This window comes from Mercenaria mercenaria, chromosome 1 (genome assembly GCF_021730395.1).
Source record: "Mercenaria mercenaria strain notata chromosome 1, MADL_Memer_1, whole genome shotgun sequence".
Lineage (NCBI taxonomy): Eukaryota > Metazoa > Mollusca > Bivalvia > Venerida > Veneridae > Mercenaria > Mercenaria mercenaria.
The window spans coordinates 18,971,553-19,259,910 of NC_069361.1; the positions used below are offsets into that span (position 1 = coordinate 18,971,553).

The 288,358-nt window shown below is 34.6% G+C and overlaps 2 protein-coding genes, 1 long non-coding RNA gene and 1 other non-coding gene across 9 annotated transcripts; 2 read left to right on the forward strand and 2 right to left on the reverse strand.

Annotated features, from left to right (window-relative positions):
- Positions 1 to 40,325: 40,325 nt before the first annotated feature.
- Trnai-uau (transfer RNA isoleucine (anticodon UAU)) lies at positions 40,326 to 40,402 on the reverse strand. The gene has a single exon. It is a non-coding gene; the product is annotated as a tRNA-Ile (tRNA).
- Positions 40,403 to 64,304: 23,902 nt separating this feature from the next.
- On the reverse strand, positions 64,305 to 190,973 carry LOC123524188 (muscarinic acetylcholine receptor M1-like). Of its 6 annotated transcripts, XM_053541327.1 has the most exons (4): positions 190,713 to 190,973; positions 93,067 to 93,227; positions 68,582 to 70,615; positions 64,305 to 65,067 (listed from the first exon to the last, which is right to left on the reverse strand). In XM_053541327.1, the coding sequence occupies exons 3-4, from the start codon at positions 70,341 to 70,343 to the stop codon at positions 64,919 to 64,921; spliced, it is 1,911 nt and encodes a 636-aa protein (XP_053397302.1). In that variant the 5' UTR covers positions 70,344 to 70,615; positions 93,067 to 93,227; positions 190,713 to 190,973; the 3' UTR covers positions 64,305 to 64,918. The 6 variants fall into 6 exon arrangements, with proteins under 6 accessions (XP_053397302.1, XP_053397289.1, XP_053397309.1 ...); XM_053541314.1 differs by lacking the exon at positions 93,067 to 93,227; XM_053541334.1 differs by lacking the exons at positions 93,067 to 93,227; positions 190,713 to 190,973 and adding an exon at positions 147,138 to 147,360.
- A 36,970-nt stretch (positions 190,974 to 227,943) lies between these two features.
- On the forward strand, positions 227,944 to 237,914 carry LOC128555073 (uncharacterized). Its single transcript, XM_053536439.1, has 4 exons — positions 227,944 to 228,163; positions 233,580 to 233,731; positions 236,258 to 236,609; positions 237,599 to 237,914. Exons 1-4 carry the CDS (start codon positions 227,989 to 227,991, stop codon positions 237,820 to 237,822), a joined length of 903 nt encoding a protein of 300 aa, XP_053392414.1. The 5' UTR covers positions 227,944 to 227,988; the 3' UTR covers positions 237,823 to 237,914.
- A 21,087-nt stretch (positions 237,915 to 259,001) lies between these two features.
- Positions 259,002 to 264,854, forward strand: LOC123549736 (uncharacterized). Its single transcript, XR_008370616.1, has 3 exons — positions 259,002 to 260,272; positions 261,901 to 262,152; positions 263,346 to 264,854. It is a non-coding gene; the product is annotated as an uncharacterized LOC123549736 (long non-coding RNA).
- Positions 264,855 to 288,358: the final 23,504 nt, after the last annotated feature.

A 288,358-nucleotide genomic window follows, 5' to 3' on the forward strand; every position in this document is an offset into this window, starting at 1 on the left:
GTCGGATGTCAAGTAAATAACGTAAAAACACGTCACATCTATTTTCTGTAAGTTTTTTTTACAGAAATAGCTATACACTGTTTAGGCACTTATACAGGTATAATAGTCTGTCGGCAGGTGCTCTTAATAATATTATTCAATTATTACACAACCTTTATGAACAGAAATCTCCAGTGTTATACAATACATCACTCAGTAACATTTGCAAAAACATTTTATTGGTGAAGCAATAAATGAATTTAAATTACTTTAAACTTCATTTCCAGACATCATGATGTAATATAAACTTTATTAGTTTGTGCTTTTGTGCTGAATTCTAATAATCATACGATCTTCGACAATTTTAAATGAAATTGAAACACTGAAATTCTAGAATATTTATACTGTTATGAAGGAGTCTGAGAATTCTTCAATTCAGGAAATAACAATACATTCTATAGATTGTATTTGAAAATAGATAGTTTCGCTTTTTATATTGACCGGTGGGGTATTCTGTCTGGATACGAGTTATAAGACCCAGGTGTGTGCCTACGCCTTCAGGATCTTAAACAATGAAATGGGTCCAATCGCTAAGGTGATTATGTCTTAGACTAGCTGACAAACGGTGTAGAATGTCCTTTGTTAACACGTAAAGCTGGTGAGACCAAATATCTCATACATAAATATTTTCTCTGGCTACCTTGCCTAAATTATTCTTGTACCAGTGATTTGATTAGGAGCTAAATAATTTCAGGATCAGGCAAATCACTGAATGTTCAAAGCTAAACATCGTCAATTAATGATAATCCGCTCGAACTCCTATAGGCTGGAGATATCATGTTTGACTGGTCTTTTTGTTTATGTTCCTGTCAGAAAATGTCTTTGAATCAACAACATATGAGTCCTATCGAATAGATGCTCAGCCTCTGTCCTCTTAATTGAAGCTGCAACTCAATATATTTGCCCTGACTCTTGGAAGCTCAGTGCCTATACGCTATGACATATTTCATTCAATTAACATATAACTCTGATGTCTTGGCTGTACTTCGCCTATAGCGCTGAACCTCGTCTATAAGCTGGATTACCAAACACTCTCTTAGCCTCAGCTTTCCGATGCTCAGTCAATATTTGCTATTGTTTATAGCATTCAACTACCGTTAAGGTAAAACTCCTATGCGCTGGCCCTATAGTTCAAAACCTTGTTAAAATTCTGAAACTTTTCTTTAGTCTATAAACGTCAAACATCTTCTTTTTAATAATTAATCCGCCCTGACAGCGTAGCTGCAATAACTTTCTCATCGAGGTACTGGGATAAACTATTAGTTGAATCCTCTATGTGTCTATATCAGTCGTTGGATACCGAATGAAAGTATACCTGAGCAGAAGTTAGTTTTGATTGGTGCTATTGATAGAAATTGTTTCTGATTGTTCTTAATTAGTACATAGTATTTTACAACAGGTACTTGTTTTAACAAATAGCTGGTTCCCTTTAACTATTGTAAATAATATAGTGTTTGATGCTGGGATCCAGCTAACACTGTAATTAACCCATATCGTCCATAAATGACTCAAATCCTATTATTTACAGCAATTCAACTATAATTATAGCAATGATACAATGAAAAAGAGTCAAGCACTATGTCGCTTACTTATTACGTTAGCAATATATCAAACATACAAATTATTGTGACATATTCAGAAATATGATTACAACATGCACGAAACAACCTTACAGAAGGGAAGACAATTTCGTTGAATTTGTCAGTCTTGAAGGGACTGGCCTGCAGATCGTTCGACAACAAAAAAAATATTTATTTTTTTAGATATCTGGAAATAAATGCTATAAATATTGTAAGACATGGACATAGAAGAGGTTGCAGTTTTTAGAAAGGGTTAGACTATGTGTAGCTGCACAAAATTTAGGTTTGGAGAATTTAAGCAAACCTATGATTATATAACTGGTTTGGGTATGACCATCTTGTGTCCAGAAATATTACCATTTATAATACGCAAATTCTTAAAACGCACGAAACAATAAAAGGTCATACTCTGCAGTTGATAATATGCATTCGCAATCATGTTTACCTTTAGGCTCTACTACTAACATAGCTCACATATTGTCATTTTTCAGCTATGCAAATTTTCATATAAACAATCATGTTTCACGAAAGGGTACAGATATAGTTTATATACATGAACACAACAGAAATATTGTAGGGAGAACATATAATATAAAATCGTACTTTTATTCAAAGAACGTATTTTATGCAGAAAACCCGTGAATACCTTGATCAAATTGGATAACAGCAGCGTTAAAAGTTTGTTTGTTTTGGGTTTTACGCTGTTTTTCAGTCATGTAACGGCGGGCATTTAACCTGACCAGTGTTCCTGGATTCTGTACCAGTACAAACCTGTTCTTCGCAGGTAACTGCCAACTTCCCCACATGAATTATCAGAGGTGGAAGACGAATGATTTCAGACACAATGTTTTTTTATCAAATCGTCACGGAGAACATACGCCTCGCCCGGGGATCGAACTCGCGACCTCGCGATCCGTAGACCAACACTCTCCCTACTGAGCTAAGTAGGCGGGCTACGTTAAAACTTGACATATCCTATCGTACAGTATCGTCCAGTAATTTAGGATGTATTCTTGCTCATGTTTTTAAAAACGAACATTAATGAAGATGACAGGAATATGTGACTGTTATCAATATCAGTTAATTGAAAAGAGAGAAGTTACTTCCATGCATTTTCGGGCCATGATCTTATAACAGGTTATGCTTAGTTGTGTGGGTAAATTTTAAAACATGACTGAAGATTATTTGTCGTCCCAAGTACTACGAATATCCTTGTTATTTAGTTTTGCGAATGCTGCGTTTTGCTGAATAAAATTAGAAAACTAGAGCTTAATCTCAGTTCGCTATACAGTATTTGATAAATCTGAAAATACCACTGAACAGTTAGAAACAGTTCACATTTACATTAAGATGTTTATTTATATCATAGCAGAGCACAACAGAAAATTACTTTTGCTATAAGGCCTCCGGTCCATGCAATTTTTGAATGTTTCTCATTCGGTATATAGTCAAAGTTTTAGTTTTAGCTGACGTCTAAATAATTTTCTTTTTTGATATCCTAAATTTCGTGTTAATTACCAAGATTATGGCTTGATGCCAGAGCGGAAAGAAATGTAGATGAATATGTAACAAATAAACCATAAAAAGTGTGTGTGGTAACTGAAAATGGGAAACTGAAGCCAAGACAATATGCAGAACACATGTACAAATCGAAACAAGACTATGTTGCTGCTTTATATTTGTTGTTTGCAGATCATAGATATTCAAATAAATGGTGTCACATGGCGGATAAACGTGCATAAAAGAAAATTGTACAAAACTATTAAAATTATCAATATCTGCATTTTATTGCCCCTTCCAGTTTAATATACTGCTACTAATGACATGACCAGTTGTGAAGACAATACAATTGCTATCATAATATGTAATTATTTATTAGGCTAGGGAGAATCCGAGCACTGGGTTTTGCTACATATCTATTAGTGATGAGAATATCCTGTCAGACACAAACACATAAAAACAGATAACTTATTTGTTGCTCCGAGCAGAATATTGGTTACTGATCCTATGTTACAGAACTGTCTAGTATAATGTTAAAAGCGGCACGGTTGCAAATGACTAAACATGTTAATACCTAAATTATAACGATAGAAATAACACAACAGACGAGAGCGATAATACAACAGACGATGGCAACAATACAACAAATGATGGCAACAATTCAACAGATGATGGCAATAATACAAAAAATTATGGCGATAATACAACAGATGATTGCAGTAATACAGCAGATGATGGCGATGATACAACAGATAATTAGCAGATGATTGCAGTAATACAGCAGATGATGGCTATAATACAACAGATGATTGCAGTAATACAGCAGATGATGGCGATAATACAACAGATGATTGCAGTAATACAACAGATGATGGCGATAATACAACAGATGATTGCAGTAATACAGCAGATGATGGCGATAATACAACAGATGATTGCAGTAACACAACAGATGATGGCGATAATACAACAGATGATTGCAGTAATACAGCAGATATTGGCGATAATACAACAGATGACGGCGATATTTGCGATAGAGATACCAAACTAATACCAACCAATAATACTAAGCCCACATGCTAGAAAAAAGAAATGCATGTTGATTTAAACTTGAATTTGATATTTGAAAAACGTTTGCGTATTTGACATCTCAAACAATAATTAGCAGACAAGCATCACTGGAGCAATAAGTTTGGGAAAACATAAACAATATTGTAAATTACATCAATTTGATAAGAACCGAGACTAAAAGTAATAAAACAATTTTTGCATGTTGCTTTTAGTCGGACATATAAACGCGTATAACTTTACAAATACAATTTAAACGCAGAACAACAAATCATTGATTTGTCAACCTAAAATGGCTATGTTCAGTTCAATAAGTACTACATATACCAAAAGACTAGCACAAGCTATGCCCACAGATCAGTCGACTTACATTCTATATTCGAAGTAACAGCTAATTAGAGGATGTCTCCATCTAATGAGGTTAAGTTTTTTCTAATGAACTTCTTGGCAAAAAGAATTGCATTATTTGCTATACTGTCACTGCATAGGGTTCTCCAGATTGAGAAACTTACTCGGTCAAAGAGGATCTGCAATGAGGGTACAATATATAAAACGTAAATTTCATAAGATTTTAATATGTAAGATATTATTAATACATAAAATGTACGTCGTATCAAACTATGATGACAAAAAGTGTATATTTTTCAAGCACTTATTTATGTAGAAACACTAAAGACAATCTTGAAAAATCTGAACCAATAGATTTGCTTAAAGATTTGCCTTTAAGTACTTTTACGTGTAATATGTCCATAAAATCACATCATCCGATTATAGGTTACTTAATATTGCTAAAGTCTATAAATGATGTTATCACTTCGTACATAAACTCATGTTTTCCACATTTGAGTCCTCTAATGACTTATAAATAAATAAGTAAGTAAGGAAGGAAGGAAGGAAGGAAGTAGGTAATGACATTATCATAGGAGATACAGTGTCACATTGGCTTTCCTCCATCTATCATACGGGCCTCTCTGTGAACATTAGAGTTTGTATACTTAAGCTGTTTACATGTTGCCAAAATAGGAACATAAAATCGAATTGACTACATTAGATCATGAATTGCAAGCATTAAATCTCAGATAGCTTAGTTAATCTGTTAGATTGAGGAATGGAACTACCACCTTCAAAATCACGTGTTTGTGTCTGCTAAAAGGAAAACTGCATTAAGGTTTGTATTGTTTCCTATGGTAGACATATAAGTACTAATGAAACACCAAAACAGAGAACTTGGGAATGACTTTCACAATATCTATCCCAATATTTATTTATTCAATGCATATTAAGGAGACTAAAGGAAAATGGTTTTGTGTCGAAATGCCATAGTAATCTTGTCTCATTCTACGGCTGAATATAAAGTATTCTATAATTTAAGTATCAACACATATTAGCAGTGCAATTATAAGGTCTGAATTGTCCCCGAAAATAATAAACATCAAAGTGTGTGAAACATTTCCGTTGATTGTATTTTGTCAGGAGGCTCGTCGAGGTTGCCTTAGTTTACCCGGGGTTTTTCAATCATGGAATATGTCCTTTACATCATATAATCTACATACAAAATTTCGTATAACCAGCCAATACCTTAGCATTATTGTTGTCTTATATATCAAAATGTTACTGTAAACCTTCCTGATTATCATTGAAAGAAGATGCAGTGGTATCTCTACAGTGTAAAGATATATATTCAGTAGCAAAACCCAGCTAATTGCACGTTTTGATATATCTTTTTCGATTTATCTTTTGGAGAAACATAGATACTTGATAGTAAGAGCGCTGAAGAAGTATTGATATTAGTAATTTCGAATTGCTTGTTTGGTAATATAAGCGTCTTTTATCCGAACTATCAAAAATTAAACTTGCGTCCAGCATGCCGTTAGGAATAAATGATTTTGCGTATAAACAAGTAGGCAACATGGCTGTAGATAGTGATAGACTTTAGGTAAAGTAGAAACGTCTTTACAATCATAGTCGAACATCAGCCACTTAATAAGAAATCCAAAGTTGTCAGCTGAAACGCTCAACTTGAAAAGTATCCGAAAATGAATAAATTATATACCACTTTCTTCTGTTTTTCACTGTAACCCTTTTATAGTGAGGGGCCTCCGTTGCCGAGTGGTAAAGGTCGCTGACTTCAGATCACTTGCCCCTCATCAATGTGGGTTCGAGCCTCACTCGGGGCTTGAATTCTTCATATGAGGAAGCATCTAGCTGGCTTACGGAAGGTCTTTGGTTCTACCCAGGTTCTCGCTCGTGATAAAATACTGTACGGAGGGGCACCTGGGTGTCTTCCTCCAACATAAAAGCTTGAAAGTCGCCATATGACCTATAATTGTGCCGGTGCTACGTTAAACCCAACAAAATAAACAAATTTTATAGTGTGACATAAAAACGTAAAAAGAAGTTCATATGGTCATTAATTAAGTTGAAATCTTCGCCAGTGATAATAAGAGCCAACATAATCAATTCGACTCCTATCAATCTAACCAAGACATTCCGATTGTTCGGCATGGTAAAGCTGATTACAGAAATCTTAATTGGCACACATTTCCTCTATTGTAATTTAAATTATATTGGATTTCTAGCTCGTAATATATATGTTTCTCTGGCACTTGATCACTTGAAAGCGTACACCGTGATATGCCGAATTACTTTTCGACTTACATTTGACAATAATCATTGCGATGAACTCGGTACTACAAGTCTTTAATCATAAGCTATAATAAACACTCAAACATTTGTTCCATGAGATAAATTCTTCTGCCTTGACATATAACCTTTTTTTGTCAACGCCAACATCAGATTGTCTATTTTTGTCAGTCTGCCAATTTCGCTTCGAACCCAGATTTTACTAGGCATTCTAAAGAATATATTTATTCTATTTCATTTAGTTTTGCATTTGTCATGTGAAATAGCTTAACTAAGTCGGCATTACATACTATGCATGATTGCTCTGTCTAATCCTGATTATCATAAAGAATGGACCCACTGTCTACATTGGGGTTCTACCCTGACATAACCCTATAATACATGTACATTGCACTTCCTCCTAAAAGAGAATATGTAAACCTGACTCTGGAACACTAAAAGTCTCGGTCCAATGTTTGTCCTAATATGTTAAAAGGTGATTACAAATCTGCTGCTACTCTGGCCTTCGCTGCCATGGTATCAGAATGCCGCTTCTATGCTCTGCTTACTGACCTTCAGAGCCGCTAATAAATTTCTGCAAAGTTTTATACTGAACGTCTGTATTGTGATATACTGCGGAAATCATTTTTCTTCTCTAAATATCAAATACTAAGAATGCCAAAATTATACAAGTTCTATAATGTTTATTTTAAATTTATGATAAATCAGTTTATGTACATTTATAAATTCTTCAAGTAATATTGTTACTCAAAGTGCATGGTCGTTAAAAAGATGTATTACTGAATTTATTTCTCTTGAATAAACTCTCTATCGACTTCTGACTATAAGATACATTTAAAATACAAGTATCATATAATTTAAACATATCTATATCTATTTCGTTCTGCGGACAGACATAACCGACAGAATCATGCCTGAAACTACAAAAAAATAAAGGGATGTTCCTCGGTAAGTGCATTTTCAAAGCTTGTTTACAAAATCTTATTACACAAAAGTGATAAATAGAAAACATTTATTTTATGCTAACTGATGAAATACTGTGCTTTATCAGTGAGATATAATCCATATCACTCACTGCATATCACTCACTGTAAATGATATAGCTTTGCCGATCTACTTGTACATTGTGTATAAATTTTAAATTATTTACATAAAACAGGATGAAAATTGTAATCGCACATTGTTCTTTATAACTTAATAAGAATTTCATAACGATATGCAGCAAGAAATAAAATAGAACGGAACTATGTGTCGTGGGTGTCTTTCTAACGTTACATCACGTCTGACGTCATGTTCGTTTACGTGTGTCTGTTTCCCGCGCTGAGATTAAAACTTGTTGCAAAATGCATATCTCAACGTAATTAAGCATAAAATAAAAAGAAAATTTGTTTGTTTTCCGTTAATACAGAATATCTCACCTCAAAGTGAGAAAATGTTTATATTTTCACTCGCGCTGTGCGCACATGAAAATATTTAAATTTTCTCAATTCTCAGTGAGATTGTCGGGAATCGATAACATATTTATAGCACATTTATGTAACGTGACGTACCGCGCTTACGTTGACGTCACTTCCGACGTAACGTTGTTTTGTAGACACATAACACACATATAGTTTCTTCACTATACATCCCCACATTGTTGGTGCCGTGAGAAATTCTACAATCATTACGATGAATCTACAAAAGCTTATTTCTACTAGAGAGGGCCAGCGTCGTCTTATTTCTATACAACTGGAGAAATTCAACAACGAGTTGTCACAGTCGGAGAAGACAGCCCTGCTCGAAATCATGGAGGAGAAGGCAGAGATCATCAAGAATCTGAACGAGAAGATTGTAAATCATCCAGATGTTGACGATTTGGAAACAGAACTGGTAGATAGTGATGAATATTCCATCGACTTACGTTTGAAACTATTGAAACTGAAGGAGGACATCACGAAGTCTAGTGACACTAATAGGGGCAGTGTGATCCGTGATTCGCAGGATTTTAACGGTAGTGCTAGAACTGTATCAGGTGAGAACGTTTCTCATTCTAGTAGATCTATTCATAAGAGTACAGTCTGATAATTCGTCATTTCATATACTACCTAAACTGAGCTTACCGACGTTTGATCGAAATGTCGCACAATGGCAATCATTTTGAGAGTCGTATGAGGCTGCTGAACATTTGAACCAAACTCTGTCTGATGTCCAAAAGTTTAACCACTTACGTTCCTTACTGCTGGACACAGCATCTACCGCCATAGCAGGTTTTCCACTGACTAACGTAAATTATCAGAATGCTATAGATTTGTTACAAGAAAGATTCGGACAATCTCACAAGACAATAGATACTTACATGCAGTCGCTTCTAGATTTGCCGATTCCAGACAACAGCGTGGCGAGTCTTCGCAGATTTCATGACAAAATGGAGAATATCATCCGTGGATTAGAATCTTTAAGTGAAAGTCATAACTTTTACGGAGATTTACTTGTACCTATAATCATGAAAAAAACTTCCTGCCGAATTACGACGGAATTTAGCGCGAGAACACGGAAACCCACGATGGCAACTGCAAGATTTGAGAGCAGCTATAGCCAGAGAAATTAACATTTTAGAAGTGGGTCAGACCGACGGCAATAGAGAACCACACGTGCCAACGGCGTCCTTATTTACTGGACCCGGAAAGAAAAAACACATAAAGAATCATCCGCACACAACTAACAGTAATAACAATAAATCAAAGAAACTGTGTCTATTCTGTGGTGATTAACATACGTCCCTAAACTGTGAAAAAATGAAAACCCTTCAAGAAAGAATTACTACTGTAAAATCTAAACGCCTATGTTACAACTGTCTGGGAAAACACCAAGTTTCGGATTGCCGTTCCAAATTCCGGTGCAGGAACTGTCAGCGAAAACACCACTCCAGTATTTGTGACCAACCATCATCTGTGCCAGGTTTGAATCCAAGTGCATCGCCGTTCGTGAGTTCTACTTCCGGTCCAACGGGAACGTCGGGAACCGCTATTCAACTTTATTCAACTACACATCAATGGTCGAAAGTTCTGCTCAAGACTGCAGTCGCTCAAGTAAGTTCGCAAGATGATATTACAACTGCTACAAACATATTATTAGAGGAAGGCGCGCAGAGGTCTTTTATTACAGAAGAGCTTGCTGAGAAACTGATATTAAAACACACCGGTTCGGACACTATATCTTTAGCATCTTTTGGTGGTAAATCAGAACAGTGTCGTTATATACCCACGGGCAGAGTGTTTCTACACGTCGAACAGGGAGAGACCATACCGCTAGACGTACTTATTGTACCGGCCATTGCCGTGCCAGTACCAAACTTACAGCAAGAAGTGAAATGCATGAACTTTATTAGAGGTCTTAAACTTGCGCATCCTATTTCTGACGCTGACGACGATTTCGAGGTATCGCTTTTGATTGGAGCCGACTACTATTGGCAGATTGTCCAGAATGAGGACGTCAGGGGTAACGGACCGACGGCAGTGAAATCAAAGATCGGGTATCTACTGTCAGGTCCACTTCCGGTTGCTAATAAACAGTCGTCTGCTAGCTACTTGTTTAACGTCATTACAGCGCCACCTAATGTCACAGACCTTGAGAGATTTTGGAAGCTCGAATCAATGGGGATATCTAAAGATGAGGCTGAAACATCTACTTCCGGTATACTAAACACCTATAAAGAAAACTGTATCACGTACAAAGATGGGCGTAATGTGGCCAAGCTGCCTTGGAAAGAAGATCACCCGTGCTTCCTACCAACTACGAAGTTTGCAAGAGACGTACAGAGAACACAATTAGACGACTTTCAACAGAACCGGATTTACTGAAAAAAATATGAGTTTGAACGATTGCCTGTTGTCTACACCAACTGAATTGAATGATTTGACAGGAATTCTACTTCGTTTTCAAATGAATAGAAACGCCATAGCAACAGACATAGAGAAGGCTTTTATGTCACGCGATTTCTATGGCTCAAAGACCCTAGCAACCCAGACAGCGACTTGACAACATACAGATTCCGTCGGAGCTACGTCATCACCTTTCATTCTGAGCGCAACAATATTGAAGCACGTTGAACTCAACAGCAACGAGAAGGCGAGTGAGTACTTACGACAAGATCTATACGTTGACAACGTTATTTCAAACTTCCAACAGGAAGATGAGCTTCTACAGTTCTACAGCGAGTCACGTGAGCTAACGTCGTCCTCAGATTTCAATTTGAGGTCCTTGAGTTCTAACAGTAACAAGTTCCGTGAGCAAGCAATCAAAGATTTAGTCTTAGAATTAGATCGATGTCCTAAGGTACTCGGATTGAGATGGGACACAGAGAGTGACGTTTTACTGTATCCAGCGAAGAACATCCCAACTACCCAAATTGTTACCAAGAGAGAAATATTGCAGCATACGTCCCGACTCTACGACCCCTTAGGTCTACTTAGTCAAGTTACTATCAGAGCGAAGCTACTTCTCCAAGAATTATGGCAACAGATGTTTGAATGGGACATGCCCTTACAGCACGACATACAAGAAAGATGGCTAAGTTTAATTACAGACTTGAATTCAGTGACAACCACTACGTTTCCTAGATACTACTTTGAGAATACACCGCATACATTCAACTACACCTGTATTCACATATTCTACGACGCTAGTTTGTTATCTTATGGTGCTACGGCATACGTCTGCAGGGACAACCAGTCCACATTGATGATGGCTAAGACGCGTGTTGCTCCGTTGAAAAAGTTAACGTTACCGAGGTTAGAGCTGATGGCTGCAGTGATTGGTTCCAGACTCTGTAAGCACCTGAAGCAGAACACCAGCATACCACAGATACACCTTTGGTAAGACAGTCAGATTGTGTTGTACTGGCTCCAGACATCCAAGACACTCCAGCGATTCGTTAGGAACCGTGTGACTGAAATCCACGAGCTGACCGAAAACCAGAAATGGAGGTATTGCCCGACGAAGGACAATCCCACAGATTTACTCACCAGAGGAATTTCGACATCGCACTTCAAAATCAGTAATCTATGGTTCCACGGACTTAAATGGCTCACTACACCTGACAGTTGGCCAGTTTGGCAAGAAAGAGATACTTATGTTACTATGGCAACGATTACAGATCCAGTACCTACTAGCAAATCGAAAGATACAGCTTTACCAGTGAACAACAGCAGTTTTGTCGACATGTCAAGATTCAGCTCAATGGCAAAGTGACTCAGAGTTACAGCTTATGTACTGCGTTTCATAGATAACTGACGAGGCGGGAGGTCCACTGGAAGTCAAGAAACTTTAACTACAGAGGAACTTCACAGGGCAGAGAAGGTGTGCATACGAAGCTGCCAGATATACAGACCAAAAGATACAAACTCCTACTATCTAGACAACTTAAATTATTTCTCAACAATGGAATTTTGAAGTGCCGTGGACGTATCCACAATGCACCACTAGACGAAATGACCAAGTACCCGTACCTGTTACCAGCTAAACATCCATTCACCAACTTGGTTATCAAGGACGCACACTCAAGATTACTACATGCCAGCGTTAGTTCAACTATCACTTAAGACAGAAGTACTGGATTCCGTCTATCCGTCAAAATGTGAAGGTCATACTACGTAAATGTACCTGTTGTAAGAAGATTTTTGGTAAACCATATTCAGCACCTGATCCACTTCCACTTCCAAAGAGCAGAGTTTCTGACGTCAAGCCGTTTACCTACACAGGAGTAGATTTCACTGGGGCATTACTGGTTCGAGATAACAACAAGAAAAACAACGTTAAGGCATACTTATGCTTGTTAACATGCGCTACTACGAGAGCAGTTCATCTAGAACTAGTTCCAGATCTATCAGCAGAGTCATTCCTACAAGCATTCCGATGTTTTTGTAGCAGAAAATCTGTTCCTCACGTCATGATGTCAGACAACGCCAACACCTTCTTATCAGCATCCAGACAGGTACAGGATTTGGTCCAGTCTATCACAGTTACAGAAGAACTCAACGACAGAGGAATTGAGTGGAAGATGATACCAAAACGTGCACCTTGGTCCGGTGGAATGTGGGAACGTCTTATAGGTCTGACGAAAACAACCATAAAGAAAAGTGTTGGGACGGTCCTGTGTCACCTACCAAACGTTACAAACTGTTATTACGGAAGTTGAGGCGATGATTAACGATAGGCCGTTGACGTATGTCACTTCCAACGCATTAGATGAACCGGAAATACTAACACCGTCACACTTACTTTACGGCAGACGAATCACCAAACTACCGTACGAAGAAGATGTTCCTACAAACCCTGTACCGAGTGACCGCCCGTCAGTTATTAAACGGGCTACACTACAAAGGACGATGATCAACCACTTCCGGGATAGATGGCGTCACGAATACTTAACCGATATCTGTTGGAGACGTTGTGTTGGTCCACGACGATGTTCCCCGTTTGCTTTGGAAACTTGCTTTGGTTGAAGAACTAGTTCCAGGAAAAGATAAACTTATTCGAAGTGCTAAAATTCGGACTCAAAATGGACTTACAAATCGCGCAATTGTGAAATTGTATCTACTAGAAGTGTATTAACTTTTATGAAGTGACTGTGAAAATTCAAAGAAAATTGATAATTGAATCAGAGACTGTGTTCCATGTAAGATGTGATTTACGTAAGAATGTTTCTTAAGTAATATTGGTTTCTTTAAGGTAATTATGTTATTAAAATATTTTATTCTATTCTGATTACTTTTCGCGACCCCGAGTATGTCGAGAATCGATAACATATTTATAGCGCATTTATGTAACGTGACGTACCACGCTTACGTTGACGTCACTTCCGACGTAACGTTGTTTTGTAGACACATAACACATATAGTAAAGGTCGAATCTGGAATCCACAACGCAGTTTGTTTCTTCGCTATACATCCCCACAGAGATATATTCCATATTCACTCAAAACAAACAAATATCCTCTATGTGAGAGGTTGATGCAGTCCATAGAGAAATGCTATATGGCGAGGTGAATGAATTTATCGAATAAGCATCTGGCGAGGCGGAGAAATTACAATATCCAGGTGCTAATATCTGCCAGCATTACCACCACATACGAATAAATACAAGGCGAAAAAAAGTGATCCTCAAATTACCTAGACAACATTATTTCGTACAAAATTGTATCAAAGATCAACATTTAGCCGACGTGAGGTTTAAAGAACAGACATGTTGTGAGCAAACCATTTAAAACTAATAAATGAATGAATGAAAGAAAGAAAGTTAGAATGAATTGTTTTGCAAATCAACAAAAAAATGTCAATTAACGCCGGTTAAGAAAGACTAATGTTCTAGATCTGATTAAAATCTACTTATTTTATCTTTACTGTTTTATAATGAGATTTATATTTGTTTCATATTTTTGAGCTGGAAAATTCAATTAACGACATCTTCAATATTAAAATTTTCCTGCTACGATTCCCACTGAGCTGTATCATGTCTGTAACTTTTGTATAGCTCTTGAAAATAAAAGATGATCTTTTTAAATGTAAGTATCGTTGGGGGTGTCTTTCGTGAGTGAAATAATATTTTTTCAACAGTTCTGGTTTGACGTAAATTTACGCGATTTTCATGACCATTCATTTGTAACACTTAACACATTAATAGAATGTTGTTAGTTCGCAAATTATATGGTATAGCTTGTGAATATAGCGATAAATGCTCTGACAGTTCTCTCTTGGCGTCTTTTCTGAAGATTCCTACGTAAACGTTGATTTTCCATTTTGTTGGCAAATGTATATGTAAGCTATTTGGGTTTTTGTGGCATCTAAAGAACATATTCTTTACGGGTTCTGAACAGTTGCTGATAGTATGTGTTGATACCTGATGTTTAAATTTGATTTCGGTTCTTTTTTAATTTCACTATCATATGCTGTACTTATATTTAACAACGTTTAATAGTCTAAAGCTTTGACTTTTGCCCATTGTTTTCTCCTTTAGGGCAAACCCTTTTATTTTAACTGGGGACCATGCGCCGCTTTTCATGACATTACATGCAAGTGTATCATTACACCGCCGTATGAACACATCTGCGCATGTCTCTAACTTGTTTTTGCACTTGTAGCATGTGTAAATGTTGAGTTCTGCTCAACTTTGGGCTAGAGGGCGTGGACGGTATCATGCATTTCCATTATCGTCCATTAACAGGCTCAATCAAACCGAGCCTGCAACATTTTCGTTTTTGTCGTGTTGAGCGACCTATTGAGTTTCCACTTTTTTCAAATTTTAAAATACGAACTTTTCATTTTCCTCTAGTATTGTCAATTATACAATGTATCCAGACTGCAAAGAAATTTCGAAGGGATCTTCACCCATGATGGAACAGCAAAATTCAATCAGTGAATAAAAAAAATCTGTAAGAAGATCCTTTGGAAGCATAGAATGCAACTAAGCACAAGAAAAGCAGACTCGGTTTGATCGAGTCTGTTCATAAAAGGTGATGGAAAGTGCCACACCCCTCAGGCCCCTTAGAACCGGCTTAAGCTGAATTCTATTTCATAGATATTCAATGGACTCTATAATCCCAAATGAAAAGAAAAAGTAACAACACTGTTATGGCAAATAGAATATTTTCCGTTCTGAAGTCTTAAGGTTTAGACTCAAAATGGTGAATACCGGCACTGAGTATAAAAACTTTGTGTTTTAGACGTTCTTATTTGGAATTGTTACCAACATTCTCGGTAACGTATATGTTTTCAATTTTTGAATCATTGTCGTTGGACGCGACTTAGTTTGTATACTGTATACATCTTTACTGAGGGTTTAAATTTCAATTCATTTTCACTTATTTTCCATTTGTTAATGTCTATAAGAGTAGTGTACGTGTATTCGTCGTGAAGTAAAGGGTCTTGCAAACGAGATTCTGAGGCACTGTCAAGATCAATCTCTTCGTCATATTGTTATGATTAGTATCAAGAGAATGCAGCAAAAATGACAGAGGCACACTACAAGAATTACCATTACTTCTACCTTTGCCATTAAAATTGCACGTCGCTGTGACATAAAATTATGCAAGTTTGATGGCGATGAACTTGACGAAAGTTGGTACTCAGTCGTACTAGTTTCCTTGATTGTTCATAAGTCCTGTCAAACATTCTACAACAAAATCAGACAGTTATAATGAAAGATAAAGATGATATCATAAGATGTATACGAAAGAGGAAATTGACAATTACTTGTAATTTGAAATTTGCTTTCAATCACGAATGCCAATTTATGATTTATACTAATGCGACAACAGCTCATGTCGACTTACAACAGGTGTAGTTTTCTTATTAGGATTTTTATCTTTGATTTTCAAACTAAATTTATGGAACTGTGCAGTCGTTAAAAACGATAATATTTTACATAAATCAAACAAGATTTTACATTCACGTTTTTTTTCTGGATATTCTTGTGATACAGCATTACGATACATATATACGAGAACTCCGTGGAGGATTGGTTGAAGTCACTGACTCGGGATCAATCCTTCTCAGTTTGCTTTGGATGCCTCTATCACAATATGATCAATGACCATATAGTTTGCGAAATAACAAAATTCTGTTAACTCAGCAAAACATACCATTCATATATAGGGAAAACGAAACGTTTGGTTTTACGGAAGTAGTATGAGTCAGTCTCTTAAAATTAATGTATAACTTAATAAACATTTTTTTCTTTATCGTAGAGATAATAGACACAGTTACCACTCAAGCAATGGCAAATTTGTTACTGCAAAAAGTATATGATTATCAGTAATTCTGTACTGCTCCTTGCATGAGTCTGCGTGTTAACCTTAAGGGTCAGCTAATAAAGAATTGTTTATAATCTTAAGATATAAATCACAGACATCAATATAATCATATACAATATGTCCTTTGGGATCATGAGGTCCGCTCAATATCTATGTAACAAAGGATTTAGTATTATTTTGCGTTAACTTATCTTTAGATTTGATTGTTTTCTGTACATTATATGACCTGTTGGTATAAAAATTTTACTTTTATTCTAGAGCGTGTAATGAATTATATATCTAGGAAGAATCCTAACAGAGGATATTGCTACATATTTCCTAGGTATTCATTACAATGGATGAGAATGACTTGTCAACAGGTCTATGTAGATGCTTATAGAATGATTGTATAGTGCTGTAATTACAAACTATAATACCTATCTAGTTACAGAACTGTCAAATATACATGTATATTCTAGACAAGATGTATTGTGTATTTGAATGAAGACCATTCTTTAAAAGGAATAAAATCAATAAATGGGAGTAGATACATGCTAACGGAATTGGAACCTGTATGTTTGCTTTCATTACTAAACTTAAATGCGAATCATTGTACAAAACGGACTAATTAGTCAGCTTCTTCCTCTCTCAAGCGGATAAAACCTTTTCATTTCGCTGTCTATCATTCACTTAGGTCATACTATATTAATTACTCAATTATCATCTTCGTCCGTTCCATCCCCTAATTTTGCATTTTGTCCAGACGTTTTCTGATTTTTAATGTATTTTAAATGTTGTATAACATAAATAACCTGTGTTTGCTTTTGTTTATTTATTATCCATCCATATAGTTTACATAGATTTTTAAGACCAAAAATAAAAAGTAAACTTTTGAACCATCGGAAGAGAAAAAGAAACCACTGGTTAGTTTTCTCTTCCCCTTCACATCCCGACCCCAATTTTTATGTACAAAATTTTGGAGAAAAGCGACTGACACGTTTTTCATCCTAAGTGTACAAAAAACAAGGGTTTGTGGAACTAACTACGACAAACATCCTTTGGAAAGAATCATTTGTTTGCGTTTTTCCTGGTTGAAAAATGTAGCCGGTGCTAAACGCTTACTGGTGAAAAATAACTATTAAAACGGATCCGGCCGAGTCCATGAATAGCATTTTAAAACTTTGTCTTAACATGTACCCAAAGATCACGTTATTTCTCATCATGGTTAGCAATGACATTTATATCGAAAAACTGGCATACCTATTGTTTATTTAAGGGCAGACAGGGAAGAAAGGTAGCCATTTTAATGCACTGTACACAATAAACTGTCATACTCCGGCCCTTTGGTATTATAATATCAAAAAAGCTCTTTGTAAAATGGAACCGTTTTCACGTGCATATTTTACCAGACAAAGATGAAATTGCAAACTATAATACATATTACTTCAACATTAGTGCGATTTAAATTCAAGTACTTTAAAGCGTTTCTGGAAATTCTTTTCAGTTTACATCATTTATCTGATTTATAATTTTCAAAGAATTAAATTTCGTCGTTAAATATTATTTTGTCCTGCTGTCAATAATACATTTTAAAGTAGCAAACAGCGTCTTGTCTATATTAAATTCCGTCAACACAATAAATACATCCTGAAGGTCATTGTAGACCGAAACCGGTAGATCATGAATAAAATATTTGAAACACGTCCTAGTGTTCTGATGTGTATTTCTCCAATTATAAGGTATTTCATACATAAAATCGTTGAAACCTGTCCTTGTGTTTTGACGTGTAATTCTCCAATCATATGGTGTTTTAAGTAGTTCATAATAAATACATAGTTATTTTTATAGCAATTCAAAATATCATGTTGTTTTTCCGTTTAATGTCACCTCTTATTTGGACCCAGTATTATTGTATGATAGAGGGTTCAGAATAAGTTTATACAGTAGGATGTGAAGTGTTGACCTCACGGGGGTCACAACCATAATTTTTCATATGACACCAGTACTGGTTTTTCCAAGAAACGGACTACAGAGTGGTTACAATAAGCTTGAAGCTTTCATCACAATCGAACTAAAACAACTACCTCTAAAGATTAGAGAAAGTCAAACCAAGCGTTTATTTTGCTTTGTTCATTATATAATTTTCAAATATCTTCTCAAATGCTTGAATAACAAACTTACTTTTATGCATCTTTCACGTAATAAGAAATTTAATTATCCGTTGCTTCTATTATCTTGGTATTCGTCTGTCGCCTTTTTCATGGTGTTTTGCTCTTTATCTGCATTTTATTGGGACTTTTGAATCAGTGAAAACTAATACATACTTTACTGTGCAAAATGTATACTGAAATATACAAGCACTCGAATTAGACAGAACCAAAACTGTGTTCGTTTTGTTGCATGTTAACTCGCAACTTTATAATGAAGGTCTGGCATGAATATAACTGAACGTCAAGTGAAAATATCAAACTACATGTAGGGAAGATGTACGACTCAGTGTGGCTAGGGGTAAATTATTGTAGGAAAGTGGCCTAACCACCAAACAATAAATACCGAGAATCAAGAACGAGACTTAAGCGATTCTTATTGATGAAAAAAGAAAGGAAAAAGAACTGAAAGCAAAGTTTAGTAGAGACGCAATATGTACTGCTAGAACACATCATAATCATCATCATAATCATCATCGTTTACAAAAATTTCTTCCCTCTTGCAACAGTAACCTTGTAATATGTTTGTAAGAGTGATTTATCTTGAAAACAAGCAAATATATCAAATGTGAGTACAATTCCAATACCTGTATTTATACCTTTCTAAATCATTAGGTGTCAATATAAAATCAAAATAGTATCAATTTCATGTAAAAAAATTCTAACTGTTTAAAGTTCATTGCAATACATTCTGAATTAATGTATTTAGATGCACCAGTAAGAATTAACTTTGACAGCCTGACACGTAAACAGTAAACCTGCATGGAATTCATTTTCAAGTGCGTGCCACAAAAAATAGTATTTTTAGTTAATTGATTTCTCTGGTATATTTCCAGATCATGGCCTCAATGATGGACTTCCCTTTAGTGCAAAAAAAAAGTTTCTAATGCGTTAAAAGGCTACATTCACATTTCTGGTAAAGTTAACAGGGTGTTTTAAGGGTAACTTAAGAGATATAATTACATATTGAATAATCTTTCGCAATACCTGTCCTAAGCATGCGCGTGAGACATTAAAATACCCGTCCCGTGTATCAATGTTTTAAACTGGACACGTTGGAGACGATTAATTGCTGACTTAAAGACATCTTTTGCATGTAAATATATTGGAGCTATATATGCTGAAAGTTGGTGTAATCCAATTATTCACAAGACAATTAGTCAATGTAGAACAAATAGAATGAGTAATGGGAAAAGGTTTTTTGACGAACTTTATTAAAGCAATTGCAGAAGCAAATTCCTCTAATTGATTGCGGTCTAATTCGAGACAATATGCTATTGAGTAGGGCATAAGGAATGATAAAAGCCGAACACATATTTTTCAAAGTTAAGGACAACACACTCAGAACGTTGATTGAAAATGCTAGTCCACCGTATTTGAAACGATGAAGTCAATCTTCATTTGTTTGTCTAAGTAGATTTTGTCACATAAGGCTTCTAAACGAACAGACAAGAAAAGAACATTTGTGAAACATTTGTTAAAAAATGAAATGTACATTCAGTAAAATATAAAAAAGAAAGTGCTGAAAATTGACTCCTCATTAGCAAAAATAAGAAAAGAAACCCAAGCGCATACATTTAGACGGGGTGATCCCTGCGCGTGACACCTGACTATAGATCAATGCAAATGCGACTTTCGTTTTCAAGTTTTACCTGTTTATTTTCATTTTCTTTACTTCCGGAAAAAGCTGAAGGTCGTCTGATGTTATTTTCTGTGTTTTCAAAAACATACGTATGCTTGGCGGGATTGCATAAAAAATATGCCGGCAGTCCTAAGGATATAACTTGAGAAGTAATACCATAGCATGTTAAAAATATTAAAATGCATACCATCCGCATTAAATAGAACAGATAACAATACTGTTATAGTAGCGCATATTTTATTAACCAATTATGGGCCATCGCTGGCATATAAATCAAATGTACATGTAAATACACCATAATAAAACTTCAAAAGGTGACAAAGTCTTGATTCTATTGATACGAATAGACGTAAATTAGATACTGCATCTTTACTAAACATGTCTTTTGAAGAATTCAACATTTCTCGTTAATATTAACCTGCATAAAGCTGTTTACGACATTTCAAAAACCTAATGTAAAATGTCTACTGTGTTAACTGTCATGTCTTTTCAGTAAAAGATTGCAAGTTCGTATGTTTATAATATCAACGATTTAAATCAAGAAAAATATTCAGTATATCTTTGTACACAAATTGAGAAAGTAAGATATGTTCAAAGATTTACTACTGATGGAACATTTTAAGATCAGAGAAGAATTGATTGATACCGTTGCTTACATATATTAATCTCAGCTCCAATTGCTCTATGAATATTCTAGATGCTTTGTTCATATTTGTTCATATAATAAGGTTGAGACGGTACTCTGGACGAATGATTGCAAAAATGTATATCAATTGTTTACATATAGCAACAGGGTAAAATGTAAAGGATGATTAAAATTGTACAAAAGCCATTGTTAGTGTTAACAGTCTTCGTTTAAAGCATATAATATCATAACCAAACTGGGGGAGATAAAGATACCCATTGCCCACCTCTCACTAAAATATTACATATTTCGATTTACTTAAAATATAGAAACTCCTCTACAAATGCATTAACCTTTATTGAATACACAAATTAATGTAGAGCAATAGTCCTACACTTCATTTTTTTAATATGAAATTAGGTGTAGGTATACCTTTAAATGGTACATTTGAAAAAACAAATACAGTTTCTATTTTTACTTAGAGTACACGCCGTGTACTTGTTAGTCCTCAGAGTCAACATTTTAATATTTAAAAGCTAACGATTGTTTTCCTTTCTTAATTAAATATACTTACATATTATTCCAAGTTAGACCCTCATAAATTAGCAAATTGTGTTTGTGAAATACTTGTAATTAAGTTTTTTTTCCTTCCTCCGATATTTTCTCTACTACTAATCAGATTACCTTAATTGCGTGTAGAGTATTACATTCATTTGAAGCAAGTAGCATGCTAAATGTTGGAAGCAAAATTACTTGTCATTCACATACATCAATAATAGTGTATACTTGATTCAAAGTGTGAATGACCGACTACCTGCAAATGTTAGCGCCTCATAAGAGAGTCTTCGATTTGAATTTCAAGACAGACAAGATTTATTATGCAGAAAAAGTTCAGTGAGAAGGCATTATACGTAACAGCCATTCTTTTTCAAACAAAGGAATATAGAAAACAGCCGGGTCCGAGACTATAAAAGTGAGTTTGGACAGCCGACTAAACCATGGCAGTTTGTTTTCATTTGATTTTTTACTAACGTTTTACAAATCATGCCCGTGGTCTTGTATATAGGTGTAACCCTTTTCTATCTCCCATTCTCTATTTATTTCATTACAATAAACGTTTGTTGACGGCTATATAAAGCAGTATACTTGCGTCATTTTGTCAACTACGATAACAGTTTGTGTGGCATCTTTTGTGCAGTGTCGCGCTGCTTATTATGTAATGCGATTCTACAAATTCGTTCTTTATCTAATTTGTTCTCACTGAAATTTAGATTAAGTGTTTGTATAATTATGTAAAACAATGTAAAGAAAAGCAAGACATTTCGTTGAAAAATAAATAAAAGGTGAAAAGAAAGTGTTTTTATTAGAACAGTGAAGCGGTGTAGTATATTCAAAGTAAGACAAAGTCATGTATTTTTTTCAGTCAGTCATGTATATTGCTGATGTGTCAAGATATAGCTGATACAGAAATTTACCCAAGATTTTGTCCTTGCTGGAAATACAATTTATTCGTTTACAAGCAAAATTCAGCACGAGCCATTTTTTTTAAAAAAAAATATGCAAGTCTTAACTTTATTCATGAGTCAAAATATTATTTTTGTCCGTTCCTGGTGCGATAGAGTGAAAACAACATCGCATGAGAAAAAAGCGGCTTCCAATTTGCTTAAGCCTTTATTTCGCTTGCCTTTTTAAGCCTTTATTTCGCTTGCCTTTTGTAATTAAAAAAATACTACTCCAAATGCATGATAGCATACGCTCAATTCTTTCAGTTTATGATTTATATATTTTCTTTTAATAGGTAGGAATCGGTGTATATGGATCCACTATACTGCCGCAAACAAGTCATGGAGGTGGTCTACCAAACTATATAACAAAATGTTTGTTACATCCTATAGTTTTCAGAACTAGTTGATGCCAGACTGCAAGCGGTGGGCAAAAAGCTCAAATTCAAGATGAGCGCAATAATGGCTGCCGAAACTTCCAAATCACACCATACATACTGACAACACTGAAGTGTTCGATTTTATGGAAATGGCCAATTTTGTAGTAACAATTTCTGTTGTAAAATAGTATAAATTATTTCTTTAAAACAATTGTTTATTTCTTCGAAACATACAGCTTGTTCATTGCTAAGGATTCGGGATAAATTGGTTTTTATCGTTGAGTTAATGTAATTCTCGTTTTGACAATACTACTGTTGTGTATGTTTAGGGATCCAAGAACACAGCCAATTGTTCGAAGAACGTGGAGATTTCTAACTGTTCGTTCTTCTACACGTCGTTCAATAAAAATAAATTAACACTCCCAACACACCCCTATGGTTGTTATAATAGTAATTTATTTTGGTAAAAGACCTGAAACGTTTTGTGTATCTTGTTTGTTCCAGCAAACAGGGTAATTTTATATCAGATTTGCTGCTTTTGGTATTATACTTTCAGGGTACTTTTTATATGGCGTTTATTGAAGTTGTCAGTGAGCTGGTAGTGCTACACTACGAAGTCTCCGATATTCAATCACATACATATCCAAGGAAGTTACGAACGAACATTCCGTCACGGAAGACAAGTTGAAGGAACTTCCCGGTACTGAAAAATGTTATATGGTGACGCATGAAAAAAGATATACTTATACCTCTGGATAAATTCTGGAAATAGAACTTTTGGATCATTACCGGTGATATCCGTAAATGAACTTGAACAATTAATGGAATTCAGGTGGTTTATTCATAAATACCAGCGTTTACCAAGAGATGTCTATTTTTATCTGTGCGAGAATACCGGAATTGAAATGAATAATCTAGGACGTAACAGAGGGACAGAAATTACATGAACTTGTGCACTACATTAGCTCTATTATTTTCATTTATGTCTAAGCTCTATTGATTTATAACAGTGATAAGGCTCACTGAAATAGTTCTTTGTTATGTAACTTCTATGAATAAGTAGTTATACCTTACGTAATAGGACTGTCGCACGGATTATGTCAAATGGAGGGGATCAGGCAAGTCATCGAGTTAATGAGTGCACTTAATAATTCATTGTCCTATGGTAATTAATACAGTGGACGCCGTGCTAGAGATATATTTAGGCGTTTATCATGGGGCATTTCCTTCAGAACCGTTCGGTGTAATTGGCGTTGTCGTCTTTCAGTAATAGACACGGTCAGCTCAGTTGTGTATATGTATGTTTATGTATATGATGTATATATAGGGGCTTATCAGTGATATTTGAGCGCAAAGATATTGTTGTCTTTATCAGTACAGCTCGTTCATGACACCAGTTGCACTTTGCCATTTAAGGTTGGTTAACTGAAGTTGCTTTGGGTCACTAGGTGTCGCTCGTATAGTACTGGCGAGACCTAGATTGCGAAGTGAAGTATTTGTGGTGCATCACTAGTGTACTGGCAATGCCTATGTTGCTTTGCGTTTCGTGAAGTGCAGTGCCTATAGTGCATCACTATAGTAATTGCGTTGCTGTTTTACGAAGTGAAATGTCTGTAGTGCACCACCTAGTGGTTTGTGTGGTAGGCCCAACCAGTCTGTGTTTGCTAGCGGTAGCATTGAGCTGTGCCATGAATACTTAACTTGTACTGTTATAATATAATAATAATGTCGTCCTTGTTTTAACACAGGTTTATATAAGCATTCTTTCTAGCACCGAGTGGCCGGCTCGACATGTTTCCTATTGGCATCTTGTTCACTTATCGGTAGCCCTTTTTGCGGCGATCTTAAATTTGAGAACTTTCCTCACGGACTAGAAACTGGCATCATATGGTTCTGAAATGTACAAACTCTAACAAACAGTTTGATATACAATAGTCGCTGTGCACATCCATAGACCACCTACTACCCGTTTTAAGCTACTTAACTAGCCGTGTTTGCAGCATGACTAATGGGATATTTTACCCAGATACCTTCACCAATATTTTGTAGAAATCGAGACCAATTTGTAGAATGAAATTTTTTAAGGACTATATGCTTTTCATTAAGTCACCATCTTGACTAGTACAAATACGCTAACATTTCAGAAATAGTTCACGAATAAGTCCGAATAAGTCGTTTAACCCTGCAGATGGCACTGTTTTCATATACCCCAGTTGAACTTTTAATGTGGTAATTTTATTTTAGGGTTATCTAATATAATTTTCACAGCTAACAGAGTTAAAACGATATGTTCTATAGTAACTGTTATAATTGTTATTAAAATAAAATAATTGTCACTTGGAGACATATAACAACAACAAAAAAAAAGAAAAAGTGTGGAGTTTGTAAAAAACACACATTTAATAAATAATAATAAAATACATAATACAATACTTAACCTAAATGTTATCTACCCTTGCCTTTTAATTTTGTCTTTTGATAGTTTCTGTGATACGCAGGCACCTTAACATCGGATCCGCTATCTAAACTCTAGTTTGTTAAGTTTTGCGCGTTGTTTTGGCGGGCTTTAACGGTGACATGCTTATCCACCGTCCATCAACAGGCTAAATCAAACCGAGCATGCAGCATTTTCATATTTGTCATGTTTGGCGATCAATCAACGATATTACCAAGACAGTTTTTTAATCTACAACGCATTATACGTGATACAGTGGCACCATAAATCATAATGCCGTAAAAGGATTCACAAAATACATTACAGAACATCGACATCATATTACACCTCATACAGAGACATTCATGAGCATTTTGATAGTCTTTTGTTATCAGGTCTAACGTGAAAATTCGATATTTCATGGGGATAAAAACTGAATATAGCACTTGATGTGGATAACTCATTTCAAACGTAACTGCATAAGGGTTTCCATTTTTTTCAACACTCATTCAAGTTTTTACTCTTGTTTTGTAATCGTTTAGTAATTTGGGCCAATTACGAGGCTGTTTTAATATTAATGGTAGCCCGAAGTGAGTATGTTTAAGGTAAACTAACTAACGTATAAATAAATTGCAACATATTTTTGTTTTATACTCTGCAAGTAGCCTGTCTCTTTCAAAATCAATATGCCTCTGTATTTGTTGTAATCACAACAAAGCTGATTAATAAACAAGGGTTTAGTATTTATTCTTTGCATTCTAACTGAAACGAATATAATGGCAAGTCTACTATGCTGGAAATATAGGTATATAAATATATGAAAAGCGCATAATACCTATAAGAGACTTATAAACAATGTAAAGTTCAAACGCAAGTATACACAAATGGACAAATTAAAGCGTTCTTTAGTTCATAACTAGATTCTGATATTACAAAAGGCAAAACAAAGAAAGTGGTTGAACATCTTCTAACGAGACAATAAATAAGACTGTTTCTTTTTTTACCGTTTCCTTCAATTTGATTGGCTAACAGATTTTTTTTTACAAGTTTGTAAAACAAATGTATTCGGACAACTTCTGTGCTGTTCTCGATGTTAGACTACTTTTTTCACGTTTTATTTATACTGCCAGTACAGAGATTTGAAATAATTTGTAGATCTACATTTGTAAGAATAAAACAGATTTTTATACTAAAATTGTCTTGCTGATTTTTACTTTCCCGCTATATAAATTTTGTGACGGTCCCTCTACCTGTCGTCTAAAAATAAAATTAGATCAAGGTCATTATGCAAAACACAGCAACAACAACACAACTTCGTCAGCAGTCTATTGATTCAGTTCAGTTTTCACTTGTCAACTGTCACTTTTTACAGAAAATAAGCTAAAAATGAGTCAAAGCTCAATTTTGAGTGATATAACTATGCCAGCGTTCCAAGTCCTCTTGGACAACTTGAACGGGGACGGCTGGGCGGAGGATTTGCAGAATACTGTGCAGTTAACTCAAGAGGAAATCAACGATTTGGAGACAGAAATGGTAGAATAATTGTCACAAAAATACTCATATATATTGTAATTCATTCAAATCATGCCTTTCCTAGGTGTCAATTTTTAAGCGGGTCGATTCTTTAGCGACAAACGTAGAATTGTCTGACTAGTTTTTGAAGTTAAGCAACGCCCAGCTGGGTCTGTGCTTGGATGGATGTCCGCTGTCTGTGATAATAATTGATAGGATCTAGTCAAAATAATGTGACTCATAAGAATTATATTATATTCTACAAATATGTAGTCAAAATAATACCACTTCTGATGATTTTGTTATAAATGTTATTTGACCTGCACAAAATCTGAAGCCCTTAGCTCAGTAGGGAGAGCGTTGGTCCACGGATCGCGGGGTCGCGAGTTCGATCCTCGGGCGGGGCGTATGCTCTCCGTGACGATTTGATAAAGGTTATTGTGTTTGAAATCGTTCGTCCTCCACCTCTGATAATTCATGTGGGGAAGTTGGCAGTCACTTGCGGAGAACCGGTTTGTACTGGTACAGAATCCAGGAACACTGGTTAGGCTAACTGCCCGCCGTTACATAACTGAAATACTGTTGAAAAACGGCGTTAAACTCAAAACAAACAAACAAACAAAGCACAAAATCTATATTCATTAAATTTTATAACCAAATTCATTTTTATATTGTAAAATAGCAAGAATGTCAGAAGTAAGTCGGAACAGCTGTTTAACAGCTTGCATAAGATAAAGACTCACCTTAATTTTAACAATTTGTTCTATCACAGTTTCAGGAGGAAATTCTATCGCAGACGCCTAACGTTGAACCCAGCCAGACGCAGGTGCCTAACGTCGAACCAACCCCGACGCAGGCGCCTAACGTCCAACCCACCCAGACTCAGGCGCCCAATGTCCAACCCAGCCAGACGCAGGAACCTGACGCCCAACCCAGCTAGACGCAGGCGCCTAACACAGAACAACCCAAGTTGACAGGACCTTCTATTCCAAATAAAAGGTTCAAACGCCTTTCCGACGCAGAACTGGATGATACGGAAGATGCAGTTTACTCCGAATCGACGAAACGTAATACAAGGTGGGGCCTCAAAGTATTTAATGGTATGAATAAAATGGGCTTTTTTATTGTCTTCCTAAAAACTATAAATAAAAATGGTCTATTTAGGGTATCTTTTATAAACTGTTTAACACTCAAATATTTAATTTAACATTTATATGCAGCAAAAAAAAAAAAAAAAAAATAAATAGCCAACATGTCCCCATCTTCAAATTTTCTTTAAGTCTGCATCATTTTAAGATCATTTGAAAGTATGAAAATGATATAATAAAAATTGGGAAATAAAAAATTAGGTTTTTATACAGGATAAATACTTAGATGAAATACAAGCATTAATATAAAATTTTAATTTGTGTTTTAAAATATAATATTATATTTCTTAATTCATGAGTTTTCGGTTTTTGTAATGTTAATCTTTTATTTGTTAGCCAGTGACATTTATTGAAAAACATTCAACATGTTCAAATAGGGTTCACCCTAAAAATACCTTTCTGTTATTTTAATTAATAGCTTAAAATTCAATAAATCAATTAGAACTAAATTTTTGATAATATTTTTATGCTACTATATTCAAGATATTTTATACTTTCAGAATTGTCTATGGAAAACCTAGGGAGCTTAGTAGACCTCCACACCATTGACCCGGTGGAGTTGAATGAGCTGCTTAGGAGATTTTACGCAAAACAATCAACCATGGAACGCCGGGCTAAAAAGAGTTTCACCCCAGAGCAAGCTGCAGAATATCATAAGAAGTAATATTGCTTTTCATTTATTCACACTGTGTAAAGAAAAAATTGAAAATACTTACTTCTAATCGACAACAAACTCTGCAGAGTGTCGCGTTATCCGATCTGGTGTCATGTTATCTGGTGGTGTCGCGCTATCACGTTATAGGGTGTGATACATATGTTTGTATACATTATTTGTTTGCCTGAAGAAGTACTGTAATACGAAACACGTTGCAAACTTGAGTTGTCTTCTTTCTTTTACCATACTAAGCAATGACGCGCAGTCTCCTTCAGTGTATTTTAAACATTTTTTTATTAACTTTGTGGATGAAATACTCAACGATTCATTGTTTACATACCTAGAACACACCTGAAGACTTAATATACTTTCTAACATAACAGTGACAGATTTGTATAACAAATCAGTATCATGTAGCTTTACGTGTTTGGTGTCAATTATAGAAGGAGATATACTTTTCATGTTTAGACAGATGCTGCTGAGTCAATGACATAAATTGTCAGTTTTCAATTATGTCAGCTGTTGGACAAAATAAAATACATGTACAGGTCCGTCTCAGAATGTAACTACACAGAACTTTCGCATATCCCTATGTCGGCTAATTCCGAACCACGATAAAAAGCGTATATAGCTTCTTTTTTTTTTTTGCAAACCAACATGAATTTGTTTTAACGGTTGTGTTAGATGAGTTAGTATAAGTGGTACATCATATCAAAATGGCGAATATTTTACATAATTTATCAATCCTTAATACCTGTATCAGAAACATCAATAATTAAGTTACTGTAGCAGAAACATAAATATAACCTTTTTCACATGTAACTGATGTAGACCTAGTCCAAGCCTAGTACAACAATCTGAGAAATGTATCATATTAAACAGACAGAACATGCTTTATTGTCGATAAATATCCATTTAAGATTTAGTGTTACCTCAAAATATACATATTATAAAGTAAAACCGTACAGCGTCTCGAAAAGAAAAAAATCACACGAAATAAACGCTGAAGTATTTTAAATATAAAATTTGGCATACATACCATGTTAGATTTAAAAAAAGATACTAAATGCGGCAAAAAGTTTAAAGAATTTAAGTTCATCAAATACTAGTTTTCCGTTAAATGCGCAAATTCCTTTTTCGTATCAATATTTAAATGGGCCGTTCCATGAGAAAACGTTATTAGTGACATGACATAATTATTTCATAATAAATATTTCGAAATACTGGAAAATCATTGTTTTCCGTACGTTCATGTAGAAACTAGAAACTAGTAATTAATATTGTAATTCAGTTATCTAAAGCAAATCTTATTCAATAATATTTTACAAGTTAATATTATTTGTGTTGTCAAGGCAACCGAAAGTACAAGGCACCAATGCACCATGGGAGTATAGATTTGTTTGTTTGTTTGTTTTGGGTTTAACAGTATTTCAGTCATGTAACGAGGGGCAGTTAACCTAACCAGTGTTCCTGGATTCTGTACCAGTACAAACCTGTTCTCCGCAAGTAACTGCCAACTTCCCCACATGAATTATCAAAGGTGGAGGACGAATGATTTCAGACACAATGTATTTTATCAAATCGTCATGGGGAACATACGCCCCGCCCGGGGATCGAGCTTGCGACCCCGCGATCCGTAGACTAACGCTCTCCCTACTGAGCTAAGCGGGCGGGCTGAGTATATAGAAGTGTATAGATAAAAGGCCCATAATGAAACTAAAATATATGCTTAAGTTAGTTTTCAGTAAGATCATTTTAAACTGTAACAGTTTCTAATTGATGTTTATGTAGTCATTTTTATAGTACTTTTGTTTGACATAACATTATAATAAAGATTGCAATGATCGGCTGAGAAAAAAAACAACAACAACATCTGTATTGCATGATGTAACATAAACATGACCTTGCCTTTAAAACGTTTGTACAGACTGATAACTTTTTCGTGCATGCATAAACAACCAGTTCGTGTAAATATACAAGCTAGTAATTGTTACAGGAAACCGAGAAGAGACGGTAATTGTGTCATTTGCATCTAGATATTTTTCCTTTTTAGAAAAGGTAGAATTCCTAGTTAAAGACAAAATAACTTAAGGTACATAAAGGAAAAACTATAATATATTCATACAGTTGTTTGATCAATTAGGTCTGCTACCCAAACCTTAAATATCATGAAATGAGAAGAAATCGTTCGGCAATGTAAATTAAAAAAAAATGCTAAATGCGTTGTGAAAATAATATTAAATTATAAAAGATCGCAGAGTCGTGAGTTCGATCCCCGGGCGTGCGTATGTTTTGCGTGAGGATCTGATAAAAGACATTGTATCTGACGTCATTCTTACCTCTGATTAATGTGGGGAAGTTGGCAGTTACTTGCGGAGAACAGGTTTGTACTGGTACAGGATCCGTGAACACTGGTTAGGTTAACTGCCCGCCGGACTGTTGAAAAACGGCGTAAATCCAAAACGAACAAGTAAACAAATAGTAAATACAGTGAACGTATAAACCAAACTTTGTAAAACGGAGTGTAAAATTTACGAGATTGATAATAACAAGAGCTGTCCATAAGACAGCCAAGCTCGACTATTCGAAATATTGTCACAGAAGCTGGAAATTATTACCCAAAATGTTAAATATCAAAAGAGTTTTAAGTTCAAAAGGGGACATATCAGAGTTATGGGACTTGATGCTATCAACTAGTTTTATAACCCCGAAGAAACATGTTAAGTTTCAATTCAATATCTGCATTAGTTTTGGGGATAGTAACTTGCATGTAAAACTTTAACCAGAATTTTCTAAGTCCAAAAGGGGGCATAATTTGCTCAAAATACATGTTAAGAGTTATGGAACTTGACCCAGTGAGGTAGGTAATTGATCTAGAAAAAGAATAAATAAGTTCCAAATCTATATGCCTTTTAGTAATAGCTGTATGTACTTGCACGCAAAACTTTAACCAGAATTTTCTAAGTCCAAAAGGGGGCATAATTTGGCCAAAATACATGCCAGAGTTATGGGACTTGACCCAGTGAGGTAGATAATTGATCTAGAAAAAGAAAAAATAAGTTTCAAATCTATATGCCTTTTAGTAATAGCTGTATGTACTTGCACGCAAAACTTTAACCAGAATTTTCTAAGTCCAAAAGGGGGCATAATTTGGCCAAAATACATGCCAGAGTTATGGGACTTGACTCAGTGAGGTAGGTAATTGATCTAGAAAAAGAAAAAATAAGTTTCAAATCTATATGCCTTTTAGTAATAGCTGTATGTACTTGCACGCAAAACTTTAACCAGAATTTTCTAAGTCCAAAAGGGGGCATAATTTGGCCAAAATGAAGGTCAGAGTTATGGGACTTGGTGCTATCAACTAGTTTTATAACCCCGAAGACACATGTGAAGTTTCAATTCAATATCTGCATTAGTTTTGGAGATAGTAACTTGCATGTAAAACTTTAACCAGAATTTTCTAAGTCCAAAAGGGGGCATAATTTGCTCAAAATACATGTTAGAGTTATGGAACTTGACCCAGTGAGGTTGGTAATTGACCTAGAAAAAGAATAAATAAGTTTCAAAGCTATATGCCTTTAAATGATAGCTGTATGTACTTGCATGCAAAAACTTAACCAAGGTGTGACGCCGACGCCGACGCCGACGCCGACGCCGACGCCAGGGTGAGTAGAATAGCTAGACTATTCTTCGAATAGTCGAGCTAAAAATCCTCTGCTTTGTTAGAAATTAATTGATATAGTAAGTTTTTGTTTATGATATCCAAACTTAATCAATAGAAAACAACCAGAAATAACACAGAATCAGTCTTATATGTAGATAATAGAATGTATAACAAGATCCCCGAAACTTTGCAAAACATCAACAGACTCGGTCATGAAACACATAAGATGAAACAGATTAAACTAATACCAAACTCAATCGAGCCTATAGCAGAAAATCAGGGCCAATACGAAAACACATGGTCAATACGGGATTCATGCATTTTGAATGTTTCTAAGGAGAGGGCCAATAAAGAGACGTTACTTCCGTTTGATTATAAAAGCCTCCATTTTTGACATTAAAACTAAAGCAGTTGCAATTGTTTCAATGTCATCTTATAGATTTATGTAATAATCAAGTGCAACTCTGGGCGGATGTTCGACCTCGACGATAATTACGACACTTCCGACTTCTCTGAAAATACTTATGATTCAAAAAGTGTTTATGCTAAAATTACCAAACCTCAAATATTTGTAAATAAGCACACGACCCTTTGCTCATTTGGAGAATTCTCCCCCTTGACCTTGTTAAAACAGGTTTTTCCCATTGATTTGTTTGAAAAAAAAAAAATGAAAATGCTTATAATTCAAAAAGTATTTCAGGTAGAATAACCAAACCTCACATAATTATTAAATAGCACATGACCTTGCTCACACATAATATCAGCCGCCTTTACCAAGTAAAAGCAGATATTTTCCTCTTTGTGCGTTTGGATAAAACTGAAAATGCTTATTATTCAAAAAGTATTCCAACTAGAATCACCAAGCTTCACGTAATTATTAATAACTAGCATATGACCTTTGCTCACACGTAGTATTATACCTTTCTACCTAGTAAAAGCAGTTTTTGTCTCTTGATTTGGTAAAAAAATGAAAATGCTTATAATTCTATAACTGTTTTTGCTAGAATCACCGAACCTCATATAACAATTAACTAGCATATGATAATTATTCACATCTAGTGTTACTCCCCTTTACCCTGTAAAAGTACAGTATTTCCCCTTGACTTTGGAAAATAGTGAGTTTTGACGGAATCTAAGTAACCTATTGATGGATCTTCATGAAACTTTTCACCAATACAGATCATTGTAGGGCAGTGGTGCGCACGCAATTTTGTCAGGATCTCTTCATTTACCAGAGTTATTGCCCTTAAAGTATTTTAAATCTATAAATTTCAACATAACAAAGTAATTTATTGATTGATCTTCATGAAATTAACACAAGTATAGAGATCACTGTACAGCGGGTATACATGTGTATCTTTCATCAGAATAGAATATCTTCAGTAACTGCAGAGTTATTGTCCTTTAATTGTTTTAAAATTCATTAATTTCAATTAACAAAGTCATCCATTGATGGATCTTCATGAAACTTATAGATATCACTACAGAGAACAGATTTCCTTTGATTCTTAAGAAAAAAGTTTTGTGCATAACCTGTGTGTATCTGCAAATAAACTATCATTCAAAATACTCCCCCCTCCCCCACCCCACGCTCATTCACAAAACAACGTCTTTGGCGCGGACATAAATTCACTGAATTTTCTTGTTATGTCACCATTTTAAGCGGGATATAGATTTGCCTTTTTGTGTCCGTCCGTCTGTTTGCAAAGTTTTATACATATGATTAAATATTTGTGGTCTAACATCATTACACTGTATTAGAAATGTTCTTCAGCATTACAAGTCGTGCATCTGAGACAATGTAGTCAGGGTGTGCTAGTTTAATCGCCCAGTCGTCGTCCAGCGTAAACAGTTTCCACTTTGAACACTCCAGAGATAACAATTATGGTCCAATCGTTTGTGACTTGGTCAGAATCATTGTCTAAACAAAATGTCGGACAACATAGATTTCTATGATATATTAAATCCCAGAAAACACTATTTCTACACTTATAAAGAGAAATGTTCTGACTAATATTCATGTATAAAATATGACAACTGGAGTGTTAAGAATGTTTTTATCTATGATTCATTTACTGTCACATCTTTTAACGTTAGATGACCAAGTTTCAAATTGACCTAGAATTGATTGTAGCAAATATTATGACTATATTTCGTATAAATCAGGTCAACAGTTTAGTCTCTATGGTCTTTCCAAGACTGTTTCTGTTATTTGGCTTAAGGACCTAGATTTTAACGCCGTTTCAAAGTGAACCTATATTTAATTAAGCCATTATTATGACCCGGTTTCACAAGGTCCAGTGGAAATATCGCCTCTACAGTATAAACAATGTTTTATTTTCTATGCTACAGCCCCGTGACCCAGATCATCCAATTCCAAACTATATCTAGACATTATAATCTCAAATATTCTAACCAGGTTTTATAAAGATCGAAAATAAATCGTGACCTCTAGTGTGTTAACGATGTTTTCTATAAATAACCTTAAGACCAAGGTAATCTAGTTTAAGACTTGATGTAGATTTTATTTAGAAATTTTCTGACCAGGTCGTATATAGATCCAGTAGAAAATATGGAGTATAGAGTTTAAGCAAGGTTTTTCTATGATCTGACCTAGTCACATACCGACCTAGTGTCAAGTGTCGAGATTTTCTACACAACATTCTGACTAAGCTTCAATACCATTGGACTAGAATCGCAACCTCTAAAGTGTTAACAGTGAAATTGTGAACGGCGAGCGATGACGAACGAAGATGGACAACGAACACTGCGCTACAGCAATAGCTCACTTTGTGCTCACATGTGCTAAAATCATAGGTGAGCAACTCTTGATGTTGAATTATATCCCCACACAATTTCTTCACGGTCGTTCAAAACTTGTAGCGATATGTGTATTACAATTTTTCTGGCGGACAGACGGACGGAAGAACAGGCGAAGCCAAATATACATCCACACCGCGTAGTGGTTGCATAATAAGCCAGGCATATCACCGTTTACGCATTTTTCTACCAACCATAATATAATAAAGAAATGTTGAGACGGTCCACTTCGTCTTAATTCGCAAATGTCTATTATGGTCAAAACATGTGTAAAATTTTATGTCTCGTTACCAGCAGCCTGCAAACAATTCATATTTACAACAGCGTCTAACAAAGCTCAAAATCAAATGAACCGGCTCAATACTAGAGAAAGTAAATATGGTATGTTCCCCTTATTGCTTATTTTACTGAGACATCACAATATCTTTTACGATGAATTATAAGTACCTACACAAAAATCTATCTTTTTTTACTGTCTGAAACAATGATTCTTTCGAAAGCCAGGTCATTCAGGGTTAAATTGATAATACTAACTGAGTTGACGTGTGTAAAACTGTCATAATGTAACTCAATGAGTTATAATGGTGTTGTAGTCAGTATTCGAAATTGAAATAATCAAGAGATTTTATATTACCCCAGTTATTTGTCTTCGGGCAGTCGTGTTGGCCCTCGGCCTTCGGCTTTGGTCCAATACGACAAATAACAAGGCCAATATGAAATCACTTGATTAATAACATAGTATTTACAACCCATGTTTTCTTCGTAGGAGAACTCTCTCTAAAGTACTGCAGTATTTTATATTATTACACCGTTACGGTTTCGTTGCCAGAATGGATATTCAGAGCTAGAAAAATAACATTGTTTCATGAAAGTAGTATCAGTCAGTAGCACTGATCTTGATCCATTAACAAAACTAATATATAGCACAATAAACAAGCATTCCATTATCATAGAGACAACAGCAATTACCAATATTTATCACACTCTCTGATGGCAAGTTGTTCCTTCAAAATGTTTATGACTATCAGTAATTATTTTCCCTCCTTGCTAGATGGGTCTAGCTTGTCAGATCAGTCGGTATAAAGTCAGCTTTGACCATCAATGATTATGAAACTATTACCGAATCATAATCTCGTTTCAAGGAATGATGTAAACAATGAACATAACAATTTCATCAATAAAACAATAAAACAGAAATACAATCAATCATTACTTATATTAGTTATTTTAGCTCGATTATTAGGAAAGCTTCAACCTTATTCAAGCTCTCTGGAAACACCCAAACTGGTGTAATATAAGGTGTGATTGTGACTAAAGTGCGACTCGTACCCAGGACCCCCGGGTCGATAGGCTGACGTCTTAACCACTAGACATAAAGTAAAACGAATGCGAATGGAATTGTTAAAAATATATCTTTATTACTACACATGACAAACAATACAAACAAAAATAATAGAGTAACAAACAAAGTATAGTACCAATAAATTTAATTGTAAGAGACTGTAAACAAATTAAAAAACGAACATTTTAAGAATCTAAAATTCTATTAAAATTTAATACAAGACCTGTCCGTAAGGCAGCGCGCTCGACTTTTCTTAGTACTTGACTCTGAATTAAAGCTTTGCCAGTGAAAACTTTATAAACATTTAAAAATTCTAAGTTAAAAATTGGCATAACTCTGTCAAAGTTCAATCAGAGTTATGGGGAGTAGACCCTCATAGTAAACAACCATTTTAAGTTTCAAGTCAAAAGCTTTGATAGTTACAGATATTTGACTTAATCAAAAACTTTAACCAAAAACATTTCTAGTTAAAAAGGGGCATAACTCTGTCAAAATTTAAATAAGAGCTATGGGAATATATACCAGGAGAAATCCTGGTGTAGACTTTGACAGTATACAACTATTTTAAGTTTCAAGTCAATAGCTTTGATAGTAACACAGATATTTGATGTTATGAAAAAGTTTAACTAAAAAAAATTAAAAAAGCAGTAAAACGGGGCACAAAGGGCACAAATGAGAGTTATATGGATTCTTCTGGTGTAGATGCTGATAGTAAATAACTATTTTAAGTTTCAAGTGAATAGCTTTGATAGCAACAGAGATATTCGACTTTATCAAAAAACCCAACCAAACATTCCAAGCTATAAAGGGGCACAACCCCATCAAATTCAAATTAGAGTTATGGGGATTGTTTCTCCTGATGTAGATATTGACAGTAAATAACTATTTTAAGTTTCAAGTCTATAGCTTTGATAGCAACAGAGACATCAGGCTCTATGAAAAACTATAATCAACGGCGATACCGTCGCCGACGCTGGGGCGAGTGCAATAGCTCTACTCTTTCTTCGAAAAGTCAAGCTAACAGTAGCTTAATGACCCTACAATTTGATCACAAAATAAAAGTATCGGTATCGATTTTTGAAAATTTCAAAATGTTATCATACTATTCCGTGGACAAGAAACATGAAACATAGAGAACCCTTTTTTAAACTTCATTTATATAGAAATTCTTTGACCAAAGTCTATGAAAAACAAATACAATTGAAACAATTTAGTAAATTTTCCATCAATGTATTTCAACATTTTTCAAAGCAGTAGATCATAATATTTATGTTTACCGCATACTGGTATTTTTTGTTTTTGTTTAAGAAAATTAACATTATTATTATTAACAATAAAATTTAAAACAAATATAGTATTAGTGGTACTGGTACTGATGATAAACCCGAACAGAAAATGAGGTTTTTTACCTGTAACTTTTTTATTTCTACAAGTTGAAATCAATGGTCGGTATCAAAATAAAGCTTAACCTTTGCTGAAAACTTTACATAATTCAAATTTATATTTAGTAAGCAAACTCGCACGAAGTGAGGGCCTGAAAGGGGTAGGTAAAAAGGGGACTTTATGAACGTTGACTGACGATAAATTCGAACACTTTGTCATTTACAAAATTTTCTTGGTATTATTATATTGAAACTTTTCCCAAAAAGCTGCAACAGTCATTCCTGATCAAGTAATGAAAAGTTAACAAATGTCAGGCCTTCATGTTTCGACAGTGAGCATGCGCAAAAAAACACCCTCTTCCCCAGTAATTTTGGATAAATATTTTTTATACAAATTTATGTAAGTCATTTATTTATACAGAATATTTACCAATTTTGTTTTTGTTTACACCAGTTGATGTTGTAAGTGGAAACTATTAGATGGTGTGTTCAATTTTATAATTAACCGATTGCAATTGAATATTTCCAAGGTGTTCGACTTTATCATCTGTCCGGGTTTATCATCAGTACCAGTATATTTTTTTTTCTTTCTTAGTTTTAAAATTTCTGAACACGATTTGGCAAAATTTTCATTTGACAGAAGGAATCATATTTTTTCAGTATTAGAATACCTGTTAAAACTTGGACATATACTAGTAGCTTTGTCAAACGACGCCTGACGTACATCATTATACAAATAACAATGCAAGAGCTTCTACTTCTAGCTTACATATTGGGCAAATCCAATCACTGATATCAAGTCTCTCATATCTTCCGGTTTCAATGTGAATTGGTGCAATACCCATTCTAAATTTTGCTAAAGCTGCCCTTTGACATTACGGTAAAACCATGTTAACTTATCTTTAACTATCAAAATCGAATTTAAAATTTTGATATAAACGCAAATTGTTTTTACTTTTTCCATCTTTCCCTAAATACTGTGTACAAACATTACCCAGTCTTCTATGTAACAGTCCATGGCGGAAGTTGTAAGATTTTGAATTAAGTCTTTCTTTAATAACTGGAGAGCTAAAATCACAATAGTAAGCACTATTAAATTTTTGAAAAAAAAAACACTTTTAAATCTAAGATACCAGTTTCTACAATTTCCATTTGCTGTACTACAACAGACCTTTGCAATTTTAAAATTAAGCGTCGTCTGACTGATAATTGACAACTTTGTTCCTTGAGTGTAACGATTTATTGTATAGGAAGAATCTGATAATGGGATATTGCTATGTAACTTCTACGTCTTTATTATGATAAATGAAAATGACCTGCCAATTATAAATATTAAAAAAGTTTCTCCTAGGGTCAACGTAACCGACTGATTAAAGTTGCTGTCTTAAAATCACATGTATGGTCATCTACCATCATCAAAGGCTGGAAAAGTCGACATATGACCTATATCTTGTCGGTGCGGCACTTAAAACCTATGTTTGCCTTAACGGAATGTACATTTTCCTCAAGTACAAATGTAATAACAATTTAGTGCAGATCCTTGTAATATTATAATTTCAAAAGTGATACCGATGCAACTGACATAGCGTGAAATTGCCTACAGTACAATTGGTAATAGCGATATTTGCGATAAAGTACTAAAACAATATATTTGCAATCGTGCATGCTCTCAAAGTTGGACTGAGAATTGTAAACGTTTTAAGTTAATTACATATGAGCCGCGCCATGAGAAAACGAACATAGTGGCTGCGCATGCTGGTCTGGATCCATGCTGGTCGCAAAGCCACTATGTTGGTTTTCTCATGGCGCGTCTCAATTATTAATGAAAAGTTCTTCCTGTAGCAATCTATGTCTATTCTATTGTAATTAAACACAAACCTCATATACTATTTAAGCTTATATCATTGACATGATGAGCTAAACTTTACAAAATGAACTTCATGGCAGAAAGAAATAAAACATTTAAAATATAGGTTCTAGAAAGTAGACTATCGGTTATAAAAGCAATGCGATTTTGGTAACACAGTTACCTAAGTAATACTATTTATTTGAGTGAATAGCTCAACATATGCTAATAACTACGTGTCAAAACATTGATAGAATAGATGCATTGGCTTGATTGTGTTACGTTATTATGTCAATAAATCTCTGGCAATATAGATGAAATATGCACTTAAATGTTCATGAAGAGCTGCATTTTTGGTAAGTTCTATGTTACTAAAGTACTTGATTTTCTAAACGAAGATATGAGAATGCCCCATTCACATTCGTCTTCTGTATATTTTGGATTTCCGATATTGCTATTGTTGTTTTCGCAAATCTATTTTCATTTGAACCAGTCAGACGACTCGTTTCAACAAGCATTTGACTGAACCAACAAAATAGCGTAGAATGTCACAGGGCGAGGAAAACGTGCATACAGTCCGGGGCTCGAACCCAGGACCCCTCGCTTATAGGGCGAGTGCTCTACCGACTGAGCTAGCTGACTGCCTGACACATATTCTCCCCTTATGTGAACCAGTCCGTACCGTGACATATGATACCTCTCAAAACACGACCGCGTAGTCATGACGTGGCCGTCATAATAAACATGAAAAGGCCAGGCTAAATATTGATCTTTTAAACTTCTACTTTCACATACAAAATGTTGTAAGTAAAGCTCCGAGTGGCTAGCGGAAGGGTCGTCAGAACGAGGCTATCAATAGCACGTCTTCAGATCCAATGTGCGTAGCGTTAATTGGAGATGTACTTTAGTGAGATTGTTGCAAGTTTAGCTTACCCAACCGAGCCATATAGACAGTACAAAATTGCGAACATTTATAATGTTGTTGAAACCATCTGCTATTAAAGACACAAGCTCACACTTTGTATGCATACATCTGCCATAATAATCAGTGCGATAGTTTATTTCTGACTGTTTACTTTCCCAGCATCCACTCTAGGCCGATACTGCTGGTACCTGTACCAATGTAACTAAATCATCCATCACTGAACACTAGTCAGGATATCAACCGCGACCAATTAAACCCGGATCGATGGCGTTGTAGTCCAACATGCTAACCACAGAGCCGCTGACTCTCTTGCTTTTTATTTCTGTATTACAATGTATGCTATTATTGCAACTTATCATATAATTATATACAAAACAGTTTCATCTTTTACAAACATTTATTCCTTAACTTATCATATATACCACAAAGTTTCATTATTCTCAAACATTTATTCGACAATATAGAAAGTGTACGTGCTTGGCTGACCTACAAAACTGTTGTGTCGAGACAAGAAGCGGCGGCCGCCCGTTTAGCTCAATAGGGAGAGCGCAGACCTATGGATCGCGGGTCGTGTATACTCCGTGACGATTTGATAAAAGACATTGTGTCTGAAGTCATTCATCCTCCACCTCGGAGTCATGTGGGGAAGTTGGTAGTTACTTGCGGAGAACAGGTTTGTTCTAGTACAGAATCCAGCAACACTGTTTAGGTTATGTGCCCGTCGTAACATAACTGAAATAATGTTGAACGGCGTTAATAAAATCTGTAAAAAGATCCTTTGGAAGCAAAGAATGCAACCAAGAAGAATAATAGCAAGCTCGGTTTGACTGTTCATGAGAGGTAATGAAATGTGCAACACCTCTCACGCCCCCAAGCACCGGCTTAAGCGGAACTCTTTTAGATATATGTTGAATGGACTCCATGATCCCAAAGGACAAGAAAATATAACAACACTAAATCCAAGTACGAGTACGGGGAGAATTTCACAGCCGCCAGACGGCACTTAAATATTGCTGTTGTGATAGTTAATAAAATCTGTAAAAAGATCCTTTGGAAGCAAAGAATGCAACCAAGACTCGGTTTGATAGAGTCTGTTCATGAGAGCTAATGAAATGTGCAACACCTCTCAACCCATAACAAGCAGTGACATGCCACTGCGTGTGAAGATTTTTGCTGTATTATTTTGACTTACTAAGACGTGGCGATGTATGAAGTCGCCAAATGTCTCATTAATTTTCTAAAACATATGAATGTAGCCTGCCATCACATTTGAAATGACAGTTTTCTGAGCTGCAGGAAGGTATTCCGTTGAGGTCAAAGTCTTCAAATGTATCAGAGAAGTGAATTAATTGGAAATAAACTTTTTATAGCTCGCACTTGTAAATTATCGTATAGAAAATTTCATGCAATTTTAATGTTTACGTACCTCTCTAAGTAATTTAATTTTCTTGCAGGCGTATCTAGAGACGTTAATTCGGAATGCATTTATTTTAGTTCTTTAAGTAATTAGAATTTACACGAAATTGAAAACCTATCTTTATACTCACGCCTATGTTTTGGGAAACATAAAGTGACTGAAACATTTACAACGCACGCTAGCACAACTACAAATATCTCCAGTTTGAAGCTTAGAATTAAGTTTTATTTGAAAGCCTAGCATTATAAGTATCTCTTACTTGCATAAGTTTTCATAATGAGGAAAACCCTAATTGCGCGTAAGTATGTATTCGTCAGGAGATATCCAACTGAAAAATGACACAAATCAGCAAACGGCAATAGTTAACATAACTACAGTTAAAACACGGTTGTGATGTAATCCTTCGTTAATTTTGTCCATTATATAGGTTATTGTACCGATACCGCTCTATACACATGATTATTTTACTATACCTGTCCATTATTAACCTGTAACTGTCCATTCTTAAAAAAATGGATACTTTAAGAATGGACAGGTACAGGTTAATAATAGACAGGTATAGTAACAACCTTTTACGTTGAGAGGTGCGAGTACATCAACCTACGAAATTCGAACGTTTCGAAATATAAACTGCAACGTTTTTTTTTGTTTTTTTTGTTTTTTTTTCAAACTTTGCAGCTGCAACAAAAACCCCTGAAGGGGAACGTATGATTTTAACCCAAATCGCCACACAAATTATCAGTCAAATGAAAATCAAACATTGTGCCAAACGTAAATCTTCAACCGTTAGAAAGTAGTAAAGTCCTCTTTGTGTACTCTTGAATCGCAATAGAAAAGTATCGCAGATATACACTTGATATGGCACTTTTAGTCGAAAATAGATGATAATAAAACAAAGACCTGTCGGAGGACAGCAACGCTCGACTATTCAACAGTCTTGTCAATAGAATGAATATTAAAGTCGAAAAGGGGGCGTCTTTTTGTAAAATTGCAAAAAGGGGTATGGAACCTGTGCTATCAGCTCATGACAATGGACAATTGTGCAAGTTTCAATCCATTCTATTAAAAGGTACGGAGATACTAGCTAACATACAAAAAAATAACCAACAACTGCATAGTCGAAAAAAATAGCATAATTTTGTAAAAATGCAATATAGAGGTATGACATCTGAGCACTGCATATCAGATCATCACAGTGAACAAGCGTGTGACGTTTTAATCCATTTCTATTAGTAGGTATTGAAATACCAGGTTACATATAAAACCTTAATCAAAAATTTCTAAGTCGTAAAAGGGGCACAGTTTTATACAAAAGCAAAACAGAGTTATGGGACCTATGCAGCGTAAGCCAATTTCTCACTGTGAATAAGGTTCATGTAAAGTGTTTTGAAACTGTCCCTCAGGTGAATTTTTGGTTTATGTTTTTAGGCATCATAGATCTTTGTTTTTCATAAAATGTATACAAAACTGTTCATAATAAGTAGAAGTGTCTTTCAAGAGAATAGTTATATTTTGGAATAATAAATTTTCTCTTACTAGTATATCATATGTACTTTGCTCCTCCACATTCTGTTTTGTAGAAAATATCAAACTTTCTTTTCAAAACTATTTTGACATGTTTATATTTATTGTGTGCCTAACACATTTCTCCAGGTACTACCAGTGTTGTTGAAATTATAAAAACATGTACATTTCAAAACGTTGCAAAAATTGCAAAATGAAAGTGAAAGTAGAGCTGTCAAAATGACAAGATACTGCTATAAGTACCAGAATATAATTTAGAGACATCCGCAGATGTGTTCATACGGCGGTGCACATGGAACCTTCATTGATGCACTGAGTGCAATTCCATGAAAAGCCGATACAATAATGGTTGGGCCTTAAACGAGAAAACAATGGGCAGAAATAACAAACTGTAGAAAATATCAAACTTTCTTTTCAAAACTATTTTGACATTATGTCTATATTTATTGGGTGCCTAACATATTTCTCCAGGTACTACCAGTGTTGAAATTTTAAAAACATGTACATTTCAAAACGTTGCAAAAATTGCAAAATAAAAGTGTAAGTAGAGCTGTCAAATTGACAAGATACTGCTATAAGTACCAGAATATAATTTAGAGACATCCGCAGATGTGTTCATACGGCGGTGCACATGGAACCTTCATTGATGCACTGAGTGCAAATTCCGTGAAAAGCGGATATAACAATGGTTGAGCCCTAAACGAGAAAACAATGGGCAGAAATAACAAACTGGAGTCCAATAGCTCTACCTATTCTTTGAATAATCGAGTTAAAAACATAATTTTCCTTTCTTTTTCAAATTATGCAGACCTATCTTTCTCATGCAGCGTTCGTGCACAATTGGTTAAATTTTTGTCATACCAGACATTTGATGCAGTCCTACCCAGAAATGTGCAATTTCACCTTTCTCCTACAAAGACAAAAAAAAAAATTAACAAAAAAATGTAAAGTTCCCTTAAAAAGGCTAAAGTTTTACTGCATGTTTCGGTATTTAGGTATTACCGTAAAATTTGGCCATAATGATATTAATTTAACAATACATTTTCTTTTGCAATAACGATGTTATTTATTGTAATACCGAAATATTTCTCGTAAAACGCGATACGAGTCATAACTAGTAAATTCTCATGTTATACGTACAATTTTCTTCTAATAAAATCGATAGAATATCTCATGATTATGAGATAAGAACGATTGTTTTATAATAATGATATAAAATACATATATACATTTTAGAATGTCTTCACCTGGACCAGTGATTTATGTATAACTGCAAACTCAGCACGAACAAAGCATAGACAACTATTCTTACATACATCATACGGCCATTTTACTTTTTGTAAAGGTACTTCAAATCATTCATCAATATGACAAAAACTTCCTAAGAATAAGCACAGAATATTATTACAGTAGTGTTTAAAAAACTTTTAATTGCAAGAAATATTTATATGCAATCTAATTTAAACTCTACTGGACTAACACAGAGAAACAAATCAATGAATTGTCTTTGCCTCAAAGAGGACAATATTAGAGACCTTATATAATATCACGGCAATCTTGAATTTTTCGTGAGGACCGTGTTTTAAGTCAGAGAAAAGCCTCAAACTATCCATTATGTGAAAGAATGGACAATCTCGGCGCGATGCGCCTCGATTCGTCCATTCTTTCACATAATGGACAGTTTTCGGCTTTTCTCCTTTACGTATATTCTACCTATATTCGTGATATAAGATGTTTTCTAGATAGTCTTGAGAATGACGGATAATTACCGGAAATACCGAAAAGTCTGTTGTGTCGTTTTAAGAAATAAAAAGTTTCTTCCTAGACTTACCTGAACTTTGCTTTCCCGTTCTTTTGTTAATCTTACAATACTGACCATGCGGGAGAACAATCTATTTCCGACATCGCGCAAGTTAGAGTAAATGGAACAAAACATGTTTACTCTGACTGATATACTTAAAAGAACAACAACGATCTGAACAATTATTTTACAGTTTATTTTATCGACGTTTTGGAGCTACAAATGTATGCCTTTTTCAAGATCTAGATCAGTTCTTTTACATATTTCTGTATGCATTTCAAATAGTAAACCTGTTATCAAATCGTTTGTTACGGTAAATTAAAATTTTCGTTTCAATTCATTTGTTGCGCCTACTTTTAGCATTCTACATAATCAGCTAATATATTACTTGTCATTCAATACCCAAACAATAATATTTACTGCTAATTTGATATCATTATTGAAGGTACTGTAGCCAGGTTATAAATTCTGAACAAAAAAAGTCTTCCCTTTAAGACGGAATGGTTAAGATTTCTTCCAGTTCTCACGTTATTATATTCTTTTAAAATTTCAAAAAATGTGAAAGTCGAAAGAATGAATCTAGCGACTGATTATTTATATAAAATATTTTATTACGGATGCTCTCTGGTTATATCGAATCAAATGTGAAACATGGGAAGTTATAAGCATCGTTAAGTTTTCACAACATACTGTAGAGAAAAGTGAATATTGTTCCGATATTGCCCTTAATTCTTTGGTCCAAAAACAAATTGTCAACTTATAGCTTAAAAGTGGTAAAAGTATACGTACACGTAATGTTCAGTTTACATATTTGCTGTCTAACAATAACTGATTCTATTTCAATAGTAACTATTTAAAGAACCACAGCTTGATTTATAGCCTTAAGAATGAGAAGATAATCCATTATGTAAAATACTGGACTGTCCGAAGCCCGTATTTTACATATTGGTTCGTTTGAGGCTTATATCTAACTTAAAACATTGTTTTTATGACATAACCAATAAAGAAGTACGTATAAACGGTAAAATATTCATAAATTATTCCGGTTTTATTTACTTTACCACATTTAATAACAGTTGCTGTATGATAATGAAATACTCTTTAGACCACGATAATCCGTAAATAGCCAATCACAAAGCAGACTTGTACCCGTCTATATATATCGGGGGAAACTTGGGCAAAAAACGCGTGAATTTCGTGTCAGTTTAAGGCCCGGTCACACTGACCGAACTTTGTTGGAGCGTTCCTGGAGCGGTGAAAAATTTCATCACCGCTCGTTACGTTCACACCGTTTAAGAAGTTGGCCCCCGTTAAGGCTAACCGATATAACGTCGGACTCGTAGATGGTCCTCTACCGCTCGATATTTTGATGCACAAAATATTGCAGCGGTGAGTGGGCATTTTTCGCTTCCGGCAAATTCAACCGCTTAACAAGCCAGTCAAGTTTGACACCGCTAGACGCAAGTTCGTGGACGCTTGGTCCGCTATGCCAACTGTCAGAAACGAATTTGGCCACCATGCTTCGCCAGCTTTAGCACGTGCGGTGTTAAGTTGCACAACTTTGGTTGAGCAGTTGTAAGCATTTTACATGTGACACTGATTAAGGAACCGTTGATTTTCGGGCGTTGAAGCAGCAGATTCCATTGCGGTGAGAACTTGGTTGGGCGTTGGTATGGATGGTGTCTGGAGGCGACATAACGCTACCAGTGTACCGTTAAACCAACGTAAAGCAACGCGGTTCAGCGGTCAACTATAAGGCAAACCCCGTTTTTCGATTTTTTTTACCCATTTGTGCGCGTGGCGTAGAGTTGTCTATTCGCCCCTCCTACCGTTGAAGGAACGCTCCAACAAAGTTCGGGCGGTGTGACCGGGCCTTTACCACCTATCAATGCAGGCTAGCTAACGCCGAAGTTAAATGACCTTGCAATATTCTCACCAGTTATCATTGGGATAAAAAAAAGATTGGCTTGGAGGTAAATTCAGTTGACAACGTCTAAATATTAATATCGTAAAAATGACCCCATGTTATTGGATATCAATAAAAGGGTTCACATGACTGAAATACAAGACTGAATAACTATACATATAAAAATCAAATTGAATTAAAAGAAACTCCATATTTATAGTGTAGAACCAACTGGGTAATTACGTAATGTACACATTCACTGAAACGTTTCCAACAGTTGTATTTTTTATGTTCCCTTGTTATGAAATAGGCATGTCAGCACTATCCTTACATTTGCAAACAACTGGATCCAGTTGTTCGAAACTTTTAACAAGCGATTGAGCTAACGGTCGATTAACTTTATTAGTATATTTCGACAGTTTAGAAAACTTAGAAAAATAAATGTACTTGTTAAGGATTATAAACAATAAATCATCATTAAATAAGTAAAATTAAAACATTATATTGGTGTTTCCCACCCACCAAGACGAGTATCTTGAAAAGAATTTTAACAGGCGGTTAGTTTAACAGCTTAATGCAGGGGTCGTGGGTTCGAGCCCCATTGGGGTCACGACCATGACTTTTCACATGACCCTTGTACTGGTTTTCCCAGGAAGCGGACTCGGAAGTGGTTCCAATACGCTTGAAGCTTTCATCACAATCGAACTAAAACAAATTATTATAAACTAAACTAAGCTAAACTAACAGCCTGTTACAGTTTCGAACAACTGGGCCATGTTAGAAAGTGGAACTACATCATTCTTACAAGAAAGGCGCGATATAGTAAAACGTGTTCGTAGTCCTACGAGCTTCTACGCACTACTAATTAACACCGACACTGGTTCCTGTTTTTATAAGATGTATATTACCAGTAAGCACTAGTCCATACTTAAAATACCAGATTTCTTAAACAACAGTATTTTTTTTATCCAACATGTTTACCTCCGATTTGCTATTAGCCTTTTTTGTAGTTTCGGAACCTGGCTATCTTCTTGAATCAACGTATCTGTCATCGTCTTTCGCCAACATGCAAACTCCTCACAAAAACGAATTGTTCAGCAGTTCAATTTTGAGTATTTTTTAGAAATCCATATTTAACTGTTTTGCATTTGCGATTGCAAATGACTCAAAAGTATTAATGAACGTCAAATATTAATAAATCCGGTATTTGAGTAAAACTGAATTTATACAAAATAACCTGCATTCTTTCATATGCCCTACTGACAAATAAGCGCTAACGGTACAAAGATAATATCACTCATAAAAACACGTTAATCCTAATTTCTATAGAACGCGTGGGACAATTTTCAATAATTGCAGATTTTATGTCACGTGGTCTAAGTCGGATAGACAACTCGTGCCGTTGTCTACGGGATATATACAACTCGCTTTGCTCGTTGTATATATCCCGTAGACAACGGCACTCGTTGCCTATCCTATACGTATATTACGCACGTTTCACGATTGCGCTTTTCTCGTGTTTCTCACCCTTTCGTTAGCCCGGGATTCTCGTATTATGCTATTAGTCGTGTTACTCATGTACGGAATAAACATTTTTTTCATCGAGTGAGCTTCGAACGAGGTATTCTTACGAGTGGCGGAGCGAGGAAAGAATTTTTTTGACATTTCGGGAACAAATACTGGATTAAGTTTGGTTCATGGCAAGTGTAAAGTTCATTTATTCTTTTTATTAAAGCGTGTACAATGAAACGTTTTCTTGTTCCAATTAGCAACGGCAAAGCGGATGTGGATAATATTTCATTGAAAGCGTAGCTGGATTGACACGGGCACTGAATGAAACAATGGGTTATTTGTTTACTTGCCTGGCAATATACTGTTTCATATTACTAGTAGTTCAATGACAGTTTTTGCTAGGTTGTACATGAATATGCCCGAAAATCTTCCAATTTAGTGCAAGAAGTCTTAGAGAATAGACCCTTTCAGCATGTTATCGGATACAGCTACTGGTAAATCCAGTCCAAACCATACTAAATGATATTATTTATGTTTCTGTTAGCGAGGCGGAAGCGGAAAACTTACTTTAAGGAAAATTTGGTTTCAATATGACTGATTTCTACACCCTAAACTACTCTTATAGAAGTGGTTCATGTATGTGCATGTGTTTAAAACTGAGGCGCTTTATTTACAAATGTATTTTGTTTCCTTTTCAAATAAATGCTTCAGACACAAGAAATGAAGGCAGTCTGTTATATGTATGATGGTATATAAACTTTTATATTTTGAAAGGAACACGGAACTTCCCATTTTACGGAATGTCACGCGTTTCATAAACGCATACTTTAATAGGTTTCTGTTTCAGGCATTAAAATCTTAAAATACATGTATGTTTACTAGGGCATGCAGGCCCAATATTAATTTTAACGCGCTAACAAAAGAAAAGCGTGCTTTTTATAATATTGATTTCAACAAGGTTTTCGACGTGAAATTTAGGGTAATTCAACAACTTGTTCAACTTGTAGATAAAATGTGTTAGGAGGACCCAGAGTAGTCATTTGAATTATAAAACATTTATCGTCTTCGATGGTGTAGTTTGAAATTTGCCCGACATTCCATAGAAAAAGCACCTTTGTGTTTCATCTTTCCACAGTATTTTATTTGAAAGTACAATGAATGTTATATTCAAATAAACATGAAATCTGATCATAACGGTTAATAAATCTTATGGTTAATGTTAAAAATTCATCGCATTTCTCAAAACAAAAATTACAATTTGCAGGCGTTTACATGAACATTCAGAAACGTGTATGAATGTCATGAAAGCATTAGTTTAGTTTTTCTACCATATACGGTGGTCTGGACTGTACTGTAGTTAATCTTATACTTTCAAACTTAATAAAGGCAGTAGATAACCGCTTAGTTCAATATATTAGGGGACTTGGGACTGTATGACCAGTGGGCCCTCCCTCGTCGCGAAATCTAGGAATCTACTACGTAGAGCTTCTCAGAACTATCATCAACTGTTTTAAATGCAGAGAGGGATCAAATTGCTTTGCTATTATTTTTGGTTTTCAATTTCAGTACTGTGTTAAAATATTAGACTGCTTTCAGTAGGTTACAGTAATGTATTTGCATGAATCTAATTATTGCTAAATATATAGTAAACTGAATGTGTATATTACTCGTTCTCCTCGTGCAGTCCAGTATCAAATAAACTGTCCAATATTAAACAAATACTGGATTCCACTTGGAAAATACAGTACTAAGTCCCATTGAAAGCAGTCAAATATTAAAATTAAGTTACGAAAATGGATTACATCCGAACAATATTTACCTTCCACGTTATACCTTTTTAAATATCAATTTAACTGATATGTGTCCATGTCGACCCATATATTCGTGAAAGAAAACTATTTCTATACATTTGCTCCCGATTAACACTATCTACTTATGTTTCAGTGGTTTTGGAATTATTGACACAGATCCTCATATAATTTGTTAATAATTAAGAGTTGATAATAAAACTTAGTTTGTGATATTCCTATACATTAACACGATCCAAACATACAGTCAGCGAACTTAAGTCATTGTTATGTTTAAATTTGCTATGCATCGAACAAAATATAAAAGACAGCAGCTTCATTGTGCATTTTGTGAATATATTCTCCCCAAACCCCTGGAAATTTATTAAATGGTGGCCTCTGGTGCATTTACTGGTAGAGGTATTCCCCTAGTTTCAGGAGGGTCAGCGGGATCTCTCTCTGGAATTTGTGAAATACAGGCATGAAATGGTGGCCTCTGCTGCATTTACTGGTAGAAGTATTTCCCTCGTTTTAGGAGGGTCAACGGGATCTCTCTCTGGAATTTGTGAAATACAGGCATGAAATGGTGGCCTCTGGTGCATTTACTGGTAGAGGTATTCCCCTCGTTACAGGAGGGTCAACGGGATCACTCTCTGGAATTTGTGAAATACAGGCATGAAATGGTGGCCTCTGGTGCATTTACTGGTAGAGGTATTCCCCTCGTTTCAGGAGGGTCAACGGGATGGTGGCCTCTGGTGCATTTACTGGTAGAGGTATTCCCCTCGTTTTAGGAGGGTCAACGGGATCACTGTCTGGAATTTGTGAAATACAGGCATGAAATGGTGGCCTCTGCTGCATTTACTGGTAGAGGTATTCCCCTCGTTACTGGAGGGTCAACGGGATCACTCTCTGGAATTTGTGAAATACAGGCATGAAAGGTGGCCTCTGGTGCATATGTATCTGGAGAACGGATTCCCTCGTTTAGTGAGGTCACGGATGGTGGCCTCTGTGCATTTACTGGTAGAGGTATTCCCCTCGTTTTAGGAGGGTCAACGGGATCCTCTTGGAATTTGTGAAATACAGGCATGAAATGGTGGCCTCTTGTGCATTTACTGGTAGAGGTATTCCCCTCGTTTTAGGAGGGTCAACGGGATCACTCTCTGGAATTTGTGAAATACAGGCATGAAATGGTGGCCTCTGGTGCATTTACTGGTAGAGGTATTGCCCTCGTTTAAGGAGGGTCAACGGGATCACTCTCTGGAATTTGTGAAATACAGGCATGAAATGGTGGCCTCTGGTGCATTTACTGGTAGAGGTATTGCCCTCGTTTTAGGAGGGTCAACGGGATCACTCTCTGGAATTTGTGAAATACAGGCATGAAAGGGTGGCCTCTTGTGCATTTACTGGTAGAGGTATTCCCCTCGTTTTAGGAGGGTCAACGGGATCACTCTGTGGAATTTGTGAAATACAGGCATGAAATGGTGGCCTCTGGTGCATTTACTGGTAGAGGTATTCCCCTCGTTTTAGGAGGGTCAACGGATCTTGGAATTGTGAAACGGGCATGAATGTGCCTCTGGTGCATTTACTGGTAGAGGTATTCCCCTCGTTTTAGGAGGGTCAACGGGATCTCTCTCTGGAATTTGTGAAATACAGGCATGAAATGGTGGCCTCTGGTGCATTTACTGGTAGAGGTATTCCCCTCGTTTTAGGAGGGTCAACGGGATCTCTCTCTGGAATTTGTGAAATACAGGCATGAAATGGTGGCCTCTGGTGCATTTACTGGTAGAGGTATTCCCCTCGTTTTAGGAGGGTCAACGGGATCACTCTCTGGAATTTGTGAAATACAGGCATGAAATGGTGGCCTCTGGTGCATTTACCGGTAGAGGTATTCCCCTCGTTTTAGGAGTGTCAAAGGGATCGCTCTCTGGAATTTGTGAAATACAGGCATGAAATGGTGGCCTCTGGTGCATTTTAGGTCTAAATTTTGAGGAAATGGAGGGATTACTCCCTCTGATGTGGTTGGGGGGGGGGGTCAGGGGCTCCCCTGGAACTTTTGAAATACAGGATGAAATGGTGGCCTTGGTGCGTTTTTTGGGTCTAAATTTTGAGAAAATATTTTTCCTTTGCCAAAATAGCTGGTGGCAGAGTGGTTAAGGTCGTTGACTTCAAAATCGCTTGCCCCTCAACAATGTGCGTTCGAGCCTCAATCGGGGTGTAGAATTCTTCGTGTGAAGAAGCCATTCAGGTCAGTGGTTCAACGCAGGTGCCCGCCCGCGGTGAAATTATGCACGGAGGGGCACCTGAGATTTTCCTTCTCCAGGAAAAGCCATATGCCAAATAATTGTGTCAGTGTTAAGTTAAACAAAACAAACACAAAAATGGCAATGACATTAACTAGTTCAAAATTAACAAGTATTTTCGACCTGTGTATGACATATTACTTTCTTATCGTATTCAATTTGGGCTAATTACATTACCAGAGAAGCAAATAAGAACAAAGAAAATGAATAATGAGAATATACTGATGACAAACTGAATTAAACTAATGGCAGAAATAATTTGGTCTTAGTTTTGACGATCTAGTTAGAGAGAATATATTGTTATCAAAGTAGGACATAATGAATCAAGAATGCAAACCAAATTTCAATGTTTTGAACACTTTCCTTAGATTTTAAAAAAAGCTGATGTGCTTTATCAATCTGAATTTTACACTGCAAAGTGACCTGTACATACACTGACGAGATATGAAAAACGCAACAAACATATGCCTGAATATATTTTTACTACAAAAAGCATCACTTTGAACTCTATTCCCATTGTGTTAATTTTACGGTCTGCTGTGCTGATTAAAGAACACAATAGGTATAGAGAATCGAGATGTGTATGTGTTGAACATTTGAAGGTGATGTTTCTTGTATAAAAAATATATTTAGGCATATGTTTGTTGCATTTTTATATCTTGTCAGTATATACGTTAAGAATGATTAAATTTATTTTTCACATAAAGAGGTAGCAACAAAACGTGTTCACCTATTTGTTTGAAAGGAATTTATTTTTCAAGTTGTTTGACAATTGAAACGAAGCAACACTATTACTGTAAAGAAAATTTTAGAGTTAAACGAACAAACAGAGTATACTAAATTTTGGTAGAAAATTATAAAAACCCAACTTTTTAAAAATATTTCGTTCAGAAGGAATTATCATGATTATCTATTTATTTTACTGGGGGTACTGAATGATAGCCATGTTCTACATATCTTTTAATCTACATACACAATTTCAAATTACCAGGCAATACATCAGAAATAATGCGTGACTATCTATGATTATGTTATTATTTTTTTTCCAATTTCATTAAAACTAGATGCATGATCATCTCCCTAATGACAATATATATATTTCATAAGAAATTATAGCGAATCCAATTCCTTTAAAAAATCTTGCTCGGGTTATCTTTAGGAGAAAAAGGTAACTTGATAATACAGTTGCAATTAGGCTTGAAAATGTCGAAATTTAATTATTGAGATTTGATTTGCTATCAAGTTTGAAAAGGAAAAGAAAATGTTAAATATATTCATCGAAAACGTTGATATTGAAATAAAGCAAGTATGTCCTCGTAGCACAGAGGCAGAAATTTCAATACTAGTACTCCATGTTAGACTGTCAAACAAGTCGATGTTTTACTTTTTTGAATACGTTGAATTAACAAACATTCCTGTATCATGGTGTCAATCCGTAAAGGATACCTCGTAGCGCAATTTACCATACCCAGTGCCTGAAGAGAGGGAAGCGGAGCCTTGTAACTAAATATACGTGAGTTTTTCAAGAAACACAGACACAAAATATTTTTAACAGTTGTTGTTTCACAATAAATGATTGGGATTGTTGTTTAACAGAATTAAGTCTTGCTAGTTATATGTCTTGTGAATACATGTCAAAAACAAAACTTAACCAGTAAATTTTATTAATTTGTAAAAACAATTACAAGTGTAAGCTACCGTGGTCGTATGCACACATATTCATCTTCCTGGTTTATATACTTAACTCGAAAATTATATTAATGCAGACATGTGTTGTATTTGAACAGCTACAGCAAGGCGCTTGAATTCAAATGAAAGGCGCCGGAGTCCTTTAAAACAACTAATGCACCGGGTCCTGTAAGTGTATTCTTGGACCGACTCGTATTTTCGACTTTTCTTTTATTAGCTACTTGTTGTCAACTGTCTATTTTGTTTACGTTTCATTTGGTTTATGCACTGGCGCCAGATCAGAAAGAAAATGCCTCTGTACATGTTATACCCTTCCCCTAGGTATTCTATAAGAACCATGGTCGTGAACGGGAAAATATACTAACCCATTACAATCGCGTATTTCATATCTAAAACACGCAGTTCAGTTAATGTGTACTATTGATATTAAACAGGGGTAATGTATCTTCCGTTGTGTACCGGTCACATTTCTTCAATATTTCTTATCTTAGAAAAACAACGTGTAGTTTACAGTTTTTTCACAGGTACACAAAAACTTGCTTGAACTTCCCTGGTGAAGTTCCGGTCTAGATTACAGACACACTCTGATTGGCTAATGTGAAAATGTATGTCAGTCGTCATTTTACTACACGTGTACGCTAAAATGTTTATATGCAGAATAATTGTGCAAAATGAATTAAATAAACAGAATAGATGTATACCAATTTATGATTTCAAATTCAAAACCATATACAAGATGAATTTCATTCATCATTTCGAGTCTTATCGTAAAACTGTGAATATACTGAATTCTGTTTTTGTTTGTTTACATTTCGCTTAACATGTGCACACTGTCGTGACCTCTAGACCGGATGTTCATTAGGGAAGTTCACGCAAGTTTTTTTCTGTAACGTTGACTAAAGCATAAAATATATGGAGCATCTCTGCAATATGGAATATTGAGACAATGTGACTGGTGCACGATGGAAGATAAATTATCGCTTGTTTAATATCAGTAGTACACATTTACTGACCTGCGTGTTTAAGGTATGAAATACGCGATTAAAATGGGTAAGTATATTTTCCCGTTCATGACCATGGTTCTTATAGAATACCTAGGGGTAGGGTATAACATGTACAGAGACATTTTCTTTCTGATCTGGCGCCAGTGGGTTTATGCAACTATGGATTAAAACTGTTACTGAAGCAAAGATTTCGTGAGTCAGAAATTCACAAGAATTGCAAGACATATTTCTCTGTATATAGTATGTAATAGAATCTGTGAAAAGATCGCATTTAAAGTGTGTAAGTACTAGCTATTTCTATTTTAAAAAAATCAGTATTGTTCCAGGAACGCCCATGCAAGCCTTCATTCCATTGCAACATATCACATTTTAAGTCAATATGATAAACAAAATAGCGAAGTTTCATTGTCAGTGAAGTAGAAGAAATACAAAAGCTTTGGCCTTATGTTGTACATCGTGTGTCATAGACTTTCAACATCGTCTTATTTCAGACATTACACGGAAGTTTATTTATATACGTGTTTGATAGTTGTAAAGAGGCCTTTGTTATACAGCATAAATATGTGCGGTGCAAGATTGTTTGGACAATTTGCATTTGCCGAAAGGACTCCCGTGAAAATAAAAACATAGCTACCTTCTAAATACGGTGTAACCAGTTTACTGAATTGACATATCAGACTGTGCGTAAAACTTTTTTCAACTTCTACACTGTATAAATTGCTACAAGAATTGCAACTAGCATACTTTTCACGTTTTACAATACGCCGTATTTCAATACCAAACGTTACCAATTGCATATAAATGTGCGATAATAAACATTAGAATTTCCGAGAAAGTCTTAATGTGTCATACTTACGTCTTTTAACTTTGTTTATTGGCATTTTTCAAGTGAGCTCCATTATTCAAGTTTGTTTCTGGCTTCGAGGTTCGCATGACCTGCGCTCCAAGGAACTGGGCACAGTCAAGAGCGCAACGAGATATTTTCTACGGACTGACACCGTGTGTATGTACTAATCGGATGTATGTGAGTTATATGAAATAACTAAACTTTGTTTTAAACTTGAGATATTTCTAATTGAGATAAGTGGACAGAAGTATGACAATATAACTGAATAGTAGGCAAGAAACGCAGGTGCTTCCTGTCAATGATGAAACACAATGAGATCATGTTTACGATAACGTGGAATGCTTTGGTATTAAGGAAAACAAATTGTAGTAAGGACCGGTCACACAACTGCTTAAATATTGCAACTTTGAATCAGGGTAGCAGACAATCGTCCCTGACATTTTTCTCAAGTAAAATGCTGTCTATTATCTATAAAATATTGTTTTAATCGGTAATATCGTTTCACTCCATTTTTGCCATATCAGCATTTCAAATTCCATTAACCATTTACATTCCGTTTCGAATATAGTCAGGACATTGTGGCAGTATATGTTTCAAATCAAAATGTTTAACATTTATAAAGTTAGATAATATGAGATCTTCGAGAGTGTGTGTCCAAATTTTATACTCTTCACTTTTGCAGATACGATGTTGTCTAGCAAAACGTGTAAAATGCAAGTTTCAATCTCTATCGGCTATGCGATGCAGTTCTTCAACTGTTATATATCTCCGAGTCAATCCCCGACTGGGATATTACCATTTTTTCGGCTTTTTGTTTTCGTTGTGCCAACACATATTATCTTGATTATAAATGAACTGTAATTTAACAAAACGTAAAGTCAGTGTGTCGTATCAAACAGGCAATTAAATGGCGAAGACGGACCTAACTTTTGGCAATCGTTTCAGCGAGTTAATAACAGATTAGAAGTATCTTTATCTTGCACTCAGTGTTGTTATATTTTCTGGTCCTTTGGAATCATGTAGTACATTCATATTTACTATATTAGAATCCGCTTAAGCCGATGCAAGGGGACGTGAAGCCTCTTGCACTTTTTTATTTCCTCACATTTAACTGACTCTCTCAAACCGAGTCTGCTGCTATTTTGCTTGGTTGCTTTCTAAGCTTCCAAAGTATCTTTTTTATAGATTTTATTACAACAGTCTCAATCAAACCGTGTCTGCTACTCCGTTATTTGCATTCTATGATTACAGAGAGGATATTTGCTTGTTTCAGTGTTAGACTGAAATATCTTTCACGAGTGAACACCAAATACCAGATATATTTTACTCTGATTTTTCGGTAATGCATCGAAGCAAAATAATAGCGGACTCGGTTTGCAGATTATTAAATACGAACTACCCAGAAAGTCCCTAAGCACTGTCTGAAGTGTAATTTTATTATATGTTTAGGCCTATATATCGATAGGACTTCATGATCCCAAACGGCTAAAACAGTTCAATTGCATGGAGAATTTCTACGACTGCAACATAGCGGTTGAAGTATTCTGTTGTGATATCTAATGAATTCTATATGAACATCCCTCGAAAACAGGAAAGGGTAGATTTCATAGTAAGCATAAAAACATAGAAAGCAACACAGCTAAATAAATAGAGAATATTAGGTTACTGTCTGATAAATTAAAATTTATTAGGCTAGTTGAAGAAAATATATTAGGCGAGGCTCTGCCGAGCCATATATTTTTTTTCGTAGACAAGACCAATAAATTTAATATTTTTCAGACACTAATCTAATATTCTATTTACCCTACCTGTTCAGAAAATTGGGAAAAAGTCGTTGGAAAGAGCAACAGCGTGCAGACTTGACGTCATATAATATGAAGTTTGCTGGTGTAATTCAGTTTGTGGAAAATTGAAAAAAATGCAATAACTTTTTTGTTTCTGGATAAAAACTTTTGATTTTACCACTTATTTTCTTAGCACATTTTCAATACAATGATAACAGTTTCAATGGAAAATTCGGGGAAAAAAATGTTTTCAAAATTTCCGGCTGAAGTACTGTAAAAGTGAAAAATAGCAATATCTTTTTTATTTCAGGATAAAAACCTTTGATTTGACCACTCATTTTCTAAGTTCAGACATTTCCAATACAATGGTGATGATTTAAATGCAAACTGTTGATAAAATAAGTGATTTCAAAAGTTCCCGCAAAAGTGATATCTTGACACTGACCAGATAAAGCAAAGTTTATTAGGCAGGCCGATATTGTGCTATATCTTATATGAGTGTAGGATAAAAATATATACTCGGTTTGAATTTGTCTATTCAAGACGGGTAAAGGCAATATCCGGTTTACTTCCCTGGGAGAAGATGTTTGTTCTTCAAAATTCATAACAAAATAATAGTACATGTACATGTTTCCCCGTAACTTCTGTAATCGGGATCATTCATGCGACAGCAAGTTTCAAAAAAAAAAAAAAAAAAAAAAAGATAGAATGCACTTGTCCACAGTGCACACTGATTCTGTTCATGGGTGTCATATCTAGGGCTTTTTCAATCTTTTTCAATACCTGCATCTGTTCATTCCACATGACGACACAGGAAAAGGAATGCAGTACATTGCCTTGTCCTTTTCAGCATTTTGTAACTTCCAGCAGCATAAACAAATGTAAAATACACATCGCCGCTCTATCTATTAACCCTGTGGAGGTATATTTTGCAGTGTTATATTAATCACATCCATTCTGTAAAAGGGCAATTTTCAGATAGTTCCCCATAAGATTGCCAAGCCCCATTGACTCCTCCAAAGAAACCCCTTTTCCGAGAGAAACATCCCTCTAGTTGCATTTTTAGCTCACCTGAGCACAAAGTGCTCAAGGTGAGCTTTTGTGATCGCCCTGTGTCCGTCGTCCGTCGGCGGCGTCGTCGTCGTCGTCAACAATTTGACTGTTAAAACGCTAGAGGTCACAATTTTGGCCCAATCTTAATGAAACTTGGTCAGAGTATTACCCTTAATAAAATCTTGGACGAGTTCGATATTGGGTTATCTGGCTCAAAAACTAGGTCACCAGGTCAAATCAAAGAAAAAGCTTGTTAATACTCTAGAGGTCACAATTTTGGCCAAATCTTAATGGAACTTGGTCAGAATGTTACCCTTAATAATATCTTGGATGAGTTTGATATTGGGTCATCTGGAGTCAAAAACTAGGTCACCAGATCAAACCAAAGGAAAAGCTCGGGTCATCTGGAGTCAAAAACTAGGTCACCAGATCAAACCAAAGGAAAAGCTTGTTAACACTCTAGAGGTCACACTTTTGACCCAATCTTAATGAAACTTGGTCAGAATGTTACCCTTAATAAAATATTGGATGAATTCGATATTGGGTTATCTGGGGTCAAAAGCTAGGTCACCAGGTCAAATCAAAGGAAAGGTTTGTTAACACTAGAGGTCACAATTTGGACCCAACTTATAAACTTGAAAATGTACCTAATAAACTTTGAAGAATTTGAATTCTCATCCGGTCAAATAGTACAGGTCAATCAAAGAAAGTGTTACACGTAATCATTATGATTGTCTCATAAATTGGCAATGTTATCTGATGATCTTAAAATTCAAATCTGGTAGGTGGTCAAACTAGGTCACTAGATCATTTCAAAGGAAAAGCTTGTTAACACCTTAGAGGCCCAGATGCTATTTCATGAACTTTGTAGAATGTTAATCTTGAATTTAGATCAATTGAATTGGTATGTGGTAAACTAGTCTGGCATCAAGAAGCTAGTATGTAGAGGCTCATTTATGTCATTTATGAATTGTAGAATTAGCTTGATTATCTATAGGTCAAGTTCAATCTAGGTAGGGGTCAAAACTAGTCATAGTCAATCAAAGGAAAGCTGTACACCTAGAGGCCATTATGACTGATCTGTGAAACTTAGTCAGATGTTAATCTGTGTCTTTAGTCATTGAATCTGGTCATGGGTCAAATAGGACCAGTCAATTAGGATAGCTATTTAACATTAGAGCCCATTATGACAATCTTAATGAAACTCTGCCAGAATGTTAATCCTGATGATCTTTAGGTCAAATACGTCAGGTGACCGATACAGGGCCTTCATGGCTCTCTTATTAATTAATTGATCGACGCTGTAAACTAGTCTGCAGCCGTTGAAAGATAATAATCATATTCATTTCGTAAACAATACGGAATGAACGTCATTTCCACAAAAGTATTGTCTTTCTTATTTAAATACTCCCATTTCAATGAATAAATAAATATTTAAATCTGGTATAATAATAATAACAAAAATAATAATAATAATGATAATAATAATAATAATAAAAGGATAATTCCATATAAAGAAATAAATACATAAAATAATACGTCGTCATCCTATATGTAACGAGGAAGGTATCTTTTGCGGTATAATAATTAGATCATTCCGTAACCGCAAATGTATTTTTCGCGGACTGCACGTCTTTTTTGGTGACAAAAAACCAAGTACTAACTGTTTTATTTCAATTCCAATACCATAACTACTCCCATTTCAATGCATAAAAGTATAATTCGAACTATGGAAAATGACACACACTTACACTTTATACATGTTAGAATAGTACACTTTGAAACCTCCTGTATGCAAGCTGGACATGCGCACTGAAAGAGAATCTGTCCCAGGGGAATTACACTGTATACTGCCGCGGTAATGAAATCTGCAATACCCGTCACGCCCCCACCCTTACCCCTACCCCCTAGCAACACCAAATACTTGGAGATTTTTCAGACTGCTATACGTCACTACGAGGAAGCTCATATGATAGTCAATAAAAGTTACAGGAATATAACCAAGTGTGATATGCAAAGTTTCAGTCTTTTAATCAAATCCTATGCCAAGAATACAACGATTCTTAATATAGGACCGTATTTCAACGGCGTACGCTGACATTCTTCAAACCATTTTTGTATTAGTATACACGAGTAGGCAATGTTTAGCGAGCGATAGACACAGCTAAAGTGAACGGATTTTAATGAATTTGTATCAATGTAAAGCTAACATGTTTATCTACCCAATAATCTTAATTTCCTCGTGATTTTCGCATTATTGAGCGAGATAACGTTCTAGATGCATTCATATTTAAACAAAGCTAGTGCGGCATTAAAGCCTCGAACTAAAACCCATACCAGTTCGAATATCACTTGTAGTCTCTGAAAATTATCAAGTTCTAGTCAGTTATTTGCATGGCGAATCTGTCAATCAAGTATATTTGATGAGTGATTTAGGTAAATGTCAAGTATTTTTGCTTCCTACATTGGAAATGCTACTTGCCTCAGATGGATGTATTCTATACGCGATTGTGATAATTTGATTACTCGTGTAAGAGCAAATAATGAGAGCGGGAAATGAGACTATGTTGAAAGGAAAACTTAAAAGTATTGTAGGAATACAATTAGCTAATTTATGAGAGTCTAACTTGAGATAATACGCGGATGAATTGGATTTATATAATTAAGTAAGGAAAACAATTTGTTAAATTTTAAATATTAAAACTGAAGACTAACAAGTACCTGACACGCATTCTGTTGAAAACGAGCAAGTCTTTTTTACCAGCAAAATTCAGCAAATCTAAAATAATCTGTTCCAAATGAGATTGTTCGAATTTAAAGACGATCGATGCGATTTAATATTAGATCAAATGAGTCATTATTTCTCTTTCAAATCATTAATATACAGATAACATCTAAGTCCAAGGATTGAGGACACCAGGTTAGAATTGTATGAAGGCGGTTCTATTTCTTACAACTTGCTTCTTAGTTATTGTTCCTTCTCTTGAGCAGGAACACTTAGAATTGGTAAGTCGCACTTGACTGAGCAACTCATCGCAAAAGCTGTTGTCATTACAAGCCAATCAAACTCCGTGACCTTAGAAATAATTTCTGACGTTAAAATTATTCTTTTCAAATTGAGGCGTCTCTCAGGCTGAACGCGCTCCGCGGATTACATATTACTTCCGAGGATAAAAAAGTGGCATTGTTGAATCATGCCAAACATCTTATTTGTCAAAAAGGTCAACATACGTCGTTACCTTCGAATGCATGGCCAATATGTGAAAACAAACCCCATTGCGACCCTCTCATTGTCCCGGTTAAGATTTCTTTTTTTGTGTTTGGAACGCCAGTGACAATGCGCATGCGCAGAAATTGATCCTCCCATTTGCAGACGATATAGTAAAAGCATCCTCTCAGCAGTGAAAGTCAGAATAAAATCGACTTATCAAAAATAGACGGGTTTTACCTACGATACCGTCTAGGCATTTATTGTTTATATGTTTTTAGCGCGGATAAATTAATGTCCATGGCCGAGTGGTTAAGGTGTTGCATTACCAAACTTGTGGTCTGGGTTTTTTGAAAGTTGTAAGTTAAATTTCTTTTTTGTAATATTATTAGCGTGACGTTACAAACGTCATTCAAACGTAATTTGACGTAACTGTAATGAGTGATTTACAAATCTAGTATTCAACTAGTAAACTAGAGCCAACTCGAGTTGGTTTGAGTATGATCGATTTGGGAAGTAATCACCTAAATCTAAATTATTTTAGTTTAAAATGGTCTGGTCAGAGAACCTATAGGTAAAGGCGCAAACGTCCAATCCGGGGGTTCAACATACTGATGACCAATATTTAAAACAGACATTGCAACCAAAATTTTACAAGATGATCATTATATATCTATATAGATGTGCCTTAGAAGGATCTTTTTCTATGCTTTTACTTGTTGTCTTAGTATTGACTCTTCGCAAATTCGTAGATGGCGATGAGAAGACAAATAGAGTAAAGTACGGTAGGTCAAAGGTAAAGGTCACAAGTAGAATTCAAGGGTCAAATTTGACCATCATATGTATTTCGTGTCCAGAGCCTAACTTCATAACCAATTACGGTATTGACTTCAATCTTGGCATAAATGTAGGTGTCAGTAGGACGGTGTGCAGAGTGCATGACACAGGTCTGTAGGATAAATTTGTGTTCAAAGTGCAACATGATAACAATTCAAGGTAATGACTTCAAAACTTGGCATACAGGTAGGTAGCAATAAGTTGATGTGCAGGACGCATGGACTTGGTCTGTTAGTCAAAGGTTAAGGTCACAAATTGAATTCAAATTTGTCCTTTGTACTTAGTATCCAAAACACAACTTAAAAGCTTTACAATATATTGAATTTAACATCAAAATACAGATGGACGATGATGATGAGGTGACTTGACGGGTGCAGTAATCCACATAACTACGTAATTCCCCACTCCCACTACCGGTACGCCATAACCTCCACCCCATATCCCCTTTGTTTTTCGTGTTTGTGCATTTGTGCTTTAGAATTTGGGGTTGGTAAGTCAGTTGTCGTGGTAACAGCAAGATCAAATTTGTCCGTCACATTTTGTGTCAAGGGCATAACTTTATAACCATTCATGGTATTGAAATTGAACTTGGCATTTAGGCAAGTGGCAATGAAACGATGTGCAGAACGCATAATACGTTCAACGGTTTTGCTGTTGTTTGCTTCAGTACGCCCTAAAATCAGTCAAGTGGAAACATTTGAACATATTTGAGAGACGTCCATACAAGGATGCTGCTGATTGAGTTTGGTGACGGCCCATCAGCAGTTCCAGAGAAAAAAACATTTAAAGGTTTTTCTGGGTTTTTTTTTAGCTTTGGTGATCAGTGAAACATTGTTCATGAGAAGAAGTTGTTTAAAGGTAAAAAGCATTGGCTCAGGTGAGCTAATTATCACAGAATGTTCACAAATGGACAAATTTAACATGTCACTGTAAACTATAAACAAACAAAGTGTTAAGATAAATAAATTAGATTTAATTGTCATATGATGTCCTGTTCAACAGACATTGTAGAACACACATACAGTTTAATACAATCAAATAAATACAATATAAAGCATATTTGTGTTGTTTATTATCTTTTAGGAATAACCAGTGTCATTTACGATACTAAGTTACTGAATATTAGGCAAAACCTTTTAAAAATCAAATGCTAATGCTTGTGGAAAAACGTTCTCAAAGTAAGGTAATCCGTTACACATAAATATATCACTCTTATATCCTGTACAGTTTTCCAAATACTTTAACTAGAGATGTGTTTCTTTGGGACCAGTTTTAATTTCAAAAAGATGTAATAACAATTGAACAATTGTGTCAGTCAAATAATATAAAACGGCGATTTAAACCGAATCGCAGATCTTTTGTAAGCATCCATACTGAACTGAAACACTACGGTGACTTTTCGAATACTGTATAGATGGACTATTCATCGAGCCCCACTACCATCTATAGCACGTTCCGAATATTTCTAAACACTATTCCATTCTATTCCTTTAAAGCAGAACATATATGTCTAATCCAAATCCAGAACAGAAAAGAAAACTATAAATTATGTCCGCTCTGTAGGCTTTATCTGGTATTTTTTCTAAATGACATCCCGTATTTCACTTTCTGACACTTGCATCTAAGTATTTTCCAGAACGTCTTGCGGAAGTTAGCATTGCACAGTGCGTAACACAATGGATTTACTGTAGAGTTAATGTAACACAACCAATAACCTGAAATAATAAAACACTTAACGTAAGAAATAAAACTAAGTAAATGCAAATCTAGGTCTTCTCTGATGTTGCTTCAATATTCCATTATAAAAAATACAAAGACATTATTTTCAAGGTAATGAAGACTCATAATGCCGTCAATGAATCGACAACATATTGCACGCACATGGACAGTACATTATACGCGATATTATACATTCCGTGATTGCGAGGGGTGTTCTGAATGTTATGACACTAGCCTCTTTAACTTTATAACATTTGATCTTAATCATGTGCGAGATATATAATTAGGAGGGGTATATTGTTAACCTGGAGAGATATCAGATGCTATTATGGATCTCTACGCTGTACAAGTTTGTAATAGTACAGGTGTGGTACTATTGAATGCTCTGGCTTTTGTTGGCCACTGTAAAGCTGTGTAAACCACAAATGAGGGATTAACAAAACTGGTACTTTTCTAACATACTCTATAAGGCTGTCTTCTGAAAATTTAAATTCACTGTCTACTAAAGTATCTTTTATCCAAAATAAGAGAAGCGAAATGTTCAATCTTTAACATTTTCATATTAAATTTCATGACGTCATCTTGCAACCTTAAACTGATATGACTTCAATTTCACAACTGTTGTATCAAAAAAGTTCCATGTTGATTAATACTAAACTAATGTAGTCTCAAATTTACATCATCATTTATGTATGCTAATCATTCAGGCTAATACAATGTACTGTAAGATAAAGTTAACAGTAAAACGCTTTGAGCACACGACACAAAACACATCGGATATCTAGGTAAAAAAAAAACAAGGACGAATATCCAACTGGCAATGTCTAGTTCTTAGATCGCAGTCTCCTCAATCCGCAACCCACAGAATGCGAACGTGCACGCTACTAACGCGTGCGCACACACATGTCAATACGCACGCACGCACGTACGCACATTATTATAAATATGTTCATGGTCACCATTATCACAAAACTAGGTATTGTTAATTTAAAAAGCTTTCTAAATTAGATAAAAGATAATCAGACATTATTTTCGCATTCGATTTTATCACTTCGTACCTCTATTAAAGTATATAGAATTAGGATATATATTTACCTGTATTTGATAGAAGATTTAAAACATATTTTCCACAGACGTATATTGCATACGATTCAGATCAATTATAACAAAGTTTAAAAGCTAGTTTCGAAACTTTCAAAACACCCCTCGTACGAGATTTTTTATAATAATTCAAAAGCCAAGTACCAAATTATTTAAGACATATTTTACTTTTCAGGTTTCCATCTTTCAGATATTCGTTTAAGATTGTTCTGCTTTGAAATTCAATTTATCATTAAGAATTAAACCTGTATCAGGCATGAATTGGAAACGTCAGAGTCCTTCTGGTATGCCTACCTTTTGAGTTTCATACTTGAAATAATCCCACAATGTCATCAAATCTGTCTTTTGAGAACTCTTTTAATCGTTTACAGATATGCCAACAATAAGTAAATGGATCCATTAGTCATACGATAGAAACATTCATTAAAGTCTACATTATACGTTTGTTTCCTATACACGAACTAATTTTATTCAACGACTTCCATTATAAAATGTTTTCTGATAAATATTCCTAATCAGTCCAGCAAAAACATCAACATGTGACAACCTTTTTTACTGTCTGCGTGTTCTTTAAGTACCCTAATAAATTTCTTCATTGTAGAAATTAACTGACACAAGCTTGCAGAACATCCCTAATCATTAAGGCATGACATATAGTTTATTGAACATGAAGGTATATAACTGGAAAATTGAGACACGAACTCTTAAAGGATGAATAAGTACATCCCGAAATAATAGCAGACACGGTTTGATTTAGTCTGTTCACGAGTAGTTCTGGAAGATGCAGGTTGAACCCTAATGCTCCATCCTCCAGCAGAGGTTTCAGCACAATTGTGTTACAAACAAATATATCATTGACTTCATGATCCCAAAGGACCAGAAACTACAATTATACTGAGTTAAAGACTTTGCTACTAAAATATTTCATTGAATGAATATAATGAAGAAAATTATTAGAAATCAATTATTGCATTCCTCGATTACTAACAACGGAGCCGTTTTCGCCTCTTGATAGTGATTCGCTTTGAGATACTTTTGTACACAAAGATGTGACCATTCGTCTTAGGATTATGAATGTGTATTTGAAACGGGACATCGATAAAAATATACAAACAGCAAGGTTAACAAGAAAGAGATCAATCCCTTGAAGCATTGAAACCAGGGCTACTTTCCTAAAAACCTGCCACATTCAAATTAGGAAACGAAACGTTTTTGTATTATAAAAGCTCATAACATTAACACCTGAGCAAATAAACTGCTTAGTGTCTTTAACCACACATTAAATAATGATGGGAACAGTTAGTGCTCAACTTATTTAACCCATTAACTTAATCCAATCACTATTAACTCAGTGAATTTCCTTGTTATGCCCTCAACGAAATCCATTAACGAAGTTGAGAGAAACGTGATTGTAATCAATAAATAACTTAAGGCGAGAAAAAAATCGTATTCCGGCCATTGTTGTAAACCACCAATGTATATTTTGACATAGTTATGAAAAACCTCTACCCCAGTTTTGTGAATAGCAAATCGCATATACTCTAGACGCATTTGACCCCTTTGCAAGTCGTTTTACAGCCAACCAAAGTTTATAGTATTTAATATTACCATGAAGTGTCAACCTTTAGTACTAAATGCGCTATTGACTAGAAAAAACGAAGATTATGTGTCAAACTAATGAAATATTTTTCTAAATTATTATTAGAGACGACAGAAAGAAATAAGTTTAAAGGGACAGACACACTACTATTCAGATCAGATTGTACACCAGAAGGTACTGATCAAATGATGCGATAGAGACATTTCTTGCCACTGTTAAAATGTGTTGTCAATTCAATTCACCGTTTATACCACAGTGAAAATTATTAGAAGATAATGTTTTACTGACGTTAACAGTTGTAGTTATAATGATCTTGCACATCGTTCTGCCAAAGATGCTAGAGGGCAAGAGAACAAACCTTATAACACGTCTAAAACTTGGTCTTGCACTCCTCGTATACAATGGGAATGTACATTATAGATATGGAAAATTAAACATGGTAGTATAATTAAATTTTTGTAAATTATCAAAGGATGATACAATGCGAAAGTTGTAGCGCATAGTGCATGTTACGCGAATTACCCCTCTACAGTTCTAGCTTCGTATTTAAAGGTACCATAAATTCTCAAAGGTGATGCTTTCTCCAGCATCATACACATAGCGGAAAGAGGGAGTACATTGTTATCGACATACCCATAAAAAAGTTATGTGAAATACTTATAACTTAAATCATGTTATCTTGTAATAATTCATAACTTGTTTATTAAGATCCGTCATTTCTACGTTCATTTCATTTGAACAGGACAAACGTACTTAGGTATTACAGTATATTCAACATATACTTTAGACACTAACATACAGATACATACCGAAAGCGTATAACGTGGGATGTATACACGTCAAACAGAACGTTGATACTACGGCGAATATATTATAAGGTGTCCAAGTGATTATAAAGGCAAGAAGTATGGCGCTTAGTGTTTTGGCTGCTTTCCTCTCTTGGCGTCTTTCCTGGCGCTTCCTTCTGACACGTTGACTTTCCATTTTGTTAACAACTTTATATGCAAGGTGTGCTTCAGACGCAGTTTTTGCTGCGTCTAAAGATTTGGCGCGTCGCCCAAGAGCGGGAGTACCTATCCTTAATGGTACCGAACTGTCACTGATAGTCCGTGATGATTTCTGATGTTTAAAGTTTGATTTCGGTTCTTCCTCAATTTCACTTTCGCATGCTGAATATAAAGACATTGTCTTTTCTGGATTTTTTGTTCTTTTGGAATGCTTACCAACATTTTCGGTAATATGTGCGTTTCCGTTGTCGGAATGATTGTCGTCAGATGCGACTAAGTCTGTATACATCGTTACAGAAGGTTTCATTTCATTATCACTTGTGTCCCTTTTGTGGAAGTCTATGAGAATAGTGTACGTGTAATCGTCGTGCAGTAAAGGCTCCTGCAAACGGGATTCTGAGGCACTGTCATGAAATTCACCAGTCCTTTCATTTTTACAGTTATTTTTAGTATCAATTGATTGCAGTGGGAATGACACAGAAACACTACTAGGTATGCCATTACTTTGACATTTACGATTTGAGATTGCACGGTATCTATTTGTTACACGGTTAGATACAAAATTATGCAAGTTTGATGGAGTTGAATTTGGCGAAGTCGGGGAATCGCTCGTACTAGATTCCTCGGTTTGTTCATAATCCCTGTCAATCATCCTACAACAACAACAACAACGATGAAACACAGAGCTGTGATCTCCGGGGCGATGCTCTGGTTCTTCTATTTCATCGTCCATGTAAGGAGACATATTATCATTACTGCGATATGTAGAGCTTCGAAATTCACCAGAGTTACTACTTGGAGTACGTGATTTTCTCTTAGAAACAAACTTGGATGAAGCCTGAAGCATAGGCATTCTTTTCTGTCTTTTTTCCGTTTCTCGGTATATCTTATAATATAAAATTGTCATAATTGACACTGGAATGTAAAATGCCGCAAGTGCCGTTGCTATGGTTATTATAGCATTTGTTGTCAAAAATTGTATATAGCATTCTGTATCGGGTACAGTTCGTTTCCCTTCAATATGAGGCCAAGCAAATATCCATGGTGTCCATAGTAGGACGGACACTAACCAAGCACATCCTATCATGATACCCACTTTTCTGGGCGTCCTGTTAGCTCTATATGTAAGTGGTCTTGTCACAGATAAATATCTATCAAAACAAATAATGAGCAAATTTGCAACCGACGCATTACTCATTGTGTAATCAAGTGACAGCCATAAGTCGCATAGGAGTGTTCCAAGAGGCCAATAGCCCATCAAAAGATATAAAGTATAAAGGGGCATTGACACTAGACCGATCGTAAAATCTGCCACTGCAAGACTAAGAAGAAAGCAGTTGCTGATTGTCTGAAGTTGTTTGTCAATTTTAAAAGCTATGATAACTAATAAATTACCCGCCATTGTAAAGATTGCCAAAAATCCTACGACTACCGAAATAGCAATAACTTCATACAAATTTGGATCTGCCGGCAACGTTACATTTTCAGACTCGTTCAAGGTACTTGTTACATTATCAAACCATTTTGCCGTTGTTATTTCCACGCTCGCATTTGTCACTGACATAGCTAATGTTCTTTGTTAACATGTCTCATACGTCCAGCATGCTTAAGATATCACAGGTTTCGTAGTTTGGCATCTTGTAAGGTTTGATTCAACGTTGATCAAGCGTACAATTCAGTTTATACGCGGTACTGGTTGTTGTCAGAGAATCTCGTAGCTGATGGTGTTTCCTTGGCCTGACGACAGACATTGCGTAGAAATATTGTTCTGGCTTTGCTGATGTGATTTCATTTATTTAAATACTATATACTGTGTATAGAGTTAACTCACATTACCTGAAAATAAAAGAATATAAAATAATAAATATGAATACAAATTACCACTTACAATTATGATGACGATATCAGACTGAAAATTGTGGTGTAAATATATATTCCGTTATATGTTAACAATTCTGATTTAGAAAAAAAAAACGTTTGGTAAAATTGAGATCACTAGCATTTTATTCGATTTACATAATTGTACGTCATAATTGTTTACTGAATAAACAATTAAATAAAATATGTAGGGAATCCATTCGGAAGCACATAAGCAAAATATTCGGTTTACTAGAGTTTATGTTCAGGAGAGATAACTATGTGTACCACACTATTCACTCTCCTAACACCAGCTTACGCAGAATTCAAAAATTATAATAAAAAAATACTTTATGGTCCAAAGAATATTCTCAAGTTCTGAAGACATTTTACATTTCTCAAAAAGCACGTAATATATATACATTTCGATAGTTACACTGACCATTCTTCTTCCGTGTCATTATCCTCAGCTGATTATTAACATGTATTATGCAAATTTAAAACCATTCTGCCATGTGCTAACTTTTATTCTAACATATCAAAAACATGTTTTATATCCACGATCATGAAACATTTGTCCCGTATCAGTATAACATTCATTTCAGGCAGTTTTTACGTATTTCGTCCCGATAATTGACTGAGCTTTGCATTTCATATTTATACAGGTGCTGCAGAATCATTGTTCTCTGAATAATGTTAAACTTCGGAAACAATGGGATAAATGAAGTACTTTGATCTGACTTGCCATACTACATAGAGGATATTTGTTTGTTTTGAGTGAATATGGAATATCTCACTGAGAAGTGAGAAAATTTCAAATATTTTCACGAGCCCGTAGCTCGAGTGAAATGTGAATATTTTCTCACTTTGAGGTGAGATATATTCCATATTCACGAAAAACAAACACATTTTGTTTTATTTTATGCTAAACTGTGTTGAGATATACATTTTGCAACAAATTTTAATCTTAGCGCTGGAAACAGACGCGCGTAAACGAACATGACGTCAGACGTGTTGTGACGTTAAAGACACACACGACATAAAGTTCCTTTTTATTTTACTTCTTGCTGCATAACGTTATGAAAATTCACATTAAGTAAAATAATTTAAATCGAGAAAATACTATAAAAAAACAAAGTGCGGCTACAATTTTCATCCTTATTTAAGGAAATAATCTAAAATTCATACTCAATGTAGACAAGTGGATCGGCAAAGCTATTTAAACAGTGAGTGATATGGTTTATATCTCACTGATAAAACACAGTATTTCATCAGTTAGCATTTATTAAAAATGTTTACCATCGGCCGGAAAAGGAAATATTGTATTGCATGTTATAGTTAAAACATAAAGTAGTCTTTAAAACATTTGTATAAGTTTATGTTCGCATGGATGTATAGATATATACCTGTATATGATTTTGCATATCATTCGTTTAGATATAAAAAATAGTTGCAACAGGAATTCATTTTCATATTGAAATCAACACTTTTGCGTAAACTATATATCAGTAGATCTACTAGTATTTCAATAAATTTGCTATAAAAATGAAATAAATTCACGTCAATCAAGACAACAATTATGTACAGCTTTCTAACAAGCCAAACGGAACACTTTAATAATGCTTAAATAGTCGTATGGTTGATTTGTTTATTAAATTTACTTTAACTGTCAGTTATTTAAGAAATAAAATGATTTTTTTCGGTGTTCATGCGAAATGAACGACATAATAGGATCGGCAAATCCATGAATCGCGCTAAATGGAAATTACTACACAAACGTCTCACACCAAGGTGATGTACTATACACGGTTGTCCGATTTATATTCCTTTCAGTACGGAGAATGTTATTATTGTAATCAAACTTGGTTTGCATTTTATGATTAAGTACCTGTCTACATAGTAGATTCAATCCATGGAATCCTCAAGTAATATCGAACGATCATCAGCGCTTGCTGAATTTTAAATCGAAAGGGTCCTAATTTAGTGGAATCTGACCAAAATCATTCCCAGTCTGTATCTTAAGATTATTTAGCTATGTACTAAAAATTAACTCACTACCGTGTTTCGCCTTAATATAAACAGTTTAAGTTACACAAGGTTTAATCACACGTTCAGTAACGTATATAGGCTCGATAAATTGTCCCCAGAATAGCTGTCGTGATGTGATGCCCTTTTCTTGACGGGGAGCTTATTTTTGCCATACGATTTCATTTTTTATCTTTCGAACACATTAACACATTACACCGCTTTATATTCCCAGTCTTATCTCTAGTAACTAAAAGTTAGATATTGGTAAGGATATTGTTGATACATGTAACAACAATCAAATTCGCACAAAGCAAGCCCTATTAAGAACGTTACCGCACGAAATGAAGTTTCGGGTTCATATATATTACATGTTTAGTGAATTTAAGCGGATATTATAATCAAGTTATGTTATTCCTTTGAATAGCAAAAAATAGTACATAACATTTTAAGCCAGAATAAATCTATTGTCTTGCTATGCTAATGTTTATTGTCCTAAATGATTATATAATTGTGTTATTGTAACAGCGGCTTGGTCTTATGTGATATCTTCGGCTAATATGGAGTTTACCAGGCCTGGAACTCACTAGGCGCGCAAGCAAAAAGTGTGATCTGGTCTTGTTAAATGCAAGAAAGTCACACACATCCAAGTTCACGCGATGATTTTTGCTTCTTTTTGTTCGTTTTAGCATACATGATTACTGTATCCTTTGACAGCGTAGAAAAAGGTACTTGTTACTATACCGAGCAAGCTGTGGGAATGGTCATACGCCTTGTGTAAAACGGAGAAACAAGTACAATTTTTAAGATATTAAAAGGGCGATCTGTGGAAAGTATAACAGACAAAATACTGGTCTGTAAGTAAAGATGAAAGCCCCTGAAGCTAATGAAATATTTTATATAGTTATAGACTTTTCTTCTTAAAATGAATGATCAGAGCTGCGAGGGAATTATTTTTATGTCATGAAAATAGTTTCCGCCAGTAACATTGATCTTAATCCATTAACAGCACTAATATATCACGTTATAAACAAACATTCCATTATCGTAGAGACAACAACAATTACCAACATTTATCACTCTATTTGATGGCAAGTTGTTCCTACAAATTGTTTATGACTATCAGTAATTATTTTTTCTCTACTAGCTAGATGGGTCTACATTGTCAGGTCAGACAGTATACAGACGTTAGTTCTGTCTATGGAAGAATTATTTAGCTACCAATAAAATCGAAATACTAATTACACAATCGTTAACGGTAAAACGAATTATAGAGGTGATGACCACATGCTGCTTTATATTTGTATTTTGTGTTCATTACAGTCACACTCACATTAAGGTGAGACGCACACATCAACAAATTCTCACTTATTCTTATTTTATGTAGTAAATCGTTACTTCTTTCCCAATTTTTCTTTCAATATAGAAAATACTATTTGGTTGTGTTTATCTGACGATTGTTTGTTCGCCATACAAAAAACATGCAATATATCAAGTTCCACCCTTTCTTGCCCCTTTAATTTAGTTACTTCTCTCACATTGAATGACTAATCAAAGGGCAATCACTCAGTGAAGTTTTTCGACCAGTACATAAAGATAATAGACGCATCTCCTCCTGAATTTCAATCAGTGGTTGCTGAGAAATACTCAGACAAAATAAAATGATACTAGATTCTACAGTAAACTAATGTCAAATAAGCATAGGGCAAGAAACAGTGCTATAGTGTACAAATATTGAATAATCAAAGGGCAATAATCCAGTGAAAAATCATCCGACCGGAACATGAGGATAATTTGCGCATAATCTCTAAAGACTGTTTGCGGAATGATGATCTATTTATCTGTGAGGAATTCGAATATATTACCTTTTTATATATGAGCCGTGCCATGAGAAAACCAACATAGTGGGTTTGCGACCAGCATGGATCCAGACCAGCCTGCGCATCCGCGCAGTCTGGTCAGGCTCCATGCTGTTCGCTTTTAAAGCCTATTGGAATTGGAGAAACTGTTAGCGAACAGCATGGATCCTGACCAGACTGCGCGGATGCGCAGGCTGGTCTGGATCCATGCTGGTCGCAAACCCACTATGTTGGTTTTCTCATGGCACGGCTCATATCATGATTGATTAGAATGACCAATTATATATAAATTTATGGCGTATACGTTTCCTCCTGAAGTTACAAACGTAATAACAACCTGTAATGCAACAAATAGGACGGCACTCATTTGGAACTACGTTATTTCTATTCCATTGTAATCAAACCACAGGCCACGTCCACTTGATGTCTCTGCTAATTTACTCTTATCCTTGAACTAATGAGTTTGACTTTTCCTAATGAACGCCATGAAAGCAAGAAATGTAACATTAATGTAACATTTATTACACTGCCACAACATAGGTTTTTGAGATTAGAAATTCCAGAAATAGAAATTCTTCGGACAAAATAAAGCCATCAGTTTCCAATAGCTTATTATGTGTTTCCTTTTTATGAACAGTAAAACACTTGCAATATTGCTGAAATATAAACCTATATTGTTTGAGAAAAGGTTTGTCATTTATTACAGTTAACCTATTCGCTAAGAATCATCAACAAGTTAAAGGTTACAAAAGTGGGAAAATATAAAAGCTTGGTTTGACTGTCAGCTAATAAACACAGCAAGTCATAGTATGATATGTTTGTTATCTATATATGACGTTTAAAGGTGGTCAATCACATTTAAGCAAAAATTAGTGACATTTTTTACTTTTTGTATATTCTGTTAGAGATTTATTTGAGAAACAAAAATACCCATTACTTAAAGTTAGATCCCTGTTAGAAATATATACTTTATTGATTTTCATAAAAATTGTAATTACTCCCCTTTAATATGAAAATATTTAAAATGCTTGGTATTTCTTTTTATTTCCATATAATTCCGAGTTTTACATTTGCATTGGATAGATATACCGAATATTTAACAATCTGAATCAAAAGGTGGGTTTTAAAATGCATGTAGCTTCTGAATTTCATTTTTTTCCATTCTATCTTGGTTGCGCAACCAAGATAGGCAAAGGGAGGTAATAATAATTTTTTTCAAACTTGCATTTCTAATGAATTCAATCTACATATGTAATTGTTAATACAATTATTTTATGAATATAATACAATATATCGGTTAGTTTTACATTTTCTTAGGTAAAGTATGTTTATCACATTTATACTTATGATAAAATAACTCGATCTTGGTTGGGCAACTGCAGTAGGAAAACCAATTATTAAAAATATCTCCAGTGAAAACCTAACTTGTATTAAGCGCTAACTGAACATAAATGAGTGTAAATGATCAGATGTTAAAGTTTAAAACAAATCCGTTACTTAGCCAAAATCTGATTATCCACCTTTAAGAAAACTTTGCCATGTCCAGTTTAGTTGATTATCTATTCTATATGTTGATATAACTTTAACTTCAACACAGAATTAAAAATTACACAGTCAGCTAATTAAGAATTTATTCTTTGGAAACCATTTTTAAACACTTAATCGATAAGAAATATGTCGAGTATATCATTTTAACTCAATACCTAAATTCATTCAACTATAATGTCATAACAATATGTGCCACCATTTGTAATAGGCATAATGCAGAAATGTAATAAAACACAGAACTATGTCAAGAGCTTCCGAAACCGAGGACTTCGAAATATTTGCCCCTCACCACTGTATGTTCGTAACAACACTTAGGGTGTAAAATTCCTTCATGCGAGGAATTCATCAAGGTTGCTATTGCCAAAAAAGGTTGAACTTATTTGAAATTCCCGCCTGGGTTGCGAGTTTATCTTAAATACTGAAGCACGAGTTAACAGTAAAATACTGTGATTAAAAGGGTAAAGGAAATCTTGCATTTAATAAATATTTTTATTCTTTTATTCAGGTCTCCATAAAAAATTAAAAATGCATGAGATGGCTCTTTAGCAAAGCAAACAATGCAGGATATTATGATTGACTGTTTCTCTTAAAATTAGATATGTGCTGAAAATAGTTTTGAGCCGTGCCATGACAAAACCAATACAGTGGGTTTGCGACCAGCATGGATCCAGACCAGCCTGCGCATCCGCGCAGTCTGGTCAGGATCCATGCTGTTTGCTAACAGTTTCTCCAATTCCAATAGGCTTTAAAAGTGAACAGCATGGGTCCTGACCAGACTGCGCGGATCTGGATCCATGCTGGTCGCAACCCACTATGTTGGTTTTCTCATGGCACGGCTCTTTTATTGATTAAAACAGAAAATTATTATCTTATGTTTCATTTAGAAAATTACAGCGTTTTGTATTTCCAATAGGAAATTAAACCGAAGTCTTCAACCCTGCAAACGAACGTCAGAAATAGCGTAACAGCGTACCATTCTTATGTGTATAATGCTTTAAATGATAAGTATCGAATACGCTCGAAGTTGCATATGATTTGCCATGTTTCTTATTAACCTCGACAGCACCTGGGAGCAAACATAACAAAACATGTTTAACACATTAGTCGCTGAATGTATTATTACATCAGGAATTCAGGAAATACGGTTACTTCGGTATTCGCTAATGTTGCAGAAATATTACACTGGTATGACACAATGCTCTAGTAACAGTACGAAGTTAATTACATGAGATCGGGGAGAGGAAAATAATATTTCGTCTTGAAGTATTTAAGATTTTATAAAAGCTTCATTTTCTTTTAAAAAGTAAATTCGCAAATGAGTAACGTACTTGGTTATTTTGTATATTGTAAAATATAGGCGCAAGAAACGATAAATGAAAGTCAAACCTGCTTTGCAAACAATTGTGTTGCAAAAGGACATACTGAGAGACCACTATAACTCTATTAATAGACTGTTTTATTGTAACTTTCGGTGATTATACGTGATATACAGTTTACCCCCACAATTGTCCTAACGACGAAAATAGTTCTATTTCGCCCAGGCGTTTTACTCGTTACTTTTTACTTATAATCGCACATAAACCCTAGAGTAAACATAGCTTTTTCCACGTTGTCTGTCTTACCCTTTTCAAATTAACTTGATACAAGAGCTCATCAAACACGAAATGCTCCCCTTGATGCATTCAGTAATTGCACAAAGAACAGAAATTATATGCTCACTTTAAACAGAAGTTCCACTGTTTTGGTTCAATGTGACCTTGACCTTATATCTATTGACCTCAAAATCAACAGGGATCATCTGCTGTTCGTGATCAACCTCCCTATTAAGTTTCGTGATCATAGGCCCAAGCTTTCTCAAGGTATCGTCCGGAAAGAGTTTAACTGTTCCGGGTCAATGTGACCTTGACCTTTGGTCTACTAACCTCAAAATCTATAGAGGTCATCTGCTGATAAAGAAACAACCTCCCTATCAAGTTTCATGAGCTTCGGCCCAAGCGTTCTCAAGTAATTGTCTGAAAACGGTTTAAATATTCTGGGTTACTGTAACCTTGACCTCTGACCTACTGACCTCAAAATCAGTAAAAATCATCTGCTGGTCATGATAAACCTCTCTACCATCATTCAAGAACCTTGGCCCAAGCGTTCTTAAGTTATCGTCCAGACACTGTTTAACTGTTTCTGGCCAATGTGACCTTGAACTTTGACCTAATGACCTCAAAATTAATAGGGGTCATCTGCTGGTCATGATCAATCTCCTATCAATTTTCCAGATCCTAGGCCCAAGCCTTCTTATCGCTCAGAAACCATTTTACTGTTCCTGGTCACTGTGACCTTGACCTTTGACCTACTGATCTCAAAACTAATAGGGGTCATCTGCTGATGATGACCAACCTCCCTATCGTCTTTCATGATCCTAGGCCCAAGCAATCTTGAGTTATCATCCGAAAACCGTTTACTGTTCCAGGTCACTGTGACCTTGATCTTTGACATACTGACCTCAAAATCAATAGGGGTCATCTGCTGGTCATGACCAACCTCTCTATCGACTTTCGTGATCCTAAGCCCCAAACATTCTTGAGTTATCATCCGGAAACCGTTTAACTGTTCAGGGTCACTGTGACAATGACCTTTGACATACCAATCTCAAAATCAATAGGGGTCATTTGTTGGTCATGACCAATCTCCCCATCAATTTTCATGATCCTAGGCCCAAGCGTTCTTGGGTTATCATCTGGGAACCGTTTAACTGTTCAGGGTCGCTGTGACCTTTACCTTTGACATACCGACCTCAAAATCAATAGGGGTCATTTGCTGGTTATGACCAACCTCCCTATCAACTTTCATGATCCTAGGCCCAAACGTTCTTGAGTTATCATCCGAAACCGTTTAACTGTTCAGGGTTACTGTGACCTTGACCTTTGACATACAGATTTCAAAATTAATAGGGGTCATCTGTTGATGATGATCACCCTTCCTATCAACTTTCATGATCCTAGGCCCCAAGCGTTCTTGAGTTATCATCCGGAAACGGACTGGTCTACATTCCGACCGACCAACCGACATCTGCAATTCTTCCTGTAAAACATTTTTTTTAAATCCCGGTAATTTTAGCCACATTTTTGACAGAGATCTTTAGTAAACGCTTATTTCAAAATTAATGGATAGAGCTTAAGTTTTTTTAATAAACATAAACAAATAAAAGAAAGGCCTTTTTCAACTACTGTCGTTTGCTGATCTGCTTATCGAGAAATGGGAATGTGAAATCCACTATTTTAATGAATGTCATATCGTTCTGTAAATTCATTTTAGCAGCGACAAACAGCCATGTGTATCATAAAATATGATGAAAGTAAAAGTTACTTATTGTCCTAGGTCTTTCGACTATTGTTTAACGCCAATGCTTCAAACAAGGCATATTCAGAATTAAGTCTGTGAGCATTTTTAAGCGTTCCATTGTTGTAGATGTTCCAAAATCACAAGATGTTCCATCGTTTCTGAGTTAATGTAAATTATTATTATTTAACTAACCAAAACTGCTTTCCGAAATTACTATATTAAGATACGTCTACAAGAAATTAATTATCGCAGCGTGACTGTGTAAATATTTAAACACGACATTCTTGGTGACAGATTTTATAAATATGTGTTAAAAAAGTACTTTAAAAGTATATTTCTAGACAAAGGCCTAAATATTACACTTTCCTACAGAACCGAAATCAATCGAAGGGCTACATTCTTATTTCTCAGTCATAACACATAGGCGACTCGTATCAATTCAGCGGATCTGTAAAACAGAGTTCCTCTCAAATGACGTCAGTGCTTGTTTGAAACCAAGTCGTAATGGAATATGATTATATGCTGAATTATCGTTCGCAGATGAACTCTAAATTACCTTTCCTAGGCGGATGAGGTGTAAAATGTCCTATGTATCAATGTTTTACCACTGGCTAGAGATAGAAACAGACGAACTGATGACATATAGTTGCTTTATGCTTGTCAATGTATCGTCATGACAGATGCTGAATGTTACAGTAATCCAATTATCCACAAGGCAATTGATCAATGAAGTGTTCAGTGTAACTGGTGTACTTGTTCAATAAGTACCTGCGTATGCTACTTGCTCCGTATACAATTACAGATGTAAAGAAGTACAAGTGCATAAGTTAAGTGAATAGTCTGGTGGCAAATTTAATTAAAACAATGCAGGAACAACTGTGTACAATTGATCGCAGTCTACCATAACGGATATGCTGTCAGGACTCCTTATAAAAAATTAGATCTTCACGTGAAATATTGAAGAGGACATCAATTGAACCAGAATATGATCATTAAAATGTTTCTGCAAACAATAAAGTAATCTATAAGCATGTTATGTCTTTGATGCGCTCTGACTACTAGCAATAATACGGAATACTGACCGGGACAGACATATTTTACGGAAAGTTCAGGATTTAGGAATTTTTGTTAGAATTATTTTCGTTTTCTATCAAGGCATACTTTGCTCAATAGTTGCTGTATATACTGCGAGGAATACCTCTGTTACCTATTTGTGTCTACAAAATTTAATTTTAGAGCTATTTAGCTGACCTGGCATGTCAGGACACAGTAAAACCATTATTTAAAATTTCGTAATAACATAAATATAGAAGTTCAGGAAACGAATATAAATTATCAGTTACAAAAAATATTACATCATACGCATTTCGCAGTTTAACTAAAATGTCTTAACATTTTCCTTCTCTACTGCGTTCTATATATCGACAGTACCAGGCAATAGTATATAAAATTAGAACACATCTTTACAGGAGAAATTGTAAAACAGTTTCATCGTCTCCCATTATTTTATGAGTTAAAAACGTTTACAGATTAAAACAAATGATAACTTAGGGCTTTTAGAGCCCTACATTTCCTAAAACAATTTGTTACAATATACATTTGAAAAAAGTATTTCTGAAAAGGCAAAAATAGTGGCTTCCAGTTAAAAATGTATTGTCATTGAGTGATACGTTTTCTTGTCGACACGTGTCTAATTTCCTGAAGAATTCGTTCTAAGAGTTACATTGTGTTAATAAGACAATGCTCGAAAAGACAAATGACGTCGACGTTACCAAAATGGCAAGAACTTTTGACCGAATGTATGACCTATCTCTGCTATGTCGTACATTGTGCCTTCCACAGGCACGCCACGGAAATGGGTAAGCATAATTAATTTACAGATAAAATTCAAGCGACTAGATCTGTTTTTGCGTCTCTGCGGAATATACTCTAGAGTCTTAATCACCACACATACAGAATCTGTTTCTACGTCTCTGCGGAATATACTCTAGAGCCTTGGTCACCACACATACAGAATCTGTTTCTACGTCTCTGCGGAATATACTCTAGAGCCTTGGTCACCACACATACAGAATCTGTTTCTACGTCTCTGTGGAATATACTCTAGAGTCTTGGTCACCACACATACAGAATCTGTTTCTACGTCTCTGCGGAATATACTCTAGAGCCTTGGTCACCACACATACAGAATCTGTTTCTACGTCTCTGCGGAATATACTCTAGAGCCTTGGTCACCACACATACAGAATCTGTTTCTACGTCTCTGCGGAATATACTCTAGAGCCTTGGTCACCACACATACAGAATCTGTTTCTACGTCTCTGCGGAATATACTCTAGAGCCTTGGTCACCACACATACAGAATCTGTTTCTACGTCTCTGTGGAATATACTCTAGAGCCTTGGTCACCACACATACAGAATCTGTTTCTACGTCTCTGCGGAATATACTCTAGAGCCTTGGTCACCACACATACAGAATCTGTTTCTACGTCTCTGCGGAATATACTCTAGAGCCTTGGTCACCACACATACAGAATGCAAAGTTGCTATTGAAAACTATGTGATATCAACTCATTTGTAATGTGTTTATGTTCGAGTGCTGCCGCTTTGTGGTAGTACCAGATGTCTGTGATGTCATTTGTGTATCATATCAGTACTTGGTTTTAGTACACTATATATTGTAAAATCTTTAGTCTTTTATTTAGTCTTTCATAAAGTTAGAGTAAATATTTATTGATCTACTCAAGTTTCAGTATCTCTCTACAATTGAATGGAACAAAAATCCATTGCCCTTCCAGTGTTAAAACGTTAAGATGAAGTATTAACCTTTACAAGTTTTATTTCATAAAATCTTCAAAGATATTTATTGTTTCATCATATTAAGAAAGTATAGAGGCATACACACCCTAGAAAGGCTTTCTAAATCTCATAAAAGATAACACCAAACAAATCGTATATAGAACGACAGAGATCATCGATGGAAATAACATACCTTACCATTCAGCACTTTCTGACCAAGGCTTAGGTGTAGTTTCCACTGTTTCTATTTTACAGCCAGGCGTGAAACACTGCACCCATTTATGTACTATTCCTTTCTGAGAGAACAGTTTCAACGTTTTTAAATGAATTGCATGCACATAGGACAGTTTACTCACGGAGGGAACATATGTAAAACGGAGTAAAACTTTTATTTATTTAGAGATATAAAAGACATTTCCAAAATTTATAGACTTAAATACTAATTATAGCAAAAGAGGAAACAAATATCTAAAGATTTTAACGAATAAAATTTCATAAAATGTTGTATTCCGCCTTAAGCTGGTGCCGATAAGCGTGAGTGGGTGAGTCGGTGATAAGGGGCGTGATGGGTGTTGCACTATGCATTAGTTCCCATGAAAAGACTTTTACCTATGGATATTAATATCTTTGGTATTAATTTGATTGGCATCCTATGTCTTGCATAGTTAACTGTTAATCGGTGCCATGTTCTATGACCATGTTATGGACTTGATGCCAATAGAAATCTTATCTAGATATGTTTCTATCAATCACCAAGTAGAAACAAACTAACGTTCATTAAGAATACCTCTGTGCCTCGATATAGATAATATAGATTGACAATCCGAGAAGTAGACTGTCAAACATTGTAGCATATTAATAGAACTGATACTCATTTATGTAATTGATTACGCGAATCAATGCCATTACCAATAGCTGCTACAGCGGAGTTTAGTTGATTTGAGAAAGTTAAATATGTTTCCCAAGAATTTATTCACATTTTACGACAAAGTAAAATGTGTGTCACGTTTAAGTCTCAAAACTAACAGTTATTTACATTTTACAGTTCAGACTGGAAAATAAAACGTATGGTTTAAGGAACATTATATGTCAGCTGAAAAATCTTATGAAAGCGAAACATGTTTTGTTAAGACAGTGTTGGTTGGTTTTTTGATTTTCCATAATCATACCCGAAAAGAATAAAGGACATAATCGAACAAAGTGTATATAAGCCATTAGATATGTAATACTTTGCAGTGAAGGGGATTGTAGAATACACCTCTTGACATATATTTATAAAATGATCTATAAACTTGAGCATATTTTAATTTGTATATATAATTTCATGTGATATAATTGTATTAATATTTGTATACTAGGTGACTTATAGGCCCATTGGGCCGAGTGTTGTGCTTGCTTGCTTGCTTGCTTACTTACTTATGAATTTTAAGAGTGGATAAAGAGAAAACTTTGGGGACAACTAAATATTTGATACCTGTAGGAATGCAATAAGCTAACAATGGTCTTATTTGAAGGAATCGTTAATGAGTTAGACGTATTTGATTAAGACAGGTATACAATAAATTATGTCTTTGCAATTCATCATTATATAGAGGTATATGATAATTTACGATGAATTAGCAATTCTAGGTAAATGAAGCAATTATGAAGGAAATCTGAAAATTGCTTATTTGATATACTTAAAAAAGACAGTATATATCGAAGTGGATTATCTTTAGTGCTGGATGTTTAAGTACAGTAAAGATATGTAGCCTAACTTACAGAAAGTACGGCATAAGATAATGCCATTTGAAGATCCTATCAATCAAAATAGTCAGATACAAACATTCACTGGCGTTCTTTTCCAAATTAAACAAAAGCTGTCCGCGAATAAATATACATCGATAGAAAGATAGAATTTATGGAAGATGCTTTGATCTCATCTCTCATAGTTATGACTCTCTGTCTCAAGCAAGTCAATAAAAGCCGTAAGTATCTGAAATTATAGTTAATACCGCAATAAGTATTAAATATTTCTCTAATAAGCAGCTTTTCTGGTGTTCATATATCATTGTATTGTTTTATTATTATGTCATGTAATGTAATAGAGAAATGAGAACTAAATTTATGACAATGACCTCTTACAAACTCTATGCTCTCAAAGAACAAAATTAATAATCCTCCTCAGTACTGAAATCAATGCACATTTATCTGCTGAACATTAATTAAACAATATCATAAAATATGAATTTGCTGGTCTTTATTCCAATACAAACCTCGAGATTAATACAAAATCATCAAAATTTCAATGGGGAATCTGGAGTGTATTGATAACCTTCGATTCCGACCAAACTTATCATTTCATTTTATTTATTTATTTTATTTATTTATTCATTTTTTTTTTTTTTTATTTTTTTTATTTTATTTTTATTTTTTTTTATTTTTTTTGATGTTGAGATTTGTATTTTGAAGAATTAGTCTTTTGAACGTGCCTTTACCTCGAATACTCCTACTTTCTTTGTAAGATAAGATAAATGTGTAATGAGAAACTGCCATCCATGAATTGACAAAGGAGAGGTGGGGTAATTCTTGGAGTATATACCGAGTGTGAACAGCCAGATTCCAAAGGAATACGTTCTCAAAAATAATGTTAATTTATCGTCTGTAAATATATACAATAGTTATTAAATGAGACTACTTCTCAAAGCAAACACTATTATCTAGCTGTGGTAAGCCTAAGGCAACTGAAAGCTAGTTGAGTAAGCATTGGCATGAACAATCAAATGAGCGTTGTACATTGGTTAACATAGCTGTCCTCGGCGTTTGTATATACCTAATATTTTCTTTTACTTTTTCATTTAGTAAATCTGATGAGGTTAGAGCAACAACTTATGATAATAATTAATAACTTTCCGCAATAACCAACAGCTTACGATATTAATTAACAATATGTTTCATAATATTTCGCTTATAATGAATACATGATGGTATCGTTCACAAATATTGATGGCTGATATATGCAAGATATGTGTTTGTGTCAGTATAGCCACTGAATGAATGGCATGCTAATTTAAGAGAGAAATGTATTAAACAAACTTATTTTCTCTTCATTTAAGTTTTTTAACAACTGAACCAAAATTTTATTTGACAAATTTCACTGTCATATTCTAAGCTCTGTTTTTTTTAATAATAAAGAAACGTCATTATATTAATTTAGGTAGAAATGATTAAACTTTTCTAATGAATAATATGAAATTAGTGACTCATGCATTTAAGCATAAATATGTGAAGTGTGTTTTAGATAACATGTACATGCATTATATTTTGCCATATTCCTTGTAATTAATAAAGCATAACAATGTAAATGCTTTGCAATCCTGAACTGTTGTAAGAGAAGGAAATACGATTTTGAAAATTAACTGACGATATGTCTGGATCAATCAATAAGTACGTTTTAGGCTCTGTGCAGGATAAAATGATTGCTAATAATCTCCAGAAATTGCAATTTATCAACTGTAACACGTCATCATCCATACAAATCTGTTTATTCTACTATTCAAACCAAGAAGAAAACGATCCAGTATATTTTTACGCTGCTAAGATGATATCTTGGGTAAGGCATATATTGAGTAGAAAAAGCTTCAAATAATATTATACTCGTATACAGAAAAGCCTTCTATAAATGTCACTGCAAGTGTTAAGTGCTTTACAAATACAGACATCGAATACTGTGTGGAAGGATTTTTGTCGTAGAGTGATAAAAATAGCAGATTTTAGAAAAGGTGTGGCTGAAAGTGTGAATACTGGTAGACTAGTGGTCTCCATTGTTCTGTGTCAAATTGTTCTTATATAAACGTTAGTTGTCAGCGATTATTTGTATATTAAAGTCTTCAAAATAGGTAACAGATTAGCGAAACTTATGAAATAAGATAATGATGTTTGCTTGTGTATGATTTATTTATTCATACAGAAAAAATGAGCTAAGAACTGATAAAGTAATGATAAACAATTCAAGTGATTTGGGTTGCAGAGATAACAAGCTATGTAACTGAGACATACAAAGAAGCACCAATATCACAAACAAGACGAAATAGTAATATAGATTATTTTCTATTTTTGATATTGTACTATTTTAAAAAAAATTCAAAATGTATGTAGAAAAAGATACTGAATCAGTCTGTGACAAGTTAAATTTAATCTAAGTTGTTGAAAAAGTTTTGACATTTAAATTTGATTTAATCTTATTTTATTGCTTTTTAAAACATGTAATATAAATAGTACACAATAGAATAAATATGGAAACAGGAACATGTATTTTTTAAAGCAAATGGGTCGGACCACAAGTTTTACCAACATTAATAAAGGTCCTTCCCTAACAAAGTTTAGTAACAAAATGTTCAGTTCATAGTTCGTAATTTATGTGTAATTATTAAACCAAATGACATTTAAATCTTTTGAGTCTCTCAAGAATCTGGTATGTACATTTAATTAACACGTTCAGTTCTGGTAAAGCGAAATCACTGCATTGATTATCGAACTAGAATAATTTGTAATCTTTATGCTATAAAGGCATATTGTTTTTCAATGGTTTCTTTACATTTCAAAACTAAAAATGCAAATTATATTGTCTAACAACATACCAATTTATTTCTAATAAGTACACATTTACAAATAGAAATCGATTACAACCTCGTGGATAAGAAAATAACTCAATTCTAAACAATGTACTTGTCTACATGTCTACATGCTTTATAATTTCCCTATCGTCACAAAAGACGAACATGCCTGTCGAGTCTATTTGATTTTATTTTCGTTTTTAATCAACATTTTTGCGATCAACTACCATGAGACAGAACAAGATCTTACAAATTTAAAATATAAAGGAATAAAAAATATAAGAGCAACACAGACCATTTTAAAATGCCATATTACAAAGTTCCGAATATTTTTACTTAATTGGTTCTTTTTAGATATGATTTGACACAACAGCTCTGTTCCAACAGCTTTATGCCTTATGTGCAGACGTTGACAATATATTCATTCATTGGTCTGTATAAAGCAGTCACCGAATTATTGCTGAATCTACGCAGGAAGAATCTAAATTTGATTTCCATACATCAAAGCCGACAGCAAAAGATAAAACCTGTTTGAGTCTTTGAACTTCTGTAATCTTTGACAATTTTGATGAAACATCAATCCCAGAAGAATAAAAGAATTTTAAAGAGCTCTGACATTTTATTATTTGACTGAACAATAACTAAGTCTCATTACACAAAATAAGAAACTCATATCTGCAACGTTCATCTTAAAATTAGAACGTGTATGAAAGTTCTCGCGAAAGAAGAAATAATAGAAGAGAACGAAAAAGACAGAAAGTGATTCGAAAATTAGTCAAGATAAATTGAAAAGAAATTGAAATCAATTTATCAAACCAAACATGTATTAATTGCCTCAGATCGCGCAATTCCGCCTTTTGATGGCAATTCTGTGACAACTTGGTCTGGAAAATAGAGAAATATCAGAAGATCAGATCAGGTACAGATTCATATAGAAACATAAAAAGGCTACCACAGTCCGACGAAAGAGATAATTATATTAGAAACAAAGCTAAAACGTGCATTCTGAGTGCTTGAAAAAATTGACAATCCTCAAAGATTTCCTTGTTTCTATACATCTAACACGTTATGTCGTCATCTGACAAACTATAGAACTGTGTCCCTTTATAAAGAATGAGTAGTGAGGCATACGTTGTGCAAGAAGAAAACTCTACTGTGAAGTTTAGGTAAAGATTTTCTATATAACACTTATCTGAAAGCACTAAAAAGATTTATGTATTCTAAAACAACTATTTCATGTACGTGTTGCTCCAAAAGACCATTGGTTGAATAGTAACAGACTTAATGGTGGTTGGCAAGCCTTTTTGGAACACATATTGACTTGATCTACGCTTTAAGAACTCCATTATCCTAACGAAACGATTTTATCAATGCATTCAATCTTCACGAAAATTGCCCATAAATGGGATACAGAGCATCTAATGTATATGTAAATATGTCCAACACAATGGAAGCATATTATGACTAAATAAATATGTTGTTCTCTCTAAAGACATGAAAAGACGCTGCTTCAGTTCCTGAAAAGCAAGGGACAAAACAAGTCAAATATCTTGTGTCTGAATAGACAGTTGACGTCAAAAATATAAGCAGTTTTAAATTATGAGAGACTTTTGAATATAAAGCAATGCCTCGTTTTATTACTGAACAAACATGTCATAAGTCAAGCACTTGGTCTTTTATTGAAACAAAACAAATAAAGACAATTTTGTATATCAATGAGTACACTGGCACATACATTCTAATGTATATTTTAAAGTCACTAAGTAGTCTCTACAGTACAGCATCACTTCTTTGATGTAATTTGTGATCACTTTTAAAACGATGTCAGAAGCTGGATCAAGACCTAAAACCAAACAAGCTTCACTACTATTATTTATAAAATATAATATAATAAGTATTTACCAAAACAAGATTTATTGATGTAAATCTGAAATATTCGGTCTAACTTAAAGCGATATTTTTCCAGATGTCATTAAAACTGACTCTCAGTTGATAAATATATAAAGAACAAACACAACGGTATTGTACAGTTAAGTGCAGTCATTTGAACTGGGAAGACACCATTGAAATGAAAAAAACAAAACATTTGAATGACTGAATAAATATGAATAAAATTTATGAATCGCATAATTCATATACAGTGAGATTCGGTGGATCAAGCTAGGAAGTTACGGTGTAACTTAAAATTAACACATCACATGCTAATAGAATATCTGAAGAACGTAGTGCAGTTAGAGATCCCACCCTTATATATTTCCACTGCCGGGTCTAGATGGACGTAAAATCTAATTTCTACTAGTTCGTTATTCATTTTTCCCATCTCTTGTTAATATACAATTACTTTGTTTCTTAAAATACAAAATAACGATACATCAACACTGTATTACATGAATTTCAATGTTTAACGAACAAAACAGATGTTAATTGCGAGTAACTGCTTATAAGGTTTATATTTTCTGTCTAAATATGCACAAATTGTTCTGTCTATTGAAAGGAAATTCCTGAATAAATACTTATCCATTTTCAAATTTAAATGCTAATAATAGTGATTTATCATGACAAGAATAAATATACAGATAGCATCTGGCATAATTTCTCATTCACATATAATTACTGTTAAGACTGCCTGTCGTTATCACATGATATGTTTACACTATTGAGTACATGTAAGATACTGAAAGATAATTTGATTGAAAGATAACAGAACTCATGTTTGGATAAATCACTCTATCAATAAATAACCGATTAATGTAAATAAATAGAATGGTAGAAGATGTGTTCTGATATTTATATATGCATGTAACTATGTTGATCAGTATGAGATACGATAAGAATTCATTGATAAAGTTACTTACATCAAACAATGCTTAGTCTAATTTTCTGTATAAATACAGACGTGGTATTTATAGTATTGCATTCCCCTTTCCTTCGAGGGGGATATATCAAAATATTAATATATCATGGACAAGATACATTTACACATCTGTTGAAAAAGACGTTAAACCCGAACACACACACATTTACACATCACGAGCAATAATCTTAAATCTCACTTTTTTACGGGTAATTTTGGGAAAACTGTTTCCTTTTATACCAGATTATGCATGATACATTTCCTTCGAACACTTTCAGGTAGGCTTAAGAGTATCAAGAAAAGTTTGCAAGAGACATCTTTTACTCAATATCGGTTCCCTATAGGTCTGCAACATTTTATATGACACTATATGCTTTACTTTCTACATTCACACTGCGCCATTACATTGTATTTGGCACTTCATTATACAATATCCATACATACCTTTCCGAAAATAAAAACGAAATTTGATTTAAACATAACAAATAAATTAAGAAAAACTTCATTACATCAAAACACATAGTAGTTATTCCATAAATAGAATACATAAGAAACTCCTTTAGAAGCAATGAACGTAACAAAGGCAAATAATATCAGCATCAATTTAATCGAATCTGCTTATGAGTGGTAATTGGAAGTGAAACACCAAAATTCTCTAAAACCGACTTAAGCGGAATTCTCTTACACAAATTATATAATGTACCAAATTATCCAAAAGATCCAGAAAATATGACAACGCCGAGTCCGAGAACTGAGAGACATTTTACGACTCCCACATGTCACTTAGAAGCCATTGCTGTTGTGATAGCTATATCAATTACAGTTGATAAGGAGGGCTATTTTAGTTGAATATTTGACACTTAAATGACATGACGAGTGTCAACAATGTAGTTAATATTCTCTCAGGAAAATTGTAGGATATCAGGCGTTCTCAGTTGTTTATTTTGGTATATATACCAAGAAAAAGAGCAATTCAAAATGCATTTATGATGTTTATCTGCGATCTTGAGAAAAATTGTAAACCCATCAAAAATCCCAGACATAGAAATAGCTATAGTAAATCTGACCCACATATATGACCTAGGAAATGTAAACTGCTGTACAAATACAAACAAATTTAAAGTGTAGAACAAAGGCCATAAAATGAGCAATACATTTACCAATAAAAAAATCGGAAACGTTGAAGTTTAACAGGCTCATTTTACTCGAGTCTGTCGATCAAAACTAATGAAATGTGTAACATGTATCACGTCCCGTAGTAAAACCTTAAAATAAAATTCAGGAATAAAAAACAGGCATAATCACAAGTAAGTTCACCATTACTTGCAGAAACTACATACGTAAAGACTGCGTTTGTTATAGCTAATCAAGTTTGTAAGAAAATTCATCGGAGAACAGAATCTTATTTGATATAAAAATATTATCTGAAAGTTTGTTTACATGCGGTAATGTAATTTGTTATAATCCCTGCGAGGAACTGAAAGGAATTAAAGTTTCTTTTTATGTATTGCTCGACAATGTAAAGATATCAATGTATCTAGCATTTGAATGTTTATTTTAAAGGTCCATTACTAAGGGAAAGTGAGTTGGCAATTTTTTTCATAGCCAGTGCATAGACTTCTGCAAGACACTAAATAATGAAGATTGGCAGGTCAAAATTTACAGAAGGTCTTTGGAACTCAAAGAAATGTATGTGTATTATGTTGAAATTTCAATGAATCGACAGAATGACCCCCCAGGTCTTTTTAACTTTCTTCATACTTCATAGAAAAATAATTGTACATATACTGCGATTTATTTCGAATTTCTACATACCAACTTTCATTTTCCAATAAAATGAAGTAGTTTCTGTGCTTTTTAAAAGAAATTAAAATGTTCACTTTCATTAGTATTGGACCTTTAAAAACAAAGTAAACGGTCATCGTATGAAATCCTAAACGAAACCCTAGGTGCCTAACTTCAAATGCCGATTAACAATCCTGTGAAACTTGAAGACTTGAAGAGTTCAGACAGACGAACGAACGGACACGTCCCCCGGCTATTTGTGTTTTTGTCTTACTGCGCAAATGTGCTTAAATGATATGGCTCACACGTATTTGTTTGTATGTGTCCGATTAAGCTTGTACATGATATTATTCCTTATTTCACAAAGTATCTAAGGTATCAAAAGTTAGAACTTTACAGGTTTCACACAATTCCTTGCTGCAAGTATAATATATAGTTGTAAAATACATACGTTTACATGTAGGAAGCTGCCTAATTACATTTTTTGGCCAAAGTTTAGCAGATGCTTTTAATGGAGCATGTAGGTATACATACAAGAATGAAATCTACAAACAGTGCTAACACACCAAAACTTTGTCAGTCATTTCGTTAAATGGTGAAGTAAACCAAATAAAAGTAGCCATAATGTTATTACAGTTACAATAAGAAATAAGAAGAAATACGTTCTTGCAGAAAGCATACCTATCGTTTGATCAAAAGCTAAATGATACATTCCGGTCAGAAATAAGGCAATGTCATTTAAATAAATACGACTGAACTCTGAGCAGCAAGTAATTCATTTGCAAAGATATCTACTAAGAAGATGAACGATGACTCGAAACTCAGTTTTTATTTCGCTCTACATTCGGCTCAGGTAAACCATAAGTATTTATTAAGGCATATTTCTTAAACAACTAATTAATAAGCAGTAACTGCGCATTGCATGTCGGTTACTTTTTCTGGAAATGGTATTTCTGGTGGTTACATGACATTGCTTAAAATTACATTCAGGCGTGAACCGAATTCCAAACTAACGATTATAATAAAAAGCTGTTTGTAATGAACGAAATAACAATCTTATTACCTGTAAACTGTACACTTAATTTGTTATGGGGATGTAGTATTTATTAATATATGTAACCATAGTTTACATTTTTCAAGTTTATATCCGAATTTACTAATTCATGTACTAGTACACCTGAAACAGCTTAATTTTGCAAATACAATGTACACTGTACCAAACTTCCATATGCTTAATTCGGAAATATAATCAGCTTTCATAAAATACTTGCTGCACCTGAACAAAATGATATTCTGCTTCTGCCTAAATGTTTTAGTGAAAATCACTTTGGTCAGGTCCTTAAACTTGGATATTCTTCTCATTAGACATTCAGTAACTGTTTGCTGGTATAAACAACGAAAATATGCAAGCTAACAATGTGTAACTAAATGATTTTGAAACAACATTGTAACACTCATTACCAACGAGTAAAATAACTGGTATTGTTTCTTCTCTGTTTTTTTTATCAACTTGAAGGTTTGCTCTGTATGAAAAAAGTACTTTGTTCTTACTTTCGCACAACCAAGATAAATATGACAAACACAAAGATGAAACATATGCTTGTTTAAAATGAAATCTAATACTTACCTAATTCATGAATAAATGTACTTGAACATGTTTGAACAGAAAAACGTCATACAATTTCATACTTCCACGTGACGTTGTAATATGTCTGACGTTCTCGACGTCAATTTTTAACTTTTGTGCAGGAATGTAGTTTTGCAGTTACATTTTAAAACTACGTGTTGCTGAAAGAACAAAATTGTAATTATCTCAACATAACGCGCTCGTGAAAGTATTTAAATTTCATCTCTTCTCAATGAGATATATTCCATATCCACGTAAAACAAACACATATTATTTCATGCTTATTGAAGACTTTAAAAAAGGATTCTTTTTATCGACTACTCCCCGTAATCAAAGGCGGATGAGTACATTGACCGCGATTCAATACACAATCGATCCGCCATATTGGACTGAAGCGAGAAAAACTCATTGAATTTTTATTCGATTTATTCGTTAAATACAATATGACAACAGCTGTTACTGATCCAGATACCATGCTTGGCAAAGTTTATAAGAGTGAAAATAGTAACAATATAGTTAAACCGTGGAGGATATATTTATAAGGATTTTTAATTTCACGTGACTCGTGAGCTGAGCGGAGAACAACAACAACAAAAGTCAACAAATTTTAAACGTAACGATTACAACTACAACGGTAAGAGTCGATGACACTAGCTTCTTTCATGTACATCAAAGTTTATTCACTCGAGTCTGTAATGTATTTATGATGTATTTAAGAAATAATAAATCTGTTCCTATATATTTTATGGGCAGGAGTTAGGATGCGTAATAACTAAATCACGAGTGCGTAACACGAGTGATTTATTTATTCGCATCCAAACGATTGCCCATAAGTTTTTAACTGATGAATTTATTGTAACATGTTTGTCATTCCGACTCAAACAACGCAAATAATAAGCATTGTACAGTAGATCTAGTACATTTTCAGCGTAATACGTCATTCGGGTCATATGCATTATGCTGTTACAATTTAACCCTATGGTTTAAAGTGTTGTTTAGCCAACGTTAACGGAACTTTTAGATATTTGTTTCTTTTTTATCAGAATTTTGAGAAGTATTTATAAACTAGAGCTGCTTTTGAGAAAAGCACATTCCTCCCACAACTGCCTCATCATCTAGATTGGCATTTTTTCTCTCAGTATTTTTGGTAATTCAAGGGCCATAATTCCGAAGTGCCTAGACCGATTTAGCTAGTTATCGAACTTGGCCGAGGACTTAGATTCTATTGGAAAACAAAGTGTGTTGAAGTTTGGTGAAAATCGAATGAGAACTGTTTAACTTAAGAGTAGGGACAAGATTTGTGACAGACAGACGGACAGACAGACAGACACACACACACACACACACACACACACAGAGAGAGGAGTAAATCAGTATGTCTCCCACCACAGTGGTGTGGGAGACATAACTAGTAATTTTACAGCTCCCAAACTATGAACAGAATCATCTTTTTTGTTATCTGGCTTAACTTTTGTATAACGTCACTTCAGTATAACGTCATACTATTTGTCATACTTTTATGACGTCACTACTGAATCATAACAGCTAATCCGCTCGTAGAGATAACGTATTTACGACCCTGCACATAAGTCAGAACGTATGTCATAGTTATGTTTTTGAAATGTTCTTTACAACCATTTGGCTCTGGAATAATTCATATGTAATGGAACAGAAATGTATCAGCCAATCATATTTTCTCGTAGATTCATACATATACAGGCGGTTTGCTATATCTTTATGGCAATTAATGCGAGTCGTGTTAAAAAGGCCAGATACTCATTTAGTGTCAAGAGGAATGAACTCGAGATTTCTCCTTTTATTCTTAGTAGCTAGGAAGGACTGGATAAGTTCAATTTCACTTTTTGTGTTTCTTTTAGCGTTTTTATTTTCTTGATAGAATTCCGTAACTTGTTCTGATGAAATCTCAGTGAACCTGTTCTTGTTTGATTCTTGCTCATGTTGTTCTAAGTGTACATATATTAATTCAAACGTTACCATATTTCCATTATGTTTGTCTGCTTCATCAAAATCCAATGAGAAAATGTAATTTAAAGTGTCTTCATCCAAATCGTCTTTAATTCTGTTTTGATTCGTTTTAAAGGGTTGTGTATTTTTTATTATTTTTTATTAAATAGCAGACGTTTTAGAAATGTGTTGTTGTTGTTTATGTTTATGTTTATCAAGGGAGATAACTAGTACTGGCAATAAAAAAGTAGTTCCGGCAGACCTACTGTGGGTGATAACAGTGAATGATATAGATTTCATTTCACTGATAGATTTCAGTATTTCATCAATTAGCATAAAATAAATTAGAACATATTGATTGTTTGAAATGTTTTGTCTTGGTGTAAACAAATAAAAGTAAAATAAACGTTACAACAAGGTGAAGGGTCGAAAAGGTCCTCAGCCTGTAAGCAAATTTGGGAGTATATATGTATTGATTGTTATGCTTTCGGACCTAGGGTAATTGTTTTAATTATTGACCGTTAAGCCATTTAGAAAGTGTTTTATTTATATATCTCAGATTGTTGGCTTTTTGAGTTTCGGCACGCCAAACCAAGTATTATGTTTAGCTTAACACCGGTTCTATATCACATACTTGCAACCAGCGATGCACTGAGTCATATTATAATTCAAATTAATATATCTTAAGAAACAAGGATAAATGTCAAACAGGGAATGCCATGTTCCAAAATGGCAGCCTCCCCAGAACGAAAGACGCAGATGTGCACACTACCAACACACACACACAGACACACACTCGCATACAAAGCAAACACACGAGGACAAAACGAACAAATGAAGGGACACAGTGGGGCACCGCCTTGGAACGGACAGTGGCAAAAACACCACTTGGGAGCTTAAACCGGTTTAAGTCGAATTTAAACAGCCTCTACACTAAACTTAATCACTCTCGACGTCTCATTTCCTGATGGTATCTGACTCAGTAAAGCAACGGAGAGAAGTCGCATACTTAGCAATACAAAACACCAAAAGTGGGAAAAGAAATCACGATAAAGTTAAATCAAACGACAAATAGGAGGTGTAAACTAAATGAATAGTTAAAAAAAGATATGGTGCCAACGGACGGGTGCGAAATTAGTGTAAAGTCTTGTATGAATACCTGAAGACATATAATTTACGTAAAGAAATAGGATGTCTTTATATTAATACGAAGTGATATAGAAACTGCGCTGCTTGATATCTAAAACAAGTGTCAACGATAGACATTTGTAGAATAGTATTAATCACATCCTGTCAGGCTGAGGGAGTTAAAATAAGTTCATCGAACCTGTTCATAAACAAACATACATTTTGTTATCTTCATTCATCAGATGTTCGTCAAAATCTCGAGACCGGGGAACCATGGTAGGCATCTGCTTTTCACAGGAGATCAGAAAACATTGTATCACAACCTTTTAAGGTAGTTCAGCAGGTACAGATCATTTTTTCTACAATGCTGAACTTGAATAAACCCACCTTTCATGTACCGCCCATGAGAGGTGTTAACAATATTTGCAAAACGACAAACCACATTTATATAAGTAACCTCGAATAATTAAAAAAGTAACGTTTGTAAGTATTTGCACAGTTCATTAGTTCCAAGACATTAAATTTTGCTTAACACTGGATTATTTTAAAGAAAATAACATTCAATCCTTATTTTTATATTCTTAAGGTCGTTTACCTGAAAAATATTGATGTTTCTTGCCATAGGTTTAAGAAAATTATATAACAGATATAATCGTCGACTATCGAATTTAAAAATAAATAGACAGAACAACCAGAAGGAACCACCCAATTCGCCTTCTGATAAAAATAAAGTCGCTTATTTTTTTTCGAAATACCCAATGAAAAATCGTTTTATCGTGACGATTCAAATTTAATATTTACCGCGAGAAAAAAAAAATTCAGCTATCAATGAAAGCTGTTTTTTTAATTGTGTCTGCGATTTTCAAAGATTCTTTTGAACGACCCATTTTGTTCAGCACCAATGTGTTCTATACGAAAATAAACGTTATTTTCCTTCTGCACAAAAGTGATAACGAAATTCATGTTAATACTCATCTATAAATAGGAGTTCTATTTATTTTCACTCGACATAATGAATATCAAGTTTCTTTATGAATATGTTTGGCTTAAACGGATTTATGTTGCCAAATTTGTACACATACATCGCATTCATTTACAAAGGTAATTATGTATTTGGGTTGTAAAAATCTGAAATACACTACCATAAAACCACCTAGAATTTTATTTCTGCTTGCAACATTTTCAAATTGAACCAACAAGCCGAATCGTGAATTGACAACAGAACATCAAAAGGTAACAACTAACTAAAATAACAAACTATCTTGGAATTTCGTTTTCGTAAAGATGCATGCTATTAACTACTATTAAATACATTCTTGATTGAAACGCTATGGACACAGAACAGCTACATCATGTTTATATGCATGATTTCACTTTCTTTTACAACTGTAACTGCTCAGTTACAATATATTCAAACAGCGGACAGAGTTGGATCTTTTTAATGACGTCAAAATTCATGTGTGTTTGCAATGTTTTAATAGAGATCGCCAAGGAGGACAAAAGTTTAGAAAAACATCATATTTTGATTAAAAAAGGCACAGCATTATAAAAATAACCGACGAATTTTCCAGGACTAATACAGCATCCCTCACTATATTAATTCATCACTTGAAGCACATATATCGCTCTTTGTTGTTTTTTTTTATAAACATAAAGATATCTCCAATAAAACAAATACGTAGCCATCCATGGTTTGCAGACGAAAATAACGAGTACAAGCCTAAATTGTACGTGGAACTTTACATCAAAGAATTTTTTTTAGAAAAAAAGCAGGTCACATACCTTGTATACATTACTTCTGTTTAATATTTCAAATAGCGTTACTCCGTAATTTTAATCCATGACTTTGTTAAATTGTTTCGTGAATAGTCAATTAAGTTTGCTGTTTTAACTAATTAGCGTGTCAATATCCTGTCGGTTACAAACGACCGAGTCGATCCTGTGAGTATATCAATCAGTGTCCAGCATATACTGTCCAATCATTAGAACTATGAGAGAGACTTGAACGCTTTCCAATACTATTCAACAACCAATGAATATTACTGAGCAAATGTTGTACGATTGAAAGAAACGTTTTAGTCAATAGTGTAAGCGCTAAACTCGCTGGTAATAATTGCGCATCGTATACCAAATAATAGTCGTCACAGTAAATGAGATCTGGTATCATTTTATGGTTCTTTTTTCTAATGAGTGATAATTACTGCTTAATGGTATCTGCGTGCGGTGGCCAATTATTGATATAAATAATTGCCTTTAGTCCTTTTAATTCGCCTCATCTTGGTGTGTAGCGAGACCTTCTCTTGTCAGATGCTGTATAATTTTATTAATGAATGGCAGTTAGGTGTAGATGAAAGCACTTGTTTGTTACTATTTAAAGAATTGAAAGACTGTTTTGAATTATCTCTTTATTTGCTAATACTTCAGAATTATTATCACAGACATATATTATCAAAAATAAGATTATCTTCACACTGTCTGAATATAGAATACGATCGGCACAGAAACATTGAAAGGCAAAATAGACTCTGAACTTTGTGACAAGCTTACAGTGGAAGATGAGTTTCACTTAACATTAGAGTGCGATGCATTCAAAGTAATGCGAGTAGAATATATTCCAAGATATTACAGAAAGAGACCAAATATGTTTAAGCATGTGGAACTATTAAAATCAGATAACAAACGTTTATTGCATAAAGTGGCATTATATCTAACCAAAGCTTTCAAGAAAAGACAGGATTTATTTAATCGTGCATGAGAAACACTCTCGCATAACTACATGACTGTATCTTTGACTAATTGAGACATGTTTGTGTTATTGAACCAGTTTGCTATTACTATGCATGCTTTAATTTTTACTTTATATTGGTAATGTCAATATGCTGTATACGCATACGATTTGAATCAATAAATATCTGTTCTGCTCTGTTCTGATGTATTTTCATTAACATATGTCGCTGTATAAATGTTAAAATACTAGTACTTTCCTATGGGACAACAAACAATACATAGGTAAATGATCCGTTAAGATCGATTAAGACTGGTTATAAAATGTTGCAATTGTCTGTTTGATTCAATTGCTTTAAAACTTTCTGACGTTAGTTTGGGACAGGCTTATGCTAGATTCTTTAACTTTAAGAGCAAATTAAAAAAAGGTATGTTGTATTATATACGAGTTCCTCCTATCCTATTCTGTCGAGATTGAAATCTCCTATCTTTTTATATCATATTAATGGTTCGTGGAACACTTTATTGGGACCGTTTCAGTAAGTAATAAATATGTATAATCTTTCATTGAAATCTTCCATCGATCTTAATGTTTCCTTTATAACAACAAGACACGTACATGGTAAAATATATTTTCAATAAAAGATAATCGTTTAAGCAAACGTACATTCTAAGATATATATAGCAAATATGTAGTCGTCTGTTCGGAATAGAAAATGCCACTAAAACGATTTTTTTCAACAGCAAATATGTTTAAATGGAAATTGTTGACATTACCCACCCCCACCGCCACGAAGACAATTGGTCGTCACTTGTAACTTTACATGTTAACATTTTTATCATTATTAAATAATTAACAAATAATTATCATTTGTCAGAAACATGTGACAGGATATTTTTGACAGATCTATTTACCAATCAATGAAACTGATGTGTACATCAACGTAATGACAGGTCAGATTTTATCAAGCATGAGGTACTGTTAGCACTAATTGATACAATCGCGTACCGAACAATGCTACTGATCACGCTTTCATGAAAACAGTCAATATTAAGTTGGTATGACAACCTTTAAATATGTTTTGTCTAAAACAAAATATATCAATACCAAGCGGTAATATAATCAGATTTATATGAACATCAGATTTATATGAACACAGAATACTTGTCTTCAATAGACTGATTAAAAATATTATTTTATTGTGAACGTTTCTTACATAAACAATTTTACATGAAACTTTTAATTACACTAACATTAATATCGAACAATAATCTGCCTTGTAACCATAATCAAGTAAAATCACATGAAATTCGTTTTCTTTATTTATGTGGCTGGCTGCTTATACAAATTGACATGTTAAATTTAATTTGTCAATACACAGTTCAAATAATTATAAAACTTTCCTTGTCTATAGCAAGAAACATTGCCACAAATAGTATAAATTAGCACACGTTATCATCAGAAGAGAGAAGAATCGTTTTAAGCTTAGAGCATATCAAACGTTATCAGAGCCACCGTCAAAGCAGCAAGCCTTACGCTAGTTGAGACTGGAATGGAAAGTTTAGAAAGATTGCTTAAAGTCCTTATTAGCAAGATACAGGTTTGTTCTCATGGAAATTATGTTCTGAATATCAATTATGTACCAACTTGTATCTCTTGTCCATCATTGTCTCTATGATAACAAGATATTCAGTTGTAGTAGAAAATTCCCTTTAGTAAATAGATTGCCTAGTTCAGAAAAATAAGGTAACCGTAAAGCGTTTGTTCACCTCTGTTAGAAGTATCAACCATTCTGTATGATGAGACACATTCTCCTTGTGCACATTTACCTCCCGGACACAATAAATTCACAATATTGATTCCTTATAACCACAATATATATTATTAGGGCAGTTTAGAATATCCTTCACATTCACAAAGGCTTAAATTTCCATTTCTGATTTATTCTCTTTGTGTAAGTCTTTGAATACAACGTGATCTAAATTGTAATGTCTTAAGTATTCGAAAACAATGCGATTTCTAAATTGTAATGTCTTAAACCATCGAATACAATGCAGTCAAAATTGTAGTGTCTTAAGCCTTCGAATACATTGCGGTCTAAATTGTAATGTCTTATGCCTTCGAATACAATGCTTTCTAAATTGTAATGTCTTCAGCCTTCGAATACAATATGATCTAACTTGTAATATCTTATCCTGACGATCGGTCATCGAAAGTCTTCTTAATCCGCAAACTAGGCACAGACACACAGTATTTCCTTTAATCTGTTACACCAATATTAAAAACAGTCAAGCAGAATGATGCATTGTAGAGAGTAATGATATTTTCATAACATGAAAGCCGTTAATCTTTATCAGCTGAATTGTTTGACTATTCAAGAAACTGAATATATACTCATCAAAATTATACCAGTAGAATGACTTCTAGAAAATTGCGATAAATTCATTGCAATACGTCTATTTGTATTTATTCTGACATTCAGTTGAAAATGTTTTACGATGTTCATTTGCATTTTGAGTCAAATATCCGATATATCTACACATAAAGCAGACCTGGCGATACAATCATTATGCAAGGGTTGCACTGGCGGAAATTATTTTTGTTTAAACTATCCTGCACACAATGCGGTTCCCAGTGTTTTTTTTTTTGTTTTTTTTTGTTTTTTTTTGATCGTCTTTTCTTTGTTGTCTTATGTGTTTTGTTCTATCTATGCTATAGTGTTTTAGGCGTGTGAACGTCTATGTATACACTGTTGTGGATTGTTGTTTGGGAAGGCTACGTTCTTTTGAACGTGGCTTTTACTCCTTCCTTGTTTTATGAGTATGTATTTGATTGATTTGTGAGCTGACGGGACAAGTAAAATCCTCAGAGGATGGACTGTTTTGAAAATGTTCGCCTGTCCTGCTTCGTCGGACCCTTATGGTAGTTCTGCTGTTTGAAACAAATATTATTATACACTGTAGAATTATATTAAAGTTTTTTTTCCATTTTTTAAAGGAAATTCGGTCAATTTAAGAGTGGATCTTAAGATATTGGACCAAGGTTAATTTTCACAATGAGCTTCTATGGAGTATACTAGCACTCCTGATGAAATTTACACGTTCAGAAAATAGCCACAATATAGATTTCAATGCAACTGTTCATAGAAGTAAATTTTCCTATTTTCATATGGCCATTAAAAGAAAAATGTATCACCCGGATGCTTACAAATATAAGTGATGGTTTGAACTTTTTTCTTGTCTATGAAAACAGTAAGAGTATAATAATCTATGCAACAACAAACGAGGTAAAAAGAAATATCTTCATGCTGAATGTAAGATAGTCAAAACTATCACAGAAAGTTATATAGAGGAGTCTCAGAGTTATTATTACTGAGAAGCAATATATATTACAGCCACAGGTTTGGAAAGGAAACCGTAATAAATAAAACAAGAAGACATACAATTGATATATTATGAGCCGTGCCATGGGAAAACCAACATAGTGGGTGTGCGACCAGCATGGATCCAGACCAGCCTGCGCATCCGCGCAGTCTGGTCAGGATCCATGCTGTTCGCTAACAGTTTCTCCAATTCCAATAGGCTTTAAAAGCGAACAGCATGGAGCCTGACCAGACTGCGCGGATGCGCAGGCTGGTCTGGATCCATGCTGGTCGCACACCCACTATGTTGGTTTTCCCATGACACGGCTCAATTATTTCTTTTAATAGTTGCATGAATGGACAGGAGTGGTTAGACTTGCACCCAAAATGTATAATCAGTCCAATGTTCCATACAAAAACAATCGTGATATCCGTAATTAAGACGTTCCGTTACATTATTACAGAAAGAAACGAGACAAAACATAGAGGTTATGATATTAACCAAAAGTGTCATCCCTTAATATCTCTGGAATATTATTAATCAAATCCTGTCAAGCTGAAAGAAGAATGTTTATGGAAGATACAAGTAGTTCAATCAACCCGTTCATAGAACAATTGACATAGAGAGTTCTCATTTGTACAGGAGAAAACTTCAAACATACATATCTGCAGTGTAAGAGAAATCTATATCGAATGAAAATTTGTTTTGATCTTTGTACAGAAGATTTGAACATAATATCTGGCGCATAAGAGAAATCTATATCGAATGAAAGTATTTTTGATCTTTGTATAGGAGAAAGATTTAAACATAATATCTGCAGCGTAAAAGAAACCTATATCGAATGAAAGTATTTTTGAGCTTTGAATAGGAGAAAGATTTAAATATAATATCTGCAGCGTAAGAGAAATCTATATCGAATGATGGTATATTTTGAGCTTTGTATTAGAAGAAAGATTTAAATATAATATCTGCAGAGTAAGAGAAATTTATATCGAATGAAAGTATGTCGAAAATTTTGTCAAAGGTAATTTAACACAGATTCTGTTTTAACGAACTCTCTGTCTTGTGCTTATGTGATGGCACATTTGTGAAAGGAACTGTTTACGTTTACATTAATATTTAACAAGAACAGACAAAAAACCCCTTTACCGCCACCCGCGCGAACTACTGGCCTCAGCAATTAATATCAAACGTAATTCGAATATATTTCATTTTGCTTCTTTTTTGTTTTCGACATCAAAGTTAGCAAATAGTCAATACAACAAAACGACAAGCCGCCTTGTTTCTAGAAGTATAATATTTTGTGTAAGTATTTGAATATTTCGTAACGTAGAAATACATTTTAAACACAAGATCATAAAAAAGATCCTTTGAAATCATAGAACACAAACAAAGCTAACTTGGTAATCTCAGACCCGCCTTGACAACATCTGTTCATGATAGGAAATGAAAATTTCAACACTGCCATGCCATGCAACACGTTATTATACGTCTGAATTACAATCTATTTATTTCCTTATAATAGATAACAAATACATCCAAAGCTGGGATGGATGTACTTCAAGTACAATTGAACATTTTTATGTTTAAGCCGTCACAATATTCATTAATTGAAATGCTATAACTGCATACGGTGATTTATCAAGTCGGAAGGGTAGATCTTTAAAGTTTTACAGATTTGAGTTGGGAAGCATGTCAAATGCTCTTTTATTTACCTGTGGGAAGATGCGATTTCATATTTCTTTAAAAGTACAGTTTTCTATGCCAGTATTTTCTAGCTTTAATAGAGAGGCCAAGGACCATTATTCATCAAAGGGAAATATTCAACAACATATTATACTTAGAAAGTAAAGATTGCGAAAAGATCCTTTGAAAGCATGGAGCGCAACCAAGCAACATAACAGCAGACTCGGTTTGATTATATCTGTCGATGAGAGGTGATGAAACTTGCAACATCACTCACACCCCCTAGCAATTCTAACAGTGTTAAAATAAATGAACTGCATGATACCAAAGGACCATAAAAAATAACAACACTGAAAACTACTAAATTTCAAACTTAAAAAGAACATTGATAAACACACGCCCTGTATAATCAAAATGCATGTCAAAGCCGAAACTTTACTTTGTTTAGTATAATATAATTTTTACAATGTTTCCATTACCTTCTAATTGTCAAGTTTATTTTCTACAATAAAATCCAGCATAAGAATAGATTTGTCCACATATAACTAATAAAGAAACTGTCCCTTCTTCCGATCATTAAAATAATCATGATCTTCATTTATTACATATTTATGAGAAAGATTTACAATTAACAAGGTGATGCAGACATAATCAATAAATTAAAACCATTTAGTTGTAGTTCTTTTCATAAATATTCCACTAGTTCTTGTAATGCCCTGATGCGCAATCTTCCTATTTACACATACATATGTATGAAATGATTTTAATGTTAACGCTCGAATCCATTTATTAACAAAGTATTCATTTATTCATGAATTAAACTAAAATTGATTCTTATAATCGGAAGTAAATCCTCAAAGTTTAAATTCTGGTAGATGTTATTGTTTTTCTCGGGTTACAGCATGTAAGTTTATTATAAAATGTAGACTAGTCATATCAAGTTTGATCTTTGTTCTTTTCTTATTTCAAAAATGAAATGAAAACTAAAAAAATAAACAGACATAAACATTTGTGTCTTATAACTTGCTAGACTAGTAACCATATCATTTCCTTTATAAAATCATAGCTTCAAGTATAAAATCTTTGTTCCGCAGGTTTGTATGTCCTTACATTTAGAAGACATGGACGACATAAATGTATTACTTCATCAACAATGGCAATAATGGTGTGTTTTGTAACGTTATTTCTATACGAGACTTAAAATTAACGTTTTTACTTCAGACGACATTCTGAAATATGAACCATATGATAAATAGAAATACGTCACATACCTTTTACGTTATTTCTGTTGAATTACAAGTGAAAAATAGTGTAGTCCATAATTGCATTCTACGAATTTATCAATCACTCTCGCGTAAATTCAATTTAATTTTCTGCTTTTCAAGCTTGACAAGATCGTGTCTGTTACATTCAACCATGCCATTCCTGTGAGCTTATTAATTAGTCTCCAATTATCGGAACTATGAGAGAACATTGAGCTCTCTCCAAAGCAGCACAATATCCGATAAACTAAGCAAATGTGCCATGGAATAAACATGTATTGTAAGTAACGTTACAGCAAAAAACATTTTATTCATTATTGCAGCGTATAACCTAGACCCGTTCATAGTACGTTTAATTGCGCATCATATACCAAATCAAATAAGACAAGGAGTATATTGCCAAATCATACCAGCGTGTGTCGTAAAATAATAAACTAACGCAAAAATGTAGGCATAAAACATTGAACTTGGCTTTCATTTCATTTTCATGTATTATTTAAGCTTTTCTTTTTTTCCAGTGGAATTTATAAAGGTAGTACGATGTTGCAAGCTCCATTTCTAATTTAATTTCTTTAAAACAGAAAAAAATCATCAATGTATTTTGAAACAGAAGTTTACGTGACTTTATGAGAAAATTATAGAAGTTCTTTTGTATAATTGATAAGTTTGTTCTCTCAAGTTCTGTCGATATTCAATTGTCTTGTCTTTTTATATCATATTAATGGTTCGTGGAACACTTTGTGGCACCATATCAATATTTAATTTCTTTTCTCTTTCATTGATCTTATTTCAAGTTGATTTTTTTTCAAAGCAGGTCACGCTTATGATAAATCTTTCAACATAACAAAAACGTACAACCTCGAATGCATGCAATAATCACGATCAACACGAAATTGAATGTACATAAAATGCACTTAATTTGCCATCAAGGTTTAGGTCAAACTGTAATGATTTTGTGTGTGTTTGAATCATAAACGAATGCGAGTACGTCTCAAGTTGGTATCTTTGCTAAATGCCACAGAGTCTGTCTAAACTCATATTACTGTTTGTAATAGTTGCTTTTCTGTAAGTAAACATACTAGCGATATTGGTCCAACATCAGATTGTTACAATTTAAAATGTAGTTTCAAAATGTTCAATGTGAAATTTTGTACCACATAATTTGGGAGTATTACGCCAGAAAATGGTACAATATGGATTAATTAAACGAATAGCATTAGGCTGGACCGACGTTACGAAACTTTAAAACACAATCAGGCATACTAGGATTATTTTTTGTAAAATCGCCAGTATGGGTCATCACATGACAGTTTTATACTATAAGGATAGACGTCCAAAGCTGAGAACGCAAACAGGCAAAACATGGGAGGCTCGGTTCGACTGGGCATGTTTATTTAATGTAATAAAATATGCAACACCTCGGCAAGTACATTAAAGAAAACTGTATCATATTGATACATTTGTTGTTTCTATTTTAAAGAAAAATGAGTTTATCTTTGATCAAATGTTTAGTCTATATAAATGTGTAAATAAATTCAAATAAAGCGCATTTGATATTAAACAGATTGCAAGCAGTCTTTTTCGAATAAATATAATAAATGTTGTCTTAACATCATGTTTTGATGTTATATTAGTTTAGCTGTTAACCTCTGAGAATGCATATGATCAATGCAAAATCCTTGAATGTAAAACTTTTTTGCCTAGTAAATATGTTCCTGCAATAATAAAATTTTATATGAATAATGTGCTAAATAAATACAGACATAAATATTGTTTGATATACCTTTGTCTGAAAAGTCTGATGTCTACCTAATGTTAACACAGGACATATAACAGTAAGAACTACTGAAAACCTTTCTGTAAATATGTTTCTTTGCGAGTTAAAGTCGTATGATATATTGAATGAATTGTATATCATTGTCACATCGACACATACAAATAGGGTCATATGACCATTTTTTTTTAGCTTTTAATGCTGGAGGAAGACCCAATTCGCCCCTCCAACCATTGTATCAAGGGCCCCTGGGTAGAACCAACCAATTCCATAATCAGGCTTGATGGTTACTCAATTGAAGAGTAGATACGAAGTGGGGTTTCGAACCCATATCGGTGAGGTGATTGGAAGTCAATGGGCCTTAACTGCTCGGGCACGGAGGTCCCTCGTTTATTTGAACGCGATCGGGGTGCTCTAGTCAAATAGAAACATTTGGACTTACAAAACAAATATAATGAACCAAAAGTGAAAAGGGAAATAGTGATGTAAAGAGTGTGCATTTAAATCGTTTCAGATAAATAATTTGAGAACCGCTACCTTAGGAAATTAAGTAGGCGCGACCGGGAATACACGTGATCCCAGATTTGAATGCAAATCACAAGTTAAAAATGAAAATACAGAAAGCAAGTAGTTCTTTATAAATTTATTAAGAAATAGATATGTGGCCAAAGAACACAGGCACATCTTATAAACTGACACGACTTCAAATATTTTTGCTGAAAAAAAACTTTTTATAATACTCTTCCTTCGGCTCCGTTAAAAGTAAACCAAATCTAGCGGCATAGACATATTTCTGAAACAAATTATTTACTCAAAAATAAGAATTGCAAGTCACATACTTTTATCTTGATAATGGTTTCTACTTCATTGCTTGTATACTCATTTCGCAAAACACACTGAAGAATTGTTTGATACAAATGTTAATCTCGGTAATAACATACAAACTGTTCCATGGTTTTTAATGATATGCCATTTATGATATTACTTTTAGATTACTTGTAGATGAAAAGTCGAGACATCTAGTTCCTTTTAGCTTATTAACAAGAATATCTTTTGTTGCGAATTACAAATAAATTTGCAGTCAAAACTAAGCATGATCAATGTACAGTTATTTGAATTCTGTCATGGCCCGATTGGAAAGAAAAAGATCAATTAATAATGCAAAGTATGTACAATCTGCGATGAAAAACGATGGACGCGCGGACCGGTAAGAGAGCAGTTTGACTTCAAGTATGACGACAGTTTACCACATGACGTCAAGTTCATTACTACTCGAAGAATAGTCTAGTAAACTTTTTTATCAAAACATTTCAATGAGCATGTTAGAAGGAAAACAATCAAGGTTTTATTGTGGTTATCGTCTTCTTTACCACTGTCTATCGTTCAGATGCTTGGATAGTTTACCACTCGAGCTAACGCTCTCGTTGTTCAATTCCTGCGAATCTGAACTCTGAACCGTGATAAGTCAGGCGACAAACCACTATTGGTTTGATGTCGATAGCAAACGACTGGTAAATTGACAGATAGATATCAAAAGTTGTGTTCAGGTAAATCTATGTATTGATCAATGTGTAGCAGCCGATTAACGTTCATAAACAATATCTGTGTACATGAAAATATAAGTATAATACTGATAGGTAAAATTTGCTTAGTGATATATCAGTATGTATGAAACATGAAGTAAGACCCGATAAGCACTCATCGATCACAACAGCAACGTTACTTATCCTATCTTTTTTTATGAATACAATCAGCACTAAGTTGGTATAAGTTTTGGTGCCTCTCAACAGGGAAAATATTAAATGTTCACCTGCAACCAGATTCATTACGTGTACGCCAATGAACTTCATAAAATTCATAGGTCTATTAATAGTGGAATTCATTTAGCAAAACATTTTGACTTACATACATGTATATATTAACTGGCACTAAGTATAAAACGTTGCTCCTTAAGTTAAAGTAAAATAGTAAAGCAAACGCAACCCTAGCTCTACTTGGAGACGCAGGTCATCTGCAACTTGACACGGTATTTTAAAGATATAGCAGACGGTCCATCAAAACCTTTTTTTATTATAGCCGGAGTACCTGAAAGCTATACATTTGTATCGTTTGTCTCTGAATGCTACGTCAATGACAAAAGCTGTCCCTTTAGTATAATACCAATAAATAAACATATAATTGTCAGCTGAGATAGTTATAACGTTAGCGTGCAGTGTGTGCGCACTAAACGTCACCACTATTGAAAGGTCCAGCCATTTTGACATTTTATGCACATTTTCCTCCAGAATCCTTTTCTTTAACATCTGACATCAGGACAACCATTCTGTTACAAGCTGATTACTCAAGAACCAGCCGTATCAGAGAGGCAGGATCAAGAATTTTAAGCACGATCGAGTACAATGAAAATGAGATGATGTTAAAGTTGAAGAAATAAAATTCACATGAAACGAAAACCATTAAATAATACCAATCCTGTTTAAAGTGGTATGCAAATCAATGTCTGTTGGGTCTGACCATTAAAACATAGAACAATTTTCATCAATATTGTACCAATAGAACAACCGTAGAGTATTAAGGCGTACGCTACAGTCTCTGTATATGAGATGGGTGAAATTTTCCCCAATAATAGAATTTCTTCAAACTTTGGATATTTAAGGACAATCTGTTGGGTAAATTGCCATTTTCAAGGGAAGATAACTCTTTTTCAATACTGGTAACCTAAGTTTTATTGCATATTTTTGTTTCTTAGATTATTGTCCTTCAATATCCAAAGTTTGAAGAAATTCTGTTACTGGAAAAAATTTCGCCCATCTCATATACAGAGACTAGCGTACGCCTTTAAACTCTGGACGACTGCCATGGAATCATTACAATATGTATTTTCAGGTCCATTCTGATATCTTTCAAATCAAGAACAAAAACAAATGAAAATATTTTTATTGATGATTTGCAATTTTCAGTAAGTCAAAACGAATAGCTGGTTTACCTTTAAGTAGAGCAACTCAATAAATCTGTTCATACAAGCCATGTAAAATTTAATACGGACATTAAATTCGCATTTGTGTTGGACGTTGTGATGATAGGGGTAGAATAAATGGCGCAGGGAGTAAATGAGAATGTCATGACAATCGCAATAAACCTAGAAGACTTATACTAGGAAGGAAGAAATACACGGCAACTATTGTGAAAAGACACTGCAAGATAGTCAACCAAGCTGACGGAAATAAATTTAAGACCTGGAATAGTGAGAAAATGTGGATGGGAAGGGACGACCGCAAATTAAAAGAAATTCATTATTTGTCCGAATTCTTTAACTCTATTTGTTTACGTAAGGATTTAAGACGTGTCTTAACATAAATAAAGAAAGAATTGAGAGAGGAACTGAGCCGTTCTAATATAAACCGGAAGTGTTTTTGTATAGAAATAAAAGATATTGAACATATGACCACTTTGTTAAGAAAATACAAGAAGCTTCATTTATTTCTATATAATTTGACGGAAGAGTACCATGTTATCACAAGTTACTTCCTGCATACGCATTTATACAGTCAATTGCGTTTAATCTTCAAACTGTCCATACACTTATCGCTTTGAACAATTGTTTCGATTAAATACAGACATATTTTGTTAAAGAAAACTCAGATAGACACAATAAACAGAAAGTAAATGCCAAAATATCCTAAAAGTTTAACGTCATGTAGATTTTCTTTTGTATCAGGTCACATGATATAAGTAAACGTATAGTAACCAATCGAATTTCAAAATATCCCAACAACTGGAAACCATATGTTAGATTGCATCATTTAAGTATCATAATTTATCCCTTAAAAGCAACAAAATGGGCATGAATGTTCTCTATTGAAGACCTTTTCTTACATTTTCGCAAGTGATTACACCATTCGTGACAGTAGGTGTTTACATGCAATCGACGGAAGCTGCAAGAAATAAATTTCCACAATGTTGGGAAATTCCAGAACTTTATACTAAAATAAAACACATTTCTATATAATAACCCAAACTATATAAACTCCGCGTTCTCTATGCTAATAGCACTCAAAATTAATACATTATTAAAGAATACATAGTTATACATTGCATTTTATCACTTCAATTATCAGGTGATAGTTATGAATGAATAATATGCGCGTATTTATATTGTTTTTCTTTTTTCAGCTAAAAGACATACAAAATTGATCGAAATAAATTCGTCACATACCTTAGAAGTTAATCTTTTTCACTAAAAGGTCATACAATATAGTGTTATTTCATGATTCTACCACACAAATGTAGCAATCATTATCCCTTAATTGTCAAATTGATTTGCTGCCATATTAACTTGTCAAGATCGTATCCATTAAATACGACCATGTCATCCCTGTGAGCAAAACAAACAGCTATGTCCAGCACTTACTTTCCAATCATTGGAAATATGAGAGAGACATAAACTCTCTCCAGTCCTACTCAATATCCAATAACTGTAACCGAGCAAATGCTGTACATTTTACGTAACGTTATATCAAACGCACACATATCACAGTCAATATTGGAGGGACCTCAGTGACCTAGTAGTAACGGCATTAAATCAAAACTGCTGGTTCAAAACCTTATATGGGATGCAAACTTCTTTCATATCAAGCGGTATCACAGGTATCTGGCCTTGTCAGGGAAAGTTTACGAAGGACATACAGGGCCTTTCCTCCACCATCAAAGGCTGAAAGTGGCAATATGACCTACAGCTGTGTCGTTAGGACGCATAAGGTAGAAGACCCGTAATAGTAATGTTTAAAAAAAATTGCATTAACTTGATACAGTCTTAAAGTTAACATTGTTTCGCACTGTGTTGCAATTTTTAAACAACTTTTACCATGTCTTTTTTTTTCTCAAAATTTGTATAATTCATGTCATTTCCTCAGAATCAAATAGAGACAAATTTCAAAGTGATAACCACTGAAAAAACAAGAGCTGTCGGAGGACAGCAACGCTCGACTATTTAACAGCCTTGTCGCTTGAATGAATAAGAAAGTCGAAAAAGGGACATAATTTAGTAAAAGAGTAAAATAGGGTTATGGAACCTGCATAGTGCTTATCAGCTCATGACAGTGGACAAGTGTATGAAGTTTCAATCCATTCCCATTAGTGGGTACTGAGATACCAGCTTACATATAAGAATTTAACCCAAAAACTCCTAAGTTGAAAAAGGGGCATAATTTTGTAAAATGCAAAGTTGAGTTATTGACCCTTTGCACTGCATTCATATCATGACAGTGAACAAGTGTGTGAAGTTTCATCCTTTCCCATTATGGGTACTGAGATACCAGCTTACATACAAAAACTTAACCAAAAATTTCTATGTTGAAAAAGGGCATAATTTTGTAAAAAAGCAAAATAAAGTTATGGGACCTGCTTTGTGCATGTCAGATCATGACAGTGAACAAGTGTGTGAAGTTTCAATCCATTCCCATTAGTGAGTACTGAGATACCTGCTTACATACAAAACCTTAACCAAAAAATTCTAAGTCGAAAAAGGGGCATAATTTTGTAAAAAAGCAAAATAGAGTTATGGAACTTGTGCAATGTAAGTCAGTTTATCACAGTAAATAAGTGTGTGAAGTTTCAATCCATTCCCACAAGTGGTTACTGAGATACCAGCTTACATACAAAACCTTAGCCAAAAATTTCTAAGTCAAAAAAGAGGCATAATTTTGTAAAAAAGCAAAACAGAGTTATGGAACCTGTGCAATGTAAGTCAGTTTATCACAGTGAATAAGTGTGTGAAGTTTCAATCCATTCCCACAAGTGGTTGCTGAGATACCAGCTTACATACAAAAACTTAACCAAATCGGGACGCGGACGCCGACGCGGACGCGGACGCAGACGCCGACGCGGACGCCGACGCATGGGCGAGTCCAATAGCTCTACTATTCTATGAATAGTTGAGCTAAAAACGATCCCAGAGAATTTATTATACCAATACTTTTCTTAAAAGAAACCTCAAAGTATTAGTCACATTATAAAACTGCCAGGGGAGTCTCAGATTAAAGGATTTAATCGGACAGAAATTTAGCTCCAACACTGATTTAAACTTATGGTCGAGTCCTATGAGGCTGTTTTAAATTTTGATCTCTACATAAAAAAAAAACATGGGCAGAAATAAAACCTACCTACATTTCTTCCACAATATGTAAACTAAAGAGTAAAGGCAAAATAAAGAACTTTTCAAAGATGTCTTGCTCCGCACCCTTCTGTATTAGAAGTAAAATTCAGTTTAAACAGAAAGAAATGGCTTATCAAATGAAAAATTTCGGATTTTGTACATTAAATCAATAATAGGTCTTGCAAAAACAGTTAAACTCACTAGAAAAAAGAAATATAAGGAAAACAGTTTGATCCTAGTGGGCCTTGAACTACGCCCTCCTGAAAATTAAAATATGTTTATGGTAGGAAAAGAATACTCTTCAGAAAGGAGGTACACTATTACGGGCAAATATAAGAGTATAAAGGCGACATTGATTATCAACTGGAGTGAACATCTTGAAATAAAACTATCTTTTTTTGTATTCATCACTTGTTCGTGTATTGTTGAAAACAAAGGACAAGTGTCCAACTCACATACATAGCCATCTCTTGGACGAATAAAATAACTTCCTAGTACCTTATTCTTTTAAAGGGAAGTTTCTGGTAAGGAAATCTTCATATTCAGACTTTGTATTTTACTCTCGCATTTTCTCATAAAACATACAAAAGGGCATAACTATGTTGCGGTATAACTAATTCCAAAATATATGTTCTGTTCTTAGTATATATTTATATTTTTACAAAAGACAAAACCGAAGTATTCGTAGACAATATATTTTACGCTTGAACTTTAGATAGAACTAGTGTTCCCAATATATATCAAATAACTATTTTTTTAAATTTATTTTGCAATTCATGTACGATATGAGATTTCCCTGTTGTGCAGAATTTGATAAGTCAAGTGTTTCGTTCAGATTTATTTAACTTGATTAAACTATGTTGCAATTTATATTTTTTTATTTAATTCCTTGAAGCAGGGAAGCATTATCAAATCATTGTGCAATTGTGTGCTAGGCATTTCGTGACTTCAAGAAGAAATTGAAGACGTTCTGTTGTATAATTGATAAGTTCCACAATTCCTAACCTGGTTACATTCAATGCTCTTGTCTAATTATATTACGTGGATGATTTGTGGAATACTTTGTCGCACCGTACCAATATCACTATCTTTATTCTATTGTTAATTATTTTTCAAAATGAATGTCTTTTTTTCAAACGGGTCACGCTAATGATATCTGTACGTCACAGTCGGAAAAAAATCTTTGAAAAAAGTACGTATAAAATAGTGTGGCGATCGGCGTGGAATAGAATTATCTAAACTGCAAGTTGAAGATATCCAATGGCCATCTTTTACTAAAATATTTTAACTGTAGTTATTTACTTCAAATGTATAAATCCCTCTTTAATTGTATTTAACTTTACTAACTATATAGATTAAGTTTGCATATAGAGATTTATAAATGACATGCAGTAACAGTTACATAAACTATACGAAGTAATTGTTCGTGTTCTCTAAATATAAATTTGGATAAAGGTCAAAATGTCATAATCAAAACTTATGAATATGATTTTGATTGAAATCAACAATTCTGCTGTACGCTACAAACTACATACATTTTTTTTTCATTACGTTTCATTTACAAGTACTATAAATTGTACTCTCAATATGAGCATTACTGTCATTCCAAGACTGAGCAATTTTCTCATATATATAATGTATGGATACATATCTCTTTTAATGAGCGTCAGATATTTTACTTCGTCCACAGGATAAGGAGTCGTGCAATATTGTTTTGCTAAAAGATATGTAAGATCCTTTGGAAGCATAGAATGCAACCAAGCAAACTAATAGCAGACTCAGTTTAACTGAGTCTGTTCATGAGAGGTAATAGAAAGTGCAACATCTCTCACGCCTCCAAACACCGGTTTAAGTGGAACACTATTACACAGGTATTGAATGGACTCTATGGTCCCAAAGGGCCAGAAAATATAACATTAAATACAAGTATATGGAGACTTTTCACAGCCACCACACGGCACTTAAATACTGCTGTTTTGTTAGGTAATTCTTTCTACATATTAAAACAGGTAAATTTTCATTTTCAGATATTCAAAATCCAACCATTAGGTAGTACATTGGCCATTGTAAATAAGTTTTCATAACATTTTAAGAATTAAGAAGCAGACTTTATGTGGCACTGGCGAGTGTAACAAATAGTGTTTTACTGTTAGTGATTCAAATGCATTGACACTTTTGAATCTACAGTATTTAACTTCCAACGGCTTTGTTTCAAGGATTTGTACAGCAAAATTACATTACAAACTATTACAACCAATATTCAAATTCTGTAGCTTTAACGATTTCTTTTATCCAAATGGCTATTATTCTGTTGTAAACAAACAACACATTGAATGATCTGTTGGTGTAGGGTTGAAAATAAATGACAGATAATGAATGGTCTAACAAAGAACATTTAGAATGTAGAAAAATAATGTATTGAGCAATACCTCTTCAAAGGAAAGAAAACGACATTATAAACAGTTAATGCAATATCTGAGGTACTGAAGACCTAATCATTTCCTCATTTGTCGTCGTCAATTGTACATTTTATCAGTCATCTAGGCAAAAATAACACATATACAGAAGTAACAACAGTTATCATCTGGACTTTAAATGTGTTCCTGCAAGAATGATGTTCTAAATGAAAAAATGTACTAAACAAAATACTGACATAAAACAGTGTTAGAATTCTTTTGTCGTATGGGTCATAAAACCAAGATAAAGACGTCCAAACCATCTACCGAAATTTCGCCGGTAAATATTTTCCTTTCACGTTTTGCATGAAAAAGCTCTCTAAACACACACAAATAAAGAATAACTATGGTTTAGTTGTTTTTGTCATGAGAGCCATAAAGCATGACGGGAGCAAAAGGAGCAGTAGTCGAGCGGAACATAACATGTCGGGTTATAGAAGAGGGACGCAAATTTACTGCACCAAAAGGGCTAAAAAAGTGAAATAATTGGAGTGCAATTAAATGAAGTCAGCGAATGATTACATTAGGAGAAATGGAGTAAAGTATTCTATATTTTCTTTTTGAACTAAAAACAAGCCAAGCAGTGTGATCATTGTTGGGGATAATGGAAATATTACTGGAGAGAGATACCAGAGTGTTTTCTGTCCGCGTAGCAGCGTATGATAAGAGTATAATAAGGACATAATTAAGAGAAAAAAAAGCCAACATATTTACTATTGCTCAAGGGAGCTAGGATTAAAAAATCAAAATCGTAATAATTTAGTTACAGTTACAGCCATGAAGAAATCATGTTACTCTGTTCTTCTTTAGGTTAAAGCATACTTTGATCAGTTCCAAGCAACACTTGCACTCTCACAACGATTTATATTACAGAAAAAAGCAAAGTAAGAGGTTCGATTATTGTCTGAAAACACTGATCTAAATGAAGGTAAATACCGCATTGTTACATGGTTGTTAAAAAATTATCTTGAAGATGGCTGTCTGCCATAGAAAATATAACTATTTGATCTACGTATTGCATGACGATCGCTTATAGCAAAACACCTCCTGCCCGTTCCAAGACGATGCCTCGCTGTATGACGTACCGTTTGGGTCAAAAGTCTGAAATCGCTCGAGCGGTACCATAATATACAGTGAGCTTGTATTTCAATCGGTAGATCTAAATAAGTACACGCTGTGTTCCTATATTTTTTATTTGTTCGATCTGTCATCTTGTGTGTTTGCTTTGCATGTGTGTGGTCATTTTTACGTCCGCTAACTGTGAGTTTCAATTTGGGAAGGCTGCTTTTTCCCCTGTTGAATATTCATCCTTGTTTTTTTTTTTTTTGTTTTTTTTTGGGGGGCGGGGTTTGACGAAAATTTAAAACGGCTTTTCAGTTAGGGACATGGCAATGTCTTAACTAACGCTATTCCCTATTTGCCACAATCTAAATACTAAAGAAACAAGAGATCCATTTGCAAATTATATATTCGGAAATAATGTTATGATTTAAAAAAAAATAATGTTGTCTTATTTTCTTTCCCTTGGAGTATTTCATGGCAGAGAATCTCTGCTACTTCTGCAGAATGCTGCGGTCAGCTAGGGTCAGTATGTATTTCATCATGCAGCTCAATAAATCTCTAGGATCTAGGATAACTAGCTGGCAAGGCTTATGATATAATTGATATGATAGCATTCTACATTTGGTGGATAGCTTTAATATGTGTAGCACCCGATTAACACCCTATACATGAATATATGGACAGTTCAGATATGTTCTGAGATCAACATCAGCTATTTATCTGTTTAAATATTTTTATCTATATTTTAAAAGATCACAACAGTATTGAAGTTTAAAAAACACCTTTTTCAATACTTATATAATGTACTTGTATGTAGATAAGACTATAATAAAAAATACATATCTGTCTTACACTTTATACTACGCGCACATATGATTTCAGAATTATGCCTTGAGGTTGAACCTGGTATTAATTACACTAACTTAAACATCGCACAATCATCAGCTTATTAGCACCGCGCTTTATGACATAGGCCAACAAGTAAATAAAAGAATATGTCTTGTTTATAATAAAGTAAAGAACAGAAATGAGCTTCTTAAGTTTCGCTTTTAGAGCATAACGCTTCACTTGTTTGAAGCTTGTTTGATATCTACATACATACCGATGCATAATTTCTATAGTTTCTCCAATTCTGTAAGTCAGACACCAGTTTATCACAAGTTTCCAAAATCACAGAAAACTTTGTCTACATTAGGTAAATAGTTTACCGCCATCTGAAAACTGTATGAAAACTAATAATATGTAATCCTTATATTTTTAGCTTAAATGTTTATAATACAATAGAACATGCATTATTTTAATATAGACAGGTGAATGTTTTAAAAGAAATAAACGGATAGATAATTTGATATAAACATATACATTTGTATTGTAATACAGATATTAATATAACAAATGTATGATCCTGCTGACGATCGCTCTTACAATGCTCTCTTTCCTCGAATTACACAAAGACCCAAATAATTTCATTTGTCCCTTTTCATGACTATATTACATTAGTATAATCAACAGGCATAATGAAATTAAAACACATAAAAAGAAAACCAACAAGTCTAATTAATCTGAATACAAATCATAAAATGTATACGTAATTCATTTTCAGTCGACTGTATTTTAAAATACTCAAAACATGGAATGCTGTTTTTTAAAACAACTAGCAGAATGATATGCAGATCTAGTGGTCTCTAGTAAACTAATTTAATACATTGCAACACATCACGTTTAAATTTATTATAATATTCCAATGAATAGCAAACAATCTGAAATGTTTACTGCATTCATCTGCTATCTCAAGTAAGAGCAGACGCCCAATATATCTGTCAATAATACAGGCTTATAAATATGTCTCTTCAGGCGCTGTGAAATTGTGAACATGAATGATTGTTTGAACCGTTGTCCTGAGAGTCAAAAAGTAAGAGCAGAACAAACGGTGCAACAATTAAAAGGTTCGAGGAAATAGACCTGTAAATCATCAGACAATCAGCGCAAACACTAAAGTTATATAGAAGAGTTACAGCTTTATTCTAACGGAACAGCAATGGCAAGCATCAAATGTGAAACTGGTCCAATCAGATCAGAAGCGATTTAAACTAACAACTGTAAAGGCTTTGAAAACTGAAGAATAAATGAACGGGACGGCTCGGACGTGGGTCGAAAATGCAAGATGAAGAATTAATCTAAAGCTCAATATATGAAATCATTTAAAATATCAGTTTACGTAAGGGTAAAACGTTTGTCTTTGATATAAAAAATTGGAACGAATTAGTTGCATTACATCAACATTAATATTTTCTATCCTATGTAATTTTTTCTTGTAAGGACAAGTCACTACAAGACAACAAGTAGCAGAACATGAAATCTTGCTTCGTCTTATGACTCAATGAAAGGACAATGTATAAACCTTTAACTTACCTTTTTAACGACAAGATTTTCCTCTAAATTCAAGATGTAAACTTTTGTGTGCATTTGTGTATCTGAGACATCAAAGTCATTTAAATAAACTTCACAAACATATGATTGTATTCAATTATTGATATCAGTTACATTCACAATTCATTTTTTACTTTAACGCATAATAAAAATCATTTGTTGTATATATGTTTAAACTTAAGTATGCCGTTTAAGGTAGTTGCGCATGTTAGTGTCATATTTTTTATTTATCCTTAAAGACACTGATTCTGGAATGCCTGGTATGTGGCCTATGGAGATGATAAGGTCTGCATATTGGCGATAAGGGCCAATACACAAGTCAGGACCATTGGTAGACTTGCTTCTGTTTATCATAATAAGCTACTGTATAGCTACTGTGCAGTAAATAAATTGCAGGTGATATTTCTCACCTTTATAGCAAATCAGTTCTCACCTTTATAACGAGTTTAGAAAGCTTGATTGAATTAGGGCTAAATAAACAAAGTGATAAGATACAACAGTGTTTATCATATTTTTAATAAAGTAAGTTTTTTAACAATTACATCTTATTATTGCTGTTTTTTATTATCAAAAATATAAAAAATGCATTCAGGCACATAGCTTTTAGAAGTAATAAATTATTGTGTATTTTGAACAATGATATATCTTTATTGCTGGATTTTATTATACATAAAAGAAAGTTAACATTATTTAGACAACACAAGAGGAATTAAGCATTTTTAATGTATAACATCCTTCTGTCTATATACCTTCTTTATCTATTAAAAATGCAACTGAACGCTTCTTTAATTACTAATAAAATCCAGCAATTATCTTTTTTTTTTCGTTTTTATTTTGTTACTTTTGATAAAAAGATCATAATCATTGAATAAACAAACTTGTAATTTCTCTTATTAAGTTTTGAATAATTATTTTATAGTGAGAAATGCTTTGCTATAAGAGTTATAATTTAATTGGCCAGGACATTACTCAACATGACTGAGCAATCAAAATTAGTATCTTATCAATTAAAATAATTTTGTGTACATGCTGAAAAAAGTCTTTAAAAAAACAACAGCATTTCAATTAATAAAATGCAAAACACAGGAAATAACCAGTTTACCTGTAGGCAATAAAATTTATGATTCTCTGACAATAATTAAGCTACATGTCAAGTCTACAGGGGTTTTATGGACCCTTATCAGACTGGACCAGACAGGATCTTGTATATTGGGGATTAAAAAGTCTGGTATTTGGGGGGGGGGGGGGGTCACTTATATAGGAGATTTTCTTTGCCTTTAAAGTTTTCCATAATTTGAAGACAGTCAAAATATTTGACATATTTGAACCTTCAAATTGGGGTATTAAAGATGGCAAAGGATAACTTTTTTCTAAATGACCCGAACATAGTTATTGTCTGTGAAGATTGTTATGGTATATTAATGATAATAATTTTTAAATCTTAAAACAATTTTACCAAATAAAAATAGCCGTCTAAATTCGTTAAGAGAAAGAGTTGCATCTCAATTTCATTTTGGGAAACAGTTGTTAGGGAACGCCAGTATTTGGCCATAACCTTCAATTGTTGACATGCATAACTACCTTATAATACGAAATACATATTGATCTCTTCGTTTTAAGTCGTGACAAGCTTATTGCATTATGGTCTCAATACGAAAACTTATCAGATTGTAATCTGACATGTATTCGTATTTAAAGGTCATAAGGTATGGATTTAAACAGATTGAAATATGTACTTCAATTAAGTTTATTCAAATGACATAAAATTTATAAAGTATATTTTTGTTTCTGTACAAACTGTCACGTAACACAATTCAGGATAGTAAATATCCATTGCTATTTGGAGCAAATTTTTTGTTATGCTCTCTTTTATAACAAATACATTGCACGAATTAGTTTTCTTTTATAATGTCCATATAGTACAAATCATTGTGAAAAACTGTTACCTTCAAATAAAAATGAGAGGAGTTGGCAGGAATTTTTACACAATGAACGAACATATCTTTATGATAGCACGGTCACTGCTTCAATGATTTTTCATCTTTTTGTTTATTTCAGACAAGGCTCGTGTTCTAACGATTTCACAGATCAGTAATAGTAATACTAACACTTACAAAATTAGTGAATGACTTAAAGCCACTGACGACTTACGGACGAAAAATGGCGAGTATATGAATATTACAGACTACTTTCAAGCTCAAATAGAACAATCTTATAGAAATAAATACTCGACAAACCTTGTCTGTTATTTCTGTTAAATATCCAGTGACAAAGACTTTATTCCGTAATATGCTTACTGAATTCATTAATCACTCTCCCTAGAAGTCAGTTTCATTTGCTTCTTAACCCTGTTACTAATATTCGACCTAGTCCGTTTCTGAGAGTATATTAATCAGTGTCCAGCACTTACAGCCCAATCATTGGAAGTATGAGAGAGAATTGAGCTCTCCTCTCCATTGCTACTGAACAACCAATAAATGTTACAGGGGAAAATGCTATGTGGAATAACCTGCATTGTAACTAAGGTTGCGGTATATTTTTCCTAGTCAAATACTGCTGTATATTACTTGTTGTTATTGCACACCATTCTCCTCATAATAAAGGAGATATGGCATACTGCAATGTTTTGATACTTACTGCTTAATGGCATCTGCATGCGGATTCCAATTATCAATTAAAGAAGAAAATTGCACTCAATATTTTTTGTTTAACTGACTTTGAATAGTCTTCATTTAATACATTTTAAGCTGACTTATGTGTTTAAGGAATATATGACAAAACAAACTACTTTCTTTTCCATATTTAGGCAAAATGCAGTTATTACTACTTTCATCTCGGGTTATTAATGTCTTCGCTTTTATTCATCATAAAGTTATATACTCGTACAGTCGATATTTCTTTCTATTGTCCTTTATACCGTTTTAATGATTTGTGATATATTTTGTGGTACTGGGGTATTATTGAATAACTTTATTCTTCCGTTGACCTTATTCACTATTACATTTTTAGCTAGAAGCAGGTCACGCTAGTGATGAAAACGTGTCCACAGGGAACAGTCACTAATACAAGTATGTATAGTGTATGGTACATGCAAAGATATGGTGATTGGCTCAAAATTGAATTTATCTAAAATGCATGTTGAATGCAGATTATGATAACAATCATGACACGTGCTGAAGACATATATTGGGATTATGCCCTTAATTACCTATTTAAGTCTTTCATGCGTTATTTAATGTATAATGAAATAATCGATGTAGGTGCATTATGCATGTTTTCGTTTTTTTTCTCCATGAACACAACGAAAGAATTTTCACCAGACTGTCAAACGCGCAACATTAACTTTTTATCTATTCAATGTTAATCCTACTAACATTACCGTAATGTTAATCCTACTAACATTACCGTAGAGTCATAGAAGCAAAGAAAATATTTAAGTTTTCCAACCAGTCATCAAACTAGTTTGAAAAAAGAAGTAGATGGCACGATAAAAGATGTCTTCTAATATTTTGGGTATTATATGTATAGCGATTGAGTCAGATAAAGTTGCGCTCTTGGCCTTTTTTAGTACATTTGTACTTAACATATGGCTATCAGCACAATAATGGCCATAACACTAAATCTGCTCTCTGCAAACTGAATGAAGGATGTATTGAGCAAAGGGAAATAAAGAAAAAAAAAGATATATATGAATTGCAGCCAAGTGAAATTAAACCAGAAATTTAGACATCATATGAACCCAGTAGCACAATATAGGGTAGTCACTATCTATCTAATGTAAACGTAGAATGCTCCGATCACAATCTTAATGAGACATTCCATTTCGGGATAAGTTCATGTGTTAAATAACACTGGACTCTGTATGGCAGCATAAACAACTATATGAAAAAGAAGGAAGTGGTATATTTGCAAATCATTGAGGAAGTGGGAGCAAATATGATATCCATGCATATGTTTACAGATGAAAAACGAAGGGAAACGGAACACTTATTTTATTCTACCTTCACCTCGGGGGAAGTAAAAGTAGAGAGAGATATTTATTTCTAAGACAATGTATTTAGGATTGTAAGTCGGTTGTGTTTTAAACGGGTTTCTAGATGTTTATTTACAATTATTTGTATCAAACACATTCGAAAGAACGAAATCCAAGTTAATAATAAACAGTCTTTAAAAATGAGCTAACCTTGGGAGCTTTTATCCATCTACTATGGACTTCATCAGCCAACTGATCTTCTTTACACAGACTGGGGTTAAAGCTCTCAAGGTTAGCTTTCAATAGATTTTTGTGCGAGAAAGTAAAAGGCTATAAACATTTTAATAATGACTGAAACCACACAGTTGAATTTTCATTCAAATAAACAGTCTTTTTAACCGCCGTTTAAAAATGAAAAGGTGTTTTGACACAGATAGTTACTATGGTAAATTATCAATAGAATCTCATTCGGTCAAATTGGCGTATGCGCAACTTATGCATTTCATTACGTGGTGTCGTCACGTCGAAATTTTGACTTTTGCGTTGCTTCGTCTTGGCGTGAGCACTAATGCAAAAATTGAATTCGGCAGAACGAAATATTTCTTCGGTAGCTCTACCAAGCAAAATTGTGTTTCACGTTGGCGTACAAGTCAAGACAAAATAGAAATTTTCGTTTCTCGCACTGGTGCGTGCGACGCTAACAAAGATTTTGTAATGGTGCAAGCACAATAACGAAATCAAAATATTGGTTTGCGTGCAGCTTATGTAGCACACTTTGTTTTGACGTCCTGACGCACCCGCTAATGCGAGACAACGAAATAATTCATTTCTATCTGGCGTGTGACGTTTGTTGATCGTGCGTGTGCCAACGCGAAATATATTTTTTACTACTGAGTACAATGGTTTTATGTAGTTACAAGTCGACTAACCGAAACTTCCAAAATTTCTTGGCACGAACGCCATGTCGATACTATTTAAATCGTGCGAACGCAATGTCAACACAAATAAATATATTACATAAATCGCTCGAACGCCAGCTAGACACATAGGAATGTTCTAAATCAGCTACCATAAGTTACTTTTACCTACTTATTACAAAAGTGAATATGATATCAATACGTTATTCGTTCAGATAGGAAAAGGCTCCAGTAGACTTTTTGAAATGAATTTTGAAGGAATTCTTTAGTCTTAAAATGTTTTATGCTTTGCAACTATGGACTTTAAATTTTAATTTGTTCGCTTTTACAACTTTTTCGCATCATCAGCATCCTCATTTGAATACTGTCGATCGTTGTTTGGTAACTACTGCTAAGTTTGATATTGAATGATTGTAAAATTCACTGAAAACTAATTGAATTCTTTATATCGATCAGTTAGTAGCAATCAATCAATATTTATGTACAGCAGCATGTAAATGACACATAGAGTATAAATAATTCTTATTGATAAAAATACAACACCAGGATTTGTTTTTAGGTTTTAAGAGAATCATTACATTTTAGCCTGCCTTAAGAGAACACATATAAGAATTTCTTCAACATACTTTCTACCAGCGATAAATTATGTAACCGTATTACAAAAATGTCAGAGAGAAAAACTATAACCATTGTTTAGATCTCGTCCCATTAGGTCATGACAAAGTTATTGCATTATGTTATGGTTTAAGTATGTACAGTGCCAAGTTGTTTCTCAAATGCGTTAACAATAATTATCATCTTAATTAAACTTAACCAGACAGAATATATATATATATATATATATATATATATATATATATATATATATATATATATATATATATATATATATATATATATATATATATATATATATATAATCTTCTTTTCAAGTAAAAACAATAGAATGTTTGACACTTGATACTCTTTCGGATCGTACTTTGAAGCAGTTTATCGCTTATTCTTTCCCTATTACAACACAATCCTTTGAATGGCATTAATCTCAGTTTGTTAAACGATCGGTTCCATTCGAAAGGAAATTCGTATTTCTTTGTGAAAAATATTATGTAGATAGATAAATCGTTGTTTACAGTGACATTTGTACATCATAGCAAATACAACAGTATCATACAAATGAAATATAGTACAACCGGCCCGATGGGCTTATAAATTTACAAAACATTAGAAATTGCTGATCTGAAAAGCAATGTATGGACATTTTAAATGATTACCGAAAACAAATATAATGTAGCTACAAAATATTTCAAAGCTGATTTGAATTAACGATGGGTTAATGACCTTCGCCTAGCAAACGCACATAACAGATATTTAGCTGTTCTCCTCGGAAAGTCCAACAATAGAGTTTTCACAAGTTCTTCTTCTGAATGTAAGTTTAAATGTGACACAGTGTCATCACAAAGTCTCTGTCTTATTTCATGCTCTACCTCATTCGTACACACTGTCTGCACAACCTGGTTTCTAGTACTTTACCAGTGAAGAAAGGGAACACACCACAGCGGAATTGTGCCACAATCGAGCGTTCACTTCTTGATAAATTAAGCTTCACATACATTTCTGTTTCATATCTACTTTTGAAGAGTTTATAAGTTCTACGTTTTGGCGAATACTAGTAGTTCAATTTGTCTGGCCAAGTATCTGCATAATAACGAAATAGTCTCTGTTTTACCTCGGCAATATCTACTTGTGATTTATTAACAAAAACATCAGGTAAATCTATATACACAAAAACTAGACAAATTTCTGAATACCAGTTACAATTTAAATTTAAATGTTCGTAGTAATATTCAAAAATGTTCTTCGTAAGCCGTGTGTTTTCAAACGAAAGAAGTATATTCCATAATCTAACCATATTCAGCCATCTCCTTTGTGTAGCTGGAAGCCAAACAATGTCACCATTAACTGCCAAAGTTAGTGTGAATCTGTGCACACCCAAAAAGAAACAAATGGCACTATTTTGTACATAGTCATAGGCTTAAATCCCGACACATATAGTCTAGGACTGGGATAACACAAGCATTATAAAGCTTTTCAAAAGCAGAGAAACCGAACTCTTTAATACAGTTAACTTTTGCACAAATACCACCAAATGCTCGTCCAGCGCCTGAAGAAAGAGCTTTAGTGATTGAAAAGTCTAATTTCTCATGAAAAATAATCCCTAAGTATTTATATTGGTCAACCGTCTCGATAATATTCTCGCCTATCTTAAATATGTATTGTGTCCGTGGCTGTCTTGATAGTCTGAAATGCACTACTTTTGACTTTGATATATTGATCAACAGCCTCCGTCGCTTACACCATTCATGTATTGTGTTTAACATCAGCTGAAGGTCATGCTCATTTTCGGCTAGAAACAAAATATCGTACGCATATAACAATAAGGAGCACTTAATATTTATTTAATTTAACAAGTTGAACTCCAACGTCTAGTCCGTTAATTTCAGTGGCTAAATCATTGGCGAAAATTGAAAAAAAATGTGGGAGATAAACTATCACTTTGTCTGACCCCCGAGAAACACTTGAACCAGTTTGTCAACGACCCATTTATCTAGATACACGATACAGTATCGGTATACATACTTTTAATCGACTTGTAGAATTTACCATCCACATTGTTCTTGAGCAGTTTATATAAAAGTAAGTTTCTGTCCACAAAATCAAAAGCCTTTTTTACGTCCAGGAAAGCTGCTAAAACATTTTTCTTGTTTTTTATAATCAGACTGGCTAGGCAAAACGACAGTCCTCGTGTTGTTACGTCAGACCGAGCGTATTTGACCGCCAATGCTGAAGAAAAAAATGGCGAATTCCGATCACGATACTCAGGTGAGGCATATTTTTCCCTTGTATTTTCCATCGTATGCACAATTTACTTAAATGACTAGTCTTACTGAATATCTAAACCATCTCTCCATTCGCCGAAATATTTAAGTAAATTGCGCATACCAACGCGAGGACTTTCGTTTTACCTAACCATTGTGTAATGCTATTTAAAGCAAAAATATGGTCCTCACATGAACGCGACTTTCGAAAGCCATTTTGTTCCTCGGCGTACATGAAAGTGCAATTCCATGAAAAGCAATTAAGGTATCATATCAGGTTACGTAAAATATATAAATAATTTAACTTGTCCATAACTGATCGAAAGAGATAACGTTTAATACCAGTATAGTCACATTTCGGACACATTTTGTCTCACTTTATGAGATCAAAATTCTCATTTAAAACCTGAACTATATAAAATATGCACCGAACTGTTTCCTGGAACAGTACCAATTATATTTTCTAAGTTAATTCAAAACTCAAAGCGCATGTACCATATTGTTTGGTTACAAAATGCTTGTTAGTCTTACTTAGAGGGGAAGTCTGTGGACATGACCGACTAACATATGATAATTGTAGTTGTATTCTATGTATAATTTTACTGTATATACACATTCATAAATTTGATGCTAAAGAGTAACGCTTTGAAAATGTTGCGTTCGTTCTTGGAGCACTGATTCTTCTATGTCCTTATCAACCTAGTTCTTTCTGCAATTATAGCCATTCTAACTAATGTAATTATGTTCGGTTGTGTTCTTTACTAATTTCAACAGTTATCACAAACAAGTTTTATCATAGAAATTCGGCCGATTTAATGTGCGTCATTATGTAAATTATATATTAATAACTTATTATTTCATTTCAACCTGTCTAAAAATTACAACATTTCTTTGTAATTTACCAATCATGTAAGATTTCCCAGTGGTATAGCAGGGTGTTAAAATAAGTCAAGTTTCCTTTAAGGCGAATTCAGATTGATTACACGATGTTGCAATTTTCATTTCTAACTTAATTTCTTTGAAGCAGAAGAATATTATTAACTTATTCTGGAACAGTTTCACGCGAGGTTTCCGTGACTTTAAGATCATATTAAAATGTTCTGTTGTATAATTTATAGGTTCCTATTCTCTCTCTCTCTCTCTCTCTCTCTCTCTCCTATCTACATCTACATACCCGCGTTAAGAATCTAGAGAAAAACCATATGAATAAAAGATTACTATATACGTTCCTGTCCTTTTACGTCTATCTGATTTTACTTCGAGAATAGAATTCCGCTTATGCCGGATCTAAGTGTCGTTACAGATGTTGCATAGTTCATTATCTGTCATGAACAGATTCAGTCAAACCATACCTGCTAATTTTTTATTGGTTGCATTCTATGCTTTAAAGCTTTAAAAGGATTTTCTGAAAAATTATGTTGAAAGAATATCATTCCCATTTAACTGAAACAGTAAATTGTCATGCAAACTATATCAATATCAAATAATTGTAAATTTGTCAAATCTGGGTACCAATAAATGAATAGCAACGCGCTTTAACAAGGAAGAAATCTTCTTTTTTTGACAGGTAAGAGGTGCTGAGAGATACTCATATACATGTCTCAATCATCTTAAGATACAAGCAGCACTCATCGATAAACAATGATATTTATCGCTGTTTCATGAATACAGTAAAACGTATGTTGATATAACAAGTTTTAAACATAGTTTCTTCTTAATGAAACTGTCACTCTCACGACAGTTAAGTTCTTGACACATTGTCTTTTTTATCTATTAGATCTGTCTACTGTACGTATGAATTTACGGCGAACAATCATTGACATATGAGCAATTTGCGTTGTAACAAAGCCACAACAAGTAAAATCAGACTTTGTTTAGTTTCACGACGTGGTCAGATATAGGAATGAATTTCCTGAATGTCATTTCTTTACATGTTTTGAAGTAATAGTGTGTGTTTCCTTGATTAACTAAAGAAATATTGACTTGTTCGTTTTAATTGCTACTTTGTTCTGATACCAAATTAAAATGCATCTCTTGCCCATCAGTGTTTTCACAATAACGGGAATCTGTGCCTTTATTAGAATATTCATGTAGTAGACATGTTAAAGCTCCAATGCTTTCATGCTTTAAAAGTTCAACTTTCGTTTTGGATAACTTTTCATTTTGAAAGTTTCACAATGCAATGTAATACCTATCCCTACGTTGGCTGCCTGATCCTAATGATTTTCATGCCCTTTTGCACAGAAATATTCTTTATCACTAATATAACATGCAACCAATTACAACATATGAAATGCTAAAATTAAAGAAAAATAATGAAAACCATTAACTGTTTAAAAAAATGTTAAAAGTTAAACTCAAGTCTTTTTTAGTGTTTTAGCGATTATACAATTAGAATAATATTCATCAGTGGTGTTGTTTATTCTTCTATCAGAATGATCTTAGACAAGCTCTAACAAGTGAGCCAAAACAACAGGGTCATCTACTGACCACAAGCTATCATTTTTTGAAGTTCGGGGACTGTATTCCAAAGCATTTTTAGTTATTGGGTGGATACCGTTTTCAGTCACAAGGTCAATGTGACCTTTGACCTACTGACCACCAAAACAAGAGAGACCATCTACTCATTTTATAAAGTTCGGAAGCAGACGTCCAAATCCTTCGACAGTTATACAGCGGAAGCCGTTTTCAGTCTTGAGGTCACTGTACCCTTGGCGTTTGGCCTACTGGGTCAAATAAAATAGGGCCAGCTATGAACACATCCAATCATATTTGACTACTGAGACCACCCATTCCCTATTTATTGATCGGGCCGACCAGCAGAACGACTAATTATGAGCAAAATGATTACCATAAAACCATTGCAACAACTCATCTATCGTCGTAATTTATTTATTCTGATTCTCAGATAAAATTATACTATTTTCATATGCTATCTCGAATTAAGGCCAATACCCAACTTACCTATACAAAATTGATGCCTGAAATACTTTCCTGTATGGATAGCATGCATGAAAGAAGCAACGATCAAGAAGGTCAAACAGAAGTATCAAAATGAGCGTACTGGCGAAAACATGGCCAAACAATACAGGGCACTGAAAGTGGAAAGACATTCATAACAAAGTGTTATTCAAAAACAACGTATATGGTAAGTCACAGATCAGTGAAAAAAGTGGACGAGAATCGGCTGACATGATCCAAAATGTATAAATAGTCGAAAATTTCTTTTATGAAATCTTGGATAGTTTTAATGAAACCCCGGTAAAAGAACTTGTGCCTCTATAATAGTGCAGAAAATAATCAAAAGGAGAACATCTATCATATGCAACAAAGATGTCATTAAAAGGCAACTTTTCAATATCGTTTATCAAATCCTTCCAGCTTGATTGAAGAAAACAAACTAATTCAATATGTAACATATTCAGTTGAACACCATGCATTCTCTTTTAACTAATGTGTCCTATGTGTACATTTTAAACTTAATCAATTGTCAGCTGAAATTGTCTGATTTTTAAAGGTATTGTGTCAATAATGAATAGCTTTACTCGTTCATTGATCTTAGATAAATTAGATATTTTATGAAGGACTAATGTGTTCATTTTAGGGCAAACCTATTGAAATAGATACGGATCTGTAAAATATTTCATTGATCTGCTCGAAAGGGAATGTGCCTAAAACGGCTGCGGAAAAACATTTATTATTCTAGGGAACTGGTTCATGATAAAGCTTTAAATGTTATCATTTCAAAACAGATCAAAAAATATCTTTTAATGATTTACGCATTTTAACTCCTCTTACTGATCACTGCTTATTACAGAAAGAGTAAACAAATTTTCTATTCATTTAACATATTTCCCAACTAGTGCGTTTTAAATAAATATTGCATGCGTACGTGTGCTGATATTACTTTTTTAAACTTTAATCTTTCTTTTTCCCTAAATTATCAAACTTTTGTTTAAAATGGACATAAACAGTGCACGTAGTCTTATCTCTACTACGAAACGAAGCATTTTCCCCTAAATTCTAAACACGGAAATTCTCTAATCTTGAAATATTCAGAATTACCACAGATATATAGAACCTGAAGTCGTACAATTCTAATTATGTTTTCCTTACATATATAAAATGATTATTTTCATTACAATATATTTATTATCACAATAAATCTTTACAAAATAATAATGATATAAGATTATCCTGCGGAAAAGAAGACGATAAGAATGAGTCTTTTGTTTAGATGAATTCAGATTGATTACAAGACGTTTCGATTTTGATTTTTAATTTAATTTCTTTTACGTTAAAGAACTTTATTACAATATTTTGCAAAATTGAATTCGAGGCTTTCCGTGTATTGAATTTAATAATATATATTTATAATGCTGTATTTCAATTCTCCATTCTTTTTATATCTGATTAAAAGTTCATTGAACCTTTGTAGCACCGTATCAATAATAAATATCTTCAATCTATTTCTGATCAGTCTGTTTTTTTCCCCTAAAACATGTCACGCTACAGATAAAACCCTGCTCAAGAGAATAATCATTGAAACAAACACGTGTAGTATCTATGAAATAATGCGGTGTTTGGCTCGAGATTGATTGGGTCTAAAATGCATGTTGAACGCATATAAGTATGCCACTTAATCTGCTTTGGGTATTTGCTTTTGATGAACGTCAAAATATCATAAATTCAAACATATGATAAATTGAAATCAATCTTAATGATTACCATTTACGTTGAAAGGGCTGGTGAACTACATCAATGTAGGAATGGACGTGTATGTTATTGAAGACAAGGTAAAAAAATGACCAAAAATCATATTAAGAAAGGCAAACAGTGGGGCACTGTACTGAAATCATCAATGGAAAAATACGACATGGGCGATTAAACCAAAAAACTATGCCACAAAATTTCACTTTTATTTCCAACCTTGTCCCAATATTACAGGGCAATGTAAAGGGAAGTTGTCCCTGCCATGACAACCAGTAATACACGCAATTGGTAACAAAAAGACCGGTCTCGAAAGGTAACCCCGTCACCACCCCCCCCCCCCCCCCCCCCCCCCAAAAAAAAAAAAAAAAAAAAAAAAAAAAGATTCTCGTGTAAATTATTATAAAAATAATCTAAATGTCATAATCCCTACCACGGACTAACAACAGAAATACCGTAAGTGCCAGAGAAAATAGCAACACTTCTTACGTGGCGACTGAGGACAGCTATCACACAGTACTTTAAGACTGATGTTGGTTATGTAGACCAAACTGATAACAATATCCTTCACAGCCAAGCAAATTAACAAAGGATTATTTGTTTGTTTTTGGGTTTTACACCGTTTTTCAACTGTTTTTCAGTCATGTAACGGCGGGCAGTTAACCTAACCAGTGTTCCTGGATTCTGTACAAGTATAAACCTGCTCTCCGCAAGTAACTGCCAACTTCCACACAATGTTGTTTTTCAAATAGTCACGGAGAACATACGCCCGGCCTGAGGATCGAATTCACGACCTGCGATCCGTAGACCAATGCTCTACAATAAAATGTGCATCGATAAAGAACATTCAAACTTTGCCAAACCTTTTATTCTCACCCACGCCCTATCGGGCTCGGGCATCAACCAATTCCTCGAGATTCTGTAGATGATATAACATGAAAAACAACATGCATTATCCATACAGAAAACACATAAAAATCATTTAGTGCTTCTGACACGACAAAACTGAAATATTCGCATATCTTACGCCAGGTGAATCGTTAAACCATTCCAAAATTAGTCTTTCAGACTGTAATCGTCAAGGCAGGCCTGTTGAAAACACTGCTGCCGATAGGGGTATGACAAAAAACAGTCGAGATCCTATGTCCCAAATAGTCCTCACAAGGGACCGGCCATCATATTCTGATTGACTGTTTGAAATTAAAGGTGTGTGCTAAATGTTATTGACACAAGACCAAAAGTCTAAAAGTGTATACATGTACTGCGCCAATAAGTAACAACAAGTGGGCCATGATGGCCCTACAACATAACAAACATGTTTGACCTAGTGACCCAGTTTTTGAAACCACATGACTCAGTTTCAAACTCGTCTGAGTTTTCAAGAAGATAAACATTCTGACCAAGTTTCATGAAAATTGGAACAAAAATGTGGCCTTTAGTGTTTTTTCTTCGATTTGGCTTAGTAACCTAATTGTTTACCCAGCAGGAGCTAATTTTCAACCTGTCCGAAATTTCATGGAGACAAATATTCTGATCAATTTTCATTAAGATTGGACAAAAAATGTGTCCTGAGTGTATATACGCATTTTCTTTCATTTGATCTAGTGACCTAGTGTTTGATCCCACACGATCTAGATTAAAACTCGCTCGCCATGATTTCATAAAAAGAAACATTCTGACAAAGTTTCGTGAAGATTGGAGCAATAAAAGCGGCCTATAGAGTATAAACAAGCTTTTCCTTTGATTTTACAAAGTGACCTAGTTTTTGATCCAACAATACCAGACCTGAGTTAGAGGTCATCAAGGTAAACATTCTGACCAAGTTTCACGAAGATAGAGTCAAAAATGTGCCCTCTAGAGTGTTAACAACGTTTTCCTTTGAATTGACCTGGTGGCCTAGTTTCTGACCCCAGATGACCCAATATCAAACTCGTCCAAGATTTTATTAAGGGTACCACTCTGACCAAGCTTCATTAAAATTTGGCAAATTGTTGACGACGACAGACGGCGGACACAGGGCGATCACAATTATAATATTTACGTCCCAAAGACGTAACGTATAGCTGTGTCATGCAAGGTCGGTCATTGCAAAAAGGACACCAAGTGCCACGAAAGTTTCGTTTTCTACAATTATAGCGGCTCCGTTTAATAAAATCATTGCAAACAGGATAAAACCATCCCTTCGGTCTGCAGTGTTTCGGTCTTTCAGTAGATCACCAATGGGAAAACTTTTGCAGCGTTCAGGACAGAAAGGCTCCTAAAGTCTGTTTCTGTGGGAGAATATTTTGAAGGGGCGACGTGAAAGTCGTCTTAGTCTGACTGATAATTTTTGCATACTAAAACCAATGACAGAATGAGATGAATCACTGTCGTACCATAGAGGATTTACTGACTATTCCTACGTTTAAAATACGTTGATTCAGCAATTTGCTTCAATGTGAATTAAAATCTATATGAAGAACCTTTGGAAGCATAGAATGCAAACGAGCAAAATAACATAATCGGTTTCATTGAGTTTATTCATGAGAAGTAATGGATAATGCAACACCCTTCACGCCACTAGCACCGGCTTAAGCGGAATGCATAATGCAACACCCTTCACGCCCCTATCGCCGGCTTAAGCGGAATTCTATTACATAGATATGAATGGACTCTATAAAGAAATATATATATATATATATATATATATATATATATATATATATATATATATATATATATATATACACGACTAACTTATTTAAGCACATTTTATTTCAACGTCACTTACCTTCTCTGTTTACTCCGTGGTTTAATTTTGTTCCTATTAAAAACTTCATAACAAATTTGTATCATTTATGTGATAATTGTATGTGTAGATGCGTACGTAATAAAAAGATTGTCATTACATTATATACAAGATAATCATTTTCATTACAACCTGTCGAATGATATGATAATTCGTTGCAATTAATCAATGACAGAACATTTCCCATTGATAAAACAGGTAAACAAATTTGTGAGGTTTTCTTTCAGACAATGTTGCGTTTTGAATTTTTGATTTAATTTCTTGAAAGCAGACAAAACATTACTAATTCATTTTAGAAAAAATTGTACGCGGTGTTTATGTGACATTAAAAGCAAACCTTGTATAATTGATAGCTTCTACTGCCTCTATTCTATCGATATTCAATTCACTTGTTAATTATATTCAGCAAATGATTCTAGAAACACCACCAATCATATCAATCAATAATAAATATCTTTAATATTTCATTGATCTAACTTTAAGTTATTTTTGTCCAACAAATATTATGCACACACATGGATACGTGATGCTACGGTGATCGGCTCCGAATTGAATGGATCTACAATGTATGCTTACACTGCTAACAATATCCAACATTTTATGTTTAACATTTCTAAAGGGCTTTGATCCAGCTAAACGTCAGAATTTCAAAACTATAAAAATAAAAACAGATCACAACGTATTTAACCCACAAAGGAAAAGTATTCAAAATGATGATTTTGTACACTACAATTTTCGTCTATATTCCTTCTATTTGCCAAATAGACACATTAATAAACGAGAAAGGTGTAACACTTTCACTTGGTTCGTACATTCGTTTTGGCGTGTGTGTTTGAAGTAATCGATAGAAATATGTCAAAAACTCAAATATAGTAACACTACGTTTCGACCGCCATTCGGTCGATCTGACGTCAGCGTTACCATGTATTATTAGTAAAATCTATCAGAAGATAAAATAAAAGCAGAGTCGGTTTAATTGTGTGTGTTCATGAGAGGTAAAGACATATGAAACATCCCCCACTCTAACATAAAAATTTTGCACAGCCTTAAGCGGAATTGTCATAACACATTGGAATGAACCCTATGATACGAAAAGATCAGGAAATATAACAACACTGAAATTAAATATGAAGAAAAAACTACACATGATCTTCATATTATTATTTGACTTATCACGTGACAACAGACAAAAAGAAACTATTTATATTTTTCAACATCCCTAGTCCATTTAAGATACAATATGCATGAAACACCATAAAGCAAAAGACTGTTGTCAATTAGATTACAAATACCGACATGAAAAGAAGATTTATAATTGAAACAGCCATTGACAAGTATGTAGGTATGATCTATATAACAGATAAATTACGATATGGCATATACCATACTTCTTTTTTAATTGATATATTACTTTACAAAAATAAGCTGTGTATGGTCGTTTAAAAGCATTTTGCTAGACTTTCAAGTCTAAAAATATATATTTAACAGATTCAGAGTTTTCATTTATGTGATGGACTTGAATTAGTTAATAAAACTATTTTCCAAACAGACATCAAATGAAACTGAAACTGTTCATGTGTAGACAGTATAAGTTCATAAAAGCGGCATATTTACCAATTGAAAAATGTAGCAGATAGGACATACGAAGGTTTGTTTAACTGCACTGGCGCCATTGCCCCTCTCAGTACTTAACTTACATAACGGCTATAAGAACACAGCCAATTTACGACAGGGAAAATAATATAAAAGAAAATAACGACCTCCATCTGTTTGAACTTCTGCTATTATTCATGTCTGTCTTTTATAAATATGTTCATATGTACCAGACTTGATGCTAGTGAGCAAAAAATGACACCTGTCATAGAAACGATTTTTTTCCTTTCATTGCAAGTGTGGACTTTAGTCGACTTCACAAATTAAAAAAGACATTATCACTATTGACCTTTAGAATAATTAAGTTTTCCATATTGTTTGACGCAGATAAATGTTGTTTTTTTAACTGAGAATCTAATCTACCGTTTCTTGTAGAAAAAAATAAGAAGAAACGGATGCAATCTCTTTAACCTAAATACACATATACAGGAAGTCATTTAAATTCAATATCAGTATCAACAAGCACGCAGCTAATACGTTCATAAGTAATAAGATACATGAAAATTGCAAACATACGCAGGAACCTGTCCAGGATAATAGATGGCTGCTTCGTAGATAAATATAATGAATTTATATGATAAAGAAAAAGAGGGTGGGGCAAAATGTAATAAGTGATAATGTTCCAACTAGTTGATAACCCACTGGGAAAACTAAAACCGAGATAACCGCCCGAGATAATCGGTTACCGCTAGCTTTAACCTGATTCAAAGGAATTGTTGGGAATTAAATATCTATATCCATGAGCATCCCAAAATACGTTACTTGTCATAAATATGTGCGAAAGACTAATATAAGAAATGTATGTTCCCTTATTTATTGGTTTTTTTCTATATAATAAAAAATGACGTCTCTGGAGAAAATCAATATATGTTCTGGTTAATTCCAATTTTCCAAACAACTTCGTCTTCAAGTAAGAGTGACCTTTTACTATAGAAGGTCATCAGTTTTACAAAGCATGCAACACAATGTCTTTTAGGTAGTTCTACAATTTCGTATAATACTTCAGAACATACCTAGAAAACTGTCCCTATTAAAAAGATATAGCCGTGTGCTTGTTTGCAGTAAAGATTTATCAATTTTATGACATTCTTGCGTAAAACAATCGTTACAAATGTACATGATTTTTATATGGTAAAATAAAGTGTACAGGTACTTGCACTCATATTTTGCATATTTCAAGCTTAAGTTTAGTAGCTGGAGACTTCATTACAATATTAAATTTAATATATTGAAGCGTTAATCTGTTTTGAAAACAATTAAAAGTTAACGTCCAATTAACATACATGGTTAAATATAACCAGTCATGTAGAATGTTGAAAAAAATGTAACCGCTCAGGCTTTCAAAACGCTGAGACGCATTATAAGATGAAAACTTAAAGTTTTAATATAAATAAATGGTAGCCCTTTGATTGACTGATAATCCCGGAAAAGTGATTAAATTCCTTAAAGACAAATAATTTGATGTGCATGCGTGTGTGTGTATATGTATGTGTGTGTTTATTTAGCGTCTTTTTAAAAATATTCAGTCATACAAACGAAGTAAAAATATTCAGTCATACAAACGAAGTTTTCTACATGTAGTAGTGGGCACAATGCTCAGCTTTAGATTGCTACTTCCATAGAAACGTGACAAGCGTACCCCATCAAGTCACATTATACTGACACTGGGCTGAACAGTCCCACCCCTTGCATGCTGTGCGTTAAGTAAGGAAGCTGCTAGTACCTTTATTTTTGCGCCTTTGATATGACGAACCCGCGACCTACCGAACTGAAAGCGGACGCCCTACCACTATGTTACTACGGCGGTAATACATTTACATTTGGAATAATTCCAAGTTATGTCATATATATATATATATTAATATATATATTTATATATATATATATATATCAAAATGAGACAACTGTTCTTCAACAACTTGAATGTTGCCTCAATGAAATCATGAAATGGATGACAACCTTCAAACTGAAAATGAATCAGTCTAAAACTGAAATAATTATATATGCAACCAGACAACAGTTAGCGAAATTGAATATTACAAGTGTAAACGTTGGTGGGTGTGACGTAAAATGCGTCGATCATGTCAGAGACCTGGGTGTAACCATGATCAATACACTCAACTTTGACCATCACATCCAGTACAAGAGCACCGCAATACGGAGCAATATACGCCCGAAGGTATGACCTTTGACCCCTAAGTGTGACCCTGACCTTGTAGCTAGCCATCCAGAACATGCACTCTGCACATCGTCTCGATGTGGTGAACATTTGTGTCAAGTTTCTTTGAAATCCTTCAAGGGGCTCAACAGTTACACAGCGATGACCTTTGAACCCTATGTGTGACCTTGACCTTGAAGTGAGACATCCAGACGTTGCCTCGATGTGGTGAACATTTGTGCCACGTTTCTTTGAAATCCTTCAAGATGATCAAGAGTTACAGAGCGGACACGAAACACACTCATATGATCTTTGACCCGAAGTGTGACTTTGACCTTGAAGCGAGCCATCCAGAACATGCGCTCTGCACGTCGTCCCGATGTGGCAAACATTTTTATCTAGTTTCTTTGAAATCTTTCAAGGGGTTCAAGAGTTACAGAGCGGACACTAAATTGCTAACGGACAGACAAACAGACGGACGGACGGACACCGGGGGTATAACATAATATGTCCCTTTGGGTGTCAGATAGCTCATTCGCAGTTACGAAATCTTAGAGCTAAACGTAAAGTCAACTGAATCATTAGTGAATGGATAGGTTCATTCCCATATTGACTTCTGCAACGGTTTATTTACCGAAATTCCAGCCTACCAAATCAACACACTACAGCGTGTCCAAAATCATGCCGCTAGAGTAGTCATGAATGTTTCCTATGAACAACCAAGTGCTAAACTTCTGAAAGAATTAAACTGGCTTCCAGTTAAAACTAGAGTCATTTTCAAAGTCCTAGTAATAGTCTTCCGTGTCATCAATGGTACAGCTCCAGTATATATTAAGATCCATAGACAGCGAACAAAATTAGCAGACAGATCTATGGCCGCCGGTGGTCCCAAATGGTGGAACAATCTACCCAGCTACTTATTTGTATATTCAGTTTCATGAACAGTGAGTGTGTTCTTGTTAAATATAAGATATCTGTAGTGATATAAAATAGTACTTATGTATATATATGTCTAAATCCAAGTTCTAGAATCCTGTTCAAATTCTGAATGTATATGTTTTAAATGTGTGTTATGTAATTGTAAAGCGCAATAGAATATTTCATAATTTTGCGCTGTATAAATGCCATGTATTTGTATTTGTAAATGTACGTTTTTATTCTTAATGAATTTAAACCGGATCCTATATTCGCGTTACATCGACTTTTGTGTTCAAAACTGATTAACGTTTCAATATATTAAAGTTAATATTGTAATGAAGTCTCCAGCTATTAAACTTAATATGTATATGCGCTGTATAAATGCCATGTATTTGTATTTGTAAATGTACGTTTTTTATTCTTAATGAATTTAAACCGGATCCTGTATTAGGGCAAAAGTGTCTAGAAATGGTCTGTTTTGCAGCTCCGGGGTTTACGGACGTGTGGCTAGTATGTGATATAGTTGTTACATGCCATTTTAGCAATATTTGAGTTATGCTTTGGCAGTCAGACAGCGTGTCGAGTTTTGTCTGGATTTTTTGCTTTACACGATTTCATTGTACGTAAGTAACAACACCAGAACGAGATAGGATGTATACTTTATAATGTATTTAGTCCAGATGTTCGCCACGGAGAACACTCGTCTTACCCTGGATAGGATTCAAGATATAGTAATTTACAGTCTGGAGCAAGAAAGGCAGACCGGTACAAAATTAAACAATCCGAACATTGCACGTTCATATTGTGTGTCATTACTATCAAAGTAAAGTCATATAATTTCTTACAGTTAGTCATATTAGCTGATATTGTCTGATCATCCGACATTCATGGAAGGAGCCGCAAAAGAAATAACATTGAGAAAGTATTCATGAGTTAGAGTATTTTGTCAGGCAGACGGCCAAAGTTAGGTTTCAGGAAAGGAAGGAAACACCTATACGAATTCAGATTTTCGTCATGGAATCGTTTGCTTTCATAATTAGCAATTACTTCAGTATGTTCACATGTAGTCACTAAACAATACAGTGTACTTAGGAAATGTTTTCACCTACCTCACTCTTTCTCATAAGTAACTTCGTCTGTTTGGCCCTATTTTCTATAGAAACAAAGTTCAAGATGGAATCAAATCAATTATTGAGATTATCCTACAACTGATTGCGACCGGTCAATAGATATATCTCGTGACCACATTCTATGGGGAACAATTATTTTGAAACACGCATTCTCTCATTGAACGGATGTTGTATAATTGGTCGAAATTTGAAACACACTGTTAGGAAATCGACTGGAAATGAGTACAATGTATGTTCTCAGTTATTGTATGTTACATGATTGTACAACCTCCTTTTTGAGTATCAGAAATTGATCATTTATGGGTATTTTGTGTCTAAGAAAAGCAGAAAACTAACAGACGAATTGATGTCACGTAAAAGAAAAACGGTTTAATCATTTGCTAATTTTGATAATTTCTATCGCTTATACATTGATATAACCATATTTTTTGCAATGCCCTGATAATATGTAATATACAGTACCATGCGCGAGATAAAGAATGTACGGACTAAAATCCAAAATAGAAGACGAAATGAGAATATTTTCTTCATCTGTCTTAAGTACTTAACATAACAAGCTTAATATAAGAAAAGTGACTCGTCTCATTATTATGACAGCGTGCTACTCACTTAGACATCATGATGTCAGCTTTTCATGTGTCACATCACGTTGAATATAATTATCCGCTACTGTAATATTATAAAATTAAGTTTAATTTTCCTGTATAACTATAAATATGACTTACTTTGGCTTTTCGGTTCAAAGGGTTTTACAGACCCTGAACATGAAGCCTACTCTGTCCAGTTTATTCTTCGTTTGCTCTCATGATCATCTTATAGTTGCTTTTAATATATGTAAGACTAGTGACTGTTGGCTTGCCATTGCGTTACCTTTGTTCAAGGTCACACGCGCGGGAATCATTAACTAAACATTCGTTTTGCCGCTATTCATTTACTGTGTCCAAAAGACTCATTTGCTCCACTTTTATTGATGTATCATGTGAAATCAGTTCTAATACATAAAAAGAAGTATAACTACGGGGGTAAATGTGTTGATAAAAATCGCTTGATTTGCTATTATAAGCATATCTAATATCTTAAAACTGCGATTGATATAAGATATGATCATAAACTTGTTGAACGATCATAATCTATATAAATACATGTTTTATATAAATGCATATACAAACGATTTAAACAAATGTTTAACTTACCTAAAACCTCTTACGCTAAATCCAACTATTGTATATTATAAACGTGGAAAAACTTGGACAAAAGATGAAAATAATCCTAATTTACGTTTAACTGTCTTCAGTTCAAAATATCCTAAAAAGGATACGAGATAACATTCAGCTTTAACCGCAGAAAAAAGTGTAGTTGAAACCTTGATTTAAATAACTCTTTTTCTATTTTCCTTTACTTTAAATATTACACCTAAAGTGTGTACCATTCCGTTTGCTGAATAAAAGATATAAGAATTTTGTTAAACAATAAATCGGGACATGGTATACAAATCAAATTTACTTAGGCTCTTCAGTGAACAATATAAATTTTGCTACTTGAAAATCTTTAAAATCAAACAGAAAATAAAAAATATGGACGTGTGCTTTGAAAAAAAAAAAAAACAACATGGCTTTGTTGTATTTTCTACTTATTCAAAGGAAAATCGTAAAAGTACTGTTTTTTCTCCATTTCAGTTTTTACATACATCCTTAATATTTGTTTATTTATCTATAGAAAAAAGATTTCGCCATATTATATAAAATTCTTACCGACATACTGTCGGATACTTGGACAAAACAGCATTAATTCAGGAAGTTTCTGGTTAAATTGAACAATATTTCCCTACTGAAATAGGGGCATCTTTCTGCGTTTGAGCTATATAAGAAACGCGAGTGATGAAAATGCGTCTTGTTCATGAATTATTCAACTTGTTCATTCAAAACTGTTTGTGTAATTGCATTACCGTACCTAGCTTAATACTGCGCCTGAAGAACAAAAAAATGCCATTACACTTACGCGGAAACCATATGTTAATAAAAAGAGCGGTTTAAATGTATAAATGTCTGTAAACATCCCGGACTGTTATGTAACTTGTCACAGGTTTGCTGGCGAGTCAGTTTTTTTTTTTGTAGCATACCAAAATGACAGACTGTGATCTAGATACCGATCGAAACTTTCCTTGTTTTCCTTAGTGTGTTTAAAAGTAATTGTAACAACTCTAAGCAACACTAAATACATTTACAGTAGAAAAAATATATCCGAAAATTGAAGCAACTAAAATAATCAGCTATGCTGTACTCATTATGATGTTCTGAAGCCGACTTAAATATGTCACTCACCAGACGGATTCGTATGTTTCATATTGGGCCGATTCGTAGGCGTTCGTTTGACTTCCCGAATGCCCGAATCTATCCGGCGTGCGCCTATGTCCGCCTGTCTTGTGACATAAACTAAGCGGCAGATCATATATTTTCCCAAAATTAATTCGGATAAACATTCGGAAATTTGGCTTAACTACCAGTAAAAATAAAAACATACCTCAAACAAAATTTGATTCCTTACTTACTTTGAACAGGACACAATAGATTAAATTTCTTTCTTATTTTGCAGTACACATGGCCGACACACGTCGAAGCGTTCGTGTGAAAATTTTCGGACCGGCGTATCCCAGATAGAGTGGAACGAACTGAGCCATAGTTTAAAAAAACAGTTTTTCTCTTTTTGACACTTTACTTACCCATCATAAAATTGTTACATTTACTTAATCTTTTATTATTATTATTTACCAGATTTTTATAGCGCTCTTTTCATCTATAAAATAAACGTTCAAAAGCGCTGAATTGCATATCTGATATTTGACATCAAAATTCCATACCTACTAGATAATTTTCTGTTCCTTTTATCTACGTTATCCGTAATAGGGTGTTTTGCTTATAGGACTGATTGCTTAATAGTGTTCGTGTCAAACATGGCTGAAATCTAAAATGAAAAAAGCCCCATATAATTGTTTTAACAGAAATTCAAAACTAATCGAGATATTTTGAAAAGTTGATATTACTCCCCCCCCCCCCCCCCCCCCCCCCCCCCCCCCCCCTTAGAGTCCAGCCCTTTAGAATAATCTATTACTGCCTTTTGCAAGGGAACTCTGGGAAACACTTCATCACCAAAAATATATAAACATACATTTTTTTCTCCTGCAGAGTTGAATATCTTTTAATCATAAACACATGTAATCGTCAAAACAAACATGTAAACACCATTTCATACAAATAAATGTTAAAAGAGATTCATTAAATCTACCTTAAAGATAACTGTGAGTGTCACGTCATTATCAACATATTATTAATCTTACACGACAAAAGTGAAGTAGATTCTATCTTGTAATTAAAAAGATATGATATTGCATTTTCTGACTTAGTGTCAACTGTGTAAACTGAACTGTATATTCATTAACAACAAAAATACATCCAGAATACACTGCGTACCCTGATTATCTCCCACAAAACTGGAGGAAAAAGTTTCAAGCTATTCATAAAATAATTTGAAAAGAACAATGAGAAAGGAAACAGATCTGCTATTTAAAACTATGCACATTTTATGTTCCTTGAATAAAATATGAATAAAAGTCTCAAGGTAAAAAGCAAAGATTTATTTCTGCCTGCTTTTACTCTCGTGTAATGCTCGGTAACCCTTCTATGACTACTAACGTTTCCATTATTTTGTTTTGTTTTATTTAATGTTAACCTTAAAGCGACAACGATCTAGTTATAGGATGTGTTTGTCCTGTTAATAAAACAATAAAACCACCGCAAAATATTTACAACATTTCAAACCAGCATGTAAAATTGGCAAAGAGAACTTCAAAGTAATAAGTTTTCCAAAGCCAATTCAAGTAACAGATTCAAAATTGACCGAAACTGATAGAATTCAGTTGCCGACGATATGTTTGAATAAATGATGTTTAAGAGCCCGTTGGGAAATGTAACAAACATGGTATGTGATGATTTATTCAAATGAAGTGATATTTTTCGGCACTTAACTTACTTAACAGTTATCAGACCAAAGGAAAACGTAATAAAAGACCGCCGTCTGTTTGAATTCCTACTGTTGTGGTGTTTTTATATCTGTCTTTTGTATATTCATCAAGTTTATCTTATTTTCAGTGTTTTTGTGAACGCAAACTATTCGCACGGGAGTCAGCGGCAAACTAGTAAGCAGGCTTGTTTACAGCCAGGTCCGGTGTCGATTCCCGCTTCAAAAGTATCGTTCTAGCACAAGAAGCAAGAAACATAAATATAATGACAACTGCTCTTGGACCGATTATTCATTCCAATTGTAGCCTTTCGTAAACTACCCACAATATATAATATACCATCACATTTTGCATTATAATCAGATATGTTTTCTATCCTCATTGATACATCGCAAACCTAATCTCATAAGTGGATACTGATAAAAGATGTGACATCTACAAGTGCACCTTTATTTTTAAACTATGCATCATTCCAAAGGTTCTGGTGGCAGCAGTATGAAATTGAATATATGAATAATATGCATTTTTAAAATATATTTGATTCAAAATTACACCATTTTTATAACAAAAGGTTTGAAAGGAAATGTTGTTTTTTTATATTTGATAAAATGTGATATTACATCTCTTAAGCTACATAGGAAAGACATTTTAATGTGCATTGTATATGAACACGCAAATAACCTAAGCATTAATCAATATCATATTTGAAAATATATACCGGCAGTTGTTATGTATTCTAATTGCATTAGGTAGATAAAATGATAGCTTGTAGCTTCTACATAACTATCAAACTGCAAGGATACACTAAAAGTAAAAGAGCATAAACTCGCTATAGGGGAGGTCAACAAATAATTAGCGATAATGTTCCTACTAATTGCTATTCCATAGAAAAGACAAGTAGTAAGCTAATAAGATACCGCTAACTTGATCACTGATTGTTGTATAGCCTGATCTGAGAAATTGCTGTTCGCCTGAAACTAGGTTAATTATAATAATTATGCTCGTCACATTCGTATAAATTACGAGGGTCCTGCAAAAAGTTCTGTCATTGGGTTCGGATTTCTTAAGGGCTACCTTTTATCAAAATTATTTTTATTACAAACCTTCAAAGTATCCCCCCTTTACCGAAACACATTTTTGTAACCTTTTTACCCAATCGCGAAAAGCAGATAAATAGTCTTCTTTTGGTTTCTGTTTGAGACACTGATAAATGGTGCTGCCAAGAGAACGTCTGGACCTATATTTCTTTCAAGAAAGCATTTTCTTAAGCCTTGAAAAAAAGTCACAGGGACTCGGGTCAGGTGAATAAGGCGAATGGTTTACAATTTCCACCTCAAGTTTTCAAAAGCCAAAAATGACTTAACAACATCGCACTTCTGAGAAGAGGCGGTGTCGTGTATAAGATGGACTCCTGACCATACTTTGCTTAGATGTTTCTTATTTTAAATTCTTTTCACTTTCTTCAGTACAGAGTTCTTGTACAATTGTCCAGTGACTGTATGACCAGACGGACAAGGCACTTGAACGTCTGGCCCAATAGAATTGAAGAAAATTGCGTACAGCATTTTTTTTAAACTTATGGTTCTCTTGGCAATACAGTGGCGTTTTTGACCTTTTCGCTTCCATTGCATATTATCAGCCCTTCTCTGTGGCTCAAACTTCGTCACCTGTTAGCATGTTAGAAATAACTTTACTATCACAGCCTTTGTTTGTTTTCAAAAGTTCCAGGGCACATTTAAGACGTCGTGTCTTTTGGTCCTCGGTGAGCAAATGAGGTACCCACGTAGCGCAAACCTTTCTTAGGTCTAAACGCTTTTCCGAATTGTTTCCGCACTGCCTTCTGATATACCAGTGCAACTGGCTATATCTTTCACCGACAATCGCACATCCTGTCCGACCACAGCTTTTAAAGCAGCAGTGTTTGCCTTGGTAAAAGAGGTTTTAGGCCTACCAGAACGGGTATCATCTTCGACATATAATTTCCCAGCTTTAAAAGCTTTAACCCACCTGAAAACTGTGTGCATTGAAATAGCATGAGGTCCCCACGCAATTCATCAAATATCTGCTTTGAATGTATATCAAGCCTAATGCGGCATTTAATATAGCTACGAATTTCAGTCTTTTCGTCCATTTCACAATGTGACAAGTAAATTGGTCAGTGTATATGACTGCCTGTATTTCACTTTGAAAAGAAATTTGCACGAAATAAACGAATACCGTTAGCTATTTAACACACCATTCAAGTGCAATGAAGCGTTTTAAAAATACCTGGGGATAAAACTACGAAAGCCCGTTAGTGACAGAACTTTCTGCAGGACCCTCGTATATTTTCAGATATTACTGATATTTGAGAGACGGAAGACGAAATTATCTCAACTTTTAATAAACATTTATAAACATGTATATAGAGTAGCCTTCATTAAACAAAAATAAAGAAACATCTGCGTTTGTTTAAATGTACTTTAATATATGTTGTTGTATGTTTTGACCATAGTCATCACTTTAGACTGTTAAATTTGCCAAAGGCATGGTATACACCGATTTGCCAAAAAAAAAAAGAAATGTAAAACTATTATAATGTCTGCGTCATCATGTCAAATTTCATGTGTGTAATAGACACTTTTAAGTTTATCTTAACCATAAATTATGTGCAAATTCAATCTATTTATAGATATATTAACGATCTTCGGTGTAAATTCATTTCTATCTGTATCATGTACGTTGTAGTTCCAACGGAAGTAAAACGACATTTGTTAAATCCATGACTGCTACGATATATGTATGAAATAGAATCGGACAATTTTTCTTAAAATAGTTCTCAATTCAGATTATGATAATGAACTTGTTAATAGACGGTGTGCTAGTCTATATAGAGTATGTTTATGTAAATAGTTTCGCAAAAAATAAATATTTATTTAACTTACCTTACCTTAACAACAAGAACGTTTTGACATCTTAAGAGTAATATCCAACGTTTGTATGTTTGTAAAGAAGAAAATCACATGGACAAAAGTTGAAAATAATCCTGATTTTGACTTTAAATTATTTATCTAACAATATTAAAACATTCTAAAAAGGATAGGAGATAACATTCAAATTGCAGCACGGCAATGATCCGCAGTTTGAAAACACGAAGTAAATAACTCTTTTCTGTCTTCCTTTACTTTAAATGTAAAGTTTGTGTAATTCTGTTTGTAGGGTAAAACACAGACGCAGTTTGCTGTAAAATAAATCGGGACACGTTATATATATCATATTTACTAAGGCTCTTCAGCGAAAAATACAAATTATGCTCCTTGAAATACAGAAAATGCAATAAAATGACATATTCTTAAGAAGATTTGACTTTTGATTATTCTAAAAAGTATTCATTTGTTCTCTGTTCTGCCCTGTTATTTCAATAAATTTTAGTACATGAATATCCTAACTTAGTTTGTTCAATATTTTATACAGAATCGAGAGCTTGACGTTTATACAATGCTAAATTTCTGCCCAAATTATTGGAAGATATTAGGCAAATAATACATTTATTTAGGAACAGAGAAGCTAACAAAACCCGAACAAGGATAATACAAATTTGTCTGATGAAACAGAGTCATCGATTTATAACAAAAGAAGTGCCAATCATGGTGCCTCGTAATTTGGTGTAAATACGTGTTGGTCATGAACACTTCAACTAGTTCATTCACAATTGCCTGTATAATTGCATTACCGTACCCATAACTTGACATTTCGCCTGATGAACAAAAATAATGTAATTAAATCACTCGAGGAAACTGCACGCTAATAGAAACAGCGGCTTTTAGGTAACAATGTCAGTAAATATTCTGAACTGTTATGTAACTTGTTGCAAGTTTGCTGACGAGTCTGTGTTTATATTGCATATCAGCATGGCAGACTTTGATTTAGATACTGTTGTATATGCAACTGTAACGTGATACTTGTCTATCTAGAAGATGGCAAAAATATATCTAAAGTAACACAAAATACTCCAATATACCGAGCAAGTACATTACTAGTACTCATTTCGCATCACAATTCATACACCAGCTTCATACGTGTTATAAAATTTGAAATATACATATTTTACTTGCAAAGTTATGCACTCATTGTGTTGTTCTTAGTATACTTAATTGTTTTTTGGAAAAGTAGATGTGCTAAAGTATAGTATCACAACATTTTTTTCTTAATTTACATGTTTTTGTAGTAGTAACACATATCTCACTAAGTTTACTAAACACACTTTATCGCCCGAACAAATTTTCAAGTACAAATTCATACATACCAACACTGGTCCTAAATCTAGGACCAATGCATCCTCATATTGATAGCAAGTTCGGTGATAGACTAACTTCTAGACTATGATATATCATTGTTTTATTTTCTATTGTTTAAATTGTGAATATAGTCAGTCTATATCCTATGTCCATTTACAATCATTTCTCTGAGAAAATCTTTAAAATGTAATGGCATTTGTCACTATTACATAAAAAAACTACAAAATTTGACATTTTGTGACAAATTCTTTATTATCAGCCTAGTGGCTAGTCTAGTTCTATGACATTGCGTGTGTCAAGTCGTTCTTAACATTTTATCTCATGCGTCAAAAGTAGATTTCATCTTGTACTTAAATGGATATAAAACTGCATTTTCCTGTGCACTATTTTGGTGCTAATTATGTAATTGGGCTAAAATTCGTCTCTTAGGACATACCTCATTTCAGGTACCTCGGTTAACATATTTATATCGTCCCCATCTTATCTGGAGAGCATGACATCTTATCTCGTGTGCACGACATCTCATCTCGTGCATTCAACATCTTATTTCGATCGCTCGACATTTTATTCCGATCGCTCCAGATATTCCAGTTAAAAATAACATAAGTCTGTGTCCTAAACTACGTACTATGTTGTTGTCATTTGAACTAAATTTCAATAGTTGCCGACAACTTCCCCACACGATACCAAATATACAAAAGTCATCCGTAGGCTAAACTAGCCCAGTTCAGACCAGACCAGCCCAGTCCAACACAGCCCAGCCCAGTCTGACGCATTTCAGCGAAAGCAGCTTCAAGATATTTTTTTGTAACAGGAAAATGTATGATATACTTGACATAAACAGGCCTTTGGACCGAAGGATCGAACCCGGATATGTTGAAAGACAATCAATCGGAAATTGATGCACATGCAAGTAATGCGAACTGCACCGGTCTTGATAACGCCTGTTCATTTTAAGGGGTGCACTGCACCTGTTCGTGTCACTTACCGTTTACTTGTAGCCGGTTAACCTTATTTCACTGGTTGAAGGTGCGGATGGAAATATCTGTATCGAAAGTAACTGTTTAGGCAATAACGAGGCTCTGCAGAGTTACCGCGAAACAGTTACTCGAGAGCCAAATATTTCCATCCACACATTCAGCTAGTGATGATTCCTTTTCTTGTATACTGTACAATTTTAAGTCAGTATCGTATGCATTTACACATTCATTCATAAATTTCAGCATGCAAGTCATCTTAAAACGAGTTTGTTTTCCAGCAAAAAAAAAATACGGGAAAGTCCAGTCTCGCATTCAAGAAACACATTGTGTTTTGTATCAGTGCAGCTGTGGAAAACGAATGACTTCCTATTCTATTTATTAGTCATGTGTTCTATTTCTTCTTTCAGTTGAGGTCATAGTGCGACTATCCAACATTAGTGGCGGAGGAAAAACCTATGTGCCCCTCCGTGCATTATTTCAGGCACGAGCGGAGACCATGATAGTTTGCTTTTACTTTTTGTTTCTTGAAATTGTTTTGTTTTAGAATCACATCAAGATCCTCCATGCGCCCATTGTCCCACTCACTCCTCCATCCCAATCCCCACATATTAATCCCCTCCTCCGCCCCTTGCCCCAAAAAATATCTGTTATCTATTTGTTTTCTTTTTTTTAATATTCTGTGCCATCATTCACCACCTTCTCTACTCCTACCCTGCCCCCACAAATACACAATGTCAAGCTGTGAAACTAAACTTAGTGATCTACTGCTATCATGGCCCATCTTCTTTCTATATATACAAGCAATTAGTATAAAGATAATTATTTGTATAACATTAACATGTTAAGTCTGCTGCCATCGGGAAAGTATATAAAGACTGTATGAATATGACTTCCGTCGGGCTTGAAGCTAAAACTACATCAATTCAAATTTATTACATAAATTAAAAATTAAAAACAAAACACAATGGATAGTTAATGTAGGTCTTAGTTTTATATAGGGTGTGCTACATTTAGCGTTGATGTTGCGTCATATAACGGTGGGCAAAATATTGCGACATTTAGCGTTAAAGGTGCGACATATAGAGGCAGATAATTTTGCAACATTCAGTAATGGTGGCGATATTTAAGGTCAACCTTGAGACATTTAACGGTGGTTGCGACAATAAGCGGTGTTGCGACATTTGAGGGTGCCACAGCCATAATACAGCCAAATCTTTGAGTTTTGTACTCTTTCTTACATATAAAGACTTACAGTAAACAAGTGATAAAAGTTTCAAAGCCATATTTCAAACAGTTTACACAACATATAAACTGATACGAAAAACTTAACCAAGATTTGTAAGTTAAGAGTGGGGGGGGGGGGGGGGATAATTCAGTCAAATTCCTTGACAAAGTTATTTACGCTTGCCTAAAACTGGACACGGTAATGGTACAAAAGTGTTGAAAGTTTCAAAGCTATATAACAAAAGGTTTTGTAAAACGTGGACTGGTACGAAAAACTTAACAAAGGTAAGACGCTGACGCCGACGCCGTTGTGAGTAGTATAGCTCTGAGACTCCATATTCTCCAAACAGTCGAGCTAAAATTAAGAGTCAGGGAGGCATTTTGCACACATTTGATAAAAATATAGTCTATTAATCTGTGATAGAGGTATAGAGTACATCCTGCCTTAGCGGTCACCTGTACTAAGTAGTCACTTGCCTTAAGTAGCCAATCAACAAACTCATTTCAATATGACTTAGGCAGCCACCTGTCTTAAGCAGCCTCGCTGAGTCGTCGCTCCCTTTGATGGCTGCTTAAGACAGGTTTGGCTATAATCTTATTCGACTTTTTGGTAAAGAGTAAGAACGCAGAGACTTCATGGGTTTCCTCATCGTTGGCTCTGATACTGCCATACGGGAGCTTATTTGAAAATGACTGGGGAAGATCAAAGTTTGAATTTAGTATCTACAATAAATTACTTAATTTAGATTGGAACAAACATTATGGATTTTATAACGTTTTGAAAACTAAAAGTGCAATACACGTATATACTTTTCTAGTATTTGGTATTCGTTGTATGTAATGTAACAGTGGTAAGTGTAAACGTGTTGCAAATATCCATGATTAGGCTCAACACCTCTGACCGGAAGATCTTTTGCATTTCACATCTGAAAAGTTAAACTTCCATTGATTCATTACATTTATAGTATTGGGTTACTGCCTTTTTCTTTTATTCGAACAGAGTTATTAAGTGCTATTTATTCCCATTCTATTTCACAAAATCAATGACACTGCAACTTATGCCAATATTATCAGGTAATGTGATCCCAGCAAATAAAAAAAGCATAAAGACTTACTTTGCGGTGTTCATTACGCTTCATAGATGTTATTGATACGATCATTTTCCACAGTATTGCAGATATTGTTTCATTTAGCGTGTTTAGATCACGATGCAAGTGTAACATAATGCGTAACATTTTTTTTACTGCAAAACTTGATTTACTGTTATATTTGGTAAATCTTTTGAAGATTACTAAAATTTCTTTACTTCCGTGTCTGATTCATGAAATTACATGTATATCAAAATATGTCAACCTGACATCCCTTTATTGTTATAGCGGTAAAAACATTTGTTGAAAATCACTCACTGCACTAATAAACTCAATTAAATAATGGGGGGGGGGGGGGGGGAGGAGTAGGCTGGAAGGTAGCCTTCAGGGCTATAAACGGATTTCCAATTTTAAGTACAGTCAGACTTGCTAGAGAGACCGCATGTAATATGTGACCACGTTAAGAGATCTAAGATGCGCGCACATACTGAAATATCTCACATTATACATAACACAGTTGTAACGTCGTATCGTGTATTTACGCTGTTGTCTGTTCCATATTTTATATAACATACGTTATATACATAAAAATGAAAATTGAAGACATAATTACTAATCCGAGATTAGAAACTACCGGAAAGCCTGGTAATTCATACAGCTTAAGCAAACTGAAAGACAGAGACTTGATGCAGAGAACTCGACCGAGGAAAGTCAGAGAGAAAACATGACCGAGGCAAGTGCCTCGGTTGCCCAATAGTCGCTACGGCCATGATAGGACCAGTTCGTTTCACTTCTGCAGTCTACGCCGTTTCGACGCTGGAATCCGGATAGGCGTTCATACATTTTCCCAAAATTAATTCGGGTAAACATTTGGAAATTTAGCTTAACCACCAGTAAAAACAGAAACATACCTCAACAGATTTCAATTCCTTACTTACTTTAAACATGACACAATAGAAAATCAACGCAAATAAGATTTCTTTCTTATTTTGCGATAGAATGAAATGAATTGGGTCACCGTTTTGAATACAGTTTCGCTATGATACAATTTGTATTTAATGAACGCTACTCTATACACATGTTTGTAAATGCTTCTTAAAGTTGAACTTATTGTGGCTTCAGCCTTTCAAATATCAGTAATTTTTGAAAATACATTTTATACGAATGTTACGAGCATAATTATAACTAGAAAATGCTTTTGTAGAAAATCGCATATCTCCCCAATGCATAGTTATATAGGCAGGAAGTCAAAAGGGGACAGGAGCAAAAGTCAAAACGACACCAATGGTTGGCTGCAACAGGAATCATCTACTTGGCATGTCCAATCATTCCACAAAGTTTCAACATTTTGGGCTTAGTGGTTCTCAAGTTATGAATTGGAAACTGTTTTCCATGTTCAGGCCCCTGTGACCTCGACCTTTAATCGAGTGACCCCAAAATAAGAAGGGGTTATCTACTCTGCATGTCCAATTATCCTATACAGTTTCAACATTCTGGGTCAAGAGGTCCTCAAGTTATAGAATGAAAGATTTTTTTTTATGTTCAGCCCCCTGTGACCTTGAATTTTGATGGTTTGACCCAAAAAATAATAGGGGTCATATACTCTGTAATTTCTATCACCCTATGAAATTTAAAGGTTCTAGATCAAATGGTTCTCAAGTTATTGACTGGAAATGGATTTCCATAGCTTGAAAAATAGTAGTAGTAGCTTCCTCGCTTGGCGCTCAGCAATAAGGGAAATAGTTCTAGGACTAGTTATCCCGGTATCAGTGTAAAAAGACTGGGTTGGTTATCATGTGAAATGCCTACAGCGTTACATTCCAGTGAGGACGCAACCAATCTCGGGCATTGTGCTCCATGATATAAGTAGATAGCGTAATTTGTATTAGGAAAAGGCGCTAAGCATAATATATATATATACTTTTGATTAAATGATCTATTGTTGAATATGCAGATATGGTGAGTCAAATACGAACTGGGTCAACTTGATAACGTTAAACATGATTATGCATACACTGGTGCCTCTGGTGCTTTTCACTGGAAAACTAAAAAGTGAAATACATTTGGAAATACTCGGAGACAGACGCCATTAACATAGAACTTATCATGTACTTGAAAATGAAATCAAGTCTGTCCTTAGCTTGTATTTCTCCTCTTGTTCCTGGTTCAGGTGACGCGCGTTTCAATTTAGGCAGTTCAGCCAACATCCACGCTGTACCCGCGAAAGCAACACTTTATTTTAATTCATATCTGCCTTCAGCTGCAAACGGTTGTAGCCTATTAAACCCTAATAATTTCAAATCTCACACATTGTCCTGCTTTAAACGTAATTCAAATCAATATGTGACGGGCAATCGTAGGTGTTGAAAAAGTGAATTTTATTACCGCTATAAGTATACATTCTACAATCCCTAGCGTTAGGATTTTCTAAATAGTCGGTACAATTTTGATATTGACTTGGATACTGTTCTCCTTTTGTAATCCAGACCTTTCTAATCAGGCAACATGAATTTATTTCTCAAAATACAGTCCTTCGAAAAGATTTTTATAAATCAAATGGCCTCTTCCTTTGAGAAAGCTTTCAGCCCTTTGATCATTCAACGTCACTAACATCATGTATTAAACTTTTAACCGTCTGTAATTTTTATTTTATTAATAAATGTTGACGATTTTTACATACTGCCTTTTTGCTAGACTACTGCGTTGTAGTCCCATCATAGCTTTAAACTCATCATATGTCTGTCTACAAGTTAATTGTCTGCAAAGCCAAAATATCTTTAAGACCTGTCTTCTATTCTTTCCTGATTTATTATATTCGTTCTATGACTTTTTGTGTTGAATATTTGTATTCTAAACGTGCAAGTATGGATAGTTCTGTAAGAGATTCAACAGCCGAATGCGCAAAAAGCTTTACTGCTGTTTGAAAACAACTTTAATAGTAAGTGACATGTAAACAATCTGTTAAACGCGTATGTGCATTTGAATGATTACCAGTTATAACTTGATCTGATCCCTTCTAAACAGACATAACTGTAGACTGTTAAGAGAATGCCCTTTCTTCTTCCACAAAAAAATCAATGTATTAATATATAGATGAAGGAAGGAACCCTATGAATTTATGAGGTCCAGCATCTAGTTTTAAACGATCCCCTTTCTTAAGTGCAAAACACCTATAAAATTGAATTTTTCAAAAGAGAGATCTTATTGTCTCAGTTTTAATTTTAGTGATTTAACTATTTGCTCGATATATTTGATTGCGCTACATTCAAAACAACATTTTAAACAAGACGGTGTAAAGTTAGAGAAAATATTTTACATGCAATTGAAAAGGAGAAATAACGAAAAATGTCATGAATGCTAAAATAGTCTTAAAATAAAAGAGATATCAAAACATCACGACCTATAAAATATATTTCTCAAATTCTGTCATTCGGAAAACCGAATGGGTATCGAGTTATTTTTATGGGATGGGGCAGTATATTATGATATGCTTGGGTCAATCTTTTATGATATGTCGGGAGGCAATATGCATGATATGCAGGGTGTAATCTGTTATGATATGTCGGGTGGCAATCTGTTACGATATGCCGGTTGGCAATCTGTTATGATATGTCGGGTGGCAATCTGTTATGATATGCAAGGTGCAATCTGTTATGATATGCCAGGGGCAATCTGTTATGATATACCGGGTGCAATCTGTTATGATATGTCGGGTGCAATTTGTTATGATATGCCAGAGGCAATCTTGTACATTACGCCAGTTCAAATGGATTATAAGCTGGATATTCTAAACATGAAAATAATCCTAATTTCCATGTTCATATCTAACACACTGAATACAAAACAAAAAGGATACGACATAACGTTTCAAGTACGGTCGTGATTATTAACACTAATAGTGGAAAGCTTTTATTAAATCACTACTTTAGTCCTTTGCTTTCAATAGCACATCTTCGGTTTGTACCATTGCGTTCGTGAGATAAAAGGTATACACATTTTAGTAAACAATAAATCGAGACAGGTAATATAAATCATATTTACATAGGTTCTTCAGTGAACAAAACAAACTTTGCTACCTTAAATTCGTCAAAATCAAAACTAAAATGAAATATATAGACACCTTCTTTAAAAACGATATGTGGCTATGTTTTTTCATAATCCTCAAATTATGTTTTAAAGAAGACTCATAAACTGTTCTTCCATTTTCTGTCCGTTTATATTTATACATTACATGTATACTTGTATAATGTATTTTCTATAGAACAAATTGAATGTTTAAATTCTAACCAAACTATTGACAGACTAACCGCCGTTCGTTTGACTTCCCGGCAATGCCCGAATATCCGGCGTGTGCCGATGAGCGCCTTCTTGCGTCATAGGCTAAGGGGCAGATCATACATTTTCCCGAAATTAATTCGGATAAACATTTCGAAATTTAGGTTAACTAACAGTAAAAATAGAAACATACATAAAAAAAAATGATTCTTTACTTACTTTGAACAGGACACAGTAGAAAATTAAAGCAAATTAGAGTTCTTTCTTATTTTGCAGAACACACCGAAGATTTTTAATCGGTGGGAATTTTCGGACCGGCGTATACCGGATTGAGTGAAACTAATCGGGTCATAGTTTTGAATACAGTTTCTCCCTTTTTAACATTACTAACTCATTATAAAATTATGACATTTACTTAATCATTTGTAGCATATCTGCTATTTGAGATAAAAATTTCAGATACATGCTATTTACTTTCATTTGCCTACTTAATCCGTGATAGGGTTTTTCGTAAAATGTGCAACTTTATTTCGAAACTATGCACCATTCCAAAGGTTTCTGGTGGCAGTAGTTTGAAATTGAATATATGAATAATATGCAATTTTAAAATATATTTGTTTAAAATTACAACTTTCACAAAAGATTTGAAAGAAAGAAAATATTGTTTTTTTTATATTTGCTAAGATATTCGGAAATTATCATAAAAATCTATCCAGAAATTATATATGTATTGATTGCTTAAAAGTGTTTGTGTCAAACATGGCCGAAATCTAAAATGAAAAACGTCCCATATAATTGTTTTTTTCAACATAAATTTCAAATCTAATCGACATATTTTGAAAAATAAACGAAACGTTGCTATTACCAACCTTAGAGTACTTTAGAATAATTAATTATTGTCATTTGCTGCAAAGAGAACTCTGGCAAAATCTTTATTACAGAAAATGTGGATAAAACAGTAAACATACATATTTTTCTCTCCTGCAGCGTTAAATATATATTAATCATAAACACATTTAATCGTCAAAGCAAACCTGTAAACATCATTTCATACAAATGAATGTTAAAAGAGATTCACTCTAAATGTAGGACCTATGCATCTTCAGTTTAAATCTTACTTAAAGATAACAGTGAGTGTCACGTCGTTATCAACACATTATTAATCTTACACGACATAAGTGAAGTAGATTCTATCCTGAATTAAATGAATACGATATTGCCTTTGCTCATACAGTGCAAATTGCGTAATCTGAACTGTGTATTCATTAACAACAGTAAGACATTCAGAATACACTATGTACCTCGATTATCTCCTTCATATCTGGAGAAAAACGAGGTTTTAAGCCATTCATAAAATAATTTGAAAAACACAGTGAGAACGGTAGCCGATCTATTATTTAAAACTATGCAAAATCCATGTTCCTCGAAAAAAAATCTCAAGGAAAAAACCAAAGATTTAGTTTAGCTTGCTTGCACTCTCGTGTAATGCTCGATGACCCTTCTATGACTACTGACGTATTCATTTTTTTTTTATTATTTAATGTTAACCTTAAAGCGACAACGATCTAGTTATATGTGTTTTTCCTGTTAATAAAACAATAAAGCCACCTCAAAATATTTACATCATGTCAAACCAGTATGTAAAATTGGCAAGGGGAAAGTAATAAGATTTCCAAAGCAAATTAAAATCAATTTGCTTTTAATAATAGATTCAAAATTGACATTTAAGACGTACAGTCCGTGTCTGATAACTTCGGAGTGACTATTTGGACGAGTCCAAGTCAGGAGGGTAATCGATAATTGTCATTATCTAAGTACACACTTTTATATTATACTACTAACTGGAACACTCACTTTGAAGTAGAAGATTAGTACCGGCCGTAGAGCGTTAGCGTTAGTACATTTGCGATTCTTTTTATTTCCATAGTCGCGTTGGTTCGAATCCCATGATTTATACTTCTTTAAATCTTTGTTTTTATTTATGTTTTAATTAAATTTTTTTCAAAGACAACTGAAAATATTCAAAATGCATTAATACAGCACTACGCTATACAATAACGAACTCGAACTGAAATATGGAAAAATGATGATGCTTGAAATAACCTTTAGAACATTTTGTAGTATGCATTTAGCATCATTTTTATACTGAACAATGTTTCTCTTTGCAACAATAGACGTGGACGCCTCGGACATGTTGACTACACTAATACTGGCAATATATCAGAGAGGAATTTAACCTACACGAAATTTCCGAGTGTTTTCGTGACTATGCATTCATAATACTGTGTTTACACAGAGCTGATGGCTGGTCACCTTTAAACAGAAATTAATTTAATAATATTTCTATCTAAATATATTAATATATTCCAGGAAAAATGAATGATTATGGTGGTTACCCTGAAAGAGAAACAAAAAAAAAAACAAAAAAAAGAAAAAACACTTACTTCGATTCGAACCTACGGTCGAAAAATTCGACATTTCAAACATCAATGCTACCTCTGAGCTATCGGGACTGACAGACGTGTTGCAATAAAATATACCCAATGTTTTTGTTCATGTAAGTTGCTTTACCTATTTTGTTTTATAAGTCCAGAAAACATAAACAAACGTGACGTCACTCCGAAGTTATCAGACACGGACTGTACAAATCGACAATGATAGGTAATACTATGTTTTCCTAGCAGACATCAAACGAAACTGACAGAATTCTGTTTCCGACTATATGATTGAATAAAGGTTGTTTATGAACCAGTTGGGAAATGTAACAAACAGGGTATGTGATGATTTATTCAAATGAAGTAACACTTCTCGGCATTTAACTTACTTAACAGTTATCAGACCAAAGGAAAACATAATAAAAGAACACCGTCTGTTTGAATTCCTGCTGTAATGGTGTTTTTATATCTCGCTTTTGTATCTTCATCAAATTTATCTTATTTTCATCTTTTTTGAACGCAAACTATTCTCACAGGAGTCAGCGGCGACCTAGTAAGCAGGCTTGTTTACAGTCAGGTCCGGTGTCGATTCTCGCTTCGGAAGTATCGTCCTAGCACTAGACGCAACAAACACAATTATAATGACAACTACCCTTGGACCGACAATTCATTCCAATTGTAGCCTTCCCTAAACTTTAAGATACCATCACTACACATTTAGCATCATAATTAAATATGTTTTCTATCCTCTTCGATACATCGCAAACCTAATCTATAAGCAGATACTGATAAGTCACCTCTTAAGTTACGTAGGAAAGACATTTAATGTGCATTTAATATGAATACGTAAATTACCCATAGCTAAGCATTAATCAATATGATATTTGAAAATATATACTGGCAGTTGTTATGTACTCTTATTGCTTTAGGTAGATAAGTTGATAGATTGTAACTTCTAGATATTTATCAAACTGTAAGGATATACTAAACGTAAATGAGCATGGACTCGCTACTGGGGAGGTCAACAAATATTTAGCGATAATGTTCCAACCAATTGGTATTCCGCAGGGAAGACAAGTAGTAAACTAAATAAGATACCGCCAAGTTGATCTCTCATTGTTGTATAGCCAGATCTGAGAAATAAAAGATACTTTTAATAATTTATCTAACAATATTTAAACATTCTAAAAAGGAAAGAGATAACATTCAGGTTACAGCACGACAACGATCTGCAGTTCGAAAACACAAAGTAAATAATTCTTTTCTGTCTTCCTTTACATTAAATATTAAATGTAAAGTTTGTGTCATTCCATTTGTAGGGTAAATCACAGACGCAGTTTGATGAAAAATAAATTGGGACACGTTACATATATTATAGTTATTAAGACTCTTCAGCGAAAAATACAAATTATGCTAACTGAAATACAGAAAATGGAATAAAATGACAAAGTCATATTCTGAAGAAGTTTTGACTTTTGTTTTTTAATATCTGTGAAAATCAGGAAGTTTTCGTTTCTTCTCTGTCCTGCCCTTTTTCTGTTATTTCAATCAATTCTAGCTCATGAATATCATTACTTAGTTTTACTTCAATATTTTATTCAGAATGGAGAGCTTGACATTTATACAATGCTAAATTTCTGCCCATATTATTGGAAGATATTAGGCAAACAATACATTTATTTAGGAAGTGAGAAGCTAGCAAAACTCAAACAAGGATAATACAAATTTCTCTGATGAAACAGAGGCATCGATATGGTTTGTATAACAAAAGAAGTGCCAATCATGGTGCGTTGTAATTTGATGTAAATACGTGTCGATCATGAATGCTTCAACTAGTTTATTCACAATTGCCTGTATAACTGCATGACATTTCGCCTGATGAACAGAAATAATGTTATTAATTCACTCGAGAAAACTGCACGCTAATACAAGCAGCGGCTTTTACGTATTAATGTCAGTAAATATTCCAACTGTTATGTAACTTGTTGCAAGTTTGCTGACAAGCCTGTGTTTATATTGCATAGTAGTATGGCAGACGGTGATCTAGATTACTGTTGTATATGCAGCTGTAACGTGATACTTGCCTGTCTAGAAGATGGCGTAAATATAGCTAAAGTAACAAAAACAAAAACTCCAATAAACCAACCGAGAAAGTACATTACTAGTACTCATTTCGCATCAAAATTCATACAGCAGCTTAATATGTGTTATAACCTTTGAAATATACATATTTCACTTGCAAAGTTACGCACTCATTATGTTGTTAATTGTTCTTTTAAAAAAGCAGATGTGCTAAAGTATAGTAACGCAACATTTTTCTAAATTTAAATGTTTTTTTTTTCTCTTGCAGTTGTAACATATAGACTATCTCACTAAGCTTAATAAACACACTTCATCGACAGGACAATTTTTCAAGTATAAAATCATGCAAACCAATTGTTAAAAATCTAGGACCGAAGCCTCCTCATATTGATAGCAAGTTCGATGACATATATCCTATGTCCTGTTACAAACATATTTCTAGGAAAATCTCTAAAATATAATCCCATTTGTTACTATTATATACACTAAATGACAAACTACAAAATTTGATATTTTATAATGTGACAATTTTTTTAGTATCAGTCCAGTGGCTAAGCTAGTTCTATGACATTGCGTGTGTCACGTTGTCCTCAACAATTAATCTCATACGTCAAGAGTTAAGTAGATTTCATCTTGTACTTAAATGGATATAAAACTGCATTTTCCTGTGCACTATTTTGGTGCTAATTATGTAACTGGGCTAAACAATCGTCTCTTAGGACATAATGATTTCCGTCATTCAAAAATAATGTACAACTGATAGGTCTTACTATTTAGAACATATTAAACCAGTATGTTAAATGCATAGTATCAAGATATCTGACAAAACAATGGTGACAGAAAAAAAACGGTATTTTTTTTAATTCATTGTTACTTCATACTTTGTTTGATGGTCTTTGTATACTAAAACGTCTCTCTGTATAGACCTCAACACAATTGATTAATTCATAGTTCATGCACTTTGTTTGTTTACTAGGTTTACAATATACGCTAAATATATCAAATGTAAGGTGCTAAAATCAGCACGTAAAGATGTAACATTTAAATTTGTTATCAATGCCTCCATGAGAAATTTAGATTTGATGACGCAACGACTCGATATGTCCTATTCTTACTAGACAGGAAAATCAGTGAATGATACGCACAGTGTATAATGCATTTGAACTGTTTCAAATGAACATGCTTTAAGATGTAAATAATATTGGCTCTGACATGTCTAAATATGCAAACGGAACTAATACAGTGGAACTTGGTTTTTGTAGATAGAGGTACGTGAGCGCAAGGCCAGTGTATAACATTAAAAAAAAAATAATGTGCCGTATTATCGCCCCGTTGTAAAAGACTGTCTTGAAATCGATTTCAAGAGTCTGTATTTAAAACCCCTCAGATCAATAGGCACATTACAAATTTTACTATATTTAACAAGATTGAATAATTTACACTGTCAGTTGTGTGTCTAGTGCCAATTCCTTTTTTTTTTTGCAACCAAGGGAACATTTTGACAAAATTTTCAAGGGAACTGTGCTAAAACAGTTCTAGTTTCAAAACTTTCATTGATGTTATAACATTGATACAGTACGCGTAAGTTAATAGACATCTTATCAAGTTGCAGATGGCATCATTAATAATAGTTGATTGATCGACTTTAGAAATGTGACAATGCATATGTGGATTTATTCGGAATCATCTGGCACTATTGGCACTTCACTTACTTACCTTGCATAATGATTGTTAGAACAATATAACAAAAAAGATATAAAAGAAAATATAATGACCAAACTGCTGCTATGACGATTTGAATCTATGACTGTCTTTTGTTGTCGTTTCTTCTTTTTTTCTGAATATATTTGCAGAGTATATTTGGTCATGAAAACCGCACGAAGGTATTAAGAAACTCACAAAGTAAAAAATACGTCGTTGTTTTTATTTCTAGTACGTTATTTTGAATACAGTGGTTTTCGGACTAACCCTCGACTCTTATTTATTTGATCTCAATAGAATGATCAAATGTAGATGCTCAAGATTATATAAGATAATATATTTTATCGGCTGTAAGCTGTGGTTTTAATACTGATCCATGTTCATAGATAGAAAACCACTAGATATGCTCAGACCTTTAAAGACTCAGTTGTGAGGGATATTTTACAAATGATATAACATCATTTCAAAGGCATCATGCTGGTTGTTTAGGAGATCATTAACAACAAGACAACTCTTCATTTAATCATATTTAAGTGGTTAACTTGACTGTAAGTACTAAATTTCCTGTAACTCGTAGCCTATTTAGAAATAATAATCTTTAAAGCTTAATTGTGTTTAAAATGACGTCAGTAATATTGCCAAAAGTTTAGGCATTGTGCAATCCTGAGCTTAGTAAGAGTATAGGCGGTGAAATACTCAGTCTCTCGACCAGAATATATATACATGTCATGTGTAAGACGCTTCAATACAGTAATAAGTTCTATAAATCACTGCGGGAAAACATACTTGTTAAATATGTTCTATTCTCATATTTCACCAAAATATTTTATCATTAGATATTGACTTAAATCTAGGAAATCATTTTCAAATATATTTAATGTGGCTAAATATTTAAACTAACTGTATTTACGAGAGGTGTTCAACTTTTAATTTTAAATTTAATTTAAATTCTAAGACACTATTATTCGAAGAAATTCGAAATATTTGCATTGTACTGTTTTCAGCATTACAGTATCGGAGAATTATTGTGCCGAATATGCGGAGAGATGGTCATGATAGAACAGTACAAGAAAGTCTACCTAGTGATAACAGTCCATTCTCCCTCTTTAATACTATGAAATTACAAAAAAAATGTAGTTTCAAACCATGTTTTAACAACCTTCATGATTCACGATTTTTACTTCCTGTATAAACTTGTTTCATTCCAGGTGACTCTGACTTTTAACTTATTCTCACATATGACACGTCATTTGCGAGTAGTCTATTTTGATATCAGCAAGGCCTTTGACAAAGTCTAGCACAGAGATCTACTGCGCAAACAAAGATATGCTAGGATAACGGGTTTTTTTCCTTCAATGGTTTGAAGATTGTCATTCAAACAGACGTCTACGAGCTGCCCGTCATTAAAGGTAATTCAAGTGGGTGTGTTTAAAACTGGCGTTCTCCAAAGATTAATTCTTCAACACTTACTATTCTATATCTGCATAATGACTTTGTTGAAGACAGCAGATAATGTTATAATCATTTTGCTGACGACACAGGTCTAGACGTTATAGTTGAGCAATCAGATATTGTGGCAGGACTTCTTCAGTCTGATATTCAAACCATTTCCTCGTGGGCAGATGAATGACTCGTCACATTCAATCCTTCTCATTCTGTAGGTACTTTAATATCGAGAAATCAAAATGGTCAACCACATCATTCTTTTCAAATGTATGATTAATACATACCTGAAGTAACTGATCACAAACATCTCGGTATTCTAATCAAGTGATTCCAGCTGTGCTCTCACATCAAGAGCATTTTAGAAAAGGTATGAAAGAGTGTCAACATTGTGCACAAATTGAAATTCTCTCTCGAACGTACGTCTCTTCAGTTTATTTGTCTTTCTTTCAAACTAAGACCATCATGGTAGACTAGTGGTATAGCACCCTTGAGTGTAGGACATGGGTTCGCTCCGTAGCTGCCTCAAACCAGACTTGAAAATAGTAGTAGTAGCTTCCTCGCTTGGCGCTCAGCTTTAAGAGAAATAGTTCTAGGACTAGTTATCCCGGTGTCAGTGTAAAGTGACTGGATTGGTTATCATGTTAAATGTCTACAGCGTTACATTCCAGTGAGGACGCAATTAAACTCGGGCATTGTGCTCCCTGATTTGAATTGGGAAAAGGCGCTAAATCATAATACATACATACTTTCAATTAAAAGACCTATTGTTGAATATGCAGATATGGTGTGGAGCAATTGTGTCAAATACGAACTGGGCCAACTTGATACATTTAAAAATGATTTTGCATACACTGCTGCCTCTGGAGCTTTTCACTGGAAACCTACCAAGTGAAATACATTTGGAAATACTCGGAGACAGACGCCATTAACATAGAACTTATCATATACTTGAAAATGAAGTCAAGTCTGACCCCAGCTTGTATGTTTTCTCTTGTTCCTGGTTCAGGTGACACGTGTTTCAATTTAGGCATTTCAGCCGACGCTGTACCCGCGAAAGCAACACTTTATTTTAATTCATTTCAGCTGTAAACGGTTGGAGCCTATTGAATCCTAATAATCTTAACTCTCAAACATTGTCCTGCTTTAAACAAAATTCAAACCAATATGTGACGGGCAATCGTAGGTTCTCTATACGTACCTCTGTACCAGTTGCAGCGCAATAAATCATCGCTTCATCTAAGACAGTTATGTTCTATGCCAATGTTGAAAAAAGTGAATCTTATTATCGCTATTAGTATACATTTTACAATCCCTAGCATTAGGATTTTCTAAATAATCTGTACAATTTTGATATTGACTTGGATACAGTTCTCTTTTTTTTTGTAATTCAGACCTTTCTAATCGGGCAACATGAATATATATTTTAATAAGTCAAATGGCCTCTTCCTTTGAGAAAGCCTTCAGCCCTTTGATCTTTTACAACAAACACCCAAATGCAGTAGATACCATTAAATTTTTTTTCAACATCTCTAACATCATGTATTAAATTTTTACCGTCTGTAATTTTTATTTTATTAATAAATGTTGACGACTTTTGCACACTACCTTTTTGCTAGACTATTGCTTTCTAGTCCCATCATAGCTTTAAACTCATCATGTGTCTATCTACAAGTTAATTGTCTGCAAAGCCAAAAAATCTTTAAGACCTGTCTACTATTTTTAGCCTTCCTGATTTATTATATTCTTTCTATGACTTTTTGTGTTGAATATTTGTATTCTAATCGTGCAAGTATGGATAGTTCTGTAAGAGATTCAACAGCCAAATGCGCAAAAAGGCTTCACTGCTGTTTGAAAACAATTTTAATAGTAAGTGATATACTTTAGCTACATGTAAACAATCTGTTTAACGCGCATGTGCATTTGAATGATTACCAATTATTACTAGATTTGATTCCTTCTAAATAGACATAACTGTTGATTGTTAAGGGGATGCCCCTTCTTCTTCCACAAAAAAATCAATGTATTAATATGCAAAACACCTAAAAAATTGATATATTCAAAAGAGGGATCTTATTGTCTCAGTTTTAATTTTAGTGATTTAACTATATGCTCGATATAAATTATTGTGCTACATTCAAAACAACATTTTAAACAAGACGGTGTTAAGTAAGAGAAAATATTCTACATGCAATTGAAAAGGAAAAAAAAATGAAAATGTCATGAATGCTAAAATAGTCTCAAAATAAAAGAGATATCAAAACATCACGACCTACAAAATATATTTCTCAAATTCTGTCATTCGGAGTTATTCTTATGGGGTGGGGCAGTATATTATGATATGCTGGTGGCAATCTGTTATGATATGTCCGGAGGCAATATGCATGATATGCAGGATGCAATTTGTTATGATATGTCGGGTGGCAATTTGTCATGATATACCGGGTGGCAATCTGTTATGATATGCAAGGTGCAATCTGTTAGGATATGCCGGGTGCAATCTGTTATGATATGCCGGATGCAATCTGTTATGATATGTCGGGTGCAGTCTGTTATGATATGCCGGGTGCAATTTGTTATATGTCACAGGCAATCTTGTACATTACACCAATTCAAATGGATTATAAGTTTGGTATTCTAAACATGAAAAAAATTGTAATTTCCATGTTCATATCTAAAAACCTGAATACAAAACAAAAAGGATACGACCTAACGTGTGAAGTACGGTCGTGATTAATAACACAAATAGTGGAAAGCTTTTATCAAATCACTACTTTACTCCTTTACTTTCAATATCACATCTTCTATTTGTACTATTGCGTTTGTGAGATAAAAGGTATACACATTTTAGTAAACAATAAATCGAGACAGGTAATATAAATCATATTTACTTAGGCTCTTCAGTGAACAAAACAAACTTTGCTACATTAAATTCGTCAAAATGAAAACTAAAATGAAATATATATAGACACTTTCTTTAAAAACAAGACGGCCATGATGGCCCTATATCGCTCACCTGTGTAGAGTTGCTTGCTTGAACAAAATTCTTAGCTAAAGCTTTAAGATCTAGGCCTTCTGGTTTATTTTTAGCAAATTTATGAAGATTTCCCTATGCACAATCAAGTAACCCTGGGGCTGGGTCAATTTGACCCTGTGGGGTCAAGATTTGAACAAATTTTGTAGAGGTCCACTAAGCCATGCTACATTTGAAATATCTAAGCTCTAGGCCTTCTGGTTTATTTTTAGAAAATTTTGAAGATGTTTCTATGTACAATCAAGTAACCCCATGGGGCGGAGCCAATTTGACCCCGGGGGTCATGATTTGAACAAATTTTGTAGAAGTCTACACTAGGCAATGCTACATGTCAAATATCTAAGATCTAGGCCTTCTGGTTTATTTTTAGAAAATTTTTGAAGATTTTCATATATAAAATCAAGTGACCCCTGGGGCGGGGTCAATTTTGACTCCGGGGATCATAATTTGAACAAATGTTGTAGAGGTCCACTAGGCAATGCTACATATGAAATATCTAAGCTCTAGGCCTTCTGGTTTATTTTTAGAAATTTTTTGAAGATTTTCATATGTAAAATCAAGTGACCCCTAGGGCGGGGTCAATTTTGACCCCGGGATCATGATTTGAATAACTTTAGTAGAGGTCTACTAGGCAATGCTACATGTCAAATATCTAAGCTCTAGGGCTTCTGGTTTTTGAGAAGAAGATTTTTTAAGATTTTCCTATGTAAAATCAAGTGACCCCGGCGGCGGAGCCAATTTTGACCCCGAGGGCCATGATTTAAACAAATTTTGTAGAGGTCCACTAGGCAATGCTACATGTGAAATATCTAAGCTCTAGGCCTTCTGGTTTATTTTTAGAAATTTTTTGAAGATTTTCATATGTAAAATCAAGTGACCCCTGGGGCGGGGTCAATTTTGACCCCGGGGTCATGATTTGAACAACTTTAGTAGAGGACCACTAAACAGCTACATGTCAAATATCTAAGCTCCAAGGCTTATGTTTTTTGAGAAGAAATTTTTTTAAGATTTTCCTATGTACAATCAAGTAACCCCTGGGGCGGGGTCAAGTTTGACCCCGGGGTCATGATTTGAACAAACTTGGTAGAGGTCTACTAGGCAATGCTTCACACCATATATCTAAGCTCTAGGGCTTCTGGTTTTTGAGAAGAAGATTTTTTAAGTTTTTCCTATGTAAAATCAATTTTGACCCGAGGGTCCTGATTTAAATAAATTTTATAGAGACTGAATAGGCAATGCTACATGTCAAATATCTAAGCTCTAGGCGTTCTGGTTTATTTTCAGAAATTTTTTGAAGATTTTCATATGTAAAATCAAGTGACCCCTGGGGCGGGGTCAATTTTGACCCCGGGGTCATGATTTTCAACAAACTTGGTAGAGGTCCACTAGGCAATGCTTCACACCAAATATCTAAGCTCTAGGACTTCTGGTTTTTGAGAGGAAGATTTTTAAAGTTTTTCCTTTCGGTTGCCATGGCAACCATAGTTCTCCATGGAATTAAATTCTTTGAACAATTTTAAAAGGGGGCCACCCAAGAATCATTCCTGTGAAGTTTGGTGTAATTCTGCTCAGTGGTTTTCAAGAAGAAGATTTTTTTACAAATTGTTGACGGACGACGCACGACGCACGACGGACGACGGGCATCAAGCGGTCACAATATGTGGCTGTGTTTTTCATTATCCTCAAATTCTGTTTTAAAGAAAACTCATAAAAGATACGGATTTGTTTTCTGTTGTTCCATTTTCTATCCATTTATATTTATATATTACATGTATACTTGTATATAGTATTTTCTATAGAACAAATTGAATGCTTAAATTCTAATCAAACTATTGGCAGACTAACCTATTGGCAGATATGACTCAAATTATCAAAAGAAAATTACAGATTTCCCTCATGAAATAGGAACATAGAATCGTTTTGCATAATGAAATAAATGCCAATCTGCATTTTAATGTGATGTAAGTACAGATTGTTCATTCAATAGGTTTGGATCAAGTTCTTGCATAACTACGTTACCGTAAGTCTAGCTTAACACTGCGCCCGATCAACAAAAATATGCCATAAAACACACGAGAAAACACAAGTTAATAAAAAAGAGCGACTTAAATGTATAAATGTCAGTTAACATCCCGGACTGTTATGTAACTTGTCACAAGTTTGCTGGCGAGTCAGTGTTTTTGTTGCATACCAGAATGACAGACGGTGATCTAGATACTGATTGTAACTTTCTATTTTTTTCTAGTGTGTTTAAAAGTAGTTGTAACAACTTTAAGCAACACTAAATAAATTTACAGTTACAAATATCTCCGAAAAATGGAGCCAATAAAATAATCAGCCATTCCGTATTCATTATGATGTTTTATATTTAACCATCTGAAGCTGACTTAAATATGTCACACACCAGACTCGTATGTTTCGTATAGGCATGGCCGTAGCGAGCTACTAAATTTTCCCGAGGCATTTATTTGCGGTTTTTAGGCAAACCGTAATGGTATCGATATAGCGCCGACGGGGCTAAGTGTTGGAGGGTTTATAATATAGGAGTAAAATTGCCGTATTAAAATGCTCAAACAATTTTTCCTCACAATCAAAGTTCCATCATATGTTGCACACATGAAATCTTTAAGACAAACTCTTCTATCATCCAATGACAAGAATGTTAGTAAAAACAGTACAACTCACCACAGAAACTAGAGCCAAACACGTTTAGATAAAATTGTTTGCGATGTAAAATTGCAATAAAAGTACCTTAGCTTGAATGAAACATTCAATAGATATTGAGTAAAATGATTAAATCATAAATTAAGTTTAACTATAATACCACATGTTCATTCGCGTGAAGACTATGACGATAAACAATGAACAAACTCATTTCAACATGACTTTAGCTGCCGCCTGTCTTAAGCGTCCACACTGAGTCGCTCACTTTGATGGCTGCTTAAGACAGGTTTGGCTTTAATCTTATTCGACTTTGTTTGCTAAAGAGTAAGAACGCAGAAACTTTATGGTTTCCCTCATCGTTGGCTCTGATACTACCATACGGGAGCTTATTTGAAAATGAATGGGGAAGATAAAAGTTTGAATTTGGTATCTACAATGAATTACTTAATTTGTTTGGCACAAACATTATGGATTAAATAAAGCTTTGAAAACTAAAGTGCAATACACGTATATCATTTTCTAGTAATTAGTATTCCCTGTTTCATATATGTCCTTGTTTTTGTTTATTTTTTTCGTATAAAACAATCGTACAATCTTGAACAATACATAGTATGTAATTACAGTATTAGGCTATTGTCTTTTTCTATTATTCGAACGGAGTTATCAAGTGCCGTTTATTCCCATTTTTTTTTACAAATTCAATGACACTGCAACTTATGCCAATAATACCAAGTAATGTGATCCCAGCAACTAAAAAGTTTGCGGCGTTCATTACGCTGCATAGATGTTAAGATCTTTTTCCACAGTATTGTAGATATTGTTTCATTTAGCGTGTTTAGATCACGATGCAAGTGTAACTTAATGAGTAACATTTTTTGTCTGCAAAACTTGACTTTCTATTATACATCTTTTGAAGATTACTAAAATTTCTTTAATTGCGAGTCTGATTCATGAAATAATATCAAAATATGTAAACCTGACATCCATTTATTGTTTTAGCGGTAAAAACACTTGTTGAAAATCACTCACTGCACTAATAAACTCCATTAAACGTGATCAGATACTACCGGAAAGCCTGGCAAATCATAGAGCTATGGCAAACTGACAGGCAGAGACTAAATATAATGGCCGAGGTAAAAAAACATTCCGCGGCACTTAAGGCAAAAACCCGACCGAGGCAAGTGAGGCAGAAAACATGACCGAGGCAAGTGCCTCGGTTGCCTCAATAGTCGCTTCGGCCATGATAGTGCCAGTTCGTTTCACTTTTGCAGACTACGCTGTTTCGACGCTGGCATCCGGATAGGCGTTTGTTTGACTTCCCGAATGCCTGGATTTATCCGGCGTGCGCCGATGGGCGCCTGTCTTGCGACATAGGCTAAGCGGTGAATCATACATTTTCCCGATATTAATTCGGATAAACATTAGGAAATTTAGCTTAACTACCAGTAAACATAGAAACATACCTCGAAAATTTTGATTCCTTACTTACTTTGAACAGGACACAATAAAAAATCAACGCAAATTAGATTTTTTTTCTTATTTTGCAGCACACACCGAAGCTTTTTAATCGGACCGGCTTATCACGGATAGAGTGAAACGAATCGGGTCATAGTTTTGAATACAGTTTCTCTCTTTTTGACATTACTAACTCATTACAAAATTATGATATTTACTTAATCATTTGCAGCATATCTGACATTTGTGATCAAAATATTCAGATACATGTACTTTTCTGTTCATTTGTCTACTTAATCCGTTATAGGGTTATTCGTAAAAAGTGGTTTGAAAGGAAATGTTGTTTTTTATATTTGATAAAAATGTGAGATTACATCTCTTAAGTTACATAGGAAAGACATTTTAATGTGCATTGTATATGAACACGCAAATAACTTAAGCATTAATCAATATCATATTTGAAAATATATACCGGCAGTTGTTATGTATTCTAATTGCATTAGGTAGATAACTATCAAATTGTAAGGATACACTAAAAGTAAATGAGCATAGATTCGCTATGGGGGAGGTCAACAAATAATTAGCGATAATGTTCCAACTAATTGGTATTCCCCAGGGAAGACAGGGAGTAAACTAATAAGATACCGCTAACTTGATCTCTGATTGTTGTATAGCCTGATCTGAGAAATAATTGGACGATGATACATGTTCGCCCGAAACTAGGTTACTTATTATAAGTATGCTCGTAACAAATTCTTATAAAATACATTTTCAGAAATTACTGATATTTGAGAGACTGAAGACGAAATTATCTCAACTTTTAACAAGTATTTACAAACATGTATATCCTTTCCGCAGTCTTAACGTACTAAAACGTATTAGCGTCTGATGGCCCTTTCACGCTTCCGTAGAAACAACATTTATTACACGAAATTTATTTTGAAAATATTTCTGAAATGTGTAGGTCTGCAGCTCTCAAATACGGTTATATCCTACATCTGAGGCTTATACTGACACTCTCAGACAACAACAAAAATGGCATTTTGAGCGATTTGATGAAGTTCCAAATTTATCAATGTACCCTTGCTCCGTTACGGACCCCTGTGGGATTTGTGTTTATCCCGAGCTCAAATCTCTTTTCCACGCGCATACATTTAGACGGGGTGACCCCTGCGCGTGACCCTTGACTTTCTACGAATCAAAATACGGTTTACGTTTTCAAGTTTAGCATTTCTACTTTCATTTTCTTTACTTCAGGAAATAGCTGAAGGTCGAGTGACGTCATTTTCTGTGTTGTCAAAAACACACATATGCCTGGCGAGATTGCATAAATATGTGCTGGCCGTCCAAAGGATATAGAGCAGCCTTCATTAAACATAAATTAAGACATAAATGTTATCAAAGTATGCCAGCACAGTAACATTTTTTTATGTTTTGAAAGTATCAAAACGATGAAACACATGGCAAGTGAAATAATACATGCTATGCTACAAAGATGGTACATTACGCTACATTTAACTAATTTCTTTTGCTTTTATAAACGGAACGAAAAGAGAAAAGACTGAAACGGCCTTGATAAATCTACGTTTAACTATTTTATTTGTAAATTACATTTGAAGCATATTGCTTCTGCGTTTGTTTAAATGTACTGTAATGTATGTTGTTGTATGTCCTGGCCATATTCATCACTTTAGACTGTTAAATTTGCCAAAGGCATGGTATTCACCGATCTGCCAAATAAAAAAAAGCTGTAAAACTATTATAATGACAGCTTTCATGTGTGTAATAGACAAACGTTACTTTTGATATAATAATGCCCAGCAGTTTATCTTAATCAGAAATTATGTGCATCTTTTATGGATAAATTCAATAACACGTATCATGTCCTAAAACGTATAGCCTTATTGGCCAATATTCAGCTTTTATTAATATCACGCGGGAAATACTTATTAACGTTTCTATTTATAGATAAATTAACGATTCATTTCTATCTGTATCATATACGTTGTACTTCCACCGGAAGTAAAACGACATTAATTTTGTTAAATCTATGATAAAACTATTACAACTGCTACGATATATATTAAATAGAATCGGGCATTTCACTTAAAAACTTGTTAAAAGACGGTGTGCTAGTCTATATAGAGTATGTTTATGTAAATAGTTACGCAAAAAAATATTTGTTTAACTTACCTCAACAACAAGAACGCTGTGACATCTTAAATGTAATATCCAACGTTTGTATGTTTGTAAAGAAGAAACTACATGGACAGAAGATGAAAATATTCCTTATTTTGACTTTAAATTATTTATCTAACAATATTAAAACATTCTAAAAAGGATAAGAGATAACATTCAAATTGCAGCACGACAATGATCTGCAGTTTAAAAACACGAAGTAAATAGCTCTTTTTCTGTCTTCCTTTACTATAAATATTAGACGTTAAGTTTGTGCTAATATGTTTGTAGGGTAAAACACAGACGCATTTTGATGAAAAATAAATCGGGACACGTTATATACTGTATATTAGATTTACCAAAGGGTCTTTAAGCGAAAAATACAAATCATGTTCGTTGAAATACACAAAATGCAATAAAATTACATATTCTTAAGAAGATTTGACTTCTGATTTTTTAATATCTGTGAAATTCAAAAAAAAATCCCTTTTCTGTTATTTCAATAAATGTAAGTGCATGAATAACTTAACTTAGTTTTTCAATATGTTTTACAGAATGGAGAGCTCGGCGTTTTTATAATGCTAAATTTCTGCCCAAATTATTGGAAGATATTAGGCAAACAATACATTTATTTAGGAAGAGAGAAGTTAGTAAAACTCAAACAAGGATAATACAAATTTCTCTGATGAAACAGAGGCATCGATATGGTTTGTATAACAAAAGAAGAGTCTATCATGGTGCGTTGTAATTTGGTGTAAATACGTGCTGGTCATGAGTACTCCAACTAGTTCATTCACAATTGCCTGTATAATTGCATTACCATACACATAACTTGACATTTCGCCTGAAGAACAAAAATAATGTAATTATTTCACTCGAGGAAACTGCACGCTAATAGAAGAAGCGGCTTTTACGTATCAATGTCAGTAAATATTCTGGACTGTTGTGTAACTTGTCGCAAAAACAACTTTTTTAACGCAATTGTTCTGACGAGCCTGTGTTTATATTACATACCAGCATGGCAGACGGTGATCTAGATACTGTTGTATATGCAGCTGTAACATGATACTTGTCTCTCTAGATGGCATTAAATATACCGAGCACTACATTAACATACAGCAGCTTAATATGTGTTGTAAAATTTGAAGCATACATATTTTACACTCATTATGTTGTTTGTATTATACTTAATTGTTCTTTCGAAAAGCAGATGTGCTGAAGTATAGTACTGCAACTTTTTTCTAAATTTTCATGTTTTTTTCTCTTGCAGTTGTACATATATCTCATTAACTTTAATATTAAAATACATTTTATCGACCGAACAAGTACAAATTCATGCAAACCAATTGTTAAAATATACTGATCCTTAACCTTGAACCGATGCCATCTCATATTTTCTACTTGTGTCCAATTACAGTCACTTCTCTGAGAAAATCTCTAAGATATAATGACATTTGTCAATATTACATAAAGTAAAAAACTACAAAAGTTGACAATTTGTGATGTGACAAATTCTTTGTTATAAGTCTAGTGGCTAGTCTAGTTCTCTATGACATTGCGTGTGTCACGTCGTCCTTAACAACTTATCTCATACGTTAAAAGTTAAGTAGATTTCATCGGATATAAAACTGCATTTTCCTGTGCACTATTTTGGTGCTTACTATGTAATTGAGCTAAAAATCGTTTCTTAGGACATAATGATTTCCTTCATTCAAAAATAGTGTACAACTGGCTGATCCTTAACCTTGAACCGATGCCATCTCATATTTTCTACTTGTGTCCAATTACAATCACTTCTCTGAGGAAATCTCTAAGATATAATGACATTTGTCAATATTACATAAAGTAAAAAACTACAAAATTTGACAATTTGTGATGTGACAAATTCTTTGTTATCAGTCTAGTGGCTAGTCTAGTTCTCTATGACATTGCGTGTGTTACGTCGTCCTTAACAACTTATCTCATACGTTAAAAGTTAAGTAGATTTCATCGGATATAAAACTGCATTTTCCTGTGCACTATTTTGGTGCTTATTATGTAATTGGGCTAAAAATCGTTCCTTAGGACATAATGATTTCCTTCATTCAAAAATAGTGTACAACTGATAGGTCTTACTATTTAGAATATAAGATAAGATAGTATTTTATTATAGTGACATGTGTATGGCACTGATATATACATATGAAATATAGCAAATTCTTAAACACCTGGCCAAACGGGCCTATATTTAAATCTATTATCAAGTGCTCGGTGATAAGCGTCAGACATTAAAACCCATTTAGATTTGATGACGTAACGACTCGATATGTCCTATTCCTACTTGACATGATAAGAAGAAAATGACACGTACAGTGTATAATGCATTTGAACTGTTTCAAATAGACAGGCTTTAAGAGATAGATAATCTTGGTTCTGACATGTCTAAATATACAAATGGAACTAATACAGTGGTACTTGGTTTTTGTCGGTAGAGGTAAGTAAGCGCCAGGTCATTATCGGTGTATAACATTCGAAATGAAAATAATTTGCCATATTATCATATTATCTCCGCTAGTAAAATCAAATTCCCGAGTCTGTTTTTAAAACACCTTGGACAAATAGGCTGATCCTTAACCTTGAACCGATGCCATCTCATATTTTCTACTTGTGTCCAATTACAGTCACTTCTCTGAGAAAATCTCTAAGATATAATGACATTCGTCAATATTACATAAAGTAAAAAACTACAAAATTTGACAATTTGTGATGTGACAAATTCTTTGTTATCAGTCTAGTGGCTAGTCTAGTTCTCTATGACATTGCGTGTGTTACGTCGTCCTTAACAACTTACCTCATACGTTAAAAGTTAAGTAGATTTCATCGGATATAAAACTGCATTTTCCTGTGCACTATTTTGGCGCTTATTATGTAATTGGGCTAAAATCGTTTCTTAGGACATAATGATTTCCTTCATTCAAAAATAGTGTACAACTGATAGGTCTTACTATTTAGAATATAAGATAAGATAATATTTTATTATAGTGACATGTGTATGGCACTGATATATACATATGAAATATAGCAAATTCTTAAACACCTGGCCAAACGGGCCTATATGTTACCTTTCATAAATATCTAACAATATTTCACGGATACACACACTAAAAGAAAACGAAAGTGTACAAGGACATTTTAAATTTAAAATGCTTAAATCATTGTTAAGTTATTTCGTCATTCATGTAATACTAAATATATTAAACCAGTATGTAAAAACACATAGTACCAAGATTTCTGACAAAGCAATAGTGACCTTAAAAAACGATAATTTCTTGAATTCATTATTACTTCATATTTTGCTTGATAGTCTTTGTATACTAAAACGTCTCTTTGCGTATAGACCTGAACACATTGGTTAGTTCTAAATTCATGCACTTAGTTTATTTGTTTACTAGGTTTACAAGATACGCTAAATATATCAAATTTAAGGTGCTAAAACCAGCACGTAAAGATGAAATATTTAAATCTATTATCAAGTGCTCGGTGATAAGCGTCAGACATTAAAACCCATTTAGATTTGATGACGTAACGACTCGATATGTCCTATTCCTACTTGACATGAAAAGAAGAAAATGATACGTACAGTCTATAATGCATTTGAACTGTTTCAAATAGACAGGCTTTAAGAGATAGATAATCTTGGTTCTGACATGTCTAAATATACAAATGGAACTAATACAGTGGTACTTGGTTTTTGTCGGTAGAGGTAAGTAAGCGCCAGGTCATTATCGGTGTATAACATTCAAAATGAAAATAATTTGCCATATTATCATATTATCTCCGCTGGTAAAATCAAATTCCCGAGTCTGTTTTTAAAACACCTTGGACAAATAGACAGATTACAATTTCCCTATTTAACAAGAAACAAAATTCTAAAATGTCGGTTGTGTGTCTGGTGGCAATTCCTCTTTTGCAACTAAGGGAACATTTTGACAAGAATTTCATTTGAAATATTCTAAAATAATTTTCATTGATGTTATGACATTGATTTAGTACACGTTAGGTAATAGACATCTAATCAAATAAGTGTAATTCAGTTGCAGACGGCATTATTGATAATACTTGATTGATCGACACTTAATTTACTTAACTTGCATAATGATTATCTGAACAAGGGCATTACATGAAAAGACAAGAAAGAAAATAACGATCACACTGCTTCGATGACGATTTAAATCTATGACTATCTTTTGTTGTCCGTGAATACATTTGTTCACGAAAAACACGCGAAGTGGTTAGGAAACTCGGCTACTGTGCTAGCGCTTCGAGTACCCGATTGCTGCTCAGTTCTGGGTGGTGATTAAAGTTACTGTCTTTAGCAGCGATCCTGATTCCCACCAGCATTTAGTTCTGGCTGATTGGCTAAAGTGGTATTCTTTTCACCAGTATCGTCCTAGGTTAGATGCTGGGGAGGTCTTTATGACAACTGTTTAACTTTGGTCAAACTCAAAACGGAACTTATGGATGTATGACTAGTATTTTCAAACTGTATGATCTGCATAAGCAATATTTCTCCATTCTAGGATACGTTACAAATTGTCCGAACTTATGACAAATGAATAAAAATATGAAACTCATCAAGTAAAAATTACGTTGTTGTTTTTATGTCTAGTATGTTATTTTGAATACAGTAGTTTTCGGACTAACCCTCGACTCATTGTATCTCAATAGAATGATCAAATGTTAATGCTCATAAGATAATACATTTCATAGGCCGTAAGCTGTAGTTTTACCATTGATTCATGTTCATAGCTGGATCACCACTAGATATGCTCAGACTTTTAATGACTGAATTGTGAAGGATATTTTACAAATGATTTTACATCAGTTCAAAGGCAACATGCTGGCTTTTAGGAGATCATTAACAACAAAACATCTCATCATTTAATCATATATAAGTGGTTAACTTGTCTGTAAGTACACAATTTCCTGTAACTCTTAGCCTGTTTTAAAAAAATAATCTATAGAGCTTAATTGTGCTTAAAGCAAAGTCAGCAATATTGCCAAATGTTGAGGTATTGTGCAAATCTCAGCTAAGTAAGAGAATAGGCGGTGATATACTCGTCCCGCGAATCAAAATATCTGTAAGTGTTGTGCGTAAGACTCTTCAATATGCAATGAAAAATTATTACAGAAAAAGTTTCTATAAATCACTGTGGGAAAATATACTTGTTAAATATGTTCTATTCACATATTTCACTAAATATCTAATAATTAGATATTGACTTAAATCTAGGAAATCCTTTTCAAATATATTTAATGTGGCTAAATATTTGAATGAACTGTGTATGTACGAGAGGTGTTCAACTTTTAATTGAACACTCTGAAAATTTAAATTCAAGGACACCAGTATAAGACTTTCGATAAGTTTGCATTGTACTGTTTTAGCATTACAATATCTGACAGTTATTGTGCGGAGAGATGCTCATGTTAGCAATGTAAGTAATAGCTGGCTTTCTCCAAGGATTAATTCTTCGACATTTACTATTCCATGTCTGCATAATGACGTTGTTGAAGACAGCAGATAATGTTATAATCATTTTGCTGACGACACAAGTCCAGACGTTATAGCTGAGCAACCAGATATTGTGGTAGGTCTTCTTCAGTCTCATATTCAAGCCATTATATTTTGTTAACCTGACTTTCTTTTTCAAAAAACAATCCTTCAAAAAGGGATTCTTATAAGTCAAATTGCCTCTTCCTTTGAGTAAGCCTTCGCCCCTTTTATCTTTTACAAAAAAGACCCAAATGCAATTTCAACATCTCTTAAAATCTTGTATTAACCTTTTTCCGCCTGCATTTCTTATTTTAACAATAAATGTTGATGACTTGTGAACACTGCCTTTTGCTAGACTATTGCATTCTAGTCCCATCATAGCTTTAAACTCATCATATGTCTGTCTACAAGTTAATTGTCTGCAAAGCCAAAAATAAACTATAAGATCTGTCTTCTATTCTTAGCCTTCCTGGTTTATTTTATTCTATCTATGCGTTTTTGTGTTGAGTATTTGTATTCTGAACATGCAAGTATGGATAGTACTGTAAAGATCCAATAGCCAAATGCGCAAAAAGGCTTCACTGCTGTTTGAAAACAATTCCCGCGTTTCCATTGTTAATAGTAAGTGATATACTTTAGCTACATGTGAACAATCTCTAAATCACGCATGCGCATTTAAATTATTACCAATTATAACTTGATTTAAGGGACTGTCCGTTCTTCTTCAACAAAAATCAATGTATTGATATATAGATGAAGGAAGGAAACCTATGAATTTAATCAAATTAGTGAATCTTATTTTTAGTGTGTGTGTGTGTGTGTGTGTGTGTGTGTGTGTTTTTTTTTTTTTTTTGTTGTTTTTTTTTATTTCAGACTTGGTACATGTTTTGCATATAACTGAAATAAAAATATTGAAGTCCAGCATATAGTTTTAAAAAGTATAGGTCGACCACGTTTCCTGAGCCGTGACTCATTTATGCAGGACAGTTGATTCGCCAAAAAAAGGTAGCAACATACATGTAATACATAGTAAAGCGGTATAAGTTATCGATGAATGTAAACGAATGTATGGCCCAAAGGATATGGCGTTGGCTTAACAAACTTACTTTTCGAGGTTCGAGCCTTTGTACGTTCACACTTTTTAAATTTTTTAATCGTTTGTTTCAATAAACGAGAAAATTGTGCAGTTCATTGAATCGATTAGTTAATGATGTGTTAGCTAGTCAAAAATACTTGCCTGTTAGTCTTAGTTACCGTGTAATATGGCTTCAACACGTAACAAATATAGTGATGATTAAAAATATAGAAACAATGTAAAAAAATAAGTCAAACATTATTATTAAAATATATAAAATGGTTATTAAAAAGAGTTTCAAAGATTCTAGACTAAAATAAAAGAAAAATAATGTATACTAACGGCCGTAATCTGGGCTTGAACTCGCACCTCACGGTTTGTAATCATTACGCTCTACCAATCAAGTTCATGGTAAACAAAACATATATATCAACTTACTCTATAGAGATTTTTCAGTCAGGTATGGACCGAATATCGATATAACCAAATTTAAAAAGTGTATCAGTCCGTCACGGCTCAAAACACACGGTCGAACTATACCCTTTCTGAAGTGAAAAACACCTATGAAATTGAACCTTTCGAATTATTTAATAGAGAGATCTTATTGTCTCAGTTTTAATTTTAGTGATTTTACTATAAGCTCGGTATAAGTAATTGCGATACATTTAAAAGAACATTTCAAGAAAGAACGTGTTAAGTTAGAGAGAACATTTTACATGTAGAAATTATTGAATAATGTCATGAATGCTAAAATGGTGTCAAAATAAAAGAGATATTAAAACTTCACGATTAAAAATATTTCCCTATTAAATCTATTCCTCACATCCTCTCATTCGAAAACCCGATATTGAGAACAGAGTTATTTCCATGGGTTGGGGCAGCATGTTAAGATATGCCGGTGGCAATCTATTTTGATATGTCGGATGGCAATCTATTAGGATATGTCTGGTGGCAATTTATTATGATATGTCTGGTGGCAATTTATTATGATATGTTGGATGGTAATCTGTTATGATATGTCTTGTTGTAAATTGTTATGTTATGTCGGGTGGCAATCTGTTATGATATGTCTGGTGGTAATCTGTAATGGTATGCCGGGTGGCAATCTATCATGATATGTCGGTTGATTATCTGTTACGATATGGCGGGGTCAATCTGTTATGAAATGTCGGGAGAAAATCTGTTATGATATGTCGGGTGGTAATATGTTATGATATGCCGAGGGGCAGTCTGTTAGGATATGCCGTGTGGCAATCTGTTATGATATTGTGGCGCCCGGACCCCTGTCGAGTTCGCCACATTTAAACTTGCGTCCGTTACACGGCCCGAGTGAGGGAGTTCATCAGAAAAACTCAAAACCTTCTGGACTGAAAAAGGCTTTATTTATTCCTAACCTATTAGGACTACAGTTGTTAAGTAAACGTTAAAATACAAATAAAAGTCTTTATTGCCTTGCATTGAAAAATAAATATAAAAGATCTGGAGTTGACTCAATCTTAAAGTTATAGATTTAGCAGACGACGGTGACTAGATCTGCTCTGTACCAGATTTGATAGTGTATTAGATTTTGAAAGGACCCTGATTTATAACAAAGTTAACAATCAACTTATCTGCACTGGAACGAGAGAACAGGCAAATAAAAAAAGTTTTTCATCTGAGTACGATCCATATTCATTTATCAGATAAAAGTAGATCCTAGCTATTTTTGTTTCAACACAACAGTGTTGATGCTTATTGGGTTGTAGCTACAGGTGTAACGTTTTAGTGCTGTGTACTGGCATCCACACGGACAGACACACACAAAGCTAGCTCATCACCAAAAGTGATTTATTGCGCCTATATACTGTCATTTTACTCCAATGACAATTGACAGGTTTACAAATTTGCATATTAATGGAATTACTTCCCTTTATGCATTCAGTAATCGTTACATTACTTTCCCATCCGAGAAATCTCGTCCCGAGATTTGGCCTAGGAAATGCATGGGTAAGGCAACTCCAGTCCGGCAGTTGACTTCATCCACCCGCTGCCACCATTTGTAACGTTTAAGTGCCATGTACTGGCATCCACACGGGCAGACACACACAAATCCTGTCGGTGAAAAGCTAGCTAATCACCAAAGGTGATTTATTGCGCCTATAAACTGTCATTTTACTCCAATGACAATTGATAGGTTTACAAATTTGCATATTAATGGAATTACTTCCCTTTATGCATTCAGTAATGGACGGATTACACCAAACCGGAAGTGACTACTCAGTGTTACATGTGAAGTAGTCCAAAATGTAGTTCCATGCTATGGATGAAATCTGGTATAATGAGTGACATGAGGAGGTAACAGTTAAATTTTTGGCTTATGTTTATTGCTTATTATATTGAGAAAAGATCTAGACCATTTTCATTGTAAATTTCTTGGAATAAGTTTTATTCTTTGCGAAAAATGTCTACCTACGCGTAATTGCTAAAAGGCTGTTTCCATGGGGGCATTTTTAGAGGGTGATGTTTCTCAGAACAGATTATTTTTCTTATATACAACATAACATGTCAATATTTTTTCTATTTTTGATATGAAGACATGTTATACTAAATGACCATATATGGTTTTCATATCATTGAAATGCTCTAAAGTGCTGAAAATGAGGTCTGAATGTTTTGTTATTAATATGAAATAAATAAGGAATTGAATTGGTAGAATGTAACCTATAAGTTGTGCAGGGGTAAAAATTGAAACTTGTTTGGATGTGGCTGTAAACAGGCTAGTTTGGCCAGATTATGATAGAAAATGACAACTTCAGTGCAATTTAGCAGAGAAAAAGAAGAAAAAGTAAAACTATTTCAATATCACTGTTTTGGGTGTATTTTTTTCAAAAAATGCATATTTATTGACTAAATATTGGTATATTTTAGGTGTCAGGGGTGAGTTTGTGTATATTTTACAGTAACAGTGTGTGATTTGAGTGCAGTTTATGGTAAAACTTGATCAAATATGGCAAAAATAAGCCCAACCAAGGAAAAGTGGTCAAAATGATGTCGCGACAGCTATTTTCCAGGAAATTTGGCATGCTAGCATACCTTACTGAAAAAGCCATAAAACCTTGAAAATTGATTGTATCAAACTGAAACTGGTATTTTTTCCATGCATTTAGGTTACTGGTACAATTTAAGTGAAAATAACACATTCTGAGTATGAAAGATTTTCCTTTAAGGTCGGATTACACCAAACCGGAAGTGACTACTCAGTGTTACATGTGAAGTAGTCCAAAATGTAGTTCCATGCTATGGATGAAATCTGGTATAATGAGTTACATGAGGAGGTGACAGTTAAATTTTTGGATTATGTTTATTGCTTATTGTATTGAGATCTAGACCATTTTCATTGTAAATTTCTTGGAATAAGTTTTATCCTTTGCGAAAAATGTCTATCTACGCGTAATTGCTAAACGGCTGTTTCCATGGGGGCATTTTTAGAGGGTGGTGTTTCTCAGAACAGATTATTTTTCTTATATACAACATAACATGTCAATATTTTCTATTTTTGATAAGAAGACATGTTATACTAAATGACCATATATGGGTTTCATATCATTGAAATGCTCTAAAGTGCTGAAAATGAGGTCTGAATGTTTTGTTATTAATATGAAATAAATAAGGAATTGAATTGGTAGAATTTGTCCTGTAATCGTTACACAGCGATACGGAACGCCCGGTATTTATACTAACCAGAGTATGACGTCGCAAATTAAAAATGGCTGACAGTCGCCGGCTAGCTTGCCTAAGTCAACTTTTAAGCATGTTTACATGTAAATAAGGGTATGAAAACAACTAATAATGAATTGTAAATATATCTACGGACAAATACTATCGATTTAAAGTAATAAAAAGATTTATATGAACTTATTTATGAAGCAATTAGCCTTCGATGTTCGTACATAAAACTTTCGTACTCAGTGTCTGGCAAGATAAAAAACCATGATGGCCCTATATCGCTCACCTGAGTTTAATTGCTTTCTTGAAAAAAATTCTTTGCTAAAGCTAAACAAATAACCCCATGGGGTGGGGTCAATTTGACTCCGGAGGTCATGATTTGAACAAATTTTGTAGAAGTCTACTAGGCAATGCTACATGTCAAATATCTAAGATCTAAGCCTTCTGGTTTATTTTTAGAAAGTTTTTGAAGATTTTCCTATGTAAAATCAAGTGACCCCTGGGTGGGGTCAATTTTAACCCCGGGGGTCATGATTTGAACAAATTTTGTAGAGGTCCACTAGGCAATGCTACATATGAAATATCTAAGCTCTAGGTCTGCTGGTTTATTTTGAAGATTTTTCTATGTACAATCAAGTAATCCCATGGGGCGGGGTCAATTTGACCCCGCGGGTCATGATTTGAACAAATTTTGTAGAAGTCTTCTAGGCAATGCTACATGTCAAATATCTAAGATCTAGGCCTTCTGGTTTATTTTTAGAAATTTTTTTAAGATTTTCCTATGTAAAATCAAGTGACCCCTGGGCTGGGGTCAATTTTGACCCCGGGGGTCATGATTTGAACAAATTTTGTAGAGGTCCACTAGGCAATGCTACATGTCAAATATCTAAGCTCTAGGCCTTCTGGTTTATTTTAAGAAAAAATTTTGAAATTTTCCAATGTAAAATCAAGTGACCCCTGGAGCGAGGTCAATTTTGACCCCGGGGTCATGATTTGAACAATTTTAGTAGAGATCCACTAGGCAATGCTACATGTCAAATATCTAAACTCTAGGGCTTCTGGTTTTTAGAAAAAGATTTTTTAAGATTTTCCTATGTAAAATCAAGTGACCCCTGGGGCGGGGTCAATTTTGACCCCTGGGGTCATGATTTGAACAAACTTGGTAGAGGTCCACTAGGCAATGCTTCACACCAAATATGTTAGCTCTAGAGCTTCTGGTTTTTGAGAAGAAGATTTTTAAAGTTTTTCCTTTTGGTTGCCATGGCAACCAGAATTCTGTATGGAATTCAATTCTTTGAACAATTTTTAAACAAGACCATCCAAGGAACAACCCTGTGAAGTTTCATCAAAATTGGCCTGTTGGTTTAGGAGGAGATGTTGTTTAAAGGAAAGTGTGGACGGACGGACGGACGGACGACGGAAGGACGCCGGACGGTGAGCGATCACAATACCTCACCCTGAGCACTTTGTGCTCAGGTGAGCTAAAAATACAACAAGAATGAACAAATACCTTGACACCACAATATGTCGGGTGGTAATCTGTTATGATATACCGCGGACAATCTGTTATGATATATCCGGTGGCATTCTGTTAGGATATGCCGGGAGCAATCTGTTACGATATGCCTGGAACAATCTGTAATGATATGTCGGATGGTAATCTGTTGTGATTTGTCGGGTAGCAATCTGTTATGATATGTCGGGTGGTAATCTGTTATGATATGCCGAGGGCAATCTGTTATGATATATCGGGTGGCATTCTGTTAGGATATGCCGGGAGCAATCTGTTACGATATGACGGGATCAGTCTGTAATGATATGTCGGATGGTAATCTGTTGTGATATGTCGGGAGACAATCTGTTATGTCGGGTGGTAATCTGTTATGATATGCCGAGGGCAATCTGTTACGATATGCCGAGTGCAATCTGTTATGATATGTCGTGTGGCAATCTGTTATGATATGTCGGGTGGCAATCTGTTAGGATATGCCGGAAGTAATCTGTTACGTTATGCCGGTTCAAATGGATTATAAGCTGGGTTATAAAAAACATGAAAATAATCCTAATTTCTATGTTCCTTTCCGACAAATTGAATACAAATTAAAAGGATACGATTTAATGTTTGAAGCACGGTCGTGTTACATTATAACATGTTAAGTGGAAAGCTTTTATAAAATTACGTTTTTTCCTTTACTTTCAATATCACATCTTCGGTTTGTACCACTGCGTTTGTGAGATAAAAGGTATACACATTTTAGTAAACAATAAATGGAGACAGGTAATATAAATCATATTTACTTAGGCTCTTCAGTGAACAAAAAAACTTTGCTACCTTAAATTCGTCAAAATCAAAACTAACAAAATATACATAAACGCTTTCTTTAAAAATATGTGGCTATGCTTTTTTCATTATCCTCAAATTCTGTTTTAAAGAATCTCATAACGATACGGATTTGTTTTCTTTTCTTCCATTTTATGTTTATTTGTGTTTATATATTACATGTATACTTGTATAAAGTATTTTCTACAGAACATTGACATCGTCGTGAGTTCAATGCTAAAATTCTAACCAAACTACTGGCAGATATGACTCAAATTACAGATTTCCCTCATAAAATAGGAATATAGGTTTGGTTTGCATAATGAAATAAAAGCCAATCTGCATTTTAATGGGATATAAATACTAGTTGGCCGTGGACTCTTCAACTTGTTCATTCAATAGGTTTGGATCAATTTCTTGCATAATTACGTAACCGTAAGCCTAGCTCGACACTGCGCCTGATAAACAAAAACACGCCATTAACCAAACGAGAAACCACAAGTTAATAAAAAGAGCGATTTTACCGTATAAATGTCAGTAAACATCCCGGATTGTTATTTAACTTGTCACAGGTTTGCTGGCGAGTCAGTGTTTTTGTTGCATACCAGAATGATAGACGATGATCTAGAGACTGATTAAAACTTTTTATTCCTAACTACTCCTCAGTCTAAAACCTGGTATAAGATATTTACTGTAACTCCAATAAAATAGGTATATAAATAAATTTTCCTATACCTAAGGTGTCCCTTGCGCTGGTTTCTTTCAGAAAAACAACGAACAATATCTGAGGCATACGAAGTAATGAAGTCCTAGAGAATGCTGGTCATCAATTAATTCGGGATAGATTGATTAACATTGATTTTTGTTCATTTAATACCAATCATTTTCTAATCATTTGTTTTACAATCAGTCGGCAAGGAAGTCCATAGAAAAAAATAACATATATATATATATATATATATATATATATATATATATATATATATATATATATGTTTTATAAACAGAGCTAGACCCTGCACGATACACTCTTAACTTTTTCACGATTTTATCAAATCTGTTTATCCTTTTAAAGTAAGTTTAACGAAAGTGAAACCGTTCGTATATACTCAAATGACTGTAAAAAGAACATTGCCGAAAACATATCTTTATTTCAACTTGTATATTTGAGATTTCATGCAGCTTTCTGGAAGTTTCCACTAAAGGTTTGTTTGTTTTTCAAAGCAGTTCAAAGAATGCGAGTACAAAAGCTGCTGATCAAGATTAAGAAACAATGAAATTAAAATGTTAAAAGGAAATCTTCCTGCTTCCAGATTCGAATTCCGATCCTCCTGAACAGGAATCCGAAACTCTCCTAACTGGGTTAATAAAATAACTTGTAAATAACTTAATAAAAAAATCATATAAGCAATGTACGTATATCTTGGACTGATCAATTTCTTTTCAGATATTTTTTTTTTATTTCACGTGAACAACGACCGATCTAAAATGTCAAAGTGTACAACATCAAAGATACTCGAATGTTAAGGCAGTAATTTCACGAGTGCTGTGTACAGGCATCTACTGGATACTATTGGAGCGAATTAGCCATAATCAATCAGAGGTTCATGAAAAAAAAGTATGAAAAGAAAATAAATTTAACATTTAAGACAACACATCTATCAGTAAGAGTAGTTATATCTACAATAAACAACTTTGAAGTTCGATTGAGTCAAGATTCTCCGACATTAATTCAGCGTTTAATCAAAAATACGGATATCATTCAAACTAAAATGTGTGAGTCTTTTTCAGACTGAGCGAACCCACAGTCAGCCTTGGATGTTTAATACTTGGTAATTGTAGATCTGTTTCTATCCCTTAAATGAGCAATTATGATAATTATTGCACATTATGCTGTTTCAAACTATTGCACAAAGAAGATCAAGTTCCAGATATACATGTTTTTCCTCGTGTTACGTTAGGTATTAAAATTGTTGTTATGTTATGCTTAAATAACTCTAAATCAAAATTTCACTTGACATGCTATAACCTATAGTGCTGAAACACTTTTCTATTAATAGAGATTTATGCTAAATGTACAACCTTAGCAACTGCATGTTTAAATCTACTTTAACAATAACAAGTTCGTTGACTTTGCTCGTGTCATGTCGCCCTCGACAATTTATCATATGCAAGAAAAGTTAAGTAGATTTTGTGGTGTAATTACAAGGATATTACACTGTATTTTCATGTGCACGGTTCTGTTTAGAAAATGTTTTTGGAAATACACGATATCTCGTATTTATCTGACTCCGGGACTAGGTAAATTCAAAAACAAATTTTAAAGGAAACGAGAAAGAACAAGGGGTTGCATTTTCAAAACACAAGACCATACCCATATGTAAGAACAAATATTTTTGAAGATCACATGAAGGTCAAAGTTATCTATATGTCTTCCCATAAGGATTGTTGAGTGTGAGAATGACCTAAATTGGGTCATTAATGTGGGCTGAAGGCAATCTGGTTCGTACGGACGACGTCAGTTTAATCGCTATATGCCCGTTACGGGGCAAAAAAACTGTTCGTAAAAACTAAAATGCATATTGTTCAAATAGAAACGAAAATACGTAGGTTACATTGCTTTCTGTCTGTTACTACGTCAAATGACTTCCTTTTACAAGACTAGTCATAAATGTTTCTATTTTTTTGTTAAATACGACACGAATCATCTTTTTATATATCTAGCACCGTCACCGTGGTTGTGGCTCTAGTGTTAAAAATCAGCAGTGCTTTAGACCTAGTACTAAGATTTCTGACAAAACAAAAAAGAGAAAAAAAAACTGAAAAAAAAAAACTGTGACTTGTCTGCTTATAGACGCAGAAAAAAAAAAATGTTGCCGATTCATAATTCGTACACTTAGTATGAAATACATGTACCAGCTTAAAATAAAAACAAGCTATTAAAATTATTACGCACTTAAATCAGAACATACAGACCAGTGAATATCATATACGTTGGGTCTAGGTAAACGGAAAAGAAATGCAAAAATCAGTGCATTGTAACTAATTTAAGCTAGTATGTTTCCAAAAAGGTTTATTTACGTAACTTATTAAAGAAACATCAATGTATTTTCCCGTGGTTTGAAATGAACACTATTAAATGATAAGTACAAGATATGTTGCCATACATCTGTGATATTCTGTATATTTCTATTACATAATATTACAAAACAATCCTGTTGTAGGTGCTAATGACATTTCCTCTTGAAATCTCATTTTGTAAGAATTTCAAATCAAACTTTTCTACAGTCATATTGATGACATGACATTGAGTGCTACAATTTTATACAGACATCAAAGGAAATTTACATAATTCAGTTGCAGACGATAAAACTTAACTTTTACCCTGCTAAATTTCTAGAACGGACTGGTCCATCATTCAGTTTTGACAGCACCACTCATTATTTAAAGGTGTGTTCACTGAAAGTTTACTTACTGAATAGTGAACAGTGCAGACCATGATCTAACTGCAAGGATGTGCAGGCTAATCTTGGTCTGCACTGGTCGCAAAAGCAAAATCAATTCCAACCAGCAGGCTAAAGGTTAAGGTTGTCATTCAGATTTCGGTCAGGTAATGTATTTTTCGAAACATTCATTAACTACTAAACTACATGTACATGTGTTCTCTGAGTGTTTAATTCATGGCTGATTTCGCTAGAGGCATTCTTCAAATTTGATTTTCCTATCCTGGTTGCCCAACCAAGATATAAGTTATACTAGCATAAGTATTAATTTAATAAACATACTTTTCCTACAAAACCTTATTGTGCTAAATTTGTCTCTGATTTGCTTTGACAATCACGTATTTAGCCGAAATATATGAGAATGCAAGTTTGGAACATGATTATTACCACTCTTTTCCCATTCCAGCCAATTGTAGGCAGTCTATAGGTAGACCAACTGATTACATTCCATGGAGAACAATTATTTCGCAACACGTATTTCCTGTTTGACCAGATGTTGTATAATTGGTTGAAATTTAAAGCAGACTGCTATGAAGACTAAAAGTGAGTTCATGATAATTTCACGATGTTTATATGTTACTATTATATTGCCGTTTATCATATACCTATATAAATTCTGTCAAAAATACTGCTTGTATTTCACAAGTAAATATGAACAAGCAGAAAAAAATCCGTATTGTACTTTTTGTATTGTATGTTGCCGGACTACTTTCATTTACTATGCATGACCTGACACAGCACACACAACAACTTCACTCATCGACAAACACTTAAAATTTCGTTTGATTACAAAAACAACAAACAAAAAGATGGAGGTATATAATAAAAGGGTCATTACAATAGTAGTTAGATCTGAGATTTTGCAAGGAAGGATATATAATTCAATGGAGTCTAAATTGTTGCAGGTAAATATCGTACACTATAAACTTCCATCCAAAATATTACAATATTTGTCAATCAATCAACTGCAATGTAACTCGAAAATTGATCGAAAATGTCTTGTCGCTCAACGAATGTGCTACTACGCAGAACTCACATGGTTCTTTTGTCTGTTACTTACTCTTTGGGTTATGGTAAAGTTTCTCAAATGGCCAGAGGTCGGACATATCTGACAGCGCCGGATGGATTTTTTCATGTTCTGGAAATGCCCACTCTCTTGTGGAATTATTTTGGTTTCAGGGACAAATCCGGGGTGGAAAGACATTCTGTCAAAACTATTATTGTGGTTTGCCGGTTATGTCGGAAACACGTTATGAAAAATTCGATTAAAAATCGAAATTTATTGAAAACCCGTGTCCGATTATTTTCGACGATCGATCATGAAAACTGATCGACTAATCATCCCTTTAAGTAACATTTATTATAAAACTGGACTGGTCATTTTAATCTCTGAAAATGATCATCAATGTACAATATGAAGAAACCTATTGAACGGCCATTGGCTATACGAATACATGTTCAAATAAACAGTTATACGAATACACGTTCAAATAAACAGTTATACGAAAGATTTTAAAAAATATTTAACTTACCTTAAAAAGAACACTGTGACATCGTAAACGTAATATCCAACAATTGTGTATTTTAAACAAGAACACACAAAAGATGAAAATAATCCTAATTTTGGTTTACATGGTCAACAATACAGTGCAAAAACGGGTACGAGATTACATTCAGATTTAAACACGGATGTGATTAGACTATAAAATCTGTAGTTGAAAACTCTTTTCTTTCATTTTCCTTTAGTTTATATATTACGCCTTAAATGTACTATTGCGTTTGTAGGATAAAAGATATAAGCATTTTAGTAAACAATAAATCGGGACATGGTATATAAACCAAATTTACTTAGGCTCTTCAGTGAACAATACAAACTTTGCTACTTAAAATTCGTCAAAAGCAAACAGAAAATAAAATTTATAGACGTGTCCTTAAAACATATATGGCTTCCTTTTCTCTTATTTCATTCTTTTAAACCACAATATTGTAAAAACAAGTTTGTTTTGAGATTAGATTTCCCAATATATGTATACATTTGTAACGTATTATCTTATAAAGAAAATTGAGTTGGGCGTTTATTCACTGCTAAAGTTCTAACACACTTTGACAGAAAGTGAAAAGCAGAATTCAAACAAGGCAATCGACTGGGTTTGAATGACACAGGAGTGCGCAAGTGTACACCGCATTGTGGTTTAAATGCGCAGACTCGTTCATTTTGGCTTGTTTGCTTATATTACCTTACCTTTGACTTGACATTGCGCATGAGAAACAAAACAATGCAGTTAAACCACTCGCCAGCGGTTTTAACCCTTACCCTGCTAATTTTCTGTAATGCACTTGTCCATCTTTCAATTTGGACAATACCATTGACTGTTAAAGGAGTTGTTTATCGAAATATATTGACTGAATGGCGAACAGTGCAGGCTGATCAAGATCTACACTGGTTGCAAAGGCAGAATCAATCGTGTCCAGCATGATAAGGGTTAATAACGTATCAATGTCAGAAACATCCAGGAAACTGAAGTAGCAGTTGTAACATGCTATTTATCTCTTGGAAATGGTCTTAAAATATCCTTTAAGGTAACATAAAAAAACGATGAAAATCAGTTAGCCCTTAAATCAAGATTCATCAAGATTATTGTATTAAATTAGTTTACAATATACTTTAGTTATTTTCCCGTTATGTACCTTTTGTGCTGTTTATATACTTACTTATCAGATTGTAGCAAATTTGAATTCAAAATTTCATATGATACTAAATGTAATAACAGTACTGTAACAATTTTGTAAATAACATTATATATGTTCTCCTGCAGCCATTTCCTAGTTCTTTCTCGGTTAAGTACACATTTAATCATTATACCAAACATCATACGTTAAAAGAAATTTATGCTAAATATAGAACATGCACTGTTTCATGCTTTAACGTATTTTTAATATAACAAGTTCATTGACATTGCGCCTGTCACATCAGCCTCAAAAATTAATTGTATATGAGCCGTGCCATGAGAAAACCAACATAGTGGGTTTGCGACCAGCATGGATCCAAACCAGACTGCGCATCCGCGCAGTCTGGTCAGGATCCATGCTGTTCGCTAACAGTTTCTCAAATTCCAATAGGCTCTAAAAGCGAACAGCATGGAGCCTGACGCGCATACGCGCAGTCTGGTCTAGATCCATGCTGGCCGCAAAGCCACTATGTTGGTTTTCTCATGGCACGGCTCATATGGCAAAAAAACAAATCATCTTGTAATTAAAAGGATATGATAATGCGTTCTTCATGGTAATTGTGTAAAACTGTTAAAATTACAAGGTCTTACTAAAATATGACGGCTTAAAATTTACGAGATCTTTTACAAATAAATCTGTACGTACTGCACTATATTTGTACGTGAGATGTAAATTATCTGCGAAATCTCCAACAAACCCTATCACCGGTTTAAACGGACCTCTGTTGTTCAGTTAAATTGAATGGAATCCTGGATGTCAAAGGGCCAGAAACGTGAAAGTTACTGGCTTACATACAACACCAAGTTATCTAGATAAATCTATGAAAAGATCCTAGAAAGAAATCACTCCTCGGCTGATAAGAAGTCGCAACACCTTTCATACACGCCCTAGCAACAGCTTTAGCTGAACTCTATAACAAGAGTAAATGGAAAGAACTCCAAATGATGAAATACCTGTTGCTCGAACAGTAAAAACCTAGATTATATCGATTTTAGCTCATCTTATCATCTTATGTTCTATATTATAACTCAGATGGCGCTAATTGGCCTATCAACATTTTGATGTTTTCCAATTTTATTTTAAAATGACACCAATTATCCTTAATGACAGTGATTCTATTTATCAAGCTTCAAACTCGCCAGGTTAAGAACATGCCAAACCAGATTGTAGAATGAACAATGGTGAAGTAGCAAGATTTCTGAAAAATATAATCGAATCTTCCAACGCCCCTAAATATTTTTGGCTATACCTTTCATTATTCTGAAAGTACATTTATCAAATTTGTTACACATTTAGAAACAAAAATTGTTGAAAACGTATTACAAATTCAATAAATCAAAGAGTGTAAGCTACGGTGTTCCGTTTGGACAATCGTTACTTTTTATTTAATACTAAACCGCGATGCACGATGGTACGATGACGAAAACGCGATGGCGCAATGGCACGATGATTAAACTACGATGGTACGATCCTGCCATCGCGTTTTCATCATCGTGCCATCGCGTTATCACCATCGTAACATCGCGGTTTCACCATCGTACCATCGCGTTTTAACTATCGTATCATTGCGTTTTCACCATCGTACCAATTTTCCTGCCGTGTCAAACGTAATTCGCTCGTTTCTAAACCCTAAACAATCATATGTATTTTTGTGACGTTTTAGAATTTGGTTGAGACAGTAGTATAAGCTAGAGCTATCGCTAAAGGCAATTAATACCCCTAGGCGCCATTTTCATAGAAAGAAAATAAATTATTGTGATCATGACCTTTGACCTCCAAGTGTGACCTTGGTATTGGAACTAGCGGCATGGGTTGTAGATGCAAGTCGTATTGAGGAGGATGCTAGTTTTATGAAAATTAATACAGTGGTTATAAATTTATGGAGCAGACATAAATTAAACCTATTAGATGTTTCACCTCTAAGTGTGACATTGACCTTAGGACTTATGGTCTGGCTTCTGCACACTGTGTGTCGTTTTTAATGAGGTTAACAATTCATGCTAATCTTATAAAAAAATTCCAGTGATTAAGAATACCATCAAGTTTGACCTTGAACTTGAGCTCAATGGCATGGACCATATGGTTTATACGTCTTCCTGATAAATAAAATTGTTGTTGGCTTTTTTGAAAACCTTTTAAGTAGTTTAAAAGATACAGAGCAAGCGTAAAGTTTAGTTTGCTTTACCGTTGACCTTCTGACCTAGATTGTACGCTCTGCATTTCATCTTGGTGAGATAAACTATTGCTGGCAGTTTTGTGAAACCTACGCTATTTAACATTTTACTGCCAATTGACCTGATTCTTTTTTGTGCTCTGCATCATGTCTTGATTTGGTAATAATTGTTGCCAGTTTAATGAAAATCTTTCCAGCGATTAAGAAGATATCGAACGAGTACAGTGGTCGGACGGACAATAGAACGGAAGTTCTAACGAAACGGTATTTATGTGACACCCCCATTGTTCTCTCTATTGTTCTAACAGTCACATAAAAAGGAAAAGGTCACATAAAAAGAACGGAATGAATGACATCAAAGAGAAAGTACCGTTATGCAGTCACTTAACCATCATTTCGCGGGCACGAACGGATGGACCAACGGACATGGGTCACTACAATATAGCCCACAAACACTTTTTTTTATCTGTGCCCAATATACGTTTTGTCCGAGAGTATAATAAACTTATACCACAGTATCGTTCGTTTTTGTTAAAAATTTCAAAATGTTATTTACAATACATTCGTCTAAGTCTATGAAAAAAAAATGAAAATGTACCATTAGTGATATGACAGATATTAACAAACATATCAAGGGGGCGTAAAAAGTTTCGTTAATTGTATAAGTAAAAGAAACAACTGTAAAACTTCCTGAAATAGATGGTCTTTTTATATCAAATGTGAAGAACTGCAAAATTTTATTAACTCTTCTAAATAAACGGCAATTTTGAAAAGATACCAGGTTGTCAAATACGTCTGCGCCAAAACAAAACTCAGCATGTGAAGATAATGGTTTGGTTCTAAAATCGGAAAAAGGCTTTGAAATCAATGCATTGTAATCAGTTTTGTTCTGTCTGCCTCCGAAAATATTTAATTACTCCAAGCTTTATTCTAGAACAATTGACATGAAAATTAGTAACTGAAACCGATTTACTCCAGACATAATTTTTTTGCTAACAAAATATTCAAGAGAATGTCTGTGAATATAACGTAGTATTTTAGATACTACAGGCCATTTTCTGTAAAATATATCCTTAAATCATGCTAGGTTTGCTTGTATCGTAATGTCTTCATAATTAATATAAGCTAATTTGATATTTTTTGCCAGAAAAGGGGAGCTTACCATGGAGATGTACTTTATAAAATTCGAAAAGTTAAACATAGCCCTTATTTTAATCAAATATTTGTAAACTGGGTTAAAAAGTTGATCAAAAGAGGATACGATGCGAAAATCGTGAAGAACAGTGCATGTTTAGTGATTGACCCCTCTACAGTTAATTGCTACGCTTTCCTATTTGATGGTGCAATGACTAATAAAGTGGAAGACTCCATGATGCTTTTCTCCTAAATCCTACATACAACGGACGGAGGGAGTTGATTTTTGTCTTACAGTTTTCTTAGTCGTGCCCTTAAAAGTTATGCTCTTGTTGCTCTGACTTCAGACAAGTTGTTGAGTACTTTGGTGTAATTATACCTTAGATTTACCTTACTTTTATATTTTGCTTTATTTATCTGTTATTTTTGCATTAATGTTAGAGCCTTTCTCAGCGGGGATTTTATTTATATTGTGTTGTCTAGCTTGTTGAAAATAGGGTAAGTGCGAGGTTGGCATGCCCTAAACGCGTTTAAACCCCAGTTTCCTTTATATAGGTTACTGACCGTTCCAAGGCGGTGCCCCAATTTTCAACTGGTTGTTTTGTCTGCCTTGTATTGTCTGTTGCGTATGTTTTCTTGTTTGTTGTAAGCGTTGTTTCCTCCTCCTCACTCCCCCTATTGCCCCCTCCTTTCCCTTGCATTTACGCTACGTTTTGCATCCCCTCCCACTTTATTTTGAGTAAGTTTTCGTGACTCCCCTTTGTTTTGGCAGCCAGAATCCTAAGACGGTATACGATTGTTTTTTCCTACTTGTGTGGGTGCGTTTGTATGCTTGTGAGTCTATAAGGTTACATTCTACCAATTCAATTCCTTATTTATTTCATATTAATAACAAAACATTCAGACCTCATTTTCAGCACTTTAGAGCATTTCAATGATATGAAAACCATAAATGGTCATTTATTATAACATGTCTTCTTATCAAAAATAGAAAAATATTGACATGTTATGTTGTATATAAGAAAAATAATATGTTCTGAGAAACACCACACTCTAAAAATGACCCCCATGAAAACAGCCGTTTAGCAATTACGTGTAGGTAGACATTTTTCGCAAAGAATAAAACTTATTCCAGGAAATTTACAATGAAAATGGTCTAGATCTATTCTCAAAACAATAAGCAATAAACATAAGCCACAAATTTAACTGTCACCTCCTCATGTCACTCATTATACCAGATTTCATCCATAGCATGGAACTACATTTTGGACTACTTCACATGTAACACTGAGTAGTCATTTCCGGTTTGGTGTAATCCGTCCTATAACGGTGCCCTACTGTTTTCTTATTATTATTATTATACCAGATTTATATAGCGCCCTTTTCATGATAAACACGTTCAAAGGCGCTTTACATATAGCAAACGCAGCCACACAGGGCGCGAAATTCATCCTCTACTAGTACAGACACAGAGCGATCTGACCAGAGGAACAGAGTGAGATAAAGCCCCCAGAACAGACAGAGAGAACGTTTTAGTTACAGACGTGTCCGGCTAACTTAGCCTAGCTCTTTGCGAATAGACAGTCTAGTTCTTTAACGTGCACGGTGTATAGCACCGATACACGTGAAGCCGTCTTTCCTGGGAAGAACCAGTACAGGCCTCTAGTTAGGTGGGAGACACTCAAGAGCATCTCAGAAATTTCCAGTGCCTGGGCCGGGATTCGAACCCCGGACCTCTGGATTGACAGTCAAGCGTGTTACCACTAAACCACCGGCCCATGTGTTGCTTGTTCGTTTTTCTTTGTTATTCAGTTAGTCGTGGTTGTGTGTTTATCTTTGGTACATGAGTGTCTGCGCTATTGTGGTTTACGTTGTAGTGTGACAGTTATTAAGGAACGTCGCATTCCCTTTGTATATTCATCCTTGTTCAACTTTCTCCTTCGGGTTCATTCCCCCTCCCCCGCACCCCCTCCACCCCGGCCCAATTTTGCCCCTTACCATTTCCTTCCCCTCCATCTATATTTAGCATAAATTAATATGTACTTGTTGGATGATTGAAGCAACCCGTCTGAAATATTTTTCCATTACAGCTTCTTTTTGTTGTGGGCCTACTATGCAAATGCGTGGCTCTGGGGCTGTGTTTTTAGTGCTCTGTGCTTCCGAGAAATCTACCCTTACCTATTATCTTTTGGTTTGCTGTTTTTACTGATCGATGGTATTTGGCTGATGTACCTGACTACATACGGGCACCAGTTGAAGTGCTACCAAGAACACTTAACAGGTACACTAAAGGAATAATTAAAAGTGATGCTGTAACAGAAATACCCGATTCAGAAAAAGGGTCCAGCTATCAAAATGAATGTTGGCCAATTAAGAAATAAGAAATCCAAAACAGTGATTTGTCGCTGTTGGGAGTTTAAGATACGAAGGAATTTTATCATTAGGGCGCAGCCCCGAGTAATATGATAATACGCATCTTTACGACAATGATTTTATTCAAGAGAACATCACTGTTTGAGATACATTATTTCGATTCAAACAAGTTAGCAAGGTTTATTATGTACATCCTTGATGACATGCTGCAAACAATTGTCTGTTTTATGTGGGTTTCCTTTCCAGCGCGCCGCTATGACGTTTGGCGCTATGACATAATACTTGTGACGTACAAACAGTGAATTCTTGAATACTTACACAATTTTCTGTCTTCTTTGTTTGACAATAAAACAAATCGGATCGTGTGAGCACAAACAATCATTTACTATACGCTCTTGCATACTTTCGAGGCGGCGGAAGTCAGTGCGCGCGCAAGCGTATTGAACATCTCGCGTTAAGTCCCGCTCTCGTTTAAAACGTGGCTACTAGGGGGGGGTGGGAGGGGAAATGCCTCAATATTCACATGTAGTGCATTTTCTCGATTAAATACACATAGTCATACCACAATATTACCTGTATTAATTGACATTCACGTCTTTAAGAACAACAGAATATATCGAACCCTTGATTGTTGTTTGTTTGGATTTCGTAAATTTCGTCGGCTGTTCTTCAACATTTACTTTCGGTTTAGAAATCGGTCTTGTTCCCAGAATAGAAGATCATGTCCCCCATAGCAACCGTATATTAATACGCGCGGAATTCTTCCAAGATACCAGAAATTTTTTGATATTTATGGACAAAATTCGAATAATCACTACCCGCGACTATTTTCCACCTTGCAAAGCTTAAACTGGATCAATTTTCATGCAGTTTCTTTTAGGAGAATAAAGAATAAATATGTCACGTAGAACTTGTTTCTGCGTATAATTTATGCAAATAAGGTACTTTCCAAAACATCTGCGCAAGTAAATTTGCCTGGGCAGACAGGTGCACGAGGGGAGATAATTTTGACCTCACGTTAGAGTTACTTGTTCTTTTTGTTGTTATTGTAGCCGGTAAAAGCTTGGTAAAGAAGTTTGTATGTGGTGAGAATGTATATGAAAAGTTTCTCGGAGTGATCTGTTAGAATATATATATTATTATTTTTGAGGCCCCTTCCAGGTAACCCCGTTTATTTCCAATATCCATTTACATACATAAATGTACACATTTACATTTGATTCTAACACGATCCGATTCATTTTTCTATTAAACAAAGGAGACTGAAAACAGTGAATTATTATTCAACAATTCACTATTCTAACGTCACAATTATTACGTCATAGCGTCGCATCTGAACTCCAAACAATGATATATTCAGCGACAAATCACTAAATGAGATATATTATTTCTTAAATGTATAGTATCATAATATTGTCATATACATTGTCATTATTTTCATTTTAAGATATATTGTATTGTGTTTCACAAAAATGTGATTATGCAAAGTAGATAAAACTAAATATAGTGTGCACCTTTTAGTAAAGATTACATACTTTTCGGTCTGAACCACGAATAAAAAGGAGACAGCAGTAACATACTGAGGAAATAATATCACAAAAGTTTTGGTCAGGTTGAAAAAATGTTATTCTTTCAAATGTAAAAAAGAAAAGGGAGAGAAAGGAGAGAAAAAATTTGATCGCTTCCATCTGTGTTAATACTTATTTTAAGATTTCTTATGGTAAACTACGGTAAGCTAGGAACTGAAAACAGACATGACCATTTTAGATTGTGTTTTTCTGACTTGTTTTTTACTAGTGCAATTTTCTACTGTTATTCTATTATTGAGAAAAGTTTTGAAGTTTTCAAATGTTGGAATTGTTTTCCTATATTTCATTCAAAATATAAAAAAAAATGCAAAAAATTAAAATAATGTTGACAACTTCATTATTTCTTCTGTTGTCTTCTGTTGTCGAGTATGCAAAAACAAATATCTTTGAAACTTAAACAACAGTTATAGCCTTTGGACTTAAAAAAACTGATAAGCTGGGACCATACATTTGGTACATATATACATTCCCAAAATAAGTGTTCAACAGTTTCTATGTACATGTTGTAGAAGTCACGGAGGGTTGGTGGTACTAATTTACATATAAAGAGATATTTATTTGTTAGTACTAAACCCATCAAGAATCTGTATTGGAAATTTCTCAGTAGTGTATCAAACGAACTAGACTACTTATTTACATTACATTATTATATACACCAGAAATGATAAGAAGCTGTTCTGAGCAACATGAGCGACCGTACGATATAATTACATATAGCAAGAGTTTTATTTCAACATTGTAAATGTCTCTCATTTAGGTTTTCATTGTTTATTATATATATATCTATTATTCAGTAAGCTGAGCATTTTTGTGGTTAACATATTTTACCTTCAACATTGGATAGGGATTCTTCTTTCTCATCAACCTCTGTAACTTGATGGGGATTAACGGTGAGGTTGTGTACATATTTACAATTTAATTAACTCACACGTAAGTGTTATGGCTACTGACCGGTTCTGTCCAATCATGACAGCCTACACAAGCTAAACAGGCACAGTCAAACATTTATCTTCCGTCTGCGCACTGGACACTGTGGCCTGAAAACACATATGAAGAAGCTGAGTCTTGCAGAGACAGCTAAGTGTCAGTGCGGACCAAAGGAACAAACACCATTCCACATCCTGCAGAGTTGTTCCAATCTGAAAGAAGTACACCAGAATGTCTGGCCCACAGACATAAGCTGCGACCTGAAGAAGACGGTGCAGTTCAGAAGAAGATGGAACGCAATGAAATGATGATGATGATGATGCAACACTTTCCTGTCCTGAAGATTGACTAGTAATAGCATCTTTTAGTATGAACAGATTGTATACTATAACACCAGCTTCAGTTAATTAATTTAAACCGAACTGTTACATAAAATAGCATGTAACTGCCTATATTACCATGACAGCCATGGTTTTAAGATGCCAGTTTTTATTGCGGTGACAACTAAAACATGGTATCACTATAATACGCTAGATTTCAGAAGGTTTTCAACCGCAACTTTTATGTTTCATTGAGAATTGCTTGAAAAGACAATAACCAAGCATTCTATCTCCTGCAGATATAGTGTAAAACAATGTTAGAGTGGTCCCTTCTCGTCTGTCAGAAAGTTGTTATAATCCTAAGATGAACCTCTGATTTATTTCATTTGTATATTTCTTCAGCTGCGAATTCGTACTTACTACCTGAAAAGCCAATCGGTGTTTTCCGTGCATTATTTCATCACGAGCGGGCACCTGGGTAGAACCACCGACCTTCCGTAAGCCAGCTGGATGGCTTCCTCACATGAAGAATTCAACACCAGAGTGAAGCTCGAACCACATCGATGAGGGGCAAGTGATTTGAAGTCAGCGACCTTAACCACTCGGCCACGGAGGCCCCTAGGTATACGGATTATATATAAAAGCAAAAGGGCAAATTTTAACAACATTTCAATGTTGAAATAGCCTTTTATTGTCTTCGCCACTTCCAAAGAGTAATTTGTAAGCAATTAGATGATGATATACATAAAGAAGGTACAGCTCTGGTCCGAATACGAAGGACATATAAGTAAGTAATGGTATGCGTTTGCTGATGTGTTTCAATAAAACATAACATTGATATATTCACCATTATATATCCAACATTATTCTGGTTTTAAATACAAGAGATGTAACAAACTCACGATTTCGTTAAGGAAGCAGACGCTAGATTGCAAAAAAAGCTTTCAGCCGCACTTTGTTATCTGTTTCTGTGACATTCTGCACTAGAAATTTGCATGTAAAGTCAATTAATTATCAGACTTCTTGACATTTTCATCGGTGAAGATACTTCCTGGTAGTTATGATTAGATACCAGAGACAGCAAATCAAAATATTATAACCATAGCACAATTAATATGTTTTACTTCTCTTAGTTACCATTCAAACACTGAACGCTCTGACAATAGGTTTATTTAATGACATCAAAGAACTTTTAATGTAAAGTGAAAAACTATTCGGAAAAAGTTTTGAAAGTCTGAGAATGATATATAAAATGTCTCTGAAATAAACAAACCTGAAATATTCTACTCAAACTGCTAAGCTGCATTTAACAAACTATGTGTTTCAAAACAAAACAACCATGAACGAGAGAAACTATATTTTATGAAATTGATTCTTTACTTCAAACAATAAAATTTTATCTTAAGGTTTAAAACATGTCACAGCAGTTTAAAATATAAACGACACAATAATATCAACTTTTTGAACAGAAATCACAGGATGACAAATATTTGTCCAACGGTATTTCTTTATTAAATTGCTGTGATAATAATTGTTTTTTTTTTCTAATATATTCACTTAGTTTAGTAAAGGTAGTCTGCTCCAAACCCAATACGAAACGATAAAATATACTGTTATTTAGTAAGGTAATCACTTGAATTCTGAAGTTACATATACTTTACAACCACCACCAATAGAGCTACTTCATTATTTGCGCATGCGCGCATGATATTATCAAAACTGTCTGTTACCTGAGGAACCGTATGCTCTTTGAATGTTGTCTTTAATTTGGTTTTAAGAATATTTTTGATTCTGATTTCTTATGTTCAATTCAAGCCTTCCCATAGCGATCAATCGTAAAATAAAACTACTCTAGGAAATGCATCGGCTAGATTACTTGTCTTGCTTTATAAAAAGGTATATGTTTTTGAATGGTACACCTGACTTTCTAGGGAAACTGCCTCAATTGAGAGCTAACATGCTAAGCCTGTAACAAAATGTGAATCTTCATAACGTTTGTTTCCCGTAGTCAACAGATGCATTCCAGACAACAATGCGTATTCTAGAAGAGTCCTTGAGTATCATATGTATTTCTGATTAAGTGAATATCAACTCAAGTTAAACTTAAATAATCTCACTGATACAAAGATCTACGAAGCTGATGAAATAATATAACTATTGTACAAAGTAAAATAACTGACGGAACCAAAGTCTTTTTTAGTGTTTTTCACTAGTTGGGTTTATTTCTAAGGTAGTTTTTAAAACATTTTATGAAGAACCAATTTGTTATAAGATTTGCTGCAAGAATTTGAATTTAGGTAACACAAACAAGGGAGATAACTGAAATTGTATCAAGTCGTTTTGAACTGTAAAGGATAAACACCACTAAATCCGGGAGTTCGTTCCTTTATTTACTTAAGAATTATATTTCGGCATTATTTTGTTCGAATTGTTGGGTCAGTCTGACTGCTGGTCAGTAGACCATTTCGTTTTCGATCCAAATCTAGGAAATGCCTTTTCTCAAAATAGTCAAACGTCAAACTTTACATGATGATTGTTTGTGGTCCGAAGATGATTCCGATTTCTTTGGGAATAAGTAGGTCAACGTTCAAGGTCACAGCGACGTTTAGACTGAAAACGGTTTCCGCATTATATGACACCTTTTTAGGCGAATCGGAATAATCTTCGTAGATGGTCACCAAAATATGAAAAAGTTTTCAAATCTAACTAACGGCTTACAAGAGATTGTTTCTAGCTTCAGCTGTTGATCTTTCTGTGCAACAAAGCAAAACCTTTTGACTGGCTTTATAAGAGGATCGGCCAACAGTTATTTCTGTGATGTTTAGTTCAAATTGGCTTGGTGGATTAGGAGGCAATTTCGCTTGAAGATATTGTGGACGGACGATGTATGTAAAGCTAACCTCAAGAACTTTGTGTTCATGTGGACGACGCTAAACTTTATAGAACAGATGAAAGACTTTTAAAGATCTATATTAGAAAAGACAGCAGACTCGTATAAATGTAAAGAATCTTAAAGAAAATCATGATATAAACTGAGTTCATACAGGCCATGAATAGCATATCTTAGGACAGGCGGGAACCGATAACAAGGTTTTAGACAAGTTACTCTAGAAACAAAATTTAAACTAGGACCTAAGAATGACGATCTTAGAATTGTAGTTTACTCCGACAGAATAATGGAACAAACCAACAAGGTCGAAATTAAAATTAGTAATTTAGAATATTCCTCTGGAGATGTTGTTGGTGAAATATTACCCAGGCTATTATACTGATTCGTTTTAAAGTGGCGAAGAATAATGAATCAATTTTTTAAATGCACCTGAAATAAAAACGGCATCAGATTCATAGTAACATATTAAACTTGATTCGGCTACTGCATTATCTTATGTGTTCAAATTAAAATAAAAACGAGTATAGTTTAGAGAGTAATACAACTGATATTCTTTTTCAGTTACTTACACAGGAATACTTATAATTCCTAATACTGTCTTCTTAGTAAGTCTGCCTTTAATACAATAGCTGTAAATATGAACATATAATATATTGTACATTTGAGCCGTTCCATGAGAAAACCAACATTGTGGATTTGCGACCAGCATGGATCCAGACCAGCCTGCGCACGGCTCATTTCAATACCAGTTCGAACATTCCAATATTTCCGCGATAATCATAGGTTTTGTAATGTATTGTCATGGCATTCAAGTCATGATGTCGTTAGATAAAAGGCAGACATTGAATTGCAGAATATCACTAGACATGCTTTACGTTGTTTCAGTATCTGTTTCATTGACATTCTGCACTAGAGTATTGTATATCGAGTCAGTCAATCAGCATCTGTTTTCGTTCCGGTAGAAGAATCATGGTATGATAAAGAATTAGAGTAGGCAAATCAAAATAAATCCGTGGCACAGATCTGCAGAAATATGTTCAGTTCTGACAGGTAATGACATTTTTCAAGGCGATCAGCTAACACATTTAGTTGTAAAAAGATCTGAGGTCTCTCTGTGAAGAATATACAAAGAACGTGTTAGATGCTACATGGATCTGATAAAAAATTGTTGTGTACATTTAGGAACTGGACAGATTAACCGTAAATGTTAAAACAAACATTTTCATCAAACACATACTGATGAGTTTGTCACAAATATACAGTTTTTGTCTAATTTTTCTTTTACCGCCAATCAAACATATGTTCGTTGTGCTAAGTCTAATAAAACTGCAATCTCTTTGAGTGTGTTTGAAAACACAAAGTATAGAAATTCCGTGACAGACATTGAATTATTTTATGCGAACTCCTTGCAAAATCTAGAGTACATTGTTTATCAACCTCGGTGTCTTTATCAGATATATATGGATGTGGTTTGCATGAAAGCTAACATGACGCAAATGAAAGAAACTGTTACGTTTATGCACTAAACTCTTATGAGTAATTGTGTTCGATATATGTCCGTGCTTGGCACGTCTTTCGTCCGAAAATAGTATACAAAATTGACGAAAGACAGTGCGACGGTCCACTTGTAGTTGCGTTAACGACCGATTCATGTATTCTCAGAACTCATTCTTAACTCGCTGTATCCCCCTGTAACTGTAAATGCAGTTATTTTGGATATGTGCAGTTACCGTTTAAAATGACACGTTCAAAGAGAGTGTATATACATTCTGGATTTTCATGGTACAAAATTTACGCTTTGATTAACCTATAGTATACACTTTTGCCTTAGGCGGATGCTACTCTTTTAACGTATAATCACGAACTTGAGCCGCATGAGTCACTTTGTTGAAGTTGCGATTTTATACGTTGTGACATTCTCTCTGAACAACTTGTAGCTCGGTCAAGTGCAGCCTTAAGTGCAGCTGCGCTCACTCCTGACTGACCACCCGTGCAGTTCGTATCCCGTAGTCGATATCCTGAACATTCGCCATTTTCGTTTCCGTTAATAGAAAGTTTGCTCTGTGTACTTGATCGTGTTATAGGTGCAGATGCAGAAGATGACTTCTCCTGTCTAAGACCACATCGAGATACCGGATCCGAATGTATCATTAATTTAGCAACAGTGCTTGACACTGCTGAACTTTTACTGCTTCTTCTGGAATTTACCCGAGAATTACGTTTAGAACGTCTGTTTGAAATAGCTCTCTTGTATCGGTCTAAAATTTCTCCACCGGTCACTGATCTCCTGGACATATAAAAGTCGGTATTGTAGCCTCTTGTTCTCCAGCCTAGCTCAACCTCCTCGTCATCTGAACCATTAAGTACCAGTATCGTGTCATTTAATTCTTCACTGTTTGAATCGTCATCTTCATATTTTGGTTTTCTACTTAATTTTTTCTTTATTCTTTCAATATTAGGGTTTTCATGCTCTGTATCTCCATATTGTTTATACTTCTGTTCTCTTGCCCTTGCATTCAGGCCTTGCTTGTTGTGCTCTTTACCCTTTAAAGACTCAGGCCTATTCCTGTGTTCATCAAAACCCATGTTGTCATTTAAAACTAATTCAGTGGGACTTCTATCTTCAACTTCGTTATTACTATTACTTAGACTTTCTTTAAAACGTGGTCCATCAGAAACGTAATCGTTGCTGTCTGAAGTAGACTCTGAACATTGAAATTTACCTAAATTAGATTTATCTTCTATCGTTACTGGAACTTCGTTAAAAAGTCTTGTCTTTTCTTCTACATTAAGTTTGGTTGACGGGCTTGACACACTTGCTTTACGTTTGCATATTTCACTGTGACGAAAAAATTCACTACCGCCATTTTCATTATATTCAGCAAGACGTGGTTCATTATCAGCCATTTCATTACTGTCGTTTCCAATAATGAGACGATTTGTTCGCTCTGCCGTGACCGTTGGAATATCTTTTACATTTCCAATGTCTTCTGATTGATTATCACTATCATCAGTAACATGGTATTGGCTCATGTCTGTTGTTTCGAATGTCCCAGATTCTCTTTTTAATTTCTCCTCGATACAATTCTGTATCCTTTTAGGTACGGACTTTTCATCTTTGTTAAGGCTATATGAACTAACACCATCGCAGTTCTCACAGTCATCTTCGGAATAAAAATCGTTTCCTCCTTCAGCCATTTTTATATACCTAGATCGGAAGTTTCCTTTTGAAACGTCTGTTTGTCGCTTATGAATCATTGGTCTTCCATTCTGAAATGTTGTTCCTTTGCTGAAATTTTCAAACCTGCGTTTGATATCTGAAAATGCAACTTCTGCACAGTTGGTCTCATCGCTACTGCAATTGTCTGCACATGTATCACTTACCCGCAATATTGTCCTTGACTTACGCCTTCGGTTTAAAGAAGGGGAATAAGTAGCTTTTGCGTCTGTAACGCTTGGAGATGTTGATTTCACAGCTTCATTGGTATCACATGGATATGACGTTTTCTTGCGTTTCAGTTTAAACTTACGCCTAACTTTGTTATTTTTATGTTCCGTATCTCCATTTTGTCTTTCTGTGTCTTTGTTTTTAAGTCCAACTACACATCCATCGTCGTGATAAAACGATGAATATGTACCTTTAGGAGCAGCAGCGGTATATTCTGTTCCTTTTGCAGCAGCCGTCACATCATTTATTACTGACTTTGATTTCCCTTCACTGTTAATCGTAATTTTATGTGCGTTAACATCACCCTTTTTTCCACTGCGATAGTTTGTTAGATCCCCAGCAGCCGTACTTCGTCTTGTAAATTGTGAAACTGGCTCTAGTCCAGCCAAAAATTCCTCATAATTACTTTTGCGACGTTGTTTTCTATAGTTTGCAATTTTTTCAGCTGATAATGTGTCCTCGCGGTTTCGAGTTTCTAATGTTTTGCCCTGATTGACTGTGTTAAAATTTTCAGTCCCTTTGCAATATCCCTTTACACCATTATCAGTTAGTATGTTTTCAGTTACATTAATGATATTAAGCGGCTCTATTACATCAACTTCTTCTGAGTTATCACTCATTTCGGATATGGTGTATTCTCTATCCTTTTCATTTGTATCTTTGTTATTAGCGACATGGTCATGCTTTCCGTCACCTCTAACTGGCGTGTTACTTTCACTAGCTTCTTTATATCTTACATCTGAACTGGTCCCTTGACGAACAATTGAAAAATTTAATTTTTGATTCATTGCAAAACTGTAATTTAGTTTACTGGAATTTTCTATAACTTTTCTATTTTCTACTCTTCTACGTCTTCTAGCATCCATTTCATCAGATTCCTTTATTTCAAAGCACTCTAGGTCGGGCAAGGGTATTGTTATATTGTTATTATTGTCATGACATTCATTGACGTTCTTATATTTTGCTGATGTTCGACCACCGATGCTCGTGTCTATTCTATCTATTCTTTCAAGAACTTCAAGTAGAGGGGAAAGATCTATATCCGTACTTCTGCCGGCTCTGTATCTTTTTCTCCAGGATCCGGTTTCATATGACGGTGTGCCCCAGTATGATATATAACGCATTCCATCATTATCCTGTGAACAACGTGTGCAAAGTGACGATTTTGTGTACTGTGAATGCCAGAGGTAGTACTGTCTCTCATACACCAACGTGTCACAGAACATACAGGTATCCTCGACATCAGGTGATCCAAAATCATTAGTTGTTATGCCATTTGACCTTTCCCTTCCTTTTCCATCACGACCGTTTAAGGATGATTCATAGGTGCAACTGTAAAACACAAAACACAATACGTTGTGATATGTCGAAGAGAAGCAACTCGTGTACTGTAGGCGAACATTGTTATGTTTTTGATTATGTGCCTTCCTTCATGGCTCAAGGACTTGTTTAAATTCCTCACTCGAGTATATCTATGGATTTCAGTTTATAAATAAAACAGTTTTCAAACAAATCTAGCACATATTACACTAGTGACGGACAACTGATTCTACTAAAGTTAAAAATATTATACAGCAACAAATACAACATTTATTTTAGAATTTTATATATTAGTGTGTTTTATACAGCAGAATGGAACTGAACTAAAGGGTTCTTTAAGAGGTCTGTTAAATAGATGAATATACAAGTCAGTCATTTTGTCTACTACTTTTCATACTTGTTCTCGAATAAGAGTTACACTAAACTTCAAATCAGTTAAATATCATAACATGCCCAAAAATGCTGTATTTCTTCTGTATCAGCTCATACTTTTTCGTGCACTTTTATGTTTAGGATTTCATTCTATATTTCTATGAGTGTGTAATGAGTCAAAATCTAGTAAAATTTAATAGTGTAATCAGCTTTATATCAAGTTATTCGTGAAACATAGAATACACATCCAAGATTTATCTTCAAAACCGAAGGCTTAAATAATTACCTTGTTAGTTTTCATGAGGCGACCAACTCAATATTTTTTATTATGGGTGGGGACTTACTTTATGTACGCATAAACGTATTTTGTGTGTGTGTGTGTATGTGTGTGTGTGTGTTGTGCGGTACTCGTCTAAGGTAAAGAAGGACCGCAGTATAAATGTAAGTCTCGCCTAAAAGAACCGGCCCTTAACTAAAAAAAGACGGACTCTACCGGGTATTCTCCGTCAAAAATTATTCCATAATTGCACGAGAGTCCGTGCGATTTCTGTCTATCTTAGCAGTAATTTTTTTTCAAGATTTTCGTAACGTATACGAAAATCATAGCCTTACTTGCGTAGGAGCATTTATAACGTACATAAATGTTAGCGACAATGGTGGCTGATTTTTGTCATTCATTTCCTCGTCTATGCGTTTGAAGAGCACCAACTCCCCATAGTTTTCTGTTTTATGGGTTTATCGCTAGCGACTATAAGTACGCTTACATACAAACAAATATTACTGTCTCTATTTTGACACATTATCAACATTTGGTATTATTAGAATTAATATTTACAGGTCCTGATCCAAAGTATGTGAAATGGGACACAGGTCAGAGCAAGGTGCGGTGGGTTGGTGAGGATCTCTGGAATAGTTTTAATCAAACAATGTGATGACATTGAGGTACGGATGCATCAGAGTGCAGATGTAAGCTTAGTGTGCATTTGAGTGCAGCTATGAATTTAGTATGCATCAGAATGCAGATGTAAGTTTAGTATGCATCTGAGTGCAGATGGGACTTTGATACGTACCAAACGGTGCAGCTGTGAATTTTGTATGCATCAGAGTACAATGCGTGTTTAATACGCATCAAATTACTGTTGAGTGTAAATATAAGTCTAGTAAGCATCCGAGTGCAGAATGTGAATTCAGTATGCATCAAATGCAGATGTGAGTTTAGTAAACATCATAGTGAACTCGTGAATTTAGTATGCTTCAGCGTACAAATGTGAATTCATTATGTATCAGAGTATATATGTGAATTCAGTATGCATCAGAGTGCAGATGTTAGTTTGATATAGATTTCTAAATCAGAGTGCAGCTGTGCGGAACTATTTGGAAGTTTGCCAATGTGATTTTCAGCAAATACACAAGTAGCAACATACTCAAATTAATTAATTTACCTTGTTTTGGCTAGGCCATGATAATACAAAATGTATACATTTTATTCATAAAAAGAACGTCAAAATGGTTTTGTAATAAACAGTTTCGATACATTTTACATATAGCCCAATCATAGTAACTTGTTCAGTAAGAAGTATAAAACAAACATTGCCGTCTAATAACTAATAATTAATGGTACCTTATGGTTTCAGTGCATGGCCCAGAGATTGTCCGTGTACACCTTGTTTGTTGGTCATTTTGTCTGCGTGGACTCTGCAGATAACTACCTCTCGAGCTCGATCCAATGGAACTCCTACAGCTGTCCGAACTTCCTGAAGCCGAGTCATAGCGCCGGAATAGGTATCGCGGTCTCCCAATATCCGGCGAAAGAACTTCATCTGAAATATTGTCGCCCATTCAATGATGAATATTTTTATTAGTTCACTTACACGAAGCATAAATGCAACATTGTCACTTTTAAACAAATTTTCAACTGGTATGTAGATGCCAAAATATACCCATTGACATATATTTAAATCTATTCTACTACCCGTTTAATTCAATTTTAGCATTAATGACTTAATTTCCTAATCCTGAATGACGTGCGTAGCTATCCCTGGTTTAATCGCATTAATACTTTTCAGCAGTATTCGGTTATTACTTTTAATATTTCCGATTAAATCTGACTTCAGTTTAAGATATTATTTGGTGCCAATTTCTTTTATTTTAAACGCGTTTCTCTGTCAGATATGGACCACTAATCTATCTTAAATGAATAGACTTAAATTAAGACGATCTTGATGATGATTATGCATAGTGTCAATGACAAAAAAGTCGGCCAGACAACATTGTGCTGTAGAAACAATCTTCTGTAAATTATGCTGCAAATGTCATTTAGAATCTGTTTCCTTTATTTATTAATTTTTTGACATTTCATAAAAAAACAACTGATAATGTGATTGATAGTTTTCATGATCGCTGATTATGCATGTATCGGTCCAAGTTAACTACGCCCTATTTTGAATACCGTTACGATAATCTGCTTTGTTAATCTGCTTAATTCTGATTTATAATGTAACTGTTGCAACACCAATATTGATAAGTATTTTAGGATAGTTTTATGTCGTCATTACAAAATGCCAACAATGGAAAGACATATAACAGATTAACAATTTTATTAATGTTTTTATTCTATAACGTTATTCATTTAATATTAATAATAATTATTTAAAGAGGATAACATATTACGCTATAGACGGTCTTGCATATGGTCTTCTAACAATATGCAAGAAATAACACAGGTAGTGCTCTATTATAAATATAGTCCTAACGAGGAAACCTGGTTTCTTGCTGGAAAGAAGAACATCAGTTGATAGCAACAGGAAGCAAATAATACAGCTGACAGTAGATGACTTGCAATCGTACCCACTTGCTTGTACAACTATTAGGCGAAATCTAGTTACCACTGGACAAGATAAAACACCAACAGAAATTAATTTGGACGTTAAAATCCGACGTGAAGATTTAAATACAACACACAAGGAGGCTGATAATATTTTGGTACAGCACATGGTTTCTGTAGTTAAAGAGAGTGCAAGGTGCGTCCGTAATATCCAACGATACTGATGTACTTGTACTACTCCTGTACCACTATGTACAACAAGGGCTCACACAGAACCCCATAATGGAGTCACCTGTAGGAGATCGTGTGTCAGTGGACATTAAGGCAACAGCGTCCGAGCATTTAGTTATAATACATGACCTTCTAGCAGCGCATGCTTTGTCCGGTTTGATATCACTGTAAGTCATTTCGGAGTTGGAAAAGGAACTGTTGTGAAGATAATGCTATGGTTATCATACGGACCCTGAAAGTATGTCAGATGTACGTCAACGTGCGTGGGCTTCAAAAGTAGGAAAAACACCTTTTGCGGCACCGAAAATCTCTTCACTGATTGCCTCTCACAACCGAGTCATTTGAACAGAATGTAAAACGGTTTCATCTGCAAACACGCATATGGAAAAGTGCTCTAGAACCAAACCCTCCTAATTTCGACCCAACATTATTTGGATTGATCGCTTTGTCCCGTTATAATAGGAGACAGTGTAGTGCTCGCACCACCCGAAATACATTAAATGATCATATGTGATTGCGGAAGTCATCTACAAGATTTAGATGTAACAGTGCATGCCTGTCATATACGATATTTTGTGCATGCATGGGATGTGTAGTTTGTAACAACTCTATAAAAACAATTGAAGGTAGCTGAAGTATAGCAAAGCAAAGCTTTCAGCATTCCCAATCTAGTCACTGTACAGTTTTTTGCGATCACTACCTAGTCAGTACTTTCTTGATATTCCGAATGGTAGCATTTTGCTATAATGGAATTTCATGTTATTGATAATGTGACCCGCGTTTATGCCAAAGAACATTTAGTCACACCATTGCAGTCATTAATCTAGTCAAGACAAACATTTTGTATATTTTGTTAGACATTTTCCATATAATATGTAATAATCATATGGTACTTAAAACCTTATAAATGTTACTGTTTAACTGAACTTTTATTTGCAATTGAAACTATGTTGATTACTATTCACACAGTCTAGTTCGAATGCATGCCTTAGACTACTCACTAGTCACTCTGTTTTGCTGTATATTGTTTTAATGCAAATGCTTTTCACGATTTTAATGGTAACGTAGTGTAATGTAAATTATGAATGAGTTGTTCTAAAAAAGTGGTAACAAATCTGTAACTATAGAAACGCTGTATTTGTTAACTTGTAAATAGTATATTCAAATAAACAGTTTTGGCAAATAATTCTATGAATATTAAATCTTTGTATTTGTATCTAACAATACATGATGGTAACGTAACTTTCTGTTGTAAGTAAGTAAGTAAGTAAGTAAGTAAATTTTATTATATTGACATTGTGTATATACATGACAAACATTTGACTAATAACAATAACAACACCCGGCCACGTTGGGCCTATAAGTCACTTCAATAAATAGATTTTATGATACAATATGAGAATATTTATGTACAATCAAGTCCTATTTACAATGCGCAGGCTATAGCTAGTTATTCAAACACTATGATATGAAATTTATCAATTATACAAAAGAGATTTTCGTCTAAACATGCCAAGTACAATAAATTTTGCAACTTGAATAAAATTATTATTAACTAGGTATTTTAGTCTTTCTGTACAAGATAATGAACAACATTTACCCTTATGTCTGCATATGTTGGACAAGTTAATAAAGTGTGTTTCATCTTCGATCGAGCCGTTGTTACAGAAATGACAGATTCTTTCATTTGGGTTAAGACCTATATATCTGCCAGTTTCAACTTAAAGAGGCAAAATTCCACAGCGAAACTGAGTTAAATGAGATCTTTCTACCTTAGAAAGGTTACTGAGAAGATATATTTCTGTGGTAAACTCGTTTTGGAATTGTACGTAACTTCTCAGTTTCGATACTGTTTGTATTTTTTCAGACCAATCAAGCTTATACTTTTCTAACAAACAATCTTCCAATTCTTTGAGATCAACACATGTCTTGTTCAAAAAATGTTCTAACAGATTTGCTTCTTGTAATATATGCTTGATCTCTGAACACCATGTTTTACCTACAAACTGATAATCATGTTCAAAAATTTGTTTTGTTATCCTAGTATTCTCCATTTTTATCAATCTGTTCCAAAACCTAACCATATTAACCCAACGTCTGTGTCTTGTGATAATCCAACCCATATCACCCGTCATAGCTAGAATCGGAGTAAATTTGTGAACACCCAAGAAATATCTAACCGCTCTATTTTGGATCATGTCAATTTGATTGAAATTGTTAAAACCCCAAACAGAGGAACAATAGTCCAATACAGGTACCACACAAGAATAATATAGTTTACTGTACGTTTTGTAACCAAAATCTTTATGATTTTGTATATTCAATATTACACCACCCAAGGCTCTACTTCCGGCTTTTGCTAGAGTGTCAGCTGCACATGAAAAGTCCATATGTTCGTGCAAATGTACCCCAAGATATCTGTATACATCTGTATAGGTTAAACTTTGATTACCGATCTTAAAACTGTAATCACTTCGGTCTTTGCTCTTGTTTCTAAAATGCATCACATTCGACTTTGCATAATTAACTTTAAGTCGCCATTTACGACACCAGTCATATATAAAGTCTAACATATATTGCAAATCTTTTTTCATTGGTTGACAACAATAAAATATCATCGGCATACAACAGACAACAAACGTGAGTGTCATTTATGAATATACCCTTATTAAGAGACTTAAGACCTTCGATAAGATCATTCAAAAAGAAAGAAAATGTTGTCCGTGAACTGCTATCACCTTGACGTACACCAGACATTGTAGGGAACTAGTCAGACAACATCCCGTTTAATTTAACAGCTGCTGATGTATCAGTTAATATAGACTTAACTGAATTGTAAAATTTTCCATTTACATTATTATGTAACATTTTATACAATAGAACATCCCTATTAACAAAATCAAAGGCCTTTTGCAGATCAATGAATGTCCCGAAGGTATCTTGCTTTTGTAAAAGTCTATTCCGTATGATTGAGCAAGCAGTGAACACGTGATCCTCGCATGACCGTTTTTGCCTAAAACCATTTTGTTCTTCAGCTAGCTTATTGTTATGTTCTAAAAATGTTAAAAATCGTTTATTCAAAATGACTGAGTACATTTTACTTGCAACAGACAGAAGACTTATACCTCGGTAATTTAATGGCACTCGTTTATCTTTTGAACTGTCCTTAGGCAAGGGGTAAATCAAAGCTTTTCTCCATATACTAGGAATCAGTCCACTATCGAAACATAAATTGGACAGCGAGTGCAAAACATCAATAATTATAGGAAATTTTAGAACTTCACTCGGTATTTTATCAAAACCAAAACTTTTCCCATTTTTGGCCTTGTCAACAACGTTTTTAACTTCCGCTCTCGATATGGATATTTTAAGAAATGTATTTTCCTCAAAAAGTGGATCCAACATATTGTCCTCTAAAAATGCCTTTTCTTGCAAAATATGTTCATAAAATCCTTCATCAAAATCTCCATAATTTTCGGCAGCATTATACAAAGTTTCAAAATCATCTGCCCATTTTGTAAATACAAACTGTTCATCACAATTTATGTTACCGTTTTCATCGTACACTTCCATAGGGACATAAATGGCGAATTCGTATGATAATCATTTTTCTTTCAAAGTTGTTGTTCAGTGTAATATTATTGTCGCAAACATTGAAAATGCACATAATATCTGACTGAATACTTACTGTAAGACTTTATCAAACTTATTGGTAACATATTGGTTACGTATTGTAACGTAGACTTCATTTTTTATGAAAACATGTGTCGCATTTGTTGTTCACATCATTATGGGGAATATCGGCTTATAAATGGAACCATCTGATGGCAATATTGTTTGATTACATATAAACTTATCATTTGCCTAAAACTCCATTTTAGTCGCCATCTTTTATCCACCATAAAAAAAATGCCCAATGATAACAGGGTGTCATCAAACGGATACAACTTCTTCAACATCAGAGCAACTGAAAATAGTAAAATCATTTTCTATCTACCCAAAAACAAGGTCCAACTTGGTCTCGTCAGGACTAATAATGAAGTTTTTCATGAGTGTTTATCAATGGATACCTGAATCTATATCAATACTAAGCTGTTCTGTTTTGACATTCGTGACTTTTTATTGAAACATTAACCGCGACGAACGAAAATACGATGACAACAACGCGATAGCGCGATGATAATACAACGATGACACGATTGTGAAAACGAGGTGGTGCGATGTTACGATGGTAAAATATCCGTGTAATATCGCGTTTTTACCATCGTACCATCGCGTTTTCACCATCATACCATCGCATTTTCATCATTGTACCATTGTGTCATCGCATTTTCACCATAGTGTCATCGGGTTTTCCCCATCATACCATTGCCTTCCGGTGGTCATGCGTAGTGGTACAGTATTTCTAACAGGAGGATGGAAATGTTGCCTCAAATCGTATCCCGTTGTTAGCCTAACCATCGCCAAAATTTCTTTATAAGAATTACCTCTCACAAAATATATTAAGATACATTCTTCCATGTTTTGACGAAAATGCAAGTGCACGTAACTACAGATACCTAACCGGAAGGCGATGGTACGATGGTGAAAACGCGATGATACGATGATGAAAACGTGGTATTACATCAACATTTCACCATCGTACCATCGCGATTTCATCATCGTGCCATCGCGTTTTCACCATCCCATCATACCATCGTTGTTTCATCATCGTGTCTTCGTGCCATCGCGTTTTCGTCATCGTACCATCGTGCATCGCGGTTAAGAATTCAATAACCGAGCCTTAAAATTGTAGTTATATGCAATTACACATGCAAAGCTAGAATATGGCATTGAATCCAAAGATATTCCAGGATTGATATAAGAATCTCACTTTTCAGCTATGACCGATTTTCGTACTATCTGTATAAATAAAATGTTAGAAGTTTAGTCCAGTAGCTAGCATTGTTTATCAAAAAGGGCGCCAAAAAGCGTATGCGCGAGGCAGTGCTCGATGACGTCATTTACAGGAAGGGGAATCCTTCTGTCAAATTTTTTCTGAGGAATTATTCTTTATTCATCGAGTGATATTGAAGTTTATCAATAAAACAAATTAGAAAAACATATTATCCATCAATTCATATACAATAAATACGTAACTTACCCTTAGGAAGGACATTCTGGAAGTGCTCTTCAGGAAGTAAATATTCGGGATTTTCGGATTGCACCGTTAATCGGTAACCACCGATAATAAGTAAGGTGGGGATAATGATTTGGGAGGTTTCGTTTTGATGCCTTTTTACGAAACATTAGCTGGTCACTTTAATTTCTGCGTTGATTTTGGTCATCCTATAAAATGTCATCATGTTTTAAGAAACTGGGTTATTATTTAGTTTCAGCTTAAATGCTCCTTCTAACAGAGTCAGACTTTGATCTGATTAGATTAAACTGCAGATTCCTATATCCATTTCTCATTTATGAAAGCCAGTGTTTAACAATGGTTTTATATAGAGTCTTTTAATATGGTATAAATTAGCAAAGGTCCTTTAGTCCTGTGAGTGAAATTCTTAAGAAGATCTTTGTGAAGCATAAACCGCAATCAATTAAAATTGAAAAGGTGAAAATATCATTTTTATTTTACTGATACCATAATGCAGTATTTCACTTAAAAGCATAAAATAGTACGTGTATATCTATAATACGGGTTGCTATATTACTAACCACATAAAGATTCAAATGGACCGGAAATCTAAATATTGACAATTTTCTGCCCTTTATTGTTTCACAACCAACAGGGCAAACACAAATGAAACAATTGTTATAACATTTACTTCACGAGAAATCTAAATTTCACAAAAGATTTCTTCTTGATTACGCAAAGTCACCAGAACTGTCCAAACATACTGCTAAGTAGTAAAAGTTCACAATTCCGGCAAGTATTATTTTGTCTCCAGCAATAATTGAATTTTTAAAAGCAAAAATCGTCATGTTAGAAGCATCGTATATTGTCATTTACTTATGTTAAATTAATATAGACAGAACTGAAAATATTAAGAATAAATTTTTAAAAAGGATTTAGATAGCAAGTTATAAAAATCTTGTGCATTGCTTTTGGAAAGAACGGTTGAAAGACATGATTGTTTTGTGTATATGCGTCGGGATTTATATTTTGCAAGGCTTTGTGGGTAGGTACGCGTAATGACGCACGAACATTTCTTTTTCAATTTTCGTATACCGAAATGACAGACGCCTCAATAATCATTATAAGTAGAAAAATATCATGTGAAAACTAACTACATATTTTACTTCTGAACTAGGAATATCCGTAGCCGATTGTTTAAGGTCACTGACTTCGAAGCGCTTTCTCCTCGCCGCTGTGATCTCCGAAACACTTTCTCCTCGCCGCTGTGAGCTCAAACACTTTCTCCTCACCGCTGTGAGCTCAAACACTTTCTCCTCACCGCTGTGAGCTCAAACACTTTCTCCTCGCCGCTGTGAGCTCCGAAACACTTTCTCCTCGCCGCTGTGAGCTCAAACACTTTCTCCTGACCGCTTTGAGTTCAAACACTTTCTCCTCACCGCTGTGAGCTCTAACACTTTCTCCTCACCGTTGTGAGCTCAAACACTTTCTCTTCACCGCTGTGAGCTCAAACACTTTCTCCTCACCGCTGTGAGCTCAAACACTTTCTCATCGCCGCTGTGAGCTCCGAAACACTTTCTCCTCGCCGCTGTGAGCTCAAACACTTTCTCCTCACCGTTGTGAGCTCGAACCTCGCTTGGGATATAGAATTATTTCATGTGAGGAAGCCATTCAGCTTGCGGAATAACGGTGGTTCTACCCATCTTCCCACCCGTGATCACATCATGTCCAGAGGTGTACCTGGGGTCTTCTTCCATCATCAAAAGTTAAACAGTCGCTGTTAGACCTCTAATTGGACTGTAGTCCGGTATTCTCTGGGAAAAGCAAACACAGACGTTAGTTTCTGAATGGTAAATATCTCGTTCCGTCTGTAATCGACTGTCACTAATAAGATTCTTTCAAAAATCGTTTCAGTGGATTTAGACCTCATGTAAAACTGCCAGTTTATTTTCTATTATTGAGTTGTTTTCAGTTTTTTACTAATTACATGATAAGTTATAGAACATATTAAATTCAATGCCTTTATGTCTTTCCAGAGGTCGATGGTGAAAACGCAATGGTACTATAATGAAAACGCGATATTACATCGACATTTCACCATCGTACCATCATGATTATATCATCGTGCCATCGCGTTTTCAACAACGTACTACCTTTTTCATCGAAAAATCATATGACTTAATTACAGATAGAAGTTAACAGTTATAATGACACTGCAGGTAGACCATGATACAAATCTTGTTGTAGGCAAATACTCACCCCGGGGACATGGGTTGAATCAATATGTAACTGGACCAGATATAATAATACGAATCTGAACATAATTAATAATAAGATTATATATTATTGTCTTCAAGATGTAAGAAATATGTCTAGAATAAGAAAATTGATGTATTTTCTTTTCTCATCATTGCACTATAAATATATAACATAGTTTAGTTATACTTGCAGTTCAAGTATAATGCATTTCAATTTTTTAATTACAAGAGACTTTTATCACATATAATTTGTACACCAATTGCCTTTTTTTTACATATTAAACTCATATTTATAGGACGAAACTACGGAGCAGTCGCTTATTGCCAGTTAAAAAAAAGGCATAAAGTTTATAGAATCTGAAAAGTTGTGCAATTAAACAATGATTAAACAAATCATCTATCACCTTGGATCAAATCAAGGATTAACAAATTAGCAACTTTTGCTCAGATGTATGATAATGTTTGTCATATCAATAGTTATATAACTTCCAGTGCTATGTTACAAACTAGACTATGTGATGTTTTATTTAATAACTATAAAGTATAATGTTTTGAAGTTATAAACAGAGATATATTTCTCTGAGGTGCATTGGTGTTAAGGTAGTTCTGCACGTCTGAGTTTTAAAAAATCCTGGACTCGGTGTACGGATATGAAAATCGTGAGACAATTTATTAAAATGTAAATCGTAGAAAAAAATCAATTAGCGAAAGTATTATCAAAATTTTGATTTTCCCATCGACGCCCATCATGAAAACTTGTATGAGGTCCATTTTTTCAAAACAGTCTTGCAAAGTTCAAGAGCATGACCCTTCCTTTTTTATTTGCTGAATTTTCCAAGTATGTTCCGAAGTTCTAAAAAATATGTTTTATTCAAACTCTTGTAGCAAACAGATTGACCCGAACATGTAAAACTACCATTAATAAACTTAGAAGACATAAACTTTGTAAAACACGTGCAGAAGATTATAGTACATGCGTTTTGTCTCAATCGCATCGATAAGCTTTTGCAAAGTATAGGGCAGGTTTAGGGCCTTATTAAAGTTTGCCTATTGGTAGATAATTCTGCCTTGCAGAGAAGGAATTTCAAGTTGTTTTTGTTTGTTTTTTCGTTTGTTTTTTTTTTTCATTCATTGTCCAATGTATATAGATAATCATACAATATGAGCTCTATAACAGGACTTCTGAAAAAGAAGACTTTTCAGCTATGACTGATTTTGTAAAGTTTCATTTCGTATTTAGTAACTTCACGGTGATCAGAGTATGTGCAAAAGCCTGATAGTTGATCTGACAGGGTTAAAGTATGTGTAAATAAATGAGAGTTCAATTGAAATAATTTATTTGTATACTCAGAGTAATGATTTTGGGAATTTCGTTTTGATGCCTTTTTACATTTAGCTGGTCACTTTAATTTCTGCGTTAATTTTATTTCTTCTGTTAAGTGTCATCATGTTTTAAGACACTGGGTTATTATTTAGTTTCTGCTTGAAATGCTCCTTCTAACTGAGTCATACTTTGATCTGATTAGATTTAACTACAGATTCCTATATCCATTTCTCATTTATGAAGGTCAGTGTTTAACAATGGTTTTGTATAGAGTCTTTTAATATGGTATAGGTTAGCAAAGGTCCTTTAGTCCTGTGAATAAAATCCTTAAGAAGATCCTTGTGAAGCATAGAACGCAACCAATTAAAATGTAACTCATTGCAGAGTTGAAGCGGTCTTCTGCGCATGCCCGAAAGTGATTATCAATTGTAGCGCACGGCAAAAATATGCGTATTTTTGCATCTCCGCACGCATTTAGTGTACAATATGCATAAAATACTGACTGAAGGTTAGGGGTAGTGTCACTATGGTCACAAAATATATACATGTTCAAATTTAGTAAATCCGGTATATACCTGAGTCTGTAAGTTATACCGGGGCTCCAAGTCTGCATTGAGTCACAGTCTTAAGATAATACAGACTCGGATTGATTGAAAGCCGGCACACGGCAACATAGGAATGATGTTGTGATAGTTAATATGATCTATAAGAAGATCGTAACCAAGCAAAATAATAGCAGACTCGGTCTGACTGAATACGCAGTTTTGGCACACGTATGTATTGTTCACAAGCTCTTATTTATCTGACTGAAACACTGATAAGGTAAATTGCCTCTTGCTTGAGTTTTATTTATGTGAGCACTGTGGCATATGCATGTGTAAAAAAATGTCCATTGTACAGCTTGTAATATTTTTACTATCATCTCTTGTAATTCTATCATAGAATGATCATATAAAGTACTTGGTGTATATGTTAAAGGGGCATACGCTATAACGAGGGAAGTAGATACTGAGAACCTGTATTATAAACGGTACCCCTGTTAGCTTGCTACCTATCCCCTTTTTCGACTGCTACGCCCGGATGCGCGCGTTGTTGGTGTTGTGGTGGCGCAGAAAAACGAGAATTGAGGGCGAACGATAAGGTCCAGAGATCTGGGATCGGCGTCATTCGATGTTAAATCATAAATTCTCTGTAAGTAAATCAATTTCGGACGGTTTTCGGGTGCACCAAATTATAGGGTATGCCTCTTTAATAATTGTGCATTTAATATGTCAGTACATGGATAAGATATGAATAAACTATACATATATAGTTCATATTTTATTTAATAGAAGTAATTGCAAATTACAATGGCATTTAAACGGTTATTACAAAATTGTCTTCCGCTCCATCCATTATTTTATTCTGCCTCTATTTTAAATATTCTTTTCAGCCCCAGAATAGTAGATTTATCCTTCTGGTAATTGTTGCTCCTGCCTCATGCCCTACAAAAATATACTGTGCAGAACGCATTTTCTATAGGTAAAATAATGAATTTGTACTTTTTACACAAGTTACCTCTAGACTGTGTGCGTCAAGCCAGTAGTGAAAAACTGTTTTATCATATGTCCCTGATATATATTTGTCATTTAATTAGTCAGTTTTGGTTTGGTTCAAATTACCAGGATCCAGTTTGTTAAAGACTGATACTCTGGTAATATGTGATAACTGATATCTTCATTCTCAGTTTACTATTTTAACTGATCCCCTGTGCAAGCAATTTTCTGAAATTCTATCACCTTACAATTCTTCCGCAATTCGTTTTTCATACAATATTCCTGATTTACAATAATACTTTCTGGTCATGAAGACCAAGTATATAACAACCAGATTAACTTTTAGCTTGCTAAATTTCTAAAATGGACTGGTCCATCATTCAATTTGGGCAATACCATTTATTATTCCAAGGGGTGTTTATTGAGAATTTACTGACAGAATAGCGAACAGTGCAGACCATGATCATCCTGCCACCAGCAGGCTAAAGGTTAAACAAAATCAGTCTAGGGTCTCTTGGAAGTAGATGTGTTCTGAAATAAAGGTCTGTCTTACATATTGACACGTAGATAACACTTGTGTCCAGTCTAAATGCAAATGGGAAAATGAAATAAGGATCTAGTTAATGAATACCTATTGTATTATATAGTCATCCATACTATATTAAGACACTAACGGCTTTAATATAATAGTAACATAATTATAACTACAGAAACATTATTCCAAGTAACAAAATATTGACCGTTCCGAAAGACAAAGTAACGACGTCAACGCCATTAAGACTATTGTTAAAAGTAATAATATTTTCTCAAGCTCCAATCTATATTTGACAAAGAATCAGTAACACTTAACGTCAGACATCAAAACAACAAAAAAAAACGTGAATAACATGGATATGAGAATTCAGAAACATTATCTGGTTCTGTTCGTATTTCGAGAATGTTGTAATAATACCGGCTATAATTAATTAAACTTTAATAATTGAGATATTGCTATGCCTTTGGAAGTGCAGAAATTGGAAATGATTCTTTGGTATATGTACGTTGGAATTAACATGTTTTATGGCATTGTGGGTAAGTATATGAAATGTTACATGCTATTGCCAGGTAACCAAAGGTTGTTTATATATATATACATTCAAATAGAGTAAAAAGAATCTTAAAAACAGTCATTGAATGATACCTATTAATGTCATGGTCGGAACCATAGCGCTAACATTTTAAAAAAAAAAAAAATTAAAACTATATTTTTCAGATTGTGCAATGATCGCAAACAACACGTTCACTGTAACGGACGCTACAACACAAGGAGACGGGATTTGGCATGCTCGTGCCACATGTACTACTTACTTTCCATCTATATCCTATGGCGCTCACGAGGCTTGGATGGTTTCAAGATTTGGAGTCCCTATAACCAACTACATAGTAAATTATAAATAGTTCATTCGTTGTTATAAATGTAGCTTTACCTAGTCCAATGAACCAGGTAATGTATTCGCCAAAAATAACATGAATAAATAGTTATGGTGATTAAAACGATTGCAGTACCTTTCATTCAGCCGATGTGTTAAAGTTTTAAGATGTTTAAATTCCGTTAATTAGAATCTATTACACGGTTTTCCAGGTGGTCATTTAAAGTACATTCATAGAACATTCCTCAGATTTCGTTTGTCATGTTTTATTTACGGTCTGAGATTGTCCACCTTTAATATGAAGCGGATTATTTATTTTATATCAATATACTTTTTAAATTTACAGCTGGTACATGTTGATATATTTCAACAATATGACATTGTGTAGCTTCCAATCTATTTACTTCCAAAAAAAATCAAGGAAAAATTTTCTTATTTCTAATAAATTTCGACGATTCAGCGAAATATGTAATTGTCAATGCAAATGTTGACATAAATTGAATTACATAATATAACCAACTAGCTTTTTATTCATATCTTTCTTTGGGAATTATGTGTTAGATTTATATTTATACTAAAATAATTCTGTCTTGGTAGGAGAAGTTGTAAGCTGTTATTCGTACTTGAGATGAACAGAACAATAAGCCTAATAACAAAGACAAGCTGTAAATTCAGCTTCTGTTGAAAGTACATTTTATTACTGTTTGATCCACCATTTTCATAAACAAGGGTTTTCGTTGATTTCATATTAAATCTTTGAAGATACTGTTTCTAGTATACGTTATCCTAAAGAACTCTGATCGGGAAAATGTAATTGTTCATTTTTAACAAAAAAAATATAAATTAATACGTTATGAGGTTACACCCTCTGTTCACGGGTTCGATTTCGATTTGAACATTAAGTATTTTTTGTTATTTCACACATGTATATTTTTAACCAGTTGGAAGCTTCTCTATCACGTGACACTACAATAGATGTGTGATTTAAAATGCTCTCACATTTTCTTTAGTATATATAGTAACATGCGAAATCTACAATCCACAAACGCCAAAAATCCATATCTTTTTCATTTTGGACGAGACAACTCTTCCGATTCCTTATAAGGAGACATTTGGAATTATTTTCCTTGTATATAGCGACAGCAGTAAAAAAAAAATCTTATTTTTGAACGAAACAAGTAAGTGTAAGCACATAATTTCTTAGTTAAAACGTTACCTATGGTTTCGGTTCAGAATTTCTCGATCGAAAAGATGTTTTCGAAAATTTTGGCTCTGAAAGAAATGTATAGGTCTATGTGTTATCAGATACCGTATTTTAAACTGATGTGTTGTTGCTTGCCAGTTAAAAAGTGTGATTTTTTGTTTTCAGCATCTATCTTTTTTATGGTATGAAATAAAGAGGTATAATTTAACTGTTGAGTAGAGTACTGAATTCTACTGGACGAGTACACAGCAGTAATATTAGGTTATTTAACAGTGTTGAGTACAATACTGATTTCTACTGGTCCAGTGCACATCAGTAATAATGCATATTTGGACGAGGCAATGCCGAGTCCAAATATGGGTTATAACTGCTGTGTACGAGTCCAATAGAAGTCAGTACTGTACGCAACACTGTTAAATTATCTCTTTATTTCACACCATAAAAAGATAGATGTAGAAAACAAAACTTCATACATTTTAACTCGCAAACAACAACACACATGAATTTAAAATACGTTCAGTCTTCTCAGTGCCAAAAATTTTGAAAACAAATTTTCGTGAAATTGTGAATTGAAACCATGGTAATTGGGTAGAAAACGTTGTAACTAAGAAATTGAGTGCTTACACTTGTATTTTTGTTCAAAAATAAGAAAGTTATCGCAATCTAAAAAAAATGCCGTCTCTATATACAAGGGAAGTAATTCCAAATGTCTCCTTATAAGGAATCGGAAGAGTTGTCCCGTTCAATATGAAAAAAAGATATGTATTTTTGGGACTGGAGTCCAATATGAAAAAAATATAAAGTTTGTGGATTGTATAGTGGACGCAAATTGACCCCGATGGTTGACCTTTGCATTATAATACATAATAAGGGACAACCTATTATTGAAAGGGAGTGTACGTAAAACACGAGCTGCACGAGAAAAAGGAAATATAATTTTGTGTAAATATAAATTAGTGAATTGGAAAGTTTTAACTGATCAAATGTAAGTACACAAACTTTGATACTGCACTGTATACAAACTAATTCCATATAAATATGCACGGCTACTCTAAGCACCCTTGATTTCTACAATGAAATAATCGATATGAGTAATCAGACTAAGGTCAACCATCGCGGTCAAATTACGACTACTATAGATTTCGGATGTTACTATATATACTTGAGGAAATGTGACACACAGTACAATACTGTATTGTATTGTCATGTGATAGAAAGAAAAGATTTAAATTGGTTAAAATATATAGGCGTGAAAAAAATAATCCATAATTGGGTGAGGCGAATTAAATGACCTCATATTAACAGATTAACCGATGTTTTATTGTTATGAATCTTTCATGTCATTCGGTAAGAATAAAAGCAAATGCCCATTAAAATTCTTTGTAAAGTTTATAAATATTCCTGTTAAAGATTTCGTAGATAAAACAGTGTAGATAAAACAGTAAAAGTATACTAGAAGACCATCGGGAAGAGAAGACCGCAAAAGACGCCCGGGTTCACGAAATGTATTGAAAGTGCAATACACGTCGCGCCCCGTACGTATCGTCGGCTTTAGTCGCAACATGTTCTATATTGTCAATATGACTGTTATATTGCAAATTTATGGAAGAGTTGGTTCCTTCAAACTAAGAAATACTGATATTTCCATTCTCCTAATAAGGACTTTCTGTATCTTAATTAGGACTTAGTAATTAGTATTACCCTTGATCGAATTGTTAGTCCACAAAGACCTGCTCAAAGTCTCACATTGTTCTTTTTTAACTCACCCGAGCACAAACCTCTCGTAGGAAGTAGGAAGCTATCATGATACCCTGTTGCCAGACGTCTGTCCGTTTGTCCGCCTGTTATATTCAATATATTATAAATGGCCAAGTGGTCAAATTGTAACACGATTCGTTGTCAATCTAGAGGTCCGGGTTTAATCCCAGTCCAGACACTGAAAATGTCTAAGATACGTCTGAGTGTATCCCGCCTAACTTTGAGTCTGTACTGGTAGACGGTTAACTTGGAGCCCTTGTATGTAAAACGCATTTTGGGAACGTGTTTGTCATGAAAACATATATAGCTACAATAATATATAATACCCGGTATTTGTTTATTTACACGATTAAGGACACAGTCAGGGGTGGGTGGAGGGGCTGATCTGCTTTAACATGAGATTTCTCCACATATTCTGAAAAATAAACATAATGGTACATCAAAAAAAATAAGACTTAGTATGTGCCAGCTATGAATTACTAATTCGAACTTGAGAGATGGTTAGTACATTTTAGGAGAAACGAATCCTAAACATGAGTAACTTTGTACTAATTAGCACTTACGGAGTCCAACCTAAGTCACCAGGACGCTTCCATACAAAATTTGATAGAGCTCGATCTGTATATTATGATGCTTATTCGTTTTTGTTTTCGGGAAGGTTTGTCAAGTCTACAATCGTTCTAGAAAACTGCTTTACCTGACTGAATCACTTGGTGTTTTTATGATGGAATCAATATGTTAATCCAAGCTGCTTCGACACGCTTACCTTTTATATAAATATATTGCAAAATAAATACCAAAAATAAATATATTTGATAGACCAGTTGTCTACTTACTTAGTATTTAAACAATTCGGAATGTTCAACTGGAAAAAAGCCATTGTGAAACAGCAGAAACATTTAGTTTAACCTTGACCCTGCTAAATTTGTAAAATGGACTTGTCCATCATTCAGTTTGGGCAGTACCACTTATTATTCAAAGGGGTGTTCACTAAACATTTACTGACTGAATGGCGAACAGTGCCGACCATGATCAGCCTGCACTTGGTCTGCACCGGTCGCAAAAGCAAAACAACTTGCCACCAGCAGGCTAAATGGTAAGAAATACTTGCATGTTGTTTCAGGTTCCTTATCCGGCTAATAATGGAAAATGTAAACATAGAAATTTTAAATACATTGTACACCTTTTTAAAATTTACGTATGAGCAGAAAGCAAAAATGCAATGTCTCTGCTGAAAAATATTTTTGTTCAGGAGTAACCGTTAATACATATACATTTCTTGGTCTTTATTTAAAGTAATGTGTACGTATCTATCGTAGAGCATTAAATTAAACATGTGTTTTAACTAACGGATAAAGTTATATTTTAACTAACGGTAAAATATGGTAATCACATAAAAAAATTCTACAATACGTTTAAAACCTTGCCTGAGATGCAGAATTTTTTCATGAATCTGCCATCAGTTCTCGGTACTTTTCTCACACACTTTGCCCAATTGTTTTTCGTGAGCTAACTGTGTAGATAACACACATTAGTAGTTGGCGAAAGTTTTGAGTAAAATACTGAGTACTGATTGAAAACAAAACACTCCTTTTGCTTCGACACTCTTTATCTTACCAAAATTCGTTAAGTAAAAAGGAAAATGTAGGCATTTTTCCGTGTACAGCTAAGAGTCACGTGGGTTGGCCACCCTAATTAAACAGCATACTACATGTTTATCACTGAATGTATTACCGGATTATCACTGAATGTATGACTTATTATCATTGAAAGCATTATCACTGAATATATTGCAAGAATAACATTGAATAAATTACAGGACTATCTGGCCGGTCGAGATATTCAGACGGACCCGGATGGTAAATGGGTGATGTCAAGCATTGGTTATGCTAGTGGCGGTGGCTTATTAACATACAGTCTAGCATTTGACTACGACTTGTGGCTTGGTGCTGGCGTCCCATCAGGTGACTGCCATCAATTTACAGATCAGCTGGAGGCGCAGAATTTCGCTGAAAATACACTCTATCCGTCAGATACACCTGCAGGTAAGTAAAAATCTATAGGCTTTATATCAGTAACACGCGCTTGTCAGTCTTCACGTGTACAGCCCGCACAATTTGGAAAAATCACAGTTTCAAAATTTCAAAAGTATATATACATAACAATTCTTTGATCGACCTTAAATTATCTCAAACTGAATTCGGTATAAAAATAGTTTTGATGCTGACTGAAAGCGTTAGAAATGGTTCAAACAAAGAATAAGAATATATAATAAAATTATTATTTATTGCAAAACCGACTGTCAAACTACAACAATTAATGATTATATACATGGTAATATATCCATTAGTATTAATAAATATTTGTACAAATACATTGGACAAGTTTAGAATTTAGGCGACTTGGTGCTAATATCAGTCACATTATAGAGGGATTTACACTTGACTTGGCGAAATCCTTGACAATGGAAGTAAAATTTCGCGCAAAACAAGGGCAAGCCAAAAACATGACCGCACAATATAAACTACGTTAAAGTTATATCTCATTTCAATCTATTCCATCAATATGAGTTTGTATTATAATAAACCACTGCAGGACAAAGGAAAATATATGTAAATCTTTGCACATCCACAACTGCCTTGCTCAAAATGAGACACTTCAAATAATGCGCGTTATAACTGATGATTGGGGATTTATACACTCGAATTTAAATTTAAATTTAAACATATTTTATTGCATATAATACATGTATTTATATAATTACAGCACATATAGACATTAAAAATTAATTGAATTATAGCAATAGGGTCGGGCCACAAGTTCTGCCAACATTAGTAAATGGCCGTTCCCTTCAAGTTAGCTGTTACATAAGTGTTATTACTTTTACGAAATAAACAATTATAACATGTATTATAAACAAGATTGAAGAAAAGACCAAAGTGTGACTGGAACTGAAGAAAAAAAAGAATGATAAACACAGCCACTTTAATGTTAGGCATGTATATTTTTCTTAATGGATCCGTTTTCCCTGAAGCTAGGCAAAGGAAGGAGTTACTGTATATGTTTTAGATAAATTGAGGTTTTATTAATAATTAAAATAAAATTTAAGGTACTGTTAAAATAACAAGTTGCCGCTCACTGAAATCAATTAGAATATATAATAAATTTATGTACCTCCAAAGTAATTAGCGAATTGCTTTCGTCCGAGTATATGTCAGATCCGAATAATAGTAGTGTGTCATTTAAAGGATGGAAAGTTCTGGTTTCGTGAAATTGTTCGACTCTTTGTTCTGTAAATTTAATACACTGAAAGAAATAACGTTCAGCATTCTCGATAAGGTACCCACAATCATAACTGGAATTATCTCTTAAATGGTTTCTGTATAAATCGTTATTCAGATTACTACATCTGTTTCTTGAAGGCAGTGTTTTACCTATCAAAAAGTGTTTGGGGATTTTTGGTGCTTTGTCATGTCTTTTAACTTTGATTTAAATATATAAAGGTATTCAGAATTTCTTATATTTATATATAATAAATTCCATAGATCGGTAGATGACAGGTATGAATGAGTTATTATAAATTCGAGTTCTTCGAGCTAATGTTACATAGTTCTCATTGTTTCTCAAAGGGCGTTACAAGTGGAGGAAAAATATCTGGGCTAATTTTAGCTTTAAAATGTTAAGAGAAGTTGAAGTAAGCATTTTAAAAACTCGAAAATTAAAGATTTTTAAGGGGATTACAGATTTATTCTAACAGATGTACCCGTCCCCACACCCCCATACACACACCTATAAAGTCCCCTTCAGTCCCCAATGCTAACTTTAACAATTGTTTGTTTTGGGTTTATCGCCGTTTTTCAACAGTATTTCAGTCATGTAACGGCGGGCAGTTAACCTAACCAGTGTTCCTGGATTCTGTACCAGTACAAACATGTTCTCCGCAAGTAACTGCCAACTTCCCCACATGAATCAGAGGTGGAGGACTAATGGTTTCAGACACAATGTCGTTTATCAAATAATCACGGAGAACATACGCCCCGCCCGAGGATCGAACTCACGACCCCACGATCCGTAGACCAACGCTCTGCCTACTGAGCTAAGCGGGCGGGTTGCTAAATTTAACAAAGACGGACACAATGTCTCCTTTGAATTATACCCAAATGGGGATAAACTCATCCCGTATTCAAATAATTATATAATTATAATCTTAAACTTGTTATTTTTATTCCTATTGATTCTTTGAATATTAGACTTTTTATTCAACAATATTAAAGTGGTGGTGTGATAACCGCAGCAGTCAAATTTAACAGAGAGGGGCGGGTAGCGGGGAGGTCTTCTACACTCACATTCTTTATCTGTTGTTAGACCATGATCGTTTTTTGTGGAATTCAAGTTTATTATAATTATTCTATTAAATGAAGGTTAATGATTTCTGCGCACAGTACATTTTCGATTATATTATATACTTAGAGATATATTAGTTACTTTTCTTAAGTGAATAGATTCCAATTGTAATTTAAGTCCTTGATTTCATCCAGATCTTATGAGCTGAGATTTTTATATCTACATGAGCATCCTTTTAAAATGAAAATTCCGTCAAAGTTCCAAAGGATTTTATGTAAAATTTTTGATATCGTGTAATGTTTATTTTTGATTTACAAAACAGCTCTGCCACATGATATATCAATCCGAGTGCGTACTAATTATGGCGTTGATGACCAAAGGGGTTTAAAGTAAGTCACATAAAAGACATCTTATATGCTTCAGTAACTTTTATGATCCGGTGTATACTAAAATTTATTTAAATCTGTCAGGCCTTTCATGAGTTATTGTCCGGAAACCATGAAAACCAACGGACCGACAGACTGACCGACCGACCGACCGACAAGCTCACTCCTATATACACGTACCCCTCCCCCAAACTTCGTTTGTGGGAGTATAATGATGATTTTATGTAAGTTCTCATATTGTTAAGCAGTCTTTTGCCACACGCCAAGAGTGTATGCGCATTAAAATAAAAAAAAACATCCGGTAAAACATCATAGCAACCAACAGCGTTCACAGGTATTATAGACTTCTTTAAAGCAGATTGTGATATAGACTTACCCGTTTGTGTATTAAATGTTTTTATATTATAAATAAAAACTGCTACTAAAATTATTACTAATAATATGCTGTCACTGATCCTTTTTCTCATTCATTGCCACAGGTAAGTTCTTAATTTTAATAGGTACAGAGCGACAAGCTGCATATATTGACTGATATGTGGAAATGCGCTCATTGATTTTAAAGCTGGACTTTCAGAGACCATGATTAGATATTTATTTGTGAAACTGAATTTTGAGAGGCAGTCATTACCTAATGAAAACCCACACGGGGAGACGACATGATTTCAAGACATTTTAAAAATATGTTGTCGTTTTGTATGGGGAAGAGTAAAAGTTTAGGTCTTTCCACAAAGCAGTTTATTACCAAGTAACATTTGAGCCGTGCCATGAGAAAACCAACATAGTGGGTATGCGACCAGCATGGATCCAGACCAGCCTGCGCATCCGCGCAGTCTGGTCAGGCTCCATGCTGTTCGCTTTTAAAGCCTATTGGAATTGGAGAAACTATTAGCGAACAGCATGGATCCTGACCAGACTGCGCGGATGCGCAGGCTGGTCTGGATCCATGCTGGTCGCATACCCACTATGTTGGTTTTCCCATGGCACGGCTCATTTTAATCGCCGAGACTGATGACCGACTTTTGTTTTGGATATATATAGAAAAGTAGGTAGGTCGATTCATACTTGGAAGATTGTCGCGGCGTATTAAAAGGGAATGGCGAAGGGCATAGTTTGACAGTATCACTCTAAATTACAATGTTACTTTCTTTTAAACATTTTACCTATGTTATATACATATTTTTCTTTATTAAAAGACAATGATAATAATTGTTTAAAAGACTTGCTGCATATATGAATTGGTCAAACATCTCACTGACTTTAGCACGTGTTCGTAGCCTTGCCTTTTGCCATACATGTTTTCTACATAAAAAGCAAAAACCATTTATGCATAATCTTAGTAATTAGTTTTCAGTAGTTACCAGACACTGTTAAGCTCACCTTGCTCTACGTGCTCGGGGCGCGACCTGTTGTGATTGCTCACCATCCGTCGTACACTCAAATGTTCTGCAAACGATGACTCCTCTGGAACTAATAAAGCTTGGTAGAAAGTCCCTGGATAGTCTTTCTCCAATTATATGAACGTTCCGCTCAGTAAGGACGGCATATCCTGAACCTCTGTTTCGGTTCAAGCATTTTTTCGAGTTTCCTTCCTACAAGATTGATAGAGTTATTCAGAATTAGATGCTAACATCGCCGCAAAGGGTGTGGTCATTTTTCCAAAATTTTATATAGGAACTTTGAAAACCAGAAACTGCTGGCACATTTCAGAATAGTTTCTTACAAATATTCCTTCCGTATACAACCCACTATAAAGGAGTTGTCAAAGTATTCCAATTCGTCAAAACACATGGCCACCAGGGGTATACTCATTGTCCCTATTATAACGGGAACTTTGAAAGTCTTGTCATTAGGCACTTGCAGTAGTAAAGTGGTAAGATTTTCGTCAGACACTTGCAGTAGTAAAGTGGTAAGATTGTCGTCAGGCACTTGCAGTAGTAAAGTGGTAAGATTGTCGTCAGACACTTGCAGTAGTAAAGTGGTAAGATTGTCGTCAGGCACTTGCAGTAGTAAAGTGGTAAGATTGTCATCAGACACTTGCAGTAGTAAAGTGGTAAGATTGTCGTCAGGCACTTGCAGTAGTAAAGTGGTAAGATTGTCGTCAGGCACTTGCAGTAGTAAAGTGGTAAGATTGTCGTCAGACACTTGCAGTAGTAAGGTGGTAAGATTGTCGTCAGACACTTGCAGTAGTAAAGTGGTAAGATTGTCGTCATGAGTCCGCTTTCCAGCACCTCCAACTAAAGCTATTAACGTTCGGATAAGAGGCCTGTGCATGGGTGCTTTATACCTGTTTTATACCTGGCATGCTCAAAATCCAGGGCTGCTTCTGGAATTAGCGTGTTCTGAACTAGCCGCCAAATAAAATTTCTAACAGTCTTCAAAAGAAGTCGCCTGTGTGGGTTACCTGTGTCAACTATTAAGAAGTGTCAATACATACAACTCCATGCTTGAGTTTGAATTAGTTTCGTATTTATGACCAGTGGATGACCTTTTACTGGATGAAAAATAATGAATTGTGCTGGGCTAGGTTTCCCCATATGACTGTATCACAAACTTTCAAAATATTCTCTTCTAAATCGGAAGACCCGCTTTTAACTTAATTTAGAAGCGTTTTACCTGGATGACTCTCTACCAAAACTGTGTCCTGTTTCATCTATGAAACCAAGGTGATCAACTGGTAGCCCTCTTGTTAAAACTGTAATCGTGAGTGTTTACAATTTCTGTTTTATTACAGCTACGTTGATAGACACGACTAGCTTGAATTTAGACAGCACTGGACACCATAGTTCGCAGGGATCCTGTAAATTCAAGTTCCCGGGAATAAGGGTAGGAGCCCGAGAAGCCATGATTCTGGTCTCCTTCACAGTTCCAGTGGAATACAAGAATGTATGTAATTGTACAAATTTAAAATACCTTATTTCGCACTACAGCCACATTTCAAAAGTTCTGCACGAGAGCCATTCTAAAAATAATGACAATCACACGCTTCTATAGACACTAAACAAACTCATGTACATGACTGACTCCTTTTATAATCCTGCAATGTGTTACTGAAAATTATCGTTCCGTTTCGGAGATATTTAGTTTTGTATCAGATGTAGTCAAGCAAAATACATGTAGATATGAAAGCGATAAGAGCGTACATTAAGGTACGTTGTTCTTTAGAGGTACAAAGTACTCATTGAGCTGCATACTTCATATGGAAACAAAGTCTGCAGTACCGGAGAAAACTGTTTACAGGTGTTTAAGTAAATTTAGAAATGGGCAAGCAGTCCTTAAACACAGGGCTTTTCACGGCAGGCCCAAATCAGTATTAATGTCAAGAAACATTGCTGCTGTGGGACGCCTTATTGATGAATACGCCAGGTACACGGTGCCCGAGATAGTGTCTTTTCTTGGTATGTCTATGTGGACAACTCATGAGATTCTCAACAAGCACTCGAGTTAAATAAAGAAAGGTTTGTGTCCAATCGGTGCCTCACTTGTTAACCGAGGAGTAAAATGCCAATAGGGTCAATTAGCTAAAGAAACGGTGAATAAAGATCTCAAGTTTAGATGATTGCACAATGTCACAGTCCCTATTCCCTATCAGGAGATGAGACCTGGATATACTTTATGAGCCACAGCGTCTTGTTGACAACAGATAGGTGACCGTAGATCAGTATTTGCAAAAGGATCTAAAAGCGTCAGAGTGGTTTTGTATTCCATCTTCTTTAACTCAGTGGGTATTGTACAAATTCCTACACCGTCAGAAAAGTCAGTCACTGGAAAGTTTTATAGAGACAATGTACTTACACTTAAAGCTGTTAAACGAAAGTACAAATGTACAAAAGGATGCGTCTACGGACTGATCATCGCGGTATGACAACACTTCAACTCACAAAATAGCCATCGTTCAAAAGTTTCTGAGTACAAATCAATCATCCCACTTATTCACCAGATCTAAGTTTTTAAGACTTTTTCTTCTTTCAAAGGCTGAAAGAGATGCTGGCTGGGCGCAAATATTTATCGAAAAAAAAAGCACTTTGGAAAGGAACTTGTCAGTTACTTAAGACCATACTAAGGGGAGACTACTCTGGAGCGTTCACCTCTTGGATTTCTCGACTGCGGAAGTGCGTGGAAGTCAGGGGCGAATAAATTAAATTCGAAGTCTGTACACAGACTGTGTACCATATTCCAGGAAAATTGTCATTATTTTTGAGAATGGCCCTCGTAAATGTACATGATTATTGAAAACGTTTTTGCCACAAACCTACTGTAAGTAGGCAAGGCTATCTGATAGCAGTTTGCTAATTAAAGAGAAGTGTCGTAAACAGTAAATTAGGATGACTTTTAATCGTCCTTCTTTAATGCAAATGAGTTGGTGTTAAATAGTAGAAATTTTGATACATGTTTTATCTCTGTTTCTCTCAGACGATATTCTGCAGTTGATTATTGCTTGGTTAGCCACAGTTTACAGAAATTTTCAAAGCTCATTGTTTATTTGGAAAAAAACGTATTCAATGTTCATTGTCAATACGCTGTCTGTACAGGTGATGTTATCATAAAGTAGCTGATTTGCCAAATATTATACCTAGGTCAGTACCTGATCACTCGGGTTTGTACTGGGATATTGATGCATATAACAGTGGCGGCTGAACTGATGAATTTGGTCAGTCTAAAATCCCGAATAACTTTATGTCAGATACAAAATATGAAAAATTACTTCTGATGTGATTTAATAACATGTTCTAATCTTGGGCAATAGTTTTGATTTTTGCCCGGCAAGCCATTCAATAATTGTTTAATATAGATTTTGTATTTCTTAACTTAACTTCATGGTTTGGAAAACAATGCTGAAAAGGATGAGCGTGTTTCAAATGTTTTCTCATGAATGTGTTACGTATAGTTCTAATTGATAATCTCATCGTATGTGTGCTGGCAGTTCCACATTTTTCAAAGGAAGGCTATGTTGTTGGGTGACAGAATACAAATTTGTTTGTAAAATTTTGAAGTTTGAGAATGATCAGATAAATCATTAAACACTTCTCACTAAACCTTTGCGTTCTTTAGCATTAAATAATAATTTCATTGTACTGTAAAATATTGTTATTGTACTTTTTAAAAACAAGAAAAAGTTGAACGAAATGGTGGCAAAAACTTTTGCAATGTTTCAAAGTTTCCATAAATATACATTTTAAACGTACATCTATATCTTTTACATTTTTGAAGTTCCTTCAAATATGACATGTATGGTTTAATGGTCAAATTATCTGTATTCGTATTTATCATTCTTCTTCTTTTTTCAGTTGTATAACATATGTAGACATCTTAAATTACTAAACGATTTTGTTAAGCTAAATGTCACTTGTAATATTTATCATGATGATTGATGACTTTGTTTGAAAAGAGCGTATCTCTATTTCATTTTAGGACTACATTGGAAATACAATTCTCCACGAAGCAGTGGACAGGACCTGGTACATTGTAAAAGACATATATTACCGTGAAAGCTCTGCTGACTACATCGTGAATTTCCAGTTCACCACTTCGGACGATGACATCAGTTCTGCCTTCTGTTCCATGTATGTATCAGAAGCAGACGCTCTTACAGCAGCGTCTCTTATAGGTGCAACAACCCCACAGGTGCTTACAGCTGCTCCCACAACCGTGTCTGGATCTCTTAATACTGCACCAGTTACTGTGGTTACATCAAACCCTACACCTTCAGGAACTGCGATACCGGTCATTATACCACATACAGCAAGGTCAAATATAATATCTGGTATGTTCGATAGATTAACATTTACGTGTGTATAGGCTAAAGGAACCGCCAGTAAACAATTTATGATCCTGCTATAATGAGATTTGGTAACTCCCAGGCGATAGTAAAAACATAATGTTGATGTTTTTTTTGGCCTTTTCCCTCATGTCATATGAATAAAACACTTCACATTTTTCCAAGTACATGTGTGACAACCAGAAAATGCTGTAATGATATTTATGAAATAAAACTGGTTAATTGGATAACGAGTCCAATTGAAACTATCGAAGAATGAGTCAGCTTGAGTATATCGGGAAAGTATCTAATAAGTGTACTGGAAAGTATATGGGAGATTGAGTCGAATGGAGTATATCTGATAATGAGTCCAATTGAGTATATTGGAGAATGAGTCTACATGTGTATATCATGGAATGTATCTTACTGAGAGTAATGGAGAGTAAATCGGAGATTGGGTCTAATTGAGTATATCCAAGAAAGAGTCTTACTGAATGAGTCCAAATGAGTATATTTGAGACTAAAGTTATATTTTAGTGTTACTAAGTGTATTTGAGAATGATTCCAATCGAGTATATCGGAGAATGAGTCGAATCAAGAAAATCAAAGCATGGATTTTATTGAATATATCAGAGAATAGGTCGTGCGAATGAAGCTTTATATTTTTATATTTTTACAAAATGCGTGCTCCTATATTATGTATTAGGTAGACCATTTTTGTAGAATTTGTGAATAAAGCAAATTGCTTCCTTGTAAACGGACAAACGATGTGCGCAAACGCTACCAAAAAAGTAATATTTTTACGTGGAGACAATATCTTTAAAATACAACACCTTTCAGAATTTTCATTTCAAAGAATTTCTCTGTTTAGAAATCAACGAACAGAGTTACATTTCCAACCTTTTTAATCAAACGAACTGCTTGATTTTAAACGGTGCGTTACATTTATAACTAAAAAGTTATAAATCGTGCATTCTCAATTTTCTTTGTTTCAGGGTTTCTTATTGAATCACAAGAAATGCGTAACCAATATGTTGATGATAACTGTCTTTGGAAGAACGCTGGTGTCAATCTCCTGCAATGTGTGCGTCTTTGCCTAGCAGATGACAAGTGTGTATCAGCATTTCATCATGCGGGCAATGCCACGTGTACAGGACATCACGTGGTGTACGGAAGTGGAAATTCAGTGTCCGGCGTTTCATATTACGTGTTTTCGTAATAGTTAAATGGCAATAACCTTCCAGTTCTAAAGTGTTATTTAAAATCCAAGACGTCAGCATTACAATTACCTTAAGAAAACTCTAGAGTATATTCAGGAAATAATTAAATGTGTGTTAATTATATTAATGGTTGTGTTGTTTCTTTTACCTCACGGAAATGCTCAATGCAAATTCCCAGTTGCTTTAATTACGCAAGTATCATAATTGCCAGGAAATAAATATCTCATAGAGGCAAAAACGTCATTTTGATTTTCTGAGCATGTGCTATTTTTGTTAAATCATCCATTAATATCATCAGGAAATGAAAAGTGTTCATCTCTAGATATATGAACATAGACAGATGTTATGTTTCTTAAAGTGACTATTTTTCTTATCTTCCTCTCATGAATGCAGTATTTATAGAACTATTGCTCCTGCCTTCAATACGACAGATTAACACGCTTCCCTTAAAACAGTGTATTGTGTAGTTACTAAAAGGAACTAGCTTAAATATTTATAGGCATATTGTACCTTTGTAACCATATTTACCGGAATCTATGAAATATTAAGCGGTTACCTGTACATCTGAGCTCTGTTGTGAAAAACTTTCATTATATAATTTAGTGATTATGTTTAATGTAATTTTAGTTGTACATAAACTGCCTGCAAAGAAGAGAAAAATATCACTTCACCATGCCAGGCCGTTTGTACAGCTTAGGACAGGTTTAGAACACATTCAAAGGCGATTTCCCTAACGGACTTCCGTATTTTAGGGGAAAAGAAGAAATATTTCCATATATAAGTGGGCCGCTCCAAGAGAAAACCTGTATTAGTAACATAATATAAATATTGGATAATAAATAGTTTAAAATACTGGAAAATTACTCTTGCAGAAACTAGAAACAAGCTTATTGTAATACAGCTTTCTGAGGGAAATAAAATTCTACCATATTTTACAAAAAAAAGCCATTTGTGTTGGCATGGCAAGATATTTGTCTCCATGAAATCACTAGGTAAAACATGTTTAAAATGTTATGGTGTGTTACACAAGTGAGCGACCTAAGGCCATCTTGGCCCTCTTGTTATCATTTTCAGCTAGTTTGTATGTGTCATTAGGCTCTTTTGGTACAGATGTATTGTCAAATGTTGCATAATCTGCCTTAAACATGTTCGTACATGTATATATTTTTAAAGCAATATTAAGCTGCGCCACTCGTGAGAATAATGCATCAAAGGGTTTCACTCTTTGAAATATATTTCGATCTAACAAATATTCTCTATATATCTAAAATACGGATCCGGCACAGTGAATTGCTATATTACTTACCACATGCAGCTTCTAGTGGACCGGATATCTAACTATTGACCCTTTAATGCGTCTCATTGTTTCACAGCCAACAGGGCACACCCAGTCAAATCAATTGATATAAGATTTACTTTCCGAGAAATCGATTCCTTCATTATGCCATGTCATCAGAATTGTGCAAACATACGGCTAAGTAGTAAAAGTGCGTAATTCCGGTAAGTCTTTGTCTCCAGCTATAATTGAATTTTTAAAACCTAAAACACCGTCATGTTAAAAGCATTGTATATTGTCATTTATTAATGAGAAATTAAAATAAACAGAACTGAAAATATTAAGAATAAAATAATTTAGATAGCAAGTGATAATAAAGAATTTTGTGCATTGCTTTTGGAAAGAACGGTTGAAAGTCATGATTGTTTTGAGTATATGTGTCGGAATTTTTATTTTCCAATGTTATGTGGGTAGGTACGCTTAATAATGCACAAACATTTCCTTTGCAATTTTCATATATCAAAATAACTGACGTGGAATTAAATTCTTATAAATATGTAGGAAAACGTCAGATGGAAATTAATTGCATATTTTACTTCTAAACTAGGAATATCCGTAGCCAAATGGTTAAGGTCGCTGACTTCGAAGCATTTGCTCCTTACTGCCGAGTGGTTAAGGTCGCTGACTTCGAAGCATTTGCTCCTTACTGCCGAGTGGGCTAAAAACCTCGCTTGGGGTGTTGAATTCTTTTATGTGAGAAAGTCATTTAGCTGGATTGCTGAATGTCGGTGGTTCTACCTATGTTCTCGCCCGTGATGATCGTAGAGGTACCTTGGATCTTCCTCCAAAATCAAACGTTAAAGTGGCATTATGTGCATCTTACTGCACATACTGTGTTTTTGGTGAATGTTTTATAAAAGCATATTTCGGTTGCTGGGTATTTTAATGTGTTAAATTAACGATAATGCCGCGTAAGTATTTGAGGTTGATGCTTTAGAAATAAAGAAATCGGACTCAGTCTAATAAAATAATAGTTCTTTTCTTCAGATCTCTCTTACCTAGAGATTTCTTAAGTTGAAGGGAAGGAACCACTGCATGCAGTTTGACTTTTCTTAATTTATAAGGGGAACTATTTTATTTAATTTTCGGCAATTTGTCTATTTATTTCTCAGAAAACCTTCATTAAAGACAACCTGCGCAGTTCCATTTACAAGTCAGAAGTTAAAGCCGGGTTTTTCTAAGGCCATCCCTTGTCCGATTGTTGGCTAATAGTGTCACCTCATGTGCAAGTTTTCGAATTTTTCGAGTGTTTTATATTAGTTCAGCAAATGTTTTGATGCACAGAAGGTAAAATAAGCACTATTTCATATAAAATGCCACGGACTTAACAAATCCATCGTGATTTCATGTCTAAATCATACAAATACGGGATCTGATCTGCACCAGATTTAGCGAAATTATCACCCCAGGTGCCAAACTTTGGTCAAAAATAAAAATATCCAAAAATAAGCCTCTGTTTTGTGCCCAAATGCCGTTATACGTGATTAGAAATAGAATTATAAAATTCCGCTCTGTCTACTGGCACTTTGAGAAAAATACTTGATTTGGCACTTATAGGCTATATACCAAAAAAGGAATTCTTTGTTTCATATAAAATTCAGCTACTTCAGAACTATTTTGTTACAGTTTCTAGATTTTAACTCCGTCGTAGACCTATTTTCCACAAGATATCCATACATTTGCTTCAAGAAAACGAAAAGAAAATGGGGTGTTGAATAGTATGCTGTGAAATGCAAGTCAACTGAAGTCAGGTACCCTCATACTGCCGCATTTCAGACAGCGGTCCGCAGAATAAACACCCTACTTTCGTTTTCAAGTAAACATCTCGAAAACATGAAAAGTGGCCTATTTTATGTAAAATTCATTCCACCAGTGAAATAATGCCCTTTTGGCTCCCGATTTACGCGCAAATGCGCGAAAAATGGAAAAATTAGAAGCTATTCATTAGGGACTTCTTTCTACACCACGGAAGCACATTTTTGACCGAATTACTATAATACAACCTTAAAAAGACTGCCCAAGTCAAAATAAAAAAAAATCACATTTGGAAAGTTATTATTTCGTACTGGTAATAGGAAAAGTTTGGTATATTGGGTTAAAAGCTATAATTTCTTTCACTCTTTTTTATACATATTTATCTATTTTAGCTGGCTTTTCACTTGAAAAATGCGCATAATTCCACTTTAAACAGTCGATTTTGGACCTCTATTTGAACTTTTTTCAAAGGTATTTTCTTATTTAAATCATACACAGACAAAACCTTCTGAAATGGTAAGACATATCGCACAGTAAGAGTTTTTCAACAACCAAAAAATAAGTGATTATGTAAAATTATTAGTGTATTTCCTGTTTTGAAGTTGTTTTCTTTTTTCAAAATACAAAATGATTAAAAAAAGAATTAATTCAAGGTCATTAGGTCATTTAAGAATGTGCTCAATTAAAATGTACAATTCTAAATAAAATTGTTCATTTCAAATTGCATGTATATCTCGTTTTCTGGTATATCTTAATATCAATAGCGTTCGTTTAACAAATAGTCAAGACCTTCGAGTGGTTTATCGTCTAATTTACCACGGATCAGAGTTTAGATGCGTAGGAATTGGTTAAATACTGAAGCATCTGAACGATGAACCGTCGTAAATTAGACGATAAATCACAAGAAGGTCTTGATTGTTTTCATTCTGACATGCTCATTGACATATTTTAGTAAGTATTATGCTGGACTTCATTTACCCGAAGAGTAATATATTGAACGTCATGCGACAATTTGACGTCATAATTGACGCCATAATGCTCTCTTACCGGTCCGCGCGTCAATCGTTGTTTATCGCAGAATATACAGAGCTTGATTTCCTTGTTTGTTTAACTGGAAATCAAATCGAGCCATGTTAGAATTGCATTTCAAATATGAATAAAAAATGTCAAAACACCAGAAAACTCAAACAAAACTGTATCATTGTAAATGCTTAAAGCAGTGTTGATTTTTAAATTTAAATTAACTAGTCATTTTCTCAAGAATGTGCTATGATTGCAAACAATACGTTCACGATAACGGGAACTTCACCATTAAATGATGGCTTATGGACTGCAGTCGCCACATGTGACACCTCCGTTACGGTAGCATACACGGCTAACAGCGCATGGATGGTCTCAAGGTTCGGAGTTCCTATCACTAATTACCAGGTATGGGTTTACGTCATGTTTCTTAATATTAAGGTTTTTGTATACCTACTTATTCTATGGTCATCGACACCTCCAAATGAATGATGTCTCCTGCTAATTAGTAAATATACTACAAACAAGTACGAATGTTGCTGCAAGATGCAGCAAAAGGAAACTCTGCGCCAAACAAAGCAGTGTACGTATTACTGATAGAACAGGAGATCATCCCCAGCTTTTATTATATTTGGCTGGCTTATCGTAGTAGGTTGTCCCCCTTGAAAACTATCCTATAATCAATATTGGTTTCCCTACCGATAGTAGTTTGAGCAATAGATTATATAGGAAATTTATTTTCAATGATTAATTTCAAATATATCTTTTGGTTTGTGAATATTTTACCAGATATGACAGTAAACTTCAATTTCTGCTCTTCAATTTAATGTGAAAATATTTATTCTAACTGAACATCTTCTTGCTTCCAATCTTGTTTTAAAAGTATCACCATCGCTTATATTGAACATATAGTGAAAAACACTAAACTTTTCAATTTCTGTTACTTTAGAGGCAAATAAATTATTATTATCAAAGCATGACAATTTATTATCACATACGTATTCTTGACTTTATAAACAATACAATAATATAATTATAAGTGTAAAAGGGTAAAGGCTTCTTGCTTCCATTTTACTTCAAAGTGTATCAAGAAATTAAAATCTTGTGGACTTCTTAAAGTTCTGATGTAACTTAAACCATGTTAATTTACGGAACTGCATATACCAACACGTGACGTACGATTCAATATAATCTTTTGAAATAATAACGTTCATAATTGTCTAATTAGTCAAAGAATAGAAAGAAAAAAATGAAAAGGACATAATAGAACAGAGCTTTGATTTTACACCAAACTGTTTATGAGAACAATGCGAATCAACATGAATTACATAATTTCCGACTGAAAACTAAATGTCTTTGGAATTTTGAAACATTCGACGAAAGGAGAAAAACTAATTCAAAGAATAATTTTCTTATGAAATAGTTTAATTTGCAAGTTAGGCGCTCATTGAAAGCTGGTGAGAGGGGGGAGAGAATGTGTACATTCATTTAAACAAAAGACACAGCATGGTTTCCACGATATGCAAAGAAAGGGTGAAATTAACAGACGCGCAATATCATGTCTATTTTAGAAATGAAATCCAAGCTTGTAAAAATTTTTAAAAAAATGGCTTGCTTTCCATGAGTTTGCACGGTAGGGCGACCTCTTTAGTGCGACCTACATTTTTGTCACGGTTTTGTTCGTGGAAAGCATGCAAAATAGCCACCTTTACAGCTAAAGACTTTAGTTTACACGATAAATTTGATTTCATGATCGAATTGTATAGTATGTACAAACACATATCTGAATGGAATATATCATTGATTATACAAGTAACTTAGACACTATAAATAAGTAGACAGGGTGAATCAGAGCTAATTGTTTTAAAAAAATGAGTTCGGATCTCTTTGATACAAAAAACCAATGCTGATAAGAAAAATCAGAAATTTGATTCATAATTAAATTGACTCTTTCTTTCTTTGATTTCTATGGAAAACCTTGGATCAAGGCCAGTTAATAAAACATGTGTGTGCGTGTTTTAGTAACATGTATGTTTTTTTAAGTTTGTTAAACTGCTCGGGTTTTTCTTTGCCATTGCCTGTCAAATACAAAATTGCTTACTTTATTACTTTATTCTATCATGTTTTAGAGTAAACTTCTAGGCACGAAAGTTAAACAAAAGTACCGTTATATTGACAAAGAACAATCAGACAAAATGGGAATACATGTATCTTCACACAAAATTCGTTTTTCTCGAGGAAAACTATTATACATGTTTTTGTGGGAAAGCTCGTTTATGAAAAAATTATTGGATTTCAATGTTTAGCGGGATTCTAAGTTTCAAAAGAAAAGAAAAGAAATTTATTCAAATGTTTTCATTTTCTGTTACATAACAACACCAATTTCGCAATATCATAAGCTAACATAAAGGTTTTCTTTTAGAGAAATGTTATATATCTTTACAAGAATAATATTTCTGTATGAATCTATAAAACAACATGATTTGTATCAAAAACTGGCTACTTGTTGCTTTCTGTGGAGTAACTTGCGAGCTTAATTTCCGTGTATTACGTAAAGCAAAAAAAAAAAAAAATAGATCAATGCAAAATCCATGACAAAGAATATGAATGAGTGTAAGGGAGGCAATCCAATTTGAAGGGAATTGCTTTAACACAGTCAATAATTAAGGGAGATAATTCTTGCAAATTCTCGTTAAAAGCTGACCATGTGATATAACGATACCGGTATCTTTGTAGTAGACGCTAGGCAAACAGAGAGTCTGATGGGGTTTCAAGAATGTTGGGGAAAAACATTGCCTTTGTAGTGTGAGCAGGACTTTATTGTTGAATTGAGTGACTTAATTATTGACTGATCACCACCCATATGCGAAATTGACCTCTAGGTTTCGGTATACGGAATGAAATGTATAGCATACACAAGGTTGTGCTTAAATTCAGACTTACGTAGTTGTTCATCCGAAATGACTGAGTTTAAAACTTAGATAAGATGTTATCAAAACCATTGTTCTGATAAATGTCTAATTACTAGTAATTAGGAATTGGCTCCATATGATTCTTTCAAGCTAAATGATGAGGACGGATTAAGATGTACAATGAATGAAACACAACACACATCATTTTCGCCCGCCTTGGAATGTGAAACTCACAGTTTAAAAGGAAAAAGACAAGAGCTGTCATAGGAAACAGCGCGCTCGATTATTTCGATGTTGGATAGTGAAACTGGACACATCTGAGGAACTGGAGCTTTCACTGGAGTGTTTGATGACTCCAATGTTGGATGAAGATATTGCACAAAAGCTCGAGTCTGTGTGGAAATATTAAGTAATAAAAGAGTTAAATATAAAGTGTATCACAACACTATACAAGTATAATCCTAAGCAAAAAGGGGGCATAACTCATAAAATAGTGATGCAAGAGTTATGCACCTTATGTCATATGATGTGGGTGATGATGCGGAACAACTACTTCAAGTTTGAATCAAATCCATTTCGTTATAACTGAGATTTAGTCAAAATGCATAAAAATAACCTAAAATTCTGATTAATAGAAGGCATAATTCATGAAAAATTGGTGCCAGAGTTACGCATCTTATGTCATATGCTGTGGGCGATAAGGTGGCACAACGTTTTTCAGTTTGAATCAAATCCATTCAGCAATAACTGAGATAAAGTGAAAGTGTATTAAAACGTTAACCTGAAATTCTAAGTAAAAAGGGGGATAATTCATGAAATACTGGTGCAAGAGTTATGGTCCTTGTGTCATATGATGTGAGTGATGATGTTGGACAATTATTTTAGAGTTTGAATCAAATCCATAAAGTCAAAACTGAGATATAGCTAAAGAGCATCAAAACTTAACCCTAAAATTCTAAGTATACTTGGAAGGATATAGAGGCCACATTCCTGATTAGAAATTTATCAGAACAATGGTCTAGATAACATCTGAGGTAAGTTTGAAACTTAGTAATTCATTAAATATTAGTAACAGAGTTGTGGGCCTTGTGTCATATGATGTGTGAGTTGATGTGGAACAACTACTTTCAGTTTGAATCAAATCAATTTAGGAATAATTGAGATAGAGTGAAAGTGCATCTAACGTTTAACCTGAAATTCTAAGAAAAAGGGGGAATAATTCATGAAATGCATTGGTATGAGAGTTATGGTCTATGTGCCATATGATACGGTTTAGGATGAGGAATAACTGGTTTAAGTTTATAGCTAATCCATCAAGTAATTGTAGAGATAAGGAGAAAAAAGGAAAGGTATATGTTCTCTTGAAATACATTACAGGACTATCTTGGAGGTGGGTCATTTGTGAGTGATCCTTTAGGAAAATGGACAAGTTCAAGAATAGGCTATGGCAGCAGTGGTGGTTCAGTATCATATGTCATTCAATTCAACTACGACTTATGGCTTGGTAGTGCTGTTCCTTCAGCTGACTGCCATATCTTTACAGATGAGACGGAGGCGATAAATTTCGCACAAAATGCTCCTGAACTGTCAGATGTACCTGCGGGTAAGTGCGGAATCCTACATTATGTGTAATACTCAAAGCGTTTCCTTTGAGCGAATCAAAGCCTGAGTGAAACCTACAGCGGCAAAATGATACGACAACCTTCAGCGCCAACGTTGCAATTTAACAAAACACTACTATACAGTTCTGGCTACGCCCTCTAGCCAGTACAGATTAAGTTGTGCAAGATCCTCTAAAGGAACGCCATTTCTGTTTAATATGTGATTTATATTGTACTGCAAGAAAAACAAGATTTGTCCAGATAATCCCTCTTGCATCATCATAAAGTAAACTTTCACACATTATTTTATCAGTAGGACATGAATATAAGAAGCGACAAACTCGCCCGCACTCAGAAAGACATGTTTTAAACGTGATGAAAAGGGACCTTGATACAAACCTTTTATCAGTAAGAGTGGCCTGTCGCTTCTAGCTATTGACAAAATATAACACATTCTGATTGAATGGGATGAAGCCGTGACTTTTATTATTATAAAATCATTACAGAAAATTAATGAAATATCATTGCATATTTCATGAAATAGAAGTATCATTAAATGAAACATAAATGGTAGATTTCTAGCCAAAATGCTTAGACTGAAACGCTATGATGCTGATGCTCTAGATATGATAAGCACACATGCACTAGACAATGCAAGGAAAATGCATTGTGCTAGGCAAGTCCGGCTACCGAAAATCCGAGGCCAGATGCTGAACGAATTCTCAACATAATGATAATATCTTTATTTCTTATTACCTAATGTATGCTTATGCTTATATATATCTCATGCCTTATCGATTTAATGCACAAAGTGTTGAGCGCCAACGAGTTTTTTATGAAAACAAATTGCCCATAAAGTGGTACATCGAAATTTATATCTAAATATTTAGCCACGTGCAAACATTCATTTCTTTAATAATATCATATTTTTTACGGCCTATGTAACTTCAAAGATGACAGTATAAACTATATTCAGCTGTATTTGACCATTATTTCTCTTGATTTTTCCTTATCAAACGAAAACAAACGGTTTCAACACTATGCAACAGTTACTTTTTCCCTACCCTAATAAATTTGTTGGATCTAACCCGCGATAGATCAGGCAGTGGTCTTGATAAGTCGCGCTCTTTACAATCCAGCCATTATTCAAGCATGTTATTAAGTATATTTGAATGGATGAACTCGTAGTTTTACTTAATAGTTTCTACTTACCCTTCTAGCAAAGCTTCTCGTTGTTTTCAAACAACCCTACCGAGGTCATGCCACTCTGCCACTCCCAGTTTGTTGTTTCTTCGACCATCCGCCAGTTGGCTCGACAGTGCTCTTATGCCACTCTGCTATTCGACAGTGCTTCTCCCTTTCCTTCAGTATATGTATAATAGCATATATCAACTGCGCAACGACTATGACAAGTTGATGTAGAAGCTGCATACATAAGCATCTAAATGAAAGTAAATGAAATATCAAATTCATTTATTTATTTTGTTGGATTTAACGTCGCGCAATCAAAAATATTATAGAGTTATTAGTTATTGATGAATGATTTTGTTATGACGATAAAGTCACAAAGCACACAGCCCTAGGTTTGGCACTGTACTAGACTAGTGGCAGCAGTAAGATATTATGCTGATACAGATCTCAATGTTACTGAAATTCCAGCGCGACTAAACCATTGACAGTATAATATACTGAAGTATTTTCCTGTGTAATACATGCATGAACAGAAAGCATCTAGCACAGAAAACAGTTCGAAGGAAATTTTGTATGACACATGTTGTTCAATTCGGTTCGATCAATTTCATAGAAAAATCAAATTCTACAAAAGCCACAGCAAAACAGTTTAATAACAAGTGATAACATAGGTATTACATGTATAGTCTGTGCCATATATGGCAGAACGAAACGGGGCGACTTTAATGGACCTAAACAACGTTTCAATAACATTTAAACTTTACCTGTCCGCTTTTACAACATTCACAACAAAATTGTTTATATAACAAGTGTTAACATCAATAGTTTGGTCACAACCAATGTGGATAGTAGAACAAAAGGGACGAAAGACAACGGTTTAATAACATTTAGCTTTTACCTAACTTCTTACCTTCAGGTATTGCTACCAAATAACATATTTTAACTACTTTACCCAATACCAGCATATGTATATTTCTTAAACAATGATGTCAGTAATAAAAATGAGCCGTGCCATGAGAAAACCAACATAGTTCGCGCAGTCTGGTCAGGATCCACGCTGTTCGCTAACAGTTTCTCCAATTCCAATGGGCTTTAAAAGCGAACAGCATGGATCCTGACCAGACTGCGCGGATGCGTCGGCTTGTCTGGATCCATGCTGGTCGCAAACCCACTATGTTGGCTTTCTCATGGTGCGGCTCAAATAATAATCATAGTGATCATCATCAAAATCGTCCATACCAACATCATCATAAGAATCCTCTTGACCACTAGTCGTCTTCAGCAACATCTTGCTTTTCTGTGCATAAATCTAGTATACTAGTGTTTTCACCATCGCAACGACAGTAACTATACCATAATGAACAGCATGATAAATTATCGTAATGGACAGCATGATAAATTATCACTCTTTAAAAGTATTCAACTTATAGTAGCAACAACCATAAAAAGGTTTGTTCATTCATTATCGAAAATAATCTCTCGAATTTTCAATCACTTTTTTAAAATTTTTGCATTTCATTGGTAATAGAGTGTTTATTTAAGTCAGTTGTGAAACAAATAAAATGTTGTTGATAACGCTGTTATAAAATATGCACGCATTGAGATTTTCAAAGACATTTCATTAATTCACTTAGGGTAGTCGTTCAGGTTTCGCAGTGTGAAAATTTGCTTTTTCGTCCTTATTTTTCAGAATTTATCTACGCGTCAAATCAAGGACATGACAAATTAATAACCAAAACGTCAGCCAATATCCAAAACACAATATATGGACAAAATGGTAACAAACAAAGAATGATGATTGTTGCTATTTTCCAAAAGAAACGGGGGTTTCCCTTGAAAAGAACCCAGTTTTTTTATATTATAAATAACCAATGATTGTTCGACATAAACTACGCATGACCTAGTATCTTATATCATTCATGAGCTTTAACGAACAATAATTATATGTATTCATTATTTTTTTATTTAAAGAGACAAAGTTTGTTCAAAAACGTATTTGCATTTTTCTTGCATCCTCTGTTTGGCAACATTATGGTCTGTCGGCAAGTTTCTGTAAGTCCACAAAATTTTCGATTTCGTAACCCAGAAATTAGGCAAAGCTTCATCAACGTCAGCCATTAATACATTCGTTCCGGGATTGCTTAAGACCGTGTCGCTTTCAACGCATGTAAAACAAAAAAATATGCTCATCTGAGTAAACACTGTGTATGAAAAATGCGGAATTCTCTCTCTTTGGAAGTATTATTGGCTACACACGAATTGTTAATAGATTGTTTCAATAATGGCTTTCAGATATTAGTGTTTTGTTTAATATGTAAATGTTCTTAATCAATAATTAAGGCTCGCTGTAACAATGTATTTCAAATTTTGACGATTTATACCCAAATTTAGGGGTTAAAATACCCCACACACCCAAAGCTGTATTTTCGCCAGTTTTAATAACTCATAAATTTATCGAAATTACTGTATTTTTTAGTAAAACATCATCAAATAATTATGTTAAGATTCACAATTTTATATATTTTCATGAGAAAATATAATACTTTGCAATCAGTTAAGGTTATAGACAATGTGCATACAAATGTAATACATATTTGAGCGACCGCTACAGATAGTGAATTGTCAAAACCAGTGCAAATGACATACAGTGTCCCGGACAAAAAATTTTCACAGTGTACACTAAACCAGTTGGTACAATATGCAAGAAACATGGACTAAATCACCATTTTTACGCCGACGACGGGCAGCTTTATTTATCTTTCAAACCAACAAATCCGGTCTCTCAGAAGGATGCTTTACGCTGTGTTGAAAACCGCCTCGTAGAAATTGTATCCTGGATGAACAGTAACATGTTGAAAATCAATGCTGATAAAACTGAAGTCATTGTATTTACCTCTCAAAGAAACGAAGATCATATTGAATCGGTTTCTGTGAAAATTTGAGAAGAGAACATTAAACCATCTAAATGTGTAAGGAATCTTGGTACTTTTCTAGACTCCAAATTAAGCATAGAAAAGAAACATACTAACTGAGTTTGTAGGTCAGGATACGGACAGCTACGCCAAATAGGCCACATCAATACCTAAATACAGATGCTACAAAATCGCTAGTAAATTCACTCGTCACTTCGCGCCTTGATTATTGCAATGCGCTTTTGTATGGCGTTCCGAAGGAGGCCTTGCTAAATAGACTTCAAAATCTTCACAACACTGCAGCTCGAATCATAACGAGAATATCGCGTTATGATCACATTACACGGGTCTTAAAAGAACTGCATTGGATACCAGTTACTCACAGAGTGGACTTTAAGATTCTAGTTCACACATACAAAGCATTGCATGACCAATCACCGATCTGTGTTAAAGACTTGCTAGAACTCGGAGTTCTTACTTAAATTCAATATTCTACTTTCAAAACTATCAACAAATACAAACAAACTAGTTCATTCAAAAGATGATGTACTTCAACCTTCAAAGTCTAGTAACTACCATAATCTAAATTCGGTAAAGCATGTTTCAGAACTACACAAGATTCAAATTTAACTAAGTATGACATCAATGTACACAATATGACAGAAATATACTCTAAAATTTGATGTGAGAGGTTGTGAGAAGTCACTTTTTGGTATAAGCAACAGGAAGTTCATCATTCATGTATAAACGCATATGTACATATTTACAAAGTCTGCACCATTTGTTTGGAACACGTCATTGCTGCACTGATGTCTTCATGACATATTTGTATAAACTCTTTTTGCTTAAGTGGTTTATTCTGTAGTTATATGCACGGAGGGGTACCTGGGGTCTTCCTCCACCATTAAAATTGGAAAGTGGCCATATGACCTATCATGTGTCGGTGCGACGTTAAATCCAACAAAAATCAATGCCTTGAAATGTCTGATGGTTGCGGGATTGTTTTCAGATTTATTTCTGTTTGAATGCCAGTCTATGAGTATACATGAATGGGAAACAAATACAAATTTAATGTGCCTAATATCTAAGATGAACTCTGCCTGACCCAGCTTGTGATGTAACCATGGGCTGGAAGACCTTATCATTGAAAGATCTTATATAATCTAAATGGTCAGTGCGAGTGGATACAGGTTGAATAAGAACTGCTTGTTCATTGATAATTCATCCGCATTGTTCATGAATGGGACTATTTTGTGTAGCGCATGAACATCCTTTGGATGTGATTCGGAATCAAATAAAGATGCTATGATTGTCAGAAATACAATTTAACTTTGGTAGCGGGATAAACCCGCAACCAAAAATCATTAAGCTATATCCTAAAAAGAAATGAAACATACCTTACGTTAAATATTAATCACAATACTCATACGTCCAAACAACTCACAGATACGATGCATGACTTCTTGAATCCAGGACTTTGTACTACCTGTTCACAATGTCAATCTATTGCAGGAATGTTTTCATAAAATATTTGCACTTTTTCAGAGGCATACGCATTTAAAGGTATTTATTGAAGGATATTGAAGGGATTATGATATATCTGAAAGTTCTTTTCCAAACAAAACAAAAATAAAACGTGGAAGCACCTCCAGAGGAAAACTGGAAAAAACGCTAGTTCTTCAAAAATGTGATGAACATATTTTTTGTACACGAAGCGTCGACTTGCCTGCTTAGCTATTTATGAAGGAATGAACCTGTTTGAAATAAAAAAATTACCAAAATGACAACACCCGTGAACTGCTCCTAACCGAGGCACGTAATATAAGATGGACTGGGTTGAAATAAAAGAAGCAGAAAAATATAGCTCTTGCGTGCTTACTGAAAAATAACAAATCTATTTCTTAAGAGAATATATATTACTTCATTGGGACGTTCGGTGAAAGTGTTACGGTTCAATTTTTAAAGTACTGAGGCAACTCCGAATAAATCTTACTGGATGCAGTCCACATTAAAGATTACATCATTTTATATGCATTATATCCTTTATTTACTGTTTTATGATAGTGTTATAACTGAACAGAATCCAGTGAACTTGAGTACCCAGTGGCGTCCATTAACAGTCTTGAAGTCACTATTGTTATAATTGAGCCATGCCATGGGAAAACCAACATAGTGGCTTTGCGACCAGAATGGATCCAGACCAGCCTGCGCATCCGCGCAGTCTGGTCAGGATCCATGCTGTTCGCTAACGGTTTCTCTAATTGCCATAGGTTTTGAAAGCGAACAGCATGGATCCTGACCAGACTGCGCGGATGCGCAGGCTGGTATGGATCCATGCTGGCCGCAAAGCCATTATGTTGGTTTTCTCATGGCATGGCCATTATCTTTATATTTTGCGATCCTTATTTAACCGTCTCTAATTTGTCTGCATAATAGAATTCTGTTTAACTTTAAGCCGTTGCTTGGCTGCGTGAGTTTCATTACCATTTATTTACAGACACAATCAAAACAATGGTATATCTTTTTTTGTTTTGTAAGTTAAACATGTTTCATTGTATTGTCTGAATTTTGTATATACAATGCACATATTATGTGTCTTGTTCATCTTTTCATGTAATGGGGGACTAAAAGAAATAATGATAAAAATATTCTAGCTAACATAGTTAGGGGGATTATGCAATCTGACTAAAGTACATCTCCTATTACGCTACGCATAGGATCTGAGAACGACCTATTCATGGCCTCGTTCTGACGACCCTTTCGCTAGCCAATCAGAGCCTAGCTTACAACATTTTGCAAATCTACCTGTAGCCTTGACTTTTAATATTTACAATTCATTATGTTGGTTTTCTGCAGATTATCGTTTAGCTCCATTTACCCACTTGTTTGCATAATAGGAGTCCGTTTACTAAGCCCTGTTAGCTGCTATTTCTTACCTTTATTCAGAACAATCCGTTATCTTGTTATTAATTAAACATGCATATTTTGAGAATACAAAATTAATGAGTTTGTATGTCTTCTCAGTAATCTAGAATAATATAAAATATTTAGTCAAAGTTGGGGGATTATGATGACTTGTGTTTCTACTTGAAAAGCATTCACAACACTTATTGACTCTGAATATCTTGTAAGTTGCATTATATCGTATATCGCTATTTGATATCTCTAGACAAGAAAATAAGTCTAATGAAATTATCTATCTTTTATTTTAGATACTTTGATAGCCACGGCTACGTTTGCTATAGACAGTTCTGGTCAGTATGGCTATCAAGGATCATGCCATTTCACATTCCCCGGCATCTCTGTTGGAGCTAGGGAGTCTATGATTCTTGTTTCATTCACAGTGCCAGTAACGTACCTACAAGTAAGAGTTGGAGTTAGCATGTTTACATTCAAGAAAAGTGTTGATTGTTAAAAGAAACAGCCAGGTAGTACACATTTATACTGTGTTTATCTGTACATGTACACATTACTTTTTAAAAGAATCCCTTTTCTATTTAAACATTGACTTGTAAACAAGTGAACCCAAAAATAACATGCAATTAATTTATCCGTAGCATAGCATTGTCTTCGTTAATCTAGTGCCCCCAGTTTTGTTTTTTAACGGCAACGGTGTGTGTGTGTGTGTGTGTGTGTGTGCGTGCGTGCGTGCGTGCGTGCGTGTTGGCGGGCGTGTGTGCGTGCGTGCGTGCCCAATGATTGTGACAAGAACACTCTTCGTCAACCGATGTTTCCTCTAGAATTATCTCAAATAAAGCAACATCATCCAAAATTCTCTCGAGTTATCAAATTTTTCTTTATAGTCTGATATCTTATGACGTTGAATGTATGTAGACAAAAGCATTTTATTGTCATTAACATTGATCGGGACCAATTCACAGTTTAAATGCTTAACATTGTAATTTGCAAGTTATACTTTGAATGACCTTACTGACTAAATAATCTGGTACCGGACGTTTTAAAGCGTATGAATAGCGTGCATATTTACAAATCTTTAATGCATGTTTTCATCTTCTATATGGGAACAACTAGGGTATTGACACTGAAGATATTGACCATTTCGTCCAACAAAGAGCCAGACATGTATTGTCTGGTAACACGATGATTTGTGAAGAAATCTTCAATACACGATGATTTGTGAAGAAATCTTCAATACAGAATCAATTCTGTTTATTTTACGGAGCCATTTGTGGTATCCTTGATTTTAAAAATACTTCACGCTCGGTCTGAATGATATTTGGTCTAATGATATATTTTATTTCACCCCTGTAAGAACTTATATCAATAGATTACTTTGCTTCTTTCATGTAACGATACAATAAAAGTGTGATTTAAAATGTAAGTTTAGGAACCGCCCAAAGTCTAAAATGCCTGGGACTTCAAATGTTGTTTTTTCTGTTTTTTGTTTGTTTCTTTGTTGTTGTTTTTTTTTTGTGTGTGTTTTTGTTGTTGTTGTTGTTGTTTTCGTATTGAATGTAGTCATTCAATTAGTATTACTCGTTTATCTTATTCTATGATCTGATTGGAGATGTCTATCAAGGCATACAGACACTAAATAGAAAAATGGCGCGAAAAAATGGTAGTCACATAATAGCGGATACAAATAGTCCTCAGTTAGTTTGATTTTTTACTCTGTAGAGCTATTTTCCTTATTTTCTTTGCATTTCTTTTTTTTTTTTTTTTTTTTTTTTTGCTAAAATCACACGACTGATCCCTGCTTGACATGTTCGTAGCATTTTCATAATGAAATAACAGCATGACAGAACTTTTCTTGGAAACTTGGATCATACACCACCACTACAATTTGGGGTCTCAGTTTTTAGCTGATTTTGCAGTTCGTGTCTTTGACTGTAAATATTGTTCTTGCATCATTTCTTGCGCAAATTACGATGAGCCAGTCTAAAATGGTCCAATGCGCTTGCGTTCAAGTAAGTTTTAAATCTTCTAAGACGAAAATAAGTGTTCTTTTAAAATAAAGAAATATTATTGTAATACTGTTGTTACAAATGATGGAAACGGTTTAGATATTTCAAAACAAAACAAAACAAAAACAAACAAAAAAAATACATAAATATATTTATATAAATTTATTATTCTTTGTTCGCAGTATTCAAAGATGTGCATATGAATTGATCGTGTTAAAATGGATTTCGGGAATTTATTGTTTAACTGACGGGTTCGTTTGCCCCGTTCGAAAGATCTGCCGGAATAATAAGAGTTCTTCCGAGCTTCGATAGTCGGAGATGTTAATCATGTGATTAAAACAAGGCGGCAATTCGACATATAAACATTACAAACTGAGTAATAAACTAGAAAATGTTTAGAATTTCTTTTTTAACAATACAAAACTCTGAAAAATACATTTAAACAAGCAAATTTGATGAATTGGTATCACCCGCCGAAAGGGCCTGAGGTGAGGAATGGCAACAAATATTTCTGGCAAAATGTTAAGGATGTTACTAATAAGTAAATAATTTCATTAGTCAAAATCATTTTAACAGAAAATGAATGGGTTTTTTTAGGGGGTTTGGGGGGTGGGGGGCAGCGGGTGAGGGTACGAAATTTCACCTGTTGATTATAAATATTGATGGAAAATTAAAAATGAAACAAAAACAACAACAAAAAAAATGGGGGATGGAGACGCATGATCGGGGTGGTGGACAAGACCGAGTGGAGAGTGAGGTGGGGGAATGGTACAACTCTGCATGCTAATAAATATTCATGGAAGGTTTGAATTTTTTTTTAAAAAGGAATGATTTTTTTTGGGGGGGGGGGGGTGGGAGGGGGGGGGGTGTGACTAAGGCAAGGTGGTGACCAGATGTGGGGACAAAACTTCACATGTTTATACTAAATGTTCATGGAAAATAATGAAAGAAGTTTAATGAAATTCTACCAATGGGTTGGTTTGTTATGTACAAATCTGTAGATTTTTAAACAATTAAAGGGCAATAACTCTAAGGAAAATTGACCAATTGAAAAAAAAAGATGACCTGCATCATCGAAGTATATTGGTTCATATTTGTTTCAACAACGCCATTTCAATACCCTCCTCCCGATTTCATCGGCGGGGGATAAAAATGATATGTATTTGTTTCACTCCCGGCAGACATCCGTTAGATTTGGATTTTCTTCTAAGCTTCTAGGAAGCTGTTCTCTTGGGCGGAAATGAACGGGGTAGTTGACAAACAAGCCTGTCAGGTGAGGTTCTCGCAAAAATGGTAAGATGCTAATTTGGCAGCTTTCACCGGGGCCAAATTCAGTATACAATTAATGCAGTAGTGGCTTTTAAATTTTTTTAATGAAATTCAGCAACTAGGAAATTCTTGGGCCTACAGTTCTCGGATTGGCGGAGGTTGATCATAACCTGGGGATGACTTATTGATTTTGAGGTCATTAGCTCATGGTCACAGTGACTATGACCCCTAATAGGTCATAGTGACCTGCAACAGGGAAACTTTTTTCGTCTTTTTTTGCATGTATCAGTGCTATACACTTGGCACGTTAAAGAACCAGACTGTCTATTCGCAACGAGCTAGGCTAAGTTAGCCGGCCAAGCCTGTATCTGATTTCTGATCTTTCTGTCGTGGGGGCTTTGTCTCACTCTGTCCCTCTGGTCAGATCGCTCTGTGTCTGTACTAGTAGAGGATGAATTATGCGCCCTGTGTGGCTGCATTTGAACTATGTAAAGCGCCTTTGAACATGAAATTGATCATGAAAAGGGCGCTATATAAGTCTGGTATAATAATAATACGGGAAAACCGAAGGTTTTTCCGTCTATAGATAATGTGTACGTGTATATATGTCAAAGTAAACCTATATACCGTTCAACTTGGGAATATGTTCTATACCTTCACCGGTTTTGTTGTTGTTGTTCTATCCCATAATTCTAGCGGACCTGCTGCCGTGTTTGCGCAATAAATAATTTTCAGGACGACATTTGATAAAATAGTCAGTTTTGTCGCGTCCCGTCCCGTCCCGTCCTGTCCCGTCGCGTCCCGAAATCTATTATCTCAGTTATTACCAAATGGATTTGATTCAAACTTAAAATACATGTTTCACCTTATCACCCACATCATGTGACACAAGGTGCATAACTCTTGACACCAAGTTTTCATGAATTATGTCCCCTTTTACTTAGAATTTAAGGTTAATTTTGTTGTATTTTCACTATATCTCAGTTATTACTAAATGGATTTGATTCAAACTTAAAATAGATGTTCCACCTCATCACCCACATCATGTGACATAAGGTGCATAACTCTGACACCATTTTTTTTTATGAATTATGCCCCTTTTTACTTAGAATTTAAGGTTGATTTTTGATGTATTTTCACTTTATCTCAGTTACTACTGAAAGGATTTGATTCAAACTTAAAATAGATGTTCCACCTCATCACCCACATCATGTGCCCACATCATGTGACACAAGGTGCATAACTCTGACACCAAGTTTTCATGAATTATGTCCCCTTTTACTTAGAATTTAAGGTTAATTTTGTTGTATTTTCACTATATCTCAGTTATTACTAAATGGATTTGATTCAAACTTAAAATAGTTGTTCCACCTCATCACCCAGATGATGTGACATAAGGTGCTTAACTCTGACATAAATTTTTTATGAATTATGTCCCCTTTTACTTTAAATTTAAGGTTGATTTTGATGTATTTACACTATATCTCAATTATTACAAAATGGATTTGATTCAAACTTAAAATAGATGTTCCACCTCATCACCCACATCATGTGACACAAGGTGCATAACTCTGACACCAATTTTTCATGAATTATGCCCCTTTTTACTTAGAATTTAAGGTTAATTTTGATGTATTTTCACTATATCTCAATTACTACTGAATGGATTTGATTCAGACTTAAAACAGATGTTCCACCTCATCACCCACATCATGTGACACAAGGTGCATAACTCTGACACTATTTTTCTTGAATTTGTCCCCTTTTACCTAGAATTTAAGGTTAATTTTGATGTATTTTCACTATATCTCATTCTGATTGGCTTAGAGCCAAAGGGAAGTAACCTTTTCTTAACCTTTGTACTGAGTTTCTTCCCCTTAGATTCCAGGAATAAGTCTATTTTTAGAAATCCTATTTTTAGATTTTCAATATTTTAGGTATTTTTCTAACTTTTTTATTATAAGTCCTATGTAAAAAGTAAAAACATTTTTCCGTGGTAACATGGGTCGGTAAGAAACTTTTTTGTATTCACTTTTAGTGTATCTCTAATATTAGTGATTTAATATATTTACTAGTATTATACTAGTATTACTTATATGTGGAAGCCCAGGATGAAGTAGTCCAAAGTATTTTTAAGATTCCTTATGGTTGCCATTCTTCTGTGACAAGACCGTATGGTGGGGGTATGAGTCACTCCTGTGACAGTTCTAGTTAATACTAGTTACCAGTTTCGGAAATTACGAAAGTGACTAGAAAATAACTAGTATTGTATTAGAAGTCTTAAAATGGGTTGCCTTAAATTAATCAATAGCATTAAAATAAACAAGATATTTTGAATATTTTCTCATTGCAGTAGTTTTTGTTTCAGCTCTGAAGAACAGCTGCTGTCGAGCATTATAGATCTTTGCAGGCAAAAGATATGCTATGTTATTCAGAGTATAGAGAATGGACGTACTCTAAACAGTACAACAGAACTACAATATGTTTTAACAGACTTGTTACAGTTGTCCCGATTTGTTTGTGTTGATAACTGTATACGGTTTGTTGATGAAGCACTTCAGATCTTGGTCCAGTTACAGCCTGAAAACAGCATTACTGAAATAGAAATGTTGGTAAAACAAGGAAGAAAATATGATATTCCATTTCAAATGCTACAGTGTCTAATAAACTCTGGACTGAAAGTTAGAGACATTTCAGAGTTGCTGAATGTAAGTAAGAGAACAGTTGAAAGAAGAATGGAAGAGTATAATCTATCAGTCCGTCAGACTTATAGCAACTTGTCTGATGAGGAAATAAAGCTGGAAGTTCAACAGCTCTCTGCCAGTTTTCCAAATGTTGGATATAGAACTATTCAAAGTCTTCTTCTTTCAAAAGGTTTGAAAATACAGGAACATGAAGTACGACATGCTCTAAGAGAGTGTGATCCTTGTGGAGTGCTCTTTCGCAGAGTATTTCTGACATCTTCTAGAATACAGAGAAGAACATACTCAGTTAGTGGTCCTCAAGCACTGTGGCATATTGAGTTACTGGTACTCTTGAATGATGTGTAATAAATTGTCTATGTATGCATTCGGTAAGGAACTCTTACCATAGGTAAACCTGTATGAACAAACAACAATTACCCTGTTATACACACTTATTGCAGAAGTACATGTATCACTCCAAACATATGTAAGGAACAAAACAATTATTAAAATAATTATTTCAACAAACTCCTGGCAAGAAAGGCTGAAAAGGGTAGTGTTTAGGTATTAAACTAAAAATGGACTTGTTTTTCAGATGGCACCTAGTTATTCATGGAGGGGTGGATGGCTTCTCAAGGTTCCCTGTATTTTTGAAGGTCAGCAATAATAATAGTGCACAAACTGTCCTATGTGCCTTTTTAGAGGCTGTTAACAAGTTTGGAAAGCCAGCTAGGGTCAGGTCTGACAAAGGTGGTGAAAATGTCTTAGTGGCAGAGTACATGCTTCAGCATCAACAATCAGTTGATAGACCATTCATTGCAGGGAGATCTGTACATAATCAAAGGTTTGCATCATACTTACATGTATATATGTTACTTATTATCCATCCCTAAACTTTTGGATTTTTCTAGCTTTAATTTTTACATTTCATGACTGGTTGTACCCCCCGACAACAAAGTTGTAAGGGTGGGTATACTGGTTTCAGGTTGGTCTGTCTGTCTGTCCGTCCGTCTGGCCGTCCCCGTAGACGCAATCTTGTGCGCACCATCTCTCCTTATCCCCTTGACAGAATTTAATGAAATTTCACACAAGTGATCAGTACCAACAGTAGTTGTGCATGGGGCATGTTCGGTTCTTTTAGAAAAAAAATTTGCAGAGTTATGGGACTTTGTTTTTTTGTTACTGTACTATATACATAGACACAATCTTGTGTGCACCATCTCTCCTCATCCCCTTGACACAATTTAATGAAACTTCACACAAGTGATCAGTAACAACAGTAGTTGTGCATGGGGCATGTTAGGTTTCTATTAGAAAAAAAATTTGCAGAGTTATGGGACTTTGTTTTTTTGTTACTATACTATATACATAGACACAATCTTGTATGCACCATCTCTCCTCATCCCCTTGACACAATTTAATGAAACTTCACACAAGTGATCAGTAACAGCAGTAGTTGTGCATGGGGCATGTTAGGTTCTTTCAGAAAAAAAATTTGCAGAGTTATGGGACTTTGTTTTTTTGTTACTATACTATATACATAGACACACTCTTGTGTGCACCATCTCTCCTCATCCCCTTGACACAATTTAATGAAACTTCACACAAGTGATCAGTAACAACAGTAGTTGTGCATGGGGCATGTTAGGTTCTTTCAGCGACAAAAATTGCAGAGTTATGGGACTTTGTTTCTTGTTAACATACTATGTACATACAGTCTGCATATACAATCTTGTGTGTGCCTAATCTACCAAACCCTTGCACACAATTTAATGAAACTTCACACAAGTGATCAGTACCAACCCTAGTTGTGCATGGTGCATGTTACATTCTTTTAGATAAATATTCTGCATAGTTATGGGACTTTGTTTTTTGTTACTATACTGTATACATACAGTCTATATACATACAGTCCACATAATTATGCAGTCTTGTGTGCGTCAAATTGCAATGTACTGTGTCAGTGCATGCGGGGGGTACATTCATCACCTTTAGTGATAGCTCTAGTTTTCTCTGGAAAGCCATAATAGATTAACTTTTTATTAAGACATGAAAAAACAAGTGCTTAAGCAACACCACAGTTTAATAAGTAAATTTTAAGCTAAAAATTTATTTTGTCATTCATATTTTGGTTTATTTGTGTTTTATACTGCTTTGGAAAGCCAGCTAGCATTATACCCCTGCCAGATGAAGTTTGGAGGGAGTACATATGTATATTGGAGTTATCTTGTCTACCTGTCCTTCGTTCCTCAATACTTGTCTTTCTTTACTAATTAAAGGATTTTAATGAAACTTTACATATCTTTAGTACATTTAGGCAAGTGAATGACAATATTATCCAGGTCTGAGATTCCTAAGGGGCGATAGCTCAACTGTAATGTTTTGTTGTTATTTTATAAAGGAATAATTTTAAGGTCTACCTTGATATTAAGCATCAACTATTTTGCCACATTTGTCGGGTTTTTATTTCAGAATTGAACGGTTATGGAGGGAAGTGTGGGCTAGTGTTACAAGTTTGTACTACACATTATTCTACAGCATGGAAAACAACAGTATTCTGGATCCGACAAAATGAAACACATTTAATGTTGCTACACCTTGTGTTTCTTTATAGAATACAAGAGATTTACTGAAGCACTGAGGCGGCGTCCACTTAAAACAGAGAACAACAGAACTCCTTTGCAACTTTGGTTGACCAGTAATCATGCAACGAGTATGGATCAGGTGATAAAATATTTACTTAAACCAGCTTGTTCTGAAGTTAAAGTGGTCATTCCTTCATTCTGTCCGTCCATAAACAATTCTTGTTATCGCATCTCCTCTTAAACCACTGGGCGGATTTTGATCATACTTGGCCAAAATGATCCCTCAGTGCCCTGATTGGCCCTGAGAATTAGATCAATAGGTCAAAGGTCAAGGTAATATTTTGTTGTCGCATCTCCTCTGAACCAATTGGTGGATTTCAATGAAACTTGGCACAATGATCCTTAATTGCCCCAGTTGGTCCTAACTGATAATGAGGTCACTAGGTCAAAGGTCAATGTCACAGTGACTTGCTGTTTGAAATCAGTTTCTGCTCAATATTTGGTGAACTATTTACCAAGAACCTTGAAAGTTCTTAGGTTTGTTGGTCATGATGTGTGGTTGATCCCTGTATGTATTAAGGTCACTTAGGCAAAGGTCAAGGTCACAGTTCTGTTAAAATCAGTTTCTGCTCAGTTACTTGTATACTGTTTCACTTAGGATCTAGAAATGCATAAGTATATTGGTCATAATGATTAAGATTATGGTATCTTTTTTTTAAAAAAAAAAACAATGTATGGTGATAAATATTTTGAAATGTTAAAATAAAATAAACATTTTACACTTATGATTGGTTAATATTGATTGGCTTTTGACCAAACTTCACAGGAATGATCCTTGGGTGGTCCTCTTTCGAAGTTGTTAAAATGGTTCCAGTCCAATTGCACAACTAGGTCAGAGGAGCTAAAAATACATTTTTTAAGTGAAAACTTTTTAAATCTTCTTGTCTGAAACCAAACAAAATCTTCAGTCCTGTCTGAAATATATATACTTTATCATAGATCCTAATTTGTGTGTGTGAGGGGGGGGGGGGACTAGACATTCACCAGGAAAACATTGATACATAGTCAAAATTCAAAATCACACTGACATGAAAAATAAAATTGGTTTCTGCATAATACCTGGTAACTGGTGAACCATTCAACCAACGACCTTGAAACTCCTAAAATATCATTTTCATGTGTTAATGACCCCTGTCATCCCTCTGGGATCTCTTGTTTATGATATCAATTATGATAACCAAACATCAAGTTTGACTATTGTGTCTGTCAGCTCCGTATAACTTAAATAGAATGATTGCGCAATGTATGACAAATGCATTTTTGTTGCTTCAGGACAGTACAAATGATTATCGTATTGACTACAACCCAGGGGCGTTAATAACTCATCCAGAATCAGTAGTTGTTCCAGACAGCATGGAAATCACAGAAAATCAAAAACAACAGTTACAACATATACTTCAGAAAGACTCGAACAATTTTGGTGTTGATATCTACCAAGAAATATTGAAATATTGGACTATCAATAACTTATAACTATATTTTAGAAAAAAGGTGCAAGGAAAATACAAAAAGTGAAGAAAACTACTTTTTTGCATTTTTAGTCCACCATCTACAATGTACCAGATGGTGGGTTAGTCAAATCGCTTTTCATCCGTGGTCCATGCGTCCGTCACTCCGTCCTTCCGTTAACAATTCTTGTTATTGCATCTCCTCTGAATCCACCATGTGGATTTTGACAAAACTTGGCCTAAATGATCCCCCTGTGCCTTAGTTGGTCCTAACTGAGAATGAGGTCACTAGGTCAAAGTTCAAGGTCACAGTGACCTTCAACTTTGCACCTACTTTGAAACTACTGAGTGGATTTCAATGAAACTTGGTCACAATGATCCTTACTCAAAATGAGATCAGTAGCTCAAAGGTCAAGGTCACAGTGACCTTCAGTTAAATTTTTGGAAAAATTGTTATCACATCTCCTCTGAAACAAATGGGTGGATTTTAATCAAACTTAGCCAAAATGATCCCCCATTTCCCTAGTTGGTCTTAACTGAAAATGAGGTCACTATGTTAAAGGTCAAGGTCACAGTGACCCTTAACTTAAATTTTTGATAAAATTTTGTTATCGCATCTCCTATGAAACTACTGAGTGAATTTTGATGAAACTGTGCCACAATGATCCCCAGTGCCCTATTTGGTCCTAACTGAGACTGAGGTCACTAGGTCAAAGGTCAAGGTCACCAAAATTATTATTTCACTTAGAACAGTGAAAGTTCTTAGGTTTGTTGGTCATGATGTTTAGTTGACCACTTTCTGTATTTAGGTCAAAGGTCAAGGGCACAGTGATCTGAAATTTAACCCTTACCCTGCTAAATTTATATAATGAACTTGTCCGTTTTTCAGTTTGGACAGTACCATTAAATGTTAAAAGGGGTGCATACCAAAAGGATACTGACTGAATGACGAACAGTGCAGTTCATGATCAGACTGCACAGATGTGCAGGCTGATCATGATCTACACTGGTCGCAAAGGCAGAATCAACCGTGTCCAGCATGATAAGGGTTAAAATCAGTTTCTGCTAGAAACTCATGAACTGTTTCACCTAGAAATCAAATATATTGGTCATAATGTAAAGATGACTTTTGTCAATATTTCGGTATCTCGGTCACAGTGACCTGAAATTTAAAATCAGTTTCTGCTCAATAAATGGTGAACTATATCTTGACCTAAACTTTTGAATTAATTTTTGTTCATAGGCACTTTCAATAAAAAATATGTTCAACAGGGTCTGAGAATTAAATAAAACATTTATGTATTTTTGTGGAAATAAAGTGACAATTAAAATACGGAAACTTCCTTTTTAGTCCATCATAGCCTTGTTGTGTCGCCTGCTACGGAGTAGCTGCAATATATAGGGTTTACTTCTCTGTCATCCGTCTGTCTGTCACGTTTTCTAGTCCTGAGCATAACTTGAAAAGTATGGAAGATGTAAACTTTTAACTGCACACAATGATAGAACACACTGAGAGGGTGTGTAGTGTCAAAGAACCATAACTTTTCCTAACCTGCATGGTTGCCAATATTTACATGTATTTAAAGTCACAGTAAGATATAAATAATAGTAACAGACATTTGACAGATAAACAAAGGGTACTGAAAAACCTTAACCTTAAAACAAACAAGTACAACACCTTGGTGACCTTGACCTTTGGTATAATGGGCACAGTCACTGCATACATGTATAACTTGTAAAGTCACAGTAAGATGTATGCAAAAGTCACAGAGATATGACAGAAAAACAAAGGTTACTGAAAAACTTTAACCAGGAAAGCTGACGTGATAGCACCCTTTTTCTCCAAATAGTGGAGCTAAAACTGGCAAAACTGAATAAATTATATGACACCTTTAGCCAACAATTTTACATAATGACAGTGAAGACATCTGTGAAGTTTCAGTTAAATATCTTTATCAATTTAACAGTTATGAAATTGAACAGAAAATTGCAACAAAGTCCAACAAGAGCTGTCACAGGAGACAGCGCGCTCGACTATTTCGATGCTGGATAGTGAAACTGGGCACATCTGGGGAAACTAGAGCTGTCACTGGAGTGTTTAATGACTCCAATTGTGGATGAAGATATTGCACAATAGCCTGAGTCTGTGTCAAAAATATCAGCTTAAAGTAATAAGAGGTAAAGATAAAATGTATCAAAACACTATATAAGTATATCCTCAGCAAAAAGGGGCATAATTCATTAAATATTGGTGCCAGAGTTATGCAGCTTGTGTCATATAGTTAGGGTGATGATGTTGAACAACTATTTTAAGTTTGAATCTAATCCATTCAATAATAACAGTGACTGAGTGAAAGTGCATCAAAACTAACCTAAAATTCTAAGTAAAAAGGGGAAATAATTCATGAAAAATTGGTCCCAGAGTTATGCATCTTGTATCATATGATAAGGGTAATGATGTTGAACAATTGTTAAAGTTTGAATCAGATCCATTCAGTAATAACAGAGATAGAGTGAAAGTGCATAAAACTTTAACCTGAAATTCTAAGTAAAAAAGGGAAATAATTCATGAAAAATTGATCCCAGAGTTATGCACCTTATATCACATGATAAGGGTAATGATGATGAACAACTATTTTAAGTTTGAATCAAATCCATTCAGTAATAACAGAGATAGGGTGAAAGTGCATCAAAACTTTAACCTAAAATTCTAAGTAAAAAAGGGAAATAATTCATGAAAAATTGGTCCCAGAGTTATGCACCTTGTATCATATGATAAGGGTAATGATGTTGAACAATTGTTTAAGTTTGAATCAGATCCATTCAGTAATAACAGAGATAGAGTGAAAGTGCATAAAACTTTTACCTGAAATTCTAAGTAAAAAGGGGAATAATTCATGAAAATTTGTGCCAGAGTTATGCATCTTGTGTCATATGATGTGGGTGATGATGCTGAACAACTATTTTAAGTTTGAATCAAATCCATTCAGTAATAACAGAGGTAGAGTGAAAGTGCATCAAAACTTTAACCTGAAATTCTAAGTAAAAAGGGGGAATAATTCATGAAAAAATGGTGCCAGAGTTATGCACCTTGTGTCATATGATGTGGGTGATCATGTTGAACAACTATTTTAAGTTTGAATCAAATCCATTTAGTAATAACAGAGATAGAGTGAAAGTGCATCAAAACTTTAACCTGAAAATCTAAGTGAAAAAGGGGGATAATTCATGAAATATTGGTGCCAGAGTTATGCACCTTATGTCAGATGATGATGAGGAATAAGTATTTCAAGTTTGAATCAAATCCATCAAGTAATTACAGAGATAAGTTGAAACAAGAGGGCCATAATGGCCCTATATCGCTCACCTGTTATCATTGCACTTAAGGACAAGAAGGTCAAAATATTATAATCAAGATCAATCAAAAGAATCATGAGAAAATATAGTTGAAATTTTCTTAGAGGTACAGATAAGTCAAAATACACCTAAAAATTGGAGGTACCATCCATGTTGTACCACAGAAAAGTGGTCTCGGTTTTTCCCTACAGCTAATAATAACAAGAGGACCATGATGGTCCTGAATCGCTCACCTCTTCCCACATGACCCAGTTGATAAACATTCAGACCAACTTTCATACAGATCCCATGAAAATTATGGCCTCCAGAGAGGTCACAACGTTTTTTCATTATTTGACCTACTGACCTACTTTTTGAAGGCACGTGACCCACTTTCGAATTTGACCTAGATATCATCAAGATGAACATTCTGACCAATTTTCATGAAGATCCATTTATAAATATGGCCTCTAGAGATGTCACAAGGTTTTTCTATTTTTAGACCTACTGACCTAGTTTTTGACCGTACATGACCCTGTTTCAAACTTGACCTAGATATCATCAAGATGAACATTCAGACTAACTTTCATACAGATCCCATGAAAAATATGGCCTTTAGAGAGGTCACAAGGTTTTTCTATTATTTGACCTACTGACCTAGTTTTTGATAGCATGTGACCCACTTTCGAACTTGACCTAGATATTATCAAGATGAACATTCAGACCAACTTTCATACAGATCCCATGAAAAATATAGCCTCTAGAGAGGTCACAAGGTTTTTCTATTATTTGACCTACTGACCTAGTTTTTGAGGGCATGTGACCCACTTTCGAACTTGACCTAGATATCATCAAGGTGAACGTTCTGACCAATTTTTATGAAGATCTCATGAAAAATATGGCCTCTAGAGAGGTCACAAGGTTATTCTATTTTTAGACATACTGACCTAGTTTTTGACCGCACGTGACCCAGTTTCGAACTTGACCTAGATATCATCAAGATGAACATTCAGACCAACTTTCATACAGATCCCATGAAAAATATGGCCTTCAGAGAGGTCACAAGGTTTTTCTATTATTTGACCTACTGACCTAGTTTTTGATGGCACGTGACCCAGTTTCGAACTTGACCTAGATATCATCAAGGTGAACATTCTGACCAATTTTCATGAAGATCTTGTGAAATATATGGCCTCTAGAGAGGTCACAAGGTTTTTCTATTTTTAGACCTACTGACCTAGTTTTTGACGGCACGTGACCCAGTTTCGAACTTGACCTAGATATCATCAAGGTGAACATTCTGACCAATTTTCATGAAGATCTTGTGAAATATATGGCCTCTAGAGAGGTCACAAGGTTTTTCTATTTTTAGACCTACTGACCTAGTTTTTGATGGCACGTGACCCAGTTTCGAACTTGACCTAGATATCATCAAGATGAACATTCTGACCAACTTTCATAAAGATCCCACAAAGGTCACAAGCAAAAGTTTACGGACGCACGGACGAACGCACGGACGAACGCACAGACGACGGACGCTGCGTGATCACAAAAGCTCACCATGTCACTATGTGACAGGTGAGCTAAAAAAGTTACAAAAGCTATTTATAGTAACATAAAAGGGAAGTAATTCAAAAAAATTATTGTAAGTGAACAAAAGAAGGATCTGCCAAATAAAAACAAGAGCACTGCAATGCAACGCAAATGCAGAGCAATATACACAAAACAAAGTCATATGACCTTTGACCCCTAAGCATGACCTTGACCTTGAAGTGAGCCATACAAAACATGCGCTCTGCACATGGTTTCAATGAGGTGAACATTTGCGACAGGTTTCTTCGGAATCCTTCAAGGGATTCAAGAGTTACAGAGTAGAAGGGAAATTGCTGACCAACAGACAGACGGACACCGAGGCGATAACATTATATATCCCTTCAGGCATATAAAAAGGAATCGAGATCTTATGGTGATACAAGTTGTGTGCAAGTGTGGTTAAAATCAAATTGTAAATGAAGCTGCTATTGTGCTGACAAGGTCAAAATAGCTAATTCTGGCCCTTTCAGGGGCCATAACCCTAACCCAAATTATGGGATCTGGCCGGTTAAAAAAAGGAACCAAGATCTTATGGTGACACAAGTTTTGTACAAGTTTGATTAAATTCAAATCATAAATGAAGCTGCTATTGTGCAGACAAGGTCAAAATAGCTAATTCTGGCCCTATCAGGGGCCATAACTCTGCAACCCATAATGGAATCTGGCCAGTTCAAGAAAGGAACCAAGATCTTATGGTGATACAAGTTTCGTGCAAGTTTGGTTAAAATAAAATCATAAAGGAAGTTGCTATTGTGCAGACTAGGTCAAAATAGCTAATTTTGGCCCTTTCAGGGGCCATAACTCTGAAACCTATTATGGGATCTGGCCGGTTCAAAAAAGAACCCGAGATCTTATGGTGACACAAGTTTTGTGCAAGTTTGATTAAATTCACATCATAAATGAAGCTGTTATTGTGCAGACAAGGTCAAAATAGCTAATTCTGGCCCTATCAGGGGCCATAACTCTGGAACCTATAAAGGAATCTGGCCAGTTCAAGAAAGGAACCAAGATCTTGTGGTGATATAAGTTGTGTGCAAGTTTGGTTAAAATCAAATCATAAATGAAGCTGCTATTGTGCAGACAAGGTCAAAATAGCTAATTTTGGCCCTTTCAGGGGCCATAACTCTGGAAACCATAATGGGATCTGGCCGGTTCAAGAAAGGAACCAAGATCTTATGGGGATACAAGTTGTGTGCCAGTTTGGTTAAAATAAAATCATAAATGAAACCACTATCCTGCAGACAAGAAATTGTGGACGGACGAAGGGTGATCACAAAAGCTCATCCTGTCACTATGTCACAGGTGAGCTAAAAAGAGAAAGTGCACCAAAACTTTAACCAAGGTGGGGATGCAGAAAGACGCCGACGCCGGGGCGAGTAGGATAGCTCTCCTTATACTTTGTATAGTCGAGCTAAAAAGGGAGATAATTCAGTCAAACTTCCAGAAAGATTTATTGCTCTTGATCAGTGACCTCTGACAATCACTCTGAATACATATGCAAGGTTTCAAGAGAAAAGCTTTGATAGTGTTTGAGATATTGGTCAGGTTAAAGTTTTTCAGTCCGTAAGGGGGAAATAACGCCGATGCTCGGTTGACAGAATATGCTCTCCTTATTCTTGAATACTCAATAGGCGAGCTATAAACCATTCAAGTTGAATACAAGATCCCTGACGAAGTTTTAATAATATTCTTATTGTAATGCTTTACTGACAGCCTTACGCATAATTCTCTGAAAAAGAGCTGTAAATACAATCAACAATCGGCATGAGATGTTAAGCAAAACTTTATTTAATATCTCAAGGATATGGACACTTCAATATCTATGCAGCGCAATAGCTAAGCCTTTCCAAAGCCTGGAGCTCCCACGATAATAAACATAAAGTACATCTCAAACTTATTGTAGTCTTGTAATTCACTGGTTTTTGACAATGTTATTGAAGGTGCACATGTGTTGGCACTCGGTAAATTACTGGAACTGTGATCAAACTCTATAACTCCAGATTCCAAATTTCTTGGAATGTTTGAACTTCCAACAAGGGCCTGCAATACATGCCCCATATTTATTACTACATTCTGTTCCACAACATCAGTCTCCTCAACACTAATCCAAGGTGTAGAAATGGCACCACCTGTAAAATTAAGTAAATGAAGAATTGTAAGATACAATACCCATTCAAACTGCTTTAGTTAGTTTTCCTGCTAAAATGCCTTTAATTTTAAAATTGCCATGTTATTTTATAATATTTTTTTTGGTTTGCAGTTTTTTCGCCCATTTTTGACAAATATTCAGTCATACACAGGGGGTAGTTTCCTCACCACTTTTCCTCCCATCCTCCGATACAAACCACCAAGTGTCTCAATAGTCATGGTTGGTACCGGGGAACAAAACTAGAGGTTAGAGGTTGCATAATTATATTACAAGTCCATGACCTTAAACACTTGACAACAAGGCTACCCAATGCCTTAATCATGACATCATCTTATTGGGATACTACCAGGAATTGATACACTTTAGCACAAAAAAGAACATGTTGTTTTATGATTATCATCTGCAAAAGCAAATATTAAAGATTACCAAAGTTTTTTGTTTTTTTTGCACTGTAACATAAAAGAAACTGGTTAATTCAACCCAATTGCAATTAATCAATATACAATGTAACTAATGTTCAGCTTTCTTGAGGAATTTTTAGAAATTGTAAACAACGACTTCCTCCACATCTTTCTTCTCTTTTTCTTTGGAAAAAGAAGGCACAAAAAAATCCTGAACTTCACTGCTTATCGGAAACTTTCCTTTACAGAAAAACTCAATGCTCTTCTGACGGTGTTGTTGGATCACCCCTAACACTCTGTGCAGCTTCAATCCTGTAAGTAAATCAGGAAATCTTTTAATAAAACAATTTCACTTGCTTTCACTTATTTTCTCCCTACATTCACTAAGGCTTCAAATGGACTTTTTACTGCCAATATTGCTGCTAAAATATAAATTCATATAAACAAGCTGATGAAGTAGAGGTTTTTTTTGGTGATTTCTGGTTTGTTTTGGGAAATGGGCCTGTATGCAAAGTTGACAAAATTGAAATATACCATTGACAAGAGCTGTCAATAGGCTCGACTCTTCTCAGTACTTGTCCATAAAACAACTTTTGTTAGTAAAAAATCTAGGTGAAAAACACAGGTTATTGAAAATACACATTCACTTGGTAACAAGGGGAAGGCATGTATGAGGTTTCTCTCACTTGTGCTGAATAATAGAGACAATTCTGCTGGTTGAGAAATGTGAACAAGGTGTCTTACATTAGATAACACAGACTTGCAAAGTCGGGTCGAGATCAAAAGTAGAAAAACAAAGAATCCGTTAAACCGATGGATGCTCCAAGAAGCATACTGTTGTCTGGGGGTGTGGGGGAGGGGTCAGGGAGTCGGGATGTTGGGGATGTGTTATTTTGAAATTTCACTCGTCCATATTGAAATATAGATAAAAAATAGGGGGCAGGGGGTGCAAGGGGGGGGGGGGAAGTCAGTTGGGGAATTGTTGTTGTGTTGTTTTGAAATTATACATATTGATAACTTTTATAAATTGAAATATAGCTGAAAAATTCAAAGGGCCATAAATCTGTGAAAAATCATCAGACCGGAACATGCTGATAATATGCACATCTCCTCTTGGTAATGAAGCTTCCCATAAAGTTTTGTTGAATTCAAGCCAATAGTTGCTGACAAATAGCGCAGACAAGAATAGCACTATATATATGTATATACTATTAAGGGGAAGAAATGAAAGGGCCATAAATCTGTGAAACATCATCGTACTGGAACATGCTGATAATATGCGCATCTCCTCTTAGTAACGAAGCTTCCCATAAAGTTTTGTTAATTCCAACCAGTAGTTGCTGAGAAATAGAGCGGACAAGAATTTGCGGGACGACGGTCGAAGCGGCAACTATATGCTTCACCTTCAGTGAGCATAAAAACAGGATGAACTAAATGAAGACTTACCCTCCATATACTGCAACAAGGGACCCATCATTTGGTAAAAGGAATAATGTGTCTTCAAGGCAGTGATAGCCTCTTTTCTGGTAGATTCTGACAACACCTTACAAAATCCAGTAGATCCTAGTAGATCAGAATACTGATCTACTAATGTACTAAGTTCCCCTGCATTAGCATTTTCTAACTGAAAAAAAATATACAGAGCTATTCAGAAACTTTTCAAATACATATAACCGATTTAACTGGCAAGTCTGTATTTGTACGAGTATCCATCTGTTAGTAATTTTAATGACTGAAAGACTTATCTTATTATTGTGTTTTCAATTTATCATGAAAATAATGTAATAACAAGGAAGAATGTTGTATGTATTAAATGGTTGTTTTCTTCTGTGTTCTTTTATGTGTTCAAAAGAACACATCACACCATTTGATGATTGTGGTTAAATTAGGTGTTCACATGTCTGACCTTGACGTATGAACAATTGTCCTGAATATGAATAGGTCTTGTAGAGATTGTCATGAAGTACCTTGAATGAAATTTTCATGACTGCAGTTTAAAGCATTTGCTTTTATCAGCTATATGTGTATTATATTGTATATTTTATTTCATGATTCCCTGTCCTCGATTTCTGGCATTTTGACCTGAAAATAATTAAGTCTTGTCTGGTAGAAGTTGACAGAAATAAACTTACTTCACGTACAGCTGTTTCAACATCAGACCTCTGGATGCATTCATCGGACAGATTTTCAAAGTCAGGTTCCCCCCCACTTGTGATGTATTCAGCTATTAGTCGGTTAAAGCACCTGGGTCCTGAGTGCCCATTAATAAGGGCAACTGCTGTTGCCCTCCCCATAATAAGATATTCTTTATTTGACAAAAGTTCGGCATCAAGATGAAATGTGCCCCTATTAAACGTTTTGGTTTTATTGAAGAGAATTGTGAAAAATTCTCTGCTTAGTCCCCCTGCATCAACTCCCTCTTCTCCAATGAAAGTCACTTTGAGTGGTTTTCCCCAATCCTCGTCTGTGGCTGCAAAGAGTTCTTCTAATGCTGTCTGCAGGAACAGACGCCTTATAATTCGAACATTCCAATTGTCTGGACATTTTGCTAGTTTCAAATTGATACACTCAATTTTTGATTTGATTTAGTTGGGTTTAACGTCGCTCCGACACAATTCAGGTCACATGGCGACTTTCCAGCTTTGATGGTGGAGGAAGACCCCAGGTGCCCCTCCGTGCATTATTTCATCAGGAGCGGGCACCTGGGTAGAACCACCGACCTTCCGTAAGCCAGCTGGATAGCTTCCTCACATGAAGAATTCTACGCCCCAAGTGAGGCTCGAACCCACATCGATGAGGGGCAAGTGATTTGAAGTCAGCGACCTTAACCACTCGGCCACGGAGGCCCCTGATACACTCGAGTTCTTCCTCCAAAGTTCTTTAAAAAAAGAAAGGATTACTGTTAGAATGACTTTCAGTTTTTCTTTTTAACATTTTTATCACTATTTTTTAATCAGATATTTTTTTTTTTTTTGTTATTTGTTGTTTCAATATTGTGTCTTTCAAAATAAGAATTTAACTGTAATTCAACAGAAAACATAAAATCAAAATATTTCCATCCTATATGATTCTAAGTTTAATATCTCTTCTATGACAATGATCTTACGATAACAGTTAAACAAGAGGGCCATGATGACCCTGTATAGCTCACCTGAGTCTCAAAGCTCTGAATGACACGGTCAATAACACAAGTTACGTGTACACTTTAATAATCTTTAAATCAAGGTCATCTCTTTTTCAGACTAACTATGAGGGTCCATAACAATACTAGTTATGTGGGCTTCTTGCAACAAGTGATCCGGTTGGACTATCTTCTAACCAAGGGGCATAATTTGAACAGTCTTGGTAGAGGTCTGATCAGGCAATGCTACAAACCAATTATCAAAACCCACGGCCATGAAGGTACAGACAAAAAGACTTGATTTTGCCAATAGAAGTGTCCATATTAAACTTTGGTAGTCAATCAAGTTATAAAGTTGCTTGTAAAACTTTAACAAGGTAAACCATGGTTTTTCTTAGTACAAAAAGGGAGATAATTCAGTCAAATATCAAAGAATTAGTCTGTGTGTTGTTTCAGAGAAGATTTCTGAAGATTTCTGCTCACGTGAGCTGAAAACATACCTTACAAAAGAGTCCTTGTCCACTTGTGCTGACCTGTCCTCGCCACATGATGATGCATGCAACTCTAGCAATTCTTTTGGGAAACAGACTCCACAAACAGGGCATGGTCTGTTGGTAGGCTGATTGCTGAATATAAAAGAAATAGACTGAAGTTTACAATCTCAGAGTTACTGGCTCTTCTGAAGCTGGTACCTCACATGTTGATAAATATAGATGGAAAAATAAGGGTATTTACATTGAGGGTGCAGATGCTCAGATGAGCTAACAAGAGGCCATGATGGTCCTAAATCGCTCACCTGTCTCGTGGCTCTGTGTTCGAAAGAACACAATGGGCCCGTTTGATGAATTTGTGACTGGAGGGGGGTGGAAATATAGGTTATTCAAGTTCAAGATTTAAGGTCAACAAACGTCAAAGTCAGGGTGGCCACCAAAAATCTAAAGTAAATTTCCCTGATAATTCCCTGAATTTTCCCTGACAGGATAGTCAATTTCCCTGATACTTTGTTCGGGGTAGCAACAATTGTGAATATAAATGTAGTAATATTATGGCCTCCATCCCCCCTTCTAGCCATACCTTCTCCACCAATAAACTTGTTTATTTTACATCTATTTTATATACATATGAAATTTTATTTATTTATTATTATTTTTTGAAAATTATTTTTTAAATTATTTTATTTTCAGAATCCTGTTTAAATAATCAATTATATAGAAATTTTTAAGATCTCATTTAGCAATTCTCGTAAGAGCAATAAGCATGGTAAGTAACAACTCAAAACAGTTCAAAAAAGAAAACTACAATACTTCAGCAGCAATGACTTACATTTCTCATATATGTACATACCATCTATTGATACTAATTTCAGTGTCTTTAATTGCCTATAACATTGATTATTCAAATTACCATGTGTTAATGTAAATGAACTGAGCCTGATTTTTAACATTCTCCTTTACAATGCCACAAAGACACTACAATCTTCATAATCTTTATAATCATACAACATATTAAAGCAGAAGGTTACAAATAAGCCTTTAAGCTTTACAAATATATAACTTTCAAAACATTATCAATGTTCTACATCACAAACATTCTAGCCATTCATGTTTCTAACAAGCTATACTCACAAAACTACCAGTAACTGCAGTTTTCACTTTGAATTTAAAACACTATTAATGTTAGTTGACAAAACTACCAGTAACTGCAGTTTTCACTTTGAATTTAAAATACCATTAATGTTAGTACAACTATGTAAATCAAAACAGGATGTTACGTATACACATAAACAATCCAGCACTTTAGCTTCTAATACGAGGCAGTGGGAAATAACTTTTCCTGCAGTTTTAACTTTTAACTTAAAAAGAAAAATATTAAATCTAGACAAATGGTCTTCAAGACTTGACATAAAAGTTTCTTCGAAAATGAATTAGTCCACTAAATTAGCATACAACTGTCAACTACTCCTCGCATTCATAACAACAATTTCATCTTTCTGGTAAACTGAGTTTAAAACTCAAGTCATCATGACATGAGACACAAGCATGACTTTATGGCCAGTATGGATTAAAAAAGCCTGTACTCTGATCAGGAACCATCCTGTTCATTTTAAATGTATAGACCTATGGCTGTTACATCTAATGTGCACAAACAAACAACATGGATCCTGAACAGACTACACAGAATGTACAGGCTAGTCTTGATTCCATTACTGGTTCCAAAGCCAAAGGGTTTTCTCATGAAGTTGCTAATTTTATGGTTTTAAAAATACATTTCATAATTATGCTATTCGAGACTAATGTTAATGTTTGTTAATAACTAGCAAAAGTCTTAACAAGCAACTACTACCAATACACAGGTACTTCTAATGCATGATTCAAATGTTGGTATACATTTTGTTAATGTCAGTAATGTACTGACAATTCATATTAGCTTTTAGTTGAGTAACAACTTCTGCTTGCTTTCAAAGTACAATGTATTAGTAACATATCTCTTATAGTTGATGAATAACAGTTTTAGAATCATAACAGTTTTAGAATCATCAAACAGTGAGTGCATTTGCTAAGTATAGTATTCTGTATTATATAAAATAAATGTAACTATTATGAAGAAGAGAAACCACCAGTAGCCAAAACATAGTTATACAGTCTTTTAAATTTTTTCTTTCAATTTTTGAACAATTCCCTGATAATTCCCCGATTTTTTCAAAATTTTCAAATTCCCTGAATTTTCCATGCAGGGAATTTTTTTTAGCCTTTTTCCCTGTTTTCCCTATTTCCAGAGTCGGTGGCCACCCTGAAAGTTCAATTCAGTCTGCAAAGGTGTACATGTGGTCCAAATCTGAAGGCTGTATAGCTCAAAAAAAAGAAAAGTAGGTCATTGGGTCATGGTAAAGAAAAAAAGGTCAAAGTTCATTTAAATATGCAAAAATGTAAATGTGGTCCAAATTTGAAGGCTGTAACTTAAAAAAAAGAAAAGTAGGTTAGTAGGTCATGGTAAAGGTCAAAGTTCATTTCACTATACAAAACTTTAGACATGGTCCAAATTTAAAGGATGTGCCTCAAATTAAAGCTTTCCCCTGGTATGTAAGTCAATGTAACATTTTGGAAAACCTGGGCGGGGACCAAATTTCACATCTGAACAATTTTTACAGAGGACTATTAGATGATGCAACAAACCAATCAAGCTTCTCGTTAATTTGGTCTTGGAGGAGAAGAGTTTTGATGACTTCCCTAAACAAGTCAATGTAAAAATAGTGACCCCAGGGCGGGGCCATTTTTGACCCCAGGGGAATAATTTGAACAATTTTGGTAGAGGACCACTACATGAAGCTACATACATGTACCATATATCAAGACTGTAGGCCTTGTGGTTTTTCCATTTGGTTGCCATGGCAACAAGAGTTCTGCATGGAATTCAATTCTTTGAAAAAGTTTGGTAGAGCTTCACCCAAGGAACATTCCTGTGAAGTTTGAAGTAAATCTACCCAGTGGCTTTGGAGAAGAAGATTTTTTTAGAAATTGTTGACTGACTGACGACTGACAACGGACAACAACCAGTCACAAAAGCTCACCTTGAGCCTTTGGCTCAGGTGAGCTAAAAGCAACTGGTGTAGTTGTCAACAATAAACTAAAATTTGTTCATTGGTCAATGTCAAGAACATTTTTGAACTTCAAGTCTTGGAATAATTCGTGAATCCCAGACCAGGTTCACCAACATGGAAGGAAAATTCTGAACACTGACGCATTCATTAGTGTTTATGAAACCAGTATAAAGACACATACTTATTCTAATTTAAAGTGTTATTAGTTTTACTGTTATATATTGTTGAGAGAATTAACCACTGACAATAATTCCAGGCTTCAATTTTCCATAAGTAAAATAGTTGCATAAAAAAACTTCATATTGAACTAACTACACAAAGGAACAAAACTCGGATAAAAAATAAAAGTCAAGAGTTAGCATTGGTCCAGTGTTTTTACGTACTGACCCCAAAGACGTTGTGAAGTTTCAATCTACAGACTTAAGTAACTAGAGCTATCACTAAAGGTGATGAATGTACCCCCCGCATGCACTGACACAGTACATTGCAATTTGTCGCACACAAAATTGCATAATTATGTGGTCTGTATGTATATAGACTGTATGTATACATTATAGTAACAAAAAACAAAGTCCCATAACTATGCAGAATATTTATCTAAAAGAATGTAACATGCACCATGCACAACTAGGGTTGGTACTGATCACTTGTGTGAAGTTTCATTAAATTGTGTGCAAGGGTTCGGAAGATTAGGCGCGCACAAGACTGCATATGCAGACTGTATGTACATAGTATGTTAACAAGAAACAAAGTCCCATAACTCTGCAATTTTTGTCGTTGAAAGAACCTAACATGCCCCATGCACAACTACTGTTGTTACTGATCACTTGTGTGAAGTTTCATTAAATTGTGTCAAGGGGATGAGGAGAGATGGCGTGCACAAGATTGTCTATGTATATAATTTAGTAACAAAAAACAAAGTCCCGTAACTCTGCAAATTTTTTTTCTGAAAAAAAAAAACAACCTACCAAGCCTCATGCACAACTACTGTTGTTACTGATCACTTGTGTGAAGTTTCATTAAATTGTGTCAAGTGGATGAGGAGAGATGGTGCGCATAATATTGTGTCTATGTATATTGTATAGTAACAGAAAACAAAGTCCCATAACTCTGCAGTTTTTTTTTCTGAAAAACCTAACATGCCCATGCACAACTACTGTTGTTACTGATCACTTATGTGAAGTTTCATTAAATTGTGTCAAGGGGATGGGGAGAGATGGTGCACACAAGATTGTGTCTACGGACGGACAGACAGACGGATGCACAGACAGACAGACAACCTGAAACCAGTATACCCCCCCTTACAACTTTGTTGTCGGGGGGTACAATAACACATGAATTTAAATATGGGAAATGATGTCCACAAGACAGCACCCTTGACTATTTTCAGTGCTTTCAAATAAAACAGCTGGACAGATGGCAAAGCCAAACCTTACTCAAAGGGTTTTTGTAACAAAAACGTATGTCTCCCCCAGCCTTCATGATTTGTAACAGTGACAATTATTTTAATATGCAAAGTTATTTAAAATCCTTCAAGGGGTTTAAAAGATACAGCCCAATGACTTTTGACCCTTGCCTGCGATCTTGACATTGAGGGTAGGTGGCTGGAACATGTGTTCTGCATATCACCTGAATACAGTGATAATTTATGCTAAGTTTTTTGGAAATCCTTCAAGGGGTTTAAAAGATACAGCCCAGACATGATTTGTTTTGTTTGTTTGTTTTGGGTTTAATGCCGTTTTTCAACAGTATTTCAGTCATGTAACGGTGGGCAGTTAACCTAACCAGTGTTCCTGGATTCTGTACCAGTACAAGCCTGTTCTCCACAAGTAACTGCCAACTTCCCCACATGAATCAGAGGTGGAGGACTAATGATTTCAGACACAATGTTGTTTATCAAATAGTCACGGAGAACATACGCCCCTCCTGAGGATCGAACTCACGACCCCGCGGTCCGTAGACCAACGCTCTACCTACTGAGCTAAGCGGACGGGCTTAGACATGATTTGTGACCGACAGACAGTCAGACAGACGTTCTCAAAAACTGCTTTTATGTGACTATCTTATTGTTCTCTCTATTGTTCTTTTAACCATTTAAGCCAAATCTGGAATGAACAAAAGATTTTACATTTATCCATTGCTTTATAGTCACTTAACTCTCATTTTATGGGCACAGACAGATTGACAGACAGACAGACAGACAGACAACTCGGGCGGAAAAACAATATGTCTCCCCAGAATTCTTCTTGGGGCAGACATAATTCACAAGGGTCATCCAACAAACTGCGAAAGTCTAAAATAACTTCAGCTTTACTGTGCCAAGTGTTCGCAGTTCTTTTATCTATCAAGTTTTCTCCATATTTTACTTTCTCTACCAGAAACTTCTGTCCTTTTTCATGATATATGCAATACACGTTATGTTTTTTTATTATTCAATAATCTAGAGGGATGGTCTTAATGCTTTCTGGCCAAGGCAATAAAGCTGATACTCTATTATTGCTAGGCATCCAGTCTTTGTATTAAAGGATTTCTATGGATTTCCAAAAAGTCAATGAAGCACAGTAAAAAATTAGTTTCTTTTTTCCATTAATATGTTGGAAAAGTTATTGCTATTTTGGCTGACCCTTGTCATGGTGGGAATTAACATAAATAACTTTAAACAACAACTGGATCAACAAACAACAACAACTGTAGGAAGCTCAAGAAAGAACACATACTCCTCTTGATCAGTGGATGCATCTGTTTGCCTCTGTCAACACATATTCAAATAAGAAATGAGCCGTGCCATGAGAAAACCAACATAGTGGGTATGCGACCAGCATGGATCCAGACCAGCCTGCGCATCCGCGCAGTCTGGTCAGGCTCCATGCTGTTCGCTTTTAAAGCCTATTGGAATTGGAGAAACTATTAGCGAACAGTATGGATCCTGACCAGACTGCGCGGATGCGCAGGCTGGTCTGGATCAATGCTGGTCGCATACCCACTATGTTGGTTTTTCCATGGCATGGCTCAAATATACCTTTTACACACTTATGTTTTCATTTCATTACTAAAACATCAAAATTTTACTACAGCTTTTTTTTTTTCGACCATGTCGGATGAATACCAATACAGATCACTTTGACACAATATATTTTGCATGTTGAATATATTTTGTTCACATAGCAGCATCTTAATTTCAGAATGTGGACAAGCAGTATTTGACAGTGACACTGTATTCTGACCTTTGACAAGTAACAACAAAACATCACCTAGACCTTAAAGGTAGTCTCATTAAGAGTTTGCACATAGCACAATGTCCCAAATATTATGTAAAATTTGGTCTTAGTAAACTAATTTCACAATCCTTCAATACATTCAGAAGTTAGAGCCTGTAAAATCAAATGAAGAGGGTCATGATGGCCCTACATCACTCATCTGAGTATCGTGGCTCTACATGAAAAGGGACATTCGCATAAAAATGAGGGGTTGGTTGGTGGATGTGCTGTTTTGAAATTTCACATGTTTGTATTCAAATATAGCTTAAAATAAAATCATAAATTAAATCATCACTGTAGACAAGACCAAAATAGGCAATTTTTGCCCTTTCAGGGGCTATAACTCTGGAGTCCATGATGGGATATGGCTGGTTCAAGCAAGGAACTAATTGTGGTACAAGCTGTGTGCAAGTTTGGTTAAAATTAAATCATAAATGAAATCATCACATTGCAGCCTAGACCAAAATAGGCAATGTTTCACCTTCAGGGGCCGTAACTCTTGAACCCATGATTGGATACAACTGGTTCAAGAAAGGAACCAGAGCTTATGGTGATACAAGTTGTGCGCAAGTTTGGTTAAAATGAAATCATAAATGAAACCCCTATTATGCAGACATGAACTTGTTGACAGATGCTCAACAGACATTCAGCAGACACAATAGCTCACCCTGAACGTTAAGCTCAGTTGAGCTAAAAGCACTTCAGTTTAAAATTTATCTCAAAAGTATGACCTTGTACTTAAAGTTAGTCATCAATTTCTTGCCCAATACACACAATTCTTTAATGCACTGGGAAAATAAGAGCCTGGACAAGTTCTGAACTGATGGATCAACAGACAAGACATATATAACATCCTCCCCTACCTGTGGGTATAAATTAATAAACTGAATACAAACATGTACACTTCAAAATGCTAAAATGACTGTGGAAGATTTCAGGCAACATAGAAATAATTCTGTATCACCAGTAAAACAGGCATGTAACATCTAATTAGGATCTGCAATATGAATTTGTTGGAGTAAAATTAAACAATCCCTGAATGGAGCCTTATATTTGGTCATAATAGCAAATTTGAATAAATACTTGTACATACACAAGCAAAGCCACAAATTGGCAGGTCAACGGACAGTCTTCGCCTTTTCAATTGGATGTCATCAGAAGTTTCCTCGTCATCAATCTTCTGAAACACAGAATTGATAAAATATTTGTCAAAATATACTTTGTATTGACTTTCACGGACATTAATACCAGACACAAACAATTGAATAATACCACATGACATTGACAATGGATTGAAGTTCAGATACATAGGAATAAGATAAAATCTTTAACAGGCACATGGCTTTCATTTTTTTTTTTACAATATATTAGTGGTTAAAAAACAAAAATCATATTAAAAAATAGCTAAAATTATAAAAGAACATTGATTTTGGGGGGCTTTAATAAATATCACATTTTTTGGAAAACACAAAAGCTCTCGTTCACCTTATCTGCAACTTCACAGACATCTGCATGTTCTCTAAGCAATCTCAATGGAATAAGCTCATTACATCTGATACATCTCTCCTGAATACCAACATCATCCTATATTAACAGTATATTGTTAAGACACATGAATATAGTTACACACTAATACAAGAGGCCAATGATGGCCCTGAATCGCTCACCTGTACATTTGCTGTACTATGCCTAGGCATTTTAAATACAATGCCTCAATATATAAGTAGTGACAGAATGGATGTGGACTTCCACATCACCCACAATATGAAAGCCATCATAAAATTACCATTTTTAGTAACATTGACCCCTATGAGGGGCTTGTGAGTCAGGACTAGGGGTATACCTATTTGTGACATAGTTCCCCATGCAAACCATCAATGAATTGAATTTGACAAATTTTCATAGGGGACCATTACATGATGCAACATACCAAATATATAGGCTGTAGGCCTTAAGGTTTTGGAGAAGAAGATTTTTAAAGCTTTTCCCTATATAAGTCTATGCAAAAATTTGGACCCCTCGGAAGGGGCCCTGTGTGACCCTAAGGACATAATTTGAACAATTTTCATAGAGGACCATTAGATGATGCCACATACCAAATATCAAGGCTCTAGGCCTTTTGGTTTTGGAGAAGAAGATTAAAGTTTTTTGCTTTCTGCTGCCATGGCAACCAGAGTTCTGCATGGAATTTAATTCTTTGAACAATTTTTGTAGAGCTTCACCAAAGGAACATTCCTGTGAAGTTTGGATGAAACTGACCAAGTGGTTTATGAGGAGGTGACGTTTAAGTTTACAGACGGATGGACGATGGACGAAATGCGATCACAAAAGCTCACATTGTCACTTCATGACAGATGAGCTGAAAAGTCATTACACTAAATGAAACAGTAACATGAGCTGTCACTACTTGTAACAAATACCCCCGAAAAGACCAAAACAGTATGTCCACATAAAATATATCAAACAAGCAAACAAGAGCTGTCAACGACTATTCTCAGTGCTGAATAGTAAAATATAAGCCTTTAAGTCTGTTCAAATGCATGAACAGCATAATAATAAGTTAACAAGGATTTTCATTGGAAAAAAGCATAATTAAATTCAAATATAATTGGGTTATTATAACAGTAGCTGCTGGATCAGGGATGCAGTATTCGGCTCGAGTGGATTTTGCTAGATCGGCTCTCACGAGGCGCGCAAGCGCCGTGTGTGATCCGACCTTGCAAAATCCACGATAGCTGAATACAAAGTCCCAGATCCAGCTACTGTTATAATGACCCTTTTATTATATACCTTTACCATTTTGATTCTTGTTTTGTTCTTGAACGAAATCTTCAATGTTTATCGATATTAACTGGAACTAAGTGAAGTTTTTATGTGCGCTATTTATAGAAATGTGTCGTGTCATGCATATTAATGAAAATAGTCCGGCAGCATACAATACGGAAGGTACAATACGGAATTCAAAAGTTACAATACGGAATTGTTGTCTGTGTGTTCATATTTAATTGTAAAATACAAGCTGATTTTGTACAGAATTTATTTAGGTATATAATAAATGACAATGTCAGCCAATGACCTAACTTTATGACACTGAAGATATTTGTAACGTTTCAATTAAATATCACTATCAATTTTACAGTTATTAAGTTGCATGTAAAACTTTAACAAAGATTTCCCTACTCCAAAAAGGGAGATAATTCATTCAAACTCCCAGAAAGAGTTCTGGCACTTGGTCAGTGACCTCTGCTAATGACCCCTATTACAAATTTACATATGCAAAGTTTTGAGTGAAAAGCTCTGATAGTGTCTGAGATATTTACCAAAATTTATTAAGTTGAAAAAGGGGAAAAAGAGTAATTTTTCATAGATCTTGATCAGAGACCTCCAGTAATGACCCAAATACATATGCACCTTTTCAAGTTTTGACAGTGATCAAGATGTTGGTCAGGTTAAAGTTTTTTTCTCTCAAAATTTGACACATCATAAACAACAGCATAGCTTAAAGTTGCAACCCATTATTTTCATTACTTACTGACATATAATGTTACCAATAACTTTAACCCCTTTTTCTAGGTCATAAAAGGGGCATAATTCTGTCTAAATTCTTAAAAGTGTTTACTCCTTTTGTCTTCAAGTTGGGGTCATAATGGTGAAAGATGTTCAAAGTTAATATAATATGGAGATTGTTCAATACAGAATAAAGTAAAAGTCTGGACACAATTGTGTCCACAATTATCCACCCTGTACCTTGTTCTTTAGGGTAGAGACGTAGGTCTTGCACACAACACCTTTTTTTGGTGTACAAAACATTTGTGCCATGTTATTTAAAAAAAATTCCTAAAATGCATGACAAAGTTACAGTCTTGACATGAATGAGGACAGACAAATGGCGTGATTTGAATATGCATCCCTTTGGGTTGGGGGCAGGGGGGCTTAGGCATAAATACCAACAATCCTAAAATTTCTATTATCATTACTTTGTTCTTTGAATTTATGACTCGGGATTCAAAAATATACATGTAATGAATATTTACATTGTATTCTTCTTCTTTCAAAGACAGGTTCCTTTGTATTGGCCTAATATAACAGACTGCCTGTCCCAGATTGCTCTGGTCTGCCAAAAAGTTCACAATGTATCCTCCTGGAGGTAATCGTATGACTTCCAAATCACACCTACTTCGGGCTTGAGTTCGCAACAACTCAAATCCTCTTATCCCAATAAGTTTTGGATACTGTTCTTCTATTTGACTTTTAAAATATTCCGAGCTACTATTTTTGCGAGGTCAGGGAGTTGGGATGTTGGGGATGTGTTATTTTGAAATTTCACATGTTCATATTGAAATATAGATTAAAATTAAGGGGGAGGGGGTGGTGCAACCGGGGGGTTGTTCATATTGGAATTTAGCTAAAAAATGGAAAAAAATGGGAGCGGGGGTGTAACCCCTTTGGGGGGGGGGGGGGGGGGGGGGGGGGGGGGGGGGGGGGGGGGGGGGGTCATTGGGTGTGGGGGAGGGGGGGTGCTAGGGGCGCAGGGAGTCGGGATGTTGGGGAAATGTTGTTTTGAAATTTCACATGTTCATATTGAAATATAAAAATATAAGTGAAAAATGAAAAAAAATTGGGTGGGGTGGGGGGGGAGGGGGGGTTCGTCCCCGTGGGGATTGGGGGTGTACCCGGAGGGGGGGAGTTGAGGGCGAGGGGAGTCAGGATGTTGGGGAAGTGTTGTTGTGTTGATTCGAATACCGATTAGACCAACCATTAGCGAACAGCATGGATCCTGACCAGACTGCGCAGTTGCGCAGGCTAGTCTGGAACCATGCTGGTCGCAAAGCCACTATGTTGGTTTTCTAATGGCATGGCTCATTTGGCTTAAACATGTAATAAAAATGTATCCAGGTCGCTTTATAAAAAATCCACCTGAAATTCGGCTTGATCTTTTAGTTCGTTTTCGCATCTAGCCGTATTTATAAATGACATCTGCATGGAAAGCGACTTGACACAGCACTTCCATGGCATCACACTAAATGTGAAACCGTAACTGATATGACCTGCCATGAAGCTACTGTTTTTGACCTATGCATCACAGATCACAGGTATATCAATCAGAAATGAAAAATATATAAGAAATACAAAAAAAAAATGGAAAACAAACTACATCCTCATCGCTAGTGGCGTGCACGTCGTGAGTGGGGTGGGGTGGGGTGGGGGGGCATGCAGAAGATAACCTGGTGTGTTGCAAGTATGTTAAAGCACATATTTGTCAATCTACTGCAACAAACAACCAGGATAAGCCAATAAAAATTTAACCCGACAAATAATAATGAATTCGCAGTATTTGCTTCTTTTACTACTTTACATGAATGACATCAAAGAAAAAGTACAGTTACCTATTGTTGCTATACCCTTACAGAAGCAAGCCTCTGTGGCGTACATGCTGTGTATTTGCTGTGTATATGCCGCGAACACAGTAGTACACCAGAGGAGTACATTTTACATACACGCTTGCCGCGTACATGCCGCATACTATTTGGACGAGTACACAGCATGTACGCAGGAGGTCACTAGTACACTTCAGGTACGCAGCACAGACTCTGAAAATTTAAGGAGTACACTGCATGTAGGCAGGAGGGACTTGTACAAGAAAATAGTACACTGCATGTACACCGCAGATACTTTGAAATTTGTGTAGTACACTTCATATACGCGGGAAAGACTTGTACAATTTCTTTTGGCATTTATTTTTAAGTGTTTTTTTATAAAGTCTGAAGTAAACTTCATATACGTGGGAGGGACTTGTTCATTTTCTTTTGGTGTTTATACTTAATTGAATTTTTTTAGGTAAAAGTCTGAAGTACACTTCATGCAGGAAGGATTTGTACATTTTTTTTTTTTGGAAGCAAGAACTTGATTTCCGAGTAACTTTTATCTTAATAGCATAGAATAGTTCAGATTACTGGTATTCTGAACAGTGAAAATTTGCCAAACTATTTGCAATGTTCATTTGTGAAGCTTACATCTTAGTGATTTCTGAGCTGCACCTTGCATGCAGTGTAAAAATATATTCTTTTTCATTTTGAATTAATCCTGGAGCTTTCTAACTTGGATAATTGAAAAGCCTTATTTGAACTTCGTTGCATTACATTTTGTAATACATGAAATAATTACCAAGATAATGCCTCAACAGCGCCCGAATGAGAAGAATTAATAGCTCTCACTGTTATTTGAATACTCTTAAGCAAAACACCATTCTATCATATTTTATAAACTTTATAATAAAGGCTTTAATGCTCATTATGTTAACTCATTAAGGCCTCACCAAATTAAAAAGTTGTTCATCGGATTTGCCGCTCGTATATTTTCAGAACATTTTTGGCTAATTGCGCTCGCCCCACATTGGAAAAAATCAATCCAAAATTTTTTGGTGTGCTACTTTTTACAGAAGTAAAAGTGTATAAATGCTTATATAATTCATGTCATAGATTGTTCTCAGATGGATTTTAATCAAAATAAATACATACTACGCACACATCATCTATAATAAATCATAACACTTATATTTAGTTGCATTAAAGTTGTTTCCCCTTGATGTAGTTACGCCATTTTCTTCAAATGTTTACCAAATTACAAGCTACAAAAATTGATTTATTTCATTGAAAAGTGGATGAAGAAAAACATACGAATTTATTTGATAACATCAATCTACATTATTTTGGTAAGGGTAAATACTTACTAATGCATGTCACTTATCTTTTTTCTGTTTTTTTCTGTCCAAATGATCAGCATTTGCATACGAAAGTTGGTGGGATAAGGAATTTACATTATCACAGCAGTTTCGCCACAAGAGTACACAGCATGTATGCAGCAGGAGTACACAGCATGTATGCCGCAGGACTCGGGCCAGAAGTTCGCATCATGTACGCCGCAGGAGTACACAGCATGTACACCTCAGGACTCGGGCCAGGAGTACACAGCATGTACGCCGCAGGAGTACTCAGCATGTACACCGCAGGAGTACACAGCATGTACGCCGCAGGGGTAGTACACCGCAGGCTCATTTGCATGTGAAAAGTGTATGTGCCGCGTACATGCTGCGTACTATTTCCCGCATACTAAATTCCTCCAGCGTACATCCTGTGTACTATGTAGTCCACAGTATGTACACAGCAAGTAGTACGCGGCAGAGCTCATTTGCATGTCAAAAGTGTACTACAAACGTACTATTGGTGTATGTGCGGTGTATATCCTGCGTACTATTTAAAGCCCTTGATTTCAGTACACATCCTGTAGGCATCATATACGCTGTATGTACACAGCAAGAGTACGCAGCAGGCCTTTTTCTTCTGTAGGCTAGCCACCTAAGTATGCAAATGTGAGCTCGGAAG

Coding starts and splice junctions, on each gene's coding strand:
- LOC128555073 (XM_053536439.1), top strand. CDS start 227,989: ATGTCAAGCATTGGTTATGCTAGTGGCGGTGGCTTATTAACATACAGT. Junction 228,164..233,579: donor TCCGTCAGATACACCTGCAG/GTAAGTAAAAAT, acceptor GTTTTATTACAG/CTACGTTGATAGACACGACT. Junction 233,732..236,257: donor TTCCAGTGGAATACAAGAAT/GTATGTAATTGT, acceptor ATTTCATTTTAG/GACTACATTGGAAATACAAT.
- LOC123524188 (XM_053541314.1), bottom strand. CDS start 70,343: ATGTCAGTGACAAATGCGAGCGTGGAAATAACAACGGCAAAATGGTTT. Junction 65,068..68,581: donor TCCCACGTTATACGCTTTCG/GTATGTATCTGT, acceptor TTATTATTTCAG/GTTATTGGTTGTGTTACATT.